Source organism: Lutra lutra, chromosome 16 (genome assembly GCF_902655055.1).
Source record: "Lutra lutra chromosome 16, mLutLut1.2, whole genome shotgun sequence".
Classification (NCBI taxonomy): domain Eukaryota; kingdom Metazoa; phylum Chordata; class Mammalia; order Carnivora; family Mustelidae; genus Lutra; species Lutra lutra.
In genome coordinates this window covers 49,448,305-49,689,407 of record NC_062293.1, presented here as the reverse complement: position 1 = coordinate 49,689,407, position 241,103 = coordinate 49,448,305, and the positions used below count along the sequence as shown (strand labels likewise).

The 241,103-nt window shown below is 52.2% G+C and overlaps 5 protein-coding genes and 1 long non-coding RNA gene across 13 annotated transcripts; 2 read left to right on the top strand and 4 right to left on the bottom strand.

Moving 5' to 3' along the window:
- Nucleotides 1-7,537: 7,537 nt before the first annotated feature.
- DRG2 (developmentally regulated GTP binding protein 2) lies at nucleotides 7,538-26,686 on the bottom strand. Of its 3 annotated transcripts, XM_047707857.1 has the most exons (13): nucleotides 26,511-26,680; nucleotides 22,531-22,691; nucleotides 18,449-18,538; nucleotides 17,935-17,995; nucleotides 16,263-16,353; nucleotides 15,622-15,694; nucleotides 15,439-15,529; nucleotides 14,534-14,631; nucleotides 14,070-14,146; nucleotides 12,750-12,838; nucleotides 11,893-11,951; nucleotides 8,689-8,742; nucleotides 7,538-8,342 (listed from the first exon to the last, which is right to left on the bottom strand). In XM_047707857.1, the coding sequence occupies exons 1-13, from the start codon at nucleotides 26,572-26,574 to the stop codon at nucleotides 8,256-8,258; spliced, it is 1,095 nt and encodes a 364-aa protein (XP_047563813.1). In that variant the 5' UTR covers nucleotides 26,575-26,680; the 3' UTR covers nucleotides 7,538-8,255. The 3 variants fall into 3 exon arrangements, with proteins under 3 accessions (XP_047563813.1, XP_047563814.1, XP_047563812.1); XM_047707858.1 differs by lacking the exons at nucleotides 7,538-8,342; nucleotides 8,689-8,742; nucleotides 11,893-11,951; nucleotides 12,750-12,838; nucleotides 26,511-26,680 and adding exons at nucleotides 12,973-13,333; nucleotides 25,897-26,480; XM_047707856.1 differs by lacking the exons at nucleotides 7,538-8,342; nucleotides 8,689-8,742; nucleotides 11,893-11,951; nucleotides 12,750-12,838 and adding an exon at nucleotides 12,977-13,333 and having other exon boundaries at nucleotides 26,511-26,686.
- A 12,880-nt stretch (nucleotides 26,687-39,566) lies between these two features.
- Nucleotides 39,567-60,741, bottom strand: GID4 (GID complex subunit 4 homolog; the record flags this gene model as incomplete). The annotated part of the gene is made up of 6 exons (XM_047706041.1): nucleotides 39,567-39,687; nucleotides 42,538-42,668; nucleotides 44,211-44,312; nucleotides 49,828-49,935; nucleotides 54,694-54,753; nucleotides 60,277-60,741. Coding segments are annotated over 6 exons (930 nt in total), but the record flags the coding sequence as incomplete, so codon positions are not given.
- On the bottom strand, nucleotides 56,027-58,331 carry LOC125087047 (uncharacterized). Its single transcript, XR_007123338.1, has 2 exons — nucleotides 58,066-58,331; nucleotides 56,027-57,914 (listed from the first exon to the last, which is right to left on the bottom strand). It is a non-coding gene; the product is annotated as an uncharacterized LOC125087047 (long non-coding RNA).
- Nucleotides 60,742-60,916: 175 nt separating the features above from the next.
- On the top strand, nucleotides 60,917-79,608 carry ATPAF2 (ATP synthase mitochondrial F1 complex assembly factor 2). The gene is made up of 8 exons (XM_047706914.1): nucleotides 60,917-61,235; nucleotides 70,459-70,503; nucleotides 70,768-70,913; nucleotides 72,239-72,336; nucleotides 73,649-73,729; nucleotides 76,543-76,655; nucleotides 77,162-77,277; nucleotides 79,063-79,608. The coding sequence occupies exons 1-8, from the start codon at nucleotides 61,103-61,105 to the stop codon at nucleotides 79,198-79,200; spliced, it is 870 nt and encodes a 289-aa protein (XP_047562870.1). The 5' UTR covers nucleotides 60,917-61,102; the 3' UTR covers nucleotides 79,201-79,608.
- A 1,553-nt stretch (nucleotides 79,609-81,161) lies between these two features.
- Nucleotides 81,162-113,522, bottom strand: DRC3 (dynein regulatory complex subunit 3). Of its 2 annotated transcripts, none has more exons than XM_047708441.1 (13): nucleotides 113,398-113,522; nucleotides 109,158-109,322; nucleotides 105,981-106,097; nucleotides 103,323-103,489; nucleotides 101,489-101,635; nucleotides 98,347-98,466; nucleotides 97,572-97,684; nucleotides 96,206-96,380; nucleotides 90,939-91,070; nucleotides 89,072-89,142; nucleotides 86,581-86,704; nucleotides 81,821-81,952; nucleotides 81,162-81,463 (listed from the first exon to the last, which is right to left on the bottom strand). In XM_047708441.1, the coding sequence occupies exons 2-13, from the start codon at nucleotides 109,315-109,317 to the stop codon at nucleotides 81,350-81,352; spliced, it is 1,572 nt and encodes a 523-aa protein (XP_047564397.1). In that variant the 5' UTR covers nucleotides 109,318-109,322; nucleotides 113,398-113,522; the 3' UTR covers nucleotides 81,162-81,349. The 2 variants fall into 2 exon arrangements, with proteins under 2 accessions (XP_047564397.1, XP_047564398.1); XM_047708442.1 differs by having other exon boundaries at nucleotides 103,365-103,489.
- Nucleotides 113,523-113,971: 449 nt separating this feature from the next.
- TOM1L2 (target of myb1 like 2 membrane trafficking protein) lies at nucleotides 113,972-230,898 on the top strand. 5 transcript variants are annotated; one of them, XM_047706418.1, is made up of 16 exons: nucleotides 113,972-114,114; nucleotides 174,848-174,932; nucleotides 182,534-182,612; nucleotides 189,358-189,507; nucleotides 197,796-197,930; nucleotides 199,386-199,541; nucleotides 202,138-202,254; nucleotides 212,040-212,173; nucleotides 214,345-214,393; nucleotides 214,942-215,065; nucleotides 217,631-217,748; nucleotides 218,737-218,812; nucleotides 221,028-221,093; nucleotides 227,048-227,107; nucleotides 229,018-229,054; nucleotides 229,791-230,898. In XM_047706418.1, exons 1-16 carry the CDS (start codon nucleotides 114,063-114,065, stop codon nucleotides 229,937-229,939), a joined length of 1,587 nt encoding a protein of 528 aa, XP_047562374.1. In that variant the 5' UTR covers nucleotides 113,972-114,062; the 3' UTR covers nucleotides 229,940-230,898. The 5 variants fall into 5 exon arrangements, with proteins under 5 accessions (XP_047562374.1, XP_047562370.1, XP_047562373.1 ...); XM_047706414.1 differs by having other exon boundaries at nucleotides 113,973-114,114; nucleotides 221,031-221,093; XM_047706417.1 differs by lacking the exon at nucleotides 199,386-199,541 and having other exon boundaries at nucleotides 113,973-114,114.
- Nucleotides 230,899-241,103: the final 10,205 nt, after the last annotated feature.

The window sequence follows — 241,103 nt, the reverse complement described above, 5'->3', positions numbered from 1 at the left end:
TGTGTGGGTGTTGTTTACCGGGCAGTAGGGGAGGTCTGGCCCAGGCCTGTGCTGGGGCGACCACCTTGGCCTTAGAATCACCAGGAGGACAACCAAGCTGAGGGGTCAAGCCCTCCCTATGGCTCACCCGCCTCAGCCCAATGAAGTGAATGCTTGGACCACTGCCATTCCACAGAGGGAGACTCTGAGTCCCAGAGCAGGGAAGCCACCTGTGGGAATCCACCTAGCACATGCGTCCTGCACCAGAGGGGAGCCACCTCTCCTGAGCCAGGGTGCAAGGTTCAAAGCCCACCGAATTACCTTGGAAGGGAACCTTGGACCCAGGAGGACCTGGGCAATGGAGGAGGGGAGTGGGCAGAGCAGGTGTCCAGGGCTGTGGTCAGCGTAACCAGAGCTGAACAGCTCTCGGGAACATGAATAATGCATTGGGGAGAAACGGGCAGCCAGCTCAGAAGGCAGGAAAAAGTGGGGGTGTCTTCGGGGAACTCCAGGAGGGCCTTGTGAAGCTGCACGCCAGGGGGCTGGGGTAGGAAACAGAGGGCGGGTCAGTCATGGCTCTGACTCCTAGCTCTGCCAGCAACTGGCTGCGTGGCTTCAGGAAATCTCTTTATCCTCTCTGGGCCTCAGTTTTCTCATCTGTAGGATGGAAGTGGTAAGCCATGCCCTGTCTCCTCCATGAGGAAGCAAGACTTGATGGAGCTGCTGGGTAGCGTAAGTGGCTAGAGGGGCCACATGCGTGGCTCATACCTGGGATGCCTCCCCAGCCCTGACATCTCCTCCCAGTTTCTGTCCTTGCAGAGAAGGCCATGCTCTTGTGGCCCTGCCTCTCTGGGTGCAGCTCATTGCTCCAGTGTGGACATTTGGCCCCCAGGCCAGACACCCACCATCTGGCCAGTGACCAGTCCACTTTTGAGAATCGGCATCATAAGTGGTATGGGTTGTTGCTCATTAGACCGTGGGTATTGGGGCATTGGGGGTTGTGAACTCAGGGGCAGGAGCTCTGAGACTTGAGGCCTCGGGTCCTCTTCCCCCCTTTCCCCAAAGATCAAGGATCAGAACATACAGGGCTCAGAGCAGCTGAAGACAGATCCTCAGTTACTGATAGGTGAAGGCAGGGGCTTAACTAAGCTGACCCCAGAGCTTGGGCCTTTCAGGAGTTTGAGGGGGGCTGAAGGCCCTTCTTTAACCCCTGGCCAAGCCAGGGAGGGACCCAGTCAGGTCTCCATCCCTCAGGCACCGAGGCCTCCATGGGGCTTGTCTCTGATATGTCAATAGCAATCGCCCAGGCTGTGTCCCTGTCTGGGGCTCCCACCTGGATTCCTCAGCCAGTCTGGACTCTGTCCCTCAGATGCTGTAGCCAGCGTGCCCTTGTTTGTTTGTTCATTCATGGGCCGAGCACTGGGGATACAGGTAAGAAGGAGACAGAAAAACCCTGCCCTTGGGGAGTTGACATACAGGGGTGGGGGGATTGTCAACAAACAAGGAAGGTAAGGAAGAGCTATAATTGGTCAGATGGTGATGAGCGCTGGGGGGTTAAAATAAAGCAGGGAGGGACTGTGTGTGTGCAATTCTGAGTAGGGACTGGGAAAGGTGACACTGGGAAAGGACATGGGGGATCAAGAGCTGCAGGAGGTGTTGGAGGGACCCCTGGGGTGGGTAGCAGGAGGGCCCTGATGTGATGGAGGGAGAAGCAGTGAGACCAGGGTAACCAGAGTGCAGTGAGAGGGGAAGATTGGAGGTGAGGTCAGAGGTCAGGGTGAGGACTTGGCCTTGACAGCAAGTGAGGGTGTTGCGGTGGGAGTGTTGTGGCAGAGAAGGGGTGGAATTTGACCTTGGTCTTCCCAGGACGACTCTGGCTGCTTCAGGTGGATAGAAGGCAGGGGATGAGAGCAGAAGCAGGAGACTGGCGTGAAAGCCGCAGCACGGTGGTCCAGGTGAGCTACACTGGAGGCCTGGTCCGGGCCAGAGGCAGAGCTGGAGGGCAGTCATGGGATGTTGGTACCTTTTGCAGGCAGAGCCACTAAGATTTACAGGGACGCAGTGAGTACCTCTGAGGTTTCCTTCCTGCCCAAGGGGGAGGATAGAGATGCCACTGGCTGAATGAGGAACACTGTGAGCAGAACAGGTAGAGGCCGAATGGCCAGACATCTCAGCCTTGTACTGTTGGTCTCAGGTGTCCATCAGGCATCTCCAGGGACTCAGTGGGGGCGTGGGTGGGGGTGCACCACAGAGATCAGGACCGATGACATCAGTTAGGGTATCAGGGGCACCTAGGCGGTATTGAAGGACAGTTCCAGAGGACGACACCAGGGAATGAGTGCAGATGGAGGAGAAGGCATGAACCCCACAGGGCTGCACTGTTGGGGACAAAGAGGCGGAAAGTAGGCTGGGGAGGAGGGCAGAGCAGCTGTACCCAACAGGCACACAGGGCAGGTTGGTCAAAGATGGAGAGTTGAGTGCTAGAGGAAGCTACCATAAGGGTGGTCCCCACAGAGCATGGGGGGTGAGGGTGGTCCTAGCCTGATGCAAAAAGGTTCAAGGAAGCCAGGAACGCTCTGGTCACAGGGCGTGCATGCCTGTGAATGTATCAGACACGCTTTTATAGGTGAACCATGTGGCATGTGAATTATATCTCGAAGCTGTTAGAAAAAAGAAAGGGGGGGCGCCTGGGTGGCTCAGTGGGTTAAGCCGCTGCCTTCGGCTCAGGTCATGATCCCAGGTCCTGGGTTCGAGCCCCACATCGGGCTTTCTGCTCAGCGGGGAGCCTGCTTCCTTCTCTCTCTCTGCCTGCCTCTCTGCTTACTTGTGATTTCTCTCTGTCAAATAAATAAATAAAATCTTTAAAAAAAAAAGAAAGAAAAAGAAAAAAGAAAGGGAGGGAGGGAGGATCCCACGGCCAGGACTCTATCCTGCAGAGCTCTCTTGTGCACACAGGAACAGTATACACACCGAGCTACTCCTTGGTACCCACACTGTAGTGCCTTCCATGGTGGAGTACTACACAGCCATTAAAAGGAGCAGAGATGATCTCTGTGTACAGATAGGGGACAATCCCCAGAATCTGCTAATGATCAGAGCACAGTGAACAGTGCTATGGCTCATACCCAGGCCTTCTTTCTTGCAACAAGTGTAGGGGAAGGAATATACATTGCTATTTACTTTCATGTGCATATAGAAATATTGAAGAAGGTATTCAAGATGTTGATGAAAATGGTTATCTGGCTGTAAATCTTTCCGTATCATTTGGATTTCTGAACCATGTGAGTGTATTTCTGATTCCAACAAATAACATCTGAAAAAAGAAAAAGTTAAAACGGAGAAAAAAGGGATTGGAAACAGTGCATGGAAACACCCCATTAGAGGAGCTCTTGGGAAGAATGTTGGCCTGGGACCACAAGATCCAACCCCGTTCCCAGGGTCCATGTGACAGTTGAGGAAACTGAGGCCAGGGAGAGCGGGCAGGGTAAGTTTGGACTCAAGAACATGTCCCAGAGTCACACCCTTCATCTGCCCTAAGTGGAGGGTCCTTGATTCAGATGAAGAGACTGAGGTTCAGAGAGGTGTACCCTGCTGCAGGAGGGCTCACGGTGCTCTGAGGATCCCAGGGGATGTGGAGCAGGGTGTTTAACTACTCAGTGCCAGCCACTGTGTTGGGTGCTAGGGGCTCCCATGGTTGACTGGAACCAGCCACAGTCTGTGTGTTCGTGGAACTCTCAGTGTCATGGGGACATAGAGTTGAAGCAAAGAGCCTCCCCAAGGGGAACACTGCTGGCCATGAGAAGGGCTCTGAAGGCCAGGACATAACAGTCCATTGGAAGACCAGGAAGGTGCCCCTGAGCCAGGATCTGAAGGATGAGTGGGAGCTGATCAAATGAAAGAGGGAACAGTGTTCCAGCCAGGTGGAACAGCATGTGGGAAGGCCAAGAGGTGAGAGGGGCAAGGGAAGGCAGAGCATGTGGAGTGAGAAGCGGCCAGGATGCAGGAGGGACCTGCTCCATGAGACCTGGAGGCTGGGGTGGGACTTCGATCTCTGTCCCTGGAATAGCATGGAGCCTTGGAAGGGTTTTAGGCTGTCAGGAGTGCCAAGACCACATATGTATTTTGAAAATAACAAAAGTAACCAACATTGCCAAGATTTACTGTGGGCCAGGCTTGGTTCTGAATGCTTTGCTCTAATATATAATAATCTAAGATATATAATATCTCACAAGATTTGCATGATATGTAAGGTGGGAACCACTCTTCCCATCCCATAGATGAAGGGCTCCAGATTAGAGAGTTTCCATCACTCAGCAGAGAACCCCCAGCAAGGAATTTTGAACTACCCAGCCACACAGCGTTCATCCAACCCTCACTACAACCTCGGGAAGTAGGTATCATTCTTCCTACTTTACAGATGAGGAGACAGGCCCAGAGAGGTCTGGTGAGTTGCCTGAGGCCACAGAGCCTGAAATGGTCGAGCTTGGGTGGTCTGGCTCCCGAGTGTCCGTGCTCTGGACCATTGCCTCACATTGCTTCTTGGTAAGTGTGGGAGAAGCTCTTGGGCCTCCGTGTGGTGAGGCCTCGGGTTTGTTCTAGCACAAGGAGTGTTGCAGGGACTGTGGGGTGCCCAGATGAGGAGGCAGGGAAATTTAGATCCACAAGTCACATGAAACAGAGGCAGGGGGTGGGATGAGCCTGTATAGGAGGACAGAGGAAGAAGTCGGGGTCTCCCACTCCAGCCTTTATGGACTATGAGGGATGGAGGTGAGGGGGCGCTCACTGGCTATACCAAGTTTGCTGGGCCGGGTAGACATGGTTAGAAATGGTCAGCTGTTTAGAAACGTATGGCATCAGGCTGGGGCAGGAGCTGTTTGGGCAGCAGGCTGGGGAGAGCTGGTGGCTGAGGAGACTGACACGGGGGAGAGCAGGTACTTGGAGGAGCTGAGCCATGAAAAGGAGGTGGCCACAGAGAATGACATGTCCAGGGGCTCATAATTTTTTCAGTGGACAAGGTGCACAGACAAAATGCTGGCTGAGGGGGCCTGTAAGCCTGTGAGCCGAGGAGAGAGGCCTCTTGAGAAACCAAACCCTGCCGCCATTTTGATCTCAGACCTGCAGCCTCCAGAACAGCAAGGAAATCCATTTCTGTGGTCTAGGACCTCCAGTCTGTGACACTTCGTTATGGCAGCACGACCAACTAATACAGATTAGGTGGCAAATCAGGTGGGATAGACCCAGGAGAGACAGAGAAATCGAGAGAAACAGAGGGAGGTTGAGTCAACCCCTTGTTAGGGTGAAGGCCCGGAGGCGGCGGCCCGGACTTTGGCCTCTCCATCCTGGAAAGTGGGTGGAGAGGAGCCTGGAGTGTTTGGAGAAGATGAGTTTCCTAGCTGGGGGCCGCGGGGGCGCAGCAGAGGCGGTTCGAATAGCTGCCGAGGGGGCGCCCCTCCCCAGCAGGTGGTACGAGCCCCCCAGCCCCACTCCTGGGGCCAGGCTAGAGGGGATCCTGAAGGCAGATGAGCTTTGGGCTGGGGGGATTCTTACTAACGGAGGTTGCTGAAAGGAGGAAGCTTAAAATCTAAGGTGAAGAGGAGGGACAGGGAGAGAAACGCACAGATGGGAATGAATATTCACACCCTTGGCTCCTTTGCCCCTGAGCCTTGTAAATCTGTAGGCTGGGCTCTCTGGGAACACAGCCCTGCGGTCTGTGGCCAGGCCTGAGGGAGGGTGTGGGTCTCACTGACCTTCACGGAAACAGGCTGTCTGAGCAGGAAGGGGCTTTGGATTAGTCCAGCCCAAGCCTCCCCGCACAGAAGGTGGCCCAGGGAAGGTTAGTGGTGGGAACAGGGGGGCTGTCTGGGGTGGGGCCCAGTGTTTGCTGCTCAGCCTGGTGGGGCGGGGGCAGGACCTCGGGGGGCTCTAGGGGGGCCTTCTCCAGCCCTAAGGACCTCTTCTCCGGCACAAGACCCTGCAAGCTGCTAGTTCACACACCGACCGGGGGTGTGCACTGCTCACTGTTCCTTCCGCTCTCACAAGGGGCCCAGACAGTACGACGCCGCCAGCCACCCATCCAGAAAACCAAATGTTTAGCACAGAGAGGCAGATTGCCCTGATCTGTGGACACACAGACCTGGCCCAGGAAACAGCCTGTCCGTGGTGAGGAACATGGTGGCCCAGTGGCTGGAGACTCTGACAATGACTGCCCCGAGCACACACTGCCTGACCATCTCTAGCCCTGTCTCCCCCACAGCCTTTCCCAGCCAGCCTGGTGCACAGAGTAGGCCTGGATCTGATGCTCTGTGAACACAGAGCCCTTTCCTAACTGCAAGGCAGAAAGTGGCAGTGACCATCACCCAGGCAGAAAGCCTTGCATGGGACCTCATGGCCAGGCCTTGTGGCCGTGGGGAGAGGGGCTGAGATAAGCTACACAGCACTTACCTGTCCTGGCATCTGACCATCGCTGAGAGGGAAACTCTGTGCGCATCATGCCCAGTTTATGGATGAAAAAACTGAGGCCAGTGGAGCATCTCACTGTGAGTTAGGGGCAAGGCCCAGCTCTGCCACTGCCCTCTCCCTTCTTCCCTTCTCTGCAGCCTGGGGAGAGGTACTTGTGGCAGAACCCAAGGGCCTGGGGCCGGGGTCTTCTTACCTGGGTCCTGTGGCCTGCTCCCTGCCTGCATGCCACCTAATGGGGGTCCTGCGGGTGGCCCCAGGAACATGGCCAGCCCAGCACAGCAGCTCGGTGTTGCAGGGAAGAGAGGCCCAGCCCACCACACCGACCGCCTGGGGCTCCATGTATAATTAATGATGTCTATTATTCCTGTTTTGTCTCAGGAAAGGAGCCCAAGCAGCTGACAGAGGAGCCAGGAACAGCCTGGAAAGCAGGGCAGGGGACCTGCTCCACACCCCAGCTGGACCTGAAGACCTCCGGGGAAGCCCTCGCTGTCTCCTGCCAGCCCAGTGCCTAGGAGCCCCATGAAACCTGTTACTCCCAAAAGGCCCACCTCCTCCAGGAAGCCTCCCCTGTGGCTGAGAAGCCCCAGCTGGAGTTGAAATCCCAGCTGCGCGCTCACAAGCTGTGGAAGCCCAGGACATGCTGTTGCCCCTGGAGACCAGGCTGCTGGGACGGCCCCACACCCACCCTGGCAGGTTAAGGGCTCAGTGACCACATGCTGCCCCTCCTTGGCCCCACACCAAGGCCCATCCACCCCTGCCTGCTGAGGTAACAGATGACAGACCTGGCTACCTTCCTCTCCTGGGGGAGCCTCCCTGCCACCCCAAAAGCCACAAGGACCTTCTGAGAATTCTCCCCACCTTGGCAGCCAGGCCTAGCCTCAGGAGGTGCCACATCTGGGGCCTGTGCCCTCTGGCCCACCCGCCAGGGCAGAGACCACGTTGGAGGTCCATTACACTCTCCTTTGCACCCCAGACTTGGGCCTGCTCTCCCACAGCCAGAACTCCACCCATACTCGGATCCCCAGGCTCGTGGCTGGCCCCAACCTAGCCTGGTGACAGAGTCCAGCCAACTGACAGAACTGTCCTCAGTCTGAACAGGGATTGTTTCCACTCTTTATTGTAGAAAGGAGAGCCAAGACCAGGGGCTTAGAGAAAAAGTACAGAAACCCAACGCCGAAGCCGCCACTCCCGGCATCCGTGTAGGTCCTGGGTCGTGGGCTCTGGGCAGGGGCGGCCCTGGGAGGGCCGTACATCAGGGCTCCTCAGGCTGTGGAGGGCATGAGTTGGGGCTTAAAGCCATCATGGAGCAGCCCTGGGGTGGGGCAGAGGGCTTGTCCTGGGAGAGCCCCTCCTCAAGTGCCAGAGAGGACGGCGGGAGCTGAAGGCCCAAGGCGCCCCACCAGAAACAGAGCTTCCTGGGACCCGGGCAGGCTCGGCTCCACGCCCCAGCACTGAGCGAGCCATCCGCATGAGGCGCTAGCTGCAGGGTAGGAGGGTGGGGTGCCCCCTCAGTGCCTGAGGGGGCCAAGTGTAGGGTGCAGGCCCGGGGTTCCAAACACAGAATCCCCATCCAAGGGGCCAGTCTCATGGGAAATGCCACCAGACCAGCCCAAGTTCCCCAACCATGTCCCTCTGCCCCAATACACCCTGTATCATCTGTCTACTGAAGAAACTTCCAGAAACAGTGGAGACTTGAGAGACCCGTTCCTGGGGTGTATGTATTTGCACGTTATTTCCTGTTTGGACTTTGGTGTGTCCGGCTGGGTCCGACTCTCCGGGGAGACAGGGTGGGCAGGCAGGGGGCCCAGCAGGAGGCACTACTTCTTGACAATCTGGATGACGTCCTCGTGCTCCATGGTGTGGGTCAGGCCCACTCGCTGCGGGCTGTACTTGGTACTGGTGCCCTAGGCGGGGTACAGACAGAGGGACCATGTCAGCCTCTGTCCTGAGCAGGGCCAAGCCCGGAATAGCTATGACAGGAGGATGGCGGGTGCAGCGGTAGGTATGTTGGGGGGACGGGAATGCCAGAGTCTGAAGTGGGGGCCACAGCACTGGCAGACCACCTGCAGACAGGACAATGTCCCCAGGAGTCTGACCATCCCCGGATCCCAACGTGGGAGAGGCCAGCACAAGTCAGCATGCAGGCCCCCAAACCGGGACACGGGGCAAAACAGCACAGATGCCATGCTCCTGCCCAACCCAGGGGCTCTGCTGGGTGTGACCCCACCCATCTCCGGCCCAGAGACTTACCCACACCAGTGCATACTTAAACTGGCTGGCGAGTGATCGGTGAATGCGGTGGCACTGGAGGATGGGAGAGTAGGACAGTGAGAGGAGTCAGAACCCAAGTCCCCCGCGCCTGGCCACACCCCCAAGCCCCAGGGGTGTGCTAAGCGGCAGCAGTTTCCCAGGCAGGTGCTCAGAGAGCAGTGGCCTTGTGGACACCACAGGATCGAGCCATAAGCAGCAGGCTGTTCTGATGCTCCCACTTCCAGTCTGGCCCGAAAGCTGTGGTGCCCATTAGAAATGTTCTCGAAGCCTTTAGAAGATGCCTGGATCTGGCTGTCGACAGCCTTCTGCTGGCCTTGCCTGAATGACAACCCCGGCAGATGCCCCTTCGGATGGGGGGGTTTTCAGGACACCCCACCTCAACCTGGAGTCACCACAGCTGGTCCCCGTGTCCTGGCCACAGCTGGGAGCTGGAGCCTCCCGCCCAGGACGTCATCCACCCCCGCCTCAGGAATCCCAGAGCTCTTAAAGGAAGCTGGAAGCGGGCCTGGATGGCTCAGTCATTAAGGGTCTGCCTCCAGCTCAGGTCACGATCCCAGGGTCTTGGGATAGAGCCCCGCATCAGGCTCCCTGCTCAGTGGAGGGCTCTGCTTCTCCCTCTCCCACTCCCCCTGCTTGTATTCCCTCTCTCACTGTTTCTGTCAAATAAATAAATAAAATCTTAAAAAAAAAAAAAAAAAAAGGAAGCTAGAAGCAGGGGTCCTAGGAGGGGCAGGCAGCTCTTCCCAAGATCGGGGGCCCCTGGTTGCAGAGTGGAGTGGGGGCAGTGGAAGGGGGGCCAGAGGGAAGGCCATGTGGTGTTGCCTCACCTCCCACGTGCCCACAAGCCTTATAGGTCCTGCTCAGAGCCCTGAGCCCTCGGCCCCGCTCCTGCGAGGATGCTGAGCCTGTAAGAGCATTTCCCACCTGCTCTGGGCCTCCTGTGTCTTTCTCTGTACTTGTCTCTAGCAGTTAGGGACAATGAAGGTCATCCCAGGCCATCTTTTCTACTGGGGGAGAGATGGTGTTGTTTGATGATGGGGGGACTCCTGCTCCCCTGTGCCCACCGCACCTCTCACCGCTGAGAGCCCAGCAAGGTCCTCGCTGCCTCGGCAGGGGGTATGGCCTGTGACCCTTTTGGAGGCAAAGCCTTCAACAGCTCTCACTGAATACACACCAGGGCTGGGTGTATCACAAAGGCCCGGAGCCTGGGGGTCAGTTACACCCCGGAGAGGAAACTGAGACACTGGGAAGCTAACCCAGGATGGGGGAACCAGGGTATGATCCTGCGTTTGCCTGACTCCAATGTCTCCCTGGTTCCTCTACTTTGGGTCCCTACCATCAGCATCTAGGCAGGCTTCCTTGTTTATACCTTGTGGCACTGGGACAGTTGGGTGTCCCAGGAGGGAGGCACCTGTGGGGAGGGCGAACAGGGAGAACATGACCACTGAAGAGCACGCCTCTGGGGGACACAGTCCAGGCTCTGGAGCTGGCCCCCAAAGCCCCTCCCACCCCACTGGGCGCTTCTCACCCTTGGGTCTAGCACCTCCTGCCTCTGACCCTCTGTGCAGCTGATGGCAAACAGCCAGCACTCCCCACATCTGCTCCTGCCTCTGGGCCTTTGTACCTGCTATTCCCCCTGCCTAGAAAATCATTCTCCTGCTATCTCCCGCTTTTCTTCCCGAGAGTGGCTGAAGTCCTACATCCTCTTGGGCAAGAAGCCAGGGCCAAGAGGGTGGAGGAAAGTACCCACAGAAGGGGCAGGGTAACCCCACTGAGGGCCAGCACCCAGGGGTCCCCCTGTACCAACAGCTGCTCGGTCCCCAGTATCCTCACTCACAGGTTCTGACACAGGCTTGTAGGGACAGGGACCTTCCCACGGAGCTCCTTATGAGTCATCTAAGGGATGTGGCTTCTGCCGGGCATGCTAGCCTTCAAGGCCGAGCCCTATCCGTTTGTATCAGGGCCTCTAGCTGGCAGTGGCCTTGGGCTGGGCTTGCTGAATGAACGAATGCAGGAGGCCAGCCTGCAGGCCAGCCCACCACCTGACCACCATACAGATCCTGAGAAGAAATGAGCTAGATGGGAAACAAAACCCCTCAAAACCAAAGCCTGGCACATTGTTCCAGGCTCTTGGGCCCTCACCGGCTCTTACAGGGCCCATATGCCTTTGTAAGAGACGGCGCAAGGTCATATTCAGGGACGCGTGACCTTTGGACCTGCAACAAAACTCCAGATCTGGAATGCACCCTCCCCCCTGGAGCCCACAGGCTCAGCCTAGGGCCCCTCTGCCTCAGGACCTTTGCATACCTCACTCCTCTGCCTGGGAGGGCTTCCACCACCCCTAACTCTTCAAGTTCAGGTCCTCCCTGATCTACAGACCCAATCAGGTCCCCTTCCCCGAGACCATTTGGCCTGTCTGTGTAGACTCAGGGTCACTCCCCGTTCCCTCACTCTGTTGCACTCCCCCTTAGGTGTGACTTCTTGACTCGGGCATTGGGTGTTTGGCATCTGTTGCCCCCGAAGGATCCTGTTCTGGCTGGAACTAGGGCTGCTCTGTTTACTGTCAGTGTTTAGTAAATGTGTGTTGAGTGCAAAAAGCATTCAGAGCTATTGGGGGGTGGGGTGGGAGCAGGGAGGGCTGTGGGGGGCTGACTGGGGGAGAGGAAACCAAGAGGGGCTACTGGGAAGGGAGGTGGTAACTCTGAGCTGTAGGCTGGCACTGGGGAAACACAACTTGGAGTTAACAATACAGAAATTCCCCGTGGCAGCAGCTCTCCGTGGTGGAGCACCCGAACAGGGGACTCTGAGAGGGTTCTCTGAGAGAACAGGGACTCTGAGAGGCCTGCGGCGCGAGGATGTGACAGGATGGGGATGACTACTACTTCCCGGACCTTCCCAGTGCCCGGCCTGCTGCCGGGGACCTCATGCAACGGCACACCCTAGCCACCACCAGGGTGGGCGGAACATCCCTGCCTCTGGCGAGGCCTGTAGGCTCGCTATGCAGCTGGGAATGGTGGCTGAGAGGTGACCCCAGGTCTCACTCTGGGGCCTGCTCACGGCCACTCTGCTACCGCAGCTGGTGTCACTTAAGCCAGCAGAGGGCTGGGAGGGCCTTCGACAAGACCCCATCGGGGGCACGGTGACCTCCCTGACTCGCTGTCTGGACATGACTCGGCAACTCACCACATGCTCCACGGAGGCCCCTTTCCGGAGGATGATGGCATCTGTGAAGTCTGGCCTCTCTGCGAAGGTAGAGATTGGAGGTGGGGGGACAGGGAGACAACCACAGTTAAGGCCCCAAGCTACTCTGTGGTTGCCTTCCATCAGGGGACAGAGGCCCTTCCAGCCCCCAGCCTTGGTTTAACCTTTCCCTCGCCGTTTGGCACACCCTCCCTACAGGTCCTTGTGTGGTGTTCTGCAACCTTAACTATAACACAGGAAATCAACATAAATCCACATCCAGGACTCAGGCGGCCTGCAACCCCATCAGACACAAGGGCCCTAACTAAGTCCAGTCACGGGGAGCATCTGGACAGCACTGGCAAGACGTGACAGCTGGGGGCAACCAGTCAGGGGCAGCTGCAGCTCCTTCCTTGATGACAAGGTCAAGGCTGCACAAACTGCCAGAACTCAGCTGCAAGGTCATAGGGTGTGAGAGGTGGTGGGGGGGGGGGGCGGGGGGGAGACTCCACATGGTGAAGGCTCCCCTGTATTCACGTGCCTCAGGTCCTGACCCAGAGGAGGCTGGGAGGGGGGGGATCACTGTAGCCCATGGGGAACCACAGGCCGGCCTCTAGCCACCACCCCCCCACAACCTGGGGCATCCTCAGGACCGGCAGCCCCAGAAAGCAGCATTCTTTACTGCAAAAGCTCAGCCATGGTCTCTAGCAGCCCGGGGCAGAGGGCAGTGCCAGCTGTGAGATGGGAGAAAAGCTGCGATCTGTACGGACCAGCTGAGTCAGGGGCACTGGGCAGAGCCTGGCAGCCCCATCGGAAGGGGGATTCAGCCCGTCTCCTGGGCTGCCCGCCGCCGCACTCACGTCCTCTCTTCTTGGTGTAGATGCAGGTCAGGGCCAGGTACTCCCAAAGCATCTCGAGCAAGTAGTCCAGGTTCAGCTTCATGCCGCAGCTGCCAGGGACGAAGGCAGCCGGTCAGAGCAGCCCCCACGGGCTCAGAGACCGGGGCTCCCTGCTTTCTCACTTGTGCAAATGACAACCTGCACCGAAGCCAGTGCAGCCTGTCTGGCACCCATGGGAACCAAGCCCGCAGATCTGACAGCAGCTTGACACTTCAGCTGCGGGCGCCTCTGGTCACAGCCACGGTCATGCCCGGGAGAGCTCAGCTGTCTCTCCTGGGGGTCTCCGTGGCACTCTGTGGAGAGCACACAGCAGCACTGAGGGATGCAGGGCGCCTGGAGGGGGGCTTCCCTCCTGACAGTTGCTGGGAGACTGGTGGCCACAGGGCTGCCCGGTGGGGATTTCTGTGATGGGGCAGCTCCTGGCTTGATCGTTTGCAGACATGACCTTGAGCGTGACATGTTGTGAGCACAGCAGGTGAAGGTGTGGTGTAGAGGTGACCTCACGCCTTGAGGAAGATATGTTCTTGGCAGCCCCTGAAGGGAGCCCGGGACACAGCAGGAGAGGAACTGAGCTGTTCTTTGGGAAGGATACCCGCTCTCTGCTGCCCTTGGCGGTAGCTGACAATGCCCAACAGATGGTCCAGGACCCTTACCCATCATTTGCACCAGTCACCCTACTCGGTCACTCAGCATCCTGCTCCCCATAAGCCTGTGAGGCTAGAGAGCCTTGTCTGAGCTGGGCAGCCAGCAGAGCAGAGCCCCCAGGTCAGGCTTCCCAGAGGAAGGAACTGTAGGGACGGTGAGGAGTGAACAAACAGCCCTCAGCCAAGGTGCAGGCAGCACCCCAGGACCCCCAACTCCAAGCAGGGCTGGGGGCCATGGCCAGGATGGCCCCACCCACCCAAGGACTTGAGTTCCCTTTACCCCCCAGGCTGCCGCTGCTGGAAGCGGAGAGATCAGGGAGAGATCAGGGATCTCTCTGATCAGCGGAGATCAGGAGGAGCTGGCTCACACCCGTGGGCTTTCTGAGGCCGGCTCTGAGGCCTCGGTGATTATGAACCTTCTACGTAGGTGGCACTATTTCCCTTCTGTTTTCTTAGCCAGAGCCCACCCCGCATCACCCACTCTGCCCAGGCCACTTCAGGGTAGAACCAGGTCAAAGCCGTTACTGAGATGGGTCTCCTCCGCCCTGGGCGCACATGGGGGGCCTGTGTGGCCAAGGTGCCCGGGAGGCCTGACAAGCTCACATACACGAAGGACTCGGGGCAGCCGAGTGCTCACCTGATGACTACACTGTTGGGCTTCCGGGCCAGGCGGTCCACTTCCTCCATTGAGATCTGGTCAATTTTGTTATAAACCTGGGATCGAGACCAGGGAGGTAGGTGTTAGGGAGGGAAAGGAACAAAGAAGTGCACGAAATAGGTCCTCGAATGCCTTGGCTCGGCCCACAGTTCCTCCCTCTGCAAGCCGCAGCAACATGGGCAGGGAGGCAAATGCCAGTGGCCTCCCTTCCCTGGTGCCTCGAGGATGGGGAAAGGCTGTGGGGGCCTGGGGCTGCTGTCCACGCCCAGAAGGGAAGGCTGGACTAGAGCCCAGGTGCCAAGCTAGATAGTCTGCGGGCCTCACGCAGCCCCAAGGGGGTGGGTGGGCGGAGCAACTCCAGGCCCCTCCCACTCCTCTGGGCCGCCTGCCTCCCATGGGGGTCAGCCCTCCCGCACATGCACCAGGGGGCCGGCCCCACTTACATACAAGCACGGCATGTACACCCGGTTGCCCACGATCACGTCGATGAACTCGTCCGGGGAGCAGTCTTCTCGGAAAAGCACCTCTGCGTTGAAGATCTCTGAGGGGCTCGGGTTAAGGGCCACCAGTGCACCAGCAGCCCCCAGGTCCCCGCATTGGAGGGGCCCAAACGGCCAGGCAAGCAACAGAGTGCCGAAAGGGACCTCGGAGCTCCTCTGCCTTGGAGGTTTTACAAGACAGTAAAGTGGGGGAGCGCCCTCATATTTTCAACAGAAACCAGAACACGTAAAGTTTAGTCGGTGGCTTCACTCGCCTACCAGGTGAGAAGAAAAACGCACTTGCCAGAATGCTCAGCGGCACCCCAGGCTTCAGGGCCACAAGCGCTGTCTGTAAGCACCAGCCTAACCCACCTCCCCCCATGCAGCACTCTCCTCCGGAGGCTTCCCTGCCTTTGCTTCATACCTGCGGTGACAGGAGCCTCACCACCTTGCAGACAGCCTGTCCCATGGAGAGTTCTCCATGTCCTGAGCTTCTCTACCTCTGGGGCTCTGCCCTATCCTCCAGGTTCCTCCAGACACTCACCTAGGCCTTGGTTCTCCCTGAGGCTTATCCAGGCTGTCCTCAGGAGCTGTTTCCCTCACCATGTCACCTTCCTCCCAGATGTGACTGGCTACCAGTCCCAGAACCTGCAGGGAGTCAGGAAGGCACTGCTGAGTGCACGGCCGTGGCCCGACCAGCCTGCAGCTTGGGGAGCATGGAGGCAAAGGGGACAGGAAGTGCTCCATGTCACTGGGCTGCAGCCTTCCTGGCGGCTGCTCGGATGGCTCCGGGGCAGCTTGGGGTGTGGTGTGTCAGCATCCTGGGCCATAAGGCGCTGCCCCTCCTGTGCTGCTTTGGGAAAGGATACTGTACTCATGCAGGATCAGCTGCACCAGCTTTTCCGAGCACTGGGTCAGCGTGACTGTCGAGTTGAAGGAGATGCCGCCGCCTTTCTTGGGCTGGAGAGGAGAAAGGGGAGCTGCTCACTGAGGGGCAGCGGTGGTCGTCCCCATCCCACCCGGGCCTGGCCTCCTAGTGAGAGGGGCCTCACCTTGAAGTAGATGTTGGGCCTGTGCTTGTTGAGGCGGATCCCCACGGACTCCAGTTCCTTCTCCAGCAGAGACCTGGCAGAGCCGTGGCAAACCTTCACCAGTGCCCGGGGACAGGCCGGGCGGCTTCCATGCTATATCAGAAGCCTCTGCCCACCCGGAGGGAGACCAGTGCCCTCTCACCCCCGACGAGGAGCCCAGCAAGCCAAGGCTGTTGGCAGGCAGAGGGAGGCCCGGTGTGCCCCTCGGTCAGGGGTCAGCAGGTCAGGGCATGAACAAAGCCTCTGTGGCTTGGGGCCGGGCTCCTCGTGGGTCTGGGCAGCAACTGAGGCACCTCGGCCCTGGCAGGTGGGGACCATAGCCAGGACGGCCTGTGCTGGCGAGGGGCCAGCGGCAGAGGCTTCTGCCAGCACAGCACAGCCCTCAGTCGCCAGACGCAAGCCTCTGCAAGAGGATGCTCCAGGAGGACCACACGGGGTTTAGCCTGTGGACAGGCCTGCCGCTGCTCCCATGTGGGAGAGGCCCAAGCACCCCCTGGGCCACCCATCATGAGTTCAGGGTCACAGCAGCTGGGCCACAGCATCCCATGAGCCCGTCCAGGGCCCTCCCCAGATCAGCCCACCCCCCGCACCAGCCTGCAGACCTCTGCACTTCTCCCTTGGTGGCGTCCAGCATCATGATGACAACGTCTGCTGTCCGCGCCACAGCTATCACCTGCCGGCCGCGGCCTTTACCTGGATGGGTGGGAGAGACATGGTGTCACGGTGACAGAGGCAGGCCGTGTGTGACCTGCACACAGCCCACAGGGCCCCAGACTCTGGTCCTTCACCATTCCTCCTTGGTCTCTGCCAGTGCTGGCCCTGGGCTAGGATCTCCCGGGCCCTGTTCTTTGTTCCATGTGCTGTCTTACTCCCGGAGGCTTGTTGTAGAGAGAAGGCAATGTGACACTGCCACCCCCGGAGAAGTACCATTCTTCCCTGTCCCTACCATGCGGCAGGCCTCCTACCAAGTGCTTCATGAACATTTCCTCACTTAGTCCTCGAAACTATCGTGTACCGGCAGCATTATCACACCCATTTCACAGAGGAGAAAACTGAGACCTCGTTTAGAGATACTCGAGCACTTGCCCAAGATCACAAAGCTAGTGTGGTATGAGGATTTCAACACATCTGCCCTTTCTGGAAACAGGTGCTATGACCCAGCCCCACTCCGAGGGCTGCAGAGGGGATCACACGAGATACCACAGGAAGAGATGCTATGGGGACTGCCACTTTATAAGGAGCAGACCCTGTGGCTATGAGGCCACCAGAGAAGCCAGGCACCTTGCCAAGGTCACAGCACTAGGATCTAGTACAGATTTCAGCCATGAGTGGCCTCCCTCCTGAGAAAGAGGGGCTGGGGCCCAGTGATGTTCATGGGCCAGCTGCCTCCTGATGCTATCCGCACACTGCCCCACACTGTGGCCAGACCACCCCCAAACCCCATGACACAGAAGGGACAGCAGGTTCCTGGGGGACCATCGCCACTCCCTCTGCCCCAATACAAGCAGGCGGGACTTTGCCCTGATGAGGACAGTGGGGTACGGGAGGGTGCAGGGCAGAGACGGCAAATGGACCCCCAGGGAGGAGGCCCTGCTGCCCAGCCATGTGAGGGCTGCAGACCCAGACAGGTGGGCGCCAACCCCAGCTCTGCCCCTGAGTGGCAGCCCCTTTCAGTTCAGGGCAGACCCTTTATCTGTCATCCCTGACACTTCTCCCAGCTACGAAAAGGAAACGATGACACTTGCTAAGTCATAGGGCCAGCTGAGGATCGGGACAGCGGCCAGCACAGAGCCCGTCGCTTGCCGGAGAACCGTCAGCTGGTTCCCATCTCTGCGAGGCTGCAGCCCACCCCCCGCCACCAGAATCCACGGGCATGTTCCCATCTCAGAACACAGAACCAAAATGACAAAGGACGGGGCTCTAGGACGAGAAGCACAAGTGACAGTTGTCCACTCCTTGTAGGGGTCCCTGCAGGGCCACACTGGAGCCCGTGGAGTAGAAGAGTGAATTCAAACCCGTTAGGTGAGCTATGCGATCTTGGGAAAGTCATTTCACCCCACGGGGCCTCGGTTTCCTCAGCTTTAAGATGGGGCCAGCCAGGATGAGATGAGGCCAAAGCGGTGTGAGCGGCTGTAAGCCTCCCCTGACCCATCACGCCCTGCAGCCACATCCGATTTTAACAATGAGGCCAGGACACCCAACAGGCTCTGGAAGAGGGTGGGCTGGGGTGCCGAGGTCCACCCTGTCTCCCCCCGGCCTGTCCCCATCTCCTACCTTGTGCTGCGCCCTCGATGATCCCAGGAAGGTCCAGGAGCTGGATATTGGCTCCTTTATACTGTATTGGGGAAGAGAAGATGGTCAGGGGAGGAGTCCCTGCAGGAAGGGCCTGCCTGACCCCAGGACCCCGGCCTTGTCACCAACCCAGTCCGGCACAGACGCTATCGCGCGAGCTGAGGAGCCGCTGGGGAGGGGCTCTCCAGTGACAGTAAGAGCACTGCACAGAAATGTCCCTGCACCGCGGAGGCTCCAGGCCCCGGGACAGCGGCCCCAGACTCTGAAGCTTCATGGGAGCCAGAGGGATCCGGCCAGCCGGGAACAAGGGACCCAAGCTGGGACGTGGAGCACGACGGGTACCGGCGAGAAGTGCCCGTGCTTGAGGGCAAGGCAGCTCAGTTCAGAGTCTTCCCCCTCCCCACGGACAACCCCCACCCCACGACACCCATCTACACCTCCGCAAACCCGAGCACACACCCTTTCCCCTTCCGGAACCAAGCATGCCCCAACTTACTTCAATGACCCCAGGGATGCACGTCAGGGTGGTGAATTCATAGGACGCGGCTTCGCTGGCTGTGGAGGTCATTAGACTCAAGAAGGTGGACTAGGAGGAAAAGGAGGTTGTTGTAGTGAGAAGTCTTGTCCCAGCCTCCTGAGAGGATCCCCATGGGCCAGGTGCCTGCTGGACACAGGCAGCACAGACTCCCTCCTCAGCCTCAGCCTCAACGGCTGGAAATGTCACCTCTGGCCCTGCCCAGGGCAGGTGGGGCACCAGAGGGCACCCCCTTCTTTGGAAGCCTCAACATGTCTCACATGGCCAGAGGGAACCGGTTCCTAAATCGGAGCCCCCTGCCTCGCTCCACCAAACCCGCCAGCCCCTCCTAGGCCCCAGAGAACTTTAAGCAGGCAACAGCCCCTAGCACCCAGAGCGGCTGCTCACCCAGGAAGGAGTGAGATGTGCAAGGGGACAGACGTGGTCTGAGGCAGAGCCAGATGGCAGGAAAAGGTGTTGCCAGGCAGGAAGGGGTGAGCTGGGAAGGATCTGGATAGGAATGCCCTTGCCACGGTTCACTGTGGGACTAGAGCGGTGGCTTGGCTGGGAGTTAAGAGAGACCAGGCTTCCCCCGGGGGAAGAAACTCTTCCTCTGAGCTTCTGAGTCCTTCATATGCATGCCGGCCATCTGCTCGGTCCCCGCCTTGGGGGCTGCGTGGGGTGGAAGGAGATAAGGCCCAAGGTGTGTCGAGCCCAGAGTGTGGTGAGGCCACGGCAATGGGTGCAGTAGGCCAGAGGGCCAGCAAACCCATGGGCAGAGCCAGAGGGGGAAGAACCCAGCCCGGGCCCCCTGGCCCCAGCCCTGTCAGCAGGGCACCAGGAACAGAGAGCCCGAGACACAGCTGTGACTGGGCCACATGGACCCTGCCTCTCGGGCAACCAGGATGGCTGGGGGCACATCCCACTCATATACCCTCACGCCTTGAAGGAAACCTTGGTCTCAAATCCAGACACTCTTAGAAATCTAAGGACAGATAGAAACCTGGTGGGGCGGACAAGTATGGGTAAGTGGGGTGACCCTGAGAGCCAGGGCTGCCGAGACGCTGAGTGACTGTTGCTGGAGGCCAACAGAAGGGCACTCTGACCCTGTCTGGTCTCGGCAGGGAGAGGCCTGGGCCCTCCCCTGGTGGGAGAGCCCCAGTCCCCAGCAGGGTGGTAGGACTGGCCACAGGGCCAGACCCTCAAGGGCACGCTTGGTAAACAAAGCTCTTCCCCCAGCCTGGGCTTGGAAAAGAAGTCCTTGGCAGGTTGGAAGTAAAATCAAGACCAGGTGAAAACTGATGGAATCCATCACAACACCCCAAGAATTAAAGCTTAAAAACAGTTACTGGTCACCCTGAGGGACAGCTCGGACCCCAACATCTTGCTGGTCATTTAACAGCAGCACAAATGCACTTGTCCTGCCTTTCCAGGAACTTTTTCAGGCAAACCAAAGAGCTGACCCCGATGAGAGAAAGTGCTACTCCCCAGAGGAACATCAGTTAATTAGCGAGGAAGGAGGAAGACAACTGGAAAATTGACATTTTACCACGGCTAACAAACCTCCTAGGCAAAGACAATTCACTGGCATCAAGGTCACTAAGGGGATGCTGACAGGGACTGACTGCCACACGCCACTGTGGCAGCACCTTGCAGCGGACTTTCCAGTTACTGGACTTGAGGGGACACTGACGCAACCACATAGAAGGGACACAGGGCATGCCTCCCCCTAAGCCATTCTGGAAATGCAACCAGTGGTCAGAGGTTTTTCTTTGGCATGGTACAAAATGAGGTCTGCCCCATCTCCTATGCAGAATCTGGCCACAAGTCCCAGGTTTCCACCTGACTCTCGGTTCCCAGGAAATATAAGAGACAGACGAGCCGGCTAAAGCACACCACGGGGAAGCAAGCGGACACCTCCGGAGCGCAGACTCTCTGCAGGGCCGCTGTCTGGTCTCTTTAGAGCTCGGGTCTTGGCAAAAGGGACCGTTCCAGAGTAGAGCAGGTAGAGGCATGACACCTACAGGGGCCACATGCGGTCCTGGAATGGACCTTGGTTGGGACAGAGCAGCCTCAAAGGTCGTTTGGGGGTGAGTGTTGAAATCAGAGTGCGGTCCCGGCGTTAGATCACCCCTAAATTACTGTTCGTTTTGTTTGGTGTGATAGCTCATGGCTACGAAGGAAAATATCCTTATTCTTTAGGGACACAGGCTTAAATATTTTGGGGCAAAAGGTCAGGAAGCATGCTGTCTGTACTTTATTGTCAAATGGGTAAGTCGAAACAGGAAGAAAACCGCAAACGCCAGCACAGACCCAAATCCGAAGGGACGGAGCAATATGGCGAAACGATGGACTCGGAGAGCGGGTGCGCCGTACTCTGCTTTAACCTCTTCCGCGTGTTTGGAAATTTCTAGTACACAGAAGAAAATGAGAAACGGCCAAAGAGACACCCCGCCAGGGATGTGGACACCCCGCCAGGACTGAAGACCATGAGGGTGTTCAGCCGGCAGAGGGCACACGTGGGGGCGGTCCCCGCTCTCCCGAGGGCCCCCCACCGCCCAGAGGGGGCATAAGCTCCTTTTGAGCTACAGCTGCAGGAGGCCCCTGCACTGCTCTGTGCCTAGCTCCTGTCTAGTTGAGGGGTCATAAGCACCTGACACTACTACGGGGATCTGAGCCCCGGTGGGGAAGCTGCATGTCAGACGGCACACTCAGGCTTGATGCTGAGCACTGCAAGGCGTCGCCTGGGGAAACCGCCAACGGCCCGGAGGAGGAGGAGCCACAGAGGGCAGTGGCTCATGTCTAGCACCTGGTGTCACTTCCACCTCCAGCAACGTTCCCCTTCTCGTCCTACCTGGCTTGGATGGTAACCAAAATGATGTGGTGTCCTGAGCCCACACGGATGGAGGACAAGGGGGCAGTGCACCCAGCACCCGCCCACCACCAGTACTGATGATAAAGTCCACCCGGGACAGGGGCACTCCTGAAGAATCAGACGCACCTACAAGCCCCCAGGAAGGAAGCCTGCAGACCTCGACGCTGAGTGTGGTCTTCCTCTACCCTGTCCGTGGCCCGGCCCACAGCCCCACGCTGACACAGCTCCCCATGTGGGCGTCCGTGAGCGGGTGCTCGGAGACATTCCCAACTGTCCCCACCTGGAGTCAGTCAGTGCTGCGTCGGAGGGTAAACGGCAGCGCTGACTGGTATTTTTAAAACCCGCTACCTTAAGCCCCTGGGCGGCCTTGGAGGAACGCATCCTCCAGAAACACCAGCTCTAGGACGCGATCGGCGCGCGAGGGAAGGAGTGGACTGTGAGGATGCTCTGGGCACAGTGGGGGCTTCTGGGCAGCCATTATGGGGTGAGGGAACTCTACTGCAGGAATGGGACAGAAAGCCATGGAGAAGTGGACATGCCAGCGGCCAGTGTAACTACAATCCCATCTTGTGTGTGTGTGTGTGTGTGTGTGTGTGTGTGTGTGTGTACAGAGCGCAGACCAATCCCCACCTCCTGTGATACACACACCCATGATCCAGGCAGAGGGGAAAATAAAACCAAACCCGTACAAAGCACAGCTACCCGGCTCGGCCGGCAGCAAGCACTCAAGTGACAGTAGCTGTTATTGGCCTCCCCTCGTGCATGGCACAGAGGCACGGGCTTAACACCTTCTAGCTGAATTGGTTTAAAAGCTGCTCCACCAGCACCTGTCCAAGCCACCTGGTCATTGTTCCCTCAGCCTGTATCTGGCGGCCTCTTCACTGGACAGAACGATCTCGTTTGCTCCCGCATCACCAGGGCCCGGCCCAGAGCCTGGCCCAGGGCGCGCACTCAGTAAATGTCTGTATGTGATGGATGGGTCTGAGACTGAGTAGAAACACTCCTCCCAGAGACAGGCAACGATGGTCACCATGGGAGGATGACAAAGGGGTGGGACCGGATCCTGGGGGACGCTGGGTCTTCTCGGTCCCTGGAGCTAATTCAGAAAGGCAGTGAGAGAAGGCGCTGGACAGTCGTGTCTGGAAGACAACCTGCTTCCTCCCCAAGGCCCACACTGACCATCACTGACCTTACCCACAGAGGGAAATCCAATCAGCGCCACACGGGCGTCACCCGACTTCATGACATCGAAACCCTCTCCTTTGGATGAGGCCGATTTGGATGGTTCCAGAAGTTGAGCCCGATACTTGGCGAGTTTTGCTTTCAGCAGACCCAGGTGATACTCAGTGGCTGAAAGACGTAAAGCAAGACGGAAGGTAAGTATCCAGGGTCTCCAATCCCCATGGGTAGGTGTGCCCCCACATTCAGCCAAATGCTGGCTGGAAACATCAAGAACCAGATCGGAGGGGCGCCTGGGTGGTTCAGTGGGTTAAAGCCTCTGCCTTCAGCTCAGGTCATGATCTCAGGATCCTGGGATGGAGCCCCGCATCGGGCTCTCTGCTCTGTGGGGAACCTGCTTCCCCCTGTCTCTCTGCCTGCCTCTCTGCCTACTTGTGATCTCTCTCTGTCAAATAAATAAATAAAATCTTTAAAAAAAAAAAAAAAGAAGAAGAACCAGATTGGGGAAGAAAACACCCTCTGCTTAATAGGCCCACTTAGCCTCTCACTTCATTTAAGATAGAAGCTAGTCTCCTTATCGAGACCACAGGACCACAAGTCAGTGGATCTCAACCCAGGCAGCAGCAGTCCCTGGGGGAGTTTGGGGGATGGGATGTTTTCTATTGTCGGTGTGATGGTGAAGTCCCCATCAGCATTCATCAGGCAAGGACCAGGGAAGCCCTCAGCCCTACAAAGTGTGAGTCAGTCTGGCACAGCCATCAATCGTCCCATGTTCCATATGACTTTTCACAGCTCTAAGACATTTGCAGAGGAAAAACCTGGGGCCTAGAGCCTTCTGTTTCACACAGCAACACAGGACTTTTTTTTTTTTTTTTTTTACAGTGTCAATAAACACTGAAATTTCCAGGAATACGACTTCTGTGCATGTTAAAGAAAGACTCTAGCATGTGTTGTTGGAAACTTTACCTGGGGGTGCTCACCATCTGGGGATCCCAGGCCTCTTGTAGGGTGATTAAGTCACCAGCACAACACACTGAGCACTGGGCTGCGTCATGGCCGGCACATGCCCTGTGATGCTGCCCAGGTGTGAACACCTCACGCCTTTGTTGTAACATCACTGTGTCTGGGCCACGCCCCAACATGTAAATACTGAAATCAACACTATTTTAATTATGCCTTCTTTTTTCTCCTCCTTTGTATTATGATTAGGGCATTACACTGATTTTTCTCAAATTCTGAGCATACAAAAGTTACAGTATCCAAGGGGAGCTGCATTTCCTGATGGTAAAGGAGGTGCTACCAAATCCTCGCTACAAGAGTAGGCTGGGGCTAGGTAACGTGGTCCCTCACTACTTCTCCAACACCCCCTTCCACTCTCTCGTATGTTCTGCATTCCAGCCACAGAGGCTTTCTTGTTTCTTCAGGACAAGCTGACACTATTTGTGCCCCAGGACCTTTGCATTTGCAATTCCTTCTATTGCAACTTTATCTTCCCAGGGCTGGCTCCTTCTCAACATTGGAGGCTCAGCTCAAATAGCATTTCTTCAAAGAGGCCTCCCCTCCCCAGCCAGAGGGGGCGGTGGGCAATGTCACACCCACCCTGCCATTCCTGGCTATATAACTTTGGAAAAGTTACTTAATCTTCTTGTGTATCAGTGTCTCAATCTGCAAAGCAGGATGTTATCAGGAGAAACCACACCACTGGACTTTTGTTAAGCCTCAGAGAAAGCGCTGAGAACAATGACTAGCACACATAAGCACCCCGTAATCACTGGTTGTCATTATGATCTATGGTAACCCCCACCCTTCCTCTGGCCCCTCTTGGCTTCATGATCCTGTTTATTGTCTTCATGGCTCTGATCACTATCCAATACTATCTTGTTTTTTTTACTTCCCTCACTCAAATGGGGCAGGAGGATCTCAGCTTCCGGTGGCACAGGGCACGTACTCAGGAAATGTCTAACACATGAAGGAGTGAATTGGTGGCAGTAAGAAGTGATCAAGTATGGGATCCGCAAGCGTCAGGTTCATCTGATCCTTCTTGTCATCCCAGCTGGTAAGATTCTGAGCCCCTCTGAAAGGAAGGACTAGGTCTTAATCCTTAAATGATCTTTACATCCCCTTCCCCACCACCAAAGCCTCCTATTACTCTCCTTGATCCTTGTAGATGCTACTCCACAGGGAGTTTTAAAACTGATTTTAAAACAGAAATCAGGGGACACCTGGGTGGCTCAGTGCATTGAGCATCTGCCTTTGGCTCAAGTCATGATCCCAGGGTTATAGGATTGAGTCCCGCATCGGGCTCCCTGCTCGGTGGGGAGTCTGCTTCTCCCTCTCCCCGTTTGCTGCTCCCCCTGCTTGTGCCCTCTCTCTCTCTCTCTCTCAAATAAATAGATAAATAAAACCGAAATCGGACCATGTCTCTCCTCTGCTTACACCCTCCACTAGCTCCCGCTGCCTGAGAAAACAACTGTCACCTTCCCATGACATACACGGCCCTACATGTTTGGCCCTTTCCTTTCTCATCACTGCACTCCAGCCCCAGACCTTCAGATCCCTGACCAAGCCAAGTCTGTTCCTGCCTCAGTGATATTCATTCCTCTGCCAGGAACAGTATTGCCCCCAATCTTTGCATGGCTGGTTTCTTCTCATTCTGGTCTCAGCTCAGATGTCCCCAACTCATGGAGGTCTTCTCTGATCATTCTACCTTAGTAGGCCCAGCTCCCATGTCCCACACTCTTGCTCTACTGGCCTCGTTTGTCATCACGGCATTTATGGCTGGCTGAAATGATCTTGTTTATTTGGTTATTCATTTAAAGACTATCCACTGGAAGGTCAGCTCCAGGAGGGCAAGGATGTGCCTGCTGTGTTCAAGCCTAGCACATAGTAAGGGCCTGGGGAAGATTTACATAATGAATGAAGCCCCCCAACTTCTCAGCCTCCAGAACTACACAGAGCCAGGGAAGGACAGACACTGACACTAGCTACCTAGTATTCTCCACCTCCTGCCTCTGCAACTCCACAGCAGGACTGCTTGGGCACGGGGCCTCACCCACCCTGACCAATCGCATCTCCCATTATTCCAGACCCTCCTTCTGATCTAGATTGTTCTAGATCTAGAACTGCCCCAGGAACACACCATGCTCACCTGGACTGCCATGCTGTTGCCTCAGCAGTGCCCCTCACCGGGGGTACCCTCCCCTTAACCAGTTCAAGTCCCACCTCCTCTTGGAAGCCTTCTCGGGTGTCATCATTTGTTTCTCCCCACTGCTCTTCTCCTGCGATCGCCTCCAGCCCTTACAATCTGAACTCCACATTTGATTCTTTATTACATGCTATCGATGTTAAGGGGTAACTTTAAATACGTAGTGCTTACCATGTGCCTAATACTTTGCATACATTATCTAGTTTAATTGAGCTGTGAGCTAAGATGAGACGGGGTTATGATCCCCATTTGCAGACGAGGACACTGAGGCTCAAAGAGGCGAAGTGACTTTCCAAGCTTTCACAGCACGTACGGGTGGCGCTGGAGTTCAAACCCAGGTCCGCCAGGCTCGAGTCTTGATGGCCTCCGTTCCCGAGACGCTGGGTGAGGCTGTACCCGTGAAAGGTCTCCTCCTGGGCTTTCCAGTACAAAAGGGGAAAGCATCGACTCCCCAGGCCCAGCCGCCAGGAGACCCGGGTTTGAAGCCCGACCATGCCTCTCTCTGGGTCAGACGCCGGCTGCGGGCTGCGATTTCTCTACCCGGTCGCCTGCTCTGGCACCGAGCCGATCTCACAGCGATCGTCTGCAATCAGACCAGCGCGCTGGGACCCGGATCCCGCCTGGTCCTGCCTGCCTCGGGTGCGCTGGGAGACCTGGTCACGTCTCTGGCACTTCTCTGCTGCCTTCGAGCCCGCTTCAGCTCTATCGCTGGAGTTGTTCCCCCATTTTACAGACAGGAAAACTGAGGCGGGCAGAAAGGAAGGCCCCGCCAGGCCGGCCCTCACCCTTGTTCTTCTGCGTCCGAGCGATCTCCTTCTCGATCTCGGAGATCTTCTCCAGGATCCCCATGGTGGCAGCTGAACCCGGCGCACCGACACACACGGCAGCGGAACCGGGAACTCCGCCCTCTCGGCGGCGGCAGAACTGCGAGCGCCCGGAAGCCCACGGAGAACAGCGTCCTCGTGCGCCCGGCGCTCCGGGATTCAGAGTCCGGACGGACGACGTCGAGCGGAGTGCCAGACACTATTGGTTCCGCCCGCTGCGCGGGCGGGGCCGAGACGGGCTGGGGCGGGTCCAGAACGGCCCGGAGCGGAGCGGGGCGGGGCGGGGCGGGGCGGGGCGGGGCGGGGAGGAGCGGGGCGGGGCGGGGCCGGGCCAAGCTGTTCGCGGCCAGGGCTGTGATGGGCATGAGCAGAGATTAGGAGACAGAGAAGTAATTTTGGGTGATGAACCTTGAACTTAAGGTTCCAAGCACAAATGACTCCTCTGGTGTCAAGAAGCGCCGAGCTGAAAGCCTAGTGGCTCTCATTTTGTGTAGAGGTTGACGGCGGATCCCCATTACCCCATAAACGAAGTGTTCCAACTTTGCCTTACCCCCTGCCATCATGCCTCCCAAGATATGATGCATTATAAAGTAGACAGCATCCCCTACTGGAATTCTTGCCAAAAAATGCTCTGAGTTTAGACACGAGGAAACATCAGACAAATCTAGAAAGTGGTACATTTTGTAAGTGACCTGGGCTCTTCACCATTGCCAATGATGGGAAGGTGCTTTGGGAGGCAGGACAGTGGGACCGTTCTAGATAAAAAGATAATAAATATAATGTGTAGACTTCGCCTAGAATCTGGTAACATTTTAAAAGCAGCTATAAAAAGACATTCTTAAGACAACTGAGGAAAATTTGACTTTGGATAGGATGTTAGATATTATGGCATCGTTGCTAATTTTCTTGGGTATGATTGTGTAGAAAAAGGTCTTTATTCTCAGCAGACGTACCCAGTGGCATTGAGGGATTGTCTTAGTCTTCTTAGGCTGCCATAACAAAATACCACACATGGATGGCTTGAACAATAGAATTTCGTTTTCCTCACAGCTCTGGAGGCTGGAAGTCGGAGGTTGGGGTGCAGTATGGCTGGGTTCTTGGTGAGAGCCCTATTCTTAAACTGCAGACAGTCACCCTCTCCCTGTGTCCTTACATGGCTTTTACCCAGTGCATTTACACAGGGAAAGAGAAAGAAAGAGCTTTCTGGTGTCTGTTCTTTTTTTTTTTTTTTTTTTTTAAATTTTTATTTGTATTTGAGAGAGAGAGCATGAGTAGGGGGCGAGGCAGATGAAGGAGGAGAGACAGACTTCCCCGCCGAGCAGGGAGCCAGATGTGGGGCTCAATCCCAGGACCCTGGCACCATGACATGAGCTGAAGGCAATGCTTAACCGGCTGAGCCACCCAGGCACCCCTCTGGTGTCTGTTCTTATAAGGCCACTGATCCCATTGTGATCTCATCTGGCCCTAATAAGCTTCCAAAGACAAATCTCCAAGTAACATCACACTGGGGGCATAGGGTTTCAACATATGAATCGGGGGGACAAGAACATTCAGTCCGTATCAGGGCTAAAGGACATGATGTTTGTATCTTACTTTAAGATGTTCCAACCACGTATACATTTAAAGAAAGCATGCTAAAGTGGTCATATGTTAACAGTATGTCAATATGTTATATACTGTATGATATGTACAATTGAAAGTATATTATTCTTTCAACTCTTCTGTATATTTTTAGGAAAAAGTTGGGGGGGGTGGAGAGTGTGTCCTTAGAAATGACTGTGTTCAGATCTGAGGCTCCTAACAGCGTGAGCTTTGTTAAATATCTTAACCTCTCCAAATCTGTTTCTGTATCTTAGAAACAGGGAAAAACATGGCTGCTAAGAAAACGGGCACCAGGCACATTGCCCATTAAGTTCTCGAATGACAGGGCCATTGTAAGTGATTTTTCCTCCGTGGGTCTCACGGCCTCCTCAGATCCCAGCCACACTTACTGGATGCTTATCATGTGCCAGCCTCTGAGCTAGGGAGGGGCCTTCCTAAGCTTTGAGTTTGCAGTTCTCATCCACCTTCTAGAAAGCAAGATTACACAATTACAAGGCACATGGTGGCTTAAGCTATTCAGGGCAGGGCTGAGATTTGAGAGCAAAGCTTTCATTTACAAGTCCACTGCTTGCAAGTGATATAACCTGCTCCCCGCCCCCACGACTGTGGATAGGGGTATCTTTGCATAAGGCTGAAAGAAGATTCTGTGAAAGCCCTTTGGGACCTAGGGAGACCCGCATCAATGTGGAGGCCTGTAGGAGACCCGGCCCAGGAGTGGGTCTCCAACACTTCTTTGCCTCCAACTTCGACATGATGTGGCTCCCGGGGCTTCCCTTCCTTTCCACCACGCTTATGCCCATGGAGATGTGTTCATTTCCGGTTCACCCTTGGGGAAACACACGTGTTCTGAACTATGACTCACCTCCCAAGAGTCTTGGCATCTCTGCGGTTGTCACTACCCCCGTGGGCCTCCGTTTCTTCCTCAATTACTTAAGAATCATTCCTACTTCGGGGGTCAAAAGAGACAACCCAAATATCAGGCATTCTCTGGGAAGTTGGCCTTTTCTACTTGGAAGGTCTGGGTCCTCCAAACCCAAACACGACCATCCAAAGCTGGTTTGTTCATGTCACTTGAGGAATCTTTGAAATAGAGTTTGTAGACTTCAGGAGAGGCAGCTACTAGAACTGTAGAAATATTTGATTGCCCATCAAAAGATACTGTTGACAGAGTAGAGGGGCAACCCATGAAATGGGGGAAAATATTTGCAAATAGCATACCCAGATAAGCGGTTAATATCTAGGCTACAGAAAAAAGTCCTAAAAGTAAAACAAAACAACCTGAATTTTAAAAAGATTTTTAAATTTTATTTATTCAACAGAGAGATCACAAGTAGGTAGAGAGGCAGGTGGGGGCCGGGAGCAGGCTCCCTGCTGAGCAGAGAGCCCAATTCAGGGCTTGATCCCAAGACCCTGAAACCATGATCTGAGCTGAAGGCAGATGCTTAACCCACTAAGCCACGCAGGCACCCAACAACCTGATTTTAAAAATGTGCAAAGGACTTGGACATTTCACCAAAGAACATCTACAGATGGCCAACAAGCACATGAGAAAATGCTCCACGTCACTGGTCACTAGGGAAATGGAAATGGAAATCAGAACCAAGATATCTGGGATGCCAGGGTGGCTCAGTCGTTGAACGTCTGCCTTCAGCTCAGGTCATGATCCTGGGGTCCTGTGATCGAGTCCTGCGTCGGGCTCCCTGCTCAGCAGGGAGTCTGCTTCTCCTTCTCCCCGCACTTGTACTCTCCCCTCCCAAATAAATAAACAAAATCTTTAAAAATAAAGTAAATTTGTCCCTCACAAAACCTAACCTTTTGGCCACTTTCCCTCACCATGACTTTCTATTTATTTGCTTTCCCTGGGCAGCAAGCAACTCTCCAAGCTACTTATTCTCACTTATTCTCACTCTCTGCTCTCTCCTCTCTTCTCTCCTGAACCTGCTCTGATCCCAATTTGCCCCTACCATTCCCCAAAAGCTGCTCATATCAAGGTCAGAAAAGTGACCTTCACATAGCTGTACCTCATGGTCCACCCCCAGGCCAGGGACATAGCTGGTCCCTCCTCCAGAAGGCACTGTCCTCTTGTGGCTTGCAGGACACCCGTTTGCTGGCTCGACTCTGGCCTCGTTGGCTGTTCCTACCGTCTCTAATCTTCCTCATGTGCATGAGCTTTCCATGTGAGAGGGCCCCTCTGTCTCCCCTCACCCTTTCGGGGAGCGCATGGCAACCCTTGGTTATAAGTACCCCACCCAGGTGCTGACACCTCTCATGGTTTTAACTCCAGTCCAGACCCTCTCCTGAGTTTCCGATCCACAACATCCTTCACCAGTTGGAAGCCTAATGCATATTCTTTTTTTTTTTTTTTAAGATTTTATTTATTTATTTGAGAGAGAGAGAATGAACATGAGAAGTGGGAGGGCCAGAGGGAGAAGCACACTCCCTGCCGAGCAGAGAGCCCGATTCGGGACTCGATCCCGGAACTACAGGTCATGACCTGAGCTGAAGGCAGTCGCCCAACCAACTGAGCCACCCAGGTGTCCCAACCTAATGCGTATTTATTTAGAACTCACCACATCCAAAGCCGACCTCCAGTTCCTGCACCCAGAACGACCCACTGTTCACCCAACTGATCTCCATGTCCCCTCAGGCACCCAGCGAGGCCACTTTTCCTCCCTTGCCATTGGGTGTGGTCATTGAATGGGCAGAAGCAACAGAAGACCTTTCTAGACCCGGCCCATGGAAGCCCGCCATTTGATCCTCTGCCTGCCCAGGACAATTACGGAGGGTGCGAGTCACAAAAGGCACAGCCTCAGGGCACCTGGGTGGCTCAGTCAGTTAAGCCTCCGACTCTTGATTTCAGCTCAGATCATGATCTTGGGGTCCTGGGATCGAGCCCTGTGTCAGGGTCTGCGTTCAGCTCGGAGTCTGCTCGAGCTTCTTCCCCCCTCCCTCTGCCCCTCCCCTCACTTGTGCTCTCTCTCTCTCTCTAAGAAAAATAATGAAAAGATCTCCACAGCCTCTGCCGGGAGCAACCTCGATGACCTGCAGAGCCAAACCAACACCCCAACTTCTGCCAAGTGCACAAACGTCCATGAGGCCCAGCCACTGAGAGTTCAGGGTATCCTCTCTAGCAGCCGGAGTACATAACTGTCCTGTGTCTTCAGATTCGTCCCTCTGGCATCTTCTCATCACAGGGTCAAGTGTATTAACTATGTATTTTCTTATTTCCTTTATTCCTGAGGCTCTGCCATTTGTGGCCTTGCTGACTGAGGACACACTAACCCCTCCCGGGGCCGCCCTCTTTTTTTTTTTTTTTCCTTTAAAGATTTAGTTATTTATTTTCGATGATGGGGGAGGGGTAGAGAGAGAGAGGGAGAGAGAGAATCTCAAGGAGACTCCACACTGAGTCCAATGCCGGGGTCGTTGGCAAGATCCTGAGATCCTGACCTGAGCCGAAATCAAATCCAATGCTTAACCTAACTGACTGAGCCACCCAGGTGCCCCGGGGCCAGCCAATTCTTAAAGAGAGCAAAGAGCTCCCCGGTTCTGTGCCTCCAGCTGCCTCCTTTTCAATCGCTCACACACCAAGCCAGTGTCCCTCTCCCTGATTACCCCAGGGCCAGGTACCAGACAGCTAGGGGCCGTCCTGGTGCCCCAAAGCCCAGCGGAATTATTTAAACCAGCCAATCCTAAATTCTTTGCCAGGTCCCAACTAGCCATTCCCTTGGAATCCCCAACTAAGCCTCTTGGCCTTGGCTTTCTTCTTACTCCTTCTGCCTCCTAGCCCAAACCCGGTGCTCCCCACGTGGTCCTGTGTAATGGGGCATGGCCCCTCCTCTTGGGAAATACAAGTAATGAAAACCTTTCAACGGCATTGACTTTTCTCTCATCACTCAGTCACCTCTGCAAATTAAGATCCCCTGGGGTAGGGGCACCTGGGTGGCTCAGTTGGTTAAGCAACTGCCTTAGGCTCAGGTCATGATCCTGGAGTCCCAGGATCAAGTCCCACATCAGGCCCTCTGCTCATCAGGGAGCCGGCTTCTCCCTCTGTCCCTTGCCCCTTTCATGCTCTCTCTCTCTCTCTCAAATAAATAAAATCTAAAAAAAAAAAAAAAATCCCCTTGGGGAGGGGGGAGGTGGCACCTGGCTGTTTCAGTAGGAAGAGCGTGTGACTCCTGATCTCGGGGTCACAAGTTCGAGCCCCATGTTGGGTGTAGGGATCACTGAAATCAATAAAGCTTAAATAAAATTAAAAAATAATACAATTCCTCGGGCAACAAATGACAAGGTGGCCACTGCAGGCTTTGAAACACCCTGGAGTCACCCTCAACTGCTGTCTTGCTGTTACGTTTCACGGCCAGCCCATCAGCAAATCCTTTTGGCTTTACTGGCACAACCTAGGCAGAAGAGGAGCTCTCTGCTGGGGCACCGTGGCCTCTCCCAGGGGTGCGGTGGGCTCCTTACCGCAGTCTCTGTGTGCACACCAGCCCCTTCGGTCCACCCACCAGCCAGCAAAATCCTTTGAAACCTAAACCGGGTCACATCCCTCCTCTGCTCCCATCCTCCAGCAACTCCACTCTGAGAAAAAGCCAGAATGCTTATTGTGACGATGATTCACGATGTCCCACAGGGGCTGACTCTCCTACACACCCTCCATCCCCACCACAGTCGTGCGCTTGTCGCTCTGTCCTCCCCGCCTCCGGCTCAGCTCCTTGTTGTTTCTCTAGCACGGCTGGCTCAAGCCCTGGGGACCCCTGCCCCCCCATCCTGGGAACGCTCATCTTCACACATCTGCTTGGCTCACACCCGCCCCACTCCCGGGTCTTTGCTCAAATGTCACCTGCTCCATGTGGCCCAACCTGCCTGTCTTTTTAACAACCGCAACCTACCCCCTTCCCCCAGGCTCAGGTTTTTTCTTTCCTGGAAGGCTTATCATTTAATACCACATCTGACATTCCATGAGCTCTTCCTTATGCCATTGTTATGTGTCCCTCCCCTCAAGAGCGGACGGAGGCCGTTCTTAGGATTTGCTGGGCAAGTGTGCGTCCCAGGCACACAGAACGGTGGTTGGCACACAGTGAGTGCTCAGAAGTGTTTGTCCGTGAATGAAAGCCCTGATGAAGATAAGCACTGACCTCATAAGAAATGAGACCATCACCCCTTCTCTTTATTTTCCCAGGACCTGAGCTTCTAGATGGAGGGACATTTTCGCTGGCTCTGTCTGCACATGACAGGCTGGCATTTGCTATTCTTTTTTTTTTTTTTTTAATCTAAAAACAATTTCACTCATTCATTTGAGAGAGCGAGAGATAGAGAGCATGCGAGCCGGGAGGGTCAGAGGGAGACGCAGACTCCCTGCTGGGGCTCCAGGTGGGACTCAATCCCAGGACTCCTGGGATCATGACCTGAGCCGAAGGCAGATGCTTCACGGGCTGAGCCACCCAGGCGCCTGTGGCATTTGCTATTCTGACGTTGTGATACTCAACACCTGTCTCTTCCTCCACCCAGTGGGGACCACGCTCAGTAAAGCAACATCTCGAGCCTGAAAGCCCTTCTCTCATTTCTTCCGGAAACCCAATCCTCCCTGCACGCTGGGATCACCTGGGAACTTCAAGGCACTCAGGAGGTTGTGAGAGAACAGGTCTGGCATGCTGCCAGATGAAAGTACTAGAAGGGAACTGGGTGGTTCTAACGTGCTACTAGGCTTAAAAGCAGTGCTAGTTGGAGAAAGCGTGCAGGGAGGGGGCTAGTCACTGAGCAAACAGGGAGAGGAACGAGGACCAATGCTGAGAATGATAAGGCCTGGTGAAAAATCTGAAGGACAAAAAAAAAAAAAAAAGGCAAAATGAACTTGAATTTCAGCCTATGCTTCTCTATAAATGAAAGCCCTTGCGTATTTTGCTTGCCATGTGCAAGCAGGGAGTTTCAATCTTTAGATGTTTGGAAGAAAAATCTAGAAGAAAAAGCTGCTCAATTGCAATCCAATTTTCAGGCACTTTTCTGTGTCCCAGCCAGCTGCCTATTTCAGTCCTGGGCAATGTTAATGCTTCCTCCTCGGGTGCCGTTGAGATCGATGTAGGCAACACTGATATTTACAATTTCCCCTTTGTCCTGTCCTGCGTGGGTTTCACGCTTCACATGATCCACACACTTTCCACCGTTCCTGGCGATGGTTTTAAAAGCAAAGCCAACAAAGCTTTCAAAGTGGGGCTCTAACACTTGAGATACGAAAGAGGGTTTTGCCAGCTGTGTGGACGAGAATGCCAATTTCCACTCGACTGCAGACTGCTAGTTCCTCCAGCCCCGGGACCATAGCGTGTCTCCGCATAGCCCCCATACTTAGAATGGCACAGTGCACACGGCAAGCCTTGGCAAATATGTTGTAGTATTATCTGGCAAGAAGGACACGTGACATGTGTGGGGTGTTTGCACGGTTTCAAAAGGGCTTCCAGGAGCACCTCCTAGAACCCTCAACTCTCTGACCTACGTAAAGGTTGTTCCTTCCGCTCTCCAGGCTCAGAGGGTTTGGCTGGTGCATGGGAGGTCCCAGGAGGACTTAAAGGGAGATCTGGGATCAAGAACCCAAGCGTCCCACAGCTTTCTCCCCCTACAGAACCACCAGTAAATGGTGTCTTCATCTGTAAGCAGTTAGGCCTTGTGAACAGCCTATTCCTTCCTTGACACGTCGAGGGAGAAAGGTTATTAGCACTGCTGCTCAAACAACGGGAGATACTTTATACACATGCGGGAACTTTGCCCCCACGACGGGGATGTAACTTCCCTTTGCATTTCAACTCGTTAAACCTTTTCAACACTGAAAACATTTTCTCAGAAATTCATAGGGCGTTTCCAGCGTTGTTCCTCTGCCCTGCCTAGGGAGGTGGTCTAGAAACCTAATACTTAACGAGAGCGCCAAGGTGTCCTGGGGCACCGGGCAGGGTGGTGTCAAAATCAAAGTCAGGCATTAATGGGCTGGGCTAGGGCCCTCAGTCGCAGGGTACTGAGACATTGAGGGCCAGAACTTGGCTTCAGGACAGCGCTGCTGGAGAGCTTTGGGGCACGGGCATTTCCTCTGAGAACTAGCCCCCCGTCCACACTGCCTGTGCCGGCACTGGACTAAGAAACAGACAGTGAGGGGCACCTGGGTGGCTCAGTTGGTTGGGCAGCTGCCTTCAGCTCAGGTCATGATTCCAGGGTCCTGGGATCGAGCCCCGCATCGGGCTCCCTGCTTAGCGGAGAGACTGCTTCTCTCTCTCCATCTGCCTGCCGCTCTGCTTACTTGTGCTCTCTCTGTCAAATAAATAAAATCTTAAAAAAAAAAAAAGAAACAGTGAACAGAGAGTTCTGTTCATGAATTTCCTGTGTGTGAAATAAAAGTATGAATCCTGAACACATGCAAAACAACAACAACAAAACCCACAAAAGCTTCCATACTGTTAAAGAAATGTAGAAATTAACAAAACGGAGCTCAAATGTGGCCCTGCGGCCAGCACTGGAATGAGGACGAATAAGGATATGAATAATGGGGGGAGGGGCGCCTGGGTAGCTCAGTGGGTTAAAGCCTCTGCCTTTGGCTCAGGTCATGGTCCCAGGGTCCTGGAATCAAGCCCCGCATCGGGAATCTGCTCCGCGGGGGGCCTGCTTTCTCCTCTCTCCCTCTGACTGCCTCTCTGCCTACTTGTGATCTCTGTCAAAAATAAAATCTTTTGGCGATTCGCAGACCCGTACCCCTGGGGATAAAAATATATGTTTATAAAAATAAAAAAAATTATAAAAAAAAATAAAATCTTTAAAAAAATAATAATAATAATGGGGGGAGGTCGTCTCAGCCTGGGAACTTCCACAGACACAGAGCCCAAAAGAGGCCTGGTCTCTTCTAACAGAATAGTTTTGACTTAGAAGTAGGACAAAGACAGGGCACCTGAGTGGCTTAGTCGGTTAGGTGTCTGCCTTCGGGTCAGGTCATGGTCCCGGGGTGCTGGGATCGAGCCCCGCATCAGGCTCCCTTCTCAGCGGGGAGCCTGCTTTGCCCTTTCCCTCTGCTTGTGCTTTCTCTGTGTTAAATATATATATAGTATATATATATATATATAATACATATTTTAAGATTTTATTTATTTGACAGAGAGAGAGATCACAAGCAGGCAGAGAGGCAGGCAGAGAGAGAGGGAAGCAGGCTCCTCGCTGAGCACAGAGCCCGATGTGGGGCTCGATCCCAGGACCCTGAGATCATGACCTGAGCCGAAGGCAGAGGCTTAAACAACTGAGCCACCCAGGCACCCCTATATAAATATTTTTAAAAAGTAGAAATATGACAAAGTCACTGCTTAAATACCTTTATTATTTTTTAAAAATTATTTGGACATTGATATCTCTGCAAAATACTTCTCCCGTCCCAAACCCTCAAACCCTTTCCACATGTCCTCCCTAAAGAAACAAAATATTCATATTTTGTGCCCCTTCATATCTAATTTTTAAAAACATGTAAGATTCAAAATCAAATATTCTTTCCCAGAACTTGTTAGTAATTTTAAACCACAATGCAACATACTTAATGGCATTTCTTTTTAAAAATTAGCTTATCAGACTATTTTATGAGGAAAAAAAAAAAACTCAATTCAAGGCCTTAGAATATAAATTCCCTGTTTCTGAAAGCAAAAGACACTGAAAAGCCCCTTTGCTCCCCTGGAGTTTGTGAGATCCACGTTACCAACAGAACCAGCACACAGATGGGACTTTCTACTTCATATTAGGCATTGCTTACTTTTGGGCTGCAGCTGAAATGCTGTACAGTTTAAAAGGAGGGGCAGGTGGGAAGGGATAATTCCAGCACAGAAGAGAGACAAGGCTGGGGGTGCAGAATGGAGGCCTTCTGAGCAGTGGGAATCCCTAAGATCCCACCTCACGGCAGGTTTGGGGTGGAGGAAGACGGTAGAAAATCTGCAACCTGCACTGATTTCTTACTGAACACAAGTGTCAACCAAAACTATTGCACATAGTACCAGAGGCATGTAAACCGCTGAGAAGGTTCAGGAAAGGGTAACCCCGGGTGGGGACGATCCCCAAAGTTCCTTTGGGGACTCAAGAGAAAGAAAGGGTTGATGTCGATCGTTTGGGAATTACTGAGAGGAGGCGGACAGATAATGCCTTCCCTGTCCTCAACCGCACAGATGTTTATGCAAACAAAGCTTCATCACAGATGCACCCAGAAGATCTAGCAAAAGTATCACTTCTTCATTTTCCCCAATACAACGGGTACACTTCATTACCTCGCTAAAAAAAGGAAGAAATCCTACAGTCGAACCGGGCCCATCTGGCTAGCTGAATGGGAGCAGTGTTTGCATATGTCTTTCCTGTGCACTGGACTGACCGACCTCCAGAGCCACACGGACAGGGTCCCGATGAACTCCAGGGAGGGAGCTCACCCCTTAGGTTCCGTGTGGGGTCTCCCTCTAGCCTTCAAGGAGCTTGCAAAATTCAGCCGAGCTGGGTGAGCTCACTGTGAGAAGGGAATGGACGGTTCGTGCAGCCCGGGAAAGCACGGCCCCGCCGTGTCCTCTACTCACAGGATTCCTGCCAGCTACACGGGGGCCAAGCCAGCGTGGTCTCAGTACTGTGCCATCGGCTGGTGGGACCAGAGCCAGCCATCCTGATGCCTGGAAGTTTCAGAATCAACATAGGACTCATCTCTGCCAAACGGACGGGAATCCTTTTGCCACTGCGGTCACTGGGGCTCCAACGTTCTGGGGCCTCCAAGATCCTGGCCTCCCTATAGGGGTCGGTCTCACCTCTGCCCAAAGCCTTAGGATGACACGGCCTCGGTGTCCTGGCGCCACTGCCTAGTTTCCCAAGTATTTCTTCTTGAAGGCTTCCCCGAAATTCAGTCTCAGTCATGCACAGTACAAAGGTTGTCAAAAGGAAAGTCACTTTATAAGAATACACCATATCCCCAACACTCCTGTAGACTGAGGGGCCACGTGTGTGCTTACGCCGGCCCTGGATATACAGCTTTCAGCCCGTTTTGCTCCTGTGGGTTCCAGCTCTCCCTCCTGAATTCTGAGCAAATCTCATAAACTGCCAACAGATGTGATGCCCCAAATGATGCCAACCTATTAAGCTTTTTAAAACGTTAAAAAACAACCCCCCCCAAAAAAACCACACCCTGCCCACACACACCCACACACACACTTTGGCACGTGAGCCTTGAGTTATTTGAGCGTGTTCATGTTCCCACCCCTCCCCCGACCCAACATTTCAGAGTGCTGTTTCGGGAGAACAGCGGCCCCTTGGGCTCAACGGAGAAGGTCGCCTCGGAGCACTGTTGTCGTGAGTAGCAAAAGGAGAGGTACAAATGCTAACCAGGCCCCAAAGACAGCTCTCAGGTTGAGCACTAGAGTGGATGCAATGCTGCAAAACTTTTGTACCAGGATGACTAGTTTGAAACTGCTGGTTGATTAAATATACATTTACATATAGATATAGGTATAAAAATTACTAAGTCAACATTTGCTGTTTTCAATGTGAAAACGATAAAATGTAATTCTGAATAATTGTGCATTTGCCATAGGGTCCTTGTTAAAGGGACCATAAAAATAATTTTGTAATAAAAAAACTCTTTTTTTTTTCCTTTTTTCCTTTTTTTTTTTTTTTTTTTTTTTAAAGTTCAGTATTGCCCTCAAGTTCAAAAGTTTGGAGCAAACGTGCTGAGTGGAGCAGGATCGGAATCTGTTCCTGCCAGGGATCTGGAAGCCTTAAAATTCAGTGATCCCCGATGGCAGGCCCAGGGAACCTGCCAGCCACTGACTAGGTCGGCATGAACACGGCGGGGCTGGGCAGTGCCAGGTGACCCCGTGAAGCAGCCTCTGCCTCCCGTTTCGTTGGCAGATGCTGCTGTAGCTCCCCAATTCCCTGCACAGAGCTCTGGGGAGGGTGGGGGGAGACACGTGTGTTGGGGCTCTGCCTTCTCTTAAGCTACCAGACTAAGCAACTGGGGGTAGGGGAGGAGGCGGCGCACAGGGCTGGGGCCTGGGCAAAGACCACTGAGCACCAAGGCTGAGGGTGATTGGGGTTGGGGGGGACTGACCTTCTAATCGGTTGGAGGTGGGGATGGAGGAAGGAATGGGCCTCATGGGCCTTTCGGTGATACAGAAGTTAGCTGTGCAGGAAGGAAAAGTGCATTTAAGGTAGCTTAAAACCAGATGAAGACCAAACTGCCGCTGAGAGCAGGGAAGGGCGGAGAACGCGCCCTGCGCCTGCCCCAAGGGTCGGCCGTGCTCCTTGGTTTCTGTGGGTTAACATTCATGCTTTCCAATGCGAGTCTGCTCATGAAGAAACAGGAACACACGTTCTCCTGGTTCTGGCAGGTACACAATTTTCTTGGCAAAGTTCTTTTTTTTTTCTTTTTTTCTTTTTTTCTTTTTTTTTTTTTTTTTGCCAAGTTCAGTTTTATTTGGTTCCTGCTCTGAACCGCTGTCACCGGAACTCGTAGATGGGCGCACTGTGTTCAGGAACGTGAGTTAGATTTAGAGACTGATACCTGCAGTGCGAGGAGAGAGAGAAACGGAGGCAGTCTAAGCAGGCTGAAGACCGAACAGAGGTGCGGAACCCCCTCCCCACCGCCAGAGCGCCTGGCGGGCCCCAGGCTGGAATCAGAAGGCAGATGCATCTCAGAGCTCTGCGGCTGCACCAAGTTTGCTTCTCTTTCTGTTTCTTTGGTTCATTCTCCTGAGCTCTACCTACGAGGAGCTGCTTCTAGGTCTCATGCTCTGACCACGAAGCAATTAGGGTACCTCTTACGAAAGGAGAGGCGGGGGGCACCTGGGTGGCTCAGTGGGCTAAGCCTCTGCCTTCAGCTCGGGTCATGATCTCAGGGTCCTGGGATTGAGCCCTACATCGGGCTCTCTGCTTGGCAGGGAGCCTGCTTCCTCCTCTCTCTCTGCCTGTTGCTCTATTTGTGATCTCTGTCAAAAAAATAAAATCTTAAAAAATAGGAGAGGCGGACAAGCTCTGGGCCTCATCCCTGCCCTCCACTCTGCCTCTTTCTGTTGTCCAACACTCAGCCTCTCCAGAAACATTGGGTTGGACCAGCCTCGGGGCCTCATGGGGAGCAGAGCACAGCCCACGACTACTCACGGAATACAGGGACTTCCCAGCCAACTCCAAAGCCTATGTTACCATTCACTGCATTTTCTCCCCTTCCTAGACACGGCTATGAGGCTTTGAGAAAATCAGAGTTCTGAGGTGTTTGTTTTTGCCTCTCTGGTAGGTGCTCCAAGGAGTTAAGCGGATGAAGGAGAAACAGAGGCTGGGACAATCCGCACACGGGGACGATAACCCCCAGGGGACATTCAGAGTTGACAGGGTAGATGCTAGCTCTCCCTTTTCTTATTTCACATGGGAGTGAGGAGGAGCATGGGAAAAAGCAGTTTATTTCTCACCAAAAAAAAACCACCAAAAAAAAAATGAGGAAAAGCTTGTGCATTAGCCATCAGAATATATGAATCCAAATCACAAAACCCCACTTCATACCCACTAGGACAGCAATAATCATAAAGACATCATAACAAGCGTTGGGGAGGATGTGGAGAAACTGGAACCCAGTGCATCACATGCTTTAGCGGTTCCTTCAAAAGTCAGGGAATTACTGTATGACCCAGCAATTCCATTCCCGGGTCTATGCCTGAAGGAATTGAGAGCAGAAATTCAAACAGAAACTCAAACAGATACTTATACACTCAGCAGCATTAGTCACAACAGGCAGAAGGGGGAAACAACCCTGCAACTGATGAACGGAGAAGCAAAACGTTGTACAGCAGTCCCCCCCTTATCTGGGGGCATACATTCCCCAGTGGATACCGGAAACTGTGCAGAGTACTGAATCCTACGTATGCTGTTTCTTTCCTGTACAGAAACCTATGGTAAAGTACAATTTATTAAGTCAGGCACAGTAAGGGATGAACAACAACTAGTAATAAAACAGTTATAACAATATTCGGGGATGAAAAGTTACATGAATGTGATCTGTCTCTCTCTCGAAATCTCTTCTTGTGCTGTTGTCACCCTTCCTGTTGTGAGGATTTTGGGGGGGGGCATGCCTGCGTGAGGAGTTGAGGCGAGTGAGGCAGGCACGTGACCACTGACCATCAGCCTCTGGACTGTGCTGACCTCGGATAACCTAAACTGCGGAAGGCAAAACCGCAGATAAGGAGGGGCTGCTGTCCATCCGTACCACGGAAAATTATCTAGCAGTTAAAATGAAGGGCTGACCCATGCTGCCACATGGCCGAAGCTTTGAGCACCAGGCTGGGTGTAGGAAGCCAGACACGAAGGCTGGTTCGTCATGTGTATGAGGCTCCCTTTATAGAAAATGTCGGGAATAGGCGTGTCTGTATAGAAAGATGGTCAGTGGTTGCCTCGGGCTAGGAGGAGATGGGGACTCGAGGCTGAGGGCTAAGGGGCATAGGGTTTCTGGTCACGGAGTGATGGCCGCACAACTGGGAACATTCAGGACGACCGCACTGCATGCTTTCAGTGAGTGCATCGTATGGTATGTGAATTCTCTCCATCGAGCTATTACTTTAAAAAGGCTATAACAGGTTTGAAAAACTCCTTTGAAAACAGGGCAATTACTGAAACCCTGGTAATCGGGGCACTGATTTGCAGATCTCATTTTGCTGCCACTGAACAAGGAACCTGAGTCAAGCCAGCGAGAGACATCACTCGCAAGTCGCCAAAGCGGGAAACATTTGGAAGGGGATACAGTGCTCCTACATTCGGAGAGGAAATCAGGTATTTTGCGACCGGGTTCCTTCTTCAGGTCCAGCAAGGTGCTTGGAGCAGCAGCAAGGGGTCAGGAGAGTCCCCAGAAAGGGGACCAAAGCCAGCACTTGAGGTGGCACTCCACCCCTCACCTCAGACGAAACACGGGGCAGGACTGCCAGGTCCCATGGGGGCCCCTCTGTCACCAGACTGAGACCAGAGCGCATGGGGCCAGCATCTAAGGACTGTGACCCCAAAACCGGAAAGGCTGCTAACAGCAAAACTCACCCTGTCCATAGCTGGAGCCTACGTTTTCGTTACTGATTCAATTTGGGAAGAAATACGAAAGTGGCCAAGGTTGGGAGAAATGCTGCTGATAACAGAAGTGCCTGAAAGCTTTGAGCAGTGAGTTTCTTCAGTGAGCACACTGAGATTTACTCTGCTCTATGGTTAGGGATAGGAGTCCCTCCACGAGCAACTGAGATCATTCAAAGAGGCCCCCACGTGCAGATAGAGCACAGAAGCTACGCAGAAACAGGTGGAGAGGGTTTTGGACTCGGCAAGCGAAGGGAGAGCCTGGGGTGGGGGACAGCGGCAAGCCGCCCCCTTTGCCTCTGGGGTGCCTTACCATTCTGAACTCCTATGGTAATAGTAGCCCTCTATGGAGGCTGCCGACTTCTGGAAGCAGATGTAATAGAACCCGGCAAAGGAAGCGCCGCTGATGTCTTTGATCGTGTGGTCTGGGACCAGGAACTGCTCCTGCACACAGATGGAGGAGGTCAGTAACAGACGGTGTGCTCCAGCCGCGTCTGGGACTTCCCGTTAGCCTTCAGGTGGTTCTCAGGCTCCAGTGTCCCATGGCCTTGCCCAGACTTGCCGGATGATGGTGGACATCTGCATTTCAACCCGATCTGTCAATAGCATTCTAGATGCTAACACAGTAGCCTGTGTCTTGAGCTCACTGAGATCAGCAATGAAGAGAGGGCTCTAGAGTCCACGCATCTTGGAAATGCCTCAATACCCACCTACGTGTCAGAGCCCACTGACAGAACGACCAGGGAAGAGGAGGTTTCTGGCTCACCCCGGGAACTGGAGCTAGGCTCCTGATCACCTCTGCTTTCTGAGGGCAGATCAATCACCACTTGCCCGCGTAACACCCCCTCAAAAAGCCCGACACCTCATCCACGGCCATCAGAAGGGTACCGTTCTTGCTCGGGCACCTTGGGAAGAGGCGAGCCTGTGATCTCCCATAGCCAAGCTGAAAGGCTACATCCGGGGACCTACTCTCCCGGTGAGATGAGGTCAGTGGCCTCAGGGCCCCAGGAGGTCTACCGAAAGTCCATAGCGAGTCACACTGAGAGACTCTCTCCGTCCCTTTCCTCAACCTCTGAAATGCTAGTTTTTAAAAATTAATTTTAAAATTGGAACCTTGCAAGATACTTCCTTTAGTGCTTTATTTGCTGGCACGGTTCCCACCAGAGAGCAAGCTCGCGAGGGCAGACTGGGCTTTTACCCTTTGCACTTGGCTTGTGTCTATGCAAGAAGGGACGGAGCCCGCCCCCCTCCCCAAATTCTTAGCTGTACAAACTAAAGATTGGGAATAACGCTCAATGATTTGCCTGTATGGAAGCTGGCAAGATTTCAAGATAAAACCGCTTTCTCCTACGGATTGGGAACCAGGGGTTGGAAGCAGGTGTCTGCTCAAAGTGATTTCACAAACCCGCTTCACGATTTTGCCAGCCTGTGGCTGGAATGCAGTAAATCCCAAGCTATCAAAAGAGAACACAAAAGACGTGTCAGCCCAAAGCCAATCTCTCGAGTCCAGCCAGATGGAGCTCTCTGAGGGCTCGTGAGAGTGGAAAACCCAAATTCCATTCCTGGTCCCTCATTTCCTGCTGGAGGGAAGCAGGCAAGCTGAGAGCGCACTGAAGCTTGGCTAGAACGTGATGAGGGAACAGTCACTTACACGGGTTCGCGACTGAGAGCAGGAAGTGACAGGGACGCACTCTGGGTCTCCCCTGAGTCCCCAGAACACCAGGGACGACTCAACCTGGAGAGTCAAGGGTGCTGAGGGCCGACCACCGCCCCCTCCAAGCATGAATTCATCTGCTAAACCACCAAACGGCGTCACCAAAGACAAACCATGGGGCATGGTGGCAGCTGGCCAGTGTGGCCTGGAGCTGTGCCCACTTTTGTGAGCGTGTAAAGGTGCTACACGGAGACAAGCGGTCATGAGCACAGACCCAGGGAGCAGATGGGGCGCTGGGTGCGGTGCAGGCTCTGGCTGGCCTGGGACCTTACCTTCCACCTCATGAAGACATAATCCCCATTCTTCAGCTCTTCATAATCAAAGTCATCGGAATTAAATGATTTTGCATACTGATAAAAAGCCAGAAACTTGCCCTGAAAGCAAAAAATTGAGCATGAGGACTGATGGGCGGAGGGGGAGGCCGGTGTCACAACTGTCCTCCTGCGCCCAGCGGCGAGTGCCTTTGCAAAGGCGTGACGGCGGCTGGATGTGCCCACAGAGCAGCAAAGGTGGAGGATGGCGGAAGGGAGCCTGTGGTCCCCATCCGTGAACTCAGGCCTGACCCACCCACCCCCTCACCGCCCCCTGCCAAGGCAGCAGGGCATGACACCTGCCTAGTTAATGCGGTCTGAGGAAAGGCCCCCTGGGTTGGGAACGAATGTGATTCCAGAGGGCCTTTTCTCAGGACACCTTACCACAAGCAAAGCCAGGAAGGACTGGCGGGAAGATCTCCTAGTCAATCAACACGAGCCACGCAGAACAACTTAGAGCCATCACGTCACCCCGAAGGCAGAAAAGGGCTTTACTAAAGCGGGGTCCTCTGACACAGGAACGTGGCTTGGGGCCAGCCAGTGAAGTAGAAACAGGAAATGGGTAATATATGTTAAGTCCTTTTAAAAGCAGAGACTAGAAATAGGCTACAAAACTGTGTCTCATGATCCTATTTTTGTAAAAGAAAAAAAAAAAGAAAAAAGAAGGTTAATACCTGTTTTAACTTTGGGTATTGTTGTTATAGATGATTTTTTCCCTTCTGCTTGTCTATTTACTCAAATATTTAAAAAATAAATATGCATTCATTTTATAAGAAAATACCTAAAATAAGATTTAAGATACAGAATTTGTGACACGTATATTTCTTTTTCTTTTCTTTCTTTTTTTTTTTAAGATGTTATTTATTTGACAGAGAAAGACACAGTGAGAGAGGGGAATACAAGCAGGAGGAGTGGGAGAGGGAGAAACCGGCTTCCCGCTGAGCAGGAAGACTGATGGGGGGGGCTCCATCCCAGGACCCTGGGATCATGACCTAAGCCCAAGGCAGACGCTCAAGGACTGAGCCACCCAGGCGCCCCAACACGTGTATTTCTATTCTAACTGGATTAAGTATATGGAATCTTGACTTTAGGGCACCACCGTGATACCGACTTCAAGTATCAGGAAAACTTGAGGGTGAAAAACAAGGTCTCTGATTCCAATTGACAGGCGGTCCTGGTTTTACTGCACTTTACTTCATTGCTCTTTGGAGATACTGCATTTTTAAAAAAGATTTATTTATTTATTGGCGGGGGGGAGAAGGTGAGGGAGAGAGAAACTCGAGCAGACTCCATACTGAGCACAGAACCCAATGCAGGGCTCGATCTCACGACCCTGAGATCACGACCTGAGCGGAAACCAAGAGTTGGATGCTTAACCAACTGAGCCACCCAGGTGCCCCAGATGGTGCATTTTTTTTTTTTAATTGAGGGTTCGTGGCAACCCTGTGTTGAGTAAGTCAGTTAGTACAATTTTTCCAATAGTATTTGCTTCCTTTGTGTCTGTGTGTCACATTTTGGTGATCCTTGCAACATTTCAAACTTTTTCATTACTCTGATCTGTGATGAGTGATCTTTGATGTTACAATAGAATTGTTTTAGGGTGCTACCAACTGCCCCCAAATAAGACAGCAAACTTCATCGATAAATGCATGTGTTCTGACTCTTCCACTGATTGGCCATTCCCCCCTCTCTCTCCCTGTCTCCTCAGGCTTCCCTCTTCCCTAAGACACAATAATATTGAAATGAGGCCAATTAATAATCCTACCACAGCCCCCAAGTGTTCAAGAGAAAGGAAGAGTTGCATGTCTCTCACTTGAAATCAAAGGCTAGAAATGACTGAGCATCTCAGAAGCTGAGACGGGCGGGGCTAGGCCTCTTGCACCAGTGAGCCAAGCCGTGAACACAAAAGGAAAGTTCTAGAAGGACATGAGGAGGGCCTTAGAGGGAACAGATGAATGATAACAAAGCCGTTTAGTGGTCTGGAGAGAAGGCCAACCCAGCCCCGACACTCGCTTCAGCCCAAGCCTAACCCAGAGCAAGGCTGTGACTCCCCCTTCAGTTTGGGGAAGGCTGGGAGGTGAGGAAGTGGCAGGAGAGGCCGAAGCTGGCGGAGGCTGGTTCGGGAGGACTGAGGAATGGTGTCGTCTGCATACCACAGACAGGCAGGCTGAAGCAGCACGCGCTGACAGAGAGGCTGCAACAAGTTCTCCAGAAGATTCCAGACCCTCATTAAGCTAATACACTACACTAAACAACCACACTAAGTAACAGACTCTGAACATAGACGAAACCGCTTTCTGTCGGTGGAGATGCCATCCAGGACTGTCATGGCCGGAGAGCAGCCAACGCCCAGCTTCAGAGCGTCGGAGGTGAGGGCGACTCTCCTGCCCGGGGCTGACACAGCTGGTGACTTCAAATGAAGCCGACGCTGCGGGCCATTCCGAGAGCCCCGCAACCCTTAAGAGTTATGCTGAGTCTACTCTGCCTGTGCTCTAGTAAGGGAACAAAGCCTGGATGACAGCACGTCTGTTTACAACATGGTTTACTGAATATTTTAAGCTGAATGTTCATACCTCCTGCTCAGAAAAAAAAATTTCAAAATATTACTGGTTCTTGACAAGGCACCGAGTCACCCAAGAGCTCTGATGGTGACAGACAGTGAGACTTCCGCTGTGTTCAGGTCTGCTAACACAGCACCCACTCTGCGGCCTGTGGAGCAAGAGCTCATTTCAACTTTCAAGGCTTTTTATTTAAGAAATAGACTTCAGAAGGCCCTAGCTGCACAGAGAGTGATTCCTCTGACGGATCTGTGCAAAGTAAACTGAAGACCTTCTGGAAAGGATCCACCATTCCGGATACCATTAAGAACCTTTGTGACTCACAGGAAGAGGTCAAAATATCAGTACAGGAGTTTGGAAGAAGCGGATTCCAACCCTACAGATGACTGTGAGGCTTTGAGACTTCAGTGGGGCCAGTCACTGCAGATGTGGTGGCAACAGCAAGAGAACCAGATGCAGAAGCGGAGCCTGAAGATGGGCCTGAGTGGCTGCGAGCTCATGATGGAACCTGAACAGAGGAGCTGCTTCTCCTGGAGGAGCCAAGAATGTGGTTTCCTGAGATTGAATCTACTCCTGGTGAAGATGCTGTGAAGACTCTTAAAACAACAACAAAGGACTTAGAATATGACATGAACTTAGCTGGTAAAGCAGCAGCAGGGGTTGAGAGGATGGACTCCAGTCTGGAAGGAAGTTCCATGGTGGATAAAATGCTATCGAACAGCATCCGGGGCCACAGAGAAATCGTCCACAAAAGGAAGAGCCCCCATCACGGTGGTCAACTTCACTGTTTTCTTGTTTGGAGAAATGGCCAGAGCCACCCGAACCTTTTGCAAGCACCCCCGCCGCCAGTCAGCAGCCATCAACACTGAGGCGAGACCCTCCACCAGCAAAAAGATTAGGATTTGCGAAAAGCTTAGAGGATGCTGAGCGTTTCTCAGTCTTTGAGTTTTTTTAAAATTAAGGTGTGTACATTGTTGTTTTAGACCTAATGCTACTGTGCCATTCACAGGCTATAGTATCACGTAAACATAAGTGTTATATCCACTGGGAAACCAAAACGATTTCATTTGACTCACTTTACTGCAATAGTCACTTTATTGCGGTGGTCTGGAACGGAACAGAGCCCGCCATGTCTCCGGGGCATGCCTCTGTCAGTCATTGGTGAAGCCCTGACACATGGGGATCCCACATGGGACACTGGGACACCAGCGTGGGCTGGGAAAGGTACAGGAAATAGAGTACTGCAAAGGTGCCCAGACTGCTGGGTGAGGAAGGGCCCAGAGGCTGAGTTTCTCATCCTAACATACCAAGGATGGCCTTCTTCGTCCCTGTGTCACTTAAAATACGTCAATTCAGCCTAACGAAGGAGATCCAGATATTTTCCAGTGTTCTAGTGGAAGTCTGGCACACTAACAGCTGGTTTCCAGGTAGTTAACTTGCCACAGACCTAGCTTAGAACTGACTATTCACTGAGTCTCAAAGACCTCGCCTTTTTGGCAGAACTGATTTGAGATGGAAAACCCCGGTTGGACAGGAGATAGGCTGTGGCTCAGTACAAGGAAGAGCCTTCCCGCCAGGGCTGTCCGAGAGAGAAGGGATCCATCTTGTGAGGCCTCGAGCAGCACGGAAGAGCCCGCATCGGGCAGGCTGGGACCAGACGGCAGCAGGGAGCCCCTCCAACTCTGCTCCTGATGCCGGCTCTACGCGCACCGCTCGGGCTCCCCAATTCCCTCTTGTTCATTCCCTCGTGTTGCACACACACAAAGGACTGACTTTCGGTGTGTATTTGCGACAACAGGTAAAACATGTAACTTATCAAAAATGGTTTTAAAAGCTCAAGTTTAAATTGAATTGAAATTCAGCATCTGAAGGATGTTCCTTTCCAATCTCAAGTAGAAAACATGAACAAGCAAAGCGGTTAACCTACAGTGAGGTTAACTAGGACGAGGGTCTGCGGTAGGGAGTCCTGTCCAAGGACTATCGTGCTGGAATCAGGAGAGAGCTCGGACAGGCCAGGTAGAGGTGTAGTGGGAAGCCTGAGGCATTCTAGAGTTTTCGTTATGGACGTAATCACTCTGGGTGGGTTTAGAGGGTGAGCACATTGGACTTCCTCAGTGTTTAACCAAAATTCACTGGGGTGCTTGGCTGGCTCTTTGGTGGGGCGTGCAGCTCTTGATCTCAGGGCTATAGGTTCGAGCCCCACATCAGGTACAGAGATTACTTACAGATAAAATCTCAAAAAACTGGGGCGACTGGGTGGCTCAGTGGGTTGGGCCGCTGCCTTCGGCTCAGGTCATGATCTCAGGGTCCTGGGATCGAGTCCCGCATCGGGCTCTCTGCTCGGCGGGGAGCCTGCTTCTCTCTCTCTCTCTCTCTCTCTCTCTGCCTGCCTCTCTGTCTACTTGTGATCTCTCTCTGTCAAATAAATAAATAAAATCTTAAAAAAAAAAAATCTCAAAAAACTAAAAACTAAAAAAACAATAATAAAATAAACCAAAATGCACCATGGCCATGGTCAACTAAGCCAGAAGGCTATTATGACAGGCTGGGAAACGGATTTTTGAAGGCATAAACTTGTATGAAAGCCAATGAAAAGACTCGAGCACGGTGACTCTAAGTTGTCTCAAAATGTTCAATAATGGTGAGTCAGAACACACCCCACACGGGACAGTCAGAAGTGGGGGCACTGGAGTTTCCAGTGGCATCCTGATGATGCTGAAGTTGTGACCGTGCATGTCGGTCTGGAGCTGGGTGAGAACCCCCCCCCCCCACTGCCAGGGCTCTCCCCACACAGAGATGCCAGCGGAGAAGCAGCTGTCTAGAAACTGCATCTCCACCTCATGCTAACCCCAAAGACAAAGGCCATTGCTCTGTGTCTCCCAGGGCTCCCCACATACAGAGGATGAGAAAGGAATGGTGTACAGGCAGACAGGACAGGGGACAATGATAAGACCCAGAGAGCTAAGTTCCTTGACTTTCCAAGGCCTGGGGGGCCCGGAGGAGACCAAAGACCTACTCACCCAGTGTTTCCGATCCACGTCCTCATCTGCATCCCACTTCCGCGTTAAGAAAGGGTGTTTTTTGCTGATTATTTCTCCTTCAAAGAAGGTCGTAAGGGTTGGATACTCCTAAGGTAAAAAACCAAGTATCAGAATAAGGGCTCAAACAGGAGTTTTTACCTTTCCCAAAGGAAAAAATCAACCTGACTTTAACTTATTCCCAGGACTTGGACAAAATGATCACTCTGCTAAGCAATGACCTTTGGGTCAGTCCAGCGATCTGCCAATGGCAGCAGCGTCAACGTGACCTGGGTGCCCAGAGAGTCTTCTGGACTTTATGGAGTTTGCCAGAAGCAGAGAACCCTCCTTCGACTTCACTTGTTACATACTGCTCCCTCAGAAAAGAATTTTGGACAAGTGCATTCCGAGTGTTCTAGAATACAAAGCAGATAGTAACTAAGTAGAATTTACTTTGCAAGGAATTTACTTTCCATTCTTCAGGCTTCCAGGGGTGGGTGTTTTGTTTTGTTTTCTTGCAGAATACTTTGGTATATTAGGGTACATTTAATTCTATCATATGAACTAAGGCCATCCACTCTAAGGAAAATACATGTAAATTACGTCTGCGATGGAAAATCACAACAACAGAAACAAATACCATGGGGAAAAAAATAAGCTGTCATCCTAACCGGATGCTTAGAATACTCCCGTCAATTTTATTTGCTATTTGGTCACCTGCTAATAAGGAGGCACCCAAGATTTTGAAAAAAACTAATGGAAGAAAAAGTTCACAGAAGTCCACCATTTCTCTGCATTTATGAAAAAGCAATCAACTGACCAACCAACCGGGCAACCCCTCGGCCCAGCCTGCCAGGCCCTGGTGTTTCCTGGAAACGTGGTAATAACGGTCACTGGCCCGGCAAGCCATGGATCTAAGTCCTAATGTCCCTGGGACCACAGAGGTCCCACTTTCTTCTCCAGACCCTAGGTAGGCCCCTCTTATTCTGCATCAGACACCTACACGTGTTTAAAATAAATCTGTGGGGCGCCTGGGTGGCTCCATCGGCTCAGGTTATGACCCCAGGGCCCTGGGACTGAGTCCCACAGCAGGATCCCTGCTCAGCGGGAAGTCTCCTTCTCCCTCTGCCTGCCTCTGTCTCTGTCAAATGAGCACATAAAATCTTTTTTTAAATTTTTTTTATTTTGTTTTTTAAGATTTTATTTATTTATTTGGCTGACAGAAATCAGAAGTAGGCAGAGAGGCAGGCAGAGAGAGAGAGGGAAGCAGGCTCCCCACTGAGCAGAGAGCCCGATGTGGGACTCAACCCCAGGACCCTGAGATCATGACCTGAGCTGAAGGCAGAGGCTTAACCCACTGAGCCACCCAGGAGCCCTTATTATTTTTTTTTTTAAAGATTTTATTTATTTATTTGACAGAGATCACAAGCAGAGAGGCAAGCAGAGAGAGAGAGAAGAAGAAGCAGGTTCCTTGCTGAGCAGAGCGCCCGATGCGAGGCTGTATCCCAGGACATTGGGATCATGACTGGAGCCGAAGGCAGAGGCTTTAATCCACTGAGCCACCCAGGCGACCCTGGAAACCTGATTTTAAAGGTATAAACTAGCGGCATCTGGCTGGCTCAGTCGGTAGAACATGTGATTCTTGCTCTCAGGGTTATGAGGTGGAGCCCCATGTTGGGTGTCCATACTTAAAAATAAAATCTTTAAAAATAAATAAATGGGGGTGCCTTGCGATCTCTCTCTCTGTCAAATAGGTAAATAAAATCTAAAAAGAAATAAACAAACAAACAAATAAATGAAGGTGTGCCTGGGTGGCTCCATCAGTTAAGCACCTACTCAGGTCAGTCAAACCTGCTCAACGAGGAGTCTGCTTCTCTCTCTCTGCCCATCCCCGTTTGTGTTCTCTCTCACTCTCTAATAGATAGAATCTTTAAATAAATAAAATAAAAGTATAAATTAAATCATGCTTATCTGTTTTAGGGAGATCTACTAAGAAAGAAAGTTCTGGATCAGTTAGTACCTGACTTGAGGTTTTTTTTTTTTAAAGATTTTATTTATTTATCTTTATTTATTTTATTATTTTATTTATTATTTATTTTATTTATTTTATTATTATTTTATTTATTTATTTTTATTTATTTTATTTTTATTTTTTAAGATTTTATTTATTTATTTAACAGAGAGAGATCACAAGTAGGCAAGAGAGGCAGGCAGAGAGAGAGGAGGAAGCAGGTCCCCCGCCGAGCAGAAAGCCCGATGCGGGGCTCGATCCCAGGACCCTGCGACCATGACCTGAGCCGAAGGCAGAGGCTTTAACCCACTGAGCCACCCAGGTGCCCCCTGACTTGAGATTTTAAATGGAAAGCTACACGTGTGGATTTTCTGAGGTTTGAGCTTTAACATTTTTTTTTAAGCTTCCACAAAAAAGACAGAAAGGAAGAAAATGATAAAGCGGTCGTCTTGTAGTACAAAGATGATACTTATGGCTCAACTGCACGTTTTCCTAATGAACTGATTCTGCGCTGGAAACATTTCAGGCAGTGTATCAAGGGGACTGCAAGGTACCCCCAAGCTCTGAGAATTAAAAGAAACACTGCCTGATGAACGAGTCAATAGGTTCAGAAGTTACCAGAGAGATTAACTGTCTCCCAGGGTAGGACCAGGAGATTCAAGCACTTGCATAGAGCCAGACCGGCGGTAAGTTTTAAAGCCAAAGGAAGAACTCCGTTTGCGGGAGGGACATCAAGAAAATGACTCAGAGAGGAAGAGACGAAGCCAGCAACCCCCGGCCCCAAGGCAGGCAAGGGCTTCCTGCGGGGGTCCAGCTGTGGTCAGGCATTCAGATCATCCAAACCACTCCCCACACGGATTCCAGGCCGACCAAAACCTCTCCGGTGATGGGTCTGGCTTTCCATGTAGACCCTCTTCCTGGGGGATTAACACCCAATTGGCTACTAAGTCAGAGGGAACTTCTGGAACATGCATGTACCTCAGTTCAGAAATGCGTAAACGCACACTCTTGTGTATATATCCGTCTCGGCGAGTTTGGTTAGTGTGACATCTCCTTGGTTCAAACAAGTCTGCCCAACCTCAGCAGAAGCTTCCAAATTCGTTTAGTGAATGAGGGGAGGGTTAGCCCATGACTCCCCGAAGGCTGGGCTCCTAAGCCCTGTGCCAGACGCGGGCCCCTCCCTAGAAATGTCCCCTCTCCCCACTGGTGGTTGACTCAGAATTACCAAGAAAATGTTACCTGACACCCATTCTTCACAATTCTGGGATTTTACTTCCAGAAGGCACAGTTTAAAAACTGTGCTCAGGGGCGCCTGGGTGGCTAGGTGGGTTAAAGCCTCTGCCTTCAACTCAGGTCATGATCCCAGGGTCTTGGGATCGAGCCCACATTGGGCTCTCTGCTCAGCAGGGAGCCTGCTTCCCCCCTCCCTCTGCCTGCCTCTCTGCCTACTTGTGATCTCGGTCTGTCAAATAAATAAAATCTTTAAAAATAAATAAATAAAAACTGTGCTCATTTGTGAATGTGAGGTAACTAAGAGACAAAAATTACCTCCAATTGAAGAGTTCATTTTCTATATTGTATGCATGAGGAAGACTAGGGCTAAAACCCAACCATTTAAATGCTTTTATTAAAATAAGTTACATATGTGATATTTTCACAACTATAAATGGAAAAGCGAACAAACCCGAAAAGCTCTATTTTACAATACAGGCAATAAAGTCATTCAGAGAATCCCACCATTTTTTGGCATTTCAGTGATTATATACAGTGACCACATACTGGATTTAGAATTTAAAGACTGTATTTATTTATCTGACAGAGAGCAAGGGAGCCTGCACAAGCAGGGGGCGTGGTGGGCAGAGGGAGAAGCAGGTCCCCACTGAGCAAGGAGCCTGATGCGAGGCTTGATCCCAGGACTCTGGGATCATGACCTGAGCCGAAGGCAGAGGCTTTAACCCACTGAGCCACCCAGGCGCCCCATATCCTACCGTATCCCACTCTATTTACTATCCCAGTCTAGTTGATGCGCGCCATCACATGGGTTGTGGGTCCGCGTGGTGATTCGACAATGCTAAACCTTGTTCTGTGTTCACCACAACGGTAGCAGAGCGGGTATTTTTCATTCTCATTTTACAGATTAGGAAAGAGAAACGAAAGCTCACAGCCCCAGCAAGAGGCAGAGAAAGGACGTCCCTCCAGGCCTTCCCAAGGCTCGGTGGAGCCGGGCCACGGACAGGGAGGACTGGTCAGGCCCACACCACGGCAGCCAGGTCAGGCCCAGGTCCTCACGGAGGAGTTAGGCGGCTGGGCTCCATCCCCTCCTGGTCTTCCTGCTGACTCACTAGCAGGGAAAGAATGGATGCTCTTTCTTGCCTTCCATATCCCTAGGAGTTCTGAGACTTCAAAAGTTTGGTGCAGAGAAAGGAAAACCCTCTACATTTCCCTAGTAGCTCCTTGGGTTAGGATCTGGGTGATCACCTGACATCGTTCCAGTGAGTGAAGGGGTTTAAGGAATGTCAAAGACCTCGGGCCTGGAAGGATTAATGCATAGCTCAGAAACCATTAAACTTGGAATGAGAGGTAGTCATATTCCTACTCTATATTTTTTTCCCACCAAAGGACTAAGAAGAAAATCAATAGTGTTGGGAACACTGTGACTTCTTTATAAACTTTAAAGATTTGTGCATCTGTACACTTTCCAACAGGACACATCAAAACTACATCCTTTGTGTGTGAAGTACAACTTCACAGGGAGCTTTAGTCGGGCCTCAGGGTCCACGCTCTTGGCCATTCACACCCTGAGAAGGCCATGCGTGCGGCCCACCATCTAGCTCTAGTTCATTTGAAGGAGTGCTTACCTCAGTAAGGCCTTTTATCTTCAGGTATCCACAAAGGTACGAGTTCCCCGTGTCCACATGCTGGAAGGAAAAGGACACACAGTCTGGTTACAAATGGAGGAACCCCTGGGACAAGCTGGGGATGCTGTGGAAATCCACATGTTCTGCGGGCACAGGCCACGTGGGCTAAGGGAGGTCTGGAGGTGGGTGCCCATGGAGCTCGGCCGGGGCTCACCGGCCTTCAAGACCTTCGGGAGTCCGCCCTACCCATGGGCCTGTTCAGACCAAGGAAGCTGATCCCAGGACCCTCTCAACCTCCTCAGCTGAGTATCTCGAGACCAAAGTGCTTTTCTGGAGCAGCGAGCCCATGCACACAGGCCTCCTGCCGGTCTCCGGAGTGTACTCCTCCCCTACACTCACACTAAGCACAATCCTACATTAGTTCTTTTTTTTAAAAAAAGATTTTATTTTATTTATTTATAAATAAATAAATCTCTCTGACAGAGAGAGACACAGAGAGAGAGGGAACACAAGCAGGGGGAGTGGGAGAGGGAGAAGCAGGCTTCCTGCTGAGCAGGGAGCCAGATGCAGGGCTCGATCCCAGGACCCCGGGATCATGACCAGAGATGAAGGTTCAGAAGCTTAAGGACTGAGCCACCCACGCGTCCCTGTGCATTAGTTCTTTATGAAATGGGAAGCATATTCAGGAAAGACCTCATACAAAGACTGCTTGGGCAAACATTTCCGTTATGAACCAAAATGCTGACCCCCAGATCGGAATACATTGTTAAGTGTTCACTCTGCCCATTTCATAGCCGAGCGCCCATACTTCTTGGTGAAGAGTTTGGAGGCTACAATGAATAGGGGTAACAGGCACGGGAGATTTTAAGGCTGAGTATCCACCACTTACGGGTTGCTGAGACACTGCAGGGTGCCTACCCAACAACCAATTTCCGACCTCTCCATGCTGCCAGGGCCCAGATCCTGGTCTGGCACCCACCCCGGCCCCACAGGGCCTGGGCAGCCCTGATGGACCCAAGGCAGACACATGCCCCTGTTCCCTCGTGAGTCATTAGTTTAGGGGCGAGTGACCCAACCAATCAGGTATGTGTGCCAGTCTCCTGGGGAGGCCTCTGGGAAAGATGCTGGCTTTTGAGGAGGCCCTCTGTCTTCCCCTGGAAGTGGCAGTACTTGTACGAGTGCCCAGGCCCTCGGCAGCCACCTAGAGACCATGAGGACAAACAGGCCGGGAAATGCCAAGGATGGCAGCGGAGAAACAGGGAAGGGAACGAGGCCCCTGAATGACCAATCTGGAACCAAGCCACCTCCGAGTTTCTTGTAATCAGAAGTGCTAGGTTCACTCATTCTTTAAACTATTTTGAGGTGGCTATGGTTTACTTACAGCTTAGTGCGCCTGAACTGATACAATTCACCCAAATCTATACAGACTGGTCCCGAACAGGCAGATTTTCACATTTCATGATAACTTGGGCTCCCTTAAAAAGCAGACCCCTGGAAAGAGAGCAAACCCAAGTACAATGCCGCTGGCACGTAGATGTTAATGTTAAGTGAGGTCTCATTTTAAACAACTAGGAAAGTTCTGTGGTATTTTTCAGATTTGGGGACTTAACTACTTTCGTTTACACCGTAAATCATATACTCCAGCAATCCTTAAAAACTGTAATGAGCACAGTCAGCCAGAGGAGGTCAGCACCAAAGCAAATGGGCTTCAGTGAAGCTGAAATGCTCCCACAGTTTGGACCCAGTGACAAAGGTAGCCCATGTGAAAACTGCCAAATCACTTGAAATATCCTCATCGGCTGGCCTTGGCCTTGGATGTGATCTAAAGTGGTTGATCTGCACTAACGCGGTTCAGCAAAGGACTTTATTTAAAGGACACACCAAGCTCTAACCTGGGGCCTTAAATTTCATGTATGCAATTCTCACTGAATTCAATACACTTTGGGGTTTCACAGCTGCTGGAAAGGGTATCAGGTGGCCAAGATACCTGCTAATAAGATTAAAAACCGAACTGGAAGTTGGCTAACATTTTGCATGGATTATCACATGCTCAAGAATCAGAATTTCAGTTTGGCCTCCATTCAACCATGTATCCCTCCCTTTCTGCCCCAACTCATCTCGATGACAGTTGGTGAACTCAAACACAGTACAATGCAGAGAACTTACACTGAACGCCAGGCCAGCATCTCGATGAAAAAGATAACAAGGCAAATGTTTAGCAAGAACGTCTCACAGCACAGTTGTGTCCAACAGCTGCTCTTTCTAGTACCCCTTCACTGTGACCCTGGCCTTCACTTTGGTCTTGGCTCCTTGCATGGCAGAGGAGAAACAGAGTAGTTACAGTAACAACGGCAACAAGGGAAACCCAGCCAGAATCTCACGAAGGTTTGGGAAACTCTCTAAACTAGAATTAAGAGGAAAGAAAGAAGAAAGAAAAAGAAAGAAAGAAAGAAAGAAAGAAAGAAAGAAGAGAAAGAAAGAAAGGCGGGCTCCAGAAAGGCCCAAGAAAAGATGTGCAACATTGTTAGTCATTAAGGAGATTCCAATCAAAACCACAATGAGACACCACTTCACACCCACTAGCAGGACTGCGATCAAAGAGATAGGCAATAAGTTAAAAGTGTCAGCAAGGCTGTGGGGAAACTGGACCCTCATACGGGGCTGGTGGGAATGAAAACTGGGGTAGGCACTTCGGAAATCGGTGTGGCAGCTTCTTGGAGTGGTAAGCACAGAGCTGCCATCAGACCCAACATTCCACTCCCATGAGGAATGAAGACAGTGTCCACATGAAAGCTCATACAGCAATGTTCATTCCATCGTTAAATGGTTTCCAAAGTGGAAACCACTCAAATGTTCACCGACTGCTCAAAGGCCCAACAAAATGCTATATATCCATACAATGGATTATTATGCAATGATAAAAAGGAACAAAGCACGGCCACATCCTACGATGCGGGTGACCGTTGAGGACATGACGCTCGGCAACAGAAGCGAGACACAAAAGGTCCCATAGTGTATGACTCCACATACGTGAAATGGCCAGAATAAGCAAATCTTCGGGAACGTGATGGCTAGGAGGTGAGGTTTCTCTTTGGCGGGATGAAAGGGGGCTAAAATTAGGTTGCAGGGATGCTTACCCAACTCTGAGTACACTAAAAACTACTGACCTGAACACCATCAGTGGGCGAGTTGCGTAGGATGCGAACTCTATCTCAACAAAGCTGTTAGGAAACAAAGCAAGTAAGCAGGAAAGAGGCTGAGGTATATTCTAAGAAGGTTGAGTCCAAGAAACTGGTCCTGGCTGAAAAACCAGGGAGACGATGGGCCAATTCACAGGCCACTGACGGTCTCAGTGATGGACAAAGAGCTCACCAATCCAGATGTAGGGCGGCATTCCTGGGCACGGCCACAGCTCCCACCAGCAGACATCCTACTGAGGTTTGAGCCGGGCTTCTGCTCTGGGCTGCCCTGAGACCAGTCAGTCCTGCACCAACTCAATCACCACTTCTATTAGTTCACAAGGACATGGGCACCCGATAGGACGTTGGAAACACACGAATGACAGAAGCGGGGAGCTGCTGAAGAAGTCAAAGACCACTTCTCTTTGACACTTAGCGACCCTGCTGGTCTACCACATCAGAAACCATCAAAATAAATAATCGGCACAAATTCGCAATCATTCCAAACACGACCCACACCAAGGAGCTCACTGCCAGAATTTTACGATGTTGCCCCCCACAATAAAGAAAAAAGTCTTTACCTTTATACTAAATTCTCACGTTTTAAGCAAAAGACAAGAGGGATCACTACATGAGGCATATAATTATGAAGACTGAATGAATCAGTCACAACAGTTTTCCAGTTATAACAAATGCCACAGCTCACGTGAAAAAGTTAAGTTTATGGAGCAAAGATACAATTAACATGAAGAGGCAGTTTCCTCCACCAAAAAAAGATGAAACTATTGATTCCCCTAAAACAGTACGAAAAAAGAGGGTAATGGTGCTCTACGGTTAGGAGAAAGAAAATGTAGCCGCACTGTCTTTTGGGTGGGACACCCACTTGCTCAGAAGAGAGGCTGTCCAAAATTTACTATTTTTAAAGAGCCAAGGGCACATAAGGCAAAGACACATCTTAGGTTCTGTCCTCAGGCATGGGAGCAGTAAGGTGGCACACTAGGTCCTCAGAGCTTCTGTAAAAGGCCTTTCAAGAGGGCAGATGGGGAGGGGCTTTAGGAGGCGGGGCCTCACACTAAGGAAAAAAGGGGCAAAGGGAGGAGGAAAGTGGATCCTGAGGCAGGCAAGGGTAGCTACACAGGAAGGGGTTTTGTGGGGAAGGGAGAGAAAAAGGAGTATGAACTACTGTTGATCTCTGCCTGGAGAAAAAAATGTCAAGTGTATTTCTATTTGCATGAGAGGGGTGAGGTGCAGAAAAGGGCCAGAGTAGGTAAAGCTGTCGCTCCAAAGCTACCAGAGGCTGGCACCAGGTATTAGGAAATCCAGGTCAAATTGGGGGGGGGGGGGGGGGGGCGGAGGGGAGGTGTACGCGGACAGCAAGGAAATACCGTGTGAGAAATAATACGGGGTGAGTTCGATTTCCCAGCACATGGCTATCAGAGACCAGGAGGAAGCCTTGGTTGTGTAGATAAAAGAACACAGAAAGAGGGTCCCCTGGAGCCGAGGAGGAAGATGAAGGTATGGGTTAGGGAGGCAAGCCGGGGAGACTAGGAGGGGACTGGAGGTGGCCAAAGAATGGAGGCAGGGAGCATGAGAAGCCTAGAGCGGGAGGCCTGGGGCTGGGGGCAGCTGGGTGCCTGGGCCTGGAAGAGACTGGGACAGCTGTGGGGGGAGGGAGGCCAGGAGGCAAGATCCCCACATACTTGGAGGAACTCCACTCAGCAGCACCCAGGATGTGAGTGCCTGGTCTTGAGGGGAGTAATTACCAGAGGCTAGGAATCAGTTGTGGGCTGGGGGGCGCTCAGGGTCTAATGGAGGGAGTGTGCCCAGGTAGCCAGGTCGGAGGGGACTAACTAGGCTCTCCCAAGGAAGAAATCCTGGGAGGAGGGCCCCAGGGTTTGAGGATCCCTGGAACTTAGGAAAGGGGAGGGGAGGATGACTGTCTCAGGTCTGAGATAATTTGACATGGGCCCAGCCTCGGGTAGGGTCCCGAGTCAGGAGAAACCAGTGGAGAGCTCTTCAGGGTCTGAAAGGGACTGGAGGGGGGTGCTGATCTCGGGACGAGAGGTCCTGGGGAGGAAGGACTCAGGTCTGAGGGTGGCCAATCACGGGGGGGGGGCTTCCGGATCCCAGGCAGGCCGGTCACGGGCTTCGACTCCGGGACAGTGTTCAGGGTCTGCCAGGAGCTGCTCCCGACAGGCTCCGGTGTGAGGGGCAAGTCAGGGCTGGGGCTTGGAGAGTGTGAGACACCAGCTGGGCAGGTCCCGGGGGGTGAAGCGCCTGGTGCAGGAGGCCCGGCGGCGAGGGCCTGGTCCGCGGCTGCGGGCTCGAGAAGCCGGGGGCGGGCACGGCCCGTGAGCGCCGCGAGGAGGCCCGCGGGCCCCGGCCGGCCCGGCCCGGCGCTCACCTGCAGCACCACCTCTACGTCGTACGAGTTCCCCTTGCTCTTCTGGTGGCCGCGGAACTTGGAGCCGCTGTAGAGCAGGCTGGTGGCCACGCCGGGCTGCTGGGTGTTGATGGGCGGCGGCGGGATGAGCGAGGCCGCGGAAGCGGCCGAGGCACCGGCCGGCGGGGGACACTCGGTGCGGACCGGCATCGCGGGGTCCCCCGGAGCCAGGGCTGGGGGGAGGGGGAAAGGAACCGCCGCCGCCGCGCGGGAGCCGAGGGGGGTGGCAGGGAGGGAGGGGCCGGGGCGCGCACGCGCGGGGTGGGGGCGGAGGGGGGGACCACCCGCCCGCTGCCTGCGGACCAAGCGCTCCGGCTGCCACCGGGACCCCGGGACCTGCGAGCAGGGCCTCCCTGTCCTGAGCTGAGTCCCCCTCCCCACTTGCCCTCGCACACACACCACCCTTTCGATTGGCTCAGGCGCACCGGGGGGGAGGGAACAGGCTCACGCGGCGCTTCCACCCATTGGCGGGAGGAGAAAACACGTGGCGGGGTGCGCGAGGGGCCCTCTGGGACTTGTAGTCTTCTTCCCGAGGCGCGGCGTGGAGGGGGCGGGGCGAGGTGCGTTTGTGATGCTGATTGACTGGGGGTGTGCGCAGGAGGCGCGCAGGAGCGACGGCGCGCCGCTGGTGTCAAGCGGAAGATGGCGGCGTCCAGGGGAGGCTGAGGGCTCTGGGGAGGTTGTGAAAGGTTTCCGTACAACCGGAGCGTGCGGCTTTGGGAATCCCTTCGCTCAGTTTCCTGCTCTCAGGTTTCCCGCCGGTTGTCCCCCCAAACTCTCGGGCGCAATGTGGAGGAGCTGCCTCCGGCTGCGGCACGCCGGGCGCCGACTCCTGAACCGGCCCCGGGCTGCCCTCACCGTGTCCGCGGGGCGGGAGCCAAACCCACTGACCCCTGCTCGGGCCTACGCGCCCCCAACAGGTGAGGGAGGCCAGGGCATATTCTCTTTGGGCCAGGGCCCGAGACGGACTAAGGTGGGCTGAGGGATTCGGCTGTGTAGGGCGGGTTCACCGAGGCTGGGCTCAGGCTCGTGAGGTTACTCAGTTCAATGGGGGTCCTGCTACGGATCGGGGAAAATAGGCGGCCAGGCGAGGACACACATCGCGTCGCTGCGTGAGACAGTAGTTGCCATTTGGGACGTGCAGTTTTTCTCAAAGCTTATGGTTTTCTTTTCCGATAAGGAAAGCAAATAGCATTCTTGTTCTCAGACAGGGAAATTCAGGTTCTTAGATCAGGACCACACCAAGGTCACAGAGCAGACTCAGAAGTTTTTGGAGGGCAACGGTCAGTCTGACCTTTTTCTGTGTACCCATGGCTGGGCATCCTGGAACGGGGCATTCAGTGGGTATTCAGTCTTCCATCCTGGACAATTTCTCTGCAGGTTCCGTGGCCCTCGGTCCCACTGTCCTACCACAATCCCTGCCATTTCTTCTAAGGAGTTGATCCTGGTGCCTCCTTTCACTTCTGACTGATAAGGCCTAGAAGAAGGTAGTAACACTTTCACTGAGTCTGGGAAGAGGTTTTAGGGTAAGAGTGGGAATGATTCCCTTAAATGAGTGCAGAGTAGTAATACTCTTTAGTTATTTTTTCTGTGCCGAGAGCTGGAGGCATGGTAGTCTTCAAGGTAGGTGAGGTCCTACCTAATGATCACTGTCATTACAGTTCACTGCAGGTTATAATAGTCTGATTAAACAACAGTTTATCCTGTGATAAGGGAAATACAAAGAAACTGACAACATAAAGAAGCACCTACTCTCATCGGGGGTTTTGAGGGTCTGGAAAGGATCTTGGATCCTTTGGAAACGACATTTCAGATGAGTCTTTTTAAAAAAATATTTTATTTATTTATTTGACAGAGACATAGTAAGAGAGGGAATACAAGCAGGGTGTGTGCGAGAGGGAGAAGCAGGCTCCCCACTGAGCAGGGAGTCCCAGGACTCTGGGATCGTGACCTGAGCTGAAGGCAGACGCTCAGTGACTGAGCCACCCAGCCTCCCCTCAGCTGAGTCTTGACAGATAAGTTGGAGTTCAGTGGAGAGGAGGAGGAAGAGTGTTGGGTGGACAGAACAAGTTCAGAGGTGACAGCAGGGTGTGAGGGACCTTGCTGTGACATTATTTACTTTAGAAAATCTAGAACTCTACAGACAGTTCGACATTGTGGCAGAAGTACAGACCTGGGGTCTAATGCTGCCTGAAGGTACAGCGTGATCTTGGGCGCTGGACTGCTTACTTTGGGCCTCATTTTCCTCTGTGGGTTGAAGGACCAGGTTGCCTATGAGGGTCCTGTTAAGTTTCATAATTTTATATACATGGAGAGAGCTGGATGCAACAAGGAGCTGACATTTTCCCTGTGGCGGTCCAAGTCGAAGGGCACGAAAGTGGGCCATGAAGAGCCAGTAAAGAGGGAGAAGGAAGGGCACTTGTGACACTGTGAGTTATAAGAAGAAATATACAGTTGATGGGGCACCTGAGTGGCTCAGTGGGTTAAAGCCTCTGCCTTCAGCTCAGGTCATGATCTCAGGGTCTTGGGATCGAGCCCCGTGTCGGGCTCTCTGCTTGGCTGGGAGCCTGCTTCCTCCTCTCTCTCTCTGCCTGCCTCTCTGCCGACTTGTGATCTCTGTCAAACAAATAAAATCTTAAAAAAAAAAAAAAAAAGGAAGAAGAAATATACAGTTGACTCTTCAAACAACATAAGGGTTAGGAATATCACTACAACCCCCCACCATTGAAAAATCACATACAACTTTTGACTCCCCCAGAACTTAATTACTAATAACCTGCTGTTGACCAGAAGCGTTACAGATAGCAGTTGAGTAACACATTTTGTATGTTAGATGTTTTATTATTTATGATAATATATATTTTATTATATATATTTATTGTATGTATTATATGTATAATATATATAATAATAATTACTATTTATTTAGATTCTTAAAGTAAGCTAGATACAAGATCTTATTTAGAAAATTGGAATGAATTATAAGGAAGAGATCAGGAGGAAGAGAAAATAACATTTACTGCACTATAAAAAATCCAGGTATGAGTGGACCTGTCCAGTTCCAACCCACGTTGTTCAAGGGTCAGCTGTCTCTTTTGGTCTCCCTTCAGTTCCTGGCACACATCTCTCTCTCTCTCTCTCTCTCTTTTTTTTTTAAAGATTTTTTTTTAAGATTTTATTTATTTATTTGACACAGAAAAAGATCACAAGTAGCAGAGAGACAGAGAGAGGGAGGGGGAAGCAGGCTCCCCACCGAGCAAAGAGCCCGATGTGGGGCTCAATCCCGGGACCCCGGGATCATGACGGAGCAGGAAGGCAGACGCTTAACCGACTGAGGCACCCAGGCACCCCTTTTTAAAGATTTTATTTATTTATTTATTTGTCAGAGAGAGAGAGGAGAGCGCGCACAAGCAGGCAGACTGGCAGGCAGAGGCAGAGAGAAGCAGGCACCCTGCCAAGCAAGGAGCTGGATGCGGGACTTGATCCCAGGATCCTGGGATTGTGACCTGAGTCGAAGGCAGCAGCTTAAGCTACTGAGCCACCCAGGCATCCGCTGGCACACATCTCTTAAAACCCTTGTAATTTACTAAGCAATAAGAGCTATGGAAGAGGTTTTTATTATAATATTTGGTCTTCTGTCCTAAAATTGCTCCAAAGATATAAAGTTGAAAGCAGTATCTTATTCATAAGCCTCTTTCAACCACACCTGAGGTTATGTAAATGAGGTGGCTTTTGGAAAGCACCTAAGGATGGGGGCTGGTTGCCAGGGGAACCAACCACAAGATGAGTGGTTTGGTACTTTTAGGCCTACCCCCTGACCTCTGGGGAGGGGAGAAGGGCTGGAGAGATTGACTTGATTGCTAGTGGCCTGTGATTTAATCAATCGTGCCTATATAATGAAGCCTCCATAAAAGTCCCTGAACTTCGGGGTTCAGAGAGCTTCAGGGGTGGCGGACACTCGGAGATGCTGGAAGAGTAGCATGCTTTTCTCAAAGCTTGCTACTTCTCTCAGAGAAGGCACAGAAGCTCCACAGCCTTTCCCCTAGACCTTGCCCTGCACATCTCTTCATGTGGCTGATCCTGAGTTATATCCTTTTATAATGAGCTGGCAATCTAGTAAGTCAAGTATTTATCTGAGTTCTCTGAGTTGCTCTGGCAAAGTCATCAAACCTGAGGCGGGGTCCTGGGAGCCTCTGATTTATAGCCAGCAGTCGGAAGCATAGGAGACCACCTGGGCTTGTGGTTGGCATTTAAGGGGGCAGGAAATGCAGTCTTGTGAGACTGAGCCCTTAACTTGTGGCATTTGATGCTATCTCCAGGCAGATAGTGTCAGAACTTCATTGAATTATAGGACACCAGCTGTTGGGTGGCAAACCCCCCAGACGTTTGGAGCAGAGAGTGTCTGTGTGAATGCATAAAGGAAAATGAGTTTCCTTTACAATATCCTCGGAAGGTACAACACGACCAAAGGGGACGTGTGCAGAGTTCACTGAAATTGGCCTAGGCAGAGCGTTCATTTGGATCAGTGGTGCCATTTCCTATTACTATGGCACGCAATCTACCATCTCTGTTTCCCTTCTACTGCAGACTTTACTAGTTTAGGCTCTTGGAAGTAGCTGGCACATGGAAGGTAGTTAAACATGAAAGAGAAGAGGAATGTAAGAATGAAGCCCAGTGGGAGAGAGGTTCATGAAACCAGGCCTGTGAGTGCACTGCAAAGACACTACCACTGAGATTCTGTGAGTCTTGGGAATGGTGGAATATTAAACCCAAGTGGGGGCCTTCTCCATGAAGACTCTGGCAGGCAGCTTGAACTTGGCTCCTTAGGAATGGCCGTGCCAGTGAAGGTTGTCAGAAGAGGAGGGGTTTGGGAAAGGGTTGCTGGGGTGTTAGAGGAGATTTTGCAGCAAGGAGGCCTGTTGGAGGGTAGGTATGTGGTGGTCCAGCTCTGTACCAGTTGTCAGAGATCCATCAGCTGGTTTAGAGGAGAAGGTGTTTGGAGAGGCTGTATGTCTGGCTGCGTGCAACACCCAGTAAAGCCAAGGCTGGAAGTCTTGTCTCTGTTTTCACATTGTCACCTAGACAAGTCATTTGGCTTCTCAGAGTCTCTACTGCCTCAGAGGCATCACTTAGCCTGTCTTCACAGAGTGATTGTGTTGGGTTGAGGGAGATTCTGTAGATAAAGCCCAGCTTGCCACCTGTTTTTCAAATAAAGTTTTATTGGAACACAGCCATGCCCATTCATTTTCATGTCATCTCAGGCTACTTTAACTACTGAGTATAGTAGTTGCCCAGTAATGTTATGTTATGTTTTATGTTATGTTATGTTATGTTATGTTATGATGGCCTGCCAAGCCTAAAATATTTACTCTGGCTCTTCATGGAAAAAGTTGGCCAACCCCTCCTCAGGATGGGTAGAACAACTTGGGAAAAAAACTGTGTTTAGTTATTTAGCTCATTTATATTAATTGCTGTGGCAGATGCATTTGCCCCAAAGAATTTTTTAACAGCTTCATTGAGATTCAGTTCACTTATAGCTTACTCCTTTAAAACATATAATTCAGTGGTTTTTAGTATATTCACAGAGTTGTACAACTGTCACCACAATTCTAGAACACTTTTATCACCCCAAAAGCACCCCTGTACCCTTTAGCTATCATCGTTCCTCCCTGCAGGCCCTGGACAACCACTATTTTACATTCTGTCTCTATAGATTTCCCTAATTTGGACGTTTCATAAATGGAATTGGTCCTTTCTGGGCTGGCTTTCTTACAATGATTCTGGCGAGGTTTATCCAATCGTAGCATGTATCAGTACTCCATTGTTTTTCATAGCTGAGTAAAATGCCATCATATGGCCATATGACATCTTATTTGAACATTTGGATTGATTCCCTCTTTTGGCTATTCTTTTTTTTTTTTTTTTTAAGATTTTGTTTATTTATTTGACAGAGATCACAAGTAGGCAGAGAGGCAGGCAGAGAGAGAGGGGGGAACCGGGCTCCCTGCTGAGCAGAGCGCCTGATGCGGGGCTCGATCCTAGGAACTGAGCTGAAGGCAGAGGCTTTAACCCACTGAGCCACGCAGGCACCCCTCTTTTGGCTATTCTGAATGCTGCCATAAACATTTGTGTACAGGTTTTTATGTGGGCATATTTTTTTTTTATTTGTGGTGTTTTGGGTTGCATATGTTTTCATTTCTCGTAGATCAATAATTGCTGGTCACTTGGTAACTGTTTGACTTTCTGAGGAACTGCCACACTTTCCCAGGGTTTAACTGGCATGCTCTTCCAGTTTGCATTTCCACCAGCAGTGTATGAAGGTCCCAATGTCCACATCCTTGCCAGCACTAGTTATCCGGGTTTTGTTTTGTTTTTAAAGATTTTATTTATTTATTTGTCAGAGAGAGTGAGCACAGGCAGACAGAGAGGCAGGCAGAGGCAGAGGGAGAAGCAGGCTCCCTGCTGAGCAAGGAGCCCGATGTGGGACTCGATCCCAGGACCCTGGGATCATGACCTGAGCCGAAGGCAGCCGCTTAACCAACTGAGCCACCCAGGCATCCCAGTTATCCGGGTTTTTTTTAATAGTATTATTATTACAGCAATCCCAGTGGGTGTGAAGTTTCTCCTGGTTTTGTTTTGCATTTCCCTGATGATTATGACGTCCAGCACATCTTTTCATGTGCTTATTTTGTATATTTTCTTTGAAGAAATCTCTGTTCACATTCCTTAACCAGTTTTTAATTGGGTGTCTTCTTATCATTGGGTTGTGAGAGTTCTTAAATAGTTGGTCTGAAGAATTTTGATCCTTGAAAACAGTTGGAGCCGCCCTAGGATTATGGATGGAGGGATGCCCTAAGTCAAATGTAGCTTTAAGACTTAAGGCCCACCAGATGGCACTGTTTAAAAAGATAAAGGTGTTGAAACTGTTTGGAGAGGGCACTTCCTCTGTTCTTGGTGCACTGTGGGAGTCGTAGTTCTGAGGCTTTCAGTCTTTCCAAAGCAAAGACCAGGTGAAAATTGAGGCTGGCACAAAGATCACTTGCTGGTCTGTGGAGCCTGGGACGGGAAGAGGACCAGGTTTTTTGAGTTGTTTTCTGCTTCTCTGCTTAAATAGCCTGTTTTCTTGCGGCCAGCTTTTAACATTCAGCACTTTTTCATGTACCTGTTTCTTTGTATCTTCGTAGTCCACACCTAAAAGGCACTGTGTTTTTGCCACTGAAACAGATGTTCTATAAATGGACTGATTCATACTGAGAACAGACCTGAGTTCTGTATGAGCCCACAAGGCTAGTCTGTTGATTTCATCTTTTTAAAAGATGAGGTTCCTGTTGCTGTCAGCTCGTCCCTTGTTCACTGAGAACATGGGTGTTTCAAGGCTCCTGGTCTCATGTTTTATCTTACGTGACCCAAGGCCTTTGAGGGCCCAGGTGAAGAACGTTGTTGGGAGCCATGGATTCCACCAAATGAATTTTCCAGATCCTGGCCTTGTTTTCCTCTGTGAGTCCCTAACTTGACTGCCTCCATACTGAGACCTACCCAGCACCTCCCCCAGATTTGGCCCCCACCTGGGCATCTCTACCCATCTTCTGCAGGGTAACTACAGTCTTGTCCTCCTGACGGTGTTTTAGTTCTCCAAACTCTTGTGTTCTCCTGAGGCTGAGGACCTTTGTGAAAGCTGTTTCTTCTGCTAGAAATGCCTTCCACACACGCACCCCTCCAAGAAACAAATCCATCCATGCAGATTGGCTAACTCCTGCCTCTCCATCTAGTCTCAGATGAAATCTGAGCGCTTGGAGGTCTTCCTTTAGCCCACAGTGAGATCAGGCTCTCCTGCCTGGTGTGTGTCTCCAGTGATCCTCGGGACTTTGGCCGTCAGTGACTTTATTGTTTGCCTGGTTTAGCGTTTGCTTCCCAGTAGACAGGAAGTGCCTCGAGGAAGGGGACGAGCTATGATTCCAATCCCCAGGACTTACCCCACTTCTGGAACAGGATCAGTACTCACTGAAGTTTGTTCCAAGGCCAGAGTTTGCACCTCCACATATCCACTGCATTCAGCAGAGCACCTGTCTGAAACAGGCCCCATGGGGTGCCTGCCCTCTTCAGAGGCCCTACAGCCTTTGTGGTCCTTTTGCCTGGTGCTATCCTCTCTTTTCACAGGGTGTACTGCTGTTTGGAGCAATTTTGGTTGACCCATCCTGGCCCTTCTGTCCTTCGCATTCCCTTCTGTTCTTTTCCTCTTAATCAGGCACAGAGGGGAACCAGGCCAGGACAGAGGAACCGAGGACTGACATGCAAAGCAGAGGGAAAAAAAAGACTTCTCTCATGGGACACCTCAGTATCCCAGCCGCTTTATGTTCGGCCCATGCTGTCAGTTTCAGCCCGGAATCCAGGTCTCTTGGGCCCATCTCCCAGGGCTGTGTCCAGCCGTATGCTAGAATGCTCTCCACTGGCACTTCCTGCCAATGGGGCCAGATCCTTCCCCCAGTGGTGATGAGTCAGCTTCCACAGCTCTTCCTCCTTCCTGCCTGGTCTGGCTCTGGACACGTTGCCCAGCTAGGGCACTGGAGAACATAGTGGACGTGGTCCAGGTGCCTCAGTCCAGGCTTCCAAGCCTACGCAAAGAGGCCTCCAGATTCGTGTCTCATCCACTATCTGAATGTGACCAGGTGGCACGTGAGCTTGGGGCATGAACTTGGCGCATTCAAAAACACCAGGATGGCATAAACTTTCCGTTTCGGTGTCAAACTCGGGAGAGAATCACTATGACGATTTCATAAAGGTGGCAAGTCATGTTATAATAATACAGCATCATCTTGGTGGCCAGATCCTATCACCTTTTTTTTTCCTTCTGAGCATTTACATAAAGACAGTGATTTTTAACATTTTATTGACTGATTCCATGTACTTAGAATAGTACCTGGCATGTGGTAGACATGCAGTTTTTTTGTTGGAAAATAGTTGGGGCCTTTGTTGAGTAAAGCACAGCTGTGGAAATGCAATTTGGGGCCCTCTTTGGGGAAAGTATCAATGATCGAGCATGAGACTGATGAAAAAACTGATGTGCTGGGGAAAACGGAAAAAACATCATGTTTTCACTTCAGCATGGTTTTTGTTCTTTGGGTTTTTGGGTTTGTTTTTTTCCCCCGAAGTGTTAAAAACGAATGAATCTCCTCCCCCTCCCCATGCTACATCAGTATTTCCAGCAAGCGACTTTAATCAAGGACCCAGTGGCTCTTGGTACCCAGTGATTTTGTGACAGAACAAACAAGGGAGTGAGGCAAGGTTTTGTGTTGACCGCAAACGTCGCGGCCGGGTTATGGTTTTTAGCTTCCAAAATGTGACCTTGTTGTTCTTTATTAGTAAGAGGAGTCTGCGTAATTTCCTTAGGAGGCACACTTAGTTTTAAGCCCTCCAAGTAGAAGAGGAGAGATTTGTTTACGTTTTTGTAGAAGGGTTATATTCAAGGTATTTTCAGATCTCACAGGCCGCATATTTCCCCTTTTCTTAAAGGAAATGTTTGGAGCTCCTGTTGAATACACAGGCATGCTGGTTAATTAGGTTAATTAATTGGGTAGAGAGGATGAGAGATGCTCCTGGGATCTCTCCCCACTTCCTGTGTGCCACCCACATGCACACGCATGTCCACACCGGCTTTCCTCTCGTGCCTGTCTCAGAGGCATCATACTCTTGCCCAGAATAGGTCTCTGGCTTTATCGGACTCAGACACCATCTTTGGACTGGGGCACATTGTTCTGGCATGGACTTGTGCTGGTGGGGGTAGTGTGTGGCGGGGAGAGCCTGCCTAGAAATTAAAGCGGAAGGTGCTAGAAAAATCTGTCACGTCAGATAGTCTGCGGCTTCGAGATGTTTTGCGATCAGACTGTCCCTGGGCTCAGGGGCCAGCAGGGGCCTGACCAGTGCGTCCTGTCCCTCCCTCATCCCTGGAGAGTAAATGCCCTCCTCCCCCGAGCTTTAATCAGGAGCCGTTGATTACGCCACGTAGAGTAGGGCAGACCTTGAATAGTGATATGAAAATCAAGCCAATCAATCAGCATTAGCACTAATGACACAAGCTGGTCTTGTCACTTCCTGAGCTGTCTCGATGTTATTTTAAATTGCCTTTTTGGAAAATCTCTTTTACAGAAAGGAAGAGGTTTTATCAGAATGTCAGCATCACACAGGGTGAAGGTGAGTGAAATTTTGACTGCCTCTTTTTCTTCTTTGTGTGTATGTGTGTGTGTGTGTGTGTGTGTGAATGGGTAGCGACATTTTTCATCTAGCTGGTTTCAGCAGTGAGATTACCCTGCGTGCTTTTGTTGGGTAGGTTTCTGTAAGCCCTCCGTGAAGGGACTCACGGTGTCTTTGTCCGCACCGATTCAAGTAGCTAAATATAGCAGTGGTCACTCGATTCCACTTAACAATCCCTGAGAGGTTTTCATTTGATCTTTCAAGGTGGCTTTGAGATAAACCTGGACCACAGGAAGCTGAAAACTCCCCAAGCCAAGCTCTTTACTGTCCCCAGCGAGGCCCTGGCCATCGCGGTGGCCACTGAATGGGACTCCCAGCAGGACACCATCAAGTTCTACACCATGCACCTGGTAACAAGTTCCCAAACCTCTACCCCGATGCCCACGGCTGGCTTCCTAGGGTACCTGGCAAAAATCGAGACTCCTTTCCAAATTCGGACAAGGACCTCAGGGGTGAACCCCTGTCCTACTCCCGTCCTTGGACATGCTGACCATTCCCCGCCCGACCCCCTGAGGTTCCCCTGCTCAGAACACTGTCCTGGGTGGCTGGTTCCTCCTCTGGTCTTAGGACAGGTGTCACCTTCCCTGGCTGCCCAGCTCTCTTATTTGCTGTCACGCCACCTGTTCATTTCTTTTGCCAGCACATATGCAATTGATAATTGTCCATTCGACGTTTGCACAGTCAGCCTGTCTCTTCTGCCGCCTTGTGAGCCCAGAAGGGCAGGGCCACGTCTGTCTCACTAGCACATAGCCAACCCCTCACTTGAGGCTCAATGGCACTCAGTATCTGTTGAGCGCAGGAACGCCTGGGGCCAGGGGATGAGGTGAGGCAGCTCCACTTGGAGCGAGCCGTCCATACACACATGGGTGGGTGTGGGCAGGCTGGAGCAGGGGCTGGCTAAACTCTTCGGGTCGGGGCTCTGCGGCTTCCAGACCGCCCCCTTGGGTGAGCTACTGTGCCTTCTCAGCCCCACGATCCCCATCTGTGAAAGGTGAGCACGGTGGTCAAGACGGATGGTGTGACGCTGGGAAGCCTTTGGCTTGGTTCCTGGCACAGAGCAAGCACTCAGTCAACCCTGGGAACAGTGCTGTCGTCCTGGTCATTCCCATGCTCGGCCTTGACATTCAGACCCAGGCAGGCGTCCTTGGTATCTTCAGAGCCTGCCTCAGGGCTGGCCTGCTCCATTGGGTGTCTGAGGAAATGACACGGCCATAAACTAATTGTCTTAGTACTGAAGCAGCCTCACTGGGAAAGTCACCCTGCTTCTGGTTTAGCTCATTTGTTCCGCTGACTTCCTTCGACTTCAGTGCAACAACAGTACCTCCTCCAAAGGGTGTCTCGAGGGTTCAGTAAAATACAGCAGAGCCCGGGAGTGGAGAGCACAAGACCTGGGGGAGGCTCGTTACTCCTGGGTGACTGAGAGACTCCCCTGGGTCCACGGGCTGTCATTGTGTTTGGCAGGGAGCAGGGCTGTCGCAGGCACTCAGCAGATGGGCTACAGCTTAGGTTGTGGAGATACTGGGGGTTGAGGGCTTCCGTTGGGCTCCGTCACTCCTGGTGTGGTGCTGTCTGGGTTCTCCATGTTGCCGTGGGTCGGAGGCAGTATCCATCTGGAGCGTGGTGCCTTCGCCTGGGCCCCAGTGGTGGTGACAGGGCTTCTGGCGTCTTGCTTCAGACCACACTGTGCAACACGTCTTTAGACAACCCTACCCAGCGGAACAAGGACCAGCTGATCCGTGCGGCTGTGAAGTTTCTAGACACCGACACTCTCTGGTAATTGACATTTAGACGGGCATTCCCTTGGGATTGAGCAGGTCCCCTGGGCCATTTGCCTCATTTGCCCAGACCGTTATCAGCGGAAGGAGAGGGAGACCCTTTTCATTTATCTCCCAGGGCAGGGAGGCGGTCTGCCTGACACCACCACTTAGCTGCCCCGAGGCTCCTCCTCAGGCTGTCACCGGGTCAGAGCACCAGGCGCTCTGCACCCTGGCAGCTGTCCCTGGGTCTGGGCCGGGGGGCGCTGGTAGCATAGGCAGCTCTTGCAGATTCCAGGACCAAGGAGATCACTTGCCAGCCCGCAGCAGGGACCTCCGGTCCTGGACTTCTGCCCATCCTCACGGAGGCATCCTTGTCCTCACTTGTCTGCTTGGACATGGGGATGGTCGGTGGTCGATGTCAGGAGCTGGCTTCTTCCACTTTTGAATTCTCCCCTTGTGTCTAGCTTCTTTAGCTAACTGGTCAGTGGTGGTGAAGGAAAGTTCAAGAAGTGGTCGAGCAGCCCGAGTTTGTGGCCCAGAGGTTCTCGAATCCTGAGCCGCCGCATGCCCCCTCCTTCAGCTGCCCATCTTCCTGCATACTCATGCTGTCTCTCCTTCCTGTTGCATCACCACACTGCAGCTTTCCACAGTGCCCATTTGTCTTGCCGTCCCCTGAGGCCTTACCATGCAGCTCCCCGCAGCTGACTCCCACTTCTGAGTCTCTTGGTCAAAACAAGTGGCATAGCCTGGCACCAGGTGGTGTGAGGCCCCCGTGCTGGCAGCTGCATCGGGAGCCGCATGGGCTCACGTGGTGCACACAGGCAGTTTGTGGCCAAGGCGCACAGTCCCTCGGAAGGGTTAGGGGAGGTGGGGTGCAGTGACTGGGCTGGCACAGCACCCCGGGTCAGGTGGGTGTGCATCTGGGAGTGCAGTATTAGTGTTTAGAATGGCATTGACCTAGGGCCGCAAACCTTGGCCTGGGACATAAGCAGGGACATTTAGAACAGTGGTTCTCACACTCAGGCCTGCGGTAGGATCCCCTGGACGACTTGGTAAAGCACAGGTGGCTGGTCTCCATCCCCGGAGGTTCCGCTTTCCGTACGGGTGGGGTGCGACCTGGGACCTGGTCTTTCTAGCAAGTTCCCAGGGGATGCTCTGGCCCCGAGGCTACCCTCTGAGAACTACTGCTTTAGAAAAGGACTTGTAGAGGGCAGGGGGGTTGAGGTGGGTTTTTTTTGCTCTTGCCTTTTAGGTTTTTCCATTGTCTGTCACTGAATGGAGGAATTATACCTTTTTTATTAATGAAGGTGATTTTTGCAATGAATTAGCTACAGGGTGGAAGAGCCAGCGACGTTAGTTGAACTGCAGAAGAACGAGTGGGACCCAATCATAGAATGGGCCGAGAAGAGGTAAGATGTGCAGCCCCGTGCTGTTGGGCAGGCTGGTGGGGTCGGGGGTCGTGCTGGGCCGCTAAAGCCCTTAGCTAGATGACTTTCTGAGTTCAGAGCACCCATGGGATTCAACAGCTCCCGGATGCTGAGGGATAGGGCCGGCCCCCTTGGAAAAAAATGCTCCTCAAATGAGCATTAGCCACCGTGCACCCAGTGCGCACTGTGTAGGGCTGGAGCCCAAGGCCTGCCGCCATTGGCTGTGTGATCTGGGGCTGGTGCCTTGAGCTCTCTGAGCTTCCTCATGTGTGAGTGGACCTCCTCATCCCCAGCCCTTAGCATGCTATGAGGAATAAACTAAGTGATACCTAGCATCCTGCTAGGTAAAGGCCCAGATCTGGGCAGTGATCATCTCTGTCGTTGTCACAATTGCTGCACTATTAAACTGACTCCCAGAACAGCATGTGTGACGTGTACACACATGAGGCCAAGTCTGGTAACACTGATCCTACGGATGTCAGTCTCCTAGGAGCTGATGATACCCCGTATTTTTCCTTAGCGGAAAGATTCTTCTGTACAAAATTGCACAGACTCTTGATGTGGTGGCGAAATAAATTCAATTTCATTTCATTCCAGGGGACTTTGGGAGGGCTGCTACCTTGGTGCTACCTTGACCTTAGTATTTTGTAAGCTTATACGGAGTAGTGTTTGGCATAACATTTCTCAAAAAAGTGCTCTCTGCCTGTCTCATTTGTCCACGTTTCCCGGGTGCCCACAATGTGCCAGATACCCTTGGGTTTTATAGTAAAAGGCACAGCCGGTGCACTAAAGGAGCAAATAAAATGTAATGAGAACAGTACGTGTAAGAGCTCTGAAGATACCATGTCATTTCAGAGTCTAATGAAACGTAACAATAGTGTAGGTGCCTGGAGATCTCTGTTGTGGGACAAAATTGTCCACTTTCTGTGGCACTCGAGATTCTCATCCTTAAGAGTTTACAGAACAGCTCGGCCATTTGCCGTGTTCCATTTGTACTATTAGAAATTTCAGCAAGAATATTTCTAAACCAATGGGAAAAATGAGTTACACAGGAAGGAAAATTACAGAAATTGCCTTAAGTCTATTGCGTTTTTCCCGTCCTTTATATAGTTATTATTGCCCTTGAAAATGTGTCATTCTTGAAGCCAGCTCACGTCCCAGACCAAAAGCAAAGGCCTGTATGTAGTAGAGGCTTAATAAATAATTGACAAAATGATTGGGTAGTAGAGGACACACACAAAGATTATTGTAAGGAAAATGCGGGGTGCCTGGCTGGCTCAGTCAGTGGAATGTGCGACTCTTGATCGTGGGGTTGTGGGTTCGAGCCCCATGTTGGGTGTAGGGATAAAAATAAAATCTTTATGGGGTGCCTGGGTGGCACAGTTGGTTGAGCATCTGCCTTCAGCTCAGGTCATGATCCTGGGGTCCAGGGATCAAGCCCCCTGTCAGGCTCCCTGTTAGAAGGCCAGGAGGAGTCAGCTTTTCCCTCTCCCTCTGCCTGCTGCTCTCCCTGCTTGCACTCTATCGCTCTCTCAGTCTCTCTCTCTCTCAAATAAGTAAATAAAATCTTTAAAAAAAATAAAATCTTTAAAAAAATACTGTTGTAAGGAAAATAATTTTTTAAGAGGGAGAGGGGCAGAGGGAGAGAGTATCTTTTTTAAATTTAAATTTGATTAATTAACGTAGAGTGTATTATTAGTTTCAGAGGTAGAGTTCAGTAATTTATCAGTCTTATATAACACCCAGTGCTCATTACATCACATGCCCTCCTTAATGTCCATCACCCAGTTACCACATCTCCTCACCCCTTCCCCTCCAGCAACTCTGTTTGTTTCCTATGATTGAGAGTGTCTTATGGTTTGTCTCCCTCTCTGATTTTGTCTTGTTTTATTTTTTCTCCCTTTGCCTATGATCCTCTGTTTCTTAAATTCCACATATGAGTCAGATCCTATGGTAATTGTCTTTCTCTGATTGACTTATTTCACTTGACATAACCCTCTAGTTCTATCCAGGTCGTTGCAAATGGCAAGATTTCATTTTTTGATGGCTGCATAGTATTCCATTGTGTGTATATATATCACATCTTCTTTATCCAATCATCTGTCGATGGACATCTGGGCTCTTCCCATAGTTTGGCTATTGTGGACATTGCTGCTATAAACATTCCGGTGCACATGCCCCTTCGGATCCCTACATTTGTATCTTTGGGGTAAATACCCAATAGTGTGACGGCTGGGTGGTAGGGTAGCTCTATTTTCAACTTTTTGAGGAACCTCCATACGGTTTTACAGAGTGGCGGCACCAACTTGCATTCCCACCAGCAGTGTAGGAGGGTTCCCCCTTTCTCTGCATCCTCTCCAACAGGAAAGAGAAGCTTAAGCAGGGCTTGATCTCACAACCCTGACACATCATGACCTGGGTCGAAATCAAGTCAGACGCTTAACTGACTGAACCACCCAGGGGCCCCAGAAAAATGACTTTTTAAATAAGTCTTCTATGTTCTCAAATACAAAAAATTTTCTTAAAAGGTTTAAAGAACAGACACTCTGTGGTTTTGATGGAGATTCTAGGCAAATGAGTTAGAATTTCAGGCAGCTGCATGGATTTTGGCTCTGCTCTGGGGCGATGGGAAATTATTAGGTCAGGAAGCCACTGACTGCAGTGGCAACTGCTCCCAGAACCCCTAAGACTAGCCATCACAGGCACGTGTGTGCTCAGCAGTTGAGGACTTTGCTTCCAGGTCAAAGCTAGGCCACATTGCACCATCAGTACATGCCGAAGCCTTTTCCTTTCAGATACGATGTGGAGATCAGCTCTTCCACCAGCATAATGGGGCCCAGCATCCCAGCCAGGACTCGGGAAGTGCTCGTCAGCCACCTGGCATCTTACAACATGTGGGCCCTACAAGGTATGCGTGCTGTTTCCCGTGGGCCTGGGAGGCAGCATGATGGGCATGGGCATCCTAGGAGCACTCGAGGGGCTGGTTTTAATGCTGTCTAACCCGTCTGCTCAGTCCCAGGAGGACAGCAGGCTCCCACCCTTGCAGGAGATAGCTGGCTCTCCCTTCTTCTTCAAGTCTTACTGGCCTGGCTCGAGTCACATGCCCATCTCCCCACCAGTCCCTGGACCAGGGGCTGGAGTCCTCTGACAGGCCCGGTTCAGGTCAGGTGCCCCACCCCCCAGCAGGAACAGAAGAGGGATCACACCCCCAGTGGAAATCGGAATGCTCTTCAAGAAGAATAGGGAATGGATACAGAGCTGGCCAGAAAGCACACGTCCCCTGTGACCGTCATCCCCCACCTGGCACCTCTGTACCTCTCTAGGGCTGCAGGGGCTCTCAAAGAGTAGGTCTGGCAACTGCCCTGGCTTGGGGTGGGGGTGCCCTGGATCCTGATCTGGCTTGTGTCCCTGCAGGGATTGAATTTGTGGTGACCCAGCTCAAGTCCCTGGTGCTGACCTTGGCCCTGATGGACCTGCGCCTGACCGTGGAGCAGGCCGTGCTGCTGTCCCGCCTGGAGGAGGAGTACCAGGTGAGGAGCCACTGTAGCCTGAATCCCTGCCGTGGTTCAAACTGAGGGCAGAGGGCAGAGGTGGGGGGGGTGAGGGGGGTGGGCTAGCTAGCCCGTCTAGAATGTTTTTGTGTAGATTTGGCTTCTCTGGACTTCAACACACATCAGAAACCAAAACTCAGGGCTCGTTAAAGTATCGTCAAGAAGCAGTGATGGAACAGAACGGTAGTAAGCGCCACCGTGTTCCGACGTGCTTAGCTCTGCCCTCATCGCCTCACTGCTTCTGAACAACCAGGCCAGGTGGAGGCTGTTGTTATCCCCATTTTACGCAGGGGGAAACTGAGGCACGGGGTCGCAGCCCTGGCAAATGCTGGAGCCAGGGTTTAGAGCCAGGTCTAGGCGACTCCAGACCGAGGTGGTCACCACACTCTGCAGTAGAGGTTCAGGGGTAGCTCCAGATCGTCTGCACACCTGCACGGTGGGCACTGCCAGCACGAGGAGGAGCCGCGTGCGTGCTCTCACAGAAGCTACACGAAGCTTCGGCGCCCTGGCTCACACTGCGGGTCATGTTGCTGGCAGAGCACACGAGGGGGGCCGCTGTTTCTACACAAGTTTTCATTTAGTGGGTTTGAAATTAATACGGTTTTGGTACACTGTCATTTGCATTTTTTAACTCTGAGAATTATGGCGTTCTCTGCAGTCTTTTTACTGTTTTTTTTTCTCCAACCTCAGAAGGTTAATTGCTATTACAAATGGGCTCCTAGCATGATGAAAATCCTTTTGTAATGACATTATTTCCCAAGTCCGTCTAGTCATCTGCTCATTTGAAAAATGCCAGGGGAAAAAACTGTTTCTCTACCGCAAAAGAGGCTAGCTCAAAACAATGAAATGGGCAGGGGCAGGTTTGTTGGGGGCGGGGGGTGAGGGCTGTGGGAGGCAGGGAGCCAGGAAACCCGCTCTCCTGTCGGGGCTCAGTGTTTCTGCCCCGAGCCAGGCCCTCGTTGTCTGACCGAGGTTCGATCCACCACAAAACAGAGGACTTACCTGTTCCTCCAAGTATAAAATGCTCCTTCGATGACACATCAGTCACCCACATGGAGACGGTGGCTTGTGTAGCGTGGCAGATCCCGGGTGCCCGGATGGGCTGGGGAGGCTGGGCCTCTGGCCAGGGAGGGGCCAGCAGGGTCTGGCTGGAGTCCCGCTGACATCTGGACAGCCACGCCGTGAGTCTGGGGCTCATCCCTCCCGTCGCCGGAGCCCTGGGGAGAGACCCCGCAAGCCTGCTCCAGCGTGCAGAGCCCCGTTTTCTGGAACACCGCGGCTCCCCCCGGGAGTCTGAACTGAAGCTGCCATGTGGTCTTGGTTGATTTATTTATCCCACCCACGTGGGGGGGGGCAGTGCAGCCCGGCCTGGTGAGACAGCTTGAGAAGGTGACATTTTGCAGGCAGCCTCACCCCAGCCTCGTGGGAGGAGGATGGCACGCACGTGGCATCCCCTCCGGGAAGATGCACGTGTGGTTTGGGGCCGGGCCCACCCGGCGGTTTGGGTGCTCAGGGGCCCTGGGCCTGGACTGCCGCCCCCCGCCAAGCTGTCTGCGCCCCATCAGCCTGGGTGCCTGCTCTGCCCGCCCGAAGGTTCTCCCCTGCTGCCCCCACTGAGTGGGGCTCGTGTTTTGGCAAGGTCGGGCCCCAGTTCCCCTGCCCCAACCCGCCCCAAGCCTGGTTCTGGGGATGGGATGCGGCTGTGGCCGGGAGGTGCCTGGGCACCTGGCAGCCACCCAGCGGCCTGTCTTGTCCTCCGGTCAGATCCAGAAGTGGGGCAACATCGAGTGGGCACACGACTACGAGCTGCAGGAGCTGCGGGCGCGCGCGGCCGCCGGCACCCTCTTCGTCCACCTCTGCTCCGAGAGCACCACGGTGAAGCACAAGCTCTTGCAGCAGTGAGCCTGGGCCCTCGAGGCCCCCAGCATCGGCATCACTCTCCCGTGCCCGCCCGGGACCCAGAGTGGCTGTGGAGGTTGGCTCAAGTCCAGGCTGGGCGCGCCTGCCCCTGCCGGCAGCAGTGAGTGAGCCGGACAAGCGGACAAGCATGCAAGTGGCTTTCTCTCCAGCGGGTTGTTTGTTTGTTTGTTTGTTTGTTTGTTTAAGCGGGTTTTATTAAATACCTCTCTGTCCCAGAAATGCATGGAGGCCCATTTTCGTTTGCGCCTGCCTCTCCTTTCCTCCATTCCTCTTGCCACGTCTGGGCTTTACCAAGGTCAAACGGCTTCCCTCCCACGGACCATCCTGCTCTCGGCTGCCCTTGGCCGGGAGCCTCACACAGCTCTGTGTGGCCTTCAGCCTGAAGACTTTTTAAAAGATTTTATTTATTTATTTGACAGAGAGATCACAGGCAGGCAGAGAGAGAGGAGGAAGCAGGCTCCCCGCTGAGCAGAGAGCCCGACGCGGGGCTCGATCCCAGGACCTGAGATCATGACCTGAGCTGAAGGCAGCGGCTTAACCCACTGAGCCACCCAGGCGCCCCTCCCCCCTGGTTTTTTAATCAGGCAGTCTTTCAAAAGTGAGTCCTTTTTGTCCTACGCTGGTTATTTCTGTTTGTTTCTAGTATTTTAGAAGAAAGCATTGACTCTTAAAAATAGAAAGTACAGGGGAGCACCTGGGTGGCTCAGTTGGTTAAGTGTCTGCCTTCGGCTCATGTCATGATCCCAGCATCTTGGGATCAAGCCCTGCATCTGGCTCCCTGCTCAGTGAGAAGCCTGCTTCTTCCTCTCCTGTGTTTCTTCTCTTGCTGTGTCTCTGTCAAATAAATAAATAAAATCTTAAAAAAAAAAAAAAGAAAATAGAAAGTATGCATTGTTTGTAGGTTAAAAGCCTGGGCAGGCAGGGCAAGGCCGCCTGCCTTGTAGGTGTCCTGCTCAGGAAGCCCCGATTGTCCTCCCGACGTGGCCACTCGCCCCACCCTGGGTGGCCGGTGCAGTCTCCTGGGGCCCATGCCAGGTGCTGCTCCACACTTGCATGTGCTCTCCCTGAAGCCTGAATGCTCAGGCTTCAGAGGTGACATGGGAGGCCCCGCCTGTGCTCTTAACCTCCAGAGGGTTGTCTGTGCCCTGACGCCAACCTTAGAGACACAGGGAGCCATGGCCTCTGCCTTGGCGGGCCAGCCCAGGCCCCACAGCTATGCTGGGGCTCCAGTCTCCCCCGCGTCCCTCCTCAGCATGCGGAGGAGAGAAAGGCTCAGTCCACGTCAGCCTCCTCTGCCTCCTACTGGAGGCCTGCCTGGGCGAATCAGCAGAGACAGTGGGCACACAGCCAACATGAGGCTCTAGCCCACTGGCAGCCTCCTTGGAAGTCTCAGTAGACCAGTCAGCTATAAGGCCAACTCACTATCTTAGACTTTTTCTTCTGCACATACGTGATTAGGAGTTCTGATGGTTTTTTTTGTTGTTGTTGGTTTTTTTTTTTTAAAGATTTTATTTATTTATTTGACAGAGAGAGCTCACAAGTAGACGGAGAGGCAGGCAGAGAGAGAGAGAGAGGGAAGCAGGCTCCCTGCTGAGCAGAGAGCCCGACGAGGGACTCGATCCCAGGACCCTGAGATCATGACCTGAGCCGAAGGCAGCGGCTTAACCCACTGAGCCACCCAGGCGCCCCATGTTGTTGTTGTTTTTAAAAGAATTCAGAAAAGATGGGAGCGCCTGGGTGGCTCACTCGGTTAAGCAACCAACTCTTGGTTGTAGCTCAGGTCATGTCTTGGGGCCGTGAGTTCGAAGCCCGCATTGGGCTCTGTGCTCAGTGGGCGGGGTGGGGTTTCTGTTTCTCTGCCTCTCCCTACGCTCTTCCCCCCAGCTTATGCTCTCTCTCTCTGAAATCACTACGTAAATCTTAAAAAAATAAAAAATAAAGATGATGTGGTCCTTTATTTTTCTCTACATTTGCAAGTTTTCCCAGGGGGCAGGGAAAAATGGTGCTGGGGGAGGGGCTGTGGGTCTAGAGACTCCCAGTTAATGCCTGCGAGACGGTCAGGGATGTGCCTGGCATGTGTGCGCGCTGCGAGGGCCCATGGCTGGGTTCCAAGGAACAATGTGGGTGTGGCCTAATCTATGACATCACCGCATTCCAGGTTGTCCAGCTCGTTCTGTATGTGGTCGATGTACTGATTGATCTCCTTCACTCGCCTGCGGTTCCTCATGATCTCATCCTTGTGGATCTGGGGGGAAAGCCAAGCCCAGGTCCTTAAGTCATAGAATTTGCTGATACTCTTTCCCCAAGTACAGTCTGGGGAAAAGGAAGTGTTCTTTGAAATCTGCACAGTTGCATACCTCGTTTACTTTAAAGTCTCCGCGTTCTGCTCATCTCTGCTTTGAGGCAGGAGTTAGGGTGGGTTGGCTTGTGGGTTCTAGAGTCTGTCTTCAGTACAGAATTCTACCATCCTTAATTTGACTGTGTTTTGTGTTGCCCAGAGTATATGCTCCCAGGGGAAGATGGCTACTTTCTCTCCAGCTTATAGCTGGAGAAACGGATGCAGCCTCCTAGACTCTTCTAGACCAGGGTACCGCCCACTCACCGTGTCCACTAAGTGTGTACACCAAGAGTTGGTCCTGGTCACCAGCTCGTCTTCTCGATTGTCGATCTTCAGGAGGTGGATGTCATGTGATGCCCCAACAGCGTTAACAATGGTGTCTTTGTCAACAAAAAGCTGGTGAGGAAGAAAGATCAAATGAGCGTTCGTGTCACGTTCCCTGCCCCCAGGTACGTGGTCAGAGCTGAGGAGAAAGGGAACCAGCCAAGTGTCCCCTGGCTGGTGGAGGCAGCTGCCCGGCGCCCAGTGCAGCGCCACCTTTGTGTCCTCGTTACAGCTCATCTTCCAAGGACACCTCCTCCCAGACCCCAGCCGCGACAAGCGCTGTGGGAGGGGGCCCACCAAGGCACTGACTTTGAGTACCAGACTAGTTGGGAATGTGTTTCCTTCAGGGAGGAAGCGGGGGGCTGTTCAGAGGTGAGCTCTGTCTGCTTCCACAGTGGTTCTCTCTTGCTGGCCCTCAAGTCTGATTTGCCGGACACCTGCCGGCCAGGTGGGAAGCGTGAGGCTGGCTGAGGGTCGCGGGGCTCCTCTGAGGACAGAAGGCCCTGTGAATCTGTGGCTGCTCGCCCCACCTTGTCTCTCCATCACCCCTGACGTTAACCCACTTGCACTTGGATTATACTTGGGGTCTCCTGCCTTCCTGTTCCTGACCTTGTTTTCTGCCTTGTAAAAAGTTGCCGAGAATGCCCACCCTCTACCGGGCCTGGCGGGCTGGTTCTAGTTGTCCGTACTATGGCTGTTGGGTAGCTAGGACAGTTGGAAATCAAGTGGAATCATTTCCCAGAGCAGGGCAAGGCTGCGGGAGCACTTAGCAAGTGTGCTTATGCTTTCAAGGAAAGGCAAAGGACGTGACTGTTCTCTGTCGTTGAGAGGACTGTAGATAGTTGGTTTTTTCCTTTAATATAGTAGTGGTTCATTTAATAGTCTCCAAAATATGTTCTGTGCGATCTTGAGATACTAGTATTTCTGCAAAAAAACAAAAACAAAAAAAAAAAAAACCCAAAAATGTTTTCTTTGGATCAAATACATTTGGGAAAGCCTAGGCCCCTTCTGAATTTTACAGGCCACAAAACAGAGAAGGCTCTGGAGAGTAGAAATTCTTTTAACTTTCTCTCTCCTGATTTGCCAGTTTCTGTGGCCACAGCCTTTTCAGAGAAATGGCTGTGAGTACCATGCGGGGTGATGGGTTTCCACAGAACCCCTTGTAGGGAAGGCAGGCTGGCTGACGCAGCTGACGGTAGCACAGCGTGGGAGAAATGGCGAGAAGTCATGGAGATCTTCCTCTGTGCCAGAGGGGCCAGGCCAGACTCTGGGAAGGGCTCAAGGGTGTGTACAACCTGCCTGCGTCCGAGCTTCAGGCTTGGAGGTGAAGACACACCCCTGAAGACACATTTGTTTCAAAGCAACTTCTTGCAGGCGGAGGGGGGAGACACAGCTTTTGTCACTTGAGCACAGTGTCTGGGGAATCACAGGTTCTCTCTGTGGCCTGGGGCTGCGTGGGGGCCCTGCCACTGCTGCTGGACGCTCATGTGAATGTTCAGAGCATCCCGGGAGCAAGTCTGACGTCCTCGGCCCTCTGCATGTGGCAGCGGCTCGTCGCAGCACCAGGCTCACTGCCCTTGGACACAGTGGAGGGGACTGGTGGCATGCTGGCGGGCACACTGACCTTGCCAGCGGTGGCTGTGGCTGCCAGCGCTGCTCCCGTCCCCTCCCTCCCTGGCAGCTCCCGGCTTCCTCCTTGAGCACCTGCCTTCTGCTTTTCCTTCCAAAGCACCCAAGGACTTCAAAAGACAGCTTTGGCCAGAACAGTGACGAGAGCAGATCACACTCGACTGAATGAGAGGAGTTTCAAAGAGATAAACAGTCTCCTCTTTGAGACGTTTTTATCATCTGCTCCTTGATGATTAGATAAGAGAAACCCGGTTTTTTCCTTCACTGGGGGCCCTATTCACGCATCCAGACATCCCTGTCTTGCCACAGGCTCTGAGTCAAACTGCCTATGTTCAATCACAGCTCTGCCACTTACGCGCTGTGTGTCTTTGTGCGGGTTACCCTCATCTCTGTGCCTCAGGTTTCTCATCTGTAAAAGGGGACCACGATGGTAGGATTTTACTGCGTGGATGTGAAAATTAAAAGAACAAATACGTGTCTGGTGTTTCTCAGACGGCTGGCCCTCTGGAGGCCCTCAGGAAATGCCAGCTCTTTGTTGTTAAAATTACTTCTTACAGTCAGGGCATCCTTTCCCCCACTGAGAGCAACATGCACCATTTTGTTGCTTAAATATAAGGAGAACTCAGGGCGTCTGGGTGGCTCTGCTGGTTAAGCGTCTGACTCTTGAGCTCAGCTCGGGTCTCGAGTTCAAGCCTTGTGTTGGGCTCCACGCTGGGCATGGAGCCTACTCAAAAAAAAAAAAAAAAAAAAAAAAAAAACTATCTAAGGAGACCTAAGCCACAGTATCAAGGTCCTGGGGCTGTCTCTCGATGCGACTGCAGGCATTCCCCGAAGGACAGAGCTCACCCTGGCCGCACAGGGCAGGTGTCCAGGAGGCTCTACAGGCCGCCCCATGAGGCCTCAACGATGGCACTCGACACCCGTCCTGCCGGCAAGCCCAAGGGAGAGCCCCATTTACCCTAGTGCCTGGGGCTACCGGCAAACCCAGAAAGCCAGCCTGTAGTAATCCACAGGGAGTGTCTACCGTCTCAGGGTGGAGTTGATTCCAGACTCTGGTCCTCCCAAACGCCATCACTTTTTGCGGCTTACCAAACTGAGCTGAGTTGCAGTCTTACCCAATTTTCCCATCCATAAACTGTGAATGATAACAATGCCACTTTTGTAGGGTTCTTTGGGGACATAAAAAAGATCCTAGGTGAGGCTCAGGCTTCCGTGCCCTGACAGTGAGCGGAGCTCCGTGTCACCGGCCACCGTGGCTGGCCCCCACTTAGTCAGCAGGTACTGAGCATTCCTGGAACCACGGGAACAGGTGTCACATGGCACCAGGCAAAGTCATCCTGGCAGGAGAGAGGGCTGGCCACTGGCAGCACCAGTCCAGCCCGCTTGTCTGCCACTGAGTTTCGGGGCCCGTATTTTTCTGTGTCCCAGTTATTAGGAAGGGATGTTTCAGTCCTGTGCCCTCTGAGTGTCACGCACCTGGGAGGCGTGCGGTGAGGGAGCTCCGTGACCCCTCAATGGTACCCCTGGGGGATAACAGAGTGGGCTCTTGGGGGCGGCCTTATTTCAGGGCTCAGGGGAAGTGACATCTCCTTGGGTCTGGTCAGCAGCAGCATATGGCAGGGGTTTAGGGAGGGAGGGCCAGTAACATGGCAGGCCTGCCTACACGCTGCTGCCCCAGGCGTCTGTTTCAGCCTTCCCCACCCCCGAAGCTGTGGGAGTCAGACTGCTGGTCCCTTCCACGGAACTTAGCCAGCATCTGACAAAGCACAGCTTCGAGAACTCAGGGCACTTCTACTGGGCTGTGGCTGTGTGGCGCAAGGGACATGGCGGTGAAGAGGCCATCCCTGCCTTCCCCGTGAGTCTGGATTCGCAGTGAATAGTCACATAAGCAAATCCACCAGACACAGACATTATAGCCTGAACCCGTGATAAGGGCTGTGACAGCAATAAACGGAGTGTGTGATAGACAGTGAGTGGCTTCCCAGGAAAGCGATGCGGGAAGGCCTCTCCAAGGAGCTGCCGTTGGAGCAGAGAGCTGAACGAGGACAAGCCAGACACCCGGAGGCCTGAGGGAAGGGCATGTCTACTGGGTGGACTAACTATCGAATGAAGGGAGCAAGTGTGGGAGCTTGCAGAATGGCTCCGAGGCTGGGCGAGGGGCGAGGGGCGAGGTGGCTGAGGCAGGCAGGCCAGGCTCGAGGGTCTGGTGGACTACGGTAAAGTGAAGTGCTTGTTCCAAGGCTCATGGGAGGCCATTACCATGTGCTGGGCACAAGCACAGAATGGTGAGGTTTGGGTTTTCTTAGGATTTCTGGCTGCTGTGTGGAGAACACCTGTGGGAGACTAACATGGAGGTGAGAGAAGCTGAGAAACGGGGAGTGAGATGAATGATGAAGGAAAGACCGCAGGCTCCCGACAAGGATCTCGCCTGCGTCCCTCCCCAGAGACGTAACACAGAGCAGCCACTGGACCCCAACACAGAAGACCCGGACAGCCTCCTGGGTGAGCTCAGGAGCTCAGGCTAACGGCTGATGCGGGACTGCCCATCACTGGACGGGCGGCAGAAGGCGGCTCAGAGATGGTGCCTGGGCCTTCCAACACCTAGTAGTGTGGCCCACCACAGATGTGAGGGTGAGGAAGACCTGCCTGTGGAATCTCAGAACTTTACCTCTAGCTGCAACTGCCTCTCTCAGAAACTTCCAGAAGCCCCCCAGAAATGACCTTCTGGAAACCAACTTGTTGGCAAGTTGAAAGCATTTAATTATCATGAGCTCCTCTTTAGCTGCTCTGCACTGAGTGCCCACCAGGTGTTTTATTTGCTGGCCTACTTCATCGGCCAACCACCCTGCAAAGTTATCGTTATGGTCCCTTTTGCAGGTGAGGAAACGGGCTCTAGGAGGATTGAAGGCTTAGGGAGCCACAGACGGCAAGGGCTCAGCACCGCGGCTGCGGCTGCCCGTCTGGCTCCGGAGCGGGCCCCCCTCGCGCCCAACCCCACCCACTGCCCTCGGCCCCGCCCACCAGGCCCGAGCCCCGCCCACCGCGCCCAAGTCCCGGCCCACAGTGCTCACTGCGCGCACGTCATCAGGCAGGTCTTCGTCCAGCTCGCCCTTGAGGATCTTCTCCAGAGTATTGATGGAGATCTCCAGGAGCTTCTCGTGGTGGTGGTTCTCCAGGTCCCGGCACTGGGCCATCGTGCAGTCAAGTTAAGCAAAGGCCGAGGGAGGAGCAGGCCAGGCACCTCTGCAGACCCCCAGAGGGCCGGGCTATTTCCTCCAGACAAGAACAGACTTTGCCAGGCGGAAGGGCACCCCTGGAGGTGCCGATGCCTCACCACCTTCACAGCCGGTCCTACACATGCATGAAACCCCCGTGCCAAAACAAACACACCACACACATACAACACACACACACACGCAGTCATCACTACTGCCTCTTGGTGCTGGGTCCCCTCAGAACTCCTCTACCTTCCCCATCTCTCCCTCCCACCGCCTCTGGACTGGACGGGGCAAGCCAAGCCCTGGTCTCCCTATTCTAGCCCTTTTCCCCCACAGCAGCCAGTGAGCTCTTTTTTTTTTTTTTTTTAAGATTTTATTTATTTATTTGACAGAGAGAAATCACAAGTAGGCAGAGAGGCAGGCAGAGAGAGAGGAGGAAGCAGACTCCCTGCTGAGCAGAAAGCCCGATGCGGGGCTGGAACCCAGGACCTGGGATCATGACCTGAGCCGAAGGCAGGGGCTTAACCCACTGAGCCACCCAGGTGCCCCGCCAGTGAGCTCTTAACCATGTAGCTAGACGACCTCATCCTTCCCATGCTCATGGCTCTCCAGGAGCTTCCCACTCTCTATCGCCTCCTCTCTTGGAACTGAATCTCTCTCAGAGCCTCAGGGCCTTTGCACAGGCTGCCTCTTCTGCCTGGAATGTCCTCCCCACTTCTCTGCCTTGTACTTCTGGCCCACACTCAGGTTCTCAGAGAACCCTCCCTCAGGGAGGCTTCCAGGCCCCCAGCCTCTGCTTACTTCCTGCATCCCTAACTTCTGTCTCCTTGCAGCACTGTAAGCCCAGGAAGGCAGAACCAGGAGGTTACTTCTGGGGTAGAGCACAGCAGTTTGTGCCGCCCATCATTCCCCATGGCAGTGCCCTGAATTCAGGTAGCAGAAGGGTTGGTCATGCCCCAAACATTGGCTCCTAATCCTGACATTTAACCTGACAATCTCATTATAAAGGATTTGTCAGTGTCTGCAACGTGGGTGTGGCCCCACTCCCAAGGCATGTGTACTCACAACACAGGAGGCAGGCAGGGATTCTAGGGTGCGGTCCCCCTGGGAACATCACTCATTTGAGAACAAATATGCCAGGGCTTCTACTACAAACCAGGCCCCATGCAGCAATCCGACTAGGCATCCAAACCTTTAACAAGGCACCATTGTTCTGAGGGTCAGGGAAACTCCCTCAGACCCTGCAGAACATTCTTTAACATTCCAAGTGGTTGCCAGACCTCCATCTTTGTTGTTGTTGTTAAGATTTTATTTATTTATTTGACAGACAGAGATCACAGGCAGAGAGGCGGACAGAGAGAGAGAAGAGGAAGCAGGCTCCCTGCTGAGCAGAGAGCCCAAAGTGGGGTTCAATCCCAGGACCCTGGGATCATGACCTGAGCCTAAAGCAGAGACTTTAACCCACTGAGCCACCCAGGTGCCCAAAATCTCCATCTTTTGAAGTCGAGCTTCTTCCTTGTTGAAAAACAGGAGGTTTTTTTTTACATTCCTCTAATCTCAAAGGTGGAGAGTCCCACTAAATGTTATCCTGTAGTGGGCTTGATGGCACCCTGATGCAAGCAGAGATCTTTCTGTACATGAAACTGGGGCTTGGGTATTTCTGGTAAAGAGTGAAATACGATTATAAAATGCTGACTTTTCACTATCTCTGCCAACCTATTTAGGGCATTGGTGGCAGTGGGAGGCGGTAGGTGTGACCCAAAGGTGGCCACCTGGAAGGGGATTACACTTACTTGCATCTTGCTTAGTTCATGAAAGAGCTGTACTCTTCTCTGCCTTTTGTTAAAAATACCAGTGCTGGGGACGTCTGGGTGGCTCAGTTGGTTAAGCAGCTGCCTTCGGCTCAGGTCATGATCCCAGCGTCCTGGGATCGAGTCCCACATCGGGCTCCTTGCTTGGCGGGGAGCCTGCTTCTCCCTCTGCCTCTGCCTGCCATTCTGTCCGCCTGTGCTCGCTCTCTCTCCCTCTCTCTCTGACAAATAAATAAAAAAAAATCTTAAAAAAAAAAAAAATACCAGCGCTGGCGTGCCTGGGTGACTCAGGTCATGATCCCAGGTTCCTGGGACAGAGCCCCATGTCAGGTTCCCTGCTCAGCAGGGAGTCTGCTTCTCCTTCTCCCTCTGGTCCTCCCCCACCCTGCTCGGGCTCTCTCTCTGAAATAAATGAATAAAATCTTAAAAAAAAAAAAATGCAAGTGCCCCTCCCCTGGTTCCCCTGGAGGTAGGAGGACCACTGATGTGGGCCAGGAGCACCTCCCCACGGAGGGTCATCAAGGAAAGGATATAGGCTCTGGACATTTTCAATAAAGAGTGCCACCAAGTCCATGATGTTCCTTTCAAACATATTTATGGTCTCCTGGAAATGACAGAGAACACAGTTAACATGAATATTTAGACATGAACTCGACTGGCCTGGCATCAGAGCAAAAGGCTGATCTGTAAAACTTAGCAGGTGACTCCTCCAATCCCAGACCTTCAGGGTAAAGACCAACTACCTTGACCTTCCCAAGTAGAGGTCTATAAACTGGGCCCCTCTCCTGACCTCTTTCTTACAGCTGTGTTCCTCTCCAGCCACTTCAGCTTACTCACCATCCCCTGAAAGTTTAATGCAAAGCTTCCTTCAGATCTTTGCACGTGCTGGTCCCTCTGCCAGGAATACTTGTCCTAGTCTTTCCCTCCCACAACCCTAACATACACACACGGAGCTAACCCCCTTCCTTTGGGCCTCTCAGTGGCATCTGTCCATCACCTTCAAAGAAATAGGGGAGAAAGTCGCTAAGAGCCAGACTGCTTGGGTCACTATCCCAGCTCCAGCACAGTGTCTAACTTCCTTGGGCCTCAACATCCTCATCTTTGAAATGGGTTTTCTTTGTCATAACTACCTTGTGGAATTGTGTTGAAATTTAAAGGAGTTACTTCACATGAAATGCCTTGCAAGGTGCCTCAGTAATGCCGGCCGTGACCCCTGACCTCTCACCACAAGCATGCAGCTGCGTGTCTGGCTTCTACCTCCCCCCGATGCACCCCCTCATTGCTGCATCCCAGCACTAAGCTGGAAACCCAGGGCCTAAATGGTACTTGAGTGAGAGAACCATGGGAGATGTGATGGTAAGGCCTGCTCCTCTGTGACCACCCCCCAGGACGGGTCATGCCCCACCATCAACTACAGACTCCCCGGGGGCCGCAGGGGGTGCCGAGGGCACCGGGAATCTACCCGAGTCTGAGGACTGTCTCCAGGCTGAGCTACACATTTTTGCAATGTGTGTAAACACGGTCGTAATGAATAAACATGGAGTCATTGAAAAGCACGAGTGCACCTGACAGCTTCTGGGCCACTGGTGATACCAGTATGCCCGAGCATGCACACACGGGTTCTGGGGAACTTCTGGGTGTCGGAAAGGGGCTGTCCCGCAGGGAGAGGTCGGGAGCCGCTGCCTGAGCCTCCCCGATGCTCCGTGAGTGGCCTTCCGGTGTGCTCGAGTCTTCGCCAGCGGGGAGCCAGCATCTGCCATGTGCTGTGACGGGGAGATCTATCCATGTCTGAGCTGTCACTTGACATGTGAGGGATTGATCAGGCGCTATCTCTTGGCCCAGCCACGGCAGCCTCCAATGAGGTTCGATTCATCACAGCCCTTCAGACTCCCAGCCTCGCCTGCCTTGTGAACACACGAGTCACTGGGGCTGTAAGAAATTCTAGAGAGCGGCGCCCTGGGCTTCCCCAACTTAGTGTTGAATTGCAGGCTCATCGCCCAACCCTGAGATGCGGCAAACGCAGGCCGCAATGCGGAGGAGCCTTTGTTCCATCCTAGCGCAGGGGCGGGGGGGGGCACTTTGTTTTTCAAGCACCCAGACAGCTGCTTGGGTCTAATAAAAAAAAAAACCCTCTCCCCGCTGAGGCTCTGGGTTCTTCCAGGATAGGGGTGCATTCCTGAGGAATGAGCTAACCTCTCATGCAGCACAAGAATCACTAACGCTCTGAATGACTGAAATATATTAAAGCAAACACAGGCCTGATGAGCGAAGAAGGCTTTAGTCAGCCGTGCTCAGTCACATGGGACATTTCCAGCAGAGGAAGGCCCCAGGAAGGCTCTGGCTCCAGTGCCGTTTTGCAGCTGAATTACTGTGTTCTGTGCCCCGGGGGCCGGGCCTCACCTCCAGCTGCTCTACCAACTGCATCTCCAGCGTCATGAGCACGTTGAACAGCTCCGTGATGTCCTCGCCGTATTCCACTATCCTCACCTCAATATTGGTCAGGTCAGACTCCTCTCGAATGGCATTTAGACTCTGGAAACAAAAGGCTGTGCTTTAGGAATCCACGACCCAGTGTAATTAGTTAATGACAGGCAATGGGTGGTTTTGTGGCTAAGAACTTAGACTCTGGGGGGCGCCTGGGTGGCTCTGTGGGTTAAGCCGCTGCCTTCGGCTCGGGTCATGATCTCAGGGTCCTGGGATCGAGTCCCGCATCAGGCTCTCTGCTCGGCGGGGAGCCTGCTTCCCTCTCTCTCTCTCTCTCTCTGCCTGCCTCTCTGTCTACTTGTGATCTCTCTCTGTCAAATAAACAAATAAAATCTTAAAAAAAAAAAAAGAACTTAGACTCTGGGGTTGGACTGTCCAAGTTCAAGTGTCAGCGAGTCACTTGTCAGCTTCGTGGGCTTGTGGAAGCTACTTACGCTCCCTATGCCTGGAGGTAGTTAGAGCACTGGTTAGTGAGGGCTCAATCCACGTTAGCTCTGGTTTTCACTAGAGATGGCTGGGCTGGGTGGAAGGAGCAATAGCTTCAGAATCAAGTGAACCTGAACTTGAGTCCTGTCTGGGTCACTTATTAGCAGTGTGACCTCGAGTGTGCCCCTTCGTTCTCGAAGCTTTGGTTTCCTCGTGTAAAGGGGGAGAGAAGTGTGTGTGTCACAAAGTCCTGGGGATTAGGTAGTCTATGTGAGCTCTTGACTAATAGCAGGGGCTTGGTGAACAGAGTCTCCAATAAAAGGTCCACAGCAGGCAGAGATAGGGAGACACACTGGAAAAAGGTCCAGTCCTTAGGAAACCAGTTGGGCCCACAGAGCACCCCAGAGCTGGATGTTTGGAATGAGAGAATGCTCACGGGCTGGAAAGCACCCTGGGTTTCAAGCCTGGCACTGAATTCCAGCCAATCACTAACAAACATCCTGGGGACTTGGCCACCAGACACATCGTCAACTTGTTTCTGTTGCTATATGGTATTAGTTGGAAAGGAAGAAAGAGGAACTTGGCACAGTTCAATGTGACGAATGATATTTATAATAATGGCTACCCGTATGGAGAAAAATCAGATTCAATCCCTACCTTGAAACTTACATAAAAACAAATTGCCCTCAGAGTGAAGATCTAAATGTACAAAGAAAAGCCATAAAAGTACTAGAAGGAAACATGGGTGGGTTTTCATAAATAATTTCAGAGTGGAGACGTCCCTTTTAAGTATAACCAGAAAAACAAACTTGATAGATTATACTACATGAACATTTTAGAAATTCTGAATGGCAGGGGTGCCACAGTGGGTTAAACCTCTGCCTTCGGCTCAGGTCATGATCTCAGGGTCCTGGGATCGAGCCCTGCATCGGGCTCTCTGCTCAGCGGGGAGCCTGCTTCCCCCGCCCCTCTCTGTGCCTATTTGTGACCTCTCTCTCTGTCAAATAAATAAAGAAATAAAATATTTTTTAAAAAAGTTAATTCTGAACGGCAGAAGCACCACAGACAGAAAAATGACAAGATGAACCACGAAATGGGAAATATATTTGCAAGTCATTGCACTGACCCAGGACTAACTTCTCAGTCTATAAAGAGCTCCTATAAAGTAACGATTAATTTAAAAAAAAAAAAAAAAAGGAGATATAGACCAAAAACAAAATAGAAAAAATGAGTTAGGGCATATTGTAAGAACAAAGAGTTCACAGAATAAAAAGTATAAATGGTTATGAAACATGCAATGTTTACCCTCACTTAAGAGAAAAAAAAACACACCCCAAGTGTGCCAGACTGGCAAAGACGAGAAGCCTGGGAACACCGGTCTGACAAGGAGCAGGCAGGCCAGGTACAGACTCCGTGGAGCGCACCTGAGCCAAAACCAGCAGAGGTAGCCACGCACAGTTCTACTTCCAGGACCTCGTCCTACAGATGAAACCTGCACCAATTTACCTACTGCGACACTGGCGGGAAAAGATCGGAAAAAGATGAACTGTCCGTCAACAGGGGCTGGCTTAATAAATCACGGCTCATCCATGCAATGAGAGATTTTACAACTATTAAAAAAAAAGGAAGCAATTCAAGTTTTGGAAGGATCTCTAAGAGGCAGAACAGTGCATAAAGTGCAAAACAGTGTACGCTACACTTTCATCCTGCGCCGTGCGCGGGTGCACACGCACGCATGCGCACACAGGGACTGGAGGCCGACGGACGGTACTCGCGGGTCTACCGCAGTCATTCTGTGCCTGTGCTTACTGCGCATGTCCTGCGTGTCCTGACTCCGGAGTGCCGGAGTGCTGGTCACAGTTCTGCCCTGGCTCTCTCCCCACTGGTCTCCCCACCATAGTTCCAGGAGGCAGGTACCCCTATTTCTCTAATAAGGAAATGGGGGCTAGCAGAGGGTCACCAGCGAGGGGGCCATATGAGCACTCTGTCCACCCGCCCGCTGACCCCAAGCTGTGCCCCACTGGGCACCGGGAGAGCCCTGGGCTCGTGGGGGGTGGATGAGGGGAGGACAGGACAAGCTCAGAGAGGTCCTGTAAGGAAACTCCCAGGCCGGGGCCTCAGGTTCATGGAGTCCCGTGAGCTTCTAAGCTAGCGAGGGGGCTCAGCTTGGGTTGAGCATTGGAGGCACCTGGGGAGCTCGGGGAAATCCCAGGGCCGGGTGGGCGCATCTGCCCCTTGTCGCGTCCCTGCAGAGTCTGGTGTGCCGGCTGCATGAGACCACTGCTCTTGGCTCTAGGAAAGGAGTGCTGAAGGTAGTTTGCCCATCCCAGGCAGACTTTGACAGTGTCACCATGATGGGGGCCGCTGGGACCCGTGCCTTAGAAGCAGGGGGAGCTGGCGTGCTCGGATGACCTCCACCCTGGATGCCAGGGAGTCAGGCTTGGCACCAGCAGGAGAACTGAAAGTAGCCTGGCCCATGTCGTCTTCCACAGGAGAGGGCAGCCCAGGCCTGGGGCTTCTGGAGGAGCCAGCTGGCTGGCGTCCAGACCTCCCAAATCCAGTGGCTTCGGGGACCAGAGAAATGTCAGGGCGGATGTGCCAGACAGGGACCGGTGGGCCTGGAAATGTGGCTTGTCCAGAGGGGACAGCCGCCACTGAGGCCCTGTTGACAACTGTCTCCAGAGAAGCTGGCAACCACAATTTTTCTGTGAAATCTTCCCGTTTGGAATGTCAGCAGGATGTTCAAAACGTTTTAAAACCCTCTGCAGGCCAAACAAAACACACATGTGAGCCAAATGTGTTCCTCTGCTGCCAGGCTTGAACTTGGGGTTGAACGCAGTAACACCCTCCCCATAACCTGAGGAGGAGGGTCTCAAGGGTTAAATCACACGGAACGTGAGGTCATTGGTGAGGCTAACCAGACAAGAACAGGGACTGCAGACCAAGGAGGTAAGGAGGGCAGGGAAGCACGCAGGACCATCGCCAGCCCCCTTATGTCTGAACATACCTTATCAGGGGGTTTTGAGTTTTTTAAGAGTTTTTTTTAGTTTTTTAAGAGTTCCCAACCAGGAGTGGCTTCCAGGGTTCCTTCAAGCCCCTGACACTGCAGGCAAATGCCCACCGACTTGGTGTGTGGCGACAATTTTTTTTAATAATTTTAAAAAATATTTTATTTATTTATTTGACAGACGGAGATCACAAGTAGGCAGAGAGAGAGAGAGGAGGAAGCAGGCTTCCAACTGAGCAGGGAGCCCGATGCAGGGCTCCATCCCAGGACCCTGAGATCATGACCTGAGCTGAAGACAGAGGCTTAACCTACTGAGCCACCCAGGCGCCCCTTTAATAATTTTTTAGAAATTTATTTAGAGAGAGAGAGAGCGAGCGAGCAAGAGAGAGCATTAGAGGGCAGAGGGAGAAGGAGAAGCAGACTCCCCATTGATCAGGGAGCCTGATGTGGGGCTCCATCGCAGGACCTATCCCGACCTGAGCCAAAGGCAGCCGCTTAACCAACTGAGCCACCCAGGCATCCCTGTATGGACAGTTTTCAGAGGAAAAGGAAGGTCCATAACTTTCCTTAGAGACCCGGAAAGATCTGTGATTTAGAACAAGAATTGGCCTTTAAAAATAATGCTAACTGGGGGTGCCTGGGTGGTTCACTTGGTTAATCGGCTGCCTTTGGCTTGGGTCATGATCCTGGGGTCCTGAGATCGAGCCCCATATCGGGCTCCTGGCTCAGAGGGGAGTCCGCTTGTCCCTCTCCCTCTGCCTGCCGCTCCCCTGCTTGTGCTTGCGCACACACGCTCTCTCTCTCAGGGAAATAAATAAATTAAATCTTCTAAAAATAAAAATAAATAAATAAAATAATGCTAACTAGGGGTGCCTGGGTGGCTCAGTTGGTTAAGTGTCTGATTCGACTTCGGCTCAGGTTATGATCTCAGAGTGGTGAGATTGAACCCTGCGTGGAGCTCTGCATTGGTGGGCGTGAAGACTACTTAAGATTCTCTCTCCCCCTCTCCTTCCGCCCCTCCACCCCACACACACTTGTGTGTGCTCGCTCGGTCGCTCTCTAAAATAATTCCAATACTGACTAAAAGAAACAAGTCCCACCAAGCACACATGGCCGATACTTGGGCTCGGCCAAGTGGCCTGGGGTCAGCAGGTCCGAAACACCTGGGCCTGCTTCTTCAGCTGGAATGCCCTTCCTCCACCATCCCCGGCCCATTTCTCTTTGTCCTGTGAGCCTCGGCCTGATCAAGCCTCCCCGGGCTCCCCGATACAGTGGGGAGGGCCTGGGTCTGCACCCTGTGCCAGCTGGGAGCTCGCTAAGGGCAGGAACCATGCCCAGAAGGGGCCCAGCTTCCCAGGACTAGGCACTGGGATGGGGCTCAGAAAATGTCTGCTAAATGAATGAATGAACAAAAGAGCAGTGGTATTGTCAATGTCATTGTAACAGGAGTGGCAACAGTAATGAGGACTCTACCTTGAACCCCAGGTGTGTTTTAGGTGGAGGCCCACAGGCCTCACCCGGGGCTCAGCCCTGGCATGCTGATGGAGCTGTGGCTGGTGGTGCCAGTGGAAGGCCAAACTTGCCTCTGCCACTGAGCTGTGTGACTGCTGGCAAATGGGGACAATGACCATGGGTCAAAGGGGTCGTCAGAGGTAGACGGTGTGTATCCCCAGCAGTGGGGCCAGGCCGAGGGGCGGGGTCAGCATCTGGAGCAGGAGGCAGGGAGAGGACAGGGCGGGGCAGAGCCTACCAGCAAGTGCTTCTCCTCGAACTTGGCAATCCTGTGTTTGCCCTGCTCCTGGTTTTCCTGGATGGCCTCCTTGATACACTCATTGAAGGTGTCAAGCTCCAATTTCCGCTTCTCCTGCTGTTTCAGGCCATATTCAAAAATGTTCAGGCAGATGATGATGAATTTGTCCTTGTAGGTGAGTGGCTGTTAAGGAGAGTGGCTGGCTGTCTTGGGGGCAAGGCTGCCGGCGGGGTGTAAGATGGAGGTGGTGGTTGCTCCTGGCAAGGAGGTGGGAGTTGATATTCGGAGTCTACCGTGGTGCTGGGGCATTTCTGTCTCCAGCCTGAAGGATTCAGGAATGGGACTGGCCTCAGGAAAGGAAGCAGGGGCCATGGGGTGGGGGGTGGGGAACCACAGAGCAGAAGAGAGGCATCCTGGGAGACCTCAAAGGGCTGGGAGGGGCTGGGAGCCCAGGGGGAGCCAGCCTCAGCCAGGGAGCTGAGTGGTGTGTAGCTCTGTCTTCTGGTATGTTCTCTAGGGGGCAGCTTTGTTGGAGGCCTGTCTTTTGCTCACCTGCTGCAGGCAGGCTAAGGGAGCCTGCAGAGGTCAGGGAACCATAGGCTTGAAGCAGAGAGATCCAGGTTCAAGGCCTGGCTCTACTGCTGCTTCTCCCTGGCCAGCCACTTCACCTGGCCCCGGGCCTCAGTGTCCTCACCTGCAGCACAGAGTCCTTGAGGTCAGAGGTCAGGCAGGCTCAACAGCCCAGATGGGAGCCCAGCTGGCCCAGCTCGCCCAGCTGGTGGACGGCAGAGCCCATCTGTCACCTTCTGCTTAGCCTCACCCTTTCTAAAATGCTGGGTTTTTAAGAGAGAGTTTCTTTCTACCCAGGGATGGTGCCATTATCTTGCCCGTAGCCATGATGACTAGTGCCAGTCACATTCTCTGGGCTCCAGCCAACTCGGGGAAATGATGCAGGCTCTTAGCCCCACTGACAAGGGCTTGAATCCCAGCTTCTAACTGCATGACCTTGGACAAATCACCCTCTCCAAGTCTAGCTTCCCCGACTATAAAATGGGATTCATCACAGGACCCATCCAGTGGGCAGCTGGGAAATTATAAACTCGGTATGCAAAGCACACAGCAGAAGCAACTAAATACAGGTCCTGTGGCTTAGTGCCACAGACACGCACTTCAATTTTCCCTCTTGGACAACCTGGCTTGCGGAGCACAGCAGACCCTGTGCCATGCCAGTCAGAGAGTCAGTGTGTCCCCTGAAATCTAGACAGCCCTTCCCCCAGGCTGAGCAGAAGGGGACCTGCCCCTTGTCGGTTGGCTGTGTGGGGCCCAGGTTCTGTCAGAGGCGGTGGCCATGAACTTGGAAGGATATCCCTGCAGGAGCTCGCCAACGCCGGGCAGGTAGGCCAGCTTGTTGCCTTCTACATCCTCGGTGTACATGCTGTCAAACAGGAAGGAGCCGTTCAGGTGCTCGACGAACGCGGCCTATGGTCAGAAACACAGAGGGCTCGGAGGACTCAAACTCATCTCACAGGCCCTGGTGAGGACTTAGTGGGCCAGGCCCCGCCCTGGGCACCAGGGTCACTGGACACTGTGTAGAGAGTGGAGGAAGGGATGCTCCCCTGGGGCTTCAGCCATCAAAGAAGGCAGGGAAGGGCATGCTGGGCCGGAGGCTAGCACGTGCAAAGGTCCTGAGGCATCAACTGAAGGTGGCACATGGCTCAGTATGGCTGGAAGAAGGGGCCTGGGGCTGTGCTGAGGAAGGACTCAAACCTTCCTGGCTGCCAGGGAACTACCCAATGGGTTTAAGAAAAGGAGCTGGTCTATCAGATCCTTTCCCTAGGCCCTCAGACCGGAACCCGGGCTGCCAGTGAGGAGACGAGGCAGGTGGAGTCCAGGTTGAGTTGGAGCTGGCTCCAGGGGCAGGTGGCAAGCAGAGCAAGGTGGGGACAGGGCGCTGGTCTATGGATGACGGACACGCTCCATGGGAGCGAGGAGAGGCAGCCCGGCATACATTCTCCGTCAAGACAGGTTTCCGGGGCCTGGGCTCTGCAGACGTTCATCACATCAGGCCCATGAGCCGTGGCCAGCGTCCTCGAGCCGGGGGAAGAGGGAGGCAGGCGGCAGGGCTCCCCCCAGCAGAGTACCTTGTGCTTCTCCAGTTCCACCTGCCGGGCCAGCTCATCGTCCAGCCGGGCCTGAATCAGGTTCTCTCGGTGCTTCAGCTCGTCGATGCTGTACTGGTGCTTGCTCTCTGCCAGCTCTTTCTGAGGGGGGAATGGGGAGCGGCACTATTCCCGGGGCATGTTCAGGCCCTCCTGGCCACGCCGGCCTCTGCCATCCTGCAGCCCCTCTGGCATGGCTGGGGTGTGGACAGCCCCCAGTAAGATTGTGTGTGCAAGAATGGCTTGCTTCTTCAAGGCCTTTTCCAAGTATTCTGAGGCTAAGGGAAATTAGGGAAGGACCCAGAAGATGGGGGAAAGCAGCACAGGCAGATGGGAGTATCGGTGGGACATGTCCTGGGGCAGGGGCTACAGGCCACAGTTACATGTGCCCCTGGCTCTCCACAGCAAGTGTTCTGGCTCTGGGATGCACCATGGGAGAGAGAGGTCAAATGAGTTACCCAAGTCATAGGCCTGGGGACAAGGGCCTCAGACCTTGGCTCTGTGCCCTGCCCCCTCGGCTTTCCTCCTACCCCTCCTGCTCATCCCCCTGTAGCCACCAGGGACTGCTGGAGCCCCTAGGGCTCAGTCCTCCCCCTTCTCGGCTCACTCTACACACCCCAGGTGATCTCACCAGCACTAAGGCACTAAGCACAAGCACGTCTGATTGCTCCATTCTCAAATGACACTCTGGTCTTTACCTTCAGCACAGATCCTACCTCTGAGAGCCAGACGGAGCTTCTGAAGCCTTCTCTCCTCCGGCTGCCCCAAGAGCATTGCCGACTCACCATGTCCAAGATGGACCTCTGTCTTCCCATGGTCCCACTGGGGTGGGCAGCCCCCAAGCATCCAGCACCCCAGCCGGAGACCCAGGAGACCTCCTGGACCCTTCCCTGCCCATCAGACCCCGGCTGCACCCAGGCCTGTCCCTGCTAGCTCCTGATCATGTCTCCCCATCCTCTCTGGCCAGGACCCCTGTCTTAGCTTCCTCGCCGGCCTCCCCTGTGCACTTAGTCTGCAAAGTCCCCAGCAAAGAGAAGAGCCAGAGCCATTCTGTGCAATGCCAACCTCATCTTGTCAGTCAGTCCCCTGCTTCCCTGGTAGGCCTTCCTCTTGGGCATAGAGTGATGACACGCTCCTGCCATGGCCTGCAAGGCCCTGCCTGCCACCCTCTCTCACTCCTGAACACGAGGTCAGTATATGGATCATTGTAGTTTTGTGCCTTAGTTTGGGCCTTGGCTGCAAAGGGCTTATACTGCAGAGTTGAAATCCTTCTAAAGATCTGCTATTTGGGGGCACCTAGGTGGCCTAGTCGGTTAAGCGTCTGCCTTTGGCTCAGGTCATGATCCCAGGGTCCTGGGGTTGAGCCCAACATAGCACAGGCTCCCCTCTCACCAGGGAGTCTGCTTCGCCCTCTGCCTCTCCGCCCCCCACCATCATGTGTGCTTGCATTTTCTCGCTCTCTCTCAAATAAAATCTTTTTTTTTATGTTATTCATTGAGTTGCATGTTTATATTGTTTTCTTATGTATTGATACTTTATTTATTTTTTTTTAAATATTTTATTTATTTATTTGACAGAGAGAGATCACAAGTAGACGGAGAGGCAGGCAGAGAGAGAGAGAGAGGGAAGCAGGCTTCTCGCCGAGCAGAGAGCCCGATGCGGGACTCGATCCCAGGACCCTGGGATCATGACCTGAGCCGAAGGCAGCGGCTTAACCAACTGAGCCACCCAGGGGTCCCTGTATTGATACTTTAATAAGCAAATTTAGATTTTTAAAATTCTCTAGTATCTGACCCCTCTTCTCCTTTCCATTTCCCCAGTCCTGCCCTCTGCCTCTCTGCTTCCCTTCCCCCAGTCCCACATCTCTCTGGCCCCCATTCTCCACACCAGTCACTGGATCCCTGAACTGCTGACCACATCAGGAATTCTGCTGAAAATGCTCAGGGTTCCCCACAGGCCTCCACCTTTGCCTGGATTAGTCCAAAACCCCAACATGGCCCCACTCCCCCCACCCACCCACAAAGCCCCACAAGCTCACAGCTCCTGCCCATACTGTGTGCTTTGTGGGGACTGTCCTCTGTTCCCCTGCATTGAATGGAGGACCTGCCTTCAGGTATACTCCAGGGCCTCAACTTAAAAGTGGCTTATGAAAACAGGGCCTTCTGGAAGGTCCAGAGAAGGCCTATGAAAACAGGGGGAGCCCTCCAGGAGAGCTCCACAGAGTGGAGAGGCACCTCAAGAGCCTGCTCTTAGACCTCTGTCCTCCCACAGTCCCGCTGAGGCAAGCAGTGCGCCAGCCATCCAGCACCCCAGCTGGAGACCCGGAGATGTCCTAGCCCCTCCCCTGCGTGGCCTAGGTCTCGGCTCAGCTGTTCTGGGGCCCAAGCCCCGAAACACCAAGAGGCCAGGGGCTCGGGGCTGGTTGCAGCTGGCCGCAGGGCAGACAGTCAAGTGACAGAGGAGTTCCAGGTGTCCCTGCTTTGCAGACCTCTGCTCTGATACCCTCTGACTTATTATTTATCTTGATGCTTCTAGCCAAGTCTCAGAATTGTGAAAGGAGCCTTTGTTTCCTTGCTGCACAATGGAATGCCCAGACTCGGCTGTCTGCCCTTTATGGAAACTTCTGGGGACTGGGGAGAGAATGCCTTTGGAACTGTGCTATGTTAGGCTGTCCCCTGGTCCTACAATGAGCTTTGAAACACACCCCAACAGCTCTCTGGCCTATTCCAAGCACTGGACCCCAGGCTGACCTTCAAATTATTGTCTAAATGAAAAACAAAACAAAACACCAAACTTGAGAGTTTTAGAGTTCAAGCCTCAGGTTCTGGTACTGTCATGGGACAAGAGAAAGGCATGGTCTGATGATGGGCAGCTCTCTGACCCCACCCCATCTCTGTGGATCTTCCAGAAGGTTCTGGCAAACAGTGGGCCCCATATTTGGAAGGTGGCCCAGTTCACCTAGATGCTGTGCTCTGCTCTGGGGCCCAGGCTGGGCAGGGTCAGCCCTGAGACCCGTGGGCTGGTCTTCCTCCCCTCTCCTGCTAGGCTCTCCTGGGTGCTCCCCATCACCTTAGTGCCCCCTAGGCATGGGCTTGAGCTGGGAGACCCTGAGGGACACACTTGCCGTGTGGTCATCGATGCGCCGGAAGTCCAGGTACACGAGGTTGGGAAGGTAGGCACAGATGAACATCTTGTAATCCTCTGACTCTGCGATGGGGTTCCCAGAGAGGCTGAGCGAGCGCAGGTCCTTGAACCGTCGCAGGTAGATGATCTGGGGAGACAGAGGGAGAGCAACCCATTCTCCCAGCGGCCGCGAAATGGAAACCAGCCCTGCCGGCCTCTCCCCTCGGCCTTCTGCCCGCATCCGCAGCCTGGCCATGACACTGTTGGTGGAGGGTGGAGGGACAAGTAAGGAGCAGGCTGGGGGTTCCAGGCTAGACAGCTGTCCGGATCAGCAGACCTGGGTTCAAAGACCGGCTGTGGGACCTTGGACAAGTTGCCTAATGGCTGTGAGCCTCCATTTCCTCATCTGTAATATGGGTACAAGGATGTGTTCACATACCTGCGTCACAGGTATGGAGGGACCAAAGGAAATGAGCTCCAGAAAAAGCCCCTGGAGAGGCCTCTCACCCACTCTGTAAATGGTGCTGGTGGTGGTTGTTACTACTGGTTGCTCAGGGTAGGCATGCCTTTTCCCTTATAAACCGTGTGCCAGGGCCAGATCGTTAAAATAAATGGAACCCCATTGCTAATAACCTCGGATTAAGTGGATGACAGAGGGACACTTGCCACCTGCCATTTATTCTTCCCATATTTTATTTTAGTAAGGCCAGGGAAAGTCAACAACGTAGCCAGTGTTTCCCTTGGCAGGATCTTCTGAACGCCCAGATGCCGTACTATGCAAAAGAATAAACCTAGCATGCTTTTCGGAAGGAATTTCTCTCAGTCCTGTGTTTATTTGTTCCACAAACACTATTAAGCTCCTACCAGGCTTCAGGCATGCGCTAGGCCTTGGGGACACCGTGGGAACAAAGCTCACACCGTCCCTTCCCTTGCACCAAGGGCTCACATTCGAGGGGCAGGGAAAAGGAATGGTTTAGAGATCAAATAAAATCATTACCATTTGGGGGTAAGTGTTATAAGAATATATACATGGAGTATGAGGGAACATACCAGTCAGGGGACCCAGAGGTCTCCGAGAGCGGAGGAGAATGTGGCCCAGCCCTGGCTCACCTGTTCTGGGGGCATTCAGTGGGATCACCTTGCCTTCCCCCATATCGCCAATGCCCCGAGCTGATGCTGGCTTCTTGTTACCTCGGGTTTGACTATGTGGGTGTGTGCTGGGCACCCCCGAAGGGACCAGACCTTGTTTATCTCTATACCCTTGAACTCAGGCCCAAGACCCCATATTCAATAGATCCTCATCTCAGCAAATGTTTAATAAGAGAGTGGGGGGGTGCCTGGGTGACTCAGTGGGTTACAGCCTCTGCCTTCGGCTCTGGTCATGATCCCAGGGTCCTGGGATCAACCCTCCCGTCTGGCTCTCTGCTCATGGGGAGCCTACTTCCTCCTCTCTCTCTCTCTGACTGCCTCTCTGCCTACTTGTGATCTCTATCTGTCAAATAAATGAAAATCTTTAAAAAATAATAATAATAAGAGAGTGTGGGGCTCAGGGGAAGAGGCAGAGAGGCGCGATCTGGCCTCCACCGGCGGGCTAAGTGTGGGTTAAACTTGGTGTTTAAACATGATCCAATGTCTAGTGGCAGAGTCTGGATTTCTGGCTTTTCTAGAAGGAGGTGATCTAGAAGGCTAAGTCTACATTTCCTCTGGCCACAGACCCCCCCTCCCCCATCCCCAGCTGCTCAGATGCTCTAGAGAGCCCAGCCCTGTCCCCTGCCCAGGCCAGGAGGCCACAGGAGCAGCAAGGGCGCCGCTCCAGTCCCGGGCCAAGAACTCACGTTCATCATGTTGCCGATCTGGTTGTTGCCCAGTGACAGCACCTGCAGCTTGACCAGGGCGTCCAGGGAGTCGATCTTGGCGATCCGGTTGTTGAACAGGCTCAGGTCCTCCAGGTTCACCAGTGTGTCCAGCCCCTCAATGGCCTCGATATTGTTGAAGGACAGGTCTGGAAGGAAGAGGGCTGTGAGGGCCCAGTGGGTAGACTGTCTTGAAACCAACACGTCAGAGATACACTCTGGGGACAGCACGAAGCCGACAGGCCAGTCACAGACTCACTGTGTGACAGTTTACCGTTTTCTAGAAGCCGTGCCTGGATTCTTTCCTGTGGTCTCAAACTATTACTGCCTTCTCCCATTCTGCCACTGGTCTTCCTGCCTGGGCACATGAGGGCAAAGGCTCCTGTCTGCACTCTGGGCTTGTTCCGGGATGGAAATGACGAATGGCAGGTCCAAAATGGTGCATCTCGGAGTGGAAGGAGTCTGCTGGGAGGGCCTCCTTCCCTCACTGCTGTGGGTGTTTTATGAATAATGCTGCCTGGGGCACCTGGCTGGCGCAGTCGGTGAAGCAGTGGGTTCAGCGTCATACTAATGGTTTCAGTTCAGGTCACAACCTTGGGGTTGTAGATCGAGCCCTGCATCAAGCTCTGTGCTCAGAGCTGAGTCTGCTGGAGATTCTCTTTACCTACTGCTCCAACTCCAAGCCCCAAAGGAGACACTAGGCCCTCTCTAGCAGGAACTGGTGTAAAGGCAGTATGTGGCCAGAGCTGGCACTGAACTGGGATCTGCCATATGCCAAGGCTGCCCACTCCCTTTCCCAACGCATAGCCAGTTCTGTTCTTCAGAACTGTACGGGAACTGGCCATGTGCTGTGTTTAACAAGGAGGCTGGATAAAGGGGGAGGGAGGCTGTGAAATGCAGTGCTTGCCCATTTCTGTGGTGTAAATCCCCCCATGATGGCTGATTTCAAGCTAGCAGCCCGCCGTCCCACATCTCTTTGGGACGAGATGTGTATACTCAGCTTTGGAGGGCCCGTGCTAGCTGGTTCCAGCAAGCCTCAGCCCTGGGACAGCCGACGTGGTCGGCCACCAGCAGGTGTGAGGTGGGGGCTGCCGAACCCTGGGGACACCATCTCCCCACTCCCCTGAACCCCAGGGCCCAGGTCTTCCTGGTTGTCATGGGGTCCCTGGGTGACTGGGGCTGTGGCCAGACAAAGGCCAGCTTCTGACTCTTTGAGGAGGATAACTTGACCTTTTACCAGAAATTTCCCCTCTGCCCTCTCACACCCATGGAAGCCTGGGTATCCCAGGAGTATCTCATGGGGACCTGTGGCACTAGTTTGATGTCAGAGGCAGCTGGGCCTAGAAGCTCTCACCTAAAAGCCTGCCGTTCAGACACCCGGAAGCTGGCAGGCCTTCCAGAGGTGGGCATGGCTCAGGGTCTGCACTGACCCAGCACCTTCTCCCCTTCATCTCCAAGGCAGGTGGACCGCCATGCCCAGACTTGGCATTGATGGGTGCTAGGGTACCAGGAGGGCTCGCCTGGGGCAAAAGACCTGGCTATGGGCCGCCTCTGCTGCCTGTAGCCTCCCAGCGTCCGCAGCTGCTAATGTGACAACATGATCCTGTCTGTGGGGCTGCTGTGGGCTTGGGACTGTCAGAACCACCGTAGCTGAGAGTCTTTGGGCAAATCCAGAGTTGCCCATGATGGGGAGCAGCCTGACAGGATGGAGGGAGCGCGGGCTCTGGGGTCAGGCACATGCGGGCTTGCACACCCCCTCTGCTGGAGGGCAAGTGCCTCGGCCTCGCAGAGCTTCACCTCCTCTTCTGCACATCGGGATTGTAACAGCCCCTGGTAGGATTGCTGTGAGGGTAACATCAGCCCACAGTGTAAAGAGCTCTCCAATCAGCCCCCTCTCCTAGTTCATCAAAACCCTGTGAGGCCAGGGCGCCTGGGTGGCTCAGTGGGTTAAACCTCTGCCTTCAGCTCAGGTCATGATCTCAGAGTCCTGGGATCGAGCCCTGCATCGGGCTCTCTGTTCAGCAGGGACCCTGCTTCCCACCCCCCACCTGCCTCTCTGCCTACTTGTGATCTCTGTCTGTCAAATAAGTAAATAAAATCTTTAAAAAAACAAAACCCCTGTGAGGTGTTAGCCATGTGGGCCCGAGCTCCAGAGTCAGCCTGAGAGAGCTTGGCTGGGAGCCTGATGCCCCCACTCATCCCAGTGACCTCTGTTGGCTCATCTCTGCCTTGGTGATGCTGTATGGATTAACAGGCCCATGCTTAGCAGGTGGTAAGTGCCCCAAGCACACTAGCAGCTGTGATGATTGTTTCTGGTTTGCTCTAGGCACCCTGGCTGCCAGGGCCCACTGAGTCTATAATAACTAGGGGGAGTCCAAGGCTGTTCCCCTGACCCTCTCCCAGTTGGGATGGTGGGCCAGAATATTCTGGCTTGGCATGTCCAAGCACATCTTTGCTGTCTCTGCCCAGCCAAGGCCCTAGGCTTTTAAAAAGAGTAGCTTTCTTGTTCCCAGTAGACAGACCTTCTACCGTACCCCGGCTGATGCTCGGCGGCCAGAGGAAAATCACTGGTGAGGCAGTAACCTTGGCCAGGCAGTCACCTTGGATTAGCTCGGACACACGGGCAGGAGGGGCCCTTACCCAGCCAGACCAGGTGTACGAGATGCTCCAGGCCCTCGATCTTCTCAATGATGTTGTTGTCCAGCTGTAGCTTCCTCAAGTTCTCAAACTGCCAAAGGCTGTCTATGCGGAGGATGTCTGAAATAATTGGAGAAGGTGTCTTGGCTGTTTCCGGCCTCGGGTGAGGGTAGAGCTCAGTGCCAGCCTACTGGCACTGCTAATACTAATGCCAATGCTAACCATACCACCCCACCAAGCCCCCAGGAGTCTCTCTTCGTGCATAGAGGGCAGTGATCAGGGTTATCGCTGAGGACCTAAAGACCTAGAGGGTAGGGGGAGTTGTAGCGGGGTCCTTGGGAAGGTGGGATGGACCTGCCCGGGGCAAGAGACCCAGTTGTGCTGCCTCTAGTGCCCAGCTGGGGTGTTGCCCGGGAGGCTCTAACACCTTGGGACACAGACAGTGCCCTGCCTCCCACAGTGTGACAAATAGAATCAAGGCTGCGGGTGACTGCCTGTACCACACACCCCTTGTGCGCTGTTGGTGAGGGTGGCAGCCAACTAGTTCGGCCATTTTGAAGGGCAGTTTGGCCAAGTTTCCTGAAATATTTAACATCCGTGCCCTTTGACCCTGCAAAATTTCTCTATTTGGAATCTGTCTGTAAAGACACACTTGTGTATGCTGCCCAAAGAAAGACCTATAGGCACACGAGAGGCAGAAAGATGGAGGGACCCCAAATGTCCCTAAGAGGAATGGGAGAAATCACCCATACAGCAGACAGGTGGGATCCTGATGTCACTGAAACACCTGACCTCTGGTACCTAAAGACCAACTTCAGAGGGACACTGCCAACTCATGCCTTTTGCTCCTCAAGCCAGGCCGAGTTCGGCTTCTGTTACTGACAGTCAGAGGCGTTCTGAATTAGGCTTAAGTACAAACACTGTGTAACGTAAACTTCTAGATGCCTAAATTTATCCCCAGTTTTTTCTAGAAGTCTTAACACCCCCATTGTTTATCTGCCCCCTTTTTTCTCTATTTGCCTCTATAATGATTTCTAAAACTTAAAAAATTAGAATATTATGAAAAACTTAATATGAAAAACACTGAAATAATACAGCAGTGAAAGGGGTAAAAGGAAAAAGTACATTTACTAAGCACACATTCGGGGCAGCAGTTTCAATATTCATTCAGAGGGGCAGGGTTTGACCACGGCATTATGAGGTCGTGGGGGAGGCCGGGCGATGCCCCTTGCTGCCCTCCCCAAGCCGAGTCTCTGTGGGGATGGGTGGACAGCACTACTCTGACCCAGGGCCCTGTGTCTGCCAGGGTCCTGGGGCCAAGCAAGAATGGTGTCTGCTCCCAGCTCTCTAAGGTCAGATTTCCCAGAAGGATACCAGCCACCGTCTCCACCTAGGCTCGGAGATACCTCCCATCCTGGTATGGATATTCCAGGAGCCTTTCTGGTCCTGGTCGCAGACTGACAGTTCTTGGCTGTGGCTAACTTCCCACAGCTCCCACACTCTGGGTGCTCTGCCTTGCTAGCTTTTCCCAGGGCATCAGCAATTCACGTGGAAAAGCCACAAAAACACAACAAAACCCAGGAGGCATCTGAAAGCTCTAAGTGAGGTACCAGCATACCAGGACTGCCCAGAGAGTCCATCTAATCTTCAACATAGATGCGAGATCTGCCTCCACTGTGCCTGGCTTGGTCTCAGCCCATCGTCCTTATTCCCTGGATCACAACGTCTCACTAGTCTCCCGGATCCAGCCCTGAGGCCCTCCACTCTACCCTCCTGCAGTCTGTGGGATCATAGGGAAACCTAAGTCCCATCCTGTCCCTTCTCTGCTCAGGACCCTCTCAGGGCTCTCATCTCACTCACCATAAAAGCCAAACACCGTCTCTTGACCCCCAAGGCTGATGCTAGCTGACCCCACCACCTCTCTGACTGGTCTCCATATAAGCCTGCCTGCCTCAGGGCCTTTGCACTGGCTGCTTTCTCTGCCTGGAATGCTTTCCCTGGATCTCTGAGTGGCTCTTTCCCTCACTACCTTCTAGCTTTTGCTCAGTTGTCACCTTCTTGATGAGGCCTTTGAACACTCAATAAAACACGGCACCCCCCCACCCCTTTTCTTCTCTCCTTGATTTTCCTCTATAGCATGTATTTTTAGCATATGCTATTATTTTCCTTCTTTATTTCTCCCATCACCTGAATGTCAGTTCCATGAGGACAGGGTTTTTGTTCTTTTCATTCACCGCTGAATCCCTAGTGCCTAGAACAGCACCTGGAGTATAACAGGCATTTGATAAATACCGGTGGAATGAACCTTAGACAAGGGTGGGGGGGGATGGGGTGGTAGGTAAGCCAAAGGTGGCTAACACCCCTCTGGAGACAGCCCTTCTGCAATCCCTTTAACCTTCCCCGACTGCTGAGGTCGCCGAGGCCCAGGGTCCCTCCCTGCTCTGGGTGGTCTGCCATGGAGGTCGTGCTCTGGGGAGGCCTGTGGGTTTCGTGAGGCTTGGGCCATGGCCGGGCTTGCCTTGCCCACTGACGGGTTCCCATGGTCTTCCCCAGACTACTGGGGAATCTACCAGCCATCTACCAGCCACCAGTCATCTACCAGCCAACCCAGCGGCCCAGTGGAGAAACCCAGGACAGAGCAGGCCTGCAAATCAGCCCGGGGGACTCCACTGGGACCCACCTGCCCAAGACATGCAGGCCCCTGGCCACCTCTCTCGCTCCATCTCGCACCCCCTCTGTCCTGACCCACTGGCCTCCTTGAGTGAGCCAGGTGCCGTGCACCTGTTGCCCCATCTTCTTCTTCCAACCAGCGCTGGAGACATGGACTCTAACCTTCCCGTTAGAGACAGTCTGATGGAAACAGCTATGGCCTTTGGGTTCACTTAGATGTGGAGTGGGGGAATTTGATCTCTTGTCCTGTTATTCAGAATTGGGGGTGTTGGGGATAGGCAAATGCTAACAACATGCAGTATTAAGCTTTAACCAACTGAGCCACCCAGGCGTCCCTGCAGTATTAAGCTTTAAAACACTCTGTGCCATCCCTGCACCTTCTCACCCAGGCAGGCCCAAATGCCAGAAGGGGTCCTGTGATCGCAGACTCTGCGTGGAATTCCGGGGCAGAGAAGCCCGGGGCGGGACGCTGGGCTGCCCTGTGCCCCCACCCTAGCCCCGGATACGCACTCTGGAAGTCCAGCCGCAGCGACACGACATCCTTGAACAGGATGCCCTCCTGCCTGGCCAGCTGCCCGGCCTCCTCCTGTGGCCCTTGTTCTCCGACAGCCAGCTTGAGCATGTCTGCGTCCATCACTCTCGGCTCGATGGAGTCGTACAACCGCTGCATTTTCCCTAAAAGACATCATGTTCCTCTTCCACGGTCTGCTTCTCCCTTTGTCTGAGGACATGGTCCGGCTGGGGTCTCTTTAAGGCATTGGGGAGCACGGTGACAGTCACAGAAGGTCCGGGGCTGCCCAGTCCCACTCCTCATTCCACTCCACCCAGGGGCCAGTACTTTTGCACCAAGGCTGCTCCAGGCCTTTTCCAGCAACCATCTGTTCTGTCCTGCCTGCCACCCACCTGCAGGGGTGCACCCCTCCGTCTCACAACCATGGCTGTGACCCTACCCCAACCCAGCAGGCTGGCGCCCACGCTGGTCTCTTTGGACCCTGGAGCTCAGCTGCCCTTGTGGCCATGGCCATCTTCGGCCTCTGGCTATTCTCAGCCAGCCTTGTTCTGTGTCTTGCCACCAAATGCTGACCAGGATCTTTGGTAGCCCCTGCCAGGCAGAGCAGCTCCCCTTCTCTCTGAGACTCCCCCATCTCCCCACAAGCTGCCCACTCTGTGGAGACCAGCAGACACTGACCCAAGCTGGCCGTTCCCATTCTTCCACTTAGAAATGTGAACTTGGGGCAGCAGGAAAAAAGTGCCATCAGAGCTGGCTGTGTGAGCTGGGGGGCGGGGGACCTGGGGGTCGCCGGCTGGCTAGACGTGTGTTAAGCAGAGAGAACAAGAGGAGGAGGAGGCAGATGGACAGAGAGAAACAGAGGTAGGAACCTAGGTGAACCAGAAAATAAGACCAAAGGGCCGAAAGACTGATAGAGTCTTTGTTGGCTTTCCCACCCCTAATGATCCTAATTCCAGGCCCTGTGAGAGTTTCCTGACTTCTCACATTAAATCTGATTTTACTTAAACTGAGTCCAGTAGGTTTCTGCTGCTAATGGGCCAAAGGATCTGGCGGAAATCCTGCAGGCAAATGGGGGATCTGTGGAGTTAGGGAGTCACAAGCTGACCTCGGGCTACTGTTCCTGGCTGGACAGAGCCCCAGCTCTGGGAAGCGTGGGCACCGTAACCTCATTCTCATCCTTACCAACCTAAGAGTAAGAACATCCAGAAGGGTTGGACCTTTCTGGGAAGGTGCACTCTATGGGAAGCTCCCAGATTCTGCCTCCTGAACCTTCTGGAAACTCAGTCCTCCCTTCTACTTCCCACCCCTGTTTCTCACCTCCCTGCTGGCTTCACCATCTACCTTTGCCCTCTTGGTCCTTGACACCCAGGCCTCTTTCTCGTTGCTGGGCAGCCCCTGTATTACTCCAATGAGCGCTGGTGGAGAGACTCCTGGTGTTGGGGTGATGGTGTCCACCGCAGATGGGGGTGGGCCTGGCAATCCTGCCACCTGGTCTTAGAGACTGCCACTGCCCTCCTCTGCCCTCCCCACCATCCAACTGAATGCAGCTTATATAAATATGCATCTGCCATTTCTGGGCTGTCTGTGATCAAATGTCCCTATGCATTTAACTGTTGTGTATCCTCTCCTTCTGTCCCCAAGTGCCCAAGGAGCCACAGCCTCCCCTAGTCCCACTCCCACCCCCGAGCTCTACCACCACCATGCTGCTTCTCCACCTGCATCTTCCATCTTCCCACTCTCTCCGGTCTCTCAACGCTGACTCCAAATCCTTAGAGTGAATGAGTCAATTCCCAAATACATTTCCAGTCCTCCCCCTCTTTCCATCTCCCCGCTGTTTTTTTTCTAAGATTTCTAAGATTTCCCATAACCTGACACCAACTTGCCTTTGGGGAAATTTTCACGTGCAGTGTTTGGCAGATGTTACCTGTGAAAAGTTTGTGCTTTCTCAAAGAAAAGTGCTGTACTTTGGGAAATGCCTCTTAATTCTGATTTCAGAACCGTAACTGACTTCTCATCACTCCTACTTCTTCTAGGTCTGGCACCTGGGACGGATCAGGCTTACTTTCCTGTCAAGCCCACAATCACTACTCAATGTGGAAGGGTTGTGAGGCACACTCTTTGTTAAGCACAAGAGGGCAGGATTTGGAACCTGGGCGTGCATCTTTTGGCAACTAACCTCACCTGTCTAAGCCTCTGATTTCCTGTCTGTAAAAATGGATAAGTCCTCCCTCCTACATTTGTTTAAGATCATTTACTCAGCCCACACACGTGTCATGAATAGCTACTACATGCCATGAATAAAACAGATCTCCTTCCCTCTTGTTTCAGATGTGAATCAGATCATCATACAAATATTTAATTACAAACCATGACAAGTTTGTAGATGTCGGGAACGAGGACAGCATACATTAGGGGCACCTGGCCTGGTCAGGGGAGACAGGTCTGGGATCTGAAGCAGGAGTAGGAAAGAGGGAAGTGGGACCGGCACAGCGAGGGCCTGAGGGTGGGAGAGAAAAAGCCATATTCCATTTCGGCTGAATTGAAGCGAGGTTGGAGGGACCTACAGGAGTTTATTATTCTAGGATCCCTGGGAAGCTCCTGGGGCTTAACGAGAGCAGGGACTTGGTCAGCTTTAGGTTTTAAGAGGCTCACTCTGGCTGTCATACTGAGATCGGCAAGAGCCGTGAGCAGGGTGGTGGTAAGATGTGGCTGAGAGAGATCTCCGGGAACTTCACTTATATGTAGGACTAATCATCGGCAGTTTCCAGACTTAAAAAACAAAAACAAAAACACAAGGGGCGCCTGGGTGGCTCAGTGGGTTAAGGCCTCCGCCTTCGGCTCAGGTCATGATACTGGGGTCCTGGGATCAAGCCCTGTGTCAGACTCTCTGCTCAGCAGGGAGCCTGCTTCCTCCTCTCTCTCTGCCTGCCTCTCTGCCTACTTGTGATCTCCGTCTCTCAAGCAAATAAATAAAATCTTAAAAAAAAAAAAAAAGGGAAGCTAGGTTGAAAAGTTAAGTAAGATGCCTAAGTTAATACGTCTATATGGCATATGGCAGAGGCAGGGGACCATGACTCCAGAGCCCATTTTTTAAATTACGACTCAGCTGTACCCAGGGCACTGTGGATTTTCACAGTCACAATGCTCAAGGTTTCTCAGCTGTTCTGGGTCAGGGCCGAGGTCCGACCACTCCTCTCCTAAAGAGGCTTTTATCAACATTTTACCACCCAACTTGGGTTCCTGTTGACTTGTCTGACACCAGTATTGGTGGTGAAGACCAGAGGTAGGAGATGGGGAAAGCAGCCGCCAGTCCTACAACACTGCCAATGGAGCAGCCTCCTCACCGAGAAACAAGACCAGGAACATGGGATCAATGGAATCTGAAAAACATACCCCTACTGGCCATGGATTACTGAGGAAAAATCAACAATCAACAGAGTGCTTCCTGGGTACTAAGTGCACACTCATTTCTTAATTGCATGTAGGCTCTGGAAACCATTGGAGAAAAGAGTCCTAATTCCCTCATTTCCCAGAGACGGAAACTGAGGCTCGGGAGGGGAAGGAAATTGTCCCAAGTCGTACAAGGAGCTACGGAGAAGAGAGAGGAATGGAGCTCTACTTGATACAGCACCAGGTGAAGAACACATACATTTTATCACCGCTAAGAGGTCGGATATGAGGGTTAAATACTCGGGGGCGGGGGGGGGGGGGGGGGGGGGGCGCCTGGGTGGCTCAGTGGGTTAAACCTCTGCCTTCGGCCCGGGTCATGATCTCAGGGTCCTGGGATCGAGCCCCGCATCGGGCTCTCTGCTCAGCAGGGAGCCTGCTTCCCCCTCTCTCTCTGCCTGCCTCCCTGCCTACTTGTGATCTCTCTCTCTCTCTCAAATAAATACATTAAAAAAAAAATTTAAATACTCGGGAGAACTTATTGGTGGACCCGGGACCTTTGTTTCGGTAACAGGGATGAGGCCAGGATGTCGGGGTATGGAGCCCCTAAAAAAGACCTCTTCCGGGCCTGCTCCCGGAGGAAATGCATCCTTAGCAATCTTTCTGATCCGAAGTCCTGAAAGCCCAGTGTCTCAGCCCGCCTGTGACCTGGCTAGCAGAGAACCGGGGCGCTCATTTTACAGATGAGGAGGGCCGGGCCGACTCCCAGAGAAAAAGGTCAGAGGAAAACGTTAAATCGAGGGTCTGTCTGCCCCTGCGAGTCCTCCCGCCGTCTCCGCTCCAAAGTCTCACCGTCTCAAGAGCCAGCCACCCGACTGCTTCTCTGCAGAGGACGCTTCGCCCGGTTACTAAGGGAACCAAGCGTGGCCAGTCGGTTGCTAAGGGGAAGTCGCGTGGTAGACATCCTGGGTGAAAGTTGACGGTCACGTGATAGCAGTTCTTGGGTGGGGAAATAGTCCTACAACCAACCAGCAGTAGAAAAAACAAATGTTTCTCCAATCAGCACTTACTATGGGCAGGGATATGAGTAGCCCCGCCTCATCCCCGCCCCCACTTGAATGATTGACTCGTCTCTTGTCCAATAATAGCAAGGACTGGCTAGATTGACCAAAATATAGCTGAATCAGAACACAAAGAGTCTCGTTCGGAGGCGGGCCAGGGAAGGTGCCGCTACGCCTGACGGAGATTCCCTGTGACCTAGCTCGCCGCTCCGTCCAATCGGGCGCCGTGGGGGTGGGCGGGGCTTCACGAGGGAGGCGTAGGGGCCAATCGGAGAAGGGCTTGGCAGACGCTGCCCAATGGGGACGCGACAAGGGGTGGGGTCAGGGGCCGGGCGTTCGGCGTTCGGGAGGGTGGGGCGGGGGCAAGTGTCAGTCAGGTCGGGAGCGCGACGGGGGACAGCGGGGACCCGGGGGGCTGACAGGGGGCCCGGGCCGCTGCCGTGTTGTCCGCTCAAGATGGAGTTCCTCCTGGGGAACCCGTTCAGCACCCCTGTGGGGCAGTGCCTCGGTAAGGCCGCGCGAAGGGTGGGCAGTCTGGGTGGGCGACGGCGGCGGCTGGCGGGGCTGGTGAGGAGCGCGGGCCTTCGCCGGGCACCGGTGCCACCCCACGGGCCGCCCGGGCATCCTTGCCGTCGGGCCTCTGCCCACGGGCTGCCTGCGCCTGCTCACGGCGCCGGTGCCACCGTGCCAGGCGGGTTCCCGAGGCCCGGCTTGGACTCGGAGATGCTCCGCGCGTCCCTCCGGATCCGGGCCCAGCCCCTGCGGGCTCCTGGAAGTGGTGCCGGCTGCTGGGGTCCACTTGCATCCTCGCGGTCTGCGAGATGTCACCGAGTGCGCCCTCATGCAGGCTGACGCTCTCGCTGCCACTGGCGCCAGGACCCAGTTCTCCCACACCCTTCTCCCTCCATCCTTGTCCCTCTTTTCAGTACCAGCAGCCCTCAGACCGGGCACCCTCCCAGAGAATACTCCCTGCTCTGAGACTTGCTAATTAGAGCTGCAACTCAGCTAGGCTGTAGGAGGGACTGGGATGGGGGAAGGGTTCCCGGAGGGTGATTATCTTGCCAGGGGGATGGCATGCCTTCACTGCCTCTGGGAAAGACGGGAGGCTGTGTTATTTAATGATAAGAGCCCTGGTCTGGGAATCAGGAAGCCGGGGCTTCAGAGGGGTTTTGCCAGTGGCTCTTCCTATATGACTTTGTGCAAGTCACTGCTCTTTCTGGTTTGACATTTTACCTGTTCAATGAGGTGTTTGGAAGTGAGATGGGCCAGGTCCCTTCAAGTTCTAAAGTTTTGATATTCCTTAGTCTCTGCATCTGCACATTGACTGTTGCTTCCTTGCTGTGTTAAATTTGCCCAAAGCTGAAGTCTCTTGGTGACAGCGTAGAGAGAGGGGTGCTCTGTAGTACCTGTTAATTCTATGTGGCAGCTGTTGGTACCAGGAAAAGGGCACCAGAGACGATCGGTATCCTGGGTAAGGAAAAACTCAAGGCTGTGTGAAAACTCAAGGCCAGAATGGCCCCACTGTGTGGGGTTTCTTTACTAACAAAGCAACTTGCCTTTTCACCCAAGACCGTAACTTTCGCCAGCTGATTCGCTGAAAATGTTGATTGCTTTCTTTTAAAACTGGGTTCCTCCTGGTTGGTGGAAGGACTGGTAAAACGTCTTTAATGAGTGGGGACCTTTGGTGTCCTTCTGGGCCTGCCTGGTTTAGGCAGTAGTGATTTGTTTATTTCCTGATGTACTTAAGACTTTCTTGCTTACTTTTCAGCCTTTAGTGGGGTCTGGGAAATTATTGAGGCCTCTCCTGTTGGCTAACTGGCATTAGGAGCCTTTCTTTTCTTTGTAGTGTAAAGCTTTTGGTAAAGGATAGGATGGACATGGGGCCTGGGGTGAGTCTCTCCCCACCTTTACAGACTCTCATGTCTATCTAGATTTTCTTCCTCATCTCCTTTCCTCAGGTGCATTTTCTTTTCCAAAACCTCATTTCTCAGTTGGATGGATATTGAATCCCAGCCAGCTGCTGGAGGGCACTGGTAAACTTGAAGGAATTTATTTTCTTTTCTGTCTCTTTTACAGTAGGAAATGCTACCCTTTAGAAATGCCAGGGTAGCTCATGATGGGTAGAAGTTAAAGGACATTTAAAAATATACAAATATTATGGATACAGGGATACATAGCGAGTGGAAAGAGCATGATACTTCTATCAGGAAGGCCCAAGTTGAGTTATGCCTTACCCATTTTTTGGCTGTTTGATCCTAGAAAATTCTGTGACCCTTCTGAACCTTAGTTTGCTGAGAGAAAAGAAGAGAGATTGATATTGGGAGTAGTGTAGCTTCAGTAAGATGACCGTTGCCCGGTACATAGTAGAGGCTCAATAAATTGCAGCTGTCACTGTTAACAACAGAAGAGTTAAGTTAGTTTTGAGTGTGGTATCTGGAGAGGATATGGGGGACACCTGGCCCATCTATGACCTGGGAAGGAACAGACCCCGCATTCACCAGCCCTTAGGCAAGACACTTAGCCGGGAAGAGAATGAAGCATCCTCACTGTCAATTTGGTCAACAGACAAGGCCCTGCTGATTTCACAGTTCAGATAAATTAGAGGATAGAAGGAGGTTCTTCTTTTTTTTTTTTTAAGATTTTATTTATTTGTCAGAGAGAGAGAGGGAGAGTGAGCACAGGCAGACAGAATGGCAGGCAGAGGCAGAGGGAGAAGCAGGCTCCCTGATGAGCAGAGAGCCCGATGTGGGACTCGATCCCAGGACGCCAGGATCATGACCCGGGCCGAAGGCAGCTGCTTAACCAACTGAGCCACCCAGGCGTCCCTAGAAGGAGGTTCTAATGTAAATTCTGTACTGTTGTGACAAAGTGTAAATGTGATTTTCAAGGCATTTAGTGTTGTTAGTATTCTTTGAAAAGTATTTCCAGGTGGTTGACTGAAGAGAAGGGAGACAGAAATAAAACAAAGCTGATGAGTAAGAAACAGCACCTGTAGCTTGTGCAGAGCGAATCTACAGCTAATACTTGCTTCTTCCGGCTGCTCTGTGGAATAAGTTTTGTTGTCCTTCCCACTTAAGAGATGGAAAAACCGAGGTGCAGAGGAGTGAAGCCGCTGCTCAGCTGGGAGAAGGGAGAGCTGGGGTTTCATGGCTCTCCTGGTCCTAGGGGATTTCTGACACGGAGAGGGAGAGCAGAGATGCTTGGAATCACAAGCACTGACAGAAGGCTGCTGCCTAGTTGAGTGCTTAGGTGAGTAGTGGAGATTGTCCGTGTTCTTAGGAGTCCAGAAGATTCCAAAAGAGCTGGGGAGATAGGACTGGCTTCCTGGAGTCTAGGGGCTATTCACGAGGGTGCCTGGGAATTCCACAGGCAGAGAGGAGGACACCCCGTGCCTGGAGGGGGATGTGGGCATATCCGTGTTACCAGTCTGAGTGGAACAGAGCTTGCGGTGGGGGACAGTGACAAGCTGGGTTTGGGCCTGGGATATCAAAAGATGTCATCACAGATGACATTGCTCAGCTGACTTCCAGGTTTTAGCTTCTCTGGCCTTTGTTTTACCCACTCATAAAATAACACCTCTCAGTGGCTACGTGGGGCTTGCACTGAAACAGTCCCAACCAGCCTAGTTCAGTAGGCCTTCTGAGAGTCTGTGGGTGCCAGGCTCTGGGGTACAAACGTTTAGTAGCTGCTCGCAGGGAGCCTTCTGCAGAGGTAACATGTTCATCAAAGGTGAGCCGGAGCCGCAAAAGGTTAGGGCAAAGCGCTAGGCTCGTAGTCTCAGGGCTTGGTCATTATTATTATTACCATCTGGTTGTGGTTTTCTGTCTTAGCTGACAGCCTGGTTGGTTCTCATCCGCATTAACTGTCTGTAGATTCGTGAAAGTGGTGACGAGTACATAGGTAACGAATGTACCAGGAGCTTGTTGGGTGAATCGTCTTCATTATGGTTTCCGGACAGCTGCACACGCTTACGGTTTGGGACTTTCCTTATTCCTCTGGCCCAGACAGCTTTGTTGTCAGTGTGCACATCTGGAGTTCTCACCTCCTTCCTGAGAAATTTCTGGATCTTTTAGGAGCGTCCGAGAACATGCTACTTGAAACCTGCTGCACGGATGTGTTTATGAAGGTTGATGGTGTGTTCTCTGGTCAATGCCTCGTTCATGGCAGAACGGCGCTTTTCTCACCTGCTTTGTGGGAACCATTCTGCTGGGCCCAGGTTGGAAAGAGGTAGGGTAATTACTACTCTGTGTCATGCTTGGGGCCTCACACGGACATTCTAACTGGGGGCTCTTTGGTTGAACAGCCAGCTAAGCTCACAGTCTGACATAGTTCCCTGTGTATTCTTGTAGCCGTCCTCACTGTCCTTCTGGAAGGTGGTTCCCGAGTAGAATGGATGACTTAGAGCAGAACAAGCAGTGTTATGAGAGGCTAGGAAGTGTGGAGGAAGAAAAAGTAGTACTTTTGTTTCTGGAGTTTCTCTTCTGAAACAGATTTCAAAAGGTTCCTGTCTTAATAACCCTCCACAACCACAGGGGGTTGGATATCAAATACTAGGGTTTCCCCAAATCAGGTCTATGGTGCGGTGCAAGTGGTGACGGTTCCTTGTATTGGCTGGAAAATACTTTCAGATTATCCTTTTTCTAAGAGTAAAGTTTGGATCCATTTAAATGGAAACAGTAGGGAGTAGTTCCTTAATTCTGAGGGGAATGCTAGGCGGGTGAGGGGGGTTAAGGGAGGACGGTGTATTCTCTTCATGGCTCAGCTTTCACCAGCAGGTAAGAAGTAGATACTCTGGGGGCGCCTGGGTGGCTCAGTGGGTTAAGCCGCTGCCTTCGGCTCAGGTCATGATCTCAGGGTCCTGGGATCGAGCCCCACATCGGGCTTTCTGCTCAGCAGGGAGCCTGCTTCCTCCTCTCTCTCTGCCTGCCTCTCTGCTTATTTGTGATTTCTCTCTGTCAAATAAATAAATAAATAATCTTTAAAAAAAAAAAAAGTAGATACTCTGTTGCAGAGTTTGTGCTTGTAGATTGGACATAAACAGCCTCCTCCTGCCCTGGGAATGCTAGGTGTTCCAGAGCTGGGCTGTTTGTTCCAAGAATAATTTGTTGTCCCTCAGATGCTATTGCACTTGGCATTTCGCCAAGCCCTTTCACCTAGGTCCTTTTATTTTTTGTTTGCCCCCCCCCCCAGTCCATACACAGGAAGACAACTGAAAGGAGCTTAAAATTATTAAGCACCTGCTGTATGCAAATTCTGTCTGTGGGATCTCATGCAGTCCTCACAATGTTTAATTATCTGTCTGTTACTGTCTGCCTGTATTGCTTTGAAGGAGGCTGAGGGTCTGAGAAGTTAGGAGACTGGTGTAAGGTTTTGTGCCCGAGTTAAGCCTGGAATCTGCTCCTGGGCCCGCGCTCCTCTTACACTGCCATGTTGCCTTGCAGACCTCATGGTTCAGGGTCAGCAGAATCACTCGAAGGGCTTGTTGGAACGGGTTGCTGGGCCCTACTTTTCAGAGTTTCTGATTCAGGAGGTATAGGCTGGAGCCTAGCATTCAGCGTTTCTAAGTTCCCGAGTTATGTTGCTGCCGCTGATGCTGCTGGTCCAGGGACCACACTTTGAGAAATATAGCTCCAGATTAAAAGTTCCGCTCCCTTAATCTCCTCTTTACCTTTCCTCAAACAGTAAATATGGGTTTTCTTTTTTATTTTAAAAGGTTTTATTTATTTATTTGACAGAGGGATCACAAGTAGGTAGAGAGGCAGGCAGAGAGATAGAGGGGGAAGCAGGCTCCCTGCTGAGCAGAGAGCCCAACATGGGGCTCTATCCCAGAACCCTGAGATCATGACCTGAGCCAGAGGCAGAGAGGCTTAACCCACTGAGCCACCCTGGCGCAAATATGGGTTCTCCTACGGATAGACTGTAAGTGGGGTTATAAGAAATTGGTCATTTAGAGGCTCTATTGCCTTCTGTATATATATCAAGCTGAGTATTTCCTGGGATGCTCAGTTTAGTAAGGGAGCTAAAACAGGTACCTAAATCAGATGTGATGAGAAGTGGGGGCATTAGATTGGACGGATAAATGAAGTAAGAGAGTGGAGGACCATAGGGGTTATTACCTCCAACAGTAACGGTAACAATAGCTAAAGGTTTATGTGTGCGAGAGACTGAAGTAGGTGCTTTCTAGATCCTGCAGCCTTTAATCCCAACAAGAAAACCGTGAGTCAGGTACTGTGTGATCTCCATTTTGCAGATAAGGACCCTGAGGCAAAGAGAGAAGGTCACACAGGTAGCAGGGAGGGAGCTGGAGCGGAATCCAGCATTGTGGCTCTGGAACTGGTGTGCTGTTATGCTGTGCTGCCCTCAGCCAGGGAGGAGTTAGGAGGAGCACCTTAGGAAGGAAGGAAGAACTCAGGAAGACTCAGGAAGCAGTGGCCACTGAACAGGGCTTTTTACGGGTGGGTAGAGATGGAGAAGGAGGCTTGGAGGGCGCTCTCTAGCCGAGAAAGCATCTTAAGCAAAGGCTGATATTAAGTTGGGGGAGGGCATCATAGGATCTGTTCTATTGATCTAGCAAGGGAGAGTGGTGGGAACTAAGACTGGAAAGGTGGCGTGGGGGGGCTTCAGATGTTGGCCAGATAGTTGGGACTCTTTCATGGGTGGCACTGGGGAGTCAGGAAGGATTTCTAGGGATGAGGGTAGCAGGAATGTCTACGGAGATAGGGAGATTTCCAGTGACTTGGCAGTCACTGAAAGGTCATTCTCGACTATTCCCATCACGGCTCCCATCTGCGCAGAGGTGGGGGTCCTTCAGGGGAGTTGAGAGCGGGCACAGCCAATTCCTCTGAGGTTGGGGCAGGGCCCTTCCTATGTGCCCTGGTCAGAGAGGAGTGCTGAGGCAGGTTGGTGAACCAGGGGAGGAGGCCTGGGGTTCTGAGAGCATTTGTCCTGAACTGCCTGGACAGCTTATGAAATGCCCATCTTGCAGTAAGGGTCAGCCTGCTTCTTGTCCTGCCCTGCTTTCCATGTGCCGGCACAGGAGTGCACTCACAAGGGCTTGACTGAAGGGCTGTCCTTGCTTACAGAGGGCTATTTGGGATATAAAGAATTCTTATAGAATCATGATTAAAAAAAAAAAAAGGTGTTTTCCATGTAGAAAACTTGAAAAATGCACACACACACAAAATGCAAAGGAGAAAAAAAGATCACCATAAAATAAATGTTCTCTTACAAATTCATTAGGATTCTTCTCATTTTTTGTAATAAGTGGAAGGGGTGGAGTCCTTGTACATTTCACGCCCTGGTTTTTCTCTTAGATGGCAACATTGTATAAGTTCTCTTAGCATATTTCTGTGTAATCTACCTGTTTTTTTTCTTGGTGGGGGAGGGGGAGGACTGATACAGTGCAAAGAAGAGAATCTGAGTAAAGTCCCCAAAGGAGCTTCAGTTAAGCGTTGTTGATCTTGACCTAGCAGATACATCACTCAGAATTTTTAGGTTAACCTAGTAGTCTGAAGAGATATAAATAACATTCAGTCTTTTCTTCTCTTTCTTTTTTTTTTTTTTTTTTCCTTTCCCCTGACCCAGCTTGTAGTGGCTAGGAGAGGGGCCTTTAAAGAAACCATTTTCAGGGTCTCCTGGGTGGCTCAGTAGGATAAGCCTCTTCCTTCAGCTCAGGTCGTGATCCTGCAGTTGTGGGATCCAGCCCTGCATCCTGCTCCCTGCTCAGCAGGGAGTCTCCTTCTCCCTCTCTCTCTACCCGACTCCCACCCTGGCTGTCCTCTGGCTCACACTGTCTCTCTCTCTCAAATGAATAAAAAATGTTTAAAAAATAACAAAAAAAAAACCATTTTCAGACTTGGTGTCTATTTTAGTGTTCCTACCAGTCCTCTGACATGGCTGAATGTCGTGGATCTTCTCTATCCCATCAGCTTCCCTGCTCTCTGGCAGCCCATGCTGCCTCCTCCGGGAAGCTTTCCTAGACCACCCTGTTGATGGTACTGAATCTCTTCTCTGAACTCACAGTGTTTGCTATCGGTGTTGGCTCATTCCTCACCTCCAAAATAGCAAATTCCTTAGCTCTCCAGGTTTTCGTGGAGGTTAAATGAGAGAATGTATGTGAAGTCCCTGGCACAGTGCCCTGCAGTCAGCTACTCTGTTCAGACCTGTTGATCGCTTCCATCCTGCCTGGTGCAGTTTCCCGAGGTTATTTATTGTATGTCTCCTCATGTGTTTATTGCCTTATCTTCCAAATGAGACCAGAGGCTCCCCACAGCAGGATGCATGCTTTCTCTTTCCCCGTGAACTTCACAGAACGTGGCAGAGCATATGCAGCACAGTGGCTCGCTTCAGAGGTTCCTTTCTGTCCATCTTATTTTTTAGCATTTTTCAAAGCTCAGAATACTAGCCATCATTTACCGATCCTTCAGCATCCTCCAGACACCCTGTCGCATGCATTATCTCATTAAAATCTTTTTTTCTCTGAAAACTCCACTAAGTCCATGGGATTATTTCTATTTTACAAATGAAGAAATGGCTTAGAGGAGCTAAGAAACTTGTTCAAGGTTCAGTGGTTCAGGGTCGGTTGAGCCGTGTTCCGCATGCAGGGAGTCAAGCTCCCAGGCTTTTGTGCACGTTGCCTTGCAGACAGCAAGTCTGGTCTGTTTCCATTTAAACAAGAAGGGGCCTTAACTGATTCCACGTGGGAATTCCATGAAGCTCGCATGAGTTGCATCAAGGAATTCTAGAGCAGTATGGATGCCCGCCGGACTCTCTCTGTTCTCTTCCAACAAGTGGCCCTTTTTTGTTTGGGTCAGAGTCGTCCCTTCTCTGTCTCAGGTGTGACTGCTCAGTGTGAGTTCATTAACTGTTATAATACTCACTTCCCTGATCTGTAAACAGGGAAGGGGTGTGTATGTGATGAGAACACTTGCTCTGTCACGTCTTACAGGACTTTTAAGAGGATCAGTGAGATTCCGGGCGTAAGAGCGAAACCTGGTATTACGCTACAGCTCCTTCCCTGCGTCCTCTGGACTCAGTGTTCCACCAGTGCACCTGTTTTTCATTGTACTTAGTGATTGGCTTTTAAAAACTGTGATAAAATAGGCATAATACAAAATTTGCCATTCTGTCCATTTTAAAGTTCGGTGACATTAAGCACAATCACACCAGTGTGCAGCCATCACCACCATCCGTCTCCAGAACTTTCTCCATTTTGCCTAAACGAAGCTTTGGACGCATGAAATGAGAACTCCCATTTCTCCCTACCTCCAGCCCCCCGGAACAGCCTTTCTACTTTCGGTCTCTAGGAGTTTGATGGCTCGAGGTACTCTTACCTCGCATAAATAGAATCAGACAATAAGGTGTCTTTGTGACTGGGTTATTTTACTTAGCATAATACCTTTAAGATTCATTCACATTGGGGGGCGCCTGGGTGGCTCAGTGGTTAAAGAAAGCCTCTGCCTTCGGCTCAGGTCATGAACTCAGGGTCCCTGGATCGAGTCCCCGCATCGGGCTCTCTGCTCAGCAGGGAGCCTGCCTCCTCCTGTCTCTCTCTGCCTGCCTCTCTGCTTACTCGTGATCTGTCAAATAAATAAAAAATCTTAAAAGATTCATACATGTTTCACAATCTCCTTTCTTTTTAAGGCTGAACAATACTCCATTGTATGTATGTACCACATTTTATTTATCTATTCACTTGTCTCTGGATTCTTGGGCTGCTTCAACCTTTGGTTATTGTGAACAGCGCTGCTGTGAGCATGGGTGTGCAGATATCCGTGTGTGTGTCTGCTTTCGGTTGGTTCGGATATATACCCAATGGCGGAATTACTGGATCCTACGGTAATTCTGTTTTTACTCTTTCGTGGAAGAACCGCCATACTGTTTTCCACAGTGGTTGTACCATTTTTTATGTTCCCACAGCAGTGCATAGGGCCCCAATTTCTCCGCATGATCACTGAAACTTACTAGTTACTTGGTTTTTTAATGGTAGCCTGCCTTAATGCGTGTGAAGTAATAATATTGCCATTTTGACTTGCATTTCCCTAGTCATTAGTGATAATGAGCATCTTTTCATGTGCTGATTGGCCATTTGTATATCTTTGAGGAATGTGGGTTCGAATCCTTTGCCTTTTTTTTTTTTAATTTAAAATATCTTATTTATTTGGAAATAGAGAGATCACAAGTAGGCAGAGAGAAAGGTAGAGAAAGAGGGGGAAGCAGGCTCCCTGCCGAGCAGAGAGCCCCATGCGGGGCTCGATCCCAGGACCCCGAGACCATGACCCAAGCCAAAGGCAGAGGCTTTAACCACTGAGCCACCCAGGCACCCCTCTTTGCCTGCTTTTTAATTGGGGAGGTTTTTATTGTGGTTATCATTGTTAAGTGTTAGGAGCTCTCCGGATATGACTGATGTTAATTAGTAGCTACATGATTTGCAGATAATTTTCTCCCGTTCTCTGGGTTGCCTTTTTATATTTACTGGATTGGGTCCTTGGATGCATAAAAGTTTTTCATTGCGATGAAGTCCAGTTTGTCTCTTCTTTTGTCACCTGTGGTGTCATGCCCTAATTTTTCTGGAGAGTCTAACATGTGCCTTCAGAATAGTGACGCCAGCAGTACTAGTCAGCATGACTCTTCACCAGGAATTGGGCTAAGTACCTACACGCATCATTTCCTTTCATTCCCGCAGCAGCCCTGTGAGGCAGGAGCCATCATTCACGTTTTCTAGAGCAGGAAACCAGGACTTCGAAACTAAGAACCTTCCCCAAGGTCTGTGCTAAGAGCAGGGCCTTGAATCCAGGCCTGAGGACTCCAGAGCCAGTGCTTGTAACCACTAAGCTGGAGAGCTCAGTAATTATTTGTGGGACTGAATGAATGAACTTGGAGGCTGAAACTCGGGCAGGAGTTGTCCCCGATTCAGGTGTGCTCATGTTAGAAATGATTCACCCAGTTCAGTCCTAGTGTGATTTGGTACCCAAGTGTCCTCGTCATCCCAGCGCATTTTCTGAGATCTCCGTTAAAGGATGTACTTTCTTCCAACTCAGTGAGGCTCTTCTTGGTCATGGAAGACCTGTGTATCCCTGTATATTTACCTTCTCTTTGGATTTGCTTTGAAACTATGATCTTGGGGGGGTGCGGGAAGAGGGCATTTAAACAGGAGTTAAGTTGTCTAACTGACCAACTTGCTTTTAAGACATTACCAGCTGCTGTTTGAATCATTTATGAAGCACCAGCCTTGTAGTCTGGAAGGCATGTCAAAAATTCTGTTTCAGGTTTTGGCTTAAAACTGAATGTAATGGGGAGAGACTGCTTCCTTCATCTCAGAGAATTGGGCTGCATATCTTTAGAGGGCTGGGGACAAGGACGTGGCCCTGTAATAGGACACTGTTGAGTCTTCTGCCACTTCTCAAAGGAGAAATCACACAGAGTCCTGGCATGTCATTAGTCAAAATAGGAAATGAGGCCTGAGAAATTATGTTGCTTGGCGTTGGAGAGCAGAATTTGCTAGTGGCTTCCAGAGGGTGAGAATCCCTCGTGTTAACTCTGGAAATTCTTAAACGGGCAATTCAAAGACTCACTGAATTCAAGGTAGAGGGGTATTAGCATCGTTTGGTCCAACCCCCTCATTTTTACAGGTGAGGAAGGTGAGGCCCAGGGAGGGTAGGCTGTGCTATTTTTACCCGGACAACACGTCAGACACCTAATCTGTGGTGGGTTTGTTTGTTTGTTTCCTGACAGCAGCCAATTCTGACACCAACTCTCTGTCCTACAATTCAGTTCAGTTCTGACCTGACTGCCTGGAGTTGTTGCAGACCCTGCTGGTTAAGGGTTCAGTCCCATGGGACTTGCCCCTGATTCAGACACCAGTCCCTAGTTCTCCACTGCCGCCCCCCAGCGGACTGTAGAAATTGGGAGTTCCTATGACCCCTTCCTCAGGTTCAAGAATTTGCTAGAAAGGCTCACAAAACATAGGAAAAGCACTTTACTTACATTTACAAGTTTATTATAAAGGATGCAACTTAGGAAGAGCCAAATGGAAGAGATGCATGAGGTGGGGGAAGCGGGGAGGGCTAGAGCACCCATACCCTCATGGGTGGGGGGCACCACCCTCCCAGCCCCTCATTGTGTTCACTAACTCAGAAGCCCCTTGAACCCTACTGTGTAGGCATGATTGATTACATCATTGGCCATTGGGGATTAATTCATTCTCCAGCCCCACTCTCATCCTGGAGGTTGGAGGTGGAGCCGGGACTGAAAGTTCCCAGTCCTCTGGTGTTCAGCCCCCACTGTGAAGCTATCTAGGGGCCCAGCCTCTAGTCATCTCATTAGCATACAGAAGACACCCCTGGCACTCTGGAGAGTCCAAGGATTTTAGGAGCTGCGTGCCAGGAACTAGGGACAAGGATCAGATACGTATTTCTTTTTGTATCATGGTAGGTGACTTGCCAAAGTCCCATAGGGAGTCAGTGATAAACCTGGGGGCATCCCTTGACTCTTACCCAGGGCCCTTGCCCAGTTACGGTTGTTTGTATATGGGCAAAGACTCGAAAAGTAGTAGCAGCCTGCCATTTGATGAAGGGGCAGTTCTGTTTTTTCCCCTAAGATTTTATTTTTAATAATCTCTGCACCGAGTGTGGGTCTCGAACTCACAACCCTGAGATCAAGAGTCGCAGGCTCCACTTACTGAGCCAGCCAGGCATACCCGGAGGGGGCAGTTCTTGACCTAGACTCACGAAGGCAAATATTTTTTTATTTTCTGAAAGTTAATCACATTCACACATAATTTGGTGGGGGTGACTGTTTAGCTCTAGGTTTGAAGGTTGAAATGAAATTAGTTCATAAAATCACCTTTGGTACTCTGTTCTGGCTGCTTGTTCTGGCACCCATCCAGAACAGACCAGTGGATCCCAGGCTAGCACTTGGGAGGCCCAGGATTGGTCAGCTCTGTGACTGATGGTCTGTGTGATGGTGGGTTGGTCAGATTCTACCTCTTTACTCATTTGGAGAGGAGAATTGAACAACAGAGTCTCCAAGTTCATTTCCATGCCTAAAGTTTAAGTCCTGAATCAGAGTGGCTTTTAGTTTTTCTTAAGTTTAAGACCTCGAGCTTTCATAGAAGATTCTTTCGAATCCAACTTAAATATACGGGTTGTGGATTTTTAGTTTTAAGTATGTATTATGCACGCACACACATTTTCTAACACATTTTTCCTTGAGATATAATTTACTTCTGGTGAACTGCACAAATATTAATTGTTACAGTGTTCACAAATGCATTCACAGTTGTAACCCGCACCTCTGCCAAGATAAAGACTTTGACCATCACCTGAGAAAGTTCTCTCCTGTCCCATCCAAACAGCCCTTCCCTATAATAACACCCCTTGTGCAGGTAACCACCGATCTCAACTTGGTCACCAAGGGTGAGTTTTGCCTGTTCCAGAAGTTTTTAGGCATGGAGTTGTACAGTGTGTGCTCTTTTGTTTGATTCTGGGTGGTATTTTGTTTTTTGTTTGTTTGTTATTTATTTATTTATTTATTTATTTGACAGAGATCACAAGCAGGCAGAGAGGCAGGCAGAGAGAGAGGAGGAAGCAGGCTCCCTGCCGAGCAGAGAGCCCGATGTGGGGCTCGATCCCAGGACCCTGCGATCGTGACCCGAGCCGAAGGCAGCGGCCTAACCCACTGAGCCACCCAGGTGCCCCCTGGGTGGTATTTTGAAGAGGTTTTCTGCTTTCTTCCTGCAGTCCTAAGAAGTCCTGTGCATTCTTTTCTCTAGCTGCCGGCTTGAAAGGTCATGTGGTCTGCTGTCCTGCTGGTCCCAGTGAGCTGCTGTGGTTTGAGCAGGGAGGGCCCTCTGCCAGTGGGCCGCCATATTGTCTGCTGAGTGTGAGGGAAGACATGGAGAGAACAGCTTGACTCCCAGATACTGGGTTGGGTTTGTTTCTATAATTATTGGTGTCACAGTCTTCTCACTTGTCAACTGGACACATTGGATCTACCAGCAGACTGAGAAAGAGACTAACTCTGACACCCGAAAATGTCGCTCGTGATGGCATGTTTCTGACAAGGTGCCCATGAGATACACTCATTTCAATTTCATAAATACTCTTGAACATAAAGGCAGATTGCTCCAGGGAGCAAGAGCAAAAGGAAGGGCGGTCCAGAAGGGCCAAGCAGGGGGACCTGGGAGCTAGACCGATGGCGGTTCTGGGGTCCTCTCTTGGCCTCGGAGCTTCTTGTCAGTAGAAGGGAATTTGTTTGCTTTTCTTCATACCGTCTTTAGGCTTTGTTTCCTCTTCTTGGTTTAGATCACCTCTAACTTAGACCCACTCTCTTCCTGGCCAGGCGGGCCCTTGCACATACCTCCCAGCCTGTCTCCTCCATTCCATTCTCCCTCCCTTTGTACATGGAGACCACTCAAAACCTGGGACAAATCTGCCAGAACCCTCCTGAAACTCCCTGTCTCCTTGTGAATGGGTTATAAACATAACCCGGCATTCAGGGCCTCACTAATTGGGCTGCTTCTTGTCGACTCTCTACCAGACCCCCCCCCGACCCCCCCGACCCCCGCCTGTGCTCCTCGTGCTCCTTCCTCCCATGTGACACTGTTTCTCTCTCATTCCAAACCTAGCTTAGGTCCTCCCGCTGCTGCAGAGCTGGCCCCATACCCATGAACTGCAAATGACACTTTTAGTGTATACATATTTAATAATTATGTGACTCTTAATTTCAGTGCACCGTGAGAGTGGGGTGGGATTTTGAATTCTGAAATGAAATGTTCTAGCCTTGCCTGGAGAGGCGCTCTGTGTATTGGCCCAAAGGGAGGCGTCAAGGGAACGGAGGTGCCTGTGTGAGCTGGGAACTGTGCTGGGGGCCTTCTAACATTCTAGCTCACTGAACCCTCTTACCTTGTGAGCTGGGCCTTTTCACCCCACCCATGGTGACTTTCTCAGAAATCACACAACTAATGGGATCGAAACCCGGTGAGGTCTACAACAGCCTTTGAGCTTCCAACCACCCAGCTGGGCTCCCACGGTGTTGGGTGGAGTTGGGGACAGGTCAGGGGGTCAGAACTGGCTGGTCTGTACCCTGTTCATGCGAATGCCAGCGGGTGGGACTTTCCTCCTGGGCTGAGGCCAGGCAATGCTAGGGCTTTGCCCCATGTTAGTCCTTTCTTGGGATCTTTTCTGTTCTCCACATAAATGGTGATCCCCTTTGCGGGGGACTATGGTTCTTTATTCTCCTGGGGCCAAGGAACATGGCCTTGCCTGCTTGCCTTCAGCAGTTTTTAGGAAGACTTCTGAAACCAAATTGCTGTTTCTGATTAGTTCACTCTTAGGGGCACAGAGCAACCCTTTGCATACTTCAAGAAAAAATTGCGGTAAAATGCTCATAACATGAAATTTATCATCTTAATCATCTTTAAGTGTATAATTCAGTTACATCGGCAGTATTGTGCAACTTCATGAACATTAAACTCCAGAACTGTTTTTATCCTGCCAAATTGAAACTCTGTACTCATTAAACAACTCGCATTTCCTGAAACTCTGTACTCATTAAACAATTCGCATTTCCCCCTGTACCTCCCCCCCATTCCCTGGCAACGCCTGTCTCTGAATTTGATGACCCTAAGTATGAATGGAATCATACAGTGTTTGTCCTTTTGTGACTGGTTTATTTCACTTGACATAATCAAGATTCATCTATCTTGGTGCATGTGTCAGAATTTTTTTCCTTTTCTTTTCTTTTTTTTTTTAAAATATTGATTTGTTTATTTTAGGGACGCCTGTGTGGCTCAGTCAGTTAAGCAACTGCCTTCAGCCCAGGTCATGATCCCAGGGTTCTGGGATCGAGCCCCATATCAGACTTCCTGCTCTGTGGGGAGCCTGCTTCCCACTCTGCCTGAAACTCCCCCTACTTATGCTCTCTCTCTCCCATTCTCTGTCAAATAAGTAAAATTTTAAAAAAATTATTTATTTTAGAGAGAGATTGAGAGAGAGCATGCAAGCATGGGGAGGGGGAGAGGGAGAGAGAGAGAATCTCCAGCAGATTCCCCACTGAGCACAGAGTCCAATGCAGGCTCAGTCCCACAACCCTGAGATCATTACCAGAGCTGAAATCAAGAATCAGTTGCTTAACTGACTGAGCCACCCAGGCACCCCATAATTTTTTCCTTTTTTTTTTTTTTAAAGATTTTATTTATTTATTTGACAGAGAGAGATCACAAGCAGACGGAGAGGCAGGCAGAGAGAGAGAGAGAGAGAGGGAAGCAGGCTCCCCGCCGAGCAGAGAGCCCGATGCGGGACTCGATCCCAGGACCCTGATATCATGACCTGAGCCAAAAGCAGCGGCTTAACCCACTGAGCCACCCAGGCGCCCCAATTTTTTCCTTTTTTAAGGCTCAATAATATTCTGTTGTGTGGATAGACCACATTTGTTCCATTCATCCATCTTTGGACCCTTGGCTTGCTTCCACCTTTAGGCAATTGTAAATAACACTGCTGTGAACGGGGTGTGCAAATACTTATTTGTGTTCCTGCTTTTATTTATTTTGAGTATATTCCGATAAGTGGAATTGTTGGATATGGTACCACTATTTTTAATTTTTTTGAGGAACCTCCATACTGTTTCCCACAATGGCTGCACTATTTGACCTTCCCACCAACAGTGCCCAAGGGTTCTAGTTTCCCCACACCCCTCCTGACTTCGTTGTGTTGATAGCAGCCATCCTAATAGGTGTGAGGAGGTTGCATGGTTTTGGGGGGTCTGTCATTAAGTACCCACATAAATTCAGGATCATGCAGCGCTTATGTGAAGGGTGTGTATCTGGAGTAAGGCAGAACATAAGTCTTGTGGCGACCATGTTCATTTCTCAGCAGGTTGTATTTGCTAAATGAGGCTGTTTGGTGGTGGTTGGACAAAATTGCTTTGTTAGTGGCGACATAGCCTTCTGGATTTTGAGGCAGTGGTGGAACAGAGGGCCTTCACAGGTCACTTGTGGCTTCAGTGACAGAGCAGAAATGAGAGCCCTAAGTGGGGCTGGTGGCATTCTCGTGGCCCCGGGTGAATTGAGGTCCTCCAGGAGAAGCTACCTCCTGTCTTGGGGGAAAGCTCAGTGCCCTGGGTACACAGGTTGCAGTGTGATGGGGTTGGAGGAAAGTGGGACAGCCCCCCCAGGGTCTCTGAGTGCCTGCCCTGCTTGGTGCTGGTGAGACACAGTCACCACCCTTAGCAAGTTCCACTGACGGGGAGATAAACATGTCATTTCAGTGCCCAGGGCAGCCTGCAATAGAAGTCGGGACAAGGCCCAGGGAAGGCTCAAAAGAGAGCAGAAGGCAGTTCCTGAGAAGCACTGCCCGAACCTGGTTTTGAAGGATGAGTAGGAGCTGGCCTGAAAGAGAAGGGAGTTGGAGGAAGGAACAAGTCAAGGGGCTTGTCACTGAACTTCATCAAATAGGTGCTTTTGTTTGAGAGAATGTCCTAAGGGCTCTTTGTTTTCCAAACTTGATAGACTTAAGGAGAAGGGCGTGGGAGGTCACCTGCTTCCCAGCCGGGCCAGAGACAGGGCCAGGTGGGTGAAGGCAAAGGAAGCAGCCTTTGGAGCCGTCTCCCAGAAGCCCCATTGCAGTCCCATAGTGGTGGCGGGAAGGCTGCCTTGGGGGAAGGCGCACTGCCCTCCCCGCCCTCCTGTGGCCCAGGCTGAGGGGGAAGAGGGCTCCTCTGGGTGGCCACAGGCCTTACCGGGCTCCCCGGCTCCTGCTGCACAGACGCTGCCAGCTCTTTGTTCTTTGGTGCCCACTGTTTGTTTGTCTGCCTTTCAGCGAATGGGCATTGAGCTCATTCTTGTTGCAAAATGAGACAATAAGTGTATTCTGTGTGAAGTGTGGGTCCCCGCTTTCCCACCCTTACCCTGCTCCCCAGAGGTAGCCCCATTGGTCACTTAGTGTGCGGTCCGTGTGCCACGAACTTTCTTTTGTACAGCGGGATCCTGCTGTGGGTTTCACTGTGCAGCTTGCTTTTGTCACGCCCCTGTGTGTCCGGGAGCTCTTCCCCGGGCGGCGTATTCTCACGTACCTCCTTGTGCAGAATGCCCCGTACAATGGACACATATTTACTCGGCCGCTGTGCTCCAACTAGGAGGCAGTGGGGTTTTGTCCTTAGAAACAACGCTGTAGCAGCGTATCTTTGTGCACTGACGCATGTCTTTGGTCTACCTTCCCAGCAGTAAAAACCTGGGTCAGACTCTAGAAGCATTGGAAGCTTCGAGAGAGACTGCCAGACTGGGAAACTATGTTCCGCATGGGACTCTTACGACAGAGCCCGAGTTCCTGTTTCCCCTTCAGCCTCATCACTGCTGGCTGTCTCCTGCATTTCTGCATGTCTGCGGATGGAAAAGCCATCTGGCTGGTGGTGGTCCATGCTTCGTGGAAAACCAGCTCCGGGACGTGTGCACTAAAGCTTGCGGCCTCTTGGCCAGCTCCCTTCGTCATGCGCAAATGTGCCTGTGGCTGGGCTGCGGAGTCGCTCTGTTCCTCCTGCCTCCTTGGCCTGTCAAGTGCCTGCCTTCTTGGTGCCGCCTGCCTGCCTGCCGTGAGGGGCCCACAGCTGTCTGCTGCCGCACCTGGGTAGTGACCCTGATGCCCACACTCACAGTCCCTGCGCATTACTGGTGACACGCTAGCCTTGGGGGTCTCCTTCCTCGTGGCTAATCCAAGACAGTACACGAAAGCCAGGCGTTTTGCACATCCTTTATTGAGGGTCAGGACAGAGGAGGAAAATTCTCTCTGCTCCCAATCAGAGGAACACTGTCAAAGCTGGATGGCAGATTTGGGTCCCTGCCAGAGAGCAAGAAAGGGAGTGGGGGGAGGAGGGAACTGCCACTTATTGAAGGTTGCTGGTCATTCTCCTTGCAGCAACCTCTAAGGCAGTGGTGTGATTTTTCTCTGATTTATAGCAAGGCTGAGTCACATGCTGGCGACCTCCCAGGGAGTAAGTGACAGAGCCCAGAGGTGAATCTAGGTTTGCCATGAAGCGCTACCTCTGCTTAAAAATCTTGAAAGGGGTGGGGGGGGGGCGTGCCTGGGTGGCTCAGTGGGTTAAGCCTCTGCCTTCGGCTCAGGTGATGATCTCGGGGTCCTGGGATCGAGTCCCGCATGGAGCTCTCTGCTCGGCGGGGAGCCTGCTTCCCCCTCTCTCTCTGCCTGTTGCTCTACTTGTGATCGCTCTCTGTCAAATAAACAAATAAAAATCTAAAAAAAAAAAAAAAAAAAAGCGCTACCGCTGCTCATGGATTGGCCCCAAGTGGATCCCAAGGGATGCCATCCCAGAGATCCTCCCCCTGGAGGCAAAGATGAACTAGGACCTCCTTCCCGGTGGGCCTTGAGGGTCTCTTGGTCACCTGGAAAAAGACACTGCAGTTTCTCCACCTGCACGGCTAGGCCCTGGCCTGGGACTCCCCAGATAATCACGGTTTCTGTGAATTCCTGGGGACCACCTTTGTGAATCTCTTGGATCCAGGAGTCATTTATGCTGCTATTTATAGAATATATTTATTTTTTATATCGAGTCACTTTTTTTACTTGGGCAAATTTACTTTTAAAGGACCTTTATCACTACTGAACATTGAAAAGCAGTTTCACTTGGCAGTGATCCAAAAATAAAAAATAAATAAACACAGGGAGACCAAAACAAGGTCAGTCCAGCTGGGGCCTGTTGCCATCCTAGGGCTCCCAGCTGAGGCCCCCTCCTTGTGAGAACAGGAAGCATTCATGGTGTTGGCGCAGCCAAACTAGGGCAGAAGCAGGAGAGCCTCAAGAGGACTGATTCAGTGTTTGAACACCACCTCCCTGGCCCACTTATAGTCACCCACTGGTGGTCCAGCCCACTCTTTGTGGAGTGGCTTGCTAACTTCTCGGATCATGCTCATTTTCAAGGCACCACCCTGCCTGTCTCTAAGCCTTCGCTTTTGCCCTTGCCTCCACCAGGATGGCTCCCCTCTCTGCCTCTCCTGCTGTCCTGGTCAGGTTCTGCCCTTCCTTCAAGGTGTAGCTCAAATGCCACCTTCACTAAGCCACCGCCTCTGATGTCTTAATTACTCTGATTATATTTTTCGTAGACCCCTCCTGGCACAGATCAGGTTATGGAAGAGGGTGTGTGTATGTGTGTGTGTGTTTCCCCTGTGTGTGTGTGTCTGTGTTTCCCCTGTGTGACTGAGCTATGGGAAATGGTGCTTTGTGTGTGTGTGTCTGTGTTTGTTTCCCCTGTGCGACTGAGCTCTGGGAAGTGGTGCTTTGTAGCCTTTATTCTCCAACCCAGCAGGGAGCCCCTATGTGCGGGGACAGGCTCTTATGATAAGAACTGAAGTGTTGGAATGTGCTGTTCCCTGTGCTGAGCCCTCTGTTCCGCCATGCTAGATGTCCTGTGTTGCTGGTGAGCTGGGCATCCCTGGCCAGTGCTCCACAGTTGCCACTCCCCACTCTCTAGTGCAGCACCTATCACCGGGGAGAGGTGGGCTTGGGGACCCTGAGCAGCAAGTAGCACCTGTACAAGAAATGCATGGCAAGAAGTCCCCACTGGGGGAGTGGGATTGTCCCAGTGGTACCAAATAATATCAAAGCCAGGTCCTCTGCAGATGCCCTGGGGCCCTGAAATTCTCTTGGCTTTGACCTGGTTTGGCTTCCTGGCTCCAGCTCCCTGTTCACTCTTCACCTGGTCTTCAGGACAACCTGCTCCCCATGTGACCTCCTCTGGTGGGGTTTGTTTTTTTTTTTTAAGTATTCTTTTTTTTTTTTTTAAGATTTATTTATTTATTTGACAAGACCGAGATCACTAATAGGCAGAGAGGCAGGTAGAGAAAGAGAAGGAAGCAGGCTCCCCGCTGAGCAGAGAGCCCGATTCGGGGCTCTATCCCAGGACTCTGGGATCATGACCTGAGCCAAAGGCAGAGGGTTTAACCCACTGAGCCACCCAGGCATTTTGAGCCCTGTTTGGCACTGTCACTCTCTAGCGTTGCCCACAACCCACTGTGAGTAGGCCTGGGTCCGTACTCTAACCCTGCCCTCGGAGTCAGCATGCCCACATCTCACGGCCTGGCTGGCTTTGGTCCAGAGGGGTATGGGAGGGAGGCTCTATGGCCAGTGAGGGAAAGAGAACCAAACGCTCCATTGCTCTCCAGCTTCTGTTGCTCTCACTGATTGCAAGACGTGGTGTGGATGGCGGAGAGGGGCACAGGGCTGTTGAGCAGGCTGTGCTCTGGGGCTACTCCTGCTTTGAGAATGGGGAGCCTCTGTCTCATTTGCTGGAAGCTCTGTATGGGCCAGCAGCAGCCCTGAAGAGCTGTGGCCTTCCTCTGCTGGGCTCCACACCCCCTTCTAGGTAGGGATCAGGCGGCATTCCTCCTGGTATCCAGAGGGCCCAGTGCTTCTATTTTCAATACAAGGTCAAGGTGTAGAATTTACTTTAGAATTTACTTGGTCTGTGTCAACTTAAATTGGTGTTTCAAAGCGAAACTATTAGACTAGGGAAGGGTATGCTGGGAAGAGTACATACTGGTTTTTTGAAAATAGAACAAAAGGTTTTCATTATTTTAATAGTCTGATCCCTTGTGCTGAAGAAAAGTTAAAGATAGATCAAAGTCTGTGTACTTCCTGGAAAGAACAAAAACTTTGAAATCAGACTTCATCTTGAGTCTCAGCTCTACTAACCTGTTTGAGCCTCAGCTTCCTCATCTGTAAAATGGGACACTATTCCTACTCTTTAGAGTGTGGGGACAGTAGATGAGACATTTGATAGAGCTTCCATACCAAAAAGCACAGACCTAGTGGCTTAAATAACATTTATTTTCTCACGGTCCCGGAGGTGAGAAGCTAATGATCAAGGTGTACAGGTTTGCTTTCTCTTGAGGCCTCTCTCCTTGGCGTACAGATGCTGCCTTCTTGCTGTGTCCTCACATGGCCTAACTGTTTACACACATCCCTGCTATCTCCTGGTCTGTCCACATTTCCTCTTAGAAAGATACCGATCAGTTTGGATTAGGGCCCACTCTACTGTCTTCATTTTACCTTTGTCATTTCTTTAAAGACCTACCTCGGAATACAGTCCTGTTTAACATACAAATTTCGGAGAGTGTTGGGCTGAGTGTTAGCGCAGGTACAAATTAACCCGTAACATTTGCAGAACAGCTTGATGCATGGTGGCTGGCTCTTCCTGTTTAATTCCGTGTTCTTGAATTCTCGACTCTTTCTTGCCACAGAGTGTATCTGCTGTGTGTGGTCGTCCCGAGGGCTGGTAGTTCTATTCAGTGTCTTCCTCACCTAACCCCGGGGTGCTTTCTGTTAAAAGTAGACCAGTATGGTTGGCTCACACGTAGAGACCAAACAGGCTTCCTTCAGCTTCTGGACCAGCTAAGGGTCAGTAACTCACTGTTCAGGAAAACCCAGGGTGATTTTATTTTTTTAAATTTTTAAAAGATTTTATTTATTTATTTGAGAGAGAGAGAGACAGTGAGAGAGAACATGAGAAGGGAGAAGGTCAGAGGGAGAAGCAGACTCCCCGTGGAGCTGGGAGCCTGATGCGGGACTGGATCCCGGGACTCCAGGATCATGACCTGAGCTGAAGGCAGTGGCTTAACCAACTGAGCCACCCAGGTGCCCTAGGCTTGACTTAACAAAGTTAGCAGAAGATTATGCTTTAAGTGTATAAAAATTAAGATAGGAAGGAGCAAAGTGCTAATAAAAATTGGATTAGGTGAAACATTATGGTGAGTAAAAGAAGCCAGACACAGAAGGCCACATGTTACATGATTCGACTTACATGAAATGTCCAGGATAGGCCAATTTATACAGAGAGAAAGCAGATTAGTGGTTGGGGGGCCCTACGATGAGGGGGGCAGTGGGCAGCAAATGCCCATGGGTACAGCATTTGTTTTTGGGTGGAGGAGAATATTCTGGAATTAGATGGTGGTGATGGTTGCACAATTCTGTGACTATACCAGAAGCCACTGAATTGTACCACTTCTAAAGAGTGAATTTTATAGCATGTGAATTATATCTCAATAAAGCTGCTATAAAAATTTTGAATTAGGGTGCTGGCAGGCTTCTGTGAATGGCTTTCCTTCTTTTCTCTGTTCCTCAGGTTTTCTGTAATTACCTTTTTTAAGTGGAGATACCCAGAGCCCTACATTTCACGAAGATGACCTGGGATCCAATTTTGTGTGGTGCCGAATGCTAGCGATGCAAAGAAAATCCCCATGAAATATTAAGGGGTCGGGGCGCCTGGGTGGCTCAGCAGGTTAAGCCTCTGCCTTCGGCTCAGGTCATGCTCTCAGGGTCCTGGGATCGAGCCCCGAATCGGGCTCTCTGCTCAGCAGGGAGTCTGCTTCTCTGCCTACTTATGATTTCTTTCTCTGTCAAATAAATAAATAAAATCTTAAAAAAAAATAAACATCAACCATCAACTAGGATTTACAGGCCTATAAATAGAGAGAAAGCGGGTATGTATGTGAGGAAGCTTAATGAATTTGATGAGTGTAATGCGGTCTCCTAAGAGAGAGTCTGTCCTCTCAGTAGCAGATCTGTGGGTCTTAGGTGTGTTAGCGCTTTATCGTCTCGTGGAGTCCAGCTGATATCGGGCGTTCAGATTCAGGTTTGTTTCCTTGTGTGTGGATTCTCTTAGAGAACTGCTCGCTCCCAGTTTGACAGTGTTTTCAATCCAAGAGATTTCTGAGCCATATATATTTTTAATATATGTTAAATAATTCACCAAGGAATGTATATGTGTGTGTGTGTGTATGTGTGTGTGTGTGTGTGTTGAAACATTGGTGGCTGCCTCACTTCCAATGTGCCAGCTTCTCCCCAGTTTTTAACCCCACTGGTCCTAGAGACAGTCGGCTTCTTGGTTAATGACATCAAATCATCTTTGAAAGAAAAGCTAAAGACTTCTGCATTCTCTTTCGCCAGTTTTCTGCTTTAAATCTACCCTTTGGTATTTGCAAAGGTCAGATGAGCTATTTTGGTGTCCGCGGCCCTGATTAATGGGAAATCATACATTTCCATTGGCCCCCGAGGATGAAGGATTAGTGCGGCGGCAGCGGCGGCGGCGGGCAGCATCTGCTGTAATGTCAGAAACGTGGTGTTGGGAATTGCGGAGCAGCAGGCCCATGAAAAATGTAGGAGGAGGGAAGCTCCTCTAGAGCTAGCCCCTGACGCGTTTTTCTCCGTTTGCAATCATGCAGACATCTCCAGGAGCATTTGTTCTCCTCCGTTAAGCCTTGTCGCTAAGAATTTAATATGGAGAGCGCAAGTACCCCGTTCCTGAGAGGGCTGTGGGCCCCGTGCGGAGGTCTCAAGCTATCCTGCCAGAAGGTTCCTCCATTCCCTGAGAGTCGGCATGTTTGTGTTCGGCTTCTTACCCCTCCTCGGAGGAGACATCGGTTTTATTCCAAGTTAAATAAAAAGCATTGTGTTGGCTCCTGGATTTTTGCAAGAAAAGCAGGTGCCTGGTGCGCTGGCGGTGGGGATAACTGAACGCAGGGCTCCCTGTCCCCACCCAGGAGCAGATGGTCTACGTCAGTTCGTCTTGTGACCTTTTCTTTGCTTCTAAGACACCAAATCTCTGAGCCCACGGATCATAAATATTCTTTAGGTTTGTAGCCATGGAGGTAAGGGGAGTGTCAAGCTGTCATCGCTTCCCGTTCGTCGGGAACCTTTGGAAGGAAACCATCACAGCATTTTTTAGGCACTAAATAAGCCTCCCGCAGCCATGGGCTTTACAGACACACGAAGGGCACTGCAGCAAGGCTGTCTCAGCCAAGGTCAGGAAGGGGCCCTCTGTTCAGTGTCTCGCCGTCTTCCCCTGTCCAGGCACTGGGCAGCCTGTTCCAGAAGCCACTTCATGCCAGGCACTGGGATGGCTGGCACGGCCTTTGCCTGTCTGCCCGGGAGCCCCAGTTTTTAAGACACGACTAGTGATAATAGCCATAGCCACCTTGTATTGATGGGGAGGAAGGAGAGGGGTGTCCTCTCTGTGCTGGGGAGTCCACGTTCTCATTGAGGAAGATCCAAACACGAGTGTAGCATGATAATGGGGCTGTGCTGGGGCAGCATCCAGAGGTGACACCTGAGCTGGTCTCCTGCACGAGCTTATAAGGAGGGGGTGGGGCACACTAGGAAGAGGGGACATTAGAGAAAAGGTCCCAGGGGAGGGGTGTGGGGAGAAGGCAGATAGCCCCAGGCTCTGGTGTCTGTGTGGGAACCTGGTGAGGGCGGAGGTGCAGTGAGGGCGGGTGAATGACAGTCACCCAGAGAATCAGGTTGAGGAGAGCACACATTCTCTGGAGTTAATGGGGGAGCTCAGGGAGGTTTTTCACGTGCACGGGGAGCATGTGGTCATATTTTTGTTTGGGGGAGACCATCTTAGGGTAGTGTGGAGGTTGGGCTGTAGGAAGGGAGAGCAAAGAGAGCCGAGCAGGCGGCCTGAGCCTCTCACTGCTCCTTCCTCTTCCTTAATCCTCTGTTCTCCTTCAGATCATCCAAGTCCTTTCCACACCCTGGTCTTGCTTCTTTTCTTTTCTGGACTTCCTGGAAGTAGGGCTCCCCGGCCCCTTTCCCCCAACAGCATGGGCTGCCACCATCGGACCCTCAGTGGAGACTGCGTGCCTCTTGGAACTCCCCAATTGAGATTAGAAGCCCTGGGGCTCCTGAGTGATGCCCATGTCCTCATGGGGCTGGACCATACAGTACAGGAGGGAAGGAGGAGGGCTTTATATTGATTATGGCAGTGGGTTGAAGAGGACTCAGGTTGGGGACAGACACCCACCACCTCTGCCTTTTACATTCTCTAGGAGTGGAGATGATTTTTTTTCTTTGTACTTTCTGTTGTGGATAATTTCAAACATAAATGGGAATAGGGAAAACAGGATACTGAACTTCTGTGTACCCATGACTCAGCTCCGGTGGTTCTTAACATCTGGCCCCTCCCATCTTGTCTAATCTTCCCATCTCCCCCACCCCATTATTTGGAGATTCCAGAGCTCATATAATTTTATCCATAAACACTGAAGTGTGTGTCTGTAAAGATAAAGACCTTCTATGGCGCTGTCTGAGCCCCAGCTTTGTCGAGTATACAGTGGGAATGACGATGTCCTCATCCAGGGCTGTTGTGGTGGGGGCCTTCCCCAGGATCGCAATGGCTATCTCTTCTTCACAACCTGCTGGGTGCCAGGGACCGTGTGGGCACCAAGAGCACAACGTCAGGGGCAGACAATCCCGGGGTCCTTCCTCGGCCCCAGCATTCACCTCCCGCGTCTTTGGGGCATGGCGCTCAGTCTGAGCCTCAGTGTCCTTGCCTTTCAAATGGAGGCAGTAGTAGCTACCTCATAGGGTGGTTTTTAGGTTGAAATGAGCCTGTGTATCAGCACATATTAATAAATTTTAATATACAGTAGTTATCTCAAACATCCTTTATTATTTATTTATTTATTCATTTTTTGGAGATTTTATTTATTTCACAGAGAGTGCACAACACGGGGAGCAGCAGGCAGAGGGAGAGGGAGAAGCAGGCTCGCTGAGCAGGGAGCCCGATGCGGGGCTCGATCTTAGGACCCCGGGATCCTGTCCTGAGCTGAAGGCAGATGCTAAATGACTGAGTCACCCAGGCGCCCCTAAACATCCTTTGAATGCAGATATTATTTCTGATTCTCATAGCCATCCTGCCAAGTTTTGGTTATTCCCCATTTTACAAATGAAATGACAGAGGCTTAAAATCAGGATGAAATAGGGAAGCCTGGGTGGCTTAGTTGGTTTAGCGTCTGACTCTTGGCTTTGGCTCAGGTCGTGATCTCATGGGTTGTGGGCTTGAGCCCCTCATGGAACCTGCTTAAGAGTCTTTCCCTCCCTCTCCCTCTGCACAGCCCCCTGACCTGCGCTCGCCTACTCACTCTCCAAAAAAAAAGAAAGAAAAGAAAAGGAAAGAAACTTGCTCTGTGGCCCTGTGAAAAAGAACATGCTGAGGCTGGGTCAGGCTGACCAAGGTCATGCAGTCCTTACCTTGGTCTGTTTGAAGCCAGTCCTGGTTTTGCAGAAGCTGATCCATGTTGCAGATTTCCCTTACCCTCCTTTGTCCTCATCTCCTGCCTTTTCCCTGCTTCTCATTTTGGGAGCTTATTAGTGGCCATCAGCACCTGCACTGGAAAGAAATAACGAGAGCAGGATGAGGAAGAAAATTCACATAAAAAGGTTTACATTAGCCCTGTTGTGCTAAGTTTGACTGAAAAGGGGCTGAAACTCTAAGGCAAAATGAGGTTCCCAGGTTATCTGTGGATTTTTGTTTTTCCATCAGCCAAGATAGTAAAGAGTGGACAGGGCTAATTTGTCCATTTCAAGTGTAAAATTGCTCAGAATGGAAAATGAAGATAGTGTGGCAGAGGCGGAAATCAAAGGCAGACCTGACTAACTCACTGCCTCGCTGGTCCCATTGTTCCACATTGCCTCTGGGGCAGACAGGTTCCAGAGCCACGGGCAAAGAGTGGAGGCCTGCCCTTCGAGATGAGCCCCTGGCTCGCAAGGTCTGGTCTGGTTCTGGCTGGATGGGAGTCCGCGTCATCAACCCAGTATTCAACATTTTGTCTGGCTTCCCCTATGTGTTTCTTTTCCCTTGTGCTGTGACGTTCTCCTTCATCCAACTTCATAAACAAGGAAGCCAAACAGATAAGTGAGTTGTCTGTGGCCATCAGGGCAGAGCAAGGACTTGCATGGCATGTTTAGACCACAGCCAGTCCCCTTCCTGCACCATTGCAGAAACTTCTGGAACAGACTTGTCAGCGGTGCCCCCTCAAGCATGCGAACAGCAGCATTGCCCGGTTGGAACAGGAACTCTGGGGGCCTGCGGCTCCCCGCCAAGGAGCTCGACGTGCCGTGCTGCAAGTTGTGACAGTTAGCAAACATATGAGGCTTCGCTACTGAGATGGCCTGTGTCTGCCTGTTTACTGTTTACTGGAGAAATGGTCTTCTCCTGGGGCGGGAGGTAGTGTGTTCTGGGGTATCCTGCCTGGACAGCCATCATCAGTGGCGTAGTTAACCCCCCCCCTCTCAAAATAACCACCAGAACAGATTTCAGGGGCAGGATGAGAATCCCAATGGCTCAGATCTCACAGGTATGATTTGCAGGGTCCGTGGAGAAGCCTTCCCTCCCTTTTGGGTAGGAATGCAAAACCGATCACCTCCTTGCTGGAATGACAGCCTGGCTTTTTTGGGATTCAGCCAAGAAAACAATTTATGAGACTGACCCACACACTTAACTAGCTAAAGCTTTGGGCTGTGATCCAGAATCCTTATTATGGAAAGCAGAGTTAAAATTGTTCCCTCTGAAACCCTGTGGCTATTTATTTGAATTAGCGAGGTCACCCCAATGACAGCTGTGGAGACCAGTCTTTAATTAGAAGAAGAATTTGCCCTGAACTTCATCACAGTGGCATTTCTGAGGGTCTTGAGTGTTTTTCTTCCTTCCTGCTTTCAGCCTTACTTTATACCTAGTCTTTGTTCAAAGAGCTCATTTTCCCCCTGGATCCTTTCATTCCCCACATTCTCCAGCAATCACGGGGCTCTTTCTCACCAGTGGCATGCTCCGAGGAGCCCAGCCAGAAGCCTGCTTCTGAAATGCAGGCTCTCCCTCTTCCCGGCAGCATGACCTTTTGGACAAGTTACCTCACTTGTCTGAGCCTCAGTTTCCTCAGCTATAAAATGGGTCTAATAATACTGATTGCGTAGCACTAGATGAAGCTGCCGTTTATTGGATGCCTTTGCTGTGGGCCGGGCAGTATTCTCAGTATTTGCTGTGTATAAGCTCATTTCATCTTAGTAACAGCCAGACGAAGCCAAATTCTTAACATTCCCATTTTATCAAGGAGGAAGTTGAGGTGTAGAGATCACCCAGCTGGTGGAAAGTGCAGGATGCAGAGCCTACTGTGTAATAGGCACTAAATAAATATTCATTGAGTCTAAATGTCTCCCTCAGGGGCGCCCGGGTGGCTCAGTTGGTTAAGCGGCTGCCTTCGGCTCAGGTCATGATTCCAGGGTCCTGGGATCAAGCCCCGCATCGGGCTCCCTGCTCAGCAGAGAGCCTGCTTCTCTCTCTCCCCCTCTCCCTGCCGCTCTGCTTACTTGTTCTCTCTCTCTAGCTCTCTGTCAAATAAAAACAAATAAAATATTAAAATAAGTAAATAAATAAATGTCTCCCTCACCTAAATGTCCAAGAAATTTATGATTTATGCCCTGTAATTTTTACTTTTAACTTTTCTCTGAGAACACTGAATGTACCAATCTTACCTTCAAATTTGGGTTTACTTTTTCTTTTTTTTTTTAAAGATTGTATTTTTAAGTAATCTCTGCACCCTGTGTGAGGCCCGATCTCATGACCCCGAGATCAAGAGTCGCATACTTTTCTGACTGAGCCAGCCAGGCACCCCTGGGTTTAGCTTTTTAGACTTTGTATTATGGAAAATTTCAAACTTACCCTTTCTATAATTTCAACAATTTTCAGCTCACAGCCTATTATATTTTGTCAATAACGCCTATCTATTTCCTTTCCTGGTCTATATTGTTTGAAGTAAATCCCTCAAATCAGATTAGTTCAGCTATATATTTCAGTGTGTATCTTGAAAAGGAAATGAACTCTTCATTTATTTTATTTTATTTTTTAAAAGATTTTATTTATATATTTGACACAGAGAGAGATCACAAGTAGGCGGAGAGGCAGGCAGAGAGAGAGGGGGGAGCAGGCTCCTCGCGGAGCAGAGAGCCCGATGCGGGGCTCGATCCCAGGACCCTGAGATCATGACCTGAGCCAAAGGCAGAGGCCCAACCCACTGAGCCACCCAGGTGCCCCTATTTTATTTTTTATATTTAAAAATATTTTATCTGGGGCGCCTGGGTGGCTCAGTGGGTTAAGCCGCTGCCTTCGGCTCAGGTCATGATCCCAGGTCCTGGGTTCGAGCCCCACATCGGGCTTTCTGCTCAGCAGGGAGCCTGCTTCCTCCTCTCTCTCTGCCTGCCTCTCTGCCTACTTGTGATTTCTCTCTGTCAAATAAATAAATAAAATCTTTAAAAAAAATATTTTATCTATTTGAGAGAGAGAGCGAGCGAGTGAGAGAGAGAGCTCGAGCACGAGTGGGGGAGGGGCGGAGGGAGAGGGAGAAGCAGACTCCTTGCTGAGCAGGAAGCCCCGATGTGGGACTCAATTCCACGAACCTGGGACCATGACCTGAGCCAACGTTAGATGGACTAAGCCACCAGGCACCCGGAAATGAACTCTTCTTAAAAAGAACCAAGGGGGCGCCTGGGTGGCTCAGTCATTAAGCATCTGCCTTCCGCTCAGGGTCCTGATATGGAGCCCCAAACCGGGCTCCCTGCTCAGTGGGAGGCCTGCTTCTCCCTCTCTTACTTCCTCGGCTTGTGTTCCCTCTCTCACTGTGTTTCTCTGTCAAATAAATAAATAAAAATCTTTTAAAAATAAATAAAAAGAACCGTAATACCATTATTGTACTTCAGAAATCAACAACTATTCCTGAATACTGGATATATAGTTAGTATTCAAATTTGTAGTTGCCTCGTAATGTCTTTTTTATAAGTTTTTAAAATTTTTAAAAAAATTTTATTTATTTGACAGAGAGATCACAAGTAGGCAGAGAGGCAGGCAGAGAGAGAGGGGGGAAGCAGGCTCCTCATGGAGCAGAGAGCCCGACGCGAGGCTTTATCCCAGGACCCTGAGATCATGACCTGAGCCAAAGGCAGAGGCTTAACCCACTGAGCCACCCAGGCGCCCCCATAATGTCTTTTTTGAAAGAGATTTATTTACTTAGTGGAGAGAGTGCTGGCGTGCGCACAAATGGGCAAAGGGCAGAGGGAGAGGGAGAGACTTCCCACTGAGCGCGGAGGCTCACCGACTCAGGGCTCCATCTCATGACACTGAGACCATGACCCAAGCAGAAACCAAGAATCGGACTTTTTTTCTTTTTTTTAAGTTTGTTTGAATAGAACCTAATAAGGTCCAACATTACAACCTAGTTGATATGCGTCTTATGTGTCTTTTAATCTCATTTGCTGCTGCTCCTTATTTATTTCATGTGCAATTTATTTGTGGGAGAAACCAGGTCATTTGTTCTATAGAGTTCCCCATAGCTTGGATTTTGCTGAGTGTATCTCCACAGTATCGTTGAATATGTTCACATGTTTCTTTGTTTCCCATATTTCGTGGAAACCGGAAGTTGGATGTCCATCCTGATTGAAGTCAGGTTTACGGTTTGGACAAGATGGCGCAGAGGTGCTGCATTGCTTTCTCAGGAGCCTCAGGAGAGCCTGGTTGTCTTTCTCTTGGTGACGTTCGCAGCCACTGTTGATCAGTGCCTAGATCCATGGATTCTTTAGGGATTGTGGAATGGTTTCCAAACTGGATTTTAATTACCTAGAGGGCCTGTTCCTCATGATGCCTCTCCCAGGGCTGGGCATAAAATAGACTTCAATAAGAATTAGTGCTAATTAAGGCATTCTTGTCCCTCTTCAACATTCTTGCTCACTGGTTGGTCATTAAAATAGCCCTCCCTGGGGCACCTGGCTGGCTTAGTTGGAAGAACATGTGACTCTTAATCTCAGGGTTGTGAGTTTGAGCCCCACATTGGGTATAAAGATTACTTAAATAAATAGATAAATCTAAAAAAAAAAAAAAAGAAAAGAAAAGAAAGGAAGAAGTAGCCTTCCCTACGAAAAGGAATTAAATTGTCTCACCAACTTGGGGGCCCCACCACATTTTCAGTGCTTTGTGGTTTTCCTTCAACCTTCAGTCATTCAGAGGGCACTTGGTGTGGGGCATGATGGGAAGGGCACTGAGGGGGTGTCAGCCAGCCGAGGGGCTCACCTGGGCTCTGCCCAAAGTGCAGTGTGGTGATCACTGGCCATGAGCTGTTAACAGCCCTTCTCAGAGGCCTCTGCCGAGGTGAGAGTTAGGGTTCCTTCCAGATCTAAAAGCCAGGTGCCAACTTTTTGCCTGGCATCAGTCTCAACACCAAAAGGAAGGCGGTGTGAGGATGGAGAAGTCACCCGGAGAAGGCTGGCCTCACTTTGCACACCAAGGGAGGAGTTTAATTCAGATGGAAGATGCTTTTTTTTTTTTTTTAAAGATTTTATCTATTTATTTGACAGAGAGCTCACAAGTAGGCAGAGAGACGGGCAGAGAGAGGGGGGAAGCAGGCTCCTCATGGAGCAGAGAGCCCGATGTGGGGCTCGATCCCACGACCCTGAGATCATGACCTGAGCTGAAGCCAGAGGTCCAACCCCCTGAGCCACCCAGGCCCCCCCCCTTTTTTAAAGTTTAAGTAATGTCTACACCCATTGTGGGGCCCTAACTCAATGACCCTGAGATCAAGTCCCATGCTCTTCTGACTGAGCTAGCCCGGTGCCCCCAAACAGAAGATACTTTTTTTTTTTTTTTTTAAAGATTTATTTATTTATTTGACAGATCACAAGTAGGCAGAGAGGCAGGCGGGGGGGGGGGGGTGAAGCAAGTTCCCTGTTGAAGGAGAGAGCCTGATGCGGGGCTCGATCCCAGGCCCCTGAGGTCATGACCTGAGCCGAAGGCAGAGACTTAACCCACTGAGCCACCCAGGCACCCCCAGAAGATATTTCTCTATATTGGGTGAAAACAAATCAATTAGACGCTGTCCGTCTATCAGGTTCTTCATTTTATCCCTTACATCCCATCCCTGAATAACTACATTATAAGCTGATATAGCGCTTGGGTTTCAACAGCTGGATTCTGTTCCAGATCCCGCTGCTCGCTATGTGTGTGTCTGGGCAAGTCCTCTAGCTTCTCTGAGCCTCACCTCCCAGGTGAGAATAAAGAATTTCCATGTCAGTGTCATGGCAAGGATTAACTAAAGTAGCAAGGTAGGACAGCACAGATAGTGTAAGAAATGAGTTAAGGTGGGGCGCCTGGGTGGCTCAGTGGGTTAAGCCTCTACCTTCGGCTCAGGTCATGATCTTGGGGTCCTGGGATCGAGCCCTGCATCGGACTCTCTGCTCAGCAGGGAGCCTGCCCTCCCCTTCTCTCTCTGCCTGCCTCTCTGCCTACTTGTGATCTCTGTCTGTCAAATAATAAAATCTTTAAAAAAAAAAAAAAAGAAAGAAAATAAAGAAAGAAATGAGTAAGGTTAGTTGGTGGCGTTTCCCAGTTCTCTGTATCCTGGAATGAGTCCCTGCACGCTCACATCGATGTGGGTAGAAGTGGAGTCTGGAGAGATTTGCAGCCTCGTGGCTGATTTGAGGCTCAGAGTCTCCTGTAGACCTGTCGGCCCTCAGTTCCCAGGGGAGGAGCAAGTGGCTCCTGGCCTCTTCCCCCATGCCTCTCTGGGCAGGCGTTTATCACGCGGAACATCTGGTCAGGCACAGGGTTGTTGTCAACGTTATGCTGCGAATGAAGAAGGCAGTGTTGGGCCTTCCGTGAAATCAAAGGCGCTCAGGGCCTCAGAGGTAGAAGGAGCCCTGTGGGTTACCAAGGGCAACACGTCTGGCAAAGCAGTCATCCCTTGTAGAACGTCCCGCCAGTTAGCTCCCAGCCCAGACTCGCAATACTTAAAGTGCTGAGCAGCTGATGGTCTCACAGCCGGCGCATCCCACTGCGGGCCTCCTTTACAGTTAAACAGCAAGGGCTTTCGTCATTCTGTCTGAAACCTGCCTCCCTTTCATCTCCACTTGCCATTCGTGGGTGCTCTTTCGATGGCACCGTGCCGCTGTCGGGGTGCGGGGCGGGGTGACTTGGGAGAGGGGGTCACACGGAGGTGGTCTCTGCTCTTGGTGGCATTGTGTTTTGAGAGAGCCCCCTCAGGGCACATATGGCATGCCTGTGGCACTGCCTTTGTGTGGATCAGGGTGGAGAGCTTTCTAGGAGCCTCAGGAATGGAGTGTCATTCTCTCTTGGGCAGTGTCCGATGCGGGTGGGTTGGTGAGATGTGGAGGGGACTGATGTAGGCACTGCCTAAAGCTCACAGGCTGTGATTTGGAGCATGGTGTGGTGTGTTAACGTTTGCACGCGCCCCCTTCACCCGGCGGCTCTCTCTGATGGACATTGTGACTCTCTGGTGTGAGTGGTACTCACCCCTGCGCTGTTTAAACAGTGCCTTCCAGCCCTGCACTGACCCACTCCCGCAGCCCGTGGGAAAAGGCTCTGCAGCGTGTGGGCTGCGTGTCAGGGGCGGGCAGTTTGTCAGCCGCAGACAGAGCTGCTAGTGAGCCGAGCGCCCGCGGCAGCAGCCGGGATGCGGAGCCTGCACGCTTTGGGCTCCTGCTTCGCTGGGGATGGCCCTCCCACAGTGGTGACACGAGAAAGCAGCAAAGCATCTTTGTTTCCTGCCCCCATTTGCTAAAGACCTTTGGCCCGCACCGTGCACACCTGTGAAATTCCCCCAGTTCCAAACCCGATGGGACCAGGTGCTGTGCGTGGAACGGGGCGGTTGTTTAGCAGGGGTGGATGTTAACATACGGGCTGCCGTTTCCTTGTCGGTTGACTGTAATCAAAGATAAAAGTAAGAAGTCTGGTATTTCTGGAAGGGGATTATAGTAGAATGCTTGTTCTAAAGGTAGAACAATAAAATCAGACTTTTCTGTGGGAGGAGGAGGTCTTGTTGAACAGCCTGCTTTGAGGTGACCAGATAACTCTGGGAATATGTTCCACTTGGGGGACACCTGGGTGGCTCAGTCACTTGAGCTTCTGCCTTCGGCTCAGGTCATGGTCTCGCATTCCTGGGATCAAGCCCCTCGTCAGGCTCCCTGCCTTTCCATTCTCCCTCTGCCGCTCCCCCTGCTTGTGCACGCATGTGCACAAGCGCTCTCTCTCTCTGTCAAATAAATAAAATCTTAAAAAAAAAAAAAAAAAAAAGAAAGTCCCACGGGGTAGAGACAATCTGGCAGGTATTGCTCTCCTTTATCTTCGGGGTGCAGGGACTGATGGCCTCAGCCCTCTTTTTGCTCCGCTGGCATTTGTCAAAACATGCTATAGGTCTAGAGACCCTGAGTGAAGCATTCTAGGAGGTCAGCTCTGCTGGGGACGAGAAGCGTGATCACTCTAGCTGACCCTGAATTACAAGTCTGCTTTAGAGCAAGGTGGGAGATTCGGAGAGGTTGAATTTAGTCTCCTACGCCTTTTTCCCCCCAGCAAAATAACAGCATGAAGAAATACGGAGAAGTAGAGAAAAATATTCATTATCCTGATACCCAGAAGTCACTACTGTGAACATTCTGACATATTTCCTTCTTGTATTGTTAATGCATTTTTCTTTGCAGAGATTATACTGTAAATACAATTTGGTGCCCTTTTTTTCCAGTCACTTAACATATATTAAGCATTTTTAATTAAAACACAACTTATAAGTATCACTTTTAAATGACTGCATAATGTTGCATCATATGGATATACTCTAATTTACTTTACCAGTCCCTTAATGTTGAACATTCAGATTGTTTCTGTTTCTTTTGTCCTTGTGGTTACAATTAGCAATAAACATGGGCAATAAACATGGTAGGGCTTAAATCTTTGTCAGCATCTTAGATTATTTACTTACTTTTTAAATAATTTCATGGATGAGTTTTTTATTACTTTTATTTATTTTTTAAATTTTTACTTATTTTTTTGTCTGAGTAAACTCTACACCCAATGTGGGGCTCAAACTCATAACCTCAGTTAACTGACTGAGCCAGCCAGGCACCCATTTTTAAGATTCTTACTCTAAGGAATTGATACTGTTTTTTATTTGCTCAGCATTTATTAGGACCCAACCTAACCTGGGTTGGGTTGGAAGGACAAGTATGTGGAATGGGGCTGGGGAAGGCTTCCTTGAAGATGGGTTTTTAGGCCATGTTCTCCAGGTACTGAATGTTAACTAAGGTGGAAGCAGATGGGGACAGTGGGGAGAGAATGTCCCAGAAATCCAGACACAGGGAACTGACCGTGCAAATGCCCCAGAGCTGCTCATGAACACAGGCCTAGAGGAGCTGGAGCCAGAGGCCATGGAGGGTACCGTGAGATGGGCTGACGATGAAGGCAGGGCAAGAGACCGCAAGGCCTGGTGACACATTGTAAACTCGACCCTAAAAGCAGTGGGAAACTATAAAGGGGCTTTAAGCAGGCCAGTGACATGATGGGGCTTGTACTCTAGAAAGGTCACTCTGGCCGCAGTGTAGAGAATGGACAGGACAGGACAGAAAAGGATTCTGGGAGACCAGTTAGGACTGTTGCACAAGAGGGGCTTCTCAGAGTTGGCTAAACTGGCAGGGGAGAGGACATTCCTCTAAATTTCCATTTCTTTAATTCCTACTGAGGGTGGATGCTTTTATGTTGATTTGCCATTTCTGACCTAATGGCCCCTGGAGAGTTGCACACTTTGAGATGGTGTGGTCAGACCCAGGATTCAGCTTTGCCTGGGAGCCCTCGAAGATCCAGCCAGGGGAGGCCATGCCCTGGGTCCCTGGGTCCCTGGGTCCCTGGGACCAGGATTGTGGCTTCCAAGGCACACCGTCCTCTGCTCTCTCCAGTCTTCGCAAACCAGGCACTGTGACTGGGATGGTAGAAAACACAGCGTAGCACAGGACCCGGTGACCTGAAAGAGGTCACTTCTCTGCCATCAGAGCTGGAGGAAGAGCCCAGAATGCGGCAGACTCCGTTGTAATCCGGGCACGCTCAGTGATTGGGGCAGCTTTGTTTCAGAAGAACCTAGCCACGGCTGTTTATTGCCAGCAGGCCATAAGGATTTGCTCGAGTGGAAAGGATGAGTAGAGAATAGAGCCTTAGGTGTGAAGTTTACCTCCCCAAACCCCGACTCGCAGCTCAGCTGCCTCCCCAAAGTGAACCGCATCCAACTTGCAGATCTTGCCTATTAATATATTTATTAGCTTGTTCGTTTGATAGCCACAGGCTTCCTGAGGAAATTGCAGGCAGGGGTTTGCGAAGAACATAGCCTGATTGGAAAAACTTTTCTTACTAGCTGGATGCTTGCCATGCTGTGGGGTCTCGTGCCTTTTGGTGCCTCCCAGAGGGGGGCCGGCTTTGTATGCAGCATGCACAGCACCTCGAGTTCCACCCTAATTGCTATGTGCAGGATGGCTGAGTGCAGCACGTTGGCTGAGTAATGACCCTGCATTTCTCTTTGCAGCTTCTCGATTAGGAAGTCACAGGGACCTTGAGCCTGTGTTTCATTCCGAGCGTTTTCCCCTGTTAAATCAGAACGGTTGTGGGTTGTTAAAGCTTCCATTGTAGCCAGCGGCCTCGTCCTGGTACCCTACGTACACATGGTCATGCCCTTGCTTTGACTAAAGTCTTTCTTATCTGCCATTTAATTTTACACAAAGACGGAGATACGGCATAGAGGTAGATGAGCTGACCTACCAGAGGTGTTCCAGAAGTTATTTTCTCATTCCTGGTGACTGTATAGGTTGACACATTTTGAAAAAATCATAAATCTGGTTACAGAAGAAATACGTGTTTTTTGTAGACATTTTTGGAAAGTTACCATCCCTCCCCTCAAAGACCCAAACGGAGTAAACCATAATTACATTCACCAATAAGGTGTTCCTTGCTGTTACTAATTAGGATTAGCTTTCCAGGCTTTTTTCTTTCGCACAGCTGTTTGCTTCCTTCCTTCCTTTGTTTTTCTTTCTTTTCTTTTCTTTTTTTGGGATTGATTGATTTGAGTGAGAGAGTGTGTGAGCAGGAGGAAGGGGAGAAGGAGGTAGAGTATCTCAAGCAGATTTCACACTGAGCACGGAGCCCGGTGAGGGGCTCGATCCCACAACTCTGAGATCATAACCTGGGCCAAATGAAGAATCGAACTCTTAACTGACTGAGCCACCCAGGCGCCCCTTTAACTGTACACTTTTTAGTATAAAGTTTTATGTACTATTTTTATCTTGATTCCCCCTTCCCCCGACTTACACCATCACTTTTCCCCCTAACCCAGTGCTGAGAGTGTCAGTAGAGGGCAAGGACCCTTTCCAGGCAGTGAATCACCTTGTGGGACAGGGACTGTGCTGTCATCCCAGTCAGGGTCTCATGGCTTCAGCCTGTTCTGAGCACCCAAGTCATGTTCTTTAAATATTGCATCATGCTTTTAAGGATGGATTTGATTTTTTTTTTTTTAAATTTATTTGAGAGAAAGAGAGTGCACAGCAGGGAGTGGCAGAGGGAGAAACTTTAGCAGACTGCAGGCTGAGCGTAGAGCCCCATGTGGGGCTCGATCTTCCCATCCCAACATTAAGACCTGAGCTGAAACCAAGCGTCGGATGCTTAACCGACTGCACCACCCAGGCATCCCTGGATTTGATTTTTATTTTATTTTTTTTTAAAGATTTTATTTATTTATTTGACAGAGATCACAAGTAGGCAGAGAGGCAGGCAGAGAGAGAGAGGAGGAAGCAGGTCCCCGCTGAGCAGAGAGCTTGATGCGGGGCTCGATCCCAGGACCCTGGGATCATGACCTTAGCCAAAGGCAGAGGCTTTAACCCACTGAGCCACTCAGGCTTTGGATTTGATTTTTAAAACAAGTCAATAACTTACCACACCCCAGCGTCCTCTGCCAAGCAAAGCCAAACTTGAGATATGGCTGTAGCAAATGAGATTAGGCTTTTCTGGGTGACTTCTGGGGGGATGGAAAGAGGATGGGTGGATGTTCATTGGACACCGGGACGGCCCCCCCAGGCTGAGCCCTTGAAAGCCAGATCAAAACGTCTGCATGAGCCCTGCATGTGCGGCGGGGGCCGTCAAGCCTTGCGGGGGGGAGGGGGGTCAGAATCTCCGCAGGAGCGTGGTGCAGATGCCCCCCAGGCCAGCATTGGTAGGGGCACGGGGAAGAGAGGGTCAAATGGACACGGACCGAAGTACTGTAACTGCAGTAGACCGGCTCATTTTCTATCCAGCACCCAGGCCTCCCCTCTCCTTTACTGACAGAAGCTTGATTTTTGTTTGGGGCGGCTGTGTGCCTAGCTAAAATTTTCAGCCAGTTTCCCTGGCGCCCAAGTAAGGCCTGAGGCCGCAGTTCCGGCCTCCGAGGTGGAGGCAGAAGCTCCTAGGGAGAGCGCTCCTTCGTAAATAAAATGGCACAGCCCTTGGCCCTTGTGTCTTCTGGCTCTGTTTCACAGTTAGAAGCACAGAAGCCCCAGGCCAGGGAGGGCAGAGCAAGAAAACACAAAGATCCCAGGCCCTTCCCGTAATCGTTGTAATCCTCGGGTGGTTGCTGCCTGCCGCGCTATACTGCCTGCTTCTAGATTTCTTCTTGTTCCACGAGAAAAATAACCCCCCATCTGTTTAAGCGACTGTTAGTTTTTTTAATTGCTTGCAGCTGAATGCAATCATAACTGATAAGGTAATGTTTTAATATTTTACAAGGGGGAAATGTATTTACATATTGTGTAATTAAAAATGAAAAATAATTTAAATCCCCACAGATTTCTGGGCCCCACGTCAGACGCACCGAAACAGAATCTTTGGGAATGGGACTCACGTATCTGTATTTTTAGCAAACTCCCCAAATGATTCTGGTGCACAATAAAATGTGGATATCATTTCTGCATTCACTATTACCGTTAGCCCCATTTTATATATGAGAGGGTTGAGCCCCAACGAGGTTAAACAACTTATCCCAGTTTTGGTTTTTTTTTTGTTTTTATTTTAAGATTTATTTATTTGAGGGTGCCTGGGTGGCTCAGTTAGTTAAGCGACTGCCTTCGGCTCAGGTCGTGATCCCGGGGTTTCAGAATCGAGTCCCACATTGGGCTCCCAGCATCATGGGGAGTCTCCTTCTCCAACTCTGACCTTTTTCCCTCTTGTGTTCTCTCTCACTCTCTCTCTCAAATAAATAAATAAAATCTTAAAAAAAAGATTTATTTATTTGATACACAGAGAATGATCAGGAAGGCCAGAGAGAAGGAGAGAGAACCTTGAGATTCTGAGCACAGAGCCTGACCCTGGGCTCGATCCCAGGACCCAGAGATCATACATGACCTGAGCCGAAACCAAGAGTCAAACACTTAACCGACTGTGTCACCCAGATAACCTTATCCCAGTATTAAGAGAGCTTTACATCCAGCTGTGTCTGGTACCAGAGTGCATCCCCATCCTTTCCCCCAGCCCGCTCCAGGGAGGCCTGGGTTTTGTCCCCATAACAGAGCCACACTGCTTCTGGAGGGAACTTCCAAAGTAGAAAATTCTGAATGGTTTTTGACACAGTTTTACACTGTTTGCTGTCAAGGGACAGCATCACAGCAACGTATATATCCCCAGGAAATGGAGGGATGTATGGTTTCTGGCATGTTTTTTAAAAAGTGGACTCGTATATTCTTGGTCTTATCTTCTGCTCTGGAAACAAAAATTCTTTGAATTAGCTTTTTCCATAGACTTTCTAGGGTTAAGTCACTTAGGAATTACTAGAACATCTCACCCATGAAAGGTAATTATGGTTGTTTTATGAGTATGGAAGACATATAGCTTGTAAGCGCTAGAGTAGTCTCTTGTGAGTTATTAGAACTCACAGTATTCGTGTTATACCAAATTAGCCATCAAGGGCTGATAGATTTTATCTCTAGTTCATCAAGGCATTGGTCAGCCCTATACATTCATAATAATTAAATACACACCAGCTCTCCTCAAATAGGATCTTTGGATAAGGTGGCCACTTCAGGTTGTAATAATGTGATTTGCATGGGTATTTGGAGACCTGTATGATAAGAATGACTTTCTGATGGGGGAGAGGGTTTTCACTGTGGGCAACAGGAGGTCAGAGTGCTTGAGACTGTCAAGGGGCTGGCAGCATCGTGGGGATGAAGTATGACCCGGGAGTTAGCAGCTTTGTGTTTGCACCTGCGTCTGGCACCGGTCCACCACGTATCAGCATCGCTGACGTAATTCCAAATAGACTTCCAGAAAACGCTCCGTTATCGAGGTCCTTCTATATGGAAGACATTTTAGGGGGTGCTTCTCTCTGTCACCTTTAAGGAGCTCCTCTTTTAGTGCAGGAGAGAAGACCGATACCCAAGTCTACAAAAGCAGCCATGGCCACCCTCCTCCTCCTCCCGAGGGCTGCTGTGCCCCAGGCCCCTTGCATGCCTTTATAGATGTTCAGTTCGTTCTTACAAAGCTTGGCAAGGTGTGGGTATTATTTCTGGTCTATAGACGTGGAAACGGAGGCTCAGAGAGAGCTAGTTACTTGTGTACAGTCACACAGCCAATAAATATCAGCGTCACATTTGGGTTCAGGTCATCTTGGCTTCAAAGACCCTGCCCATCCCACCACACCTGTGTGACCGCCCGCATGGGGCTCTACCCTGCAGTGGTGGCAGCGTGAGGAAAGTGTCCTAGGAGGAGACCTTTCTGACCGAGAGGGTTGGGGAAATCCTTGTGTAAGAGGCAGGATTTAAAGAGTTTAGGATGGATCAGTCAGTAGAGCACAGGACTCTTGATCTCCGGGTTCTGAGTTCAAGCCTCACTTTGGGCATGGAGCCAATTAAAAAAAAAAAAACAAACAACAACCCAAGAGTTTAGGGTGAGTAAAGGTAAGTCAGGAGAATGTTGGGTGTGTTCTGGGGATGAGGGGTCTGCTTGGATTGAAATGTGTAGTTCCTTGTGGGGATGGGAGGAAAGGGAAGAAGGAAATGAGGCTGGGAAAGTAATTGGGATAGATTATGAAGGATACTCAGCACAAGACAAGATTTTATAGGAAGAACAAATATTTTGTATTTTTTTTAAAGATTTTATTTATTTATTTGACAGAGATCACAAGTAGACGGAGAGGCAGGCAGAGAGAGAGAGAGGGAAGCAGGCTCCCCGCTGAGCAGAGAGCCCGATGCGGGCCTCGATCCCAGGACCCTGAGATCATGACCTGAGCCGAAGGCAGCGGCTTAACCCACTGAGCCACCCAGGCGCCCCAAATATTTTGTATTTTATATAAAACTATTGCTGAAGGGTGGCTCAGTGGGTTAAGGCCTCTGTCTTTGGCCCAGGTCGTGGTCCCAGGGTCCTGGGATCGGCCCCGCATCGGGCTCTCTGCTCGGCAGGGAGCCTGCCTCCCCCCCCCCCCCGCCCCCGCCGCCTGCCTCTCTGCCTACTTGTGATCTCTGTCTGTCAAATAAACAAAATCTTTAAAAAAAAAAGAAAGAAAGAAAGAAAAAAAAAAAGTCATGCGGAATTGTGTATGTGTGTGCACTTTTCTGGAAAGGTCTTACCAAATCCAGAAAGGGAATATATTCTTCCGTTAGCATTCGATCCCAAAAGAGTTCAGAACCCCTGCGATGAAAAATGACCTCCTATGGGTTTCTTCCCGACATCCTCTAGTATCCCCATCAAACCGCTTCCCACAGAGCCTGTGACTCAAAGCAGTTCTGAGCAGAAGGGATGGAGAAACACCCAGACTGGGTGGGAGTTGGCCCTGGCAGGTCGTGGGGCTGGCCGTGCATCCGCCAGCGGAACCCTTGAAACCCAAGGGCCATCTCCAGCCACGATGGACAGCTCTTGTCCGCAGCGTTTGTTCCCTGGCTACGCTCTCGCTTGTGCCCTTCACCGCTGCGCGCGCCTCGGAAAGCAGCCACACAGCATTCCCCTTTGAAGCGTGCTCCCAGCTGTACTTGGGGAGTCTCTCTGGACTTGGTATTAGGAACCACAGCCATGAGACTTGTGACGCGCCCACCAAACAAAATGAGGCTTTTCTCTGTGCTCCCGGGAGGCTCCGGACCGGAAGTCACTGGATTTTGTTTTGCCTTGCTGTCTCCACAAGCCCACGGTGGCAGAAGCACTATGTGAAATCAGAAATGGAAGCTTTGTTCCCTGATAATCACTGCGAATGCCTTTCCTGAATGGTTACTGTGGGTGTGAATAGCTCTACAGAAAAAGAACAATAAACAAAGCAAGACCTAAGCCCCAGAGGGGGCGATTGATATTCTGTTCCAGTGGACAAGCATTTATTGAACACCTACTGTGTGCTGGTAGAATTCCTGGTCTGCTGGAGAAGGCAGGTCCGGGAGGAGCCACCGCGTGGTGACGGGCTGGAGGAGAAACAGTGAGCGAGGGCTGCAGGTCCCAGAAGAGCGCAATTAATTCAGCTGTTGTGTGCGTGTGCGTGCGGGGTGTCGGGGCCTCAGCGAGAGGAGGCAGTGGAGCTGGAAGTTAAAGGAAGGAGGGAGCCTCCTGTGTTCTCTTTTGACCCTTTCCATTGCACGAGCATGCATTTTACCTTGCGGTGATTAGTATGCACATAATACACGTTATGCTGCCTGTTTTTCACTTAGCATTCCTATACCGATTTCCACTTAGCGACTAGGCCAAAGTATTTATCATTTTAAAAAGCCACGTAGCATTTTTGCTTTATTGATGTACCCTCATTGCTCAGCCGTCCTCTCATTTGTTGGGAGTAACAGAGTTTTTCCGCAATTAGGCAACTTTGCAGAATCAGCTCTCCCCCTCCCCCTTTCTTATTTCCTTGGGGGTGTATTGCTGGGTCAAAGTTATGAATGGTTTTATGCCTTTCCTACTGAATTTTTTTTTTTAATATCATGGGAAAGTTCTAACATGTACAAAAAGAGAAAGACTGTTAAGATGAACTCGCATGTACCTGTCAGCGAGGCTCAAATTCTGGCTGTATCAACTCATGGTCATCCAAACCGCTCTCCCCCGCTGTCTGCTTTCCTGGATTATCTTGTGGTGAACCCCAGACATCATAAAACTTCACCTATAAATACCTTTGTATGTATTTACCCCTAAAGGATAAGGTATCTTTTTTTTTTTTTTAAGATTTTATTTGACAGAGATCACAAGTAGGCAGAGAGGCAGGCAGAGAGGGGGAAGCAGGCATCTTTTAAAAGTATAACCATAGCTTCCTTATCACATCTAAAAAAATTAACCAAAAGTCTTAATACCATAAAATATGTAGTCACCAGCTGAAAAAAAAATTTTTTTAAGATTTTATTTATTTGGCAGAGAGAGCCAAGCATAAGTAGGGGGAGCAGCAGAGGGAGAGGCAGGCTCCCCACTGAGCAGGAACTCCCCCCCCCCCGACCCCACCCCCCTGCCACGCGGGGCTTGATCCCCAGGACCCTGGGATCATGACCCAAGCCTAAGGCAGACGCTTAACTGACCGAGCCACCCAAGTGCCCCATCAACTGAAAGTTTAAAGTTGCATGCCATTTTCTGTGACCATTCTCTGGAGGCCAAATGGTTGTTTGCACCAGCCTGTGCTCTAAGGAAGGTTTCACTTGCCCTGCCATTTGAAGGCCAGAATGTCTTTATGGAAAAGGTTGCTCTTCCTGCAGGTCCTAGTCTGGGAGGGAGGGAAGCCTCTCTCTAGGGCCTCTGCTACTTGTGTGTTGTGATTTGTGCTGCCCTGGCCGGTGGGTACTCTTCACCCGTTGCTCAGGCTTCCTGGAGTAAATCTACTGTGCCACTATATCCACACACTAGCTTGCCTCGGTGTGATGTATGGAAAACGTCAGGCTCATTTCTCCCTTTGGACCCTGCTCCATTGAAGAATGAAATGCCCTCATGCTGTTTCTTCAGTGCCGAGGAAGCTAGATAGATACTATGTTTCTTTTTCTACAATAAAAATTCCAAGATGCTAGGAGAATGCCCATTCCCCACTGGATTCCCCACATGATCATCTTATTTGCATGTTTCCCTTGGCAAGCTTTGTTTGGTATGATTCAAGGTGACCCAGTTAGAACCACTGTTTAAAGTCACGTTGTCATTAATAAGTTATACAACCTGTGTGTGATAAGTCTGTTAGCTCTGAATATTGTACAAGTAGGAATACATGCAGTGTCTAGTCTCTTCTTCAATTTAAATATGGTTACATTTAAATGTAATCTCCGTGTTTGTTCTCGCTGTTGATATTCCCGATTTTTCTATGTTGATGGATAGGAGCAATTTCCCAGATGATTCAGAACCCTGTTGTATTTGTCTTTGGAATGCTAATCACATGTGTATATTATGTCCGCCTTTCCCCCGTACCAGCCCAGATTGGCTCTGGGTTTGTTCCTTCTTGACTAGCTGGGGACCCTACTAGGTGGTGGAAAAAACAAGTCATGAATAACCCACTGTAGGGCAAGGTGGGGGTGGGTGATATTAATAGGAAGGATGGAAATGGCTTTTGGAAGATACTGGGGTAAGAGGGCTTTTATTCTTGGGGAAAATAGTCTTTAGAGTCAATGAAAAGGCTTACTTATGTTCAGGGCAGCCTTATGCCTGGTGCCTGGCTCTTTCTGATGGAAGAATTTATTTTATTTTATTTTTTTTTTTTAGATTTTTTTTTTTTTTTTTTTTTAATTTGACAGAGAGATCACAAGTAGGCAGAGAGGCAGGCAGAGAGAGAGGAGGAAGCAGGCTCCCTGCCGAGCAGAGAGCCCGATGCGGGGCTCGATCCCAGGACCCTGAGATCATGACCTGAGCTGAAGGCAGCGGCTTAACCCACTGAGCCACCCAGGCGCCCCCTGATGGAAGAATTTAAATAACTGGATTGTAGTTAGGGTTATATGAGTTTACCATTTTATTTCTTTTTTTTTTTTTAAGATTTTATTTATTTATTTGACAGACAGAGATCACAAGTAGGCAGAGAGGCAGGTGGGGGTGGGGGAAGCAGGTTCCCTGCTGAGCAGAGGCCCTGATTCGGGACTCGATCCCAGGACCCTGAGATCATGACCTGAGCCAAAGACAGAGGCTTTAACCCACTGAGCCACCCAGGCGCCCCTGCCATTTTATTTCTTAATCTTTTGCAATACAGTATCCCCTGTTCTTTGTTTTTAAAACAATGAAACAGAACAAATTTTTAAAGATTTGAGTCTGTGCCAAATGCTTCAACACATGGGTTATTTTCACTTTTTAAAATTTTTCTTCCAGGCATTATCCATATCCATCCCTTATTTGTTTATTTATTTTAAAGATTTTATTTATTTATTTGACAGAGAGAGATTGCAAGTAGGCAGAGAGGCAGACAGAGAGAGGGGGGAAAGCAGGCTCCCCGCTGAGCAGAGAACCTGATGCGGGGCTCGATCCCAGGACCCCAAGACCACGACCCGAGCCAAAGGCAGAGGCCCAAACCACTGAGCCACCCAGGTGCCCCCCCTTTTTTTTTCCAAAAAAAAAAACAAACCATTTTTCTTTCCTGTGCACCATCACAAAAGGTTTCTATGTGACTTTAATAATGGCTGTATAATATTCATTTAAGTTGATAAATATACTATAATTTATGTAGCCATCCTTTGCTATTTCATATTTGAGAAGTTTTGTGAATTTTAAATAATGCTGTATTGAACATGTTCCTGTGTTTAGCTTTTCCCGCTCCTTTGTTCAACAGCTTTGGTGAGACATAATTTGTCTACTGTGTAATTCACCCATTTAAAGTGTACAAATGAATTTTTAATGTATTTTCAGGGTTGTGCGGCCATCACTACTACCAATTTTAGAACATTCTTATCATCCTGTGTCTAGTAGCGATCACTTCCCATCTCGCTCAACCCTAAACTACTGCTAATCTACTTTCTGTCTCTATAGATTGGCCTCTTTTGGACATTTTGTATAAGTGGAATCACACAACCTGCAGTCTTCTCTTCACAATATTAAAAATATTGTGATGCGATATATATAGCATAAAATTAACCCTTTTTAAGAGTATAGTTCAGTGACACTAAGTACATTCACATTATTGTACAGCCACTTCCACCGTCCATCTCCAGAACTTTCTCATCTTCCTCAACTGAAATCCTGTCCCCACTCAACACTGACTCCCCGGTCCTCTCCCCCCTGCCCCTGGCAATGACCCTTCTGCTTTCTGTCTATGAATTTGACTTCCCTGGATACCTCCAGGGTATTTGTCCTTCTGTGTTTGACTTCTCTCCCTTGGCATAACGTTTTCAAAGTTCATCCGCGCTGCACTATCCAAATTTCATTCCTTTGTATTGCCAAATACTGCCCCATGGTACGGATAGACCATAGTTTGTTTATCTGTGCATCACCTGAGGGACATTTGGGTGGTTCCAACTTTTTGGCTGCTAGAATAATGCTGCTGTGAACCTTTCATGTGCAAGTTTTTGTGCAGATATACGTTTTCAGCTCTCTTGGCTGTGTATACCTAGAAGGGGAATTGCTGGGTTGTGTAGCTTTTTTCCTTTGCAGTGTTTCTTTAAGCGGTGTCCCTTAGCATGATGAGGTCAGAGGATAAGAACTAAGAACCTTTTACAGCACACCCCTTGGTATCCTTGCCCTCGTTGTTTTTCCAAAGAGTTCTTAAACGGATGCTCCCTTCAATAACGTCAGGATCTGGTTTCACATCAGCTTTCCCAGCAATGGGGATTAGTCTGTTAAGAGTAAGGATTTCACTTTATTGTCTTACCATGGGCGTTTTTTAGTAGCTGCTGTTCCTCCTAAGATGAGGCCCCCAGATGGGAAAAGCAGCTAATAGTTGAGCCTCACTCTATGGGTTGCTTTTGACTGCTCCCCACAAATGCCTTTGAATACTGCAAACGCTGTGACGGTGGCAAGGAGAGTGTGTCTCTTTACCTAGTTCTGAAGGACAGCTCTTTGCAGGAGTTAGTCAAAGCACGCTGGCTTTACTGAGCACAGCAGGTGTGAGCCTGGGGAGCTTTGGGGAGTCTTTCTCCCGGCTTGGAATTTTGTAATCGCTCTTTGAGGCAGAAAGGAGACCTTGCTTTTTAGCTTGGCTCAGGGTGATGCCTGTGGTCTCTGGCTGGTCTCCTAGGCTGATTGGTGCGTTGCCAGCAGAATGCAGCCCTGTCATGGTCACTCTGTGAGGGACTACGGTGGCCTCCTCACCCTCTGTCTGAAGGCTTCTGAAAAAGCCTGGGAGAGAGTGACCACCCCCCTTCTGCCCTCCCCACATGAAATCAGTCTTTCCCAAGGTCCAGTCCACTTTAAGGCACGTATTAAAAATCATAGTTCATATTTGTCACACACTCACTATATGCCGGGATCCCCACTTTGTGTTCTATATCGTTCGCTCCTTTAAGCTTCATGGCCATCGTGTTGAGGGAAAGCAACTGTTTGGCCCATTTCATGGATGATGAAACCGTAGTTCAGAGAGTTCAAGAAATTTGCCCAGGGTCAAATGAACCAGGACTGACTCCTAGAACATTGGCTTCACGACCATGCCCTTGACCGGATGCTGGCCTGTCTCCCCTCTCTGCCCAGCAGGTCTGGTGACCTTGCCCTGCTTCCTGCCTGCAGTCTCCCAGCTCCAGTACAGCTCCGCGCTATTCCCAGAGTGATCTGCATCAGGCGCAAATGTTGTAAAGCCCTGTCCGTTGCCTCCTGCAGAAAGCCTGGACTCCGTACAGAAAATAAAAGCGCTCGCCCAGCTGGCCTCCTCTCCCTGCTTCCCTCCACCATGTACCGGCCTTCATATCTCCGCGCACCCCACTCACACCGCCTGCGAGGACCCCTCTTCTCCTCCAAAGTTCTGCTCTTTCATTCCACCAGGTCCTTTCCATAGCTTTCACAGACCCTCCCTCCCCCTCTCCAGCATGCTGAACCATTCCTCCATCATCTGTCACCCATCAGTCTTTCTCCTCGGCCCCCTCCCTCTGATTAGAACACTCATCATATTCTGTCCTGGCTGCTTGTTTGCAAGTCTCCTGCCTAGTAACCTCCGTAAGGGCAGGGCCTCTGTCTTGCTTATTTTTCTGGCCCACTCTAGCTCAGTGCCTGGCACGGAGAGGCCTCTCAGTTGCTTGAATTACACTGGGAAGCCTGTGGGTGGCCTTGCGTGTTCCCGCGCCCTGACCACTGGCATTCAGTCTCCTCCGAACATGTACGTCTCCGTAGTCAGGAGTAGCTAGAGCAAGGGCTGAACTGGAGCCGTGCCTGGGGACATTCGCAGGCGCACCTCTCTGCTCGCAGAGTGCGGTGCACAGCCCCCGCTGAGGCACTCAGGGGAAGAAGAAATCGGCAATATATCTGCTGTGCTTTAAGGCAGCTCTTACCTGAGCACCAGTTCCCTGGGGATCTTTTATCTTCCGGGTGGATTGGCCCACCTGCCTGGCTGTTAGAGAGAGCAACGGGCTGGGCTGGCCAGCTTAGGCCGGGCCCACCACCACACCCTCCTCCTGGCCTGGGCCAGGCCCCTGCAGAGACCTCTCTTTCGTCAGGCCCTAGGCCCTAGGTGCCCAGTGCCACCTCAGCCCTAAACCCGGGTCTTCCCCCAGCTCCTCTCTTGCACGCTCATTTACTCCACACATAGAATATTCCAGTAAGTACAAAGAAGAGACTACATCAGACCAGTGGCTGTGCTTCTAGAGAACACACCCCAAATGCATTTTCAATCTGTGGATCCTTCTCAAGGGAATTCCAGTTAAAAAAGAACTTGGATCAGCAGCCCCGGGCCTGTGTGGCTAACAAGCTTCTATTTTCTCTGTTGTTTGGCTGGCCTGAAGGATTCCTTTGTTTGGGGAGTGGGAGGATGTGGTGTCCTAATTAGGCCAGGGTGTGGAATTGTGGCTCATACAGAGCTGCCCTTTGGAACTGAGCTCTCCAGACAGGAGAGTGAGTGCGTGATTTTGTGAGTTTGTCGGTCTTTAAAGAAAACAAGACTAAAAAGAGGGGAAACCAAAGGCAGTGTGGTATTCTGGGTTGGATCATGGACAAAAAGGGGCATGAGTGGAGAAACCAGAGAAATCCGCGTCAAGGCTGTTTAGTCCATAGTACTGTGCCAATGGTAATTTTTTAGTTTTGACAAATGACCAGTGGTTATGTAAGATGTGAACATTAGCAGAAACCAAGAGAAGGGTGTATGGGGACCGTTTGCATGATCTTTGCAACTTTTCAGTACATCTACGATTATGCCGGTATTAAAAGTTTATTAATAAGAAAAGAAGAATGAGGGAGAAGGCTGACCCAGCAGCTCATTTAACCTGACCTTTCATTGGTACTGTGTTTTACACTTCTGCCTGCAGAATCATGGGGGTCAGGATCCAGGAACTCCAGACCTGTCTGCTCTTAAAGGCAGGGTCTTTGCCCCACCAGACCTCGGTTTGGGGATGGGTCCGAGTCCGAGGCTGGGTCTACCAGGAAGACGGGGGTCATGTGGTTGGCTGTGCCGCTTCCTGCCAGCTGTGCACTGGGGGGCCAGTCACCAAGCCGGGATTCAAGTTCCTCACCTATTAGAATGGGATAACCTGCCAGGAAGGGGAAGGAAGGGTAAAATAAAGTAATGTAATTGAAGAACCTAGTCCAAACCGAAAGTCGTGCTTGGTAGACTTCGGCTTTCATTCTCCCTTCTGCTTCTCCATTTTCAAAATTTATTTATTTATTTAATCTATTTATGAATGAGAGGGGAGCTATTTCCATGAAGACTTGAGATCAGTCGTTCCACGCTAGCTTTGAGGGCAAGAAGCTGTCTGTGGGAAGCTAGCAGCAGCGTGGTGCACCCCCCCTCCCCAAGACCCCACTTCCAGAAGTCCGGGAAGTGTGACATCTGTTTTGAGCAACTCATGGGGAATCTTCTTAACTAGATGTGCTCTAACACCTCTTTGAGTTTTAACATTCGGTCTCCTTAGGAAGTTGTGCTGTGGCGGTTTCTTTACCTTGTAGCTGGGCCAAGCTGTTTGGGGGCTTCCTTCCAGAACGGGAGCCCCTTTGTGGCTTCGGGGCCTGGGGCTCCTCTGGCTCAGAAACGTAGAAATCAGACCGGCTGGAGATGCTCGCAGGATCCCAGGGCACTGATCGCTGGGCACAGCCTGTGGATGGCTACTTACCTGTAGGTGGCAGTGGTGACACACAGGAATGCCAAAGGAAGCCCCCCCCCCAGGGAGCGTTGGCGGAGTCTCTTTCACAGGAGCTAGAGTCGTAATAAAAGTAACAGCGACTGTCATGGCCTGTGCAGGAATGTACCTCTGTATTAGAGGGCTCTGTCAAGTGCTTTGTTCTGTTGTTCAGTTTTATCTCACAACAACTGTGTGAGAAAAGGGCTATCATTATCGTCACATTTTACAGATGACCGAAAGGCTTGGACAGGTCACATGACTGCCCTGGGGTTGCACGGTGATTGGCAGAAGTAGGATTCAGCGAAGTCTGAGTTCAGACCCCTGTTCATACTGTCTGCCATGATGTCCTTTCCTCGTGCTCCTGAGTCCAAGGGGAGAACATGGGGACAGCTGGGAACCTAGTTCAACTCTTGCCAGACTGCCGAGTACCTGTCACCCCTTACGTCCTCATCTTCTAGAAAAACATTCGTCAGCATAAGGTTGGACCTTCCTGAGGAACTGAAGACATCCTGCCTTTGTGCGGCTTCAGGTTTAGATATGGAGCTATGAATCTTCTCATGGCTCATTAAGCCAGTAAGATTGGAAAAAATTCTTTTTTTTTTTTTTAAGTTTTATTTATTTAAGTCACCTTTACGCCCAGCATGGGGGTCGAACTCATGACCCCAAGATCAATAGCTGCATGCTCCTCCAACTGAGCCAGCTAGGCGCCCCTGGAAGAAACTCTTAGAATAGCATTAGAATGGGGGGCGCCTGGGTGGCTCAGTTGTTAAGCATCTGCCTTCAGCTCAGGTCATGATCCCAGGGTTCTGGTATCGAGCCCTGCATCAGGCTCCCTCCTCAGCAGGAAGCCACTTCCTCTCTCACCGCCCCCTGCTTGTGTTGCCTCTCTTGCTGTCTCTCTTTCAAATAAATAAATAAATTCTTTTTAAAAAAACAGCATTAGAATGGTCTTGAAAGCTCAATCCTCGCATAGATTATGCCTTCAAGCGCTGGAAAGTTTGTCACAGGGCATCAGTTGGAGATGGTAGGGAAGGAGCCTCTGGAGAGGATGTGGGATTGAAGCTAAGCATGGGCAAGTCGGCTGGTGTGAAGGCTTTCCTACCAGGGCAGTCTGAGGTGATTTCCTTGGGGCTAGAAGCAGAGATAGAAAAAGCCCCTTGGCTTGCACAGCCCTGTGGATCCTGATGTGCTTCCTGCTTTCACATGCCCCTCCCCCCAGCAGATAACCTACTTTCCATGCAATGAGGACTCAGATGGGTCTCCTCTTCAGGAGAAAGACTGTTTGCTCTTAACAGTGTATGTTCAGATTCTGTGAAAGCATATGTTAGCCCAAGGATGCCCACTTTTACCACTTCTCTTTCACTTAGTCTTGGATTTTCTAGCCAGAGCATTTAGGGAGGAAAAAGTAAGAAAAGTTATCCAAATGGGGCACCTGGGTGGCTCAGTTGGTTAAGCGTCTGACTTTTTTTTTTTTTTTTAAGATTTTATTTATTTATTTGATAGAGATTACACGTAGTCAGGCAGGCAGGGAGAGAGGAGGAAGCAGGCTTCCTGCTGAGCAGAGAGCCTGATGTGGGGCTCGATCCCAGGACCCTGAGACCAGGACCTAAGCCAAAGGCAGAGGTTTTAACCCACTGAGCCACCCAGGCATCCCAGGCATCTGACTCTTGATCTCAGCCCAGATCTTGATCTCAGTCATGAGTTTAAGCCCCTCATTTGGTCCCATCCATGCTGGGTGTGAAAGGGTACTTTAAAAAAAAAAAATCCAATGGGAAAGGAAAAAATAAAATTACTTCTGTTTGCAGATGAGATGACCTAGTATGTAGAAAACCCTAAAGATTTCATTAAAAAAAATACTAGGGGGCGCCTGGGTGGCTCAGTGGGTTAAGGCCTCTGCCTTTAGCTCAGGTCATGATCCCAGGGTCCTAGGATCAAGCCCCGCATCGGCTTCTCTGCTCAGCAGGGAGCCTGCTTCCTCTTCTCTCTCTGCCTGCTTCTCTGTGATCTCTGCCTGTCAAATAAATAAATGAAATCTTGAAAAAAAAAATACTAAAACTGAGAGGGGTACAGAATCAACGCTCAAAAATCAGCTGTTTCTATACAATGAAGAATCTGAAAAGGAAATGAAGAAAACAGTTCTATTTATAATAACATCAAAAAGAATAAAATCCTTAGGAATTATCAAAGAAGTAAAAGTCTTGTACACTGAAAACTACAAAACATTGCTGAGAGAAATTAAAGAAAGACAGCCCATATTCATGGATAGAAGGCTTGATATTTTTAAGATGACAATAGTACCCAAAATGGTCTACAGATTCAATGCAGCCCCAATCAAAATCTACCAACATTTTTTGCAGAAGTAGAAAAATCCATCCTAAAATTCTTACAGAATTTCAAGGGACTCCAAATAGTTTAAAAAAAACACCTTGAAGAGGAAAGGCAGTTGGAGGACTTATACTTCCTGATTTCAAAACTCACAGTAATCAAAACAGTGAACGGTGTGGTACTGGCATAAGGACAGACATAGACCAATGGAACAGAATAGAAAGCCCAGAAATTAACCCTCTCACATATGGTCAATTGATTTTCAACAAGGGTGCCAAGACCTTTCAGTGGGGAAAGGACAGTCTTTTCAACAGATGGTGCTGGGGAAACTGCATGTCCACGCACACAGGAGTGCACTTGGACCTTTACCTTATTCCGCAGGAAAATCCGGAAAGATCAAAGACCTAAACACAGGGAGGGGTGCCTGGGTGGCTCAGTCGATGAAACATCTGAGTCTTGGTGTCAGTTCAAGTTAAGATTTTATGGATTTTAGGGGCGCCTGGGTGGCTCAGTGAGTTAAAGCCTCTGCATTTGGCTCAGGTCATGATCCCAGGGTCCTGGGATCGAGCCCCACATCGGGCTCTCTGCTCAGCAGGGAGCCTGCTTTCTCTCTCTCTCTGCCTGCCTCTCTGCCTACTTTTGATCTCTGTCTGTCAAATAAATAAATAAAATCTTAAAAAAAAAAAAAGATTTTATGGATTTTGGGATCGAGCCCTGAGTCAGGCTCTGAGCTCAGTGGGAAGTCTGCTTGAAGATTCTCTCCCTCTACCATTCCCTCATCTGGCACGCCCATCCCTCCCTCAGTCCCTATCTCTCTCTCCCTCAAGTAAATAAATAAAATCTCTCTCTTTTTTTAAAAAGAATTTATTTATTTATTTGACAGAGATCACAAGTAGGCAGAGAGGCAGAAGCAGGCTCCCCGCTGAGCAGAGAGCCTGATGCAGGGCTCTATCCCAGGAATTTGGGATCATGACCTGAGCCAAAGGCAGAGGCTTTAACCTGCTGAGCCACCCAGGCACCCCAATAAAATCTCTTTTTAAAAATGAAGAAAACTAAAAAAAAAAAAAAAAAGAAGAAAACTGGGGCACCTGGGTGGCTCAGCGGGTTAAACCTCTGCCTTCGGCTCAGGTCATGATCCTAGGGTCCTGGATCGAGCCCCGCATCGGGCTCTCTGCTCAGCGGGGAGCCTGCTTCCCCCCCCTTTCTCTGCCTGCCTCTCTGCCTACTTGTGATGTCTCTGTCAAATAAAAAAAAAAAAAAAAACAGAAAGAAAGAAAACACAGGGAAAAAGTGTCATGATGTTGGATTTACCAGTGATTCTTGGCTATCACGCTGGAAGCATAGGCAACAAATTAGAAACTTTTGTGTATCAAAGGAGATGATCAAGAGAGTGAAAAGACAACCTATAGAATGGGGGAAAACATTTGCAAAATATACATCTAATAAAGGATTAATATCCAGAATAATAAAGAACTTTTATAATTTGATAACATGATGATGTCACTTTATATGTAGAAAACCGTGAAGATTTCATGGGGAAAAAAAAACCAGAACCAGTAAACCGATTCAGCAAGATTACCTCCTTCAGAAAGTGACTTGAATAGACATTCATCCAAAGAAGATAAAGAGATGGCCAGTAAACATGTGAAAAGATGCTTGGGAGCTCTAAGTCATTAGGAAGTGCACATCTAAACCACAGTGCGATATAAAATGACGGGTGTCCGTGAGGACATAGAGAAGTTAGAACCCTCATCTGTTACTGGAGGGAAAGTAAGATGCTACAGCCTCTGTGGAGCGCAGTGTGGTGGTTTTTAAAAGGTTAAACATAGTATTACCATAAGATACAGTAATTCCATTTCTGGGTATATACTGAAAAGAATAGAAAGAAGGGAGTCGGGGCACCCGGGTGACTCAGTCGATTAAGCAGTCTGCCTTCAGCTCAGGTCATGACCTCAGGGTCCTGGGATCGAACCCTACATCAGGGTCCCTGCTCAGCCAGGGGTCTGCTTCTCCCTCTTCTTCTACCCCTCTCCCCTGCTCCTGCTCTTTCTCTCTCTCAAATAAAATCTTAAAAAAAAAAAAAAAAAAGGAGAAGGAAAAGGGACTCAAACAGATATATGTACACGCATGTTCTTAGCAGTAGTCACAGAAGCCAAAAGGTGGTCACAAGCCATGTGTCCATCCATCCATAGGAGAGCAGGTGGACAAAGTATAGTCTCCACATGGGACAGAATATTATTCAGCCCTAAAAAGGAATGAAATTCTGACACCTGCTACAACATGGATGAAGCGTGAGGATATTATATGAAGTGGAGTGAGCCAGACACAGAAAGAGAACTATATGCCTCCCCTTATTTGAGGTTCCTAGAGTTGTCGCATTCACGGAGAGAGAAAGTACAATGGGGGTCGCCAGAGGCTGCGGGGAGGGGAAGGGCCAGTGGGTGTTGAATGGGGACAGAGTTTCAGTTTGGGAAGATGGAAAGTTCTGTGGATGGATGGTGGGTTGCAGAGCAATGTGAAATGTATTTCATTTACTCCACTGAGCTGTACACTTAAAAAAGGCTCAGATGGGGATGCCTGGGTCTGCCTTTGGCTCAGGTAATGATGGAATAGTCCTGGGATCGTGTCCCCTTTCGGGTGTCTTGCTCAGCGGGGAGCCTGCTTCTTTTTCTGCCTGCTGCTCCTCCTGCTTATGCTTTTTCTCTGGCAAATAGAGAAAATCTCTTTTTTTAATGGCTCAAATAGGAAATGTTATGTTACGTACATCTTACCACAATTTAAAAAAAAATCACCATTGCCAAAAAAAGAAGAAAAATTGCACATAGGCCAACATGCTGTTAGAGTGGGGGGTAGGGGATGAGGAGGGTGAGGCTCAGAGATCATCTGGGCCCATTAGTTCATTTGTCAGGAAACCTAACACCCAGAATAGAAACGTACATAAATATAGTCCCAAGAGTTGAGCATCACCAGAGGCCGAGTCAGGACCGGAACCAGGGTCACGACTCCCTGTCCTCCCGTGGGCCAGGAGCTTCCTGAGGGCGGGGACTGGACCGTCTTACCTTCCATTGTGTCCCCAGGGCCCCACACTTCATAGCCATACAGTCCACTGTCAGCTGGATGACCCTGTTGGCGCTCCTTCCCGTGTTCTCAGCCCCGGCTGCGTGTGGAGGCACCTGTGGAGCTGTTAGAGCGTGTGGGTACCTGGCCTTGTGCCCTAGAGGCTCTGATCAGACCGTCTGGGGTGGGACCAAGGCAGGAATGCTTGTAAAAAGCTTCCTGGTGAGGGTCTGCTGGGTTGGCATAGTCGGTTAAGCATCTGACTCTTGGTTTCAGCTCAGGTCATGCTCTTAGGGTGGTGAGGTCGAGCCCCGACATGGGGCTCTGTCCTCAGCACGGAGTCTACTTGGGTTTCTCTCTCCCTCTCCCCAGCTGCCTCTCAAATAAATAAATCTTAAAAAAAAAAAAAAAAAAAAAAAAGCATCCTGCCAAGTGTGGGAAGCCTGTGCTACCTCCTGCCCTCCCTTGGTGCTCTGTAGCTGGGGAGTGAGAGACAGAGGCTTGGTAGCTTCCTTTGGGACTTCACACAGTCACTGGCTGATTCTCTCTGGCTTATCTTGTCAACCTTTGTGTTCTGCTTAAAGAAGCATGCTGTTGTCTGTTACAGTGTGTGTGCGGGGGTGCCATTAATTTCGTCCCTGCTCCTTGGCACCAGGGCGCAGGTATCAGAGCCCCCCAGAGTGCCGTGGTTGTCGTCTGTCACAGCTCAGGCTGGACCGGATCTTAACTGACTGCCCATCTGGGTAGGGTCTTAATCATCTCCCTTTCTCCGTCCGCAAGGGCAGTGCACGGCCCACCCCAGGCTCCGCCAATCTCAAGTATAAGGGCATGGGGACCGTGGGGCTTTATTTTTGCCTTAGACTTAGAAGAGAAAGCTGTCTCCCAACAGTGTACAGGCTGGCCAGACGTACTTCGTCTACCTTCTTCTTGTCCTCTTATCTTCCTTTGAGGAGGGGTGAGAGAGGAGCAGGGACAACCGTCAGAGAAAAGGACATCCTATAAAATAGGGATGAGTACTTGGAATTCATTCTCTCATCTCTCCAGTGGAAGGGGAGCCACTGCAATTAACATTCACAAAGCATGTGAGGAATTCGAAGCAAGAGGCAATAATGGCTCTGTGGAGAATGTCAGGATCGATTTTTCTTTCCACCTGACTGGTATATGCCAGCTTGCCTCGCAAGCGTATAGTAATCCAGAAGGTTCATTTCCTGTTACTGGTGCGTGTTATCAGCTGAGCTTGCTGCCCACCCAGACCCCCTTCTCTTCTTCCCTTACACCTGGCATAAAGCAACCCTGTGCTGTTCCTTTGTGCCACTGCCTCAGGGCGCCTACCCACACCCTTGATTGTTGGGGAGGTAGATAATTTGGCTGTTTTTTCTCCGTTTCTCCGTTCTCACCAAAAGGATGTTGCTGAATGCAGAATGCTAAAGCCGGCCCTCTTTTTGCCTTCTGGTGCTGGCTGCTCTGAAGTCACTATATTTAACATCAAAGTGTAGACAGCAGCAGCCAAGAAACCAAGCCACTGGCTTGTGAGGCCCCTCCCAACAGGAGGGGTTAGGGCCTAGGATTTCAGGCGGTGGGGGTGGGGGTGGAGGGCGCGGAGAAACCAAGCTGGAGAGAGCGCTATCATTGCCGGCAGGGTCCAGGCTTCAGGGCATCCCCAGCCTCCACCAGGCTGGAGACAGCCTTTTCTGAATGGGGAAAATGCCATGGCAACAGCATTAAGCTAGCCTACTGTCTTGCACTGAAGGCTTAATGGGAGCTGTTTCTGCCCAGCCCTGCCCAGTCCAGCCCAGCCAAGTCCAGCCCCACGCAGTCATGCCCTGCCCTGCTTAGCCCAACCCTGCCCTGCTGAGCTCTGCCCTGCCCTGCTGTGCCCTGCTCAGCCCAGTCTAGCCCAACCCTGTTAAGCCCTGCCCTGCCCAGCCCTGCCCTGACCTGCCAAACGCAGTCCAGCCCAGCCAGCCCTGTCCAGCCCAGCCAGCCCTGTCCTGCCCAGCCCAGCCCTGTCCTGCCCTGCCCTGTTTAGCCCATTCCAGGCTTGCCCTGCTCTGCTCAGCCCAGTCCGCCCAACCCTGTTCAGTCCTGCTCTGTCCTGCCCAGCGCTGCCCAGCCATGCCCAGCCCTGCCCTGCCCTGCCCTGCCCTGCCCTGTTTGGCCTAGTCCAGCCTAACCCTGTTTAGTCCTGCCCTGCACTGCCCTGCTCAGCCCAGTCCAGCCTAACCCTGTTCTGTCCTGTCCTGCCCTGCCCAACCCTGGCCTGCTCAGCCCAGTTTAGCCCAGCCCAGCCCAGCCCAGCCTAGCCCAACCCTGCCCAGTCCAGCCCAGCCCTGCCCTACTCAGCTCAGTACAGCCCAACCCTGTTCAGTCCTGCCCTGCCCTGCCCAGCTCTGCCCTGCCCAGCCCAGTCCAGCCCTGGCCTGCTCAGCCCCTGGCCATTAGCATTTCACCAGAGAACTCGGAAAGGTCAGCTTTTGCAGCCAGGGTCACTGGCATTTTGATCTTTATCCATCCCGAGGGCTGGCTGCTGGGAATGACTTGGCCCAGTGCTCCCTGGAGCATTGTGTTTCTGCTGTTGCACCAGGATTTATCTTCAGTTTTGACGATTTACGTGACAAAAGAAATGAGATTGAATTTTGCTTCCTCTGGGCCAGGGACAGGGCCGAGTGAGGGATCCTGCACTGAGTGGCGGCCGTTGCAGGGGCAATCAGATACAACTTTGTTCCCATTGCTGGGAATTCTTTTATGAGGAGAGCAAAATCAGAACCGATTTGAGCTCCTTTGTCAGCCTTACTCCCCTCATCTGTTTCAGCCGAGCCGAATACCCCCGGTTGTATTTATGTGGCATTTCCAGCAAAATGAAAAGAAAGCAGCATTCTTTTTGGGTTGATTCTTTATAATCAAAACGAGTATATACCTTTTAGCTTGGAAACTCAGAATCCCAGTAATTGAATAGAATCCGCTACCCGGAGGATAAGTTATCATGCCTTTGAACCCCTTCCCGGTATTATTAGAGGAAGGGAGCGGGTGAATATAAGGTTAATGGATTCTGCTGCTAAACCGAACTTGGAAATGAGGTTTCATTGATTTAATATTTCCTCCATTAAGCCTCCCAAGACAGTGTCCCTATGGCCCCACCAAAGTGCAGTCACAGACTTTCTTCCTCCTGAGAGTCTGGGCCGCGGCCGGTGCTATGACAGGGACAGATGTCCTGCTCCGAAGGGCCCTAGGGGCACTGGCCTCTCCCCAGGCTGGCTCAGAAAGGGGGATACCCTGCGGCACACAGGCTGAGTGGCTTTATCTTGAGGGTATGCTCTGCGTTTATGGCTGCAGAGATTTCCTTGCTGTTGGGGCCCTTTTGGGGAGTCGCCTCTTCTGGGTGTGGACACTTGGAAGGGGAGGGCTGTTCAGAGACAGCTGAGGGTGGCAGGGAGGGCGGTGGGCTGGAGGCACAAACTGTTTAACCCACACACTTGCCTGCTCAGTGCCCTGGATGAAGCCCAGTGCCAAGGGAGCACACTGCAGGGCCTGTTCCAGAAGCTTCCTCCTGCCTGTCCTCTCAGCCTTCCTCTGTAGCCTCTGCTCTTAGTCTTTGCTTCTGCAGGCTAAGCTGACTGGTGTTTCGAGCCATCATGCAGGGGGCCTCAGCCCTCTGCCTTTCCCACCATGGTTCTTGTCCCCACCCCCAAAGGGGCTCTCCTGACACGGCCCCTCTTTTCCACATGCATGCCGTGCACGGTGCCAGGGAACAGTGTCTCTGGGGTCCGTCTGCCTTGGCACAGTCGTGGACACGGGTTCTCATCCCTGCCTCTCCATCTCCGTACGCGCTTTCCTCTTCTTTTTTTTTTTTTTTTAAGATTTTATTTATTTATTCAACAGAGAGAGAGAGAGAGAGAGATCACAAGTAGGCAGAGCAGCAGGAAGAGAGGAAGGGAAGCAGGTTCCCTGCTGAGCAGAGAGCCTGATGTAGGGCCCGATCCCGGGACCCTGAGACCATGACCTGAGCCGAAGGCAGAGGCTTAACCCACTGAGCCACCCAGGCGCCCCGCGCTTTCCTCTTCTTATACAGGGTACTCACCAAATACTGACTCTGTCCCTGCCAGCCTGGCACGCTCGAGGACTTCAGGGACGGGGCCTCCGGTCTCCCAGTGCCCTGCCCAGTCTGCTGCGCGTTCCAGCGCGTCAGGGGTCTTTAGGTGCTGTGGTTGATGGATAAAGAGGGCAGAAAAGTTGGGGATATGTCTTTTTTGGCAAAAATTTAAAACAACGAGGCTTTTTAAATGCAGACCAAAGCTGTCGCACAAATGTTTTGAGCAACAGCTATATTTTGGGAGTGTGTTGTCACTGCCTGGAAGTACAGGCTTTGTTTGGATGTGTGAGTTCTAGTATGTTATATAAAGAACAAGGACACTTCCTGCATGTACGCGGGTCATCGGTGTCATTATTTGAGTAGCAGTGGAAGTGTGGGTTGTATGAACAAAACGGTGGCGATATTCTCCCCCTCATGGAGTATACGTTTGGGATGGGTTAGGTTTGGAACTGGTCTCGATCTGAAGTCCAGCCTAGGTAGTAGGCGGGGTGGTGTCATTCAACTGTTGAGGCTTTGGAGACAGGCAGACCTGACCTTGAACACACGTCAGCCCCAATCCAGTAGTGAGATCCTGGCCAATCACCCAATATTTCCGAGCCTGTTTCCTTCCTTTAAATGCAGGAGGGAATAATACCTATCTTAAGGGGGCTGTGGGGTTTTTTAAAATTTAATTTTTGAAAATTGTAATTGTGTTATAACCCACATCCCATAAAAATTGCCGTCTTAAACATGTTTTAAGTGTTAAGCACCTTCGTGCTGTCATGCGGCCAATCTCCAGAACTTTTCATCTTGGAAAGCTCGGGCCCAGATCTTTCTCTCCCTCTCTCTCTCTCTGGATTTTCCCTTGTGAAGGCAGCGCCCCTAGAACTGCTCTGTTGGCTCAGCCCATCTGCTTGGGAGGAGAATGTGGTGGTTCTGGGCCCTTCCTGTTTCCTGCCAGGGCCCCCTTATTCCGGGAGAAATGTAAATCCGTCTTCTCTCTGACTTTACAGAAAAGGCAACAGATGGCTCCCTGCAGAGCGAGGACTGGACGTTGAACATGGAGATCTGCGACATTATCAATGAGACAGAGGAAGGGTATGTGTATCCCCCCCCCCCCCCCCCCCCCGCCATCTCCTGTGAAGCTGGTCAGCTCCTGGGGGTGTCACTCAGAGCCTGTCAGGGCTTAAGGGCGGGGGTGTTTGACTTTGTTTTGTTTCCAGGCTGTTTGCTTTGGTATTTAATAAATGGATACAGTTCATTATCTTTCCTCTTGCTGCCCGCACTTGGTGGGGACCCCATCAGCAGTGAGGCCCTCTTTTAATGACCTGCTTTGAATCATCATGACAACGAAGTCTCCTGGTTACCTGGCGGTCACCCCCTCCTGCCCTTCTCCCTGGCTCTGCCTCCCCGTCATCAGTGCCAGGCTGTCTCTGTCCTGCTTTGCTGGTCTTGGAGGCGCAGGAGGGAGAGGGCCCATGGTGTTCATAGAGGGTGAAGGTCGTGTGAAGCACAGAGCAGCAGGTGTGTCTGGCAGGGTCCCCCCACCCCCCCAAAACATCCCTCCCCTGCCGGGTTGGTTCTTTCTGGCTGTCCCTTTATATCCTCTTCGGCATTCCAGCTACGTTCTGTTTACGCTTCCTTCAGATTGGTCTGTGTTCGGCTTCTATTCATGCCACACAGAACGGTGCTTCCTGTAGCCATGCCCTCTGCAGCCGTCTGTGGAGTGCCCAGGGGATAGGCCGGACTCCAGCAACCCTGGGCTTGCCTCTTGGCGCTGGCCCTTGCCGCCTTGCCATGTATCAGCTGGGGCTGGTCCTGCTCTCAGTGAATAGATACTGACTGAGGGGCTACCTCGTGCTGGGCCCTGGTGTGATGTGAGTGCCCAGGGCACGGCAGGGAGCAGGACATACGCCCTGGAAGCCATTACACGTTCCATTACGTGGTCACATTACATGGTCAGCTGGTTACAAGTCTGGAGTGAAATGAAGCAAGGGAGGGTGAAGGCTAAATCTTAGCTTTTTTTTTTTTTAAGATTTTATCTATTTATTTATTTATTTATTTAAAGAGTGTGCACACTCGAGCCCCGGTTTAGGGGCAGCGAGGCAGAGGGAGAGGGAGACAGAACCCCAAGCAGACCTTTTGCTAAGCGCGGAGCCTGACTCCGGACTCCATCTCACATCCTGAGGTCATGACCTAAGCCAAAATCCAGAGTCAGCCGCTTAACTGAGTCACCTGGGCGCCCCTGGGAGTCAGCGATTTTAAGCAGAGGAATCAAGGAAAGCCTCACTTGAGAAGGTGACATTGAAGAGGGACTTGAAGGAGTTGAGGGGGTGAGGTGTGAGGATGACAGCAGGGAAGAACCTTCCAGGCAGAGGAAGCAGCAGGCACAGCAGCACAGAGGGCGGGCTAGTATGTTTGAGGACTAGCAAGATGGTGGTGGGGCGGGTGTGGAGAGAGTGAGGAGGGTGGGACATGCCCCCATCCAAACAGTGCAAGGCTCTGGCCTTGACTTGGAGGGGTGGGGATTTGAGCAGAGAGGGGCGTGGTCTAACACTCATTTTATCTATCTATCTATCTATCTAACTATCTATTTATTTGAGAGGATGGAGGGGGTGGCAGAGGGAGAGGGAGAAGCAGACTCCCTGCCCAGCAGGGAGTCTGATGCAGGGTTGGATCCCAGGACCCTGGGATCACAGCCCCAGCTGAAGGCAGACACCCAACCAACTGAGCCACCCAGGTGCCCCAAGTCTAATGCACATTTTTAAAAAAGATTTTATTTATTTGGCAGAGAGAGAAATCACAAGGAGGCAGAGAGGCGGGGGGCGGGGGGAAGCAGGCTCCCTGCTGAGCAGAGAGCCCGCTGGGTGCGGGGCTCCATCCTGGGACCCTGAGATCATGACAGGAGTCGAAGGCGGAGGCTTAACCCACTGAGCCACCCAGGTGCCGCTCTAACGCACATTTTTTTTTTTTTAAGATTTTATTTATTTATTTGACAGAAATCACAAGTAAGCAGAGAGGCAGGCAGAGAGAGAGGAGGAAGCAGGCTCCCTGCTGAGCAGAGAGCCCGATGCGGGGCTTGATCCCAGGACTCTGGGATCATGACCTGAGCCGAAGGCAGAGGCTTAACCCACTGAGCCACCCAGGCACCCCCTCTAACGCACATTTTTAAAGAGATCTCTCCTGCTACCATGATCAGAGTGGCCTGGTAGGAAAGGCCAAGGGCAGAAAGAGGGGAAGCAAGTTAGGAGGTGTGGTATGATGGCAGTTTTGACGTGGATGACAGTAGAGGAGGGAGAGGGAAACTGTCAGCTTCGGGATATATTTAGAAGGTGGAGCCAGCGGAGTGTGCAGAGGTGGCTGTGGGCGGGAGAGAGGAGAAGAGTCAGGAAGACTCCTGTGTTTAGGGCTGAGCCACCATAGGGAGGGAGCAGGACGAGGATCAAAGATCAAAAGGTCAGCTAAAATCCTACAGCTCTGAGCTGCCTGCTGGGCCCCAGCGGGGATGCTGTCCGTCTGGAAGGCCTGGGTATGGAGCTGGGGGAGGGAGCCTGTGCTGCAGGTGCAAGTTGGGGCGTCTTCAGTCCAAGATGGCATACTGCTGCCTCTAAATGCAGGGGTCGGCTTGGTGCCCTGCACACAGCCACATCAGAGTGGTTGGCGGCTCTGCATTTCCAACGCCAGAGTCACGGGCTCCCCTTCTCTCTCATGCCGCCCTCTCCTGTCCTCCTTTCTGTGGTCGTCCAGACACATCGGAACCCACAGATGAGCTGGAACCGGTTCCAGGATGCCAAGGCTAGTGCGCCCCTGCTGCTCTGATGGAGGGGTCCCCCGGAGGGGCCCGGGTGGGCTGTGGCCGAGGTGTTTGCCCATTGCCGCAGACACGTGGGCCAGGAAGAGAGGGTGGAGTACGGACGGGAGCATGGAAGGGCAGCATGTTGGTGCCGCAGGTGGTCTGGGTGGGCCTGGAGTGTGGGGGTGTGTGAGAGATGAGCTTCCTCCTCCCAGGGTGGAGGAGGCTGGGGCACCTAACATTCCCAACACTCCGCTCACCTTCCTTCTAAAGTGGCCCACGCTCCTGGGCCTGCAGTTGTGAATGAGAGCACATCGGGGACATGCGGGGATTTTCTGTCTCACAGCCCTTATGGGGAGGTGTTTGTCAAATCTCTCCCTAAGCGGGAGAAAACCCTGAAGTTCAGCTAACGGTCGGGAGCCCCTTCAGCTCCTTCCTGCTTCGGGGCTTTGGTCCCTGTGTTCCTGCTGTTTCCCTCTCGCCTCTCCCTTTCACCTATCAGTTCTGCCTTGCCGGGGAGCTCAGTTTGAAGGGCATTTCCCTGCCACCCCTCTCTTCCTGATCTGGACAAGTCCCCCCATGTGTGATATCTCAGTACCCTGTATGACAGCAGGCGCATCACAGCGCAAATGTACACATCCGTGTGATGTTTGTGAGTGGCTGTCTCCCCCACAGACCCCCTCAACTGTGCACCCCATGAGGGCAGAATTCTGTTTCACGTGCCGTTTTTTGCCAATACCTAGCGCAGTGGACGTATTACTGACTCTTGAAAAGCATTCGGTAAATAAGAACACACGGATGGAGTCCCTAAGGGACTCCGTCTGCTGAGGAATGCAGGACGCAACCCCCATGACACAGCGTGCCAAAAGACGCTGCCTCTAACCGAGAGAGACCAGAGCCACGGCAGCTGGCTGGCCCTAGCGCTGTCCGCGGCAAAGGCTGCTTGGAGGAGGGGACGCCCAGGTGGCATCTTGTAGCATAGGAGGGCACCCGCCAGGTGAGGCGGGTGGATGGCAGGCGGGAAGGCAGACACCCAGGCTGGTGGGTCCAAGTGGGAAGGGGAGTGTCATAGGATTAGAGGTGTGGAGCCTGGAGCCACCTGCCCAGGCTGGCATTCTAGGGCTCCCACTCCCTTGCTGTGTGCGCCCCTATGTCTCGGAGTCCTCATTTATGAAGTGCGGGTACCGCTAGTGCCTATCACAGAGACTTGTTGGAAGGATCAAAGGAATAAACATTACGAAGCGTCTGGCTATGTGTGCATCCATGTCCGTGCTCTGCATAGGGACGTGCTCTTCATCCGTTAAAGACCTGCCCGTTAAAGACGTCACCTGGCTTATGGTCCCCACCCCTGACCTTCACCTGTAGTGTTCTCTGGCCAGTCCTGGGTGCTGATCCCTGTGGCCTGCCGGGCCCACCCCTGTCCTCCATGCTCTGAGGGCTTGCCGTGTCTGCACGCCAGGCCGCTGCTCGCCAAGCCTAGAAGGCTTGAGGCAGCCCATGCTTACATGCCAGAGGTCGTCACCACCTGGCTGAGAAGGGCAGAGGCAGGATGCAAGCCCGAGATGGCCTGGTTCCAGCCGCCCAAACTCTGCCTACGCTATCTTACTCAGAGCTTCACCTCTGTGATGTTGTGGTCCTGGGGGTGCAGATTTGAACTGGCCCATAGGCCCCTCCTTGGGCTTTTTCTAAAGTGTCCAAGGCTGAGCTGCCCTCCATTGTAAGGCCTTGTGTGACAGTCCCTCGTCCCCTGCATCTTTAGCCGTTAATGAGGAGTGCCCAGCTCAAGAACCTGGCTGGCAATGTTTTAGGCCCCGTTTACCAGGCCTTGCCCAGACCGCCCTAGTTCGGTCCCAGGTGTATGGATTGGTGATGTGCTCCCCAGGGACTCTGGTGTGTGTGTTGAAGGATCCGCTGACCTGGGGGCATTTTCCTGACCATCTCCAGACCTTCCCTTGCTCAGGGAACCTTCAGCCTCTAAGCCGGGGCCTGCAGGGAGGAGCAAGATAACAGCAGAGAGAGGGCTCTGAGGTCCCGAGTGGGGGAGGAGGGACAGCCGTGTCCTCGGAGGGAATAAAGAGAAAGCCGCTGCAAAGCCGTGGTTCTGGAACCACAGGACAAGATGAGTTCGGTAGGACTAGAAAGAAGGGTTCTTAGGAGCCTGGAGTGGAGGAGGCCTTGGGAAGGCCCAAGATGTCCCAAAGGCCAGGTTCTGAGGCCCTGAGTGCTGACCTTCCTGTTGCCGGGGCAGGGGGGCATCTCACGGGGGCCCTCCCTTCCTGTTCCTCTCCCCGCTCCATCATGGCTCTTGACTCTTCCTTCTCTCCTTTTTCCCTGATTCCAGCTCCTTGCTGTCTAATCTGTGGCTGCTGCTTGAAACTTTGCAATTCCTCTGACATGACTTTGATCCTCCTTTCTGAAGCTTCTCCCCCGGGGAGAGAGATAAATACTTGCTTTTGTGCTCACCCAGTCACTCCGAGGCAGTACTTCCCTCTGCTGAATTTCCATTTTAACTCTAACCCAGGAGCCTGCTGACTCTCTGATTTCTCCCCCCCCCCCCCCCCCCCCGCCACCATCACCCCCACACTGGGAGAGCTCTGTGCACGCTCTGCTCTGTGAGCTCTAAGTGATCGCGGCCCTTGGAGGCTGTTCTCATTTTTCTGCTCGGTGGAAGTTCAAGAGGAGAGGGACGAAGCTGGATTGAGAGGGATGGCAGCTGGGGGTCAGGGCTGACCGTGGCTTGGCAGAGCCTTGGAGAGAGAGGAAATCAATCCACGCTCCTGGCCAGCAGCCACTGACCTTCACCAGCTCAAGTCCACAAACAGTCCTCAAAGCCAGGAGCTTGTCAAGTCCCATATTTGCAGAAATCAGCATTCCTGTTTGGAAACTGCAGCCATACTGCAAACACGCTTGGCAGGGGCCCATTCCCCAGAGAAACTCATCCCGTCAGCCTTTGGGCTCAGGAGCCAAGATTTCCTGCAGGCAGCCACGTTTCAAGTTCAGGATGGGAAATAGGTGACTCAGGGCATTCTAAAATTTCTTCTAGAAGTCTTGGCTGCCTCCTGTGTATTTCTGTCTCCATGGGGCTGATTGCCAGAGCTTCCAACCTCCCTTCCCCCAGCTTTCTCACACGTATTTGAAAGGGTTTTTTCCTTTGGTAAAGAGATCATAAATATGTGAGAGCTATAGGAATAGGAGGTCTCTGACTTACAAACCTTCAGCTTCCGAAAGACCCAGATATTCTGACATGTTGATCAGTGGAAGGCTGGAGCCCACGTGTGTAGCAAAAGGCCAGCCTGCAGGCAGACTGGGGACTCAGGAGTGCTGGTGATGGGGCAGCAGGGGCCGGGGGCTTCTTGCCAGACCTAGCAGAGTCCTGAAGCTTTGTTGGATCCTGGCTTAGAATAAACAAAATAACTTGTTAGACCAAAGGGCTGCACCTTCTAGCTGCTTCTAGAGGACTGGCTGGGGACCATCACTCCCAGCTCTAACTGTGATTTAAGGAAGAACGTTCTCCAGGTTCCAAACAATCAGCTTATGAACATGCCTTTGGGAATCCACATCAGCTCCATTACCTAAAAACACACAAGTCTTTGGGTTTTGAGGAGACTTAATTTTCTTTCTTTCTTTTTTTTTTTTTTTTTTTAGACTTTCATTTATTTATTTGAGAGAGAGAACATGAGCAGGGCCAGAGGCAGAGGGAGAAGCAGACTCCCCGCTGAGCAGAGAGCCTGATTTGGGCTGGATCCCAGGACCTGGAGATCATGACCCCAGATGAACACAGATACTTAACTGACCGAGCCATCTAGGTGCCCCTTAATTAAGTTTTCTCAGGGCAAAAAGGAGGTCCATGGAACTGGGGAGAGCTGAACATCCAGGCCTTAGCAAGGAGCTGGCCATTATTTGTTCTCTGTTGTCTCTTTGGCATACCCGCATCAGTGGGTTAGTTATTGTTCTGAATAAAAAATATTTGCATGGGATGCAAAATGGAAAAGGACCGCAAAGAAGCCCAGTGACAAACCTCTCGCCCTCTCCTCTCTGCCACCCAGCTCCCCTCCTAAAGGGGAGCTGACTAGAGTTACCAGCGTCTTGGGGCTCCATCCAGAGATTTTCTCCTCCCTGCTGGCATGTGTATGTGTGTGTGTATTAATGTGTGTTGTCTTTTTATAAGCCAGAGAGGAGCATACCTTATCACTGCTCTGCACACGACTCTGTTCACAATTCTTTGAGTTGGCTCGGTATTAAGGAGTGTCTTTATGTTTTCCCGTGGCTATATCGCGTTCCATTGTGTGGATAAACATGACTTAAAATAACCTGTTTGAGGGCGCCTGGCTGGCTCAGTCAGAAGAGCTACGTGACTCTTGATTTCAGGGTCGTGAGTTCGAGCCCCATGTTAGGTGTAGAGATTACTAAGAAAACTTAAATGAAACTTTAAACAAATTAGAAAATCTTTTGTTTAAGTTAGAAAAATTTAAACAGATTTTTCTTAAAGTTAACCTGTTTCACAATGACGAAGATTTCGTTTGTTTCCAGTCTTTTATGTGTATAAACGTGCCACCTGGGACGCCTGGGTGGCTCAGTTGGTTAAGCAGCTGCCTTCGGCTCAGGTCATGATCCCAGCGTCCTGGGATCGAGTCCCACATCGGGCTCCTTGCTCATCAGGGAGCCTGCTTCTCCCTCTGCCTCTGCCTGCCATTCTGTCTGCCTGTGCTTGCTCTCTCTCCCTCTCTCTCTCTGACAAATAAATAAATAAAATCTTTAAAAAAAAATGTCTATAAACGTGCCACCTAATACTTTGTGTGTAAGCAACAGCCTTGTATACATGCTGGTTCTCACCAACGGGAGTGACTCTGTAGGGTAGCGCCCCCGAGTGGAACTTGCAAGGATTTTAACGTTTCCTTCTCTCCAGGCCCAAGGACGCCATTCGAGCCTTGAAGAAGCGGCTCAACGGAAACCGGAACTACAGAGAGGTCATGCTGGCATTGACAGTGAGTGCTGCCCTCGTGGGGGTGGGAAGGTGTCTGGGGAGATCCATGTTCATGGCCCTGCCCCGCTCCCATGGCCTTCGCTCTGTCCACTCAGCACAGCCTCTGGCAGCCACGGCCTATGGATGGCTTGGCACGAGCATCACCGGGGTGTACCAGAGCCTTCCCATAGTGCCCTTGGGTTTTCCTGCCTTCCCCCAAAGTGGGGCATGAGCTGCAAGCTGATACATACGAACAGAGGATCAGGCATGTGTGACACTGACTAGTACCGAAACCCAGAGCAGACAAGCCAAAAGCCTGGCTGTGGACATCCTTCCAGCCACCAGCCTGCTGTGAAACAGCCCCACTGGCTGCCTTTCTGGCTGTCACATCCCTCCTTACAAAACTGCTGACTTCCACCCAGAGCCTGCCCAGGACTGGCTGAGCTTTTCAGGTGTTAAAGTGATTGCTTACAGTAACCTTCCCAAACAGATGTCATCGTCCACTCAATGCGTCCCCTCACTGCGGACAGAGGTCTGTGGGTTCACCCAGACTTTGGGCTAGTGAGTGCCCAGCTTTGGATTATGGAGGCATAGAAACTGGTCATTGGTTCAGAGATTCTGGAAAAAGTCAACCTAGTGACTCCTTTCCGGAAGAGACAGACCAGATTTCTGCCCTTTCTTCAAATGTCAGGAAACTCAAAAGGACAACTTTGGGTGTTATTTCTGTCTGGAAAGCTAACAGTTACTGAGATGTGGCAAAATCTGGGCCACAGTGAGTTCTTATAATGAAAGCTGTAACAGGTCAGCACCGTGGGCCTTTCTGCAGGTTTGAATAGTTTGTTGTTTATCCAAAACAGCTGTAACATGTTTCCTTTTAAAGCAGAGAAACTGTTTGGATTTTACAACCAAGTGGAAACCCAAGACTTATTAGGAGAGTGTTCTCTGCCAGAGAATTGGGGTTTGGATAATAAAGATGAAAAAGACCAGCTGAGAAATAGTGACTTGAAAGCTTTGGTGTTTCCTCAGCATTTGAGCAATGGCATTCACCAAACCCAGAGTGATGCCCAAATCAATTGTTTTTAGTAACTAAAATCACTAAAATCACCAGGGAATGAACTCTAAGATGTTGGGGCAGTTTCCTGGTATCTAAAACATATCCCTTTACACACCCAACTTCATGGTAACCATGTTGGTTGGATGGAAATCTTTCAATCTTTCTTCCCCCCCCTTTTTTTTTTAAGATTTTATTTATTTATTTTAGAGAGAGAGTACATGAGTGGACACAAGAGCAGCGGGGAGGGGGAGAGGCAGAGAATCCCATGCAGATTCCACACTGAGCACAGAGCCCGATGTCGGGCTTGAGCTCATGACCCTGAAATCACAACCTGAGCCAAAACCCGAGAGTCAGACGTTCAACCAACTGAGCCACCCAGGCACCCATGGATGGAAATCTCTAAAGTGGTCTCTGTCTTTACTTCCTTCTGAAAGAATATGGTGAACGTCATAGAAACTTCCCTGATGGCTAGGTTTATTATTATTATTGTCACTCCCTCAGCTTTATTGAGTTATTGACATATAACATATGTGAGTTTAAGGTGTACAGTGTGATGATTTGATACACATGTATATAGCAAAATGATGATCACCGTAAAGTTAGTTGACATCTCGGTCACCCCACATAACTACCTTTGTTGGGGAAGGGGGAGATAGCATTTAAAATCTAATTTCTTGGGGCGCCTGGGTGGCTCAGTTGGTTGAGGGTCTAGCTCTTGATTTCCGTTTAGGTCATAATCTCAGGTCCTGGGATCCAGTCCTGTGTTGGGCTCCCTGCTCAGAGGGGAGTCTCCTTAATAATAAATAAATAAATCTTTAAAAATAGATCTAATTTCTTAACTGTAAAGTATATACTACAGTATTGTTAATTATAGTCATCATGGTCTACATTAGACCCCAAGAGATTACTCACAGCTGGGAATTTGTACTCTTTGACCAACATCTCCCCATTTCCCCTGCCCTGCAGCTACCATTCTACTCTGTTGATATGAGTTCAGCTTTTTTAGATTCTGCATGTAAGGGAGAACATTAGGTATTTTTCTGTATTTGAGTTGTTTCGCTTAGTGTAATGACCTCAAGATCCATTCATGTTGTTGCAAAAGGCAGAATTTACTTCCTTTTTATGGATGAAGATTATTCGTGTGTGTGTGTGTGTATACATGGATAAAGAAATAGTACATGTATATGACCTTTTCTTTATACATTCATCCATCGTGGAATACTTGCGAATGTTTCCGTGTCTTGGCTATTGTGAATAATGCTGCAATAAACATGGGGGTACAGAAAGCTCTTTGATACCCTGTTTTCATTTCTTTTAGATGTATAGCCAGTAGTGGGATTGCTGGATCATATGGTAGCTCTGTTTTTAATGTTTTTTTAGAACCTCCATATTGTTTTCCATAGTGGCTGCACCAATTTACATTCCCACCAACAGTGCACAAGGATTCCCTTTTCTCCACATCCTTGCCAACACTTGTCTCTTGTCTTTTTTTTAAGATTTTATTTATCTATTTGACAGAGATCACAAGTAGGCAGAGAGGCAGGCAGAGAGAGGGGGGAAGCAGGCTCCCCATTGAGCAGAGAGTCTGATGTGGGTCTCGATCCCAGGACCCTGGGATCATGACCCAAGCCGAAGGCAGAGTCCCAACCCACTGAGCCACCCAGGCACCCTCTTGTCTTTTTGAGAATAGTTATTCTAACAAGTGTAAAGTGAACTCTTAAGGTGGTTTTGATTTCGGTTTCCCTGATGATTAGTGATGTTCAGCATCTTCTCATGTCCCTGTTGGCCATCGTGCATCTTCCTTGAACACGTCTGTTTAAAGTCCTTTGCCCATTTTTTAAAAGTTTATTTATCTATTTTTAGTAATCTTTACACCAAGTGTGGGGCTTGAACTCAAGACCCCGAGATCAAGAGTCCTGTGCTCTGACTGAGCAAGCCATCTCTCCAATAAGGGGTTAATATCAGAAGTATATAAGGAACTAACTCAAGAGCAAAAAAGGCCCCAGAAAACAACACCTTTGGCCACTTTTAATTGGATTGTTTTTTTTGTTGTTGTTGTTGTTTTTTTGTTTTGTTTTCTGGGGGCTTTTTTGCTCTTGATTTAGTTCCTTATATACTTTTGGTATTAACCCCTTATTGGATAGATGGTTTGCAAATATTTTTTCCCATTCTGTGGTGTGCCTTTTTACTTTGCTGATTGTTTCTTCTTTTTAGTTTGACATAGTCCCACTTGTTTATTTTTATTTTTGTTGTCTTTGTTTTGGTGTCACATCCAAAAATATCTTTGCCAAGGCCAATGTCAAGGAATTTTTTTTCTGTGTTATCTTCTGGTAGTTTGACAGTTTCAGGTGTTACATTTAAGTCTTTAGTACATTTCAAGTTAATCTTTGTGAGTGGTATAAGATAGGGGTGCACTTCGATTCTTCTGCATGTGGTTATCCAGTTGTCCCAACACTGTTCATCGTAGAGACTACCTTCCCCCATTGTCGTACCTCTCATCAAATATTAGTTGACCATATTTGTATGTATGGGTTTATTTCTGGGCTCTCAGTTCTGTTCCATTGTCTTTTTTTTTTTTTAATGCCAGTACTATACTGTTTTGATTATTATAGCTCTGTAATATAGTTTGAAATCAGGAGCCATGATATCTCCAGCTTTATTATTCTTTCTCAGGATTGCTTTGGCTATACAGGGTTTTTTTTATGGTTCCATATGGATTTTAGGATTGTTTCTCCTATTTCTGTGAAATCTATACATGGCTTTGGGTACTATGGACATTTTAATATCAGTTCTTCGAATCCATGAACATGGGATACTTTTCCATATATCTGTAGCTTCTTTAATTTCTCTCATCAGTGTCTTATAATTTTCAGGGTACAGATCTTTCCTCTCCTTGGTTAAATTTATTCCTGAGTTTCTTGTTTGCTTATTTGTTGATGTGGTCAGGTCTTCTCTGTAAATCCAGAGATGCCTTTGGGAGCCTTCTGACATGTGCAGATCCCTGTCACTATACCAAAGGCCCCAGCCTGGTGCATGTTGTATGATCTCATGTCTACTTTTATGGCTTCTCTGTCTTTGTCTTCCCTTACTGTATTAGCTGTTCTCAGTCCTCTTGCTCCTTGTGGACCTTTGACAAAAATATTAATATTTACCCCAAACAGGAGTTCGTCACAGGTCCAGAGAGGCTCTCTGCTTGGGTGTATAGGCAGTGTATGGACTTAAAATGGACTTGAAATAGCCATTTCTGATTGCTTAGAGGCACCTTTTGTTACTCCGTGAGCTTTGGCTGCTAGAAAATGGCTGCTGTGTGTTTCATGCTGTACAGGGACTCATTTACCAGTGCCATTTTTGGCAGAGTCCCTGAAGTAGCTGAGTGGCCCTTGCCAGCCAGGGAGGGCCTCCTGCATCTCTTGCTCTGCTAGGCTGCAGGGCTGCTCTGGAGCACATGCCTCCTCTGTCTGGGGTATTTCCAAACCTGTGTCTGAGCCCCAAGGGTCAGCCTCGGCCACACTGACTTCGAAGTCTGCTGTCCTGGAAGATGTAAGGATGTGTTCCCAAAGGTGTGACGGGCATCCTGGCCTGCTATTGCCCTGAGCATGGTGGCAGAGCCACGGCTGCCCTGCCATGCTGGCCTTCCTGCTCCCCTTTTCCCCCATGTCCTTTCCCACCACACCTGCTTTCTTCCTAGCATCCGACCCTTCCCTTCCCCACCTGCTGCTCATAAAATAAACCATTCTTCTTGCCGCCTGCCTTGGCCCCAGCAGCCCGATGCCTGTGTAGGAGGTTAGGAGAGGGTTTTAGAGGATTCTAGAAAGAAGGGAGACTGTAAGTTCCCTGAGGGCAGGAAGAACCCCTCTCATTCCTCTCTGCAGTCCCTGTGGTCACTGTGAGGGTGAGTGCTGGTTACTTTGTGGTCACCCAGAATCAGGCACACACAGAGGCTGAGAAAGAGAATGCCATGCCCCCGTGGCTGAGGAAAACCTTGGTGACCCGAGGGTGCTGAGCTGTGGGGTCTTCCTGGGCAAGCTGAGCAGAACCCGGAGCCTCCCACGGTGCAGGCAGGCAGTGGGGAAAGGCACCATTTTGACTGGCTCTGTGGCTGCTGGGCTGGGGGCACTGGCCAGCTCTGGCCTCCTCAGTGAAGTTAACAACATCTCCAGGCCTCAGCTTCATCATCTCGAAAATGGGATAATGCCCTTCTTACGGGTGATTTCCAGGACCGGATGAAGGAACAAGAAATCTGGCACCCGTTGCCTGCCATCGTGGGACTCCCGATTGATCTTGGAGGAGAACTGTTGGGGGGCGGGGGTGGCCGTATGGCCTCCTTGTGGGTGAGGAGACAAGGACTTTGGAGAAGGCCGACCACTTAAAGAGAATTTATTCGTTGTGAGACTGGAATGAAATGGTGTATAATGTGGAGGCTCCCGCACAGTGCCCAGCTCATAGTCCGCTCTCTGTTTGTTAAGCGTGCGGGCCTTTCCTAATGGCCATGCTTCGTCAGTGCCTCATCCTATGAACCCAGCCCTGTGGAATGGCTGCATAAGGTCACCAGCGGTCAGCTCAGTTTGGGCCACCGAAGATACCCAGGCAGCCAGAAATGTCCCCTGTTGCCAGGCACATTCTGAGGAGGCGTTTCCTGCTAATTGACCGTGGCATTGGGGGATGCTGGTGTGGGAAGGACCAAGATATTGTATGGGCTGTTTACTGAGAGCTGAGAAGTTCAGAAAGCTGTGTTCAAGGCCGGAGAGACTCTTCAGTGGGTACCCCTGAATTCTAAGAGGGCCTCTCTCCTGTCCTGTGGGGACTGGGAACTTTTCCCTTTCCTCAAGTGTGTACAGCAGCCTCCTAATCGGTAATCGTGCCATCTTAGTCCTCATTTACTGCCCCCCACACACAATGCAGGGTACTGTGCTAGGTGCTTCAGAGATACTCTGTCATCCTTACCATGGTCCTGCAAGGAGGCACTCATGTACCCACTTCACAAATGAGGCAACTGAGGCTCTGACAGGCTTGTCCTGGGCCATTTAGGGTGACAGAGCTGAGATTCAAGCCCACACTGGCCGTCCGGCCAGAACCCACATGCACTGTGCTTTTGAGTAGTTAAGGCCTGGGTACCTCATTTTTCCAAACAGGGGAAGACCAAGCAGGGTTGGGAGTGAACATGGACCTTGAAGCTGACTGGCAGCGGAGGCCCACGAACCATTTATTAAGAGTAGAAAATTCTTAGTCACTGCCAATTGTAGTTGCCGAGGCAGGGTTGTATGGGGCGTGTATGTGTGTGTGCGTGTGTGTGTTCACTTGCTTCCTCACACACAAGGGCCAATAATTCACGCGGCAATTCAGGCTGTCACAGCAGCCCTCTCTGTGACAGAGCCTGAGTCCCATTGGCTAATATCTCACACCCAGAAGCCCGGAGAGAGGAGTTAAAATGCTAATTTTCAGGGACTGCTCAGTCATTTTGATCTCATTAAAACACCAGCATCCTTCTCATGCAAAACTGGTGCTTCAATTACCAACTAATTGCCTGATTATTGTGCAGGGACAGGCGACTTTAGTCAGCAAGGGACGCCCGAATTAGAGTGGAGGGAGGCAATTCCATCCCAGTGTGACTCTGGAGGAGATGTGCGGCTGTGCAGGAGAAGCAAAGGCTGGGGTCGGGGTGGAAACTGAGCTGCCACTGCGGTGACCCTCCTTTCCTCTCCACCCGCCTCAGGTGCTAGAGACGTGTGTGAAGAACTGTGGCCACCGCTTCCACATTCTCGTGGCCAACCGGGATTTCATCGACAGTGTCCTGGTCAAAATCATCTCTCCGAAGAACAACCCTCCCACCATTGTGCAGGACAAGGTGCTCGCTCTGATCCAGGTAGGCGAGCTCCCCTTGTCCAGTTGGCTGGGACCCGGTGAGGTGGGGCCCCTGGGTGGTGGGTCCTCGTGCTTTTCCATCACTTGGAGGAAAGAAGGGAGGCCCTCTTGGGATTAAAGACCTGTTGCAAAATGCTTATGTTTCTGTTCTCATGCCACTGGAATAAAACCCTGAGGGGTAGCTGTCAAGCTGGTTGACAGAGCCTTCACTGGTTTTCTGGGTGCCTGGCTCCCAGGAGCCACCCCCTGGGGGTGTTGCCCACCCCCAGGGGCAGGTCGGGGGCCCTGATAGGCCTCCGAGCCATCGGGGACAACGTGGAGCAGGGAGGGCCATACTAGAGCTAAATGCAGGGCTGGCGGGGTACTGGTCGGGAACAGCTCTGCGACAGGCAGGGTGAGATCCAGGGAGACGGTGTTACAGAGTGATTCACTGAGGAGGTGGCATTTCTGCTGGACCCTGCAGGACGTGGCGAGCTTGGCGGAAAGGGCAGAGTGTGAGAAGTAGTGCGGGCAGAGGTCTAGCACGTGCGTCGAAGACAGCAGTTGACGTGGGTGGGCTGTATTCAGTATGAGTGGATCTGTAACAGAGTACCCCAGAACTTAGGGGTTTAACACAGCACCTACTTATTACCTCCTCGTTTCCGTGGGTCAGGAATTCGGGAGCAGCGTAGGTGAGTGATTGTGGCTCTCCGGAGGTTGTGGTCAAGACTTCAGCCAGGACTGCCTCCTCTTCGAGCTGGAGGGGCTGGAGGAGCCACGTCCAAGGTGGCTCACCGCAGGGCTGCTGGCGGGAGGCCCCAGCCCTTTGCTGGCTGTTGGTAGGAGGCCTGCGTTTCTTGCTGTGTGGACTTTTTGAGTGTCCTCATAACATGGCAGCAGGTTTTCCCTGGAACAAGGGATCCAAGAGAACTGGAAGGAAGCTGCGGTGCCTCTTGGGACCGACTCTCTGGAGTCGTGCACCGTCTTTTCTGTCATATTCCATTTGTTAGAAGGGAGTCACCAGGTCCAGCCTTGAGAGTCAAGGAATGAAGCTGCATGTCTGAAAGAGAAGGGGATGCTTTAAAGCCATCACGTGGCTCATAGAGTATGATGAAGAATGTCTGGGGCCAGGAGACGAGGCCGGAAGGATGGCCAGGGGCTCATGGGCCATGCAGGGCGGCAGCTGGTGCTCTGTCCTGTGGGCAGTGGGGAGCCACTGCACTTGTCTGAGCTGGGTACACACGGACGGGTCTGGGTTTTAGACTGAGCCCCCCGGTGACAGGGTGCAAGCACATTTGTCAACAAGCATGTTAGTGCTCTGGTGGAGGACAAATAAGGGTCTGCAGGAGCCAAGAGGATGGGAGGTGGGGAGGGTGATGGCCTGGGCTGGGTTGGGGAGGCACTGTGATCCGGGTTGGACGTAGGGGGCATTCAAGGTGGTGGCGGCACCTGAGCCTGGACAGGAACGTAGGACCCCGGCCGAGGTTCTCTACTGTGTCCTCTGCCTACAAGTCCTGTCGATCCTTCAGGTGGCCCCCGGAGGCCTTCCCATTCCTAGGTTTGCAGTGTTCCCTCTCTGCTCTCACCCTCTTTTGTGGTCTTCTCTACTTCTGGGCTAACTTCTCTCTCATCTGCCTGGCTCTGAGCTCCCCGAGAGCCCATGGGCATTATATCCCCGGGGTCTAGAGCAGTTGATTGTGTAGAGTAGGTGTTTGATAAGTTTTTCCTAACAAATGGGTGACTGTGGTTTGCCGAGGCTCTAAGGAAGGGGAGGAGTGGGTGACAGCAGAGCCACCTCCTTCTTAGGTGGTCCCTGTGTCTTCATTCTGCCCACCTGGCTGGCATGTCTCCATGTGTCTCCTTCCCTCCTCCCTCTTTCACATGCTCGCACACTCAGGTGCAAACCACCTCAGCCCCTCCCTTCCCCACCCCCACTTCTGCCCTCGACTCCCCCATTCGGGGACTTTCCCAGTACACTGCTCTGTCCCAACACCTCCAGCATTTGATGTCAGGCCCGTAAATAGTGGCTTTTTGCTCACAACGGAGGGGGCACCCCAGCCTGAACCCCTTGTGCCCACCGGGCCTGGCCACCCCCTGACAGACACAGCCATGGCCGGGCTTGTGATCCGCATCACCCTGTTGACAAGGGCTCTGGGACGCCTCATGAACTGGCCATGGCTGTCCCTGGGGGCGCGCCGGCCCAGCTTTCCCATCAGGATCTCAGCCTCCTCCCAGCACTGCTTCTTACTGCTGTGTAACCTCAGCAGCTATTTGAACCTTTCTGGGCTGCTACCTCCTTATCTGCAGAATCGGGGCCTGTGTCCCCGCCTCCCTACTCCCAGTCCAGGGTCTGAGATCAGCCCGCAGGGGCACAGCGGCTGGCGCCTGTGTTGTGAGGGCTCCCCCTGCCGGCTCGGCGGTGGCATGAGCGCCCACCCACGGGGGCAGGAGTAGGATGGGCCCCTAAGGGCCTCATGGGTTCGACAACCAGGATGCTCTGTACGGTCCTGCTGGGAGAATACCAAGGGCTTTGGATCAGGGTACTCTCTGATGGGCTTGCTTACCTGCCTGGGAGGGTTCTTCCTCTCCGTGTTTTGAACTTACCTGAGGAGCTTTTGTCTGAAAGTGGACAGCATTCAGAGCTGGCGGCTAGCTTGGCTTCTGGGATGGGGTGGACAAAAGAACAAACGGGGTTTTCAGCCTTTTCTTTTTATCGAATTCTGTATGTGAGCAGGAGGTCTCACATTAAACTAGCTCGTACCGCTTGGTAAGTTTTTACAGACTGAACATACTCAGGTAAACCAGCCCCGGTATCATGACGCAGAATATGACCCACACCCAAAGAGCCCCAGCTGCCTGGGAGGACCCCCTTGCCTCGCAGCCTGGATGGAGTGCTCGTGTCCTTGAACTTCCTGTGTGTGGCCTCTGCAGCAGCCCTCTGTTAGGTCCGCGTGTCTGACTGCGCCTTGTTTGCGGGTCTCACCTTGTCACTGGGTATGACCATTGGTCTTCTGTTCCTGTTGCTCACATCGCTGGGCCAAGTCCCTTTGGGTGAATGCACCCCGCACTGTGTCTCCTTCCCACGGATGGTGGGCATGTGGTGTTCCCAGTTTGGGGCCGCTATGAAAAATGCTGCTATTAACAGCCTGCAGGTGTCTTTGGGTAGGCATGTGGGTCTGTTTATATCAGGCCTGTGTTAAGTTGAATATGTGAAACTGCCATCTTTGTTGGTCAAAAATAGGAAAAAACGAGTGATTCCTTAAGGGTCAGCCTCACAGCTGGGAGCAGAATTGGGGGGGGAAGCGGGATGGCCACACTCCAGGACTTAGGCTGGCAGGCCCTGCTGCTCCTTCCCGCTGGCCCTGGAGCACTGTAGTTGGGCAGCTGTTCTCATCAGCGCATCCTCAACAAAGCCCGACTGATGAGTGTGTGGACGTATGGCATGTTGTCAACCTGTTCTTAACTCCTTGGAGAAAGAAGATGACTTTATGTGCCTGTCGAATAAACTTGTAAGAACTGGGCAGTGTACCCTGAGAGTCTGATGTTCCCCCGGGAAGGGCAAATGATGCTCCCACCATGGCACAGGGTGGGGGGCCGGGGCACTGGATCCCCGGCCTTCCTGCCAGCCTGAGAGGAGGCAGCAGGCCATCTCGGAAATGCAGCGAGACCGAAAAGAGGAGCGGTCAGGTGTGTGGGTGCCAGAGCCACGACAGTTTCTTTCCTTGCCATCCTCGACATCCGGGTGTTTCCTGGTGCTCTTTGGAGCCCAGCTGCCAGGAGTAGAAGTGGGCCCGTCCCAGCCCTGCCCCTGGGAGCCAGTGGTTTTATGGGGAGACAGAGGCTTGCAGATGAAAGAGGGCCAGGGCCTACCCAGGGAGGACTTGAGCTGGCTTTGGGATATTTGAAGGGCAGCCCTAAACTCTGAATGTATTGGTGCTTGAAAAGCTTTTAAGGCCAAGGGGTTAGACGGAGAAGTGCTCCCCACCCCCAGGAAGCATGCGTGGAGCTCCCAGGTGGAGCTGGGACCTGTGGCTCTGACGACCAGGAATCAGCCTGAGCCCATTGTCCCTCTGATCACTCCCCTACCGTGGAAGCAGGGAGGGGGCCTCTCTCCAAACTAGCTTTTCTTTCTTTCTTTCTTTTCTTTTTTTTTTTTTTTAAGATCTTATTTATTTGACAGCTCTGAGAGAGCAGGGGAACAGCAGGCAGAGAGAGAGGGAGAAGCGGACTCCCCACCGAGCAGGGAGCCCGATGCGGGTTTCAATCCCAGGACCCTGGGATCATGATCTGAGGCAAAGGCAGATGCTTAACTGACTAAGCCACCCAGTAGCCCCTCCAAAGCAGCTTTGTAATAGTCTCCTGGTGCCTGTAGGGAGACGGGTGCTCGTCCTCGCATGTTCTCCCGGCTTCCATCCCACCATGCCATCTGATTCCTTTCCTGGGATGCTGATCACAGGCATTGTCAGCCTGAGATTGGACACACTGGGGCCATTGCCACTGGCACACGTTTGCTGTCAGCAGCCCTCTAGGGGGATTTTTCAAGAGAATCAGTGGATGCCTATTCCTCGTTCCCACATTCTGTCCCTCCTCTCATTGAGGGCATCTGTGTCCTCTCGCCATCTGTGGCCACCCCAGGCCCCCCAAAAGAGACACCCCTCAGGCTTGTGTGCACCAGAGGCCCTGCCCTTCAGAACACCCAGGGAAGACTGCCCTCCATCTCCCCCAGCCCAAGCCCAGCGTGTAAGCCGTGAGACAGGGCAGTGGGAAGCGGTCACCTGACTCAGGTGTGTGGGCCCAGTGGGCTTCCCCGCTGCAGGAGTTTGCCCTTTGGGAGGGGAGCTGGTCCCCCTGGCAGCAAGAAGGAGGGACGTCAAGGGCATGGCAGCCTGGTGAGCAGCTTTGCCGACTTCTTTGCTCCCAGCCTTTGAACTGCCTGCCACTTTCAGCCCTGGCTCCCATGTCTCACCTGGTCCCCGGCTGGCCTTTGGCTGCGTGCCTTTCTCTGTCTTCGTGTGAAGTCCCATTTGTTCAGAAGACAAGAAGGACACTTGTGCCCTGTGCCATCCCTCAGCCTTTCCCTTGCAGTTGCTTTCAGGAACAGAAATGATACCATCCTGGTAGGGTAACCTCATGGCCGTTCCTTTCCTGCCTCCCTCCCCCTCCCCCCTGCCCCTTTAGCCTGCCTCCCCACCCCCTGCCTCCTAGCAGTCGAATCTAAAAATACCCTCTTTCCACAGCAGGTTTTTCTTTCCGCTGAAGAAAGTGAGCTGGTGGGGGCGGGGGGAGGAGGAGCTGGAAGTGTTGTGTTCTTGGAAGGTGTCGGAGACATGGTGGCCCGGCCTTTGGCCCCCTTCCACGTGAACTCTGCAGTTCTCTGGAGACCCTGTCAATGGGACTAGGCAGTCTGGTCCAGAAGCAGAAGCAGAACATGGCAGAAGCCAAAGAACAGAACCCACAGTCTAAATCAGCAGTTGTTCATTGATCTGAGATTGGATGATGTAAAACTTTGTCAAAACTTGTGGGATACAGAAACAACGACAGTACAGTTTATGTTTGTATAAGGCCCCAGTCTGGCGTTTGGTGTGCAGTCACAAGGAGCAAAGCAAAAAAAGCATGAAAATGTTTTTTTCTCTCCCTATTTGACCTCTTCTGGGCCTTTGAGCCCCCAGCACTGTAGACAGAAGCCAGAAAAGTACTTTGCTTTCCTAGAGGGCAGCTTGCTGGGACCAGCCTTGTGGCTCCTTGGCTTTAGATTGGGGACCTGGAATGAACCAGACTTCCTGAGCTTTGCCCCCTCTCCTAGATTCTCACATCTCAGCTGGGTCAGCCGTCCAGAGGGGCTCCTGCTTTCTTTTCAGGGTCGCCTCAGTCTGTGGACAACCTAACTGGCCATCGTCCTGTGTTCTCCCAAGTAGAACAATAAGGATGCTTAGTAACCATGAGATCTGAAGTCAGTCGAACATGACAAACGATGGCTGACTGCCTTCTCTGAGCAAGGGTGAGACTGGCTGTGTACCTTGTGGGGAGGAAAGATAGGAGCACAGGCATTTGGCCATTGTGCCAGGAAGATGCCAGAGGCCCGGCGTCTCTGGATGGATCCCAGTTCTGCGTTTCCACTTACAACTGTTCCCTTAAAGGTGCCCCCCACCCTGTTCCCCACTGACATCAGAATCTTGTTCGGTAGAGAAAGCTGCCACGAACGTGTGCTCTGTGAGCAGCCGGCTCACCCCAAGCTGCACAGGGTCCCCTGCAGGGGTTCGAATAGTAGCAGGCAGGAAGGGAGCAGATTAGCCATGGCTGCTTGGCTACAGGTAACGGATGCCAGTTCCAGCACAGCTTGCCTAGGCAAAGAGGACAGTTTGTCATGACCAGGCAGGGGTTCCCAGAATGCTGGGGTGTGACTAGACCTGGGGAAGGGACAAGAAGGGATCAGGGAAACCCTCCAAATCCTCTCTTGGCTGCACCTTCCAACACATAGGCTGTCTCTGCTCCCTGGTCCCCAGTGGGCACGTGGCTGCCTCCCAGGGCCCCGCATCTATAGAGGACAGTGTCATGTACCCAAGGAGAGCAGCCCAGCTCTTTCTAAGCTCAGGGTCAAGCTCCTGGGAGGAGGGGAAGCTGACTGGCCTGACTTGGGATGTGTGTTTCCCTGCTGGTGGCACAGAAAACCAGAGAAGGGGGGCTCATTGGCTCACTGTCAGGCCAGGTGCCCCGAGAAGTAGCCCCTGCCTGGAGAACACAGCGATGGTTCTTTAATTTCCATTCTTCCTATCTCCGATCTGGCTGACATGGAGGGCAAGATGAATGAAAAGTGGTCCCCTGGAGCTGTTTGTCCTAACTTAGAAATAGAGGCAGGAAGCGGCCCTAGGAAGAACTGTCATGCTTTTTTCTCCCCAGCCTCCCCCAGCAGGCTATAAACCCAGTCTTAGACCCTAAATGAACATGCTAGCTGCATTTTGAAGCAAGCCTCCCGGGACTCAGCTGGATTTTGAATCCGGTGGTGGCAGCCAAAGCAGCTGGTGGAGAACGGGGCTCTGGGGCACTCCCTAGGGGGACAGGCCTTGGTGCTGTTGCTCTCCAGCTGGCGCTCCAGACGGGCCTCTGCAGGCACCTTGGGCCCTACTCAGCCTCCAGAAGGAAGTGTTGGCCAAGAGGGGCCGTCCTTCAGCAGGCATTCAATCCCCGAGTGGGCAGATCAAGTACGTGGATCAAGGAAGCCCAGCTGACAGTAATGTTTGTGGCGAGACACATCTGTCAGAGTGAGCGAGGCTGTTTGGAAACTGACCTTTTAACTTCAAACGGGTCTGTTGGTTAGAGATAGAGTTTCTGTGGCTGCCTCAGGATTGGTTGGAATGCATCGCTAGAGCCGGGGAGGCACTTAGAGGCTTGTGACAGCAGCAGAATTGGCAACAGAACCGTGGGCGTGAGACACTGCCGCCTCCTCTGGGTATGTATTTGGTGGGTGACAGGACGGAGCTGAACTTCATTGTGGGGAGCCTTTTGGAGATCGATCTTTCTCTCCTTTGATAGATTCTGTAACTTTCAAAGAACAAAATATTTAAAAATCGCTTAGGAGTTTCGCCAATTGATGAAAAGTGACAGTCTATTGAAATATGTGTTCTTTCCCTCTCTGCGGGGTGTTTTCGTCGAAGGGACTCCATGGCCGTGCTTTGTGGTGGCTTTGGCCACGTGGGCAGGTGTGCAGTGACGCTGTAGGCGGCGCGGGCTCTCTCACCCCTGGGCCACCATCACATGGCCTCTCCGGCTGGGCTAGGCGGTCTCCGCTTTCGCATGTTCCAATCCACGGAGGAAACCCCACGTTAGCCTTGATTTCCCGTCACACATCAGTTTTGCCTTTCCTCTCTGCCCCATCTGCCTCTGGCTCCCGCCTGCACCTGAGAGCTCTGCAGAGCTGAGCCACGGCACTGCGGTCCCCCCACGGCGTCCCATGGGCCCAGCAGCGGGGCCGTGTCTTCATGCCCTTCCGCTCAGCACCACCAGGAATTGATTTCCTGGCGATTAGGGAAATGCCTCTGTTTTAGGATATGCCACTGTGCTTAGGTGTTATTTCCCTGCATCTTCTCCAAGGAAATACTGCATGCTGAATTAAGTTTTGTGTTTTTGTTCACGCTCAACAGCACCATTAAAAAACCCCCCATTTCGCCCGCCGCATCATGGCAGCACTGGGCGTGGGAGGCATGGGGGGACAGGAACAGAGTGGGTTTGGGCAAAGAACATGGGCCTCTGCGAGGGCACATGGCCTGCCGTTGGTGAGAAATCCTTGCTAACAGGCCCCCTCTTTCCTCCCAGGCGTGGGCTGATGCCTTCCGAAGCAGCCCTGACCTCACCGGCGTGGTGCATATATATGAGGAACTGAAAAGGAAAGGGGTCGAGTTTCCCATGGCAGACTTGGACGCTCTGTCTCCCATCCACACACCACAGCGGGTAAGCTTCCAGCTGGCATTTTCTAGAAAGACCTACTGCAGAATGGGCCAGCCACCGCCACCGCCCTTCTGCTGCTCCCTTTGAATTATTTAGCTTGTCATCACGCTTTCTTAAAGCTTGAGGGCATTTCTTTTTAATAACAAGGGGAATGCGGGAGTGAGACAGCTGGTTGACTGGTGATTAAGTGGCAGTGGTGATCCCCCCCCGTTTTTATCTGACTGTGGAAGGATATAATAGAGGGATCAGTTCTGACATTTTTGTGCAAATGGCCTCTTGGGTGGAGCCATCCATCTCATGAGGGCCACTAGTACCTACTTTGCAGAGGCCCCAGGAGTCCAGTGTGCCGGCATCTTCCTGGGAGAGCACTGAGACACCTCAGTGTTGGCGGTGCAAAGGAGCTGATGGTGTCACTGATTGTGGGACAAAGGGCAGCTTCTGTTTTTTTCCGACCGTACAGGTCAAATAGATCGAAATTTTATTTTGAGCTACTAGTGTTCAGCATCCATGCGGACATCCTTGGATTCTGCCAGCCTTGGGATGCAAAGCCCAGGGAAAGCCCATTTAGGGGCCTGCCATGAAGCTCTTGCAATGTGGGGCAGCTCTGTGCTTCTGAATGGAAACCACGCCGGTGACGGACGCCATTCATCCCGGGAAGCTAGTACCTCTGCTGGCTGGGAATCAGCCTCTGGCCCCACGGGACAGCCAGGAAGCTCCAGGATGTGGGAGAGGCACCTTGACCCAGCACGCTCTGCCTTGTTGGCTCCATCTGCCCGTCTCTGAAATGGGGGCAAGGAGTCCAGAGCATCTCTCCAGGTCCCTTGCATGGATCACAGTTAACGTTTAAGAGGCTATCTGAGATACTGAAAGGGAAAGCCTAAGAAATTGTACTTTGCAGAGTGTTATTCTCATTATGATCCCTCCAAACCACTTGCTGTGCTTTGTGGGATAAACGTAACCCGTTTTGTTCTTCTTATAATGACACAGAGCAGTACTGTTGTGCCTATAATTACAAAGAACATTCGGTAAATTACATAATTACTATTTATATTAGTCTCCTCCGTAAAGGCCAGAATACCATCTTCGGCTACCAAATAGGGATTCATGATTAGCAAAACTGCAGCAGGCCCCCTCCACCCACATTCTGAGGTGGTCCTAATAAGGGGAACCTTGACCAAAGCTCTCACAGAGCACCCTCTTTCCGAGTGACTTTGGTTGCCTGTGAGGTAAGTAGAGGGAGGAGCCGTCAGCGGTCAGCAGGCTGCTTCAGGGCTGGAGAGACTGGGAGCAGAGCGGGCAGAGGGATGCCTCCAGCCTCACAGGTCAGCAGCAGAGCTGGGCCCCCCGCCCGCCTGCCAGCTGCCGTGGCGGGAAGGGCTGCCCCGGGGTGGGGTAGGTGCCAGGCCTGGCCACACAGGCAGCCCAAGTGAACAGAGGACTTTGTTGTTGCCGTGCCAGAGCGTCCCCGAAGTGGATCCAGCCGCAACCATGCCCAGGTCCCAGTCGCAGCAGAGGACGAGTGGCAGCTCCTATTCCTCGTCTCCTGCTCCCTACTCCGCTCCGCAGGCCCCGGCTCTGAGTGTGACTGGCCCCATCACGGCCAATTCAGAACAGGTACTCAAAGACTTCCAGGCCACAGGCAGGGCAGCCGACTGTCCTCGTTCACCTCTTGGGGACATATATGGAAGCCTTCGCTGACCGGGCGCCATGCTAGGTGTTGGCCCAGAGATGGCAGGGCCCAGATCCTCTCCCGAGGGCTCGCCTTGTCATGGGGAGACGGGGTGCAGACCATGGGAGCGGGAGCCAGGAGCTGAGCCCAGAGCTGACGCTGCCGAGGCTCTTGAAGCAGGAGGGGGGCCTTGTCTTACAAGGTGCGGGACCAGAGGCATGGAGGAGCGGGGCATTCACGGGAACAGCAGGCGGGGGGTTTGGAGGATCAGTTCAGGATCCACTGCGACCCAGTGGGCTGTGAACAGCTGTGTGGGTCATGCAGAGAGGTCTGGATTGATCTAGCAAGCAGCGTCAGCTGTCAGAGGCCGGGGACGGGATCTGCAAGGTGCCGTGCAGGCGGAGGCCAGGATGAGGGAGGCCCTTAGGAAGCGCCCTTCCTGCCTTTATTCCAAACACTGCCCACCTTCCCTGAGTTACTTCCTGAGAGGGCAATGCCCTTTTAACCCTAAACTGGATTTTTTTAGATGAGTTGCAGGGACTGGTACTTAAATGAATCTCTAGAACGTCCATTAGTATAAAAAATTTGAGGGTTGATCAGACTTGGGGAAAACAAAAAAAAATCCTGTTCCAGTGTTTACATTTTTTAAGTCCTTATTTAATATTTGTGACAGCATCATCATAATGGAAACTCATTTAAACAGAGGGGTCAGGAGATGAGGTGTGGTTACCCAAAGTGTCGGGCCAGGGCCACTCACGTTTCCGTTCTCTGCTGGCCCCGAGGAGGCCAGCTGGAGGTCAGACAGGCCTGGGCTTAAGTCTCCGCTCTGCCATTCGCTATGAGGCTTCTGTTGGCTCATTTAACCCAACGAGGTCAGTAGAACAAGGTGGTAGTCCATCTGTTGGACCCTGTAGAGCCATTGTGGGCTTGACAGGCAGCAGGAGAGGCCTCGTGGTCATCACCCACGTGCTGTGTGCACTCCTAAGGAGAGGAAGTTGAAACCCACGGCTGAAACACGGGCTGTATGATAACCGTGGGCTTCATTTGCTCTCTTCTGCCCTTTCTCCTGACACAAAATGGCCAGGACCTGTCCCCAGAAGGGAAGCCCTGGGGAAGAGGGTCTCTGGCGGCTGTGGGCTCTGCTTCCAGCAGCAGAACTGGGCCTGTTTCTGCTCAAAGCAGTCTGACACATTTGGAGTTGGATGGGCCCCCAGAGACCTTCCACTGGTTCCTTGTCAGTGCTGTGTGAGCTTGGGAAGAGCCCTCGCATGGCGGCCAGAATGGTCTGGAATGGGTGAGAAGGCATGCCTCCTGCCCCTGGGGGAAATGGAAGCGGAGCCTGCAGGAACCCATCCTGGCCTAGAGGAACCCCAGGGGCTTCTGAGCTCATGTGGTGTCTGTTGCATTCCTGAGCTTCCAGGGCCAGAAACCTCTTGTGGCTAAGACGTGGGAGGAGTTTATCTACCAGGCAGAGCCAGAGGGGAGAGGAGCCTCTCAGGACCTGGCCCAGTGCCCTCATTGACCACTTGTCCATCTGTCCATCCAGTATACATGTAACTGAGGGCTCCTGTCCCTTTCCCTGTGCTAAGACTACCGACCTCCACTCATTAGAGTCCCTGCCCCCAGGAGATGGGGGGCAGGGCAGGGCCTGTGGTAGGAGGGGGCTGGTTGGTTCTGCCTCAGGGAGGGGGACAGCAGAGAGTCTGTAAAGGCTTCAGGGAGGACAGAAGGTGTCATTTGAGCTAGGTCAAAGTGCAGTTGGGATCCGTAGTAAAATCCTGCGCTCTGGTTATTGTAGTAGAAAAGGGACTGGATGCGTACCAGCACTGCGCGGGGTCTTCACTTCCATCGTGGGCAGTGCTTTCCCCCTCTCCATAGGTAAGGAGACGGAGGCTCAGGCAGGTTCAGGTCTGTCCCTTAGGTGTCCCTACTGCAGGAAAGATGGCCGAGGCCCAGGCTCCGGAGAGCTCTGTTGGATGGGCAGGTAGGTAGCTGGGGCGGGAGGGGGTCTCCCCGGAGTCTTCTCTTGGTCCGTCTCCCTCGTTCTTGCCACACCAGAAAAGTGCAGCTGACACCAGCCGGCCCCTCAGGGGACCAAGGTGCTTCGATTGGAAACCCCTGGGGCCAGTGTCCGTAGCAATGAGGGCCCTTGGGGATCATCGATCACACATTCCACCACTTTCACTCGAAAGAATAGGGACAGAGGCCTGAGAGATGAACTCCCCACTCAAGCTTCTGCAGCGGGAGGGCCAAGCTGCTCACCAGCTCCGTCCACACCACATGCAGAGCTCTCTTCCATCCGAGTCGTCCGTGACAAGCTCTCGGTAACCAGGGCCCTTGTGGGGTGGCCTCGCTGCCCCACTCACGTCTCTCCCTCACCCTCACGCACAGACCAGAGTGAGCCAAGAAGCCTTCGAATGCCGAGCCCATTCAGAGGTGTGACCTAGATGCCACAGCGAAGGGGACTGTCACTGGACAGGTGCAGCTTGACTGACCTATGCTTCCTGCTTTCCTCCCTACTCCCACCCCCCGGCCCAACAGATTGCCAGGCTTCGGAGTGAACTGGACGTCGTTCGAGGCAACACAAAAGTCATGTCGGAGATGCTAACAGAAATGGTCCCCGGGCAGGAGGACTCATCTGATCTGGAATTGCTACAGGTGAGAGGGGGTATGTCCTTGTCTTGTGGAAGCTCTGGACCTGGGGACCCAGCCATGAGGCTGGAGCGGGGCCCAGGGGGGACTGTTGTGGGAAGGGACTGAGTCCCTGTAGGCTTGCCCTCAGCCTCATGCTTCCTTTCTGGGACCGGTCAGAAGCCAGGACCAGGCTCTCTTTTTTATTTTCCTTTATGACATTTTTTTTCCTGACCCTAAAATGCCGATCACAGAACACATGCCCACCAAAAGATAAAGGACATACAAAGCAGGAAATACTCATTTTCTTTGATTCCAGCACCCACAAATAACCACTGTCCATGTTTTGATGCAAAAAGTCTTTCCGATTTTTTTTCCATGTTAGTTTTCGTCTCAGACGTCATTGACTTCCTATTGTGAGGGCAATGTCCTGTGTCGCTTCCCTCCCTCAGCGTTACGTGGTGAGCACTTGTGACAGGACTTCCTCAACCTTCCCCGCGTGCAGGAGCCCTTCTAGCCACACTTTGCCCCCGAGACAGTCCTGAGACCAAGAGGAGGTGGAGGCTTCTTTTCTTCTCCTGAATACTGAGGGGTCCAGGCCGGGGTTGGTCACCTGATGGTTCTTGGGCATTTGCTGCTAACTGGCCTCCCCGCCCCCTAGGCACCCTGCAGATCTGGGGGTGCGGCAGGAAGGGGTCTAGGAGCAGGGCTGGCCTCCAGGGCCGCCCTCAGACTAGTGTCAGGGATCGTGGTAAGCCAGAACAAGAACTAGCAACTGATCTCCACCACCGCCGTCTCTGACGACTCTGGCATTTGTAGGAGGTGGCAGCAGCGCTGCCCTTAGAAGCAGTGACCTTCTGGAGGGGTGGAGAAGAGATGCTTTAAGCTGCAAATGCCAGATCTTTTCAGCGGGAGGCAAGATGCTTGAGTAAACAGGTCAGGAGCCAGACTGGCTTGGCGAGCTGGCAGGAGCGCCTCACGACGTGCCTGCTGCCACTCTCCTTGTCTGGCACTTGGAGCCGGCAGTCTTGGCCCCCCAAGTGCCACTCCTCCCAACCCGCTGTTGGCACCTACTTGCAGCCCCCAAAAGCCCAACCCGGGTGGTCCCGCCTGTCTGCAGTGCCCCTAGCCACAGTGACCGGGCCTGCTCCCAGGCCGCTTCTCATCCTACCCTCTTCCTCCCCTGGTGGAGACCTGCTCTGGGCGGGACGCCGAAAAAGCAGAGGTGCGTGGAGCATGGTCCTTGCTCTGGAGGAGCGCCCAGCCTGGTGCGGGAGGCCGACAGGAAGCGGGTCATTTCCATGAACCCGTGACATCAGGTTGCTCTTAAAGCTGAGCTGAGTACCCTCAGCCAGCCCAAACGAGGAGCCCCAAGCGGCCTCTCCCAGAACTCACTCCTGACACCTACAGCCGGCCTGGTTGGCCTCCCCGTTCAGTAGGGGCCAGCTGTCTGCATGCCACACGCTAGGGGACCCAGTGTCCCTTTAAGGCACCATTGACCTCCATTCCCAGCCTATAGGGGGAGTTCTTCCAGGCCTTAGGCGCTACAGAGGAATCTGAGATCAGTCCAGAAACAATCCAGAAACTGCGAGGGGGCCTCTTGAGGCAGCTTTGTGCTGTGTCAGCATCAGAATTCCTGCTGACAGGGGGTGGTTTGCAGTGGACAGAGCTGAGCTCCTGGCAGCAGGGGGTGGGCTGAACAAAGCCAACATGCTTCCAGACAGCCAGAGCAGACCCAGACAGCAAGCATACTCTGTGCGTGTGTGCATGCGTGTGTGTGTGTGTGTGTGTGTGTGTGTGTGTGTGCGCGCGCTTAAACAAGCCCATCAGCCAAGACAAACAGAACCTAATCTCCTGGCGTCAGCTCACAGTTTTCAAAAATAGGTTGCTTCCCATGACGTTTTCCTTCCCTCTGTTTTGTTCCAACTCCAAACCTACCAACCCTCCCTGCTATCTTATAAATCAAACAGAGAAAGAATGGCTCTGGGTGCCAGTGGGAGGCTGGCCTCTCAGCCTGGGAGATTCAGGAGTCGGGCAGCTCTGTGTGAGCAGCCGCGGTCCTGCTGGCTCCCAGCCTCGCTCCTCAGTCATCCCTGACATCTCCCCTCGTCGTCTTCCCCCGGCAGTCGGAGGCCGGCGGGGCAGGGGCTCCCAAGGGCGGGGGCTACCCCAAACAGTGAGACCTCTGCGTGGGAAAATCTCACCAGCTGCTTGGAAAGTGATAGGATCAGAATGTGGCCTGAGGACCCTTCAGCTGAGCTGGAGGGCAGCCAGCTTGCAGGGCAGAAGCTGTCTAGAGCTCACAGTGCTGGCCGGGGCCATGGAAATAAACTCATTTGTCAACAACCCAAATGTTCACACCAACAGAAGCCTCTCCCGACTCGAGTGTAAATGGCTGGGTAGGAGGCGGAGGAAACGCAAAGCGAGGAAATTGGAGGTGTCAGCCCCGGGATGCACCGGGGGTGGCGAACCGCAGTCCTGGACGGTGATGTCCCTAATTGCTTCCTGTGCCTCGCATAGTACTTTCAGGAGTGGCCTTGAAGAGCCACAGGGAAGCTGGGCAGGAGAGCCACTAGCCTGAAGGGAGACTGGGGCCATTCCTTACGGTGTGCTGTCATCTTAGCCAGAGCCCCTGAGGGAAACTGAGGCAGGGGGCCCAGAAGGAACGTTGTGCCGGGACAGAGCCCTCCACTCCCTGAGCTGGGACAGACCTTCTAGGCAACTAGTCCAGCTCCACACGTGTGCTCAGATTCAGCGGCCACCTCATTTTTCTTAGCATTTTCTTGACATGACAGTTCTGTTTCTGTGAGCCCACGGAACACTTCTGTCTCCAGACGCATGTCCTGGAACCACCGCAGGAGGGTGGAAAGAATCACTGGGTTCACATCCAGGCCCAACCACTGACAGTCTGGGCGAGACTGGGAGACTGGGCAGGGCCCGGAGTGATCACACTCCCCTTGGAAGGATAGAAATTGTCCATGGGAGGGGCACCTGCGTGGTTCAGTCGGTTCAGCGGCCAACTCTTGATTTCGGCTCCCGTCACGATCTCAGTGTCGTGAGATTGAGCCCCATCTCGGGCCCCACACTCAGCACAGAGTCCGCTGGAGATTCCCCCTCTCCCTCTGCCCCTCCTCCTGCTCATGCGGGAGCTCTCTCTCTTTCAAATAAAATCTTTTAAAAAATTGTCCATTTGAGGTGGCTGGCACAGTGCCAGGCGCAGGCAAATCATATGCAGGTCGGACCTCCTGCGAGTATCATCAGTACATCCTTGTAGAGGGCAAGCTAAGTCTGTCTCCCTGTAACCGCTACCCTGGTCTGTCTGCTCTAACCACAGAGCATAACAAAGTCCTCTTTTGCAAAGGTCGGTCCTTAAATATTTGAAGACTGCTGTGAGCCCTGCCAGGGCCTGGTCTGTGTGGTACAGATGTGGCTGTTGGCAGCCCACCTTGAAGATGAGTTCTCAGCTGGAGGCTATAAAATGGAGAGCTTCCATCAACCGAAAACCTTCTGTCTCTTTCTTACGGGGCTGGGAAGCCGTATCTTCCGTACCCTGCGTGTGGGCACTTGGGTTCAGGCCTGAAATTTGAGACCGTTTCTACATCTGCTGAAATTCATGTCCTTATCTACAGCCTGGGAGTCTGGTTTTGGAAATCTTTAACGATCTTGAGGCTGTCATCCAGTAACTCCCCGTCTCTCCCACATTAGCCTCCTGAGCTTTGTTTTCAAATAATAATAACTTTTAATTAATCCAGTGATGTCCAAATTGGGCATTCCTTCCTGGCTACCCAACACATCATAAAAGAAGCTCTCCTCCGCGTTGTTTCTTCAAGTAGCAGATGGCGCGTCCCCTCCTGCTTCTTGTGTCTCGTTTCAACAAAAACTGGGATGTCCAGGACCATTTTCTCTAGAGAGATCTAGTTTACTCTGCATGTTTGGCTTCATTATTCCCCCTCCCCTTCAACAAAGAGTTTCTTCTTCTCCCCGCCCTCCTTTGCTGTTGTAGAAAGATCTTTAGGACCTTATTCTGCGTTCCTTAGAACTTGGAGAAGGTTCAGAGGAAACCCATAAAGATGATTAAAAGAGTGTTTTGCGAGGTGGAGATGAGAATGTCTCTTGAAGAAAAGATAAAGGCATTGGGATTAATTAGAAAGAGGTTATTTTAATAAATTCTGATCGATGGAGGGCTTTTGCACAAAGAACCCTGACCAGCTGTTGCCTGTCCTGGCTGTCGCATGGTGGGAAGAATGATCACGGCAGGCTGCGTGTTCTCGTGACTTAGGATGAGAAGAAAGTCACTCCCGTGTGGCTGCTTTAGAGGGGGGCGTAGGCAGAGGAAGGTCTCCCAACCACCCCTTCCATGGGTCTGGCTTAGCGTGACCCCACAGAGGTTCTGCAGACAGCCCGCTGGTGTTTGGCGGCAGAAATCCCAACATGCTGTTCCTCTTTTCCCCTTCGATCTCTTTGTTTTTTGTTTTATTTTTTTCTCACTGTTTGTTTTTTTTTTTTAAGATTTTATTTATTTGACAGAGATCATAAGTAGGCAGAGGCAGAGACAGAGAGAGAGGGAAGCGGCTCCCCGCCAAGCAGACAGCCCAGTGCAGGACTCGATCCCAGGACCCCAAGATCATGACCTGAGCCGAAGGCAGTAGCTTAACCCACTGAGCCACCCAGGCGCCCCTACTTTTTTTTTTTAAGGTGATTAATTTTTTTTTTTTTTTAAGGTGATGACATAGGGGCACCTGGCTATTCAGTGGAGTGTGTGACTCTTGATCTTGGGGTTGTATGTTCAAGCCCCCTGTTGGGTGTAGAGATTATTTAAAATAAAATTTTTAAGAATGAAGAAGAAAGTAACTTAAAAGCTTGAAGGAAGGACATGGTAAAATTTTCCGCAGAGGCTCTGGGACATCCTTGATTTGGAAGCTCCAGGTGGACTCTCTGGGCCAGTTCGGCAAAGCTCTTTGAAGGACCCCTGAGTGCCCCTCTGGGATCAGAGCATGCGAGGCTCTGCCCTTGGGGTCGGGGGGCTGTCTTTCCCAGCCTGAAGCTGAGGGCTGTGGGGAACAAGGCAGCAAGTGCAAAGGGCAAACCAGATGCTTCTGGTGCGTACGGTCCATGAGATCACCACATTCTGTGCCCTGGGGTCTCATTCTTCCTCCACGCTGATAATGTTAGAGCTAACAGAGGTCTCAGACATCATCTCGCACTTTCCAAACACTTCTGTGAAGTGTGGGGACCCTTTATCCACAAATAAAATTGCACAGAGAACTGTAGTGTCTCGGAGATAAAACAGGAGCTGCCCTGGCTGCCGGGGTGGGTGGGTGGGGGGTGTCCCAAACCCCAGGCCATGGGGGGACCTCAGGGGCCCTCTGCAGAGCTTCCCCACTTCCCCGACCCCCTTTTCCTACCCAGGGAGAAACAGGCCCAGAGAACGCCAGAGAGCTGACGTAGGCATGGCTACTTGCTGCCTGCCACTTGGTTCCCAGCACCCAGGAGGGCCTGGGCTCCGTGGGGCAGACTGAGTCCATCCCTGCCCTTTTCTGTCTAGTGGCTCAGGTGCTTTGGAGACACGTTTCTGAGACATTCCCTTCAGTCTCCTGAACGATCTGGTTTGTTTCTCCTTTGACTCGGGTGGACCATCCTTGAGGCCCTCTCTTTCTTCCCAGGCTTCTACGGATTGGGGTGGGTGGGGTTAAGGGCTTGTTCTCACTTAACAGAGATACACGCGAGCCTCGAGCCAGAGGTGCTAGGGGGAGGGAGCTCTGACCACATGGGGCAGCAGTGCTGAGCGGAAGTATGTCCAGTCTGGAGGGGGTATGGGTTGGGGGAAGACCCCAGGATCCTGGGTGGATAGGGAGATGGATAGCTGGGTGGACACATGGTAAGCTGGAAGTGTAAAATGTTAATAGTAGCTAGAATCCCGGGCTCTACTATAGCATTTTAAAATCTTTTCTCTACGTTAAAAAATGTTGTGGTTAAGCATTGGGGTAGGGAAACATTCTGGGGCCTTGAAGGATGAGTAGGGATTTGTTTAGTGAGAAAGAAGAGGAAGATGGCAGGGAGAGGACTGACTTGTTGGGGGCCCCAGAGCAGTAAGGGGCCTGAGGCCGTCTGCTGTTCTAGAAAGTCTGAAGGGTATTTGGAGAAGGCCGGTGGCTCTGGGAGGTGATGCCACCAGCTTCTGCCAGGGTGGCTCAGGACCTCTTTCCGTCTTGGGATTGGCCTACAGTTTGGATAGGAAGTCACTGACCTCTTTCCTTTCCCTCCCCAGCCCAGGGAGCCAGGGTTTGCTGCTTGGCCACAAACACCAGACAGAGCCACACTTCTGTTCTGGACCTGTCTAGAGCGGGAGGGGGCGGGGGGGCGGTAGCTGCCTTTGCCAGAGGGAGTGGGCCTATGGCTGGCGCTCCAGAACCTTTTGCTCATCAGAGATTTTGTTTGCGGACACCTGGAGTGCTCGTCTCCTCCGTACGGGGCATATACACATCCAGGAAGGGATCCGGGCGCTGTGCCTCTTCCCTCTGGCCGCCACCTGGCCACCTGTGTCCCCAGGCTCTGGCTTTCCTGCTCTTCGTCCCCACGCGCTTTGGCTGGTCTCCAGTGTGTCTTCCAAAGCACTAGACAGGATCTGCTGCCCAAGAATGGCCAAATGTCTTTTTCCTTTTGCTTAATGAGGGCTGGTCCTTTAAAGTGAATCCAAATCCGTGCTCCCTTACGCGCCCTGAGAAGGTGCTCCAGGCACTCTAACGATGTATCATAAATATGATTAGATTATTTTTATTGTGCACCTCGGTGCTGGCCATGGGATCCTTCCCGTGATCTAATGTGATTGCTTTTTTCAGAAGTTCATCTGTGTGGGCTTTTGTTTTGTTTTTCGATTTTCATCCTAGCACTAACTCATGAGCGCACTTTGTTTCTGTAATTAGGATTTCCGCTGAGCCTTTGGCTTTCCTGTGTAGTCACTGTCCCTGCGGTGACTGGATTTGATCTATGGGTGTCTACCAGCACCCATGGCTGGGATTGTGGCAATCCATCACCGAGTTCTGGCCAGGCTTCAGGTCTCAGGCCTTTTCCCCTTTTCCTCTTGGGGCCAGCCGGGGAATATGAGCCGTTAACAATGGTGGAGAGTGGACAGTTCTTGGCATCTTATTGGATATGACGTCCTGTGCAATTAATGTTATTATATTTGCTTCATGTTATTCTAACGCATGCATGAATGTTTATAAATGCTGACTTCTGGGGCACTGGGGCCTCGGATGAGTCCTGGAGAGAGAAAATTTGATTCTAGGTGAATGAGAATTGTCCATTCTCCCGAGTGGAGAGGAGGCCAGCAAGAAGACTAAGCTGGTGTAGATCCTGAGCCAGGGCAGTGATGGGGAGCGATTAGTTTTGCATGGACCAAGGGTTCAGAGCACCGAAGAGTGGAGGTGTCCCCAGCCTTCCCCCTCCAGCCTCAGTCTGCTTCTGGCCTCCCCTCCTCTGTTTCACCTGCTGGTGGGAAATCTACTCCCCGCAGGGGCTGATTTGGCCAGGGGTGCAGCCGGTCCCTGAAACTCGAGGTCAGGGGGAGGGAGAGAGGAGTTGCGAATACCCAGTGATTTGCTGACAGCCCCTTAGTTTCAGGATCACTCTGCCTTCTCCCAAACCTAGAATGGGAGTTGTAGGAGAACCAAGAGTGGGACTATTTTCACAGAAAAAACTAGAAGGTCTGGATGTTGAGCTTGCTGGCCCCGTAACCCAGAGCAGCATTCTGGTTGTATGGAGGGTCAGCAGCAGGGTAGAACGAAGACAAGGGCGGTGTTTCCATAACCAGACAGGGCCCAGCAATCCAGAGGCTCTCCAATGAAGCTTTTTTTCTTCTGGTGAACACCAGACTGTTTTGGACCCAGCTGCCTAAATCTAGAAACCTTCTGTCTTGACACCCCTTCTGTAGTGGGGTGACTGTGGGCTGACCCATGTGGGTTGGGCTTCTTTCCTTAGCTGCCCCTGCTCTTGGGGAAGGAGCCCCCGCAGGCTGAGCAGCCAGGGGAACGCTGATGGCAGAAGCAGTTTCCAGACCTGGTGTCTGGCTGGTCATGATCTGCTTATTCTGTGATGGGGAGGTGTGTCAACATCAGTACTTCGGTCTTACCTGCAGGATTAGGCTCAGGACACTCGTCGTCCAGTGGTAAAGGGTGTGTATGTGCATATAAGTGTGTAAGGGAGCACTATTTAGAGACCTTGGACTAAGTATGGATAGAAGGAAGGCAGCCTGCCTCCATCAATTACTTCTCTCCAAAGTACCTAGGGTGTAGCTACTATGTGTCAGTCATGGATGCTGGAGAAATTGGGCCGAGAGAGGCCAGCCCTACCCTCAAGGAGCTTCGGTGTAGAGGGGGAGGCAGATAGGGGCCCAGCCATAATACCCCTGCGTGCCAAGCTCAGTGTTACACGGCACTGGTGAGCCCTGGGATTCCCTGCTTCATATCTGGCCACATCTGTGCTTGACTCTGCAGATGATTACTGGGCCTTTTATCCATGTGTGTCTCAGCGTAGGGTTTGAGGTCATCTCCGGGGTAGGAAATGATGGCATCTGCTTCTCCCTTGTGGTGTTTCTGATCTAGTGGAAGGGGAAACCTAGTTCTGGCCAAGCTGGCCAGACGAGGAGACAGTTTACAAAGCCAAACCGAGATCATGTACGTGTGCGGTGTCTAGAGCAGTTACGTCCATCAGAAACATTTCCAAAGGAGGTGGTTTGGAGGCTGAGCTGTGAGAAGGAAAGACCAACCTCTGGTGCATCTCTCATCCCCTTCATGCACTGGGTCATCGGCTGCCTCTGGTGTTCAGGTGGTGGGGACAGCCTTCCTCTTTGTTTCACCCCCAATGGGACTCGGAGCTTTTCTCTGTAGAACGTTCCTGTGGTCAGTTTGGCAGGTGGTTGAGGGAGCTCCACAGGCAGGTTTCAGCGAGATTACGAGTCAGGCCGCCATCTGGAGCAGGGAGAGCCTGTGGAAGCCAGGTCAGAAAGTGGGAAAGGTCTGTCTTCAGGGGAACAGTTCTTCCAAGGATAGAGCGGGCTCCAGTGGTGACCAGGGGTCCATTGGAGTCCTCTTCGGGAAGACGTGTCAGCTTGCTAGCTTCTCAGACCTTAGCGAGATGTCACATGTGCCACCAGAATGTACCTAATACAGTCATGGCATACACTCTTGCTGTTGCTGGAAGCGTAGATGACCTGGTCTCATCTTTCTGGAGGCTCTTTTGTGATTACCAGTCCGTGTTCTAAATGACTGTGTACCATTTCACTGAGAAGTTCCACTTCTAGAGCTTGTCCTATGGAAGCACTGGTACAAATGTAGTGGCCTGTGTGTGTATGAATGTTCCTGGCCCCATTGTTTGCATTGGCCAAAAAGAGGCCTTAAGGCACATGCCCAGCAACGGAAGCACGGGGAGATGCTTCATGGTGCAGAATGGAGGGGCCATACGAGGCAATGGGGAAAGGTTAACGAGAGTATTCTGTTGAAGAGATAAAGCAAACTGCAAAGGATCGTATTTTTAGACATAAAGAACGCTCTGTACAACCTTGTGCCAATGTGCACGTGAGAATACAGAGCTAGGGACCCTTGTCCTTCTGTTGAAAAAGAGCTTGCTTCCTCTGGGGCAACAGGAGGCAGTGAGAGAGGGGCCCTCCACTTGGCATCCCCCCCACGTCTGGCTTTCTCGGGCAAGCATGCACTCCTTTTGTGATTTTAAAGAATTGGCTCCCGCTTGGCCAGAGGAGGTGGAATGGGACACACAGTGTCCCCAGCAGGCTAGCCAGAGGCGCATGTGTTCCCTAGGAGCTGAACAGGACCTGCCGGGCCATGCAGCAGCGCATCGTGGAGCTCATCTCCCGCGTGTCCAATGAGGAGGTCACTGAGGAACTGCTTCACGTCAACGATGACCTCAACAACGTCTTCCTCCGCTACGAGAGGTGAGAGGTGGGGCCGGGGTCCCTTCTTGTCCTGCCCAGAGACTGTTGCCAACGGAGGGATTTCTCTCCTGAACAATGGGAAGAGGGAGAGGACGGTTGGAAAATGCTCATCAGAGATGCTAATTTGTTCTGGGCTGACAGGGAAAATGCTTCTCGTTCTCCTGGGAACCGAGCAGCAGGAAGGTGACAGGCAGAATTAGGCTCTGCCCTTTGCAAGCCTCAGGCTGCCCTGCCTCCCCCACTCCCCCCAGGCCCACGAGGGGAGGGCTAGGGCCCTGGGGCCGGGAGCTTGCACCTGTCCCTTTGAAGGTCCTTTGAGTTTGAAAAGGATTAAAGGTGGGGGGGAATCTCCGCTAAGGAAAAAAGACTTCCTCTTTGCCATCTTTAAAGAAAGAAGAAAAAGAGATTTTCCCCTCCCTTTGCAAATGGTAGTCTAGAGTGTTCCAAAGAAGGCAGGGTGCTTAGGGAAACACACACACACACACACACACACACACACACACAGTTCATTTGAGTTTTTTCGGCAGCCAAATCATTTTCGGATTTGAGGTAACCAGCTTGAAAATTCTTTTCCAAAGCCTCCCCTGGGGAAGGAGTTGTCAGTAGGAGAAAATGGCAGGCGCAGCTCCCAGAGCATCACTCGGCACCTGTGGCTCAGGCTTCCCCCATCAAAGGCACCAGAAGGCACCTTGCCCAGGGCCACCTTCTCCCAAGTCTGAGGCCCTCGACCATCAGAGACTTGGGGCCCTGGTCCCTGCACTCACAGCGCGATGACCTGGCATCAGTTAGGGTCAGTGGGACAGACGCTTGGGTCTGGCGGCTTAGACATTTTGCTATGGGCATCATGACCCCGGGCCTTGTCTCCGCTTCAACTGGGGAGCAGGGATGGGTGGTCCTGGGTCTATGGAACAAATTTCGAAGAAACTTCTTTAGTAAGAATGTGTGGCCACCCAGGGGCCTCGTGTGTCCTTCGGAGATCAGGAGCAGATCTGGGGTGCCTCGACTCCGAGCTTGAGACCCCTTGGTTTTGCCTTGTGGTTCCAGTTTCTCTACCTTAAATGAGCCTGGCTTTTCACCTGTTAAAGCCATTTCTGCCCCTCCTAGGATAGGAAGACAGGCTCATGTCAGCATTTTCCCCCGAGTCTGCCACGGCCGGCCTGACCACAAATTCAGAGGCAAGCCCTGAGGTGCCATTCTGGCTAGAGTGCTGTTGATAAGACTGCTAGTCCCTCCAAAATGGTGTGAGAAAGGTACTCCAGGATTAGAAACCTTTCAGGCCTGTTAACATTCTGCTTCTCCTGATAGGCCATGATTCATAAAAACACCCAAGTCTCTCTTGAAACCACAGTGGACACACCCGGCCTAACCAGGTTATCCCTCTTGGGGATCCCTACTCACCAGGCACTGAGCCGAGCAGGTCTCAGTAAAGGCTGGTTTCTCCAGCCTCTAGCTGCAGGAGGTCTCTTAGCCACCTCTTTGCCCATGGCATTTTGGAACTTTTAAATGCAAGGGCAGTCCATGTGCATGCCTCCCTGTTGCCCTTGGATTCCCCACCTGGTGGGTACAGGAGAGGAGAGGCTCTCTGTGGTTGCTACTAGCCAGATCCCATCTACAGCTGCTGGGGAGTCTTTGGGCCAGGCCAAGGGCCTGCACCTGTCTCCCTCCTCTAGGCGTCTGCCCTGTGTGCGCCCCAGCCCCCCTCCTCTAGCATGTTGAGCTGGGGGCATTTTAGTGACTTAGGCTAATCACACCGAGCACAGCTCTGTGAAAAGGGAGGGGACGGCATTTCTTGCCTGGCTTTGCAGATCCATATCTGAGCTACTCCCAGGTAAATGGTTGGGCCAGCCTCCCCTTCTAGGAAAGAGGAGCACTCTGGGCCCAGAGCAAGAGGGGACAGCTGGGAATGCTTATAATGACCGCCTTATGATGGCATGTGCCAACCAACACCTTCCTCCCTCACCTCCACGTGCTCGTGGGTGATCCTGGAGGCCAGTCCTCTGGAGGAAGGCATGGCAAAGTTGGGGCGGGGGAGTCCACTCTCCCTGGTCCTCCAAATGGCCCAGATTGGTTTCCTTTCCTGGAGCCTCGGTCCCTCGGAGCTCTTCACAGGACCAGCGAGCATCACTGTGCTATATCGTCCCTCCTCACTCTGCTTTCCCTTCCCCTGTTAGGTTCGAGCGATACAGGTCAGGCCGATCGGTGCAAAATCCCAGTAATGGAGTAAGTATTCCTTCAGAATTCTCCCCTCTCCAGATGCTGGGAGACCTGTCTCCCTTTGGTCTCACCTCTGGCGTTTCTAAGTGGGGGCTAAATATGTGGGTCATGAGGGGCACCTGGCTGGCCCAGTCTCTAGAGCATGGGTCTCTCAGGGTCGTGAGTTCAAGCCCCACGTTGGGGGTAGAGTTTTCTTTAAAAAAAAAAAAAAATTAGGATAATGAAGGAGCAAGCTCTGGCTGATGGGATACTGCAGAAGAACTAGCAGACACGTTTCTGGCAGGAGTGTGGCAAGCAAGCCCCAAGTTACAGCTCCCCGGACAGCAACTGTCCTGGTGACTGCTTCACTTGCCTCCTTTGGGGACAGCAGGGAGGAGCCAATGGGCAGGGGCCACCATCAGGAGCCCTGAAGTCCTGGTGAGGAAAACTGCCTTGTTCCTGGACTAGTGCAGCATCGCTGCTTCTCCTTGGGCGCCCTGCAGCAGGCCTGCCGGCTTGTACCTAGGACCCCAGCTCGGGGCTCAGGGGCTCACCACTGTCTTATGTGCTGGCAGGTACTGAACGAGGTGACAGAAGACAACTTAATAGACCTGGGCCCGGGGTCTCCAGCCGTGGTGAGCCCAATGGTGGGGAACACGGCACCTCCGTCTTCTCTCTCCTCTCAGCTTGCAGGCTTAGGTAAGTGTCTCACAGGGCTATCAGGGGCCTTCTTTTCAGTCCACTTCCCAGTTGTGAGTCAGGGCTGAGGGCCCCTTTGTCTTCTTGGTTGGAAAGCCCAAAGAGAGCCTTTAGAGGGATCCATGGAAAAGTGTATCCCTGACACCCTGTGGCACCTTTAGTTGATGACTTCTGTCTCTTAACTTCAAAGTTTAAACCTGTATTGGAAAAAGGGGGCAGTGGGGGGAGTTCCAAGCAGCTGGAAGCTATTTGCCTTTAAGGAACAGTAGCTGCTGTGTTTTATCTGGAATGTTCTCTGTGGTCGAAGTGATTGTCTTCTCAAATTAACTAGGCCAAGGATGGCAAATAGGTTTCAGCTCATTGGCTGCTTGGGACAAGGTCTAAGAAGGATGCTGCTTGGGAGATGAGTCTGTGGTTGATTGGTGATGCCTGCCACGGGCTTGGAAACGGGAGGCGATGGTGCAGGTGTATTGGCTCTTCTTGAACTAACCAGCAGCCCAGGGTGCTGTCTGAAGCCTAAAAGAAAAGAAACTCACCACTTTCCCACTTTTCCATTCGCAAGTGTGGATATGATTCTAGGTGTTACAAATACACTAGATGATACACCGATTTGTAATAAAATTACCGTATTGAAGTGATAACACACAGCCCTCACAAAATTCTTTCCATCTTTTCTGTTTGCCTTTTTTTTTCTTTTTTTTTAAGTCTTTTTTTTTTTTTTTAAGATTTTATTTATTATTTATTTATTTGACAGAGAGAGATCACAAGTAGATGGAGAGGCAGGCAGAGAGAGAGAGGGAAGCAGGATCTCTGCCGAGCAGAGAACCCAATGCGGGACTCGATCCCAGGACCCTGAGATCATGACCCGAGCCGAAGGCAGCGGCTTAACCCACTGAGCCACCCAGGCGCCCCTTTTTTTCTTAATATATATCTTTAGGGGTGCCTGGGCGGCTCAGTGGGTTAAGCCTCTGCCTTCAGCTCAGGTCATGATCTCAGGGTCCTGGGATCGAGCCCTGCATCGGGCTCTCTGCTCCATGGGGAGCCTGCTTCCCCCTCTCTCTCTGCGTGCTACTCTGCCTATTTGTGATCTCTCTCTGTCAAATAAATAAATAAAATCTTAAAAAATATATATTTTTCTTTAAACCTTCATTCCATTTCAGTTGAATCGGGCTTTGATTTAGTGGCCTGTCCATTGCTGTAATTCTGGCTTCTCAGCATCTCATGAATCCAGGAATCCAGCATGGCCACTGTTTCTCTTTTGGAACAGATTTCTCTGCCTTCAACCCACCCAGCATATGGCCACCAGATTTAATATCTGAAAGTCAAATGAATTCTGCCTTCCATCTTAAATAAAGGTCTAGTATTGGGGCGCCTGGGTGGCACAGTCGGGTAAGCGTCTGACTCTTGATTTTGGCTCAGGTCATGGTCTCAGGGTCATAAACTCAGGGTCATGAGATCAAGCCCTGTGTCAGGCTCCACGCTGGGCATGGAGCCTGCTTAAGATTCTCTCTCTCCTTCTCCCTCTGACCTTCCCCCACCGCTTGCACATGCTTGCTCTCTCTCTCAATAAATAAATCTTAAAAAAACAAACAAACAAACAAAAAAACGGTCTGGGGGCGCCTCGGTCGCTCCGTTGGCTGAGCATCTATCTGCCTTCAGCTCAGGTCATGATCTCGGGGTCCTGGGATCGAGCCTCACATTGGGCTCCTTGCTCAGTGGGGAGCCTGCTTCTCCCTCTGCTCCTCCCCTCTGCTCATGTTTTTTCTCTCTCTCTCTCTCAAATAAATTTTAAAAACCTTTTAAGAAAAAGGGTCTGGTGTCCTTCTCATTGGCTCCTTTACCTGGATTTTGAAGCTTTTCACAGCCCAGCCTCTGCCCACCTGCCTTTCTAGCCTTTTCGTTCATCATTGTCTCCAGAAGCGTGTTTCACTCCACATACCCTGGACTTCCCAGCTCTGTGCCTTGGTACCTGTCTCTCCCCCTTCTCCTCTCAACAGAGTCCCCCTTGTCCTTTAAGCCCCACTCGTGAGTCAGTTTTGAGTCTCTTCTAATTATCTCAAGCTAGGTCCTGCGGGCGTCTGTCTGTCCCCCACCTACTAGGTGTGCCCTAAGGCCGAGGACCACGTTAGTCTCAGTTGGGTCCGCTCATGGTCTGGCTCTGAACGTGGTGGGTGCCTGCAAAATCTTTGTCAAGGAAATACATGAACCAGGCGCTTAGACGTGTGACTGAGTCAGCGAGGAGCGTACTGACGAGAGTGCCACGGGACGTCTGCAGGGACACCGGCCCCAGGCTCCTCCTCACTGCCAGCAATCTCCCTCTCATTCATAATGACTCTTCCCCACCTTGAGCAGCTCTGGAGCCCGTGGTTTCTGGCCCCCCATCTGGGCCCCAGCATGGCTCCTCCTGCACATGGTAGGCTAGGGGTGCCGAGAAGAGGCCTGTGTCCCCGCTGCCCTGCCTCCCCGTGTAGAACCCTAACCTGACCACCCTTCTGGACCTTGGGACCCTTAGTCCCCAGGCCACATTTTATTCTCATCATCCCCTCCTTTGTTTTGTCGCCACAGACTTGGGGACGGAGAGCGTCAGCGGCACCCTCAGTTCACTCCAGCAGTGTAATCCCCGTGACGGCTTTGACATGTTTGCCCAGACGAGAGGGAACTCCTTGGCTGAACAACGCAAGACGTACGTGGGGACCGTTTCGGTGGCTCTCGGAAGCCATCGGGGAAGGATGGATCCAGGCCTGGTCACAGGCCAACACAAAGACGCCTTTTAGTTACCAAGTCCAGGGCTGCCAAGAATGCTGAAGTATGTCTGTGAGGACTTGGCAGTAGACACAGATTTTGAATGAACACCCCCCCCACCCCGCAGCTCCCGCCTTGGGGTTGATTGCGGTTGGATTTCTCCCGTCAGTCACCAGAGAGTGTTCTGCGTTCTCCCACTCCCTGTGCTGCTGAGGAGGAGCTGGGGGGCTGCCAGGCACGGCACGGAGTATCTCTTACCAGCGTGGTTTGCCTGCGCGAGGGTGTGGGCAAAGGGTTCCCTGATGGCAGCGCCTGCCAGGAGAAGCCATATGAAATCCAGGACGTTGGTCCCAAAATAGACCACTCCCTGCATCTCAGGGAGGCACAGGAATATGGCTTTGAGCTTCTCATTCAATCTTGAGGCAGGCCAAGAACGCTTTCCTGCCTCTCCCCGGGGCCCAGCACCTTGAGGCACTTCGCTTTCCACGTTTCCCTGCTCACGCATCAACAGGTTAACCAGAAACCCAACCCAAGGCCCCCGTTTACACTTCACCAGCTGTCACCACCTGCCTTGTCAAAGGCCACTGCGGTGGTTGCTTTTTAAAACAAGAATTAATGTTGCCTGCAGTTTCAGGGCACTTTTGACGTCTTCTGTCATTGGGCTTTGGAGATGCCCTAGTATTGTTCCTTGAGAGGAATGTTGACAGTGTCCCAGACCCAGAGGAAAGGAGGGGCTGAGACAGTGCTGGAACCCTGGCCTCCTGGCTTTAGCTGCAGTCAGACGGTGCACGAGCCCTTCAATGCCAGGGCTGTGGGGAATGGCTTTCCAGGCACACGTGAGGGAGGTGCCAGGGCTGGAAAGTGATTCTGGGTCACCGCACTGTCCCCTGGGAACACTGCAGGGAACTCACTGTGCTGCTTGTCTCCAGGGTGACCTACGAGGATCCCCAGGCTGTCGGAGGACTGGCTTCTGCACTGGACAGTCGGAAACAGAGCTCTGAAGTGGTAGGTTTTCCAGCCTGTTTTTCTACCTGGAGTCCTTTGGAGGGGAAGTCGGGCCTGGTAGGGAAGCAGATGCCTGGCTGCATGGGGGGCAGGGTCCACTGGGGGAGACCAGCGGTGTGAGAGCACTGGACTGCCTCACTGAGTCCGGGTGAGGCCCAGGTAGCCTGCCCATGAACCCAAGAGCGGACAGGCCCCGAGAGGTGGCAGCGTGCTCAGGCCTCCTAGGAGGCCTAGCCCCAGAGCCACCTTCTCTTCTGACCTTGGTGGGCCCAAGCTCTCAGGGCACAGGTCTCCGTAGCCAGATGGGGTCTGTCAGCTGGTGCACTGCCCTGGGGGTGGGCAGTGCTCTGATGAAACACGGGTTGGTACAAGGAAGGGAGAAGCTCATCTGAGCCACATCTGGGCTGCTCGTCCATCGTCCGCCTCGCGACGCAGTACCAACCCACTAGCAGGCAGCGGAGGGCCAGGATTTGGCTGGGGATCTGGGCTGGGGGTGGGTGGAGGCCAGGAGGGTGTTCTGGAAGGGGCAGAGCTAAAGGCAGAGGTGCTTTGAAGTGGAGGGTGGTGCTTGTTAGAGCCCCAGATGGCAGCTGTGGATTCTGAGGTTTCAGGTCATTGCCGGAGAAAGGATGTGTGTCTTAATGCTTCTCATGGGATCGTCCCCCTTTTCACCTAAGGAATGTGTGTGGCAGTGTGTGAATGAGTGTCTGTTTGCAGGGACGGAGAGGGGAGGGCGGATAATGGCCCTGGAACAGCGGAACCTCCTTTCAGGGTCCCCCAGCTGGGTTAGAGAGGAGCAGTGCTCATCTGCCCACTGGAAAGGGAGGTTTGCTTCCAGAACAAGAGTTCCTGGCCTCCTGCTGCCCGTGTCCAAATGGGCCCAGGCCGGCACCGGTTTCTGTGAGAAGGCTCACCTTGGGGAAGGGACTTGGCGCCTCTGTCCTGGCTCAGCCAACTTGGTAGCCAGCCTGTGTGGCCCTCTGCACTGGCCACCAGGGGGCACAGAAGAGCCAGCCCAACTGCCTTGGGTCTGAGCACCCTGCCTTTCCACACACCCCCACCCCTACCCCAGGACTGGGACTCCTAAAATCTATGCAGTGGTCATGTCTCTGTTTCTCTCAGTACTCGGAATGTCTCCTCCTGAACTCAGAGGGCATCAGGAGGCCGGGCTGAGGGCCCACCAGCACCTCCCCTCCTTCCTGGCCCCCCACAACCTGGCCGGCAGCCCCATCCCTCCCTCCGGGCCCACCTGGTCTGCTCCCCGCTGTGTCGCCCGGGCTGGCCCCCATCCACGCCAGGGTGTGTCCTGCTGCACCTCTGTCCTTATCAGTGTCCAGGCCTGGATCCGTGCGTGCAAGAGGTGGCCAGCTTCCCACCCTTCACCCTTCGGGGTGTGTGGTTGGCCCATCTCCCTGTTTTTAGAGATTTTGATGACTCCAGCATGATGGTAGGCAGATCGCTTTCATGTGTACTGCTGCATGGGGGGAAGCAGGGTTTGTGCGCCCTGTGTGTGTGTGTCTGGGTGTGTCTCTGTGTGCATACACACTGACCCACGTGCACCCTCCAGCCAAGATTCCAGCTTCTCTTGTCCTGTATCCTAAACTGTGCTGACCTGGAAATGAAAACCAGGCCACAGGAGAGAAGGAGAACACAGGCAAGGGGAGAGAATTGTAGCATCACACCACCGAGCAGCCAGACCCAAATCGTGACTTTTTACATGCTTGTATCTGTTCAGAAAGGCCGATACACCCAAATTCAGCGTTCGAGTTAAGAGTTTGGAAAAAGAACGCACAGGTAACTGAGGAGGAGGAAAAAAGCAGAAATAAGTTAGAAAAAAAGTAGAAATGACTTTGTGAAAGCTGGTTCTTTGAAAAATTGACCCTTTGCCAACCCCAGAGCCCTAATGAGCAGAAGCAGCATGATCAGCCTTCCGTGACCTTACGGAGATCTTTCAAGTGTGCAGGGATAGTTGGCATGAGTACTTGGTACCCTGTTGGGATTCTCAGTTACTAAACTTCTCTTCTCTTTTTCAGGCAGGTAAGGGGGAACATGCTGGCGGTGGGGGTGTGGGGCAACGGGACCCATCTCCTTGCACACTGACGATAGATCAACTCTGAACAGTGGCTTTTCTGTCTCCATGATATATACTGTTGCTTTCTTTATCCTGGGTCTTGCTGTGACTTTTCTTTCTGGGACTTTTCTGTCCTCGGCCCAGAAGAGGGGTAAAGGTGGGCACTCTGACCTGGAGCCCATAGACAGCTGGCTCATAACCCAAGGAATGGTGAGAAGTCACCAGCTGCACCGAGCCCCCTGTCCTCCCCAGTGCTTATCTGTGTTCCCTGCTGAGCCCTTGTGAGTCAAGACAGTACAAGGCCATTCTCTCCTTTCTGACTGGGTGCCAAATTTTCCCCTCCTGCGTTTGTGCCATCTCCCGAAGCCACAGACTTCCAGCCCTGGAAATACCTTCTCTGGTTTTCTGCTGAGGTCCGTGTCTCTGAGCCTTAAGGGTCTGGGACATTTGTGGGAGTGAGGGGAGGGCTCCTTCCCTCCTTTTACTGTCTCTGAAGCTCTCGGCAGTATTCAGTTTTCCAGGATAGAGCACAAGTTTCTGTGGTTTTTGCTTTGAGGTGGAGGGCGTTTCTGAGAGAACGGACTTGAAAGTATCTGATGGGTTAAAGATGCCCCCTCCAGACTATGAATTTGGCAGTCCTAGGCTGATGGGTTTTTATAAAGGAGTTATTTGCATCCACTATATCCCCTAGAAGAATTTAAGACATCTTTAAGAAACACACAAACACAATGGGAGCAGAGTAAAAAAAAGACAAAGCCAGGGGAGGGTTTTCTTTGTTTTGTTCTTAAGGATTTTATTTATTTCTTTGACAGAGGGAGAGAGATCACAAGTAGGCGGGCAGAGAGAGAGACGGAAACAGGCTCGCCACTAAGCAGACATCCCAATGTGGGGCTCGATCCCAGGACTCTGAGATCATGACCTGAGCCAAAGGCAGAGGCTTAACCCACTGAGCCACCCAGGCACCCTTGTTTTTTTTTGTTTTTTTTTTTTGTTTTTTTAAATTCGATAGCCAACATATAGTACAGCATTAGTTTTAAGCCGGGGGAGTTTTAATATCATAAACACATTTCTCAAGAAGTAGAGCTCTTCTGCCACAGAGTCCTGGGTGGGTCTCTCCTGCCTCATGTGGTCCGGTGGCCCTGAGTCTGATACAGAACAAGAGGGTGACCTCGTTCCAGGCCACTCGCTTTGGAGCGATGATTTCATTCCGATTAAGCTCTGGACCTCACCGAGCACCTCTGACCCAGAGCCCAAAGGTCTGTGCGGACAGGCTGGAGCAGGATAGGTTGCACAGAAGGAGGCTGGAGAGAAACCGTGAAGCGTCAGCCCGTGGGGTGGAGCAGGGCAGACACTAGGCACACACACCAGGGAGAGGACGCATAACTGCCAGCCCGTGGCCAGCGTGTCCGAGATGGGAGCAGCATAGCGGGGGTCAACTGCCTGAGCAAGGTGTGGCCAGCATGCAAGGCTGTGGGGGGCATCTGCCTGCCACTCCGACTTGGAGCTAAGGACCTTTGCATGGCCACACTCAGGTCCCAGCAGCAGGCATTCCATACTGCAGTGTTGCTACACTAGACCGCACAGCAGTTCTGAGACACGTAGGCTGCCTGGGCCCTTCATTGACTTCTTCAGGGATAGGCTGGGGCTCGGGTCCCGTGTGCGGGTGACCTTAGAGCAGGACTCCTGGAGACCACGTCCACATCAATTCCAAATTGGGAGGATCCAGCCGTGTGTCCTTGTGCCTATTAATCCTGCAAAAAAGGATACTGCCCATACAGAGTACCCTGAGTGTGGCTTTGGCCGGTGGTGGCACCTGCCTCTGCCCATACAGAGCCCCCCTCTTCTGGCCTGTCCCCCCCCCACTAGAGTTCCAGTCTCCAACTTCCCAGAAACAAGCCCAACTAACAGCTAACCCGGTATCTCACCTGCCTGATTGCAGTGTTGTTGTTTCTTTTAAACAACGTCTATTAATTGCTTTGCCTTATTTCCCATAGTGTAGAAACCCTGAGTCTTTCCAAACCCCCCAAGTACAAATTCTTTACTTGGAAACTTTTTGTGCTATCGAGTGAGACTGAAGGGCTTCTTAGACCGTTCCTCATGTTTTGTCGGCAGTGGGACGCGTCGTAGGGAGGCTTTCACAGTTCTCTAGAAAGAACACACCTGAGCTTTTCAGAAATTGCTCCCGTTGGCGTGGTAGATCAGACTCGTTGGCTGCCTTGTAGAGTTAGGGCTCGGTCTCCCTGAGATGCTGGGTGTCTTGTGACCAACACCGCAGTTAACCGTCCCAGATTCGTTGGCCATCAAAGAGAACCCTGAGAGGCAGGGTGAGCCAGCCTGCCTGGAGGCTGCTGATGCACTGTGCCCCCCTCAACCCCACACCCTCTCCACATGCAGGGCACAGCCAGGAAGATCTCCTGAGAGGACTGAACATAAGCCCCGACAGGAGCAGCGGTAGTTTAGTGGGAGTGTGCTGCTGCCAAAGCCCAGGTTTGGGCCTGGGAGTGGTGGGGTGCCCTGCTCAGCCCTGGAGGACCCCCAGACACAGCAAGGCCAAAGCCACAAAGATGTCTGGCTGTGGCCAGGCCCGCGGCACTGCCTCTCCCGCACCTGCAGCCCGTCGAAGGACAGCGGACAGCTCCCCCAGCGTGCATGTCAAAATCTGTCACTTCTGGCACTCAGCATTCCAGTTTCTCTTCGGACTCTGCAGATGGGCTGGGCACGTCTCCCCATTGCCTCAATCGAGCCGGCCCCACGGGCGCCGGTCTGTGTGGGATGGGTGGTCCCATGCCAGCGTCCTTTATTTTCCTGTCTTCGCATCTTTTTCTTTCTGTTCCCCTCCCCCAACACCTTCCTCTTCAGACCCTTGGACCAGCCTTCAGCTCTGGATCATTGTCCAAAAAGATGCTAAAACCATGGCATGGCAGAGGCCCCATCTCTTGGGGATCCGCTCGAGTCTCATTGGAGATGAGAACACTGGGTCCTCCCAGGGGCCTGGTGACGTGCCCAAAGCCACGGGGCAGTGACAGAGTCCATTGCCCTCTTCCCTGGCCAAGGCCTCTCCCTTCCCGTCCATCGGTGCGGACAGGAGAGCTTCCTCTTCCTCCCTCCCCGTTTCTGCAGTTCTGTCTGGAGAGCAGCGTGCGTGCTTAATCTGAGTCCAGTAGTACCTGCGCTACTAGAAGGAACTTTGCCCTGCTGGAAGTCTCAAGGCATTGATTTATCAGGCCGGGAGGTTTATATAGCTAAGGTGTTCTGTCCAACCACGAGGAACACAACCCTTGCTCTGTGTTCTATAAGCTTTACTCCTAGGTCTCCCCATAGCTGCACGGGGATTCCCACCCCGAGGCCAAGTGCCTTTCTTACTGGAAGGACTCAATGCCAGCTGTGTACGATATTGCTGGGTTTCAGAATTAGGAAACAGAAACCCTGACCTGGAAGTTAAGGGGTTCGGAGTCCTCGGTGGTGAAAACGAAGTATGACCCAGCCATCACCCTATTTCACAGATAAGAAAACTGAGGCCCAAGAATTGCCCAAGTCCCATCCCCATTCCTGCTCTGCCTCTTTACCCGAAGACCTGAGGCTTCTTAGGGTAGCAGAGGTTCCAGGGCTCCTAAGCGAAGAAGCATATCCAGGGGAAAGTGATTGCTTGAAAAATGATCTGACCAGCCCAGCCCAAGGGGTCCATCGCTGGGTGTCCTGGCTCCCGGGGCCTCGCCTATAGGATGTGCTTCCAGAAGCCCACTGTTTATTAGGAGACATCTAAGAGAAGGAGAAAAAGTGTTCCCATGATCCATCTTTTGGGAAGTTTTGTTTTGTTTTTTGAGGAGTTTCTCAAATGTCGATGTTTATTTTCTGAGTGTGCTGGGTTTCGGGATTAATCCTCAAGGAAGAAAACTGGAGCATGATACCCAACCTTGAGGGGCTGACTTTGGAACAGGGACAAAAATATTGTAAACCAAATCAGAAGGTTGAAGGCCCGTGACCCCTTCATGGCTTTTTCTCAAGCTCCCGCCACACATCGGAAAGCTCTGCCCCTCAAACCTCTGTTTCTCCTTGATAGGCTAAAGCTGGGTCGGTATAAAAAACCGCAGTGCATGGGGCGCCTGGGTGGCTCAGTGGGTTAAAGCCTCTGCCTTCGGCTCAGGTCATGGTCTCAGGGTCCTGGGATCGAGCCCCACATCGGGCTCTCTGCTCGGCCGGGAGCCTGCTTCCCTCTCTCTCTCTGCCTGCCTCTCTGCCTACTGTGATCTCTGTCAAATAAATAAAATCTTAAAAAAAAACAAACACAAAACCGCAGTGCACACTCCCAGCCACCAACTGTGGTTGGGCGTTTTTTTCTGTTTGGAGATGCCGCTAACTTTCCAGGCTGTTTCTCAGAACTGGGCGTGGCATGCATTGTCCCAGACCAGGCATTCTGACTTAGAGAAGCATCAAGATAATGAAAATTGGCATCTCCTGTCCCACAAACATGTCAAGACAGAAGTCCTGCCAGCGAGCGTGAAATCAGCAGGTCATACCCCATGTGCCCTGCTGCCGCTTTTTGCTGTTGAGGGAGGCAGGTGCTGCCTTGGGTACCATTAGCTCATCCATGCCAGGGATCTGTGCCCTCCAGAGGGAGAATCACTTGTTCCTTGTCCCTAGGAGCCCTCTCAGGGTGATTTGAACTTGCCATTTTTTTCATTGCAGTGTTAAGTTCCCACTTAATGACAACATAGATAGAGTCTTCCTGATCTGATTGCTGTTGGGCTTGCACCTTTACGAAGTTGCCTTTATGAAGAGACTGCTGGGTCTCTAGTTAGGCCCAAGACCTGGGAAGCTACCCCAGGTGCCTGGAGCGAGGGGGCTGCTGCTGCGCCAGCTGTGTGGGCGCGCAGAGCTCCTGCCGGATCGCAGACCCCTGCCTGGTGCGCTCTGGCAGGCTTAGGAGTCCTTGCTCTTCCTCACACCGCAAAGCCCATCAGCAGCAGGTTTCTGCCTCCAGGAGTGGCTTGTCCCCATCAGAGCAGGGCTGGTGATGGGAAATCTTTGTTCTTTTCCTTTGTTAAGGTCGTGTTATTTTTTAGATTTGGCAAACACGAAGGCAGCCCGCTGATTGCTTATTTTCACTGTATTCTTACCCTAGATTGTGACCCTGGGGGAAACCAGCCATAGACACAGTGCTAGTGAATTTTCTGGAAATAGCAGACTTGGGAGCTACTCTTGCGTACTAGCCAAATGCAGGTTTCAGAATCGCTTCTCACCCCTCTCGTGCCCCCCAGGCTTGGGCATGGCTGGGCCAGGTCTGGAGACAGCTCAGGCGGCGCCCATGAGACATACCTTTGTTGGCTCGGAACCCACCCACCCATTGCTCCCCAGTTCTCCATTCTCTTCCCGAACTCCTTTCCTTTGTTTCCCGAAGCCCAGCCAGCCCTTGAGAGCCGGGAAGATGGAGTGAGACTAAAGGAACCATTGCATTCCGGGCCGCTTCGTGATTCTCCCCTGAAGAGACACAAAGCTGACTTTGGTCATCAAAGCTCTAGCTTACGCCCATTTCTGTTGGCGAGAGATGGGCCTGCTATCAGCCAGGCCTACCCAGTCCCCGGCGCTCCCCTCCTCCCACTCACCAGTGCACCAGGACACAGTCCGAAATACTTTCAGTGCCCGCCTGGCCACCTGCACCCCCGCTCCGGGCAGACTGCCCCTTGGCCCAGTGACATTGGAGGGGGCCCCCTGGTGTCTCCTCTTGTCACCCCTGGGGGTGAGGCTGGACAGCCAACAGGCAGGACTCTTCCAAGGGCCCTAACCCTATGAGCTCAAGTTCAAAACCAGCCTACAGGACCAGCGCATTTCCTGAGACGAGAAGGGGCTTTGCAACCCCGGGCTGAGAGTAGTCAAAAAGTTATCCATTTCAAGAACGCGTACCGCTGCCCTCCCATCCCCCCCCACCCCCCCCCACCCCGGTCAGCCCTGCTTCTTAGAACTGGCCACCTCATCGCTTCCCTCGCTTGCCATTTCATATGTGGCTGCCTTGTGTTGCCCGCGCCTGCTGTGCCAACACGTTTTTTTGCTCTGTGTACGTTTTGGTTTCGTTTGGGGGTTGCTTTTGACGATTTCCTTTGTTCGGTGTTCTGTCTCCCCTCACCTGGCTGTGGGGCTGCCTGACCCGCTGCTTGCCGCCTCCATAGATCCCCGTTGCGCAGCCGTCTGTCATGGACGACATTGAAGTGTGGCTCAGGACGGACCTGGTGAGACTCGACTTTTCTCTATCGTGCGCGGGCTGTGGCGAGGCAAGCGCTTCTGACGACAGGCCAGGGGCCACCGGCTGCTCCCCCAAGGGGTGGCGGAGGAGGGTGGCCAGCCGGCTCTGCTCGCCTGCCCTCCTGCCCACCCCGGGCTGTGGCTGCCCCAGTGCACCTGCTCCGGGCACGGCCCCTGAACTCCGGCTGCCCCGGGGGCCGCAGCGGGCAGGGCTCTGGCTGGCTCCAGAGCACACACTTGTCCCCGGTTAACTGTTCTGTAGCAGCTGTGTGTGTGCTTGGGATTTTTTGGTTTTGGGGGTTTGTTTTGTTTTGTTTTTGTTGTTGTTTTGCTTTGGGGTTTTTGCTTTAGGGTTTTTGGATCTTAGCGGGATTTATTTTTAATTTTTTTTTCCTTTTCATGTGAAATTCTGCACAGATGAGTTGGGTGTTTTGTTTTTGCTTTTGTTTTTCAATTTACTGTCATTCCCACTTCCCTAGTGTCTTCTGGTATCTTGGATTTAAAAGAACCCTTGCCCTAGAGACTGTTTAGCCACAGAGTTAGATAGGAAGGTGAGGACATCACGCATCTGTCAGTGGCAGCAGGTCCCAAGAAAGGAGGGCTGCGGTGGCTGGTCCCTCCCTCTGCTGCTTACAAAGCACTTCCCTGGCCGCAGAGTGGGGGTTGTGGGTCGGGGGGCTGATGAAGAAATGCACTCTGGGAGGGGAAGCAGCTTGCCCAAGGGCATGGCTGGGCAGAGTCCCAGTCCTAGAGATACCTCATCTCTTCTTTCTAGCTGCAGCCTTTTTAGGGGACCCTGTCCCCAGAACAGAACATCTTTAACCACAGGGTTGGCCTGGCTGGCAGGGGGCTGCTGACTTGCCCCCCCTCCTGTACCCCAGGGGGCCACCTCCCCACAAAGCTAGGCTTTCTGAAACACTCATTGCCCTGCAAGGCAGACACCCAGGTGCCTTGCCAGGGAAGGAAGAGAATCCCCCCGACCTCTTTCGCAAGGGAATGCCTGGAAAAGAAAGAGCTCGTCTCCCAGAAAGAAGCGAAGCAAGAAGGACCAAGGCCTTCCCCTCACAAGGGGGGCCCGGGGTTCAGAAACGGGCAGGGACCCACCCAGCAAGGCTGAGCACCAGGTCATGGCAGAGCCAGGAAGGAAGCCAGATCTCCTGGCCGAGCCCAAGGCCTTGTCCACTTCCCCATCCAGCTCGCTTCTCTGTCGCTGTGCAGTGACTTCCCAGGGACCACTGCATCCTCCAAACAAAAGTCTTACCCACCACATTGCTAAGAGGTCTCGGAGCTTCCATGGCTTCTTGGGGACTGGCAGCAGGTGACGGAATCTGGGCCACAGGAGGCTGCGGGACACGGCTTCTGGCAGGACGGCACTCCAGCGGCCAAAGACTGCCTCCTTGTCAGCCCTGTGCCCGGAGCTTCGTGGCGCTCTTGCAGTTCACAGCTGTGGGCACGGACAGCGTGTTCCCAGATCCATGCGGCTGCTGAGCGAATGAGCACCCGAGGGGGCCCTGGGCACGCTTTGGGTTCAGCCTCCCTGAGGCCCCTGCTCTGGGAGAGAGTGGATGGGTGCACAGTAGCCTGCTCTGGTCCCGTCCGGAGCTCAGCCCAGAGAGCCAGCCTGCGCCCTTTTTTTACTTTTCTTTCTTTCTTTTTTTTTTTTTTTTTAAATTTTTCTTCCTGGCTCTTCCCGAGCATCAACGCCTAGAACTACTCAGTTTGGGGTTTTTGTTCTGTTTTGTGTTGGTTTTGCTTTTGGAAAAACAAACGTCCGAGTCTCTGCTGGGACAGGCAGTCCTCAACTGTTGCGGAACTCCGGGAAGGGAAATGGGAGGGTAGGCTGAACCCATGTCGCCAGGGTGGGGCCCTAATGCTGCTCTCTCTGCTCCTCCTGCAGAAGGGCGATGACCTGGAGGAGGGCGTCACGAGTGAAGGTACGACCTGGTCAGCACCTTGACAGCTCCCCACCCTCCGTCGGTTCCTCCTGCCCGGGGCTCTTGGCGTGCACAGGAGCCGGCACCCACGTGGTCTCGGGCCTCTCCTGGTGCCCATCCGTGCTTGGCCTGGCCTCCTCTGCCATGGGCTGCTCTGCTCTGCCCCAGCCAGGCCCTGTGCTGATGAGGGGAAGTGTCAGAAGAAGGTCCCAGAGCTAGTGATGAGTGGGGCCAGACAGCCATCCAAGGTCAGCACGGCCCCCAGACCTGCAGTCCTAACCAGTTTGTCCCTCCCCCCGAATTCTCAATCCAGTGGAGATGCAAGATATATGCCCGGGAGTCCACAGGGCACAGAGGGCACTTCTCAGGCCTGGCGTCCTGTGACCTCACTTCTGGAGGGCCAGTGGCCCCCTTCCTCCTGTACCACCTGTCGGCAGCCAGGCTTTCTGTTTGCCTGGGAGGCCACAGAGGAGGGAATCAAGGCTGGGTCTTCAGGTAGCAGAGGGCCCAGAATCAGCCCCTGTGCAGGGCTGGCTGCTCCCCTGCCCCTCCCCGCCTCCTTTCCTGGCAGGCAGCCCAGGGCCAGGGTGGTGAGGGTGGGGACTTGCACAGGGGTGACTCCTCTTGGCACAGGAAGGGGACTCCACGGGGAGCAGGTGGAATGTGGTCCTTTGAGCCTCACTGCAGGTCTAACCCCCTACCAATCCCGGCCCTTGCCCGGGGTTTTGTATTGCAGAATTCGACAAGTTCCTGGAAGAAAGAGCGAAAGCTGCTGAAATGGTCCCCAGCCTCCCCTCGCCCCCAGGGGAGGCCCCAGCCCCAGCCTCAAACCCCTCTGGCCGGAAGAAGCCAGAACGGTCAGAGGACGCCCTCTTCGCCCTGTGAGCTGGTCTGTGGTTCGGCTCCCCAAACGGCAGGTTACCTCCTATCTCCCCGGTCCACAAGAGGCACTGGCCGCCCCTCCCATCTCCAGTCCCCACTTGGTCCTGTGCTGCTGTGTCTCCATGGAAATGCCCCGTGTTTGCTCCCAGGCCTCCCACTAGTCGGGACCAGCTTTAGCCACCTTCTTCTCTCTGGGGGGTGGGACAGTGCCACGGCTGCCAGAGGCTCTCACCCCTGCCCCCGCCCCTCCTGCCCACAGGCTCCCTCTGCCTGTATGTCCTCCCTGGAAAAGCAGGCTGTGGGACCATTTGCCGAGGAGACACCTGGACTGTCTTTTCTCCAGTCCCCTTCCCACAGAGAAGGGGGTCAGACCCCAGACCCTTACCCCACATAGCCCACCCCTGCCTGCCTCAGCAGGTCTCCTTGGACCAGCCTACCCTCCCATGCCCCTGTTCCAGAAAGGGCTTGTCTGCACCTGTGGGCTTGGTCTCCCTCCTTGGAATGCTGCTCTCTGACGCGTGTCACGCTGTGGCACTTGGCGTGCTTGGCACTTTAGAAGGCTGTGTGGGTGCCCGTGTGTGAGGCCTCTCGTCCTCTTCACCCTCTCTCCATCACTAAGCTGCTAGCCCAGGCCCCCCAGCCACGCCGGCTCAGCGGATGAGCCCGGGACCAAGGGGGCCCCGTAGGCTCCTGGGGTGCAGAGGGAGAGCCAGGGGCAGTTGCGAGGACGGCACGCAACCTGCAGATGGTGGTCACAAGGCACGTGGGTTAGCCCCGCAGAGATACACTACCAGAAGCCAAACCACCCATGCCCACCAACGTGCTGCCCTCGAGCAGTTGTCCCCGTGTCCCGACAGCCTGCCCTCCTCCCCCTGCCCCTACCCCAGACCCCCCTGGCCACCGACTTGTACCCTCTCTCCAAGCCGACCCGGAAGGCTAACACGAGCCTGAGGCTGACTATACTTGCTTCCGTTACTGGTGTGGCTCCTGGCCGTGGGCAAGGTGTCCGAGCCAGCCTGACCCACCCCTGTTCTGTGGTTGCCCGGAAGAAGGAAAGCACTGTGACAGCTGCTTCCAGCCAGCCCGTGAGTCTCTGGGGCCCGGGTCAGTGTCTCAGTATGCGCTGCCCAGGTTTCCAGGCCAGACATGTTCGCAAGCCGTGGTGCTGTCAGCCCTTCCCACCTGGCAGCCGGAGCAGGGAGCTCGTTGACACAGGCTGCCTTGACACAGGCCGACACCAGTGCCTTGGGCTCTGGGAGACACATCTGGGGCTGGGCCTGGACACCTCCGTGCACAGCAAGGCACCACCCGGCCCAGAACGCCTTGCCCAGGCGCGCACCGCAGCTTCCCCATAAGAGGATGCCTGGGGTCTGGCTGGGGGCTTGTCTGGCAGGACCAGCTGGGGAAGTCACACTCCAGTTCCTCAGGGGACATGCAGAAGCTCCTCCTCAGAGATCAGAGCTCAGGCAGCCTAACTCCAGCCCTGCCCTTCCGGGGAGCCAGGGCCATGACCTCCCTCTTCCCCCCGCCCCTGCACCTGGGGCCACTGCCCCTCTCTCCGCAACATGGCTCACACGCAGAGCCCCCCGAGGCCTGCTTGCATGTTCACACGTCTGAAGTCAGCTGGCTTGACAGGAGCTGCAGAGAAGGTGGCCGGGATGGTTTGGCTGGACCCAGCGACCCAGGTGCCCGCTGTGTGGCACAGTCTAGAGCACTTGTCTCTGTGAGAGCCGGGGGCCCGCCTTCGTAGCTGGGCCTTGGGGGTCAGTCCTGTGACAGCCGCCGAGCCTGGCATCCTCTGAGGGAAGAACCAGCCTCCCTGCCTTATAGGAAGGGAAGTCCCCACAAGAACGGGGTCATGAGGGGAGAGAGGGCTCCTGGCAGTGAATGAAGCCGAGGCCAGCGTCTGTCTGGGGAGACCGCAGCACAGCTGCTCTGTACCCGTGGTCTAGAGCTGCCCCCCAACTCCAGGCCGGGCTTGGAGAGACCAGGCCAGCCCGGCAGTGGTGGTGGGTCCTGTAAGCTGACAGGAAGGTGCCGGCCCACGCAGGGAAGTGTCACCTGCCTTCCCAGCCTGGAACTGCCCCTCCTGCTCCCACACGCATCAAGTCCAGAGGCAGCTTGCCTCTACCTGGAGGCCAAGGTGACGCTTGAGGCCTGCCCAGAAAGCCAAGTCAAGGCCCCAGTGGCCTTAAAGGGGTGCTGGCCAGCCCTTCCTATCCCCAAGGCCATTGGCCCCCTCAGCCACAGACTGCTGGCTGCCTTCCACCTGGGGAGCGCAGGCTACCTGCTTAGGGAGGGGAGCAGAGCTCTGGCAGGTGAGCTGGCCAGTGCCTGCGCCCCAGGAGAGGGAGACCCCTCACGAGCCACCAGCCTTTCCACAAGTGTTAGAAATCACAGATACAGTATGTACTTAATTACACTAAATTATTGCTGGGATTCCTTATAAGCACTAATTATACCTGATTATAGGTTAAAATATTTATTTTGTCAAAATATTTTCTTGGGGATGTGTTGAACCTTTTCTGTGTTCATTGTGTGCTAAGACGAGAAAACTAGCCATGGCTTCCCGCCTGCCTTTGGGGCCAGTGGGCAGCAGTGACCCAGGGCCATGGTGGGCTTCTGGCTGGCCCGCCGCAGAGGGGTCCCTGTCCGGGAGCCCCAGGCACCGAGCCGGCCGCCTGGGGCCAGGCCGAGAGGTGACCTGCCTGCTTGTCTGTGCAGGGGACAAGGGCTTTCTCAGCTGACAGGACTTGTCGCCGGTGTGGGCCAGAGGAAAGGGTGACTGTTTGTTGTCTGTCCTCCTGTCTTTCGTTGTCAGCCCCATCCGTGTGAGCAACCATGCTGTCTGCTGGGGCTTGCTGCCCTTCCCCTGCTCACCCAGGGGTCCAGAGCAAGGGGGCCTGCCCTGCCATGCATGGCCCCCAACTGGGAGAGTGGTGGCAGGGACGCTGGATGGCTCCAGGGGGCAGCAGGCACCCGGACTCCTCCAGCAGCACGTGGCAGACAGCTGCTCAGCCTCCCACACACCCTCCCCTCCTCTTCCTGCCGCCCACCCCCTTTGCCTCCACATACACCCGTTTCTGACTCCGTGCACCCAGCCTTCTGGATGGTTTGAGGGGGACTGTGGGCTCACTGGGGAAAAGCTGCCGCCAAGAGTCCTGTGTTCTCAGCCCGGCCACCGTGAGCCTCTTCTCCCTGTGCTGGCAGAATGCTGTCCGCCCCTGTGGGGAGTAGCCAGCTTCAGCACCTTGGCTCGGGGCGTGTGCACCTCCAGAAGACGCCCCTTGAGGTACCCGCCTGTCCGAGTGCCCACTCCCTGCCCTCCCGGTCCGTGGGGGTCCGCGCCAGGCTTCCCCTGCAGCCAGCAGCCCCTGGGGACAGCTATCAACCCCAGAGTTCCACTCCTTCCGTGTATAAGATCTTCAGGCTCTTCTGGAGGACGGGGGATAGATATTTATTTCCTAAAGTTTGCACTTAATTTGTGAGGGTCTCAGGATCGTCGGGGACTACCGTGAAGAGAACTGTGTTGCGTCTGTTGTCCAGCTGTCCCCAGAGTCTGGCGTTATGTCACTGTTGTGTGTTTCTGCGGGCAGAGCCGGGTCTGGAGGGCGGGTCCATGCACTTGAGCCTGAGCGCGTCTACCCACCCACTGGCTCTCCTTCCAGATGTTGTCTCTCTAGTTTGGGTTCTTGCATGTAAAATACTCCACAATAAACAAACAGACAAACTGTTCCTCTGTGATCTTTGTGGAGTCCACTGTGACGGTGCAAAGGGCCTGCCTGTTCTGGACACCTGTTTTCTCTAAGCCGGGGCCGTCTGGGGGGTCCCCTAGAGGGATCAGCTGGGGAGGCTTGCTCCGCTCTCCCCTGAAGCACGCCCGGGCTGCCTGAGCAGGGCCAGGGGAGTCTGGGCTAGAGGAAAATCCCCATGCCTGTCTCAGTTCGGCTGTCCTGGGGCACAGCCTGGTTTGGGGGTGTTGCTTGTAGCAGCGAGAAACCTGCCACGGCCTCTGCCTGAGAGCTCTCCCAGGGCCTGGGGTTCTTCTTGTGTCTCAACCTGGGTCCTAGGCCCTCGGCCCCACCCAGAGCATCCCAGGCCTTGAGCCATCAGGCCTGAGCCACTGCCTCAGCCCCCCTCCGCTGGGCTCCCCGGGCTTGGCCTGGCATCCTCCAGATTACCCACACAGCTTGGGCTGGGCACTGAATTTGAGAGCCACGGCTCTGAGAACCCCTGCCCCCCACCCCCAGGCTTAGGAACAGCTTTCTCGAGATAACATCCACGTAGCGTATAATGTACCCTTGTAAAGTACACGATTAAGTAGCCTATATTTTTTGTTTTTAAGATTTTATTTATTTACTTGACAGAGACACAGCGAGAGAGGGAGAAGCAGGCTTCCCGCCGAGCAGGGACCCCGATGTGGGGCTCGATCCCAGGATGCTGGGATCACGACCCGAGCCGAAGGCAGACGCCTAACAACTGAGCCACCCGGGCGCCCCTATTTTTTGCTTTTCTTAAGGAGGCTCCACACCCAGCACGGAACCCAGCACGAGCCTTGAACTCACGACCCTGAGATCAAGACCTGAGCTGAGGTTGAGTCCAGCGCTTCATTGAGCTCCTGGGTGCCCCTGGGTAGTTTTTAAGTTTGTCGCGGAGTTGCACAACCATCGCCACAATCAATTTTAGAGCATTTTCAGCATCCCACGAAGCAATAACCCCTCCCCCACTTCCTATACCCTCCAACCCTCTCCCTTTTAGAAAGGTTTCTGGGGGCACCTGGCTGGCTCAGTCTATGGAACATGCGACTCGTCCTTGGGGTCATGAGTTCGAGCCCCATATTGGGTGTGGAGATTATTAAAGAAAAAAAAATAGGAAGGTTTCTGTCCTCTCCACCCGTCCTGGGAGCTGGCCATCCTGCCCTGGGGTTGCTTCCGGGCCACAGTCCTCTGGGCTGCAGGCCTCAGCAGGCCTAGAGTCCCAGGGGTCCTTGAGGGGTGCAACTTGGGGGCCACGTGGTGCCTGCCTCTTCTCTGCAAGGCTCAGAGGAGACTGGGAACCCTTTGATCCTTACATGTTCCGGGGGTTTGAGGATGGACCTCTAGTGTGGTGGACTCATCAAGCCGCCAGTGAACCTGGGAAAACTGCGGAGACAGGGCTGGGAAGATCCTCTTGCCTAAGTTTGCCCAGGGCTTGGCAATGGGGGCCAGCGCTACAACTCAGACCTTGGACCTCCTAGGCCAGGGCCATGGAGGGGTGGGTGGCACGGGAGGCCGTCCTGTCCTCCTGGAACAGCAGCCCCGTGGGAAGGTAGCTCAGCAGGGGGCTGCCCTGCCTACTGATAAGAGGCAGGTGGGACCCTGTTGGGAGGCCACTTGGGGACTATCACCAGCCCAGGTCAGAAGCAGCAGGACAGCTCCTTTGAGCCAGTTGCCTCGATGGGCTCTAGGGACCTCTGCGAAGGCTCTGCCTGTTTCTGGCCAATCAGAATGGGATAGAGGCTCCCACACCAGGGGGAGTGTGGGGGTGGGCCTCTGAAGTGTGGGTGACCCCCTGTCCCCAGTCCCGGTGACTAGAAGGCGTGGATCCTGAGCTCTGTTCCTGCCCTGTGGAGAGTGGCTTGGCCCCGAGGTAAGCACCGTGGACTTGCCAGGACGCCCCGTGCACTTTCAGCACCTGATCCTGAGATCCTGCTGTGTGCCAGACTGGTGCCCGAGGGGAGGGGCTGCTTGAGTCCTCCCCTCGGAGAGCTCACAGCCTGTTCAGTTCCCAGAATCAAGGACACTCTGTAGCCAGGAAGCCCTGGAGCCCTCTTCCAAGGCGTGCAGAGTGAGGGAGCAGCCAAGGCCCAGAGTAACTGAGCTGCATGAAGTGGCAGCAGTGAGCAGGCCAGCCACAGGGGAGGGAGAGGCTGGTGAGGCAATTCTGACCTAACAGACAAGCCTCCTGGGAGAGACCTCAGATCCCCAAGATCCCCAGCAGGCACTTGCCAAGACGCATTTCCCCAGCCCATTAACAGCTGTTCCTAAAAAGGAGGGATTCTCTGGGGAAAGATGTTTGGGAAATGCTGAAGTAAAGTCACGGAGCGTCAAGATCTCTTTGTCCAAGATAAAGGTAGTTTGTGGCCCAAATTCCTCATTTAGAGATGCCATATTAGAACTTTTTAGCTGTGGTAGAAAGATGGTGGATTTAATCAGGAAGAGGAATTTCGTGGGTTATGGAACTGAAAAGTTCTGATAGTTCAGCTTCAGGCATAGCTGGATCTAGGTGCTTAGGGATTTGTTTGGGAATCTGCCTCTGCTTCCTCTGGGTAGGCTCTTCCATGTGGTTGACAGAAGGCTGTCTGCAGCTCCAGGCTGACTTTCCACTAGCAGAGAGAGGGTACTGCTCTCTCAATAGTTGTAGCAAAGTTCCTGAACCCACTCTGAAAAACCAGACTTTGGCAGAGGGGGCATGAAATCTGAGGAAACTGGGCACCTGGCTGGCTCAGTCCATGGAGCTTATGACTCTTAATCTTATGGTTGTAAGTTTTAGCCCCATGTTGGGTGTAGAGATTACTTAAAAATAAAATCTTACAAAAATATACCCAAGGAGGCATTAGGTGGCCACTGCAGCGTGGGTGGAGAGGGCCAGAGATGGCAGTGCACAAGGAGGGGCGGAGACTTGGACAGAGACAAGCTTCTGGATTCCTCTCTCAGTGCTCCCTCGTCAACCTTTGGTTGCCTCCCTTCACTGGAGCCTGGGAGGAGCTGCTTTCCAGCAATAGTTGGCTTCCCCAGAGATCTGGAGGGCGCCATGTGGGAACACTGTGGGTCTTATCATTGCTTACAGTCCCCCCTGCTCGCTGGTCACACTGAAGCACCCGAGGAGAGGCTTTTCCCAGCCCATCTCTTTTCCAAGGAAAGGGTCTCTTTAGGGTTCCCAGGGACCAGGGGTGGGCAGAACAAGAGGACTTGAATAGGCATGAGTCACCCAGAAATTCCAATTTATTTCAGAGGACCCCCTACCAGGTCTTGCCCTCAGAGGAGTCTGGCCAGGGCCTCCAAGCCCAGGCCCTCGGCATCCCAGGAAGCAAAATCTCTGTCAGCACTGGGGTTCAGTGGGATGTTTCTGGAAACTGAGTGGACTCCTCTGCCTGGTGCCATCTCCCCCCTCCACCCCCATGTCTGCTCTAAGAGCACCCTACCAGGGGTGTCAGGCTTCCCTGCAGGTCCCTGAACGAGTCACTGGTCCTCTCTGGGGTATACTCCCCCATCTATAAAGTGGGATTACAGGTGGTCAGCCCAAGACTTACAGGGGTCTTTTTCTTATACTCATTTACGAGTGGAGTAGTCTAGGTCTGATACCCGGGGACTGATGGGGACAGCAGAGATTCCACAGCCCTGGCTAAAGGGGCATACCAGTTGCAGAGCCCGGTGTGGCTCAATACTCCCATTTTCACGGAAAGCCAGAAATCCAGCCTTCAGATGGCATCTTCTACATTTGACAATTCAAAATCGGAACCCATGTAGCATTGGATTTGGCAGGTAAAGGTCAAGTGATGTCTGGGGTCCCCATTCTCCCTACTGGCAATTCAACCCACCCCATTCTGTGAGTCCCACTCAATCTACACCTGGCCTCACCCCAGATAGCTAGTTGACCCCCAGCGGACCCATGTCCCCCCTCATTCTTCATTTCCGTCAGCTTCACCCCTCACAGCACAGTGGAACTGGTGGGTCCACCAGATCTTTGGTGGAGTGTCTACTGAATGGACTCCTTGATAATCCCGGAGGTCACCACCGTGAGTGAGCGTCTTTGGGCAAAGCTGACCCAAAAAGCTCAGAGAGGGCTAGAACTATTTTGCCCAGCACACAGCAGAGGCTAACGCAGAATGAGAATACAGGGTCAACTAGGACTAGAATCATCTATGTCAACAGCGATCTGGTTCCATTATGTCCAGAGAGGGGGAAATGAGGCTGCAGCCTGGCTCTGTGCTCTTTGGCCCCCTTGGCCATCACCTGGGCAGGTCCTAGCTTAGCTACCACAGAAATGAAGGATAAACTGGGGCAGGCAGGGTTGACGGGGGACTCCTGGAGTGGGGAGGGGGTCTCAGCTTTCTCCTAGTCAATGCCCAGGGTGGCCAAGCCCAGCCCTCTTGCCCAGTGCCAGGAGCCCTGGCAACTCTAGTGCCTGGCCCTCTCCGTACCCTTGAGCTCTGCCAAGAGAGCAGCCTGGAAAGAGGCCGTGCCGGCCTCCCGGCAGGACACCTACCCAAAATGTCTCGGAACCCACAGATGCCTGTCTCTGAGACGTCTGGAGAAGTAAGGGGGGGGGATGTGTACCCCTATTTCAGGGTTGGGTGACCGCGCGGAATCCCCCCCGCTGGGAGCTGGGCGTGTCCCACGGTCCTGAGAGCCGAGGGCCCAGCCCCGGGCAGGGGGCGGGGCCGTCCCACGTCAGCCCCGCCCCCGTGTCCGGACGCACACCTGGCGGCAGTCCCAGCCAGGTGTCTGGCCCGGAGGCCGGGCCGAAAAGAGCAGGCCCAACTGGCCCCAGGGGCTCAGACCCTGCCAGCCCGCACCGCGGACCCACCCCCGGGTCGAATGGGCGCGGCGCATGTGACCCAGGGCCCGGCTCCCGGGAGTTTCGCGCTGACGCCGCGTCACCCCACTCGGGGCCGGGCGCCCATTGGCTGCGCCGCGGCCCGCGGGGGCGGGACTTGTCTGGCTCCGAGCCCCAACTCCCCTGGGTCTCCGGCCGCTGCCCGGCCCTGGGTGAGGAGCTAGCACTGTTCCTCGGGCTGCCCCGATCGTGACCGGGACGAAATCAGGGGCAACAGCGCTGTGCGGTCGTGGGGAAGCCGCCTTACCTCCCCATGCCTCGGTGTCCTCATCCGTCAAATGCGAATAGCAGCCCAGTCCTCCGGGACTGCTGGGAGGAACACATGGGTTAGTTCTGGAAGCGCTCAGACTGTTGCCGGGGCGGACACAGCCTGCCAGCATCGCTGTGGGCCAGCCTGGGACCCTGCCCCCTCCTAGGCACGCTGGGGCAGAGGGGCCCACCGCCATGGCTTGCACCCCTCAGTGCCCTCGCACACACTCCCTTGTGTGAGGTCGGATCACGCCAGCCAAGAGGGACCTGGAGGGCTTGTTTGGGGGTCTCAGTCTCTTTAGGGCGAAGAGCCACCAAGAGAAGGTTTCTCTGAAGCACAGTCGCCCCCTTCCCATCTTTCCCCACTCTCACGTTGAGAATTTCCCTGGTAATCTCAGGCTGTGAAGCAAAGTTTTGTCTCTTTGGCTGCAAAGATTTAAAGCACCCCACACCCCAACTATGCCCCATGGCATTTCTAGTCTGGGTGGCAGTGCTCCTGTTGGCCTTGCCTTACCCTCTTTCCCCTCACCTCTACCATTACGGCATGCATATTTACTGAACCATGCTCTTTACATATACAATAAACTCATTTAAAGAACAGTGGGGCAGGTCTGCTGTGATGATGGCTCCAACACGCCTTACCTGCCTCTGCAGAGTGACTGCAGGAAGGGTTTTTCTCATTTTCCAATCCAGTAGACTCAGAAAAAGGAAGTGAGAGGTTCCGGGTCACACAACCAGCAGGTGAAAAACCAGACCAGCTGCCTAACTCTAGAAAAAGTGGTCTTTAAAGGCCCTACTCAGCACCTGCTCCTCTCCCCACTCCCCTCCCTGGGAAGGGCTGTTAGGATTTTCAGGGAAGTCACCAGACTCCCAAGGCCTCCTGGGTACTTGGCTCCTCCTTGGGTGGTAGGGTCTGCGGTAGCCGGACGGGATGAAAGATGGCTGAGGAGAAGCCAGATACATCTGTGCTCCCAGGAGAAGTTCATCTGGATCCCTGGGTGGATTCCCAGAGCAGGGCCACTTTGCGGGGAGATGTGGTTTGGAGACCCGCATGGCTCCTGGCCGCTCCTGTTCCGGGTAATTTTCCACAGCAGCCACTTCCGGGAGGGGAACAAAGAGAGCTGCTCCTACAGGCTGAGCCCTTGGGAATTGGGCCTCCCAAGTCCTCTCCTGGCCAAGGCACCCCCTTTGAGAGTGCACCACTAATTTTACTCCCTCAGAAGGAGGGGCCAGACAGGCTATATCTGGAGTCTGAGCAAGACAGTGTTTGGGATGGCGTGACTCACTGAGGCCAGGGGCTAGGAGAGACTGGGGGGGGGTCTAGACCTCTGACGGGTCTTCTTGGCTGCCTTCCCCCAAGGGTGCTTTTGTCTGCTTGCATAATTCCAGGGACAGGAAGCTCACTGCCTTTCCAGTTTCAGATACTCAAATGTTCTAGTTTATCTCTGTGTTTATCTAGTTTATCCCACCTAGGAGGGACCCCCCCCCCCCAACCTAGCTCTGTCTGCCACCTACAGGGCCCAGGGTTCAGTGTCTAGCCATTTTCCCAGCTAAGCTGCCTCCTCTGACCCAGACCCAGCCTGTCATGGTCCACGGCAACCTGGCTCAAGGCTAAAGCACAGCCCACCTCTCCCCTGTGTCCGCCATCCTGGCTGCTCCCCGGGGTGGGGTAGGGGGCTAAGCACCAAGTTTGAAGTCAGAAGAGACCTGGGGCCCAACCCTGTCGCTGTTTCTGAGTAGCCGTGTGCTTGGGTAGTTAGAACTCTGGGTCTTCCTGTCTTCCTGGGTACTGAGGCCAGCCTACTTCTGGGGGTGGACTGAGTCCACTGGCTCCCAGGTCCCTCTACTGCCACCATAGCTGGATCTGGGAGGAAACCAGATTAAATCAGGAAGGGAAATTCACGTCTCTTCCAGGCTCCCTTTGGGCTACCCCTTATCGGGAGACCAATCTGATCTAAGGAAACTGGGGGGCGGGGGTGGGAAGCAGGCTGATCTCACAGGCCCAGCGCGCCCCCCCCCCCCCCCCCCCCCAGTATAATCACAAACATCCCAACCTATGGCCTATGGAGGCCTATGGAGAATCCTCGCCAAGCTCTACTGGTAGCTGGTGAAATTGAGGACAGAATTGGCCTGACAGCACACAGCAGGTCATTAGAGCTATCACTTGGACAGATCTGTCCCGTTCTAAAGAGCCAAGTCTAGGAAGTGAGGTTTGTCCAGACCCCATCCCGCTCCTGCCCCAAGTCCAGAGACCTCTGGGACAGGCCCTGTCCTGGAGCTTCCACCCAGCCCCCTTGCTTGGTGTTGGAGAAACTGAGGC

What these genes read in the sequence shown, in the direction of transcription:
- DRC3 (XM_047708441.1), bottom strand. Translation starts at nt 109,317, where the DNA reads ATGCAGCGGTTGTACGACTCCATCGAGCCGAGAGTGATGGACGCAGAC. An exon ending in GTTGGCGAGCTCCTGCAGGG is followed by an intron (nt 96,381 to 97,571) that starts ATATCCTTCCAA and finishes ACAGCCACTCAC; the next exon opens with CTACAAGGACAAATTCATCA. An exon ending in ATTGAAAATGTCCAGAGCCT is followed by an intron (nt 86,705 to 89,071) that starts ATATCCTTTCCT and finishes ACTTGACTGCAC; the next exon opens with GATGGCCCAGTGCCGGGACC.
- TOM1L2 (XM_047706418.1), top strand. Translation starts at nt 114,063, where the DNA reads ATGGAGTTCCTCCTGGGGAACCCGTTCAGCACCCCTGTGGGGCAGTGC. An exon ending in TCACGGCCAATTCAGAACAG is followed by an intron (nt 199,542 to 202,137) that starts GTACTCAAAGAC and finishes CCGGCCCAACAG; the next exon opens with ATTGCCAGGCTTCGGAGTGA. An exon ending in GGAGGGCGTCACGAGTGAAG is followed by an intron (nt 229,055 to 229,790) that starts GTACGACCTGGT and finishes TTTGTATTGCAG; the next exon opens with AATTCGACAAGTTCCTGGAA.
- ATPAF2 (XM_047706914.1), top strand. Translation starts at nt 61,103, where the DNA reads ATGTGGAGGAGCTGCCTCCGGCTGCGGCACGCCGGGCGCCGACTCCTG. An exon ending in GGCCTACGCGCCCCCAACAG is followed by an intron (nt 61,236 to 70,458) that starts GTGAGGGAGGCC and finishes TCTCTTTTACAG; the next exon opens with AAAGGAAGAGGTTTTATCAG. An exon ending in GCCTGGAGGAGGAGTACCAG is followed by an intron (nt 77,278 to 79,062) that starts GTGAGGAGCCAC and finishes TCCTCCGGTCAG; the next exon opens with ATCCAGAAGTGGGGCAACAT.
- DRG2 (XM_047707856.1), bottom strand. Translation starts at nt 26,574, where the DNA reads ATGGGGATCCTGGAGAAGATCTCCGAGATCGAGAAGGAGATCGCTCGG. An exon ending in ACCAAGGGAGAAGTGCAGAG is followed by an intron (nt 15,695 to 16,262) that starts GTCTGCAGGCTG and finishes CGGCTCTGCCAG; the next exon opens with GTCTCTGCTGGAGAAGGAAC. An exon ending in TGTACATGCCGTGCTTGTAT is followed by an intron (nt 14,147 to 14,533) that starts GTAAGTGGGGCC and finishes TCTCGATCCCAG; the next exon opens with GTTTATAACAAAATTGACCA.